Source organism: Heterodontus francisci, chromosome 3 (genome assembly GCF_036365525.1).
Source record: "Heterodontus francisci isolate sHetFra1 chromosome 3, sHetFra1.hap1, whole genome shotgun sequence".
NCBI lineage: Eukaryota > Metazoa > Chordata > Chondrichthyes > Heterodontiformes > Heterodontidae > Heterodontus > Heterodontus francisci.
Genome location: NC_090373.1, coordinates 190,393,545 through 190,629,341, shown reverse-complemented (window position 1 = coordinate 190,629,341; position 235,797 = coordinate 190,393,545). Strand labels below are relative to the sequence as shown.

The 235,797-nt window shown below is 44.7% G+C and overlaps 1 protein-coding gene across 1 annotated transcript; it reads left to right on the top strand.

The window, feature by feature from the left end:
• Positions 1-35,166: 35,166 nt before the first annotated feature.
• Positions 35,167-213,805, top strand: lin9 (lin-9 DREAM MuvB core complex component). The gene is made up of 15 exons (XM_068019658.1): positions 35,167-35,206; positions 122,531-122,563; positions 129,754-129,848; positions 137,806-137,913; positions 139,497-139,630; positions 139,728-139,853; positions 142,268-142,425; positions 143,276-143,409; positions 146,418-146,537; positions 155,674-155,775; positions 168,223-168,303; positions 173,980-174,105; positions 174,853-175,035; positions 203,332-203,429; positions 212,444-213,805. Exons 1-15 carry the CDS (start codon positions 35,182-35,184, stop codon positions 212,547-212,549), a joined length of 1,629 nt encoding a protein of 542 aa, XP_067875759.1. The 5' UTR covers positions 35,167-35,181; the 3' UTR covers positions 212,550-213,805.
• The last annotated feature ends 21,992 nt before the right edge of the window (positions 213,806-235,797 follow it).

Below are 235,797 nucleotides of genomic sequence, written 5' to 3'. Positions count from 1 at the left end.
TCAGCACCCCCACCGGAGACATCCTGACAGGGAGCCGCCTCCCTCTCACTGTCCCCCCAGAGCTGGGGCCCAGGGCCGGGGGGGAACCTCGGGCGGGGGTTACCCGGCGGCCGAGGCAGTGTTGCCACCGCCGGTTCTCCGGTACCGACAGTCCCGGAGGGGAGGGAGAGATGGAGAGGGATCATCTGAGTCAGGCTGGCTGCTGAGGCCGAGGATCCGGCAGTGACAGGCCGGGGCTGGCTTCAGATACAAGCTGGGCAAAGTCAACAACAGCAGCCGGGAAAGGAGGCGGCCCCTGGCTGCTTGAGGATGGACGGCTGTCAAGTCTTCCTGTTCCTCCCCAGGCTCTGCGTCCCCGGGGGTCACTGTCCAGGACAGCGCCCGGGGGTAATAACTGGGTCCCGGGCCAGAGAATACAAATCACAGCAGGAGAGTGTGGGGGTGGTTGGGGGGGGGAAATACCTTAAACAGATTCCCATTGCGTGAAAAGTTGCGATTTCATTTGTTTAAATTTGAGACTGAATTTAATGTGTATTTTTCCCAATATGTTATTTATAATGGATTTGAAGGTTGTTTGACAGTGTAAAATAATGCTGTGCTGTGTCCTGTTTTGCCAGAAGACTAAGGTTGCTGTTAATTTGGTGAAACTGATTCTTTGGTTCCCTGGTTTTCCCTTTGGAGTTTCTGGGACATTGCCCAACAAGTGTGGGTGTTGGAAGCAGGCTTGAGGGGGTTCAATGGCCAATTCCTGTTCCTATAAAAGATGAGTTGCAAGGTATGACATTGTATTCCAGTACACTCCTGGCTGGCCTCCAACGTTGTACCCTCCACAAACATGACCTCATCCAAAGCTCTGATGCCAGTGTCTTAACTCAGACCAAGTCCTGTTCACCCATCACCCCTGTGCTCGCTGACCTACATTGGCTCCTGGTTAAGCAATACCTGGATTTTAAAATTCTCATTCTTGTTTTCAAATCCCTCCCTGGCCTTGCCCCTCCCTATCTCTGTAATCCCCCACAACTTTCAGATATCTGCACTTTTCTAATTCTGGCCTCTTAAGCATTCTTGTTTTAATTTCTGCCCCATTGGCAGCCATGCCTTCAGCTGTCCAGGCACTGGAATTCCTCCTCTACACCTGTCCGTCTCTCTACTGCTCTTTCCTCCTTTAAAATGCTCCTTTAAACCTATCTTCTTGGATCAGGCTTTTGGTCATCTGCCCTAATGTTGCTTTATGTGGCTTGGTGTCAAATTTTGTTTTACAATGTGAAGCACCTTAGAATGTTTTACTACACTTACAGCACTCTATAAATACAAGTTTTTGCCGCAGGTTTTTAATCTGTGGTCTGAGGGTATCTCGTTGGGGAGATGGGAAGGAATGAATTGTCTAAGAGGTGATCAAATTTTTATATTTATTGTAGTTTATTCTTTTTCTTAGAAAATGCCCCAGAGGCACATTACATGTTCAAAGTGTCGTATGTGTTGTTAGTTTCCTGTTTAATACTGCTTTAATTCTGTTAAATACGATTTTCTTCTGGGTTGCTGATTTAACTTTTTTGGAAGCTAGGACAAGGTGATTTTTTTTTTGTGGGTGGTCCATCCATACAGTTTGAAAAGCACTGCTTTAGGTGAGACGGAAAGTTTTCTGTGCATAGTTAAAACTTGCTGTGCTGAATGAATATTTTGGATTGACGCTGTACCAGCGACGTGTTTGCGTTGCACAAGTACTTGGAATTCTTAACAGGTGTGCTGCTTCAGAATTAATCAAAGTCGTAGTGTATTTGTGATCTTAACAGCCCTGAAGTATAATCACAGATTTCAAGGAACTGGATTCTTTGTTTTTTATTTTTTTTAAATTTAACTTTTGATAGAACTGTTGCTGCTGAGATGATGTCCTTTACCTGGTCAAAGAGGAATTGATATACTTGAAAAGGTGAAATTTGCAGGGATCTGGGGAAAGAGCTGGGGGAGTGGGACTAATTGGGAACTCCTTCAAAGAGTTAGCACAGGCATGATGGACTGAATGGCCTTCTGTGCTGTATGATTCTACATTCCCTTTCCTTGCACGTTTTTTGACTAGAAGGTGGAGACTTGTGCTGGGGCTTCCATTCAAATATGAAATATCAATTAGGAGCAGGAGTAGGCCACTCGGCCCTTCGAGCCTGCTCCATCCTTCAATAAGTTCATGGCTGAACTGATTACTCCACATTTCCACCTACCTCTGATAACCTTTCACCCCCTTGCTTATCAAGAATCTATCTACCTCTGCCTTAAAAATATCCAAAGACTCTGCTTCCACCACCTTTTGAGGAAGACAATTTCAAAGACTCATGACCTTCTGCGAAAACAAATTCTCCTCATCTCTGTCTTAAATGGGCAACCCCTTATTTTTAAACAGAACCCCTAGTTCTAGATTCTCCCACAAGGGGAAACATCCTTTCCACATCCACCCTGTCAAGACCCCTCACAATCTTGTATATTTCAATCAAGTCGCCTCTTACTCTTTAAATTCCAGTGGATACAAGCCTGGCCTGTCCAGTCTTTCCTCGTAAGACAGTCTGCCCATTCCAGGTATTAATCTAGTAAGCCTTCCCTGTACTGCATTTACGCATTTACATCCTTCCTTAAATAAGGAGACCAGTACTGTACACAGTAATCCAGATGTGGTCTCACCAATGCCCTGTAGAGCTGAAGCGTAACCTCCCTACTTTTGTATTCAATTCCCCTCTCTATAAACGATAGCATTCTGTGAACTTTCCTAATTACGTGCTGTACCTGAATACTCACCTTTTGCGATTCATACACTAGGACACCCAGATCCCTCTGTATCTCAGAGCTCTGCAATCTCTCACCATTTAGATAATATGCTTTTTTTTATTTTTCCTGCCAATGTGGACAATTTCCCACATTGTACTCCATTTGCCAGGTCTTTGCCCATTCATTTAACCTATCTATGTCCCTTTGTAGCCCCCTTATGTCCTCTTCACAAGTTACTTTCCTCCCTATCTTTGTGTCATCAGCAAATTTAGCAAACATACCTTCGGTCCCTTCATCCAAGTCATTTATATAAATTGTAAGAAGTTGAGGCCCAGCACAGATCCCTGTGGCACACGATTTGTTACATCTTGCCAACCAGAAAATGACCCATTTATGCCTACTGTCTATTTCCTGTTAGCTAGCCAATCTTCTATCCATGCCAATATATTACACCCTACACCATGAGCTTTTATTTTCTGCAATAACATTTGATGTGGCACCTTATCAAATGCCTTCTGGAAATCTAAGTACAATACATCCACCGGTTCGCCTTTATCCACAGCACATGTAACTCCCTCGAATCCCATGCACCCACTGTTACATTTTAGTGAAATATAGTGACAGAGAAAAAGTATTGGAGAAACTTAAGGGACTAAAATCTGACAAATCCCCAGGATCTGATGGCCTACATCCTGGGGTTCTAAAAGAAATAGCTGCAGAGGTAGTGGATGTGTTGGATATGATTTTCCAAAATCCTCTAGGTTCTGGAACGTCCCTGCAGATTGGAAGTTCGCAAATGTAGCACCGCTATTCCAGAAAGGAGAGAGAGAGAAAAGGGGGAACTACAGGTCAGTTAGCCTGACAGGAAAGTGCTGGAATCTGTTGTTAAGGAAGTCTTAATGAACGTAGAAAAGCATAGTATGATCAGAACAAGTCAACATGGTTTTACAAAATGGAAATCCTGTTTGATAAATTTATTTAGTTTTTTTGAGGATGTAATTAGTAAGGTCGATAAAGGGGAACCAGTAGATGTAGTATACTTGGATTTCCAAAAGGCATTTGATAAGGTGCCACGCACAAGGTTAATAAACAGGGTAAGGGCTCATGGAGTTGGAGATGATTCATTAGCATGGATGGAGGATTGGTTAACGGACAGAGCAGAGAGGAGGCGTAAATGGGACATTTTCAAGATGGCCGGCTCTGGCTAGTGGAGTGCCACAAGGATCAGTGCTGGGGCCTCAATCTATATTAATGACTTGGACAAAGAGACAGAGAGTAATGTATCTAAGTTTGCTGATGATATAAAGCTAGGTGGGAATGCAAGCGTTGAGGACACAGAGACTGTAAAGGGATATAAGCAAGTTAAGTGAATAGCAACAAGGTGGTAAATGGAGTATAATGTAGGGAAGTGTGACGTTATTCACGGTTGTAAGAATCGAAAAGCAGAATATTTTTCAAAAGGCATGAAACTTGTAAATGTTCATGTTCAGAGAGAATTGGGTGTACTTGTACAGGAAACACTAGGTTAACACGCAGGTACAGCAAACAATTAGGAAGGCAAATGGCACGTTAGCCTTTATTGCAAAGTGTTTGGAGTACAAGAACTAGGAAGTCTTGCTATATTTGTTTGGGGCTTAGTGAGACCACACCTGGAATTGTGTGCAGTTTTGGTCTCCATGTTTAAGGAAAGATATTGGATGCAGTACAGCAAAGGTTTACTAGATTGGTCCTTGGGAGGAGAGGGTTTTCCTATGATAGACATTATTTGCTCAGCCTCTGTTCTCTAGGGTTTAGAAGAATGAGAGGTGATCTCATTGAAACATTCAAGATTTTGAAGGTGTTTGACAGGGTAGATACTGCGAGGTTGTTTCCCAGGTTGGGAAACCTAGAACAAGGGGGCACAGTTTCAGGATAAAGGGTTGATCATTTAGGACTGAGATGAGAAATTTCTGCCAAAGGGTTGTGAATCTTTTGGAATTCTCTACCCCAGAGGGTTGCGAATACATCATCATTGAATATATTTAAGGCTGAGATAGACAGACTTTTAGTCTCTCGGAATCAAGGGATATAGGGAGCAGGCGGGAAAGTGCTGTTGAAGCCCAAGATCAGCCATGATTGTGTTGATTAGTGGAGCAGGCTCGATGGGCCGTATGGTCTACTCCTGCTCCTGTTTCTTATGTTCTTATGTTTAACCCATAGCTATTGAGTTCACCTTAATTAAACCAGCCTGGCAAATTATTAATAATAAAAACAAAGTGCTGGAATACTCAGAAGGTCCTGGCAGCATCTGTGGAGAGAGAAATAGTTAACATTTTAGGTCTGTGACCTTTCATCAGAACCAAATAGTTAACTCTACAATATGGCCATCCCTATATAAACTAAAACTGGGCAGTTCATTACAGCAGCTGTTCCTCAGTCATATTATTGATGTTTTAAAAGTAGTACAATTGCTGGAAGTTTGAGATAATGCAGTTTATGCAGTCTGTCAGTATTGAAACAAGGTGGACAGGTTAACTGCATCTTAGCGACAGGTACTTGTTTGGAATGCCTTCTCTGCCTGATGTTGACAGACCAGTGTGAACAATCTGTTTGTGTCTCCACCCTCCTTCATTTGCTTTGTAAGTCTCTGTCTCTATCATTTTGATACTGGCTGTTGATGATTCTTTTTTGGCTGAAAACTGGCTCTTGCTGAGTTTGAGATCTGACTTGATTTTCTACAGAATTCACCAATTCTACAAGTGAGAGGGGGAACTGGTTGTTTTCTTCCTTCTTATCCGATACAATATTCTTTTGACTACCCTGTTGCTTGGGCTGTAAATAGAACCTGTCTTCAGTGACAGGGAGTACCAGGTGTGTGTGTGTTTTTCTCCTTATCCCTTGCCGTATTAAAGACTAGTCATAGCTTAGTTTAGTTTAGAGATACAGCACTGAAACAGGCCTTTCGGCCCACCAAGTCTGTGCCAACCATCAACCACCCATCTATACTAATCCTACATTAATTCCATATTCCTACCACATCCCCACCTGTCCCTATATTTCCCTACCACCTACCTATACTAGGGGCAATTTATAAAGGCCAATTAACCTATCAACCAGCAAGTCTTTGGCATGTGGGAGGAAACCGGAGCACCCGGAGGAAACCCACGCAGACACAGGGAGAACTTGCAAACTCCACACGGGCAGTACCCAGAATTGAACCCGGGTCGCTGGAGCTGTGAGGCTGCGGTGCTAACCACTGCGCCACTGTTGTCTCTATTTTAAAAGATGATTATAAACTGCTAAATTGGTACAATAAAGATTTTTTTCCATGCCCTCTTGTTCCCTTCTCCACCTCCATAGGATCCCTTGGTTTATTGAGAAACATTGCAAATGGCAAACTGCCATAGTGCAGGGTACCACAAATAGACAGAAGACATGAGTGGTTTTGATAGAGTAAATGAGAAGTTATTCTGCAAGATCGAAACAATATTCAGGCTTAGGCTGATAAGTGGCAACTAACATTGATGCCGCACAAGTGCCAAGCAATGGCCATCTCCAACAAGAGAGAATCTAACCATCGCCCCTTGATGTTCAATGTCATTAGCGTCGTTGAATCCCCCCACCATCAACATCCTGGGGGTTGCCATTGACCAGAAACTGAACTGTGTTATGACCGACCGCTCCAGTCAAAGCCCCCAATCAAATATACGATTCTGATTGTGGTGGGAGAAACACACTGTTAATTCAATCCCGTCCCTCCACAGATCGCCTAACGTATCATTTTAAACTTTCTAAACTAAAAGACCCAGCCAAATTGTACCATCTATTAACCCCTGAATGAGGCTAACCAAACCAGGTGCCTTTAAATCAACAAATTAACTTTAATTTGAAAAACTAAATTCTTAAACACTATTAAGATATAAACAATATTCAAAATAGAAAAAAATCAGAGTCTTGCAAATTTACAGTCCAATGTTGCTTGAAGTCATCACAGCCGTCGGATGGGGAAAAAGGGTTCTTTAACAGTAGAACAGTCGTAGTCTAATTCCAGCAGTAAGTGATGCTTTCCTTCTCCAGCGATGAATTTCAACAATTAACAACTTGCAAACACTTTCAATAGAATCAATCTGACTTGAGTTTTTGAGGGATAAAAGAATGTCACAGTCTAACTTCCACTTGACCTTTTTAGAATTTTGAGAGATAATAAATAAACAGACTAAATTCTCTTCCTTCAGTTTAAATGGTCTGTTTCTCCTTTCAGGTGCTAACACGCAGCTGTCTCTCTTTCTCTAACTAGAACAGTCTGTTTTCAACTAAAAAGCTAGTTCAAAAGATAATTGCAACATTGTATATCCGGTCCTTGGTCCTTGAATGGCTGTTGCTGGGAAACCAGGATGCATTCTTTGAAGCTGGTTGGTTCCCTCACCAAATGCTTGTATCTAACGGCAACCAAAATGCACTTTCTCTAACTCCTGAGGCTTGCTGGTTCTTAAAGCCGTATGGCTTCTTTGCTGTCTTAATGACACCTCCACCCCGGGCGGAATGAAATGCCATTCCTGGAATGCGTTTCATTTCATGGGTAAAAAAATACAAATTGAAAAACCACTAACACGTTTTTTCCCCTGCATTTCCAGGCATACATTTTCAAAAATGTTAAGACTACAGCAACAAGTTCCACCAGAACATTTCAGCTTTAAATTTTCAAAAGGTTGTCCCAATTAACCCATTTTTAAATTTCCAAGCATAGTCTGCCAATTGTTTCGTGTTTTCCTTCCAAGTGTCCCAATTGTCCATCACCCAAGCCAGGTAAACTGCACAGCGAGGAGCACTGACCACGACTGGGTTCACTATTCTCTGAGAAGTTTTTCGAGTACCCCTTAACCTATGTGGCATCACTTGACCCTGGAAAACCCTGTCCGGTGTAACAAAAGCTGATTTTTTTTCTTACCCTGGGGTGTCAAAGGAATTTGACAGGTTCCCTCCAACACATTTGTCTCTTTAAGACACAGTGTGTTGCCCACTCTGTCCATACAATCCTTTAAATGAGAATTCGGGTAGGAGTCTGCCTTCTTTACCACAGTGACTTTTCTAGAGTCTATGCAAGTTTGAGCTGACCCACCAGGTTTAGACATCAAGACCATCTGCAAATTCCAGCTGTCCTGACTAGGTTCATCTAAGCTGCCCTTCAGCATGCATTGTACCTCTGCTTCCACTTGGGCCTGTCTGTCTAGACCGAAGCAACAAGGATGTTGTTTTAAAGGAATGGTTCCCCCTATACCCACATCATGGGTGGCTAAGGTTGTACATCCTGGCTTATCCGTACAAACTTTTTGAAACGTTGTGAAAACCCTGGTTAGGACTTCACGCTGTTTTGCCTCTAAGTGTAAAAGCCTATTGTTTAATTTTCCTAGTCATTCTGTATTCACTAATTGGATAGTTGGAGATTCAATCTGAGAATTTCCTAGGCCTGCCTCTGCCTCATCCTCAATATCCTTTTCCTTCTCCACAGTCCCGATTACCAGACATACCTGTACTGGCTTATCCTCCTCCCTGCAGTAATATTGTTCGAGCATATGAATGTGACACAACCGGTGGTTGTTTTGGCGATCAGGGGTGTCAATCAAGTCATCTACCTTACCCACTCTCTTGATCACTCTATATGGGCCACTGAACCGTGCTTTCAATGGTTCTCCCTGTGACGGTAAAAACACTAATACCTCATCCCTTGGTTTTATGGTAGGTTGTGGTTTTCCCACCATTTGACAGGTGTGGCATGTTCTACAAAATTGTCTCACATCCTTGATAAGACCTAGCCGGAGGTAATGTTTGCTTATGTGTGATTTAGTCTTCCGAATTCCCCTATGTCCTGCAAAAGGAATGTCGTGTGCTAACCTTAATAATCCTGGTCGATATTTAGGTGGTACCACTATCTGTTCAACCACTGTCCAGTCTTCATCAGCAGGTCTATGAGGCGGTCTCCATTTCCTCCTCAAAACCCCGTTTGCCATATAATAGCCTTCCGGAACTCCTTTCGCCTCAGCTTTTAACAGAGCTGTCTGTGCTATTCGATATATCTCTGGATTAGCTTGCTGTGCTGCAATGATAGACAATCTGTTAAACATCTCATTTGGATTATCTATGCCTGGCTATTTGTGGTGCCCCTTTTACCTCCGACATTGGATCCTGTTTAGCCAATGCTCGGGTAACTACACACGCAGGAAATATTCCCGGAACTTGCTCCTGTAATTGCTCCGTTTCCTGAATTTCACTTGGTTCCTTGGTAACTATAGGAGAAATTGATACTTTTGATCCTGCCAAATTATTTCCTAGGAGTAGATCAATTCCCTTTACTGGTAAACTGTGGACAACACCTACAGTAACTATCCCAGATATTAAGTCACTCTCTAGACATACTTTATACAAAGGTACAGGTATATACTCCCCGCCAATTCCATTAACTAAAACTTTAGCATTCGAGGCGCTCTCTAGTGGAAACCTTATATCTTTCCCCAGCAATAGTATTTGGGTTGCTCCCGTGTCCCTGAGTATAATAGGTTTTCCTGCCTCACTTACAGGATATGGAGTTACTCTCCCCTTTGACAGAAATTCATTATAACTCTCAGGTATTTTATTCTTAACCTCTGCACTCCTTTTAGTATCTTGCTTCACATTCACAGCTGTCGTTAAAGCTATAGCCTGGTCTGCTATACAGTCAGAGTCTTTTCCTCTGCACTAACTTTGTGTTTCCCAACAAGTCCTATGGGTTTACCACACAATTTCCAGCACTCTGAATGCAGATGGCCCGTTTTGTTGCAATGATAACATTTTGGCTTGTGAACCTCATTTCTATCCTCAGCACCTTCCTTTGTGACCTGAAGAGGTCATAGAGTTATGCACAGAAACAGGCCACCGTGTCCGTGCCGGCCATCAAGCACCTATCTATTCTAATCCCATTTTCCAGCACTTGGCCCATAGCCTTGTATGCTATGGAGTTTCAAGTGCTCATCTAAATACTTCTTAAATGTCATGAGGGTTCCTGCTTCTACCACCTCTTCAGGCAGTGTTTTCCAGATTCCAACCATCCTCTGGGTGAAAACATTTTTCCTCAAATCCCCTCCTGGGGCATTCCCAGCTGTTCCTTCTTGTCCCCGGCTACTTGCCTTCCTTTCACTCTCCCACTTTCTATCCTTCTCGGGTTTATGGGGGTGACGGGCAAAATAGGTTGGCTTATTCACAACAAACTTAAAATCATCAGCTGCTTGCCTAGCTTTCAAAACTTTCAGGTTATCTATGTGAGTTCTCACTACTGAGGAATCCACCACTGCTGGGGAGTCCAGAACCAGGGATCGCAGTCTCAGGATACAGGGTATGCCATTTAGAACCGAGATGAGGAGAAATTTCTTCACTCAGAGTGGTGAACCTGTGGAATTCTCTACCATAGAAGGCAGTGGAGGCCAAGTCATTATATATATTCAAGAAGGAGATAGTAATATTTCTTAATGCCAAAGGGATCAAGGGATATAAGCGGGAACAAGGTGCTGCGTTAGACGATAAGCCATGATCTTTTTTTGAATGGCGGAACAGGCCCGAAGGGCTGAATAGCCTATTCCACCTATTTTCTACTTTTTCTATGTTTCTAGGACTGGAGTTTTTAAACTCTTCGAAGAGAATCAATTCTCGAAGGTTCTCATACGTGGTCTCTTATCTTTAATGCCTGTATCCAACGGTCAAAATTCATTTGCTTCACCCTCTCAAATTCTAAATATGTCTGCCCAGTCAGTCTCTGTAAGTTCCTAAACTTCTGATGGTAAGCTTCAGGGACTAGTACATACGCAGTGAGAATAGCCTTTTTTACTTCTCATAATCTGCAGAAGCCTCTTTAGGAAGCATGGCATAAGCTTCATGAGCTCTGCCGACCAGCCTGCCCTGCATGAGCAATGTCCAGCTTTCTTTCAGCCATTTCACCTGTTTGGCTATTTTTTCAAAAGATATGAAAAACGCTTCTATGTCTCTTTCCTCAAACTTAGGAAGAGCCTGTATAAATTTAAACAACTTCTCGCTGGGTCCTGATCTAAACTCATTCTTCCTCACCTGAATTTTCCCTGGATTCACGACGACCCTTTTGTCTTAGTTGCACCTCTTTTAGCTTAAATTCCCTCTCTTTCACTTTCTCTCCAAAATGCTCTCTCTTTCTCTTTCCTCTTCTTCCAATTCAAGTTTTCTTCATGCTATTTTTCTTTTTCCTTTTCCTCTTTTTCTAATTCAAGTTTTCTTAATTCTTTTTCCTGTTAAAACTCCAGTTTTTCATTTCTAACTAAATCCTAGCCAATTCCACTGCTCTACTCTTGGAGCTACCACTCTCTTGTCTCTCATTCCTTTTCTTGTTCCTCATATTGCCCTTCATTTATATCATCATCTTCTACTAATTCCAGATGTTCGGCTATTAGGTTAATTATCTCTCTTTTGGCACCTGATTTCAATTCCAACCCCAATTTCACTGCCAATTCTTTTAATTTGTTCTTAAAGTTATCAAGTCACTCAGGGCAACATTCTGCTTTCCCAACATCTCTGCTGCAACCACTAATGCCATAACAAAGGTATACACTGTACCTTATTATGCAATTTCTTAATTTCTTTGTAATTGGTGTTAGATTTAGATCCCAACAATCGAGTTTCCAATTGATATGAACCCAGACTCGAGAGCAATTAATATGCCAAACGCAAGACCCCAATTTAAATGTTATCTCAGAAACGAGTAATTAATATGATTCCAAATGCGAACCCTCCAAATTAGTCTGATTCTGATCCCAGACGTGAGCCACCGAATTATAGATTATGGAGAGATACAGCATTGAAACAGGCCCTTTGGCCCACCGAATATGTGCCGACCAACAACCACCCATTTATACTAATCCTACATTAATCCCATATTCCCTATCACATCCCCACAATTCTCCTATCACCTACCTACACTAGGGGCAATTTACCATGGCCAATTTACCTACCAACCTGCAAGTCTTTGGCTGAGGGAGGAAACCGGAGCACCCGGCGGAAACCCACGTGGTCACAGGAGAACTTGCAAACTCCACACAGGCAGTACCCAGAGCTGAACACGGATCGCTGGAGCTGTGAGGCTGCGGTGCTAACCACTGCGCTGCCCATTCAAATCCAGAAACCCAATTAATATGATTCAAATCTCGAGCGAATCCCCAATTAATGTAGTTCAAATCGCAGACGAGCCCCCAACTAAAATGTTACGACCAACCACTCCAGTCAAAGTCCCCAATCAAAATATACAATTCTGATTCTGGTGGGACAAACACACTTAATTTAATTCCATCCCTCCACAGATCGCCTAACATATCATTTTAAACTTTCCAAATTAAATATTCCAGCCAAATTGTATCATCTATTAACCCCTGATTGAGGCTAATGAAACCAAATCAACAAATTAACTGTTTAATTAGAAAAACTAAATCCTTAAACACTAAGATATAAACACCATTTAAAATAGAAAAAATTAGAGTCCTTGCAAATTTACAGTCTAGTGTTGCTTGAAGTCCTCACAGCCGTCTGATGGGGGGGAAAAAAGGTTCTTCAGCAGTGGAACAGTCATAGTCTAATTCCAGCAGTAAGTGATGCTTTCCTTCTCCAGCGATGGATTTCAACAATTAACAGCTTGCAAACACTTTCAATAGAATCAATCTGACTTTAGAGTTTTTGAGGGATAAAAGAATGTCACAGTCTAACTTCCCTTCCTCCAGTTTAAATTATCAGAGATCACTGTTTTGGCTTGACTTTTTTAGAATTTTGAGAGATTATAAATAAACAGACTAAATTCTCTTCCTTCAGTTTAAATAGTCTGTTTCTCCTTTCAGGTGCGAACACACAGCTGTCTCTCTGTTTCCTTAACTAGAACAGTCTGTTTTCAACTAAAAAGCCAGTTCAAAAAATAATTGCAACGTTGTATATCCGGTCCTTGGTCCCTGAATGGCTGTTGCTGGGTAACCAGGATGCATTCTTTGAAGCTGGTTGGTTCCCTCTCCGAATGCTTGTATCTAACGGCAACCAAAATGCACTTTCTCTAACTCCTGAGGCTTGCTGGTTCTTAAAGCATTACAGCTCCTTTGCTGTCTTAAAGACACACCACATATTTTCCGGAGGGAAAAAAAGACAGGATCATGACAACTGGACCAGCCACATAAATACTGTGGCTGCCAGAATAGGTCAGAGGCTGGGTATTCTGTGGCACGTAACTCACTTTTCTCCCCAAAGCCTGTTTGCCATCTACAAGGCACAAGTGATGGAAATCTCTCCACTTGCCTAGATGAGTGCAGTTCCAAAAACACTCAAGAAGCTTGATACCATTCAGGGCAAAGCAGTCCGCTTGATCGGCATCCCATCCAGCACCTTAAACATTCACTCCCTCCACCACCTGCACACAGTGGCAGGAGCGTGCACCATCTATAAGATGAACTACAGCAACTCTCCAAGCCTCCTTCGACAGCACCTTCCAAACCCACGACCTCTACCACCTAGAGGGACAAGGGCAGCTGATGCACGGAACACCAAGACCTGCAAGTTCCCCTCCAAGACACATGCCATTCTGACTTGGAACTATATCGCCGTTCCTTCACAGTCCTGGAACTCCCTTCCTAACAGCACTATTGGTGTACCTACACCCCAGTGACTGCAGCAGTTCATGAAGCTGGCTGACCACCACCTTCTCGGGCAATTAGGGGTGGACAATAAATTGTGGCCCTGCCAGCAATGCTCACATCCCAAGGACAAATATTAAACCAAACTGTTTCTACTGGCAGTAGGTAAAGAATTAATACATAATTTGCAACTATATGCATTCCTTTAAGGTATAAAAAGCCCACAGAAAAAGTGGTCCATCCGTGGCTAACGAGAAGTTCGAATTAGATCTAAGGAAGAGGCTTATAATGTTGACAAAAAGAATAGTAAGGCTGAGGAGTGAAGGATTTTAGCAGTCAGCAAAGGAGACCAAGAAAGTAATAAGGAAAGAGCATATAAGTAGACAAGCAAGAGACAATAATTGCAAACACTTCTATAGATACGTAAATAGGAAGAGATTGGTGAAATTGTAATGGGGGATAAGGAAATGGCAAAGACATTAAAATAATGCTTTTTTAATGTATTCTACCGTGAAGATCGATGCAGATATTCTGGAAATAATGGGGAATCAAGGGCCTAGTGAGAATCAGGAACTTAAAGAAATCATTAGAAGTAAAGAGTATCACTGGAAAAGTTAGTCATTATGGCACAGAAGGAGGCCATTCGGCCCATCGACTCCAGGTTAGCTCTCTGTAGACTGACTGGATTGCTCCCATTCTCCTTTATCCCCATAGCCCTGCAAGTTTATTTCCCTCAAGTGGCCATCCAATTTCTTTTTGAAATGGTTAATTGTCTCTGCTTCCAACACCCTTTGTAGGCAGTGTTCCAGCTCATTCCCACTTGCTGCATTCTTTTTTTAAAAAGTTCTTCCTCACATGCCCCCCTGAATCTCTTGCCCAAAATCTTAAATCTGTGTGTCCTAGTCCTTGTATCATCAGCTAATCAGAACAGTACTTTTTAGTCTACCTGATCTAAACCTGTCATAATCTTGTACACCTCTATCAAATTTCCCCTCAATCTCCATTCCTTCAAGGAGAACAACCCCACTTAGAGTCATAGAGTTATATAACACAGAAACATTGTGTCTGTGCCGACCATCAAGCACCTATATATTTTAATCCCATTTTCCAGCACTTGGCCCGTAGTCTTGTATGCTATGGCGTTTCAAGTGCACATCTAAATACTTCTTAAATGTTGTGAGGGTTCCTGCCTCTACCACCCCTTCAGGCAGTGTGTTCCAGATTCCAACCACACTCTGGTTGAAAACATTTTTCCTCAAATCCCCTCTAAACCTCCTGCCCCTTACCTTAAATTTATGCCCCCTGGTTATCAACCCCTCCGCGAAGGAAAAATGTTTCTTCATATCTACCCTATCTATGCCCCTCAAAATTTTGTATGCATCAATCAGGTCCCTCCTCAGTCTGCTCTAAGGAAAACAACCCTAGCCTATCCAGTCTCTCTTCATAGCTGAAATACTCCAGCCCAGGCAACATCCTGGTGAATCTCCTCTGCACCCTCTCTAGTGCAATCACATCCTTCCTATTGTGCGGCGACCAGAATTATACACAGTACTCCAGCTGTGGCCTCACTAGTGTTTTATACAGCTCCATCATCACCTCCATGCTCTTATATTCTGTGCCTTGGCTAATAAAGGCAAGTATCCCATATGCCTTCCTAACTACCTTATCTACCTGTGCTGCTGCCTTCAGTGATATATGGACAAGTAAACCAAAGTCCCTCTGGCCCTCTGTACTTCCTAGGGTCCTACCATCCATTGTATATTCCCTTGCCTTGTTAGTCCTCCCAAAATGCATCACCTCACACTTGAGGATTAAATTCTATTTGCCACTGCTCCGCTCATCTTACCAGCCCATCTATATTGTCCTGTAATCTAAGGCTTTCCTCCTCACTATTTACGACACCACCAATTTTCGTGTCATCTGCGAACTTACTGATCATACTTCATATATTCAAGTCTAAATCATTAATGTACACTACAAACAGCAAGGGTCTCAGACCGATCCCTGTGGTACACCACTGGTCACAGGCTTCCACTCGCAAAAACAACCCAAGACCATCAACCTCTGAATCCTGCCACTAAGCCAATTTTGGATCCAAATTGCCCTGGATCCCATGGGCTCTTACCTTCTTAACCAATCTCCCATGCAGGACTTTATCAAAAGCCTTACTGAAGTCCATGTAGACTACATCAACTGCTTTACCCTCATCTACACATCTCGTCACCTCCTTGAAAAATTCAATCAAGTTAATTAGACACGATCTCCCCCTGACAAAGCCATGCTGACTATCCTTGATTAATCCCTGCCTCTCCAAGTAGAGATTAATCCTGTCCCTCAGAATTCTTTCCAATAGTTTGCCAACCACTGATGTTAGACTCACTGGCCTGTAATTACTTGGTTTATCCCTGCTACCCTTCTTGAATAATGGCACCACATTAGCTGTCCTCCAGTCCTCTGGTACCTCTCCTGTGGCCAGAGAGGATTTGAAAATTTGTGTCAGAGCCCCTGCTATCACCTCCCTTGCCTCACATAACAGCCTGGGATGTATTTCATCTGGGCCTGGGGATTTATCCACTTTTAAGTCTGCTAAAACAGCTAATTCTTCCTCCCTTTCAATGCTAATTTGTTCAAGTATATCACGATCCCCGTCCCTGATCTCCACACCTTCATCGTCCTTCTTCATTCCTTCCTAGTCAAAAAGAAAAAGGAAGCATTCGTAAGGGCTGGAAGGCTAGGAACAGACGAATCCCTTGAGGAATATAAAGACAGTAGGAAGGAACTTAAGCAAGGAGTCAGGAGGGCTAAAAGGGGTCATGAAAAGTCATTGGCAAACAGGATTAAGGATAATCTCAAGGCTTTTTATACGTATATAAAGAGCAAGAGGATAACTAGGGAAAGGGTTGGCCCACTCAAGGACAGAGAAGGGAATCTATGTGTGGAGTCAGAAGAAATGGGCGAGGGACTAAATGAGTACTTTGCATCAGTATTCACCAAAGAGAAGGACTTGGTGGATGATGAGCCTAGGGAAGGGAGTGTAGATAGTCTCAGTCATCTCATTATCAAAAAGGAGGAGGTGTTGGGTGTCTTGCAAAGCATTAAGGTAGATAAGTCCCCAAGGCCTGATGGGATCTACCCCAGAATACTAAGGGAGGCAAGAGAAGAAATTGCTGGGGCCTTGACAGAAATCTTTGCATCCTCATTGGCTACAGGTGAGGTCCCAGAGGACTGGAGAATAGCCAATGTTGTTCCTTTGTTTAAGAAGGGTGGCAAGGATAATCCAGGAAATTATAGGCCAGTGAGCCTTACATCCGTGGTAGGGAAACTATGAGAGAGGATTCTTTGGGACAGGATTTACTCCCATTTGGAAACAAACAAACTTATTAGCGAGAGGCAGCATGGTTTTGTGAAGGGGAGGTCGTGTCTCACTAACTTGATTGAGTTTTTTGAGGAAGTGACGAAGATGATTGATGAAGGAAGGGCAGTGGATGTTGTCTATATGGACTTCAGTAAAGCCTTTGACAAGGTCCCTCATGGCAGACTGGTACAAAAGGTGAAGTCACACGGGATCAGAGGTGAGCTGGCAAGATGGATACAGAACTGGCTCAGTCATAGAAGACAGAGGGTAGCAGTGGAAGGGTGCTTTTCTGAATGGAGGGCTGTGACTAGTGGTGTTCCGCAGGGATCAGTGCTGGGACCTTTGCTGTTTGTAGTATATATAAATGATTTGGAGGAAAATGTAGCTGGTCTGATTAGTAAGTTTGCGGACGACACAAAGGTTGGTGGAGTTGCGGATAATGATGAGGATTGTCAGAGTATACAACAGGATATAGATCGGTTGGAGACTTGGGCGGAGAAATGTCAGATGAAGTTTAATCCGGACAAATGTGAGGTAATGCATTTTGGAAGGTCTAATGCAGGTGGGAAGTATACAGTAAATGGCAGAACCCTTAGGAGTATTGACAGGCAGAGAGATCTGGGCGTACAGGTCCACAGGTCACTGAAAGTGGCAACGCAGGTGGATAAGGTAGTCAAGAAGGCATACGGCATGCTTGCCTTCATCGGTCGGGGCATAGAGTATAAAAATTGGCAAGTCATGCTGCAGCTGTACAGAACTTTAGTTAGGCCACACGTAGAATATTGCGTGCAATTCTGATCGCCACACTACCAGAAGGACGTGGAGGCTTTGGAGAGGGTACAGAAGAGGTTTACCAGGATGTTGCCTGGTCTGGAGGGCATTAGCTATGAGGAGAGGTTGGATAAACTCGGATTGATTTCACTGGAACGACGGAGGTGGAGGGCGACATGATAGAGGTTTACAAAGTTATGAGTGGCATGGACAGAGTGGATAGTCAGAAGCTTTTCCCCAGGGTGGAGGAGTCAGTTACTAGGGGACATAGGTTTAAGGTGAGAGGGGCAAAGTTTAGAGGGGATGTGCGAGGCAAGTTCTTTACACAGAGGGTAGTGAGTGCCTGGAACTTGCTGCCGGGGGAGGTGGTGGAAGCAGGTGCGATAGCGACGTTTAAGAGGCATCTTGACAAATACATGAATAGGATGGGAATAGAGGGATACAGTCCCCGGAAGTGCAGAAGGTTTTAGTTTAGGCAGGCATCAAGATCGGCGCAGGCTTGGAGGGCCGAATGGCCTTTTCCTGTGCTGTACTGTTCTTTGTTCATAGTGAATACAGATGCAAAATAATAATTTAAAACCTCATCTATGTCCCCCGGCTCCACACACGGATTGCCACTTTGGTCCCTAATGGGCTCTATTCTTTCCCTGGTTATCCTCTTGCCCTTAATATACTTATAAAAAAATACCTTGGGATTTTGTCCACCGGTGTTTTTTCATGTCCCCTCTTTGCTCTCTTAATTACTTTTTTAAGTACCCCCCCTACACTTTCTATACTCCTCTCGGGCCTCTGCTGTTTTCAGCGCTCTGAATCTGCCATAAGCCTCCTTTTTTCCCCTTATCCAATCCTCTATATCCCTTGACATCCAGGGTTCCCTGGACTTGTTGGTCCCACCCTTCACCTTTATGGGAACATGTTGGCCCTGAACTCTCTCTATATCCTTTTTGAATGTCTCCCACTGGTCTGATGTAGACTTTCCTACAGGTAGCTTCTCCCAGTCCACTTTGGCCAGATCCTGTTTTATCATACTTAAACTGGCCTTCCCCCAATTCAGTACTTTATTTCCGGTCCCTCTTTGTCTTTTTCCATAACTACCTTAAATCTTACAGAGTTGTGGTCACTGTCCCCGAAATGCTTCCCCACTGACACTTGTCCAGCTTCATTCCCTAGGATTAGGTCCAGAACCTTTCTACATGCTGGCTCAAAAAGTTCTCCTGGATGCACTTTAAGAATTCCACCCCCTTTAAGCCTTTTGCACTAAGACTATCCCAGTTAATATTGGGGAAGTTGAAATCCCCTACTATTATTACCCTACTATTTATACACCTCTCTGAGATTTGCCTACATATCTGCTCCTCTATCTCTTCCTGACTGTTTGGAGGTCTGTAGTACACTCCCAGCCAAGTGATTGCCCCCTTTTTGTTTTTATGTTCTACCCATGTGGCCTCATTTGAGGAACCTTCTAAGATGTCATCCCTTCTTACTGCAGTAATTGACTCCTTGATCAACAGTGTAATGCCACCTCCTCTTTTACACCGTCTCCTGTCATGCCTGAAGATTCTATACCCTGGAATATTGAGCTGTCAGTCCTGCCCTTCCCTCAACCATGTCTATGTATCATATCATATCAATAATATCATATTCCCATGTGCTAATCAATGCCCTCAATTCATCTGCCTTACTCGTAAGACTCCTTGCATTAAAATAGACGCAATCCAGCCTGGCATTATTTGCTTGTGCCTTAACAGGTCTATATTTGCTCTGCCTTCCAGACTGACTTAGTTTATCTTCTATATTTGACTGTGCATCACCCACTACTGTACCTCCACTCTGTATCCCTTCCCCCTTCCAAATTAGTTTAAATCCCCCCTCGCCCCCAACTACACTAGCAAACCTCCCAGCAAGGATATTGGTTCAGGTGCAACCCGTCCAACTTGTACAGGTCCCACCTTTGACAAAAACAGACCCAGTGATCCAGAAATCTAAAGCCCTCCCTCTTGCACCATCTCTTCAGCAACGTATTCATCTGCTCTATCCTCCTATTCCTATACTCACTAGCACGTGGCACCGGGAGTAATCCAGAAATTACAACCTTTGAGGTCCTGCTTTTTAATCTGCTACCTGGCTCCCTAAATTCTTGTTGCAGGACCTCATCCCTCTTTTTACCTATGTCGTTAGTACCAATGTGAACCATGACCTCTGACTGTTCACTCTCCCCTTCAGAATGTCCTGCAGCCGCTCCATGACATCCTTCTCCAACCTAACCCTGCAGTTAAAATCCCTCATCCCTGGAACCATTCTAGTAAATCTCCTCTGCACCGTCTGCAGGACCCCCTCATCCTTTTTGAAGTGTGGTGACCACACTGGATGGAATACTCTAGTTGTGGCCTAACCAGAGATTTATAAAGGTTCAGCGTAACTTCCCTGCTTTTGCACTCCTACCTGTTTACGAACCGAAGATCCCATATGCTTTGCTTACTATTCTCAATATCACTGAACCATTAGTGCAGAAGGAGGCCATTCGGCCCATCATGTCCATGCTCGCTCTGAAAGAACAATTCCCTCAGTTTCATTCCCCTGCCTTGTCCCCATAACCCTGCACATTCTTCCTTTTCATGTATCTGTCTAATTCCCTTTTGACTGCTTCAGTTGAACCTGGCACGTTTTCAAGCAGCTCATTCCAGACCTTAACTACTCGTTGCGTGAAAAAGTTTTTCCTCCTGTCACTTTTGCTTCTCTTACCAAATACTTTAAATCTGTGCCCTCCCTTTCTCAATACTTTCACAAGTGGGAGCAGTTTCTCTCTATCTAGTCTGTCCAGACCCCTCATGATTTTGAATACCTCTATCAAAACACCTCTCCGCCTTCTCTCCTCTAAGGAAAGCAGTCTTAACTTCTCCAATCTATCTTCATAACTGAAATTCCTCATCCCTGGAACCATTCTCGTGAATCTTTTCTGTACTCTCCCCAATGCCCTCATGTCGTTCCTCAAGTGCGGTGCCCAGGATTGGACACAATACTCCAGCTGAGGCCAAACTAGTGTCTTATACAAGTTTAACATAACTTCCTTGCTCTTGTACTCTGTGCCCCTATTAATAAAGCCCAGGACACTGTATGCTTTATTAACCGCTCTCTCAGCCTGTCCTGCCACCTTCAGATGACTTAAGCACATATACACCCAGGTCCCTCTGCTCCTGCACCCCCTTTAGAATTGTACTCTTTATTCTATATTATCTTTCCATGTTCTTCCTACGAAAATGAATCACTTCACATTTCTCTGCGTTGAACTTCATCTATCACCTGTCTGCCCATTCCACCAACTTGTCTATGTCCTTTTGGAGTTCTACACCATCCTCCTCACAGCTCACAATGCTTCCAAGTTTTGTATCATCTGCAAACTTTGAAATTGTGCTCTGTACACCAAGGTCTAGGTCATTAATATAGATCAGGAAAAGCAACGGTACCAACACTGATCCCTGGGGAACCTTCCTTGAGAACGAAAAACATCCATGAACCACTATTCTTTGTTTCCTGTCACTCAGCCAATTTCGTATACATGTTGCTACCGTCCCTTTTATTCCATGAACTACAGGTTTGCTCACCAGTCTGTTGTGTGGCACTGTATCAGATGCCTTTTGAAAGTCCATGTACACATCAACAGCATTGCCCTCATCAACCCTTTCTGTTACCTCCTCAAAATCTCCAGCATATTAGTTAAACATGAGTTTCCCGTAAGAAATCCATGCTCGCTTTCCTTTAATTAACTCACATTTGTCCATATGACTATTGATTTTGTCCTGAATTATTTTTTTCTATAAGTTTCCCACCCGTGAAGTTAAACTGACTGGCCTGTAGTTGCTGGGCTTATCGTTACACCCTTTTTTGAACAAGGGTGTAATATTTGCAATTCTCCAGTCCTCTGGCACCACCCCCAAGTCTAAGGAAGACTGAAAAATTATGGCCAGTGCCTCGGCGATTTCCACCTTCACTTCCCTCAGTATCCTTGGATGCATCTCATCCGGTCCTGGTGCTTTATCCACTTTAAGTACAGACAGCCTATCTAATACTTCCTCTTTATCAATTTAAAACCCCTCTAGTGTCTGACTTACTTCCTCTTTCAACATTGCCTGGGCTGCATCTTCTTCCTTGGTAAAGACAGATGCAAATATTCATTTAATACCTCTGCCTCCATGTGTAAATCCCCTTTCTGGTCCCTAATCGGCCCCACTCCTCCTTTTACCACCCTTTTACTATTTATATGCCTATAGAAAACTTTGGGATTTCCTTTAATGCTAGCTGCCAGTCTCTTTTCATGCTCTCTCTTTGCTTCTCTTATTTGCTTTTTCACTTCCCCTGTGGACCTATATTCAGCCTGGTTCTCAATAGTATGTGCTACTTGGCATTTGTCTCAGAATTCCCAGCCTCTGACCTGCTCTTGTACCCACAGTATTTATGTGGCTACTCCAGTTCAGTTTCTGGTCAATGGTAACCCCCAGGATGTTGATAATGGGGGATTCAGTGATGGTTATGCCATTGAACATCAAAGGGGGATGGTTGGATATTCCCTCGTTTGAAATGGTCATTGCCTGGCATTTGTGTGGTGTGAATGTTAGTTGCCTACACTTATTCACCACACTTCGTGTGTTTACATGCATGCATTCTAAACCTGTCCTTGTAGTCCTTCTTAGTCTGCTCCTCTCTAATACGGTGCTACTTCCTTCTCTAGTACTATTCAACACACTCCTTTTATGCATCTTATACACTCTTGATGGGACTAAGTGGCGACAAATCCCTTCGACCCAACGACCTGCATCGTATGGTTTTAAAAGAGGTAGTTACAGTGATCTTCCAGAATTCCTAAGGTTCAAGAACAGTTCCCAAGGTAGCAAACATAACCTGTCTATTTAAGAAAGGAGGAAGAGAGAGAATGGAAGACTATAAGCTAGTTAGCCTAACATCAGTAGTTGGCAAAATGCTGAAATCTATTATTGGGTCACAGCACTTAGAAAATCATTGTGATTAAGAAGTGTGAACAAGGATTTTTTTTTTTAATTCATTCATTCCTGGGATGTGGGCATCGCTGGCTAGGCCACCATTTATTGCCCACCCCTAATTGCCCTTGAGAATGTGGTGATGAGCTGCCTTCTTGAACCGCTGCAGTCCTCAGGGTGTTGGTACACCAACAATGCTGTTAGGAAGGGAGTTCCAAGATTTTGACCCAGTGACAGTGATGAAACAGTGATATATGAACGGAAAGTGTGTGTGACAAATCTGAAGAGTTTTTTGATATAACTCGTAGGATGGATAAGGGGGTACCAGTGGATGTAGTGTCTTTGGATTTTCAAAAAGCATTCAGTATGGTGCCACAGAAGATGTTATTACACAAAATTAGGACTCATGGGATTGGGGTTTAATATTAGCATGGATTGAGGACTGGTTTTTGGACAGAAAACAGAGTAGGAACAAACAGGACATTTTCAGGCTGGCAGGCTGCAACTTGCGGGGTGCTGCAACTTGCGGGGTACTGCAAGGATCACTTCTTGGGCCTCGACTATTTTCAATCTATATTAATTACTTAAATGAGGGGACTGAGTGTGACATATCCAAGTTTGCTGACAGTCCTGTTAGGTGGAAAGTAAGTGGACACAGGCTGCAGAGAGAGATAGATAGGTTGGGTGAGTGTATTTCACCTGCCATGTTCATGCCGAATGTGATGAAGTGTGAAGTTATTCACTTTGGTGGGAAAACTAGAAAAGCAGAATATTTTTTGAATAGTGAGAGACTGGGAAATATTTGCATTCAGATGGATCTGGGTGTCCTTGAACATCAATCACAAAGTTTACATGCAGATACAGCAAGCAATTAAGAAGGCAAATGTTGTGTTAGCTTTTGTTGCAAAGGTATAAGGGTATAAGGGTAAAGAAGTTTTACTATAGTTATACAGGGGATTGGTGAGCCCACACATGGTATATATACTATGTCCAGTCTTGGCCTCTTTACCCAAGGAGGGACATATTTGCAGCGAAAGTTCACTGGACTGATTCCTGAGATGAGGGCATTTTTCTATGAGGAGAGATTTGGTCAAATAGGCCTATATTCCTGAGAGTTTAGAAGCATGAGAGGTGACCCTATTAAAACACAAAATTCTTAAGGGGCTTGAAAATCGCCCAGGCGTGTCATATCCACAAAAAGCAGGACAAATCCAATCCAGCCAATTGCTGCCCCATCAGTCTATTCTCAATCATCAGCAAAGTGATGGAAGATGTAGTCGACAGTGCTGTCAAGCGCCACTTAAAACAGCTCTCCGACGCTTAGTTTGGGTTCTGCAGGGGCCACTTGGCTCCTGACCTCATTACAACCTTGGTCCAGAGGTGAGAGTTATTGCTATGGATATCAAGGCAGCATTTGACCGAATGTGGCATTAAGGAGCCCTAGCCAAACTGAAAACAATGGGAATCAATGGGAAAACTCTCAACTGATTTGGAGTCATACCTAGCACAAAGGAAAATGGTTGTGATTGTTGGGAGCCAATCATCTCAGTCCCATGACATCACTGCAGGAGTTCCTCAGGGTAGTGTCCTGGGCCCGACCATCTTCAGCCGCTTCATCAATGAACTTCCTTCCATCATAAGATCGGAAATGGGGATATTCGTTGATGTTGTAGGATGTTCAGTACCATTTGCAACTCCTCAGATACTGAAGCAGTCTATGTTCATGTGCAGCAAGACCTGGAAGATATTCAGGCTTGGGCTGATAACTGGCAAGTAACATTCGCACCACACAAGTGCCAGGCAATGACCATCTCCAATAAGAGAGAATATAACCATCTCCCCTTGACATTCAACGGCATTACCATCGCTGAATCCCCCACTATCAATATCCTGGGGGTTACCATTGACCAGAAACTGAATGAAGCAGCCACATAACTACTGCAAGAGCAGGTCAGAGGCTGGGAATTCTGCGGCGAGTAACCTACCTCTTGATTCCCCAAAGCCTCTTCACCATCTTCGAGGCACAAGTCAGGTGTGTGATGGAATACGCTCCACTTGCCTGCATGAGTGCAGATCCAACAACACTCAAGAAGCTTAACACCATCCAGGACAATGCAGCCCACTTGATCGGCGCCCCATCCACCACCATAAACATTCACTCCCTCCACCATCGATGCACAGTGGCAGCAGTATGTCCCATCCACAAGATGCACCGCAGCAACTCACCACGCCTCCTTTGACAGCACCTTGCAAACCCGCGGCCTCTCCCACCTAGAAGGACAAGGGCACGAGACGCATGGGAACACCAACACCTGCAAGCTCTCCTCCAAACTACACACCATCCTGACACTGAACTATATTGCCGTTCCTTCACTGTCATTGGGTCAAAATCCCGGAACTCCCTCCCTAACAGCACTGTAGGTGTACCCGCACCACATGGACTGCAGTGTTCAAGAAAGCAGCTCACTACCACCTTGTCGAGGGTAATTAGTGATGGGCAACAAATGTTGGCCTGGCCAGCGATGCCCACGTCCCATGAAATAATTTTTTTAGAAAAAGGTAGATGCTGGGCAGATGTTTCCCCGACTGAGGAATCTAGAATAAGGGTGGAGAATGGGGAGAAAGATCATTTAGGACTGAGATGAGGAGAAATTTCTTCACTCAAAGGGTGGATGCTCAGTCGTTAAGTATATTGAAGACAGAGGTCGATAGATTTATGGGTATTAAGGGAATTCAGACATGGTGACAGTATGGGAAGGTGAAGCCATAATCATGTTGAACAAAAGAACAAAGAACAAAGAACAGTACAGCACAGGAACGGGCCATTCAGCCCTCCAAGCCTGCACCGATCTTGATGCCTGCCTAAACTAAAACCTTCTGCACTTCCGGGGTCCGTATCCCTCTATTCCCATCCATTCATGTATTTGTCAAGATGCCTCTTAAACATCTCTATGGTACCTGCTTCCACCACCTCCCCCGGCAACAGGTTCCAGGCACTCACCCCCCTCTGTGTAAAGAACTTGCCTCGCACATCCCTTCTAAACTTTGCACCTCTCACCTTAAACCTATGTCCCCTAGTAACTGACTCTTCCACCCTGGGAAAAAGCTTCTGACTATCCACTCTGTCCATGCCGCTTATAACTTTGTAAACCTCTATCATGTCGCCCCTCCACCTCCGTCGTTCCAGTGAAAACAATCCGAGTTTATCCAACCTCTCCTCATAGCTAATGCCCTCCAGACCAGGCAACATCCTGGTAAACCTCTTCTGTACCCTCTCCAAAGCCTCCACGTCCTTCTGGTAGTGTGGCGATCAGAATTGCACGCAATATTCTAAGTGTGGCCTAACTAAAGTTCTGTACAGCTGCAGCATGACTTGCCAATTTTTATACTCTATGCCCCGACCGATGAAGGCAAGCATGCCGTATGCCTTCTTGACTACCTTATCCACCTGCGTTGCCGCTTTCAGTGAATAGCAGAGCTGTCTCAAAGGGCCAAATAGTCTACTCCAGCACCTATTTATGGTCTTATTTTAAGATAAGTGCCAAAAAAAATGACATTAGGAGAAACTTTTTAACAGAGAGTTACGATCTGGAATGCACTGTCTGAATGGGTGGTGGAAGCAATAATATTCAAGAGGGAATTGGATAGATAGTTGAAAATGGAAAACATTGCTGAGCTATGGGGAAAGAGAGGAGCCATGTGACTAATTGGATAGTTTTTTCCAAGAGCCAGCAGAGGACAATGGGCCGAATAGTCGTCTTCTGCGCTATGGGATTTTTTGAAGACTATTGAAATTGAAGAGTAGGAAGGAAGTTATTTAACTTTATATAGCACCTTTCATGTCATTAGGATATGTGTTAAAGTGGTTTACAGTCAATTCATTACTTTTGAAGTGTAGTTACTTGTTTTCTGGGCAAACAAGGCAGCCAGTTTGTTCATGACGAGCTTCCACAAATAGTCATCAGATGAAGGACCAGTTAATCTGAGTTGGTGGTGCAGGTTGCTGGATGAATGTAAACCAGCACTCAGTGACGCTGGCAGACGGGGCCTCAGTTTTACCATCTCACCTGAAAAGTAGCAATTTGACAGTCCTTTACTGGAGTGACAGCCTCGGTTATGCAGTCAAGTCCCAGAATGGGGCTTGAACCCACAACCTTCTGACTTGGAGGCAAGAGTTCCACCACGGAACCAAGGCTGTTGTGGCGAATTAGTGGTGCCAAACTTGGGTTAACAAAGCTAATATTTTTTTGTAGGAAGAAGATTGAAACACCAGATAGCAACAATTCTTGGTCTCTAGATGCATGCACGGAGGAGCAACCTATGTAAAACTGAGTTTAGGAGGGAGAATAAGAGGAAATTTCCGAGGATTACTGATTGCAGCATCATGCTTGCTTGCATTATTGTAATATATAACTCAACTTCTTTAAAATTGCTGTTTGATTCTGTAACATGACTAAATAGTAGAAGTGGAATAAATGGAGTGCTGCACAGTTCACAGCATAGAATGGATTTTTCACTTATGCAAGGGGTTGACCTAGTTTGCCCACACTTGAGTTGCTCGCGAGTTTTCACTGTACCAGATTTCTTTCAGAAACATTATCACGAGATACTGGGGATTTACACACTTAACTACCCTCTTCAGGTCTAGTCAATTGGAGTTGCGGCAGTGATGAGATGATCTCCACACGGAACAGAGTTAACTAGATTTTGTCTTGAGTGATGGTAGAATCAGTTTGAGGACTTGTGGTATAGTTTCAGTGCTCTGTGTTAAAGGGGTGGGAGGGGCAGGTGCGGAGAAATTCAGCCTGATCCCAGTAGTTTTCAACTGCACTTGTATTTTTGGATGTTGGGTTAACGTCAAAATTAGGCTCGAGTATGATGGCACTGTAGTCAAATAATCTAGGCCAGGGGTCTACAACCTACAGCTCCGGAGCCACGTGCTGCTCAGTAAGGACTTGTGCTGCTCCCAACCTTGATTGATCAAACCCATTTTGATAATTAAATGGCTTGTTTTTGTTTTTATAAACTTTTATTAACACTTTCTCAAGTACAATATCATTCAATTAACAACTTTTTTTATACAAACCTTTAAAAGTTGTTGAAATGTCTCTCTCCTGTTTTTCATTATTGCTGGCATTTGAGTAACAGCATCGTGGCTCTAAAGATTTTGCGTTTTTGACAATTAAAAAAAAAAAGTCTCCTCAAATTATGAAGGTGCCGACCCCTGGCCTAGGCTCATGCTTTAAGGATGGCTGTTTGGGCAAGGCTACAGAGTTTTTAGAATCTCGGCAAAAGTCGGAACATAGGAGGGAGAAAATAAATCTCTTCAACTTATTTAAAATAATCCCTCAAGTGTATACAAAAAACAGTACAGCGTAGGAACAGGCCATTCGGCCCTCCAAGCCTGCGCCGATCTTGATGCCTGCCTAAACTAACACCTTCTGCACTTCCGGGGCCCATATCCCTCTATTCCCATCCTATTCATGTATTTGTCAAGATGTCTTTTAAACGTCGCTATCGTATCTGCTTCCACCACCTCCCCTGGCAGCAAGTTCCAGGCACTCACCATCCTCTGTGTAAAAAAACTTGCCTCACACATCCCCTCTAAACTTTGCCCCTCGCAGCTTAAACCTATGTCCCCTAGTAACTGACTCTTCCACCCTGGGAAAAAGCTTCTGGCTATCCACTCAGTCCATGCCGCTGATAACTTTGTAAACCTCTATCATGTCGCCCCTCCACCTCCGTCGTTCCAGTGAAAACAATCCGAGTTTTTCCAACCTCTCCTCATAGCTAATGCCCTCCAGAACAGGCAACATCCTGGTAAACCTCCTCTGTACCCTCTCCAAAGCCTCCACGTCCTTCTGGTAGTGTGGCGACCAGAATTGCACGCAATATTCTAAGTGTGGCCTAACTAAAGTTCTGTACAGCTGCAACATGACTTGCCAATTTTTATACTCTATGCCCCGACCGATGAAGGCAAGCATGCCGTATGCCTTCTTGACTACCTTATCCACCTGCGTTGCCACTTTCAGTGACCTGTGGACCTGTACGCCCAGATCTCTCTACCTGTCAATACTCCTAAGGGTTCTGCCATTTACTGTATACCTCCCACCTGCATTAGACCTTCCAAAATGCATTACCTCGCATTTGTCCGGATTAAACTCCATCTGCCATTTCTCCGCCCAAGTCTCCAACCGATCTATATCCTGCTGTATCCTCTGACAATCCTCATCATTATCCGCAACTCCACCAACCTTTGTGTCGTATGCAAACTTACTAATCAGACCAGCTACATTTTCCTCCAAATCATTTATATATACTACAAACAGCAAAGGTCCCAGCACTGATCCCTGCGGAACACCACTAGTCACAGCCCTCCATTCAGAAAAACACCCATCCACTGATACCCTCTGTCTTCTATGACCGAGCCAGTTCTGTATCCATCTTGCCAGCTCACCTCTGATCCCGTGTGACTTCACCTTTTTTACCAGTCTGCCATGAGGGACCTTGTCAAAGGCTTTACTAAAGTCCATATAGATAACATCCACTGCCCTTCCTTCATCAATCATCTTCGTCACTTCCTCAAAAAACTCAATCAAATTAGTAAGACACGACCTCCCCTTCACAAAACCATGCTGTGTCTCGCTAATAAGTTTGTTTGTTTCCAAATAGGAGTAAATCCTGTCCCGAAGAATCCTCTCTAATAATTTCCCTACCACTGACGTAAGGCTCACCGGCCTATAATTTCCTGGATTATCCTTGTCACCGTTCTTAAACAAAGGAACAACATTGGCTATTCTCCAGTCCTCTGGGACCTCACCTGTAGCCAATGAGGATGCAAAGATTTCTGTCAAGGCCCCAGCAATTTCTTCCCTTGCCTCCCTCAGTATTCTAGGGTAGATCCCATCAAGCCCTGGGGACTTATCTACCTTAATGCTTTGCAAGACACCCGACACCACCTCCTTTTTGATAATGAGATGACTGAGACTATCTACACTCCCTTCCCTAGGCTCATCATCCACCAAGTCCTTCTCTCTGGTGAATACTGATGCAAAGTACTCATTTAGCACCTCGCCCATTTCCTCTGGCTTCACACATAGATTCCCATCTCTGTCCTTGAGTGGGCCAACCCTTTCCCTGGTTACCCTCTTGCTCTTTATATACATATAAAAAGCCTTGGGATTATCTTAATCCTGTTTGCCAATGACTTTTCATGACCCCTTTTAGCCCTCCTAACTCCTTGCTTAAATTCCTTCCTACTGTCTTTATATTCCTCAAGTGCTACATCTGTTCCTAGCCTTCCAGCCCTTACAAATGCTTCCTTTTTCTTTTTTTTTTAGATTAGAGATACAGCACTGAAACAGGCCCTTCGGCCCACCGAGTCTGTGCCGACCATCAACCACCCATTTATACTAATCCTACACTAATCCCATATTCCTACCAAACATCCCCACCTGTCCCTATATTTCCCTACCACCTACCTATACTAGTGACAATTTATAATGGTCAATTTACCTACCAACCTGCAAGTCTTTTGGCTTGGCTCACAATATCCCATGTTATCCAAGCTTCCAGAAACTTGCCAAACTTGTCTTTCTTCCTCACAGGAACATGCTGGTTCTAATCAGCTCATAGTAATGAGATTTGACTGTTATTGGGGTATGATCTGACAAGATAACCTGTCATCACGTCTGTGTTTTAATATGTAGCCTTTCTGTCGATGTAGCAACTGAGATGCTTGCAATTCTGTTCCAAAGCTGTAATTAAATCAGGGCACAATGGCTTAATGTGCAAGAATAAAACAGAATGCAGAGATCAGATTTCTTGCTCACCTTCGCCCTCTCCCCTTGGGGTGTTTGTGTTTTGGCTGTGCCCTAATTGGCAATACAGGTCATGATTGGTCTGTTGCAGGTTTCGATTGTTTAAAGATGGAGGGTTCCTATTGCTGGCATGACTCAGTGGATAAATGCATTACCTCCTCCCACCCCAAAAGATACTAAGTTACACAAACCAGGAAGTCCCCGAGGGGCCCAATCTCTGGTCTGTGTCAGGAGCTGGTCACAATGATCCAATGTTTCTGCTCCCATAAGAACATGGGCGGCACAGTGGTTAGCACCGCAGCCTCACAGCTCCAGAGACCCGGGTTCGATTCTGGGTGCTGCCTGTGCGGAGTTTGCAAGTTCTCCTTGTGACCACGTGGGTTTTCGCCGGGTGCTCCGGTTTCCTCCCACAGTCAAAGACTTGCAGGTTAATAGGTAAATTGGCCATTATAAATTGCCCCTCATATAGGTGGGTGGTAGGGGGAAGGTGGGGATGTGAGAGGGTAATGGGATTAATGTAGGATTAGTATAAATGGATGGTTGATGGTCGGCACAGACTCGGTGGGCCAAAGGGCCTGTTTCAGTGCTGTATCTCTAAATAAAAATGAAATAAATAAATAAGGAAAAGAAGCTGGAGTAGGCTATTCGGCCCTTCGAGCCTGCTCTGCCATTCAACGAGATCAGAGTTGATCTACCTTAATTCCACCCTCCCACAGTATCCCTATATCCCTTGACTTCCTTAGTATCTAAGAATCTATCGATCTGTCTTGAATATACTCAACTACTGAGCATCCACAGCTCTCGGGGCTAGAGAATTGCCATGATTCACAACACTTTGAATAATTATCTCTTCATCTTAGTCCTAAATGGCCGACTCCCTATTCTGAGACTGTGACCTTATTATGTAAAGGAACAATATAAATACAAGTTGCTGTAGTTTTAGATTCCCCAGCCTGGGGAAATAGCCTCCCAACACGTACCCTGTCAAGCCCCTTAAGAATTTTGTGTTTTTCAATGAGGTCACCTTTCATTCTTTTAAATTCTAGGAAGTATAGGCCCATTCTACTCAATCTCTCATCATAGGACAACCCTCCATCCCAGGAATCAGTCCGGTGAACCTTCTCTGCACTCCCTGTAAGGCAAGTATGCCCTTCCTTAGGTAAGGAAACCAAAACTGTACACAGCACTCCCAGTGTAGTCTCATCAAGGCCCTATATAATTGCAGTAAGACATCTTTACTCTTATACTCCAATCCTTTTGTAATAAAGACTAATGTACTATTAAATTTCCTAATTGCTTGCTATACCTGCATGTTATCTTTATGATTTGTGTACTACGACACCCAGGTTTCTCTCAGTACCATTTAGAAAATAGTTTGTTTTTCTAGTTTTCCTACCAAAGTGGATGACTTCACATTTCTCCATGTTATATTACATTCAGATTCTTGCCCACTCACTTCACTTGTCTATATCGCGTTGCAATCTATTTGCTGCTTCTCTCACTTATTTGGTATCATCAGAAAACTTGGATACATTATACTTATCTACGCCATTAATATGGATTGTAAACAGCTGAGGCCCCAGCACTGATTCTTGCAGTACCCTGTTAGTTACAGCCTGCCAATCTGAAAATGACCTGTTTATTCCTACTTTCTGCTTTCTGTCCATTAACCACTTCCTCAATCCATACTAATATATTAACCCCAATCTCATGAGTCCTAATTTTGTGTTAACCTCTTGTTTAGAACCTTATCAAATGCTTTGAAATTCCAAATACACTACACCACTGGTTCCCATCTTATCTACCCTGCCAGTTACAACCTCAAAAAACATCTAGAAAACATCATTACCCTTTCATAAGTCCGTGTTGACTGTGGCCAATCATACGATTTTCTAAGTGCCCTGTTTGCATGACACTGACAATAGATTCTAGTAGCTCTGTTAATAAAGGATGAGATCAGTACTATAGTGAGAAAGGATCTTGGTTCAGAGGATCAAGATGTAGAATCAGTTTGGGTGGAGATAAATAGTAAAGGAAATAAATCACTGGGAGTAGTTTATAGGCCCCCTAACAGTAGCTACAAAGTAGGACAGAGTATACATCAAGAAATAATGGGGGCTTTCAAGAAAGGTACGGCAATAATCGTGGGTGATTTTAACCTTCACATCGATTGGACAAATCAAATTGGCAAAAGTAGCCTGGAGGATGAATTCAAAAATGTATCTGGGCAGTTTCTTTGAACAATATGTTCTGGAACCTGCTAAGGACTAGGCTGTCTTGGACCTGGTAATGTGTAATGAGGTAGGATTAATTAAAGACCTCGTAGAAAGACCTCTAGGCAAGAGTGATCATAACATGATGGAATTTCACATTCAGTTTGAGGGTGAGAAATGTATGTCTGAAACTAGTGTCTTAAACTGAAATAAAAGCAATTACAAGGGTATGAAGACAGAGTTGGCAAAAGTGGACTGGGAAAATAGGTTAAAAGATTTGCCGGTAGAGAAGCCGTGGCAGACATTTAAGGTGATATTTCATAACTCTCAACTAAGATATATTCCATTGAGAAAGACTCTGAGAAGGATGCATCATCCGTAGCTAACTAAAGAAGTTAAGGGTGGTTTAAAAAGGCCCACAATGCTGCGAAATTAAAGTAGGCCAGAAGATTGGGAAAATTTTAGAAACAAAGGATGACTTTTTTTAAAAAAGAGGCAGAAATTGAAGTATGAGAGAAAACTAGCAAGGGATATAAAAATAGATAGTAAAAGCTTCTACAAATATATAAAAAGGAAAAGAGTAGCTAAAGTGAGCACTGGTTCTTTAGCAGGTGAGACTGGGAATTAATAATGGGAAACGAGGAAATGGCAGGGGCTTTGAACAAGTATTTTGTTTCCGTTTTCACAAAAAGCATCCCAAGAATAGCAGAAAATCAGGAGGCAAAAGGGAGGGAGGAACTTAAAACAGTCACTATCACTAGAGAAAAAGTAATAGGAATACTAATGGGACTAAAGGCTGACAAGTCCCCTGGACTTGATGGCCTGCATCCGAGGGTCTTAAAGGAAGTGGCTGCAGAGATAGTGGATGCATTGGTTGTAATCTTCCAAAATTCCCTAGATTCTGGAAAGCTCCTCGCGGACTGGATAACCACAAATGTAACACCTGCATGTGCATAGATCTTTGAAGGTGGCAGGACATATTGAGAGAGTGGTTAATAAAGCATATGGGATCTTGGCCTTTATAAATAGAGGCATACAGCACAAAAGCAGGGAAGTTATGCTGAAACTTTTATAAAGCTCTGGTTATATCCCAACTGGAGTATTGCATCCAGTTCTGGTCGTCACACTTCAGGAAGGATGTAAGGATCATTGAGAGGGTGCAGAGATTTATTAGAATGGTTCCAGGGAAGGAGAATTTTAGTTGCAAGGTTAGATTGGAAAAGCTGTGTTTCTTCTCCTTGGAACAAAGGAGATTGAGGGGAGATGTAATAGAAATGTACAAGATTATGACAGGCTTAGATAAGTTAGACACAGAAAAACTTCCCATTAACAAATGGTACAAGGACTAGGGGACTCCACTTGAAAGCTTTGGGCAAAAGATGCAGGGGGAATATGAGGAAGTACTTTTTTATGCAGCGGGTGGTAATGACCTGAGATTCACTACCCACAAGGGTGGTGGAAGTGGAGACTATCAATGACTTAGAGGAAGTTGGATGGCCACCTGAAAAATAGACTTGCAGGGCTATGGGGATCGAGCCGGGGAGTTGGACTGACTGCATAGCTCAGTGGAGAGCCGGCGTGGACTTGATGGGTCGAATGACCTCCTTCTGTGTCGTAGATGACTCTATGACCTCTGTTCAAGAAAGGAGGGATAAAGAAAGCAGGAAACTATAGGCCAGTTCGCCTAATGTTTGTTGTTGGGAAAATGCTAGAATCCATTATTAAAGAGGTAGCAGGGCATTTAGACAATTAATGCATTCGGGCAAAGTCAGCATGGTTTTGTGAAAAGGAAATAACATTTGATATATTTATTAGAGTTCTTGAAGATATAAAAGCAGGGTGGATAAAGGGGAAACCAGTAGATGTAGTGTATTTGGATTTCCAAAAGGCATCCGATAAGGTGCGACATAAAAGGTTACTGCACAAGATAAGAGCTCATGGTATTGAGGGTGATATATTTACATGGATAGAGGATTGGCTAACGAACAGGAAACAGTTGAGATAAATGGGTCATTTTTAGGATGGCAAACTGTAACTAGTAACTGCCACAGGAATCATTGCTGTGACCTCAACTATTTACGATCTATATTAATGATATGGATGAAGGGACTGGCTGTTTTGTAGTCGAATTTGCTGACGATATGAAGATAGGTAGGAAAAAGTTGTGAGGAGAATATAGATGGTGAAGTGAGTGGGCAAAATTTGGTAGATGGAGTATAATGTGGGAATATGTGTGGTTGTCGTCTTTTGGCAGGAAGAATAGAAAAGCAGAATATTATTTTAGGTGGAGAGAGACTTCCGAATGCTGCAGCACAGAGGGATCTGGGTGTCCTTGTATATGAATTACAAAAAGCCAGCATGCAGGTACAGCAAGTAATTAGGAAGGCAAATGGAATGTTGGCCTTTATTGCAAAAGGGATGGAGTATAAAAGTAGGGATGTCTTGCTACGACTGTACAGGGCATTGGTGAGACTGCACCTAGAGTACCGTGTACAATTTTGGTCACTTTATTTAAGGAGGGATATACTTGCATTGGAAGCAGTTCCGAGAAGGTTCACTAAGCTGATTCATGGGATGAAGGATTTGTCTTATAAGGAAAGGTTGAGCAGGTTGGGCCTATACTGATTGGAGTTTAGAAGAATGAAAAGTGATCTTATTGAAACATGTAAGACTCTGAGAGGGCTTGACAGGGTAGATGCTAAGAGGATGTTTCTCCTTGGTGGGGGAATCTAGAACTAGGGGGCACCCCATCCACCACCTTCAACATTCACTCCCTTCACCATAAAAGCTGGCTACCCTACCCGACCCGAACCCAATGGGACCCGATGACGTGTCGGGTTCGGGTCAGGTCGCAATTTCAGGTCTGGCATTTGGGGTCGGGCCGGGCCGGGTTGGATACAGTTTATCACGACCTCAGGTAAGTGGCTCCGATGTTAATTTACTTTTTGGGCTTGAAAGGTGGTTTTGTTATTTTAAGCTTGTGCAGATGAGCAACAAAGTGAAAAATGGAAGGTAGGTTAATTGATGGCCAGGTCGGATCGGGCACGGGAAAAAATGGAAGGACTCTGGCCGGTTCGGATATGGTTCCGTCGGGTCCCGTCGGATTCAGGTCGGGTAGCAGGCCTTTACTGTGGATGTACCTACACCCCAAGGACTGCAGCAGTTCAAGAAGGCAGCTCACCACCACCTTCTCAAGGGCAGTTAGGGATGGGCAATAAATGCTCTGCTAGCCAGCGATGCCCACATCCCACAAACAAATATTAAAAATAAAGTTTAAAATTAAGGGGAGATGAGCAGGAATTTCTTCTGAGTGTTGTTAGTGTTTTGAATTCTGTTCCCCAAAGAGCAGTGGAGGCTGGGTCATTGAATGCATTTAGTGCTGAGTTAGACAGATTTTTGATTGACAACGAAGTCGAGGGCTCTGGGGGGCTGGCCTGAAAGTGGAGTTAAGGTCACAATCAGATCAGCCATGATCTTATTGAGTGGCAGAGCAAGCTTGAGGGGCTAAATGGCCTACTTCTATTTCTTATGTCCTTGGGTATTTCCCTACTACTGATCTCGGGCTTACTGGCCTATAGTTGCCTGTTTTCTCTCTCTTCCTCCTTTCTTGAATAGTGGGGTTATGTTTGCTAACTTCCAATCCACGGGACCATTCTAAAATCTGGAATTTTGGAAGATCAATACCAATACATCCACTATCTCTGTAGCCACCTCTTTTAAAATCCTGGGATAAAGGCCATCAAGTCCAGGTGATGTGTCTGATTTTAGTCCCGTTAATTTCGCCAGTACTTTGTAAACTAATATTAATTTCTTCATTCTCGGGCGATCCTTGGTTCCTCAAATTTCTGGTATGTTCTTTGTGTTCACTGCTGTGAAAACAGATACAACGTATTCGTTTGTCTCTGCCAACTTGTTCCCCATTCTAATTTTCCCTGGCTCTGTCTCTTAGGGAGCACATTTTCTTTTGTTAATCTCTTCCTATTTACAAAGCTGTGGAAATGTTTACAATTTATTTTTATGTCTCCAGCATGTTGATACTTATTTTTTCCCTCTTTCATCAATTTCTTGGTCTTCCATTGTGGAATTCTAAAATCCTCCCAATCCTCAGGTTACTACCATTTAGCAACATTGTAAGTCTCCTCCTTTACAGAATTACAGAATAACACAGTGCATCGGCCCATCGAGTCTGCACCGATGCATTAAAACACCTGACCTGTCTACCTAATCCCATTTGCCAGCACTTGGCCAATAGCCTTGAATGTTATGACGTGCCAAGTGCTCATCCAGGTACTTTTTAAAGGATGTGAGGCAACCTGCCTCTACCACCCTCCCAGGCAGTGCATTCCAGACCGTCACCACCCTCTGGGTAAAAAAGTTCTTCCTCAAATCCCCCTTAAACCTCCCGCCCCTCACCTTAAACTTGTGACCCCTCGTAACTGACCCTTCAACTAAGGGGAACAGTTACTCCCTATCCACCCTGTCCATGCCCCTCATAATCTTGTACACCTCGATCAGGTCACCCCTCAGTCTTCTCTGCTCCAGTGAAAACAACCCAAGCCTATCCAACCTCTCTTCATAGCTCAAATGTTCCATCCCAGGCAACATCCTGGTGAATCGTCTCTGCACCCCCTCCAATGCAATCACATCCTTCCTATAATTGGCAACCAGAATTGCACACAGTACTCCAGCTGTGGCCTTACCAAAGTTCTATACAACTCCAACATGACCTCCCTGCTTTTGTAATCTATGCCTCGATTGATAAAGGCAAGTGTCCCATATGCCTTTTCACCACCCTATTAACCTGCCCTTCTGCCTTCAGAGATCTATGGACAAACACGCCAAGGTCCCTTTGTTCCTCGGAACTTCCCAGTGTCAGGCCATTCATTGAATACTTCTGTGTCACATTACTCCTTCCAAAGTGTATCATCTCACACTTTTCAGCATTAAATTCCATCTGCCACTTTTCTGCCCATTTGACCATCCCGTCTATATCTTCCTGTAACCCAAGACACTCCACCTCACTGTTAACCACTCGGCCAATCTTTGTGTCATCCGCGAACTTACTGATCCTACCCCCCACATAGTCATCTATGTCGTTTATATAAATGACAAACAATAGGGGACCCAGCACAGATCCCTGTGGTACGCCACTGGACACTGGCTTCCAGTCACTAAAACAGCCGTCTGTCATCACTCTCTGTCTCCTACAGCTAAGCCAATTTTGAATCCACCTTATCAAGTTACCCTGTATCCCATGAGCATTTGCTTTCTTGATAAGTCTCCCATGTGGGACCTTGTCAAAGGCTTTGATGAAATCCATGTAAACTACATCAACTGCACTACCTCATCTACACACCTGGTCACATGCTCAAAAAATTCAATCAAATTTGTTAGGCATGACCTTCCTTTGACAAAGCCATGCTGACTATTCCTAATCAAATTTTGCCTCTCCAAGAGAAGATAGATTCTCACCTTCAGAATTTTCTCCAATAGTTTCCCTACCACTGACGTGAGACTCACTGGTCTGTAGTTCCCTGGCTTATCTCTACAACCTTTCTTAAATAGTGGGACCACATTAGCTGTTCCAGTCCTCTGGCACCTCCCCCGTGGCCAGAGAGGAATTAAAAATTCGGGTCAGAGCCTCTGCAATTTCCACCCTCGCCTCCTACAGCATCCTGGGACACAAATCGTCTGGACCTGGAGATTTGTCTACTTTTAAGCCTGCCAAAACCTCCAATCCTTATCACTCCCTATGACAATTTGCTCAAGAACCTCACAGTCTCTCTCTCTAAGTTCCATATCTACATCCTCATTCTCTTGGGTGAAGACAGGTGTGAAGTATTCGTTCAACACCTTACCAATGTCCTCTGGCTCCACCCACAAATTTCCCCCTTGGTCCCTAACGGGTCCTACTCTTTCCCTGGTTATCCCCTTCCCATTGATATACTTATAGAATATCCTCAGGTTACTACCATTTGGCAACATTGTAAGTCTCCTCCTTTCATCTAACACTATTTTAACTTCTCTTGTTAACCAGGGTTGGACCACTTTTCCCATGGGGTTTTTATTGCTTAAGGGAGTATATTCATTGCGAACTATGAAATACTTCTTCAAATGTTTGCCATTTCTTACCAACCATCATATCTTTAAATCTAGTTTCCTAATCTACCGTCGCTACCCTGCCCCCTCATAACTGCATTGATTATTTTGTTAGTTGTGAGTCCCTAGTTTCAGACTTGACTCCTGATGTGGGTGGCTTTTGCAGGTAAGTGTCATATGTGTGAAGTTGGAGTGAAGTAGGGGTTAGTTTGGTTGTGATGCTCGCACACAGTTTGCCAGGATTCACCCATGTCACTTGGATGAGTTACCAGAAAGTGGTCAACATCCAGGAACTGCACAGGATAAGTCAGTGCCTTCAGGAAAGGCTGGGTTTTACTGCGAAACGTGGGGTTTGTTTGCATTTGTTTCACATAGTGAGACATTGGAACAGTGATTTTCAGGAATTGTGTGTAATACCAATTGTACTGTGATTTGTAGCAAAGTGATGAGGAAATTCACTATCTGGTATTGTAAGGGGGAAAAAAAAAGAGTTCTTTCCTCTCTCGAAGATGCTGTCTCATTTGTGGAGTGTGTTGCAGTCAAACCCAGTCTCGTCCACATCTTGCCCCTGCACGCTTTCTAGCAAGAGGCCCTGGGCAGCTCAAATGGTGCATTTACCCACTAAAGCTTCAGAGGAGCTAAATACAAAGTTTAGCTGCAACGTTAGAGAGATTCCCAGCAATGTCCATGGGAAATATACAACTGACTGGAAAAATGTGAGATGTTCTTTTTTTTAAAAAAACGGTCGGCCTTTTGCTCGGATGGTAGCACTCTTGCCTCAGTCAGAAGCTTGCAGGTTCAATCCCCACTTCAGATATTTTTTATTTATTTTTTTATTTTTATTTAGAGATACAGCACTGAAACAGGCCCTTTGGCCCACTGAGTCTGTGCCGACCAACAACCACCCATTTATACTAATCCTACATTAACCCCATATTCTCTACAACATCCCCACCATTCTCCTACCACCTACCTACACTAGGGGCAATTTATAATGGCCAATTTACCTATCAACCTGCAAGTCTTTGGCTGTGGGAGGAAACCGGAGCACCCGGCGAAAACCCACGCAAACTCCGCACAGGCAGTACCCAGAACTGAACCTGGGTCGCTGGAGCTGTGAGGCTGCGGTGCTAACCACTGCGCCACTGTGCCACCCCTAGCGGCACATGATTTGAGCACATAATCTCAATTTGAGGAACCGCATGCACTGTCTGAGGTGCCGTCATCAGATGAAGTGTTAATCCCCATCTGCATGTGCTCTTGAGTGGACGCAGAATATCTCCCAGCACTATTCAAGGAAGAGGAGGGATGAACTCCCAGTGCCCTGGCCAATGTCACTTTATATTTTAAAAAAGATTGCCTGATTATACATCACATTGCTGTTTTTGGGAGCTTGCTGTGCACCAGTTGGCTGTCATTTTTCCCAGCATTAGAACAGTGACTACGTGTCAAAAGTACTTAGTTGGTTGTAAAGCCCTTTGGGATGTCCTGGGATTGTGGAAGGTGCTAGAGAAATGTAAGTTCCTTGCTTTTAAATCTCAAAAGAAAAAATTATTTGCACTTATACAGCACCTTATTGTGTGTCTGAAACATTTCACAGTATTTCAGACATAGCACAACAAGATGCCACAAACAGGACTGACTAATCTGTTTCTAATAATCATTCCTGTGCTCACTGACCTACATTGCCTCCCAATCTGGTAACACCTCAAATTTAAACTTTTCATCCGTGTTTTCAAATCCCTTTGTGGCTTTGCCCCCTCCCTATCCCTGTAGCCTCCTCCATCCCTCTGAGATCTCTGCGCTCCTCCACTTCAGGCTTCTGGCGCATTCCGTTTCCTTCTCTCCACCATCGGCAGTCATGCCTTCAGCTACCTCGGCCCCAAACTCTGGGATTCCTTCCCTAAATCGCACTCTCTCTCCTCCTCCTTTAAGTCACTCCAGAAAAACCTACGGTTTTGACCAAGCTTTTGGTCACCTATCTTAACTAATGTAGCTTGGTGTCAGTTTTGTCAGATAACTCTTCTATTCTGTGAAGCACTTCGGGATGTTTTACAATGTTAGAGGTGTTCTAATAAATACAAGTTGTAGTTTTTGCTATCTGTGTTGGTTGATGCTGGAATGTTGGCCTCTTTGCTGTTTGAATAGTGCCGTGGAATCTTTGATCTTTACCTCTACCACCACCACCAAAGCAGACATCTAATTCAGAGTATTGTACCTCTGAAAGTTTGGCTCCCCCTCAGTGCTGCACTCGAGCGTCAGCCTAAGTCAATGGTTCTCAAACCTTTTTGTCCGTTGAACACTTGGGTGGGACAAAAGAGCTGCGGACCACCTACCAGTCCTCCCCTGCCCACTTTTACTTGTCACTGCAAAAAACAACTCATCAGAATTAATGGGAAGAATGGTGCTGCTTTTGATGAGACACCAATGAGGTGATGTCTGGTTCCCAACTGGAGAACTTCAGTCTCATGTTCAGCCAGTTCCTCCTCTCTGTTTTCAGCCCCACAAGTGTTAAATCCAATCTCGCAGTTATATGTTGCAACAGTAACATAAATCTTACATATAAAATGACACAGTTGCTGCTCACGCTTATGATGACTCATAAGAACATAAGAAATAGGAGCAGAAGTAGGCCATTTGGCCCCACATTCGCCTCCACACATTAGGGAGCTGGTCTAGTTGTGTGGTGTCACAAGTGGTGGGGATGAGGGTTCTGGCCTGTTCTCTCATTCGGCCTCATATGACTGTGGTGTTTTGCGTCAGTGACTTGCTTTTTGGACCAGCTCACGGACCACTTGGAGGACCCTCAGGCCACGCTTCACAAATCATTTGCCTAGATTATAGGGCTTGGCCCCATAGGCATGTGATTCAGTTAAGAGTGTTGCCAAGTAAGCCAAAGTAATACAGAATGATCCTGGAAAATATTTCTGTTTGGGTTGTTCAGGTGTTTGCACAGCATAATGACGTAGCAAGTCACTGAAAAGGAAAGTGAGAGCTTAATGTGGTGAGTTGCCTTCCATACTACATAATAGATTCTAGAATGCTTTTCAGTTTAAACTCAACATCCATAGGCTTGAAAAGAATGACTGTGAGTCATCAAGTCGACAGTCTAGAAGGAAGTCAAGGGAGGGACCTTGTGAGGTATGCAAAATATTAAATGGTACAGATAGGGAAAGATTGCTCCAAGTTAAACCAGCAACAACAGAAAATATTGGAAAATAGTTTTGAAGCAGGTGTTAGGAAGAAATTGGGCCAATTAAATATTTGGAATAATCTGCCAGGTAAGATCATGGAAGTAATAATGGCAGGGTTGAAATGGCAGGCGAAGTAGGTGAGTTGGAGTATTTAGGGGGCTGAACTGCTCTGGCCAAGTGGTCTGTTGTGATTTTTATTGAGTTCCAATATCAAAGGAACCTGTGTTACCAGTGTCTTTCAGGCATAGCATTCTGGATTCCTCTAAATGTTAAACAGAGATAGATGGTAAGCTTCAATTGAGGAAATTTCTGAGTTATCCCATGGGAGTAGAATTACCCATGTGTGGGAAGTGGAGGTTGATGCTCAGGGGATGTATTTGCTGTGGAAAACTAACTTGGAAGGGACAGAGTACAGCTGAGTTGTCCGTGACAGAGACAAACAAGTACTGCACAAGTGTGTACCACTTCAACTGTGTGGATGTTAAGAAATAAGAGCAGGAATAGACCATTCGGCCCCCCGAGCCTGCTTCTCCATTCAATAAGATCATGGCTAATCTGATTATGACCTTAACTCCACTCTTCTGCTGACCCCGCCACCCCTCCCTATAACCCTTGACTCCCTTTGTAGATCGAAAGTCTAACTGCGCCTTGAATTTATTCAGTGACCCAGTTTCCACTGCTCTTTGGGGAAGAGGATTCCAAAGATTAATGACTCTCTGAGAGAAGAAATTTCTCATCTCCATCTTAAATGGGAAATCCTTTATTTTGAAACTGTGCCCCCTAGGTCTAGATTTCCCCACGAGGGGAAACATTCCTCTCAGCAGCTACCTTGTCAAACCCCCTCAGAATCTTGTATGTTTCAATAAGATCACCTTTCATTCTTCTAAACTCCAGTGAGTACAGACCCAACCTGCTCAACCTTTCCTCAAAAACCAACCCCTTCATCCCAGGAATCAGCCTAGTGAAGCCTCTCTGAACTGTTTCCAATACAAGTATATCCTCCTTAAGTAAGGAAACCAATACCGGAGACCACAGATGTGGTCTCACCAATATCCTGTACAGTTGTAGCAAGACTTCTCTACTTTTATATTCCACCCCCCTTGCAATAAATGCCAACATTCTATTTGCCTTCCTAGTTACTTGCTGTACCTGCACGCTAACTTTTTGTGATTCATGTACGAGGACATCCAGATCTCTCTCTCCTGCAGCATTCTGCAGTCTCTCTCCATGTAAATAATATTTTGCTTTTCTATTCTTCCTGCCAAAGTGGACATCCTCACATTTTCCTACATTATACTCCATCTGCCAGAATTTTGCCCGCTCACTTAATTATCTATATCTCTTTGCAGACGCTTTGTGTCCTCCTAACATCTTGCTTTCCATATTAAAGAAGCTTTTACTGTCTTTTGTATTTTTTGTTACTCGAATAATTGTTTCTCAAATTTCTCCCTCTTTATTATTTTCTTAGCCATCCTTTGCTGGTTTCTAAAATTTTCCCAATCTTCGCAGCATTGTATGCCCTTTCTTTCAACCTCACACCTTCCTTAACTTCCTTAGTTAACCACAGATGGTGCAACTTTCTCGAGTCTTTCTTTCTCAATGGAATATATTTTTGTTGAAAGTTATGAAATATCTCCTTAGATGTCTGTCACTGCTTCTCTATCATCGTACCTTTTAACATATTTTCCCAGTCCACTTTAGCCAACTCAACACTGCAGCCTCACAACTCCAGGGACCCAGGTTCAATTCTGGGTACTGCCTGTGAGGAGTTTGCAAGTTCTCCCTGTGACCGCGTGGGTTTTCGCAGGGTGCTCCGGTTTCCTCCCACCGCCAGAGACTTGCAGGTGATAGGTAAATTGGCCATTGTAAATTGCTAGTGTAGGTAGGTGGTAGGGAATATGGGATTACTGTAGGGTTCGTATAAATGGATGGTTCGTGGTCGGCACAGACTCGGGCCGAAGGGCCTGTTTCAGTGCTGTATCTTTAAATAAATAAATAATATCCTTGTAATTGCCTTTATTTAAGTTTAAGTCACTAGTTTCAGACCCAAATTTCTCACCCTCAAACTGAATGTGAAATTCATTGTTATGATCATTCTTGCCTGGAGGATCCTTTACTATGAGGTCATAAATCCGGCCTCATTACACATTACCAGGTCTAAAATAGCCGTTCCCTGGTTGGTTCCAGAATGTATTGTTCTAAGAAACTGTCCCAGATACACTCTACGAACTAATCCTCCAGACTACTTTTGCCAATTTGATTCGTCCAATCGATATGAAGATTAAAATCACCCACGATAATTGCATACCTTTCTTACAAGCTACCATTATTTCTTGATTTATTTTCAGTCCTACAGTACTACTGTTAGTGGGGCCAGAAACTATTCCCATCAGTATCTTTCCTTTGCTATTTTTCATCTCCACCCAAACTCATTCTACATCTTGATCATCTGAGCCAAAGTCATCTCTCACTACTGTGTTGATCTCATCCTTTTTATTAACGGAGCTACCCCACCTCCATTCCTTCTTAAATGTCAAATACCCTTGAATATTTAGTTCCCAGCCTTGGTCATCTTGCAACCATGTCTCTGTAATGGCTATCGTATGATACCCATTTATTTCTATTTGTGTTTTTTATCCCTCTTGTTACAAATACTGCATGCATTCAGATAAGGAGCCTTTAATTCTGTCTTTTTACCTTTTTTCCTTAATCTGACGTTATTTGCTGGTGCGCTAATGTTTATACGCTCTGTCCCTTCCTGTCACACTCTGGTTATCATTACCCGTATCACTGCCCTGCACTGTTGCCTTGCCCTTTCTTGTTAACTTTCTAAATTCCCCTCACCTGAACCCCCCCCCCCCCACTATTTAACTTAAAGCCCTGTCTACAGCCCTAGTTATACAACTCGCCAGGACATGGGTCCTAACGGTGCAGCTTCCTCTTTCCCCAGTACTGATGCTAGTGTCCCACCAATCTTTGAGCCACGTGTTCAACTCTCTGATCTTATTTACCCACGCCAGTTTGCTTGTGGCATAGGTAGTCATCCAGAGCTTATTGCCTTTTGTGATTCTGGATATTGAGTGGGAACGGAATCGGCTCAACCTCGATGTTCCCTATAATTGAATATCCTACCAGTTGTCACTCTCGAGCTTTACCCTAGTTGGTTGAATTCTACTTTCAGCAGGAGAAAGATAGCTGTGAGAAAATAAATCAGTTTATTTCAACTACAGCCAAGAATGATTTTGCATCTATGTAGTGATTCATCACCTCCTTATGATGCTGTAAAGTTCTTCACGTCCCAAGAAATAGCTTGTGAAGTTCAGTCACTGCTGTTTTGGCAAGCAGCTAGCTATTTTGTACACAGCAAGATCCCGCATGCACTAAAGTGCAAGTTGATTTGTTTTTAGTTTGAGTAATGTTTGGGGGAAGAATGTTGGCATGGACACCAGGAGAACTTCCTGGTCATCTTTGAATAGTCCTTTAGGATCTTTACATTGATCTGCATAAGCAGACAAGGCTTTGGTTTAACCTCTCATTCGAACTGCAGTACCTCTGGAGGTACAACATTCCCTCAGTACTGCAGCAGAATGTCTGCCTAGATTCCAGGCTCAAATCCTGGAGTGGTGCTGATCCCTCTGACTTTGGTGAGAGCGCTACCAAATGGGGCCCAACTGGCACATCACTCTGTGTTGAAACCTATATTGACTAGGCCAGTCAAGCCTATTCTGCCATTTAGTTTGATGACAGCTCATCTGTATCTCAACTCCATTGCCCTTAATTGCCTTGCTCAGCTTGTTGAAAGCCAGGACTAAGTTAGTTACTAATTCTGAAATCTGATTTGGTTTGGGGTCAAGGATAAGTAGAGTGACGAACTGGACAAAAGTCTATTTTTGAAATATTTCCAAGTGTTCAGTGGAATTGAGGGGAATGTGGTAGTATGCATACACAAATGGGCAGAGGGTGGTGGCGTTGGATCGATTTATTAGACTGGGGAGTGGTTTGCAATGATGTTCGCCAAAGATCAGTTTTGGGTCCATTACTCTTTTCAGTTTTTATAAACAATCTAGACTCAGGAGTCTGGAAAAGCATTATGAATTTTGTAGATGATACAAAATTTGGTGGTGCAGATAGTGATGAGGATAGTGTAGACTTCAGGATTGTGAAATGGGCAGAAGCATGGCAGGTGGAGTTCAATGTGGAGAAATGTGAAGTGATGCACTTTGGGATGACTAATATAGAAAGACATAAATGGCATGATTTTGAAAAGGTGATGAGCAGGGAGACCTTGGTGTTCATATCTTCAAAGGTAGCAGGGCAAGTTGATAGGTGGTTAAAAAAATGAGTTGTTTGGATTTATATATGGAGGAACAGAATATGAAAGCAAAGCGATCATGCTCTTTGGCAGGATCTGGAACACTGTACCTGAAAAGGTGGTGGAAGCTGATTCCATAAATAATTTTAAAAGGGAGCTGGAGAAATACCTGCCAGAACAGGCACGACTGGGCAAATGACTAACTTCTCTGCTGTTAGTTTCTATGATTCTGGTCAGTTTCTACATGGTTTATATAATAGTTTGCAGTTAATGCTGTCAGTGGTGATTTTAGCAAGGCATTATGAAATTTCTGTGTTCATTTTTACTCATTCATGGGATGTGAGCGTCATGGCAAGGCCAGCATTTGTTGCCCATCTCTAATTGCCCTTGAGGAGGTGATGTGAGCCGTCTTCTTGAATCAGTACAGTTCATCTGGTGTAGGTACACCCACAGTGCTGTTAGGAAGCGAGTTCCAGGATTTTGACCCAGCGACAGTGAAGGAACGGCGATATAGTTCCAAGTCAGGATGGTGTGTGGCTTGGAGGGGAACTTGCAGGTGATGGTGTTCCCATGCGTCTGCGGATTTGGAAGGTGCTGTCGAAGAAGTCTTGGAGAGTTGCTGTGGTGCATCTTGTAGATGGTACACACTGCTGCCATTGTGCGTCGCTGGTGACGGAGGGAGTGAATGCTTAAGATGGTGGATGGGTGCTGATCAAGCGGGCTGCTCTATCCTGGATGGTGTTGAGCTTCTTGACTGTTGTTGGAGCTGAACCCATCCAGGCAATTGGAGAGTATTCCATCATGCTCCTGACTTGTGGATGGTGGACAGGCTTTTGGGAGTAAGGAGATGAGTTACTGCAGAATTCCCAGCCTCTTGCCTGCTCTTGTAGCCACAGTATTTATGTGGCTGGTCCAGTTAAATTTCTGGTCAGTGGTAACCCCCAGAATGTTGATAGTGGAGGAGTCAGCAATGGTAATGCTGTTTGAATGTCAAAGGAAGATGGTTAGATTCTCCCTTGTTGGAGATGGTCATTACCTGGCACTTATGTGGTGCTGGTGTTACTTGGCACTTAAGCCTGAATATTGTCCAGGTCTTGCGGCATGCAGGCACGGACTGCTTCAGTATCTGAGGCATTGCACGCAATGGTACAGAACACTGGAATCATCAGCGAACATCCCCACTTCTGGCCTTATGATGGAGGAATGGTCATTGATGAAGCAGCTGAAGATGGTTGGGCCTGGAATGTTAATTGTATTTCAATTGTGTTTAATTATATGCAGGTAGAGGGCATTAATTGGGGTTTCACTTGGACGGATACAAACACACTGTGGTTTGATTGAGTTAGGAGGTGTATGCTTATAATGTTTCACTCTCTAAATAAATGTTAGGCTGAATAAAGATTGGCTACTTTACTATCTTTCACCCATTGGCTTCTGAATTAGAACATGGTAGCAGAGGATGGTTTCCAACATTCACCTTTTAGGCAACTAAGAAAAAAAATTCAGACAGAAGACTGCAATCCGAGTAGCCATTGTGAGAAATGACAGAAAGCAAGTGTAAATTGTTGGGGTAATATTGCCCTCCAATGTTTTTGGAGTCTGAACCACATGATCCATGGAAGAATGATGTGGATATGTGGACATTGCTTACAGCCCTACCAAACAGGAAACCAGACATGGCCTTGGCATTGTTGCTTCCTACAAGAAGTAAATTCAGAAATAAAGTATTTTATGAGCTGGAGACCTGTCAGTTGGATACTGATGAAGGTTTGGACCTTCTACTAGAGTTTCCGGATGAAATTTACAAGAAAGATGACCTATTAAATGCATATGAGGCTTGGTCAGACTTTGACACTTCAGTTGGTTATTCAATGGAGGAATATATCATGGACTCTAACAGATTGTATAGAAGATTGAGGAAATTCAATTTTGAGATCGCTGGTTTAGTGCAAGCATGTGAATTGCTGGATTGTGCTAAGATTTTGCATGTGGACAGACTGCTGGTTCTACCTGGTGTTTGGTTCTCAGAGAGACACCCTGTTGGACACTAAAATAAAAGCAAATTACTGCGGATGCTGGAAATCTGAAATAAAAACAAGAAATGCTGGAAATACTCAGCAGGTCTGGCAGCATCTGTGGAGAGAGAAGCAGAGTTAACGTTTCAGGCCAGTGACTCCACCTGAAACGTTAACTCTGCTTCTCTCTTCACAGATGCTGCCAGACCTGCTGAGTATTTCCAGCATTTCTTGTTTTTATCATCCCTGTTGGACCTGTTGGATCAGATGTCTGCTGCCTTGAAAAATTTCCTGGGGAAACTGTCATTTCCTGCAGCCTTGGTGGAACAAATGGGAATATTCTGCAGTGATACAGAGAATAGAGAACTGGATGATTGCCAGTTTTGAAATCACAGGATCACATAATTGTTAGTGCAGAAGGAGGCCATTCAGCCCATCATGTCTGCACTAGCTATCCAAAAGAGCAATTCATTTAATGCCATTGCCCCGCCTTCTCCCTGTCCTCCTGCACATTCTTCCTTCTCATGTAACAGTCTAATTCCCTTCTGAATGTTTCAATTGAACCTGTCAGGCAGTGCATTCCAGACCTGAACCATTTGCTGCGTGAAAAAGATTTTCCTCATGTCACTTTTGCTTCTCTTACCCATTACTTTAAATCTGTGCCTTCTCGTTCTCTATCCTTTCACGAGTGGGAACAGTTTCTCTCTATCTACTCTGTGCAGACCCTTTATAATTTTCAATACCTCTATCCAATCGTCCCTCAGCCTTCTCTTCTCCAATCTATCTTCATAACTGAAGTTCCTCATCCCTGGAACCATTCTTGTGAATCTTTTCTGCCCACTCTCCAGTGCCCTCACATCTTTCTTAAAATGAGGCGCCCAGAACTGGACGCAGTACTCCAGCTGAGGCCAAACTAGCATCTTGTACAAGTTCAACATAACTTCCTTGTTCTTGTTTGCCCCTATTAATAAAGCCCAGGATACTGTATGCTTTAACCACGCTCTCAACCTGTCCTGCCACCTTCAATGACTTATGCACATATACACCCAGGTCCCTCTGCTCCTGCACCCCCTTCAGAATTGTACCCTTTATTTTATATTGTCTGTCCTTGATCTTCCTACCAAAATGAATCACTTCACATTTCTCTGCATTGAACTTCATCTGCCCCCGTCTGTCCATTCCACCAATTTCTCTGTCTTTTTGGAGTTCTACACTATCCTTCTCACAGTTCAAAATTCTTCCAAGTTTTGTATCATCCGCAAACTTTGAAATTGTGCCCTGTACACCAAGGTCTAGGTCATTAATCTATATCAGGGAAAGCAAGGGTCTCAACACTGACTCCTGGAGAACTCAAGCCTTCCTCCAGCTTGAAAAACATCCATTAACCACCACTTTTTGCTTCCTGTCACTCAGCCAATTCCATATCCAAGTTGCTACTGTCCCTTTTATTCCCTGAGCTATAACTTTGCTCACAAATTTGTTGGGTGACACTGTATCAAACACCTTTTGAAAATCCATGAACACTACATCAACAGCATTGCCCTCATGAACCCTTTCTGTTACCTCCTCACAAAACTCCAGCAAGTTAGTCAAATATCTTCAGCTGCTTGATCAATGACCTTTCCTCCATCATAAGGTCAGAAGTGTGGATCACCATTTAGATAATATGCTTCCTTTTTATTCTTCCTGCCAGCGTGGACGATTTCACACTTTCCCATATTATACTCCATTTGCCAGGTCTTTGCCCACTCACTTGGCCTGTCTGTGACCCTTTGTAGCCCTCTTGTGTCCTCTTCACAAGTTGCTTTCTTACCTATCTTTGTGTCATCAGCAAATTTGGCAACCATACCTTTGGTCACTTCGTCTAAGTCATTTATATAAATTGTAAAAAGTTGAGGCCCCAGCGCAGATCCCTGTGCACACCACTCATTACATCTTGCCAACCAGAGGGTGACCCATTCACGTCTGCTCTGTTTGCTGTTAGCTAGCCAATCTTCTCTCCATGCCGGTGTGTTAGCCCCCTACACCATGAGCTTTTATTTTCTGCAGTGACCTTTGATGTGGCACCTTGTCAGATGCTTTCTGGAGATCCAGGTGCGGCACATCCACCAGTTCCCCCTTTATCCACGGCACATGTAACTCCCTCAAATCCCATGCACCCACCAGTACATTTTAGTGAAATACAGTGACCAAGAAAAGGTGTTGGAGAAACTTAAGGGACTAAAATCTGACAAATCCCCAGGACGTGATGGCCTACGTCCTAGGGTTCTAAAAGAAATAGCTGCAGAGGTAGTGGATGTACTGGCTATGATTTTCCGGAACAGCCCAGGAGATTGGAAGTTGGAAAATGTAGCACCACTTCTCCAGAAAGGAGAGTGAGAGAAAAGGGGGAACGACAGGCCAGTTAGCCTGACAGTTGTCAGGAAAGTGCTGGAATCTGTTGTTAAGGAAGTCTTAATGCATGTAGAAAAGCATAGTATGATCAGAACAAGTCAACATGGTTTTACAAAATGCAAATCCTGTTTGACAAATTTATTTAGTTTTTTTTAAGGATGTGACTTGGGGGAGGCAGTGGCGTAGTGGTAATGTCATTGGACTAGTAATCCAGAGCCCAGGCTAAAAGCTCTGGGGACATGGGTTGGAATCCCACCACAGCAGATGGTGAAATTTGAATTCAGTTAATAAATCTGGAATCTGGTGAGGTGAGAGTGACTGCCCTTGACGTCAAGGCAGCATTTGACACAGTATGGCATCAAGGAGCCCTAGCAATACTGAGGTCAATGGGAATCGGGGGAAACCCTCTGCTGGCTGGATTCATACCTAGTGCAAAGGAAAATGGTTGTGGTTGTTGGAGGTCAATCATCTGAGCTCCAGGACATCACTGCACGAGTTCCTCAGGGTAGTGTCCTAGGCCCAACCATCTTCAGCTGCTTCATCAATGACCTTCCTTCAATCATAAGGTCAGAAGTGGGGATGTTCGTGGATGATTGCACAATGTTAAGCACCATTCGTGACTCCTCAGATACTGAAGCAGTCCATGTAGAAATGCAGCAAGCCCTGGACAATATCCAAGCTTGGGCTGATAAGTGGCAAGTAACACAAGTGCCAGGCAATGACCATCTCCAACAAGAGAGAATCTAACCATCTCCCCTTGACATTCAATGGCATTACCATCGCTGAATCCCCCACTATCAACAAACCATTGAACAGAAATTGAATTGGAGTATCCATATAAACAAGAGCAGGTCAGAGGCTAGGAATCCTGCGGCGAGTAACTGACCCCCTGACTCCCCAAAGCTTGTCCACCATCTACAAGGCACATGTTAGGAGCGTGATGGAATACTGTCCATTTGCCTGGATAGGTGCAGCTCCAACAACACTCAAGATGCTCAACACCATCCAGGATAAAGCAGCCCGCCTGATGGGCACCCATTCACAAACATTCACTCCCTCTACCACTGACGCAAGATGCACTGCAGCAACTCTCCAGGGCTTCTTTGACAGCACCTTCCAAACCCACGACCTCTACCACCTAGAAGGACAAGGGCAGCAGATGTATGGGAACACCACCATCTGCAAATTCCCCTGCAAGCCACACACTTCCTGACTTGTAACTATATCACCATTCCTTCATTGCTGCTTAAAAACCTGGAACTCCCTTCCTAACAGCATTGTGAGTGTACCTTTGCCAGATGGACTGCAGCACTTCAAGGCGGCGGCTCGCCACTATCTTCTCAAGCAATTAGGGATGGGTAATGAATGCTTACAGCCCACAAAATACTATAAAAATGTCACTTCCGGACCCACTATTGGAACTCGCTTTCTTACTCTCCACTCTTTCACACCATTCTGCCAGTCCATGGACCTCCTCTTCTCTTGGCCATCATCCTCAACATTCAACCAATATTTAAACTTGCCAGTAAAACTTGCTATTCCTCCATATCCACAATTGTTGCATCCCTCCATTCATTAGATCCCTCTGGAATTATATGTACATTCTTTGGGAAACTGGCCTTTGCATGTGATAGCTCTTTTCTGTATGTCATGTTCACTCACCTTACCACTATCCAGCCCTTGATCTACTGCATTCTGTTCCTCAGGGCCTTCATCACAAAACATGAGCGTTTAAGGTACAAGGTGCCTCACTTATTTCCATCAGCTGCTCAGAGTCTGAGATTTTATAATTAATTGCAAGGAATGAACTTCAACAGTTTAATTGCCATGTTTGATCACTACTGTCTTATCATCATGACTTATTACCTTACCTGGGCCTTTTCATTTGCTGTGACCCTCTCTTTTATAATATACTAAATCAGCCCCTCTCCTGCATATAAAGCATTCAAATGTGCGGGGGAAAAAAGAACCAAGTGTAGTAAAAAAACAAAATACTGCAGTTGCTGAAAATATGAAACAAACAGAAAATGCTCCACAGATGCTGCCTGACCTGCTGAGTATTTCCAGTACCTTCTAGAGCAGGACTGTCACAGCACAGAAAGCAATTTAGGATTTTGCCCATAGACTAATTGATAGGGACGACACTCTCCAACCATTGGCAATTAGTTCTTTGCATGAACCGTGCCTGCTAGGGAAGTTGTCAACTTGCAGTCTGGTTGATCAGCTAAGATTTTTTGCAGTATTTCATCAATCACCATATAATTTCTTTCACAGAGACCATTGTTGAAAGGACTTCTCAGCCACGGTATTCATCACCATATGTTCATGTTTTCACACATTTCTTTGAACTTGTCATTGGCAAGTTCTCCTCCATTATCAGTCAGAAACTTAGCTGGTGCCCAAGTCCGGTCCCTATCGATTTCTCCATGATTTAGTCTATAATCGTCCTTTTGTCCTTGCTATGCATCATTGTCGAAAAACTAAAATCGGGTTGCCAGGTTCATAAAAGGTAGAATGAAAATATTTGTGTCTTTGTCCCATACCTTTAGATCCATGATAGCTACCCCGTTAAAGTCACGTGCCAGTGGAAGGTTACAACAGGACATGGCTGTTGCCTCCAATACATTTTACAGATTTTGAACTTCTCACTAATCTCTTCTGTTAACCTTGTATATTCTTCATCAAACCTGCATCATTTAGCAGGATTTTTGACCTTTGACAAGTAGGATGATCAAATTCTCTATGCAACTTTCAAGCCAATTTCCCTTTTTTCTGATTCTTTTCACCTGATGCCATTAATACTTGTCTAACACTCTGATGAGAAACATCAGGCTTTGTTCGGGGGATACAGTGAAGTCCTGACTGGCTAAATCGCAAATCCACTTGGTGTTTGATATAGTGCTATACAACAGACTTGTGAGCAAAGTTGTAGCTTATGGAATAAAAGGGATGGTAGCAACATGAATACGGAATTGGCTGAGTGACAGGAAACAACGAGTAGTGGTTAATGCCTGATAATTGTGTAGCGTGAATGTTACTTGCCATTTAACAAGCCTGAACGTTGTCCAGGTATTGCTGCACGTGGTCATTGACTGCTTCAGTACCATGTGCAAAATTCAGCGAACATCCCCACTTGTGACCTTTATGATGGAGGGAAGGACATTGATTAAGCAGCTGAAGGTGGTTGGGCCTTGAACACTACCCTGAAGAACTCCTGCAGCGATGTCGCGGTTGGTCTCCAACAATCGCAACCATCTTCCTTTGTGCTAAGTATGACTCCAACCAGTGAAGAGTTTACCCCTGATTCCCAGGGCTTCAATTTTGCTCGGTCTCCTTGATGCCACAGTCAGTCTAATGCTGCCTTGATGTCCAGGGCAGTCACTCTCAACTGACCTCTTGAATTCAGCTTTTCTTGTCCAAGTTTGAACCAAGGCTGTAATGAGTTCTGGAGCCAAATGGCCCTAACAGAACTCAAACTCTGCATTGGTGAACTGGTTATTGCTGTGTTAAGTGCTACTTGATAGCGCTATTGACACCTTCCATCACTTGCTGATGATTGAGAGTAGACTGATGGGGTGGTCATTTTACAGATTGGATTTGTACTGCTTTTTCTGGACAGGACACACCTGGGCAATTTTCCACATTGTCGGGTGAATGCCATTGTTGCAGCTGTACTGGAACAGCTTGGCTAGGGGCGCGGCTTGTTCTGGAGCACAAGTCTTCAGTACTACTGTTGGGATGTTGTCAGGGCCCCTAGCCTTTTTGTATCCAGTGCCTTCAGCCATTTCTTGATATCACGTGGAGTGAATCAAATTGGCTCAAGTCTGGCATCTGTGAAGCTGGGGATCTCAGGAGGAGGCCAAGATGGATTATCACTTGGCACCTCTGGCTGAAAATGGTTGCAAGTGCTTCAGACTTGTCTTTTGCACTAAAATGCTGGGCTCCCCCATCATTGAGGAAGGGGATGTTTGTGGAGCCACCTCCTCCAATTAGTTGTTTTAATTGTCCACCTCCTTTCACGACTGGATGTGGCAGAACTACAGAGCTTTGATCTGATCCGTTGGCTGTGGAATAAAAACGAGAAATACTGGAAATACTTAGCAGGTATGGCAGCATCTGTGGAGAGAGAAGCAGAGTTAACATTTCAGGTCAGTGACCTTTCTTCAACCATTGGTTGTGGGATTGCTTAGCTGTGTATCGCATGCAGCTTCCGCTGTTTAGCATGTATGTAGTCCTGTGTAGCTTCACTGAAGAAGATGGACCCCGAGGGAAAAGCCACTTCCAGTGCTCACCCAGCCCGCTTCTCCCCGGACGACAAGTACTCACGACACCGTGTCACCCTCAAGAGACGCTTCAACTGTGTGGAGTTTGCAAGTTCTCCCTGTGTTTGCGTGGGTTTCCTCCGGGTGCTCCGGTTTCCTCCCACAAGCCAAAAGACTTGCAGGTTGATAGGTAAATTGGCCATTACAAATTGTCCCTAGTATAGGTAGGTGGTAGGGAAATATAGGGACAGGGGGGGATGTGGTAGGAATATGGGATTAGTTTAGGATTAGTATAAATGGGTGGTTGATGGTCGGCACAGACTCGGTGGGCCGAATGGCCTGTTTCGGTGCTGTATCTCTAAAACTAAACTAAAAACTTGCTCATTACTTTAGATATGCCTGGTGCTGCTCCTGGCATGCTCTCCTGCATTATTCATTGAACCAGGGTTGATCCCCTGGCTTGATGGTAATGGTAGAGTGAAGGATATGCTGGGCCTCATATGCTGTATGAGGTTACAGATTGTGGTTGAATACAATTCTGCTGCTGCTAGTGGCCCACAGTGCATCATGGATGCCCAGTTTTGAGTTGCTGGATCTGTTCTGAATCTATTCCATTTGGCATGCTGGTAGTGCCACACAATACGATGGATGATATCCTCAGTTTGAAGTCATGACCTCGTCTCCACAAGTTCTGTGCGGTTGTCACTCCTACCAAAACTGTCATGTGCAGATGTACTTGCGACGGGCAGATTGGTGAAGGCAAGGTCAAGCAGGTCTTTTGCTTTTGGTTCCCACAACTCCTGCCGCAGGCGCAGTCTGGCAGTTGTGTCCTTCAGGACCCGGCCAGCTCAGTCAGTAGTGGTGCTACCGAACCACTCTTGCTGATGGATATTGAAGTTCCCTACACAGAGTACTTTGTGCCCTTGCTACTCTCAGTGCTTTTTCCAAGTGGTGTTGAACATGGAGGAGTACTGATTCATCAGCTGAGAGAGGGTGGTAGGTGGTAATCAGCAGGAGGTTTCCTTGACCATGTTTGCCCTGATGCCATGTGACTTCATGGGGTCCAGAGTCAATGTTCAGGCGTGCCATTCCTTCCTGACTGTGCCAGCACCTCTCATGGGTCTGCCCTGCTAGTGGGTCAGGGCATAGCCAGGGATGGTGATGGAGGAGTCTGGTACATTGGCTGTAAGGTGTGATTCGGAGAGTATGACAGTGTCAGGCTGTTGCTTGACTAGTCTGTGGGACAGCTCTCCCAATTTTGGCACAGTCCCCAGGTGTTAGTGAGGAGGACTTTGCAGGATTGACTGGGCAGGGTGTGTAAAATACTGTGGATGCTGGAAATCTGAAACAAAAGCACAAAATGCTGGAAATGCTCAGGTCAGGCAACATCCGTGGAGCGAGAAACCAAGTTAACGTTTCAGGTTTCTGTGGCCTTTTCCTCTGATGCTGAATTTTTCTAGCATTTTCTGTTCTGTTTTTGTGCTGTGCCATTGTTTCCGGTGCCTAAGTTGATGCCAGGTAGTTTGTCCACTTTCAATCTTTTTCGACTTTGCTGTAGCGGTTTTGTACAACTGAGTAGCTTGCTAGGCAATTTCAGAGTGCAGTTAGTCTGGAGTCACATATAGGCCGGACTGGGTAAGGACAGAAGATTTTCTTCCATAAAGGATATTAGTGGACCATCTGGTAGTTTTCTGGTCACAATTACTGAGACTAGTTTTTAATTCCAGATTTATTAAATTTTAATTCCATCAGCTACTATGGTGGGATTTGAACTCGTGTTCCCAGAGCATTAGTCGGCACCTCTAGATTACTGGTCCAGTAACATTACCAATAGGTCAACGTCCTTTAGCTTGGGAAGCTAAGAAAAAGGATTATTAAAAGTACTTTAGCTGCTGAAACACTGGCTCTCATAGAGGCAGTGGATATGTGATTCTATTGTCAAATATTTTAAGTGAGATTCTATATAAGGGGCTTACTGATAGTACACCCATTGAATGTCATGTAAATAATTATTCATTGTGGGATAATGTACAATGTATGGCAAGTGAGTAAGAAAAGATTACAGATTGACCTTGCTGGCTTGAAACAAATGCTGGAGAGAAAGGAAATCTCTTTTTAAAAAAAAAATAATTAAATGCATTGATGCAAGACATCAACTGTCTGTTTTGCAAAAAGAAACGCTTGTACAAATAAATTGTTAGGGGTCCTAGAAGAGGAGCATCTCTCAATGTAGTGCTTTATACAGAATATGGAAGTTTTTTGATTTGTTTTGAAATTTTGTTTGTGCATATGAACAATGTTTTATTTAAAGAGAAAGAAGGGAATCTGTTAATCGTATGTTTGTGTTTAATTATATTTAGGTGGAGGACATTAATTAGAGTTTCATTTTAGCACATATAAAGAGACGTGTACAGAAACTGGTTTGGTTGAGTTAGGAGGTATATGCTTGTAATGTTTCACTCTGTAAATAAATGTTAGATTGAGTAAAGATTGGCTCCAGTACTACGCTTCAGGAACTGGCTTTCTGGATTATAACATAGGGCACTACACTGCGAAACACCTGCAGTGATGTCCTGGAGCTGAGCTGATTGGCCTCCAACAACCACAATCATCTTCCTTTGTGCTAGGTATGACTCTAACTACTGAACTGTGGAGTAGCGCAAGCATAGGTTGTGTTCATTTTTGTGTTGTGTGAAAAGCATTTTGAGCTGCAGTGGTGGGAGCAATGTGAAGTGTTAAATTTAAACTACAGGGGTTACAATACTGTAATGCAGAGAATGCTAGTTCAAATCCGATCATGGAAGTTTGAAGATACAGAATTCAGTTTCTTTAAAAATCTGAGAAAATCTGGTATCAGCAAAAGTGAGCATGAAGCTGTTGCATTGTTATTAAAAACCCCAACTTGTTCACTTTCCTTTAGGGAATGAAATCTGCCACCCTTACACAATCTAGCCTATATGTGACTCCAAACCCACACCAAGGTAGTTGACACTTAACTGTCCTCTCAAGGGGCCTACCAAATCACTCTGTTGTATCAAGGTAATTAGGGAAGGGCAATAAATAATGCAAAAATCTACCTTTAATTTTGAATTAAAGAAAGAACTTAAATCATAAAAGGCTGGTTAACAAAATTACTCTGGGGCTGCTACCAGCAGCTTACAATGCCCCCCCCCCACCCACCCCCGCTTCTCAAGAGAATGAGGGATGGCTAATAAGTGCTGGCCTTGCAAGTAATTCCCAAGTCAGAGAAAAATAAAAAAATCACCCCGTCAGACATTACAATAGTAATGTCCTTCAAAACTACTTCATTGGCTATCAAGTGCTTGGGGATGACCGAAGGTTGTGAAAGGCACTATATAAATGCAAGTCATAGGCTGAATGGCCTCCTTCTATGCTCTATCTAGTCCATGCTGCTCTCCGTGAGGAATCCAATTAGTACCACTCCCCCACTCAATCCCCAGAGTCCTGCAAGTGCCCATCCCATTTATTTTTGAAATTATTGATTGTCTCTGCTTACATCACCCTCGTGGGCAGCAATAAATGACAACGTGCCATTTGCTGCCTTAATTGCATGTACCTGCGTGCTAACTTTTTGTGATTCATGTACAAGGACACCCAGATCCCTCTGTATCGCAGCATTCTGTAGTCTCTCTCCAGGTAAATAATCTGCTTTTCTATTCTTTCTGCCCAAGTGGACAACCTCACAGATATTTTCCCACATTTATACTCCAAATACTTCCGGGATTTAGATGTTTCACTAAGAACAGAGAAGATGGTAAAAGAGGGGGGGGTGTGGCATTGTTAATCAAGGAAAGTATTACAGCGGCAGAAAGGACGTTTGAGGACTCGTCTACTGAGGTAGTCTGGGCCGAGGTTAGAAACAGGAGAGGAGAGGTCACCCTGTTGGGAGTTTTCTATAGACCTCCAAATAGTTCCAGAGATGTAGAGGAAAGGATAGCAAAGATGATTCTTGACAGGAGCGAGAGTAACAGGGTAGTGGTTATGGGGGACTTTAACTTTCCAAATATTGACTGGAAATACGATAGTTCGAGTACTTTAGATGGGTCTGTTTTTGTCCAGTGTGTGCAGGAGGGTTTTCTGACACAGTATGTAGACAGGCCAACCAGGGGCGATGCCACATTGGATTTGGTACTGGGTAATGAACCCGGCCAGGTGTTAGATTTAGAAGTTGGTGAGCACTTTGGTGATAGTGATCACAATTCGGTTAGGTTTACCTTAGCAATGGGCAGGGACAGGCATATACAGCAGGGCAAGAATTATAGCTGGGGGAAAGGAAATTATGATGCGATTAGGCAAGATTTAGGATGGGGAAGGAAACTGCAGGGGATGGGCACAATCGAAATGTGGAGCTTATTCAAGGAGCAGCTACTGCGTGTCCTTGATAAGTATGTACCTGTCAGGCAGGGAGGAAGTTGTCGAGCGAGGGAGCCGTGGTTTACTAAAGAAGTTGAAGCGCTTGTCAAGAGGAAGAAGAAGGCTTATGTTAGGATGAGACGTGAAGGCTCAGTTAGGGCGCTTGAGAGTTACAAGCTAGCCAGGAAGGATCTAAAGGGAGAGATAAGAAGAGCAAGGAGAGGACACGAGAAGTCATTGGCGGATAGGATCAAAGAAAACCCTAAGGCTTTCTATAGGTACATCAGCAATAAAAGAATGACTAGAGATAGGTTAGGGCCAATCAAGGATAGTAGTGGGAAGTTGTGTGTGGAATCGGAGGAGATAGGGGAAGTGTTAAATGAATATTTTTCGTCAGTATTTACAGTGGAGAAAGAAAATGTTGTCGAGGAGAATACTGAGATACAGACTACTAGGCTAGATGGGATTGAGGTTCACAAGGAGGAGGTGTTAGCAATTTTGGAAAGTGTGAAAATAGATAAGTCCCCTGGGCCAGATGGGATTTATCCTAGGATTCTCTGGGAAGCCAGGGAGGAGATTGCAGAGCCTTTGTCCTTGATTTTTATGTCGTCATTGTTGACAGGAATAGTGCCGGAAGACTGGAGGATAGCAAATGTTGTCCCCTTGTTCAAGAAGGGGAGTAGAGACAGCCCTGGTAATTATAGACCTGTGAGCCTTACTTCGGTTGTGGGTAAAATGTTGGAAAAGGTTATAAGAGATAGGATTTATAATCATCTTGAAAAGAATAAGTTCATTAGAGATAGTCAGCACAGTTTTGTGAAGGGTAGGTCGTGCCTCACAAACCTCATTGAGTTTTTTGACAAGGTGACCAAACAGGTGGATGAGGGTAAAGCCGTGGATGTGGTCTATATGGATTTCAGTAAGGCGTTTGATAAAGTTCCCCACAGTAGGCTATTGCAGAAAATACAGAAGTATGGGATTGAAGGTGAATTAGTGCTTTGGATCAGAAATTGGCTAGCTGAAAGAAGACAGAGGGTGGTGGTTGATGGTAAATGTTCATCCTGGAGTATAGTTTCTAGTGGTGTACCGCAAGGATCTGTTTTGGGGCCACTGCTGTTTATCATTTTTATAAATGACCTGGATGAGGGTGTAGAAGGGTGGGTTAGTAAATTTGCGGATGACACGAAGGTCGGTGGAGTTGTGGATAGTGCCGAAGGATGTTGTCGGTTACAGAGGGACATAGATAGGCTGCAGAGCTGGCTGAGAGATGGCAAATGGAGTTTAATGCGGAAAAGTATGCGGTGATTCACTTCGGAAGGAGTAACAGGATTGCAGAATACTGGGCTAATGGGAAGATTCTTGGTAGTGTAGATGAGCAGAGAGATCTTGGTGTCCAGGTACATAAATCCCTGAAAGCTGCCACCCAGGTTAATAGAGCTGTTAAGAAGGCATATGGTGTGTTAGCTTTTATTAGTAGGGGGGTCGAGTTTAGGAGCCACGAGGTCATGCTGCAGCTGTACAGAACTCTGGTGCGGCCGCACCTGGAGTATTGCGTGCAGTTCTGGTCACTGCATTATAGGAAGGATGTGGAAGCTTTGGAAAAGGTGCAGAGGAGATTTACTAGGATGTTGCCTGGTATGGAGGGAAGGTCTTATGAGGAAAGGCTGAGGGACTTGAGGTTGTTTTCGTTAGAGAGAAGGAGGAGGAGAGGTGACTTAATAGAGACATATCAGATAATCAGAGGGTTGGACAGGGTGGATAGTGAGAGCCTTTTTCCTCGGATGGTGATGGCAAACACGAGGGGACATAGCTTTAAGTTGAGGGGTGATAGATATAGGACAGATGTCAGAGGTAGTTTCTTTACGCAGAGAGTAGTAGGGGCGTGGAACGCCCTGCCTGCAACAGTAGTAGACTCGCCAACTTTAAGGGCATTTAAGTGGTCATTAGATAGACATATGGATGAAAATGGAATAGTGTAGGTCAGATGGTTTCACAGGTCAGCGCAACATCGAGGGCTGAAGGGCCTGTACTGCGCTGTAATGTTCTATGTTCTATCTGTCAAATTTGTGCTCACTCACTTAACCTATCTATATGTCTTTGCAGACACTTTGACCGGGACTTTATCCGGGCAACGGTTAACTTAGCTAACCCCGATATTAACACAAATCAAGTGTCACAGAAGAAAATTTGTTAAATACATTATAGGGGCAAAAAAATCTGTATATTAGTGCCTGAATCAAGACCTGTGACAACACGGCTTTCAATTCTGTGCCAGGAGAATGATTGAGATGTCAGTGGTTCATTCTAGTGGTATGAAAGGTTTTGAAATTTAGCTTGCTGTTGAGGGAATTGATCAAGTTTCAGAGTGGAAGGGAAGAGATCAGCAACTGTGATTGGTGCAGCCTAACATCATATGATAAAGTCAAGAATTGCTTCAATTGGTAAATGTGGTGAGATTTTCGATCAGCACTGTAAATTTTGGTGTTTAAAAACATCCCAACAGTGTAATTTCGGTGGCTGAGCAATAAATCCCTTACTTGCCCCAACTGAGGAATCCTTGCTCTTGAAATTGACTGTTAATATAATTTATACCTTGTAACGGTTATTGCCAAGGCTTCTAACAGTGAAACAATCCTACATAAAATTGCTATTACCCATGTTGAAATCTGGTTCATTGAACATTTTTCCCATTGATTATACATTCAAGGAGTTCTGGCACAACTCTTCCAGGAATCACTGGAGTTTAGCCTAGGTCAGGCAAAAGGCGGATGTTGCTTTTTTCTTTTTAAAAAAAAAAGTAACGAAAGGGAGCCATGCAACAACAGATCAGTGAGTTTAATGTCTGTTGTGGGTGAAGTTATGGAAACCTTTTTAAAGATTATGGCCTGGAATTTGGGGTCAGTGGCGAAGAAAGGGCATGTGTTGCTGACCTCTAAGAAAGCCTTGCTGAGAGATCTAGTCATCTTTGGTGCGAATTTTACGTCCTCTCACTGTGAAGTGGATTGTATTGTTCTTTCATGGGGATTCCTGGCGTGGAGCTGCAGTGGTATAAGCAAGCGAGCAGCTAATCACATGAAAGAATTCCCAAACGGCCAATCAGGAAATGAAAAGCACTAAAATAAAATCATTTTAAAATAAAATTTTGCTTGGAGAAAGATAAAGATCATACTTTTTCAGAGAATTTTTAAAAATCTATTAATAAACCATAATGGAGATATTTAACAACCCTCCACAAATATAAAATTATTTCTTCAGGGCCGGGGCAGTTGGTCAGCAATAGTCATTTCTCAGGTCGCTATTAAAAACCCAGTTACACTTGACTGAATGGGGTGTAACATTTTATGGGGTTTCTAACAACGATGTGAGAGCAGGAAAAGGAAGTTCTTGCCAAATCAACTGATTTCACTGATTGCTGGGCTGGTGGTGGGTGGGTGGTGAGCAGTGGGATGCGGGGGGCTGCAGCACAGGTCATAATATCATAACAGATAAGAGCAGAGTAGGCCATTTGGCCCCTCGAGCCTGCTCCGTCATTCAATAAGATCACGGCTGATCTGATTGTGGCCTTAACTCCACTTTCCTGCCTGCCCTGCCCTGCCCCCCACCCCCCCAAACCCCCCAATAACCTTGTGGATCAAAAGTCGGTCGAACTCGGCCTTGAATGTATTCAATGACCCAGCCTCCACTGCTCTCTGGGCAAGAGAATTCCAAAGATTAACGACCCCCAGCAGAAATTCTTCCTCTTCTCTGTCTTAAATGGGAGACCCCTTATTTTGAAACTGTGCCCCCTACGAGGGGAAAGATCCTCTCAGCATCTACCCGATCAAGCCCCCTCAGAATCTTGTGTGTTTCAATCAGACCACCTCTCATTCTTCTAAACCCCAGTTAGTAAAGACCCAACCTTTCCTCATAAGACAACCCCTTCATCCCAGCAATCAGCCTAGTGAACCTTCTCTGAACTGCTTCTAATGCAAGTATATTCCTCCTTAAGTAACGAGGCCAAAGCTGGACACAGTACTCTCGATGCAGTCTCGCCAATGCCCTGTACAGTTGGTAGCAAGACATCCCTACTTTTATACACCATCCCCCTTGCAATAAATGCCAACATTCCATTTACCTTCCTAATTACCTGCGTGCTAATTTTTTGTGATTCATGTACAAGGACACCTAGAACATTCTGCAGTCTCTCCATATAAATCTGCTTTTTTATTCTTCCTGCCAAAGTGGACAACCTCACACTTTCCCACCTAATACTCTCATCTGCCAAGTTTTGACTGTTAACCTATCTATATCTCTTTGCAAACACTTGTGTCTTCCTCACAAGTTGATTTCCTACCTGTCTTGGTATCGTCTGCAAATTTGATTACAATGTAGTCAGTCCCTTCATCCAAGCCATTAATGTAGATCATAAATAGTTGAGGCCCCAGCACTGACATCTGTGGTGGAGAAGTGAATGACAGACTGCTACTTTAGGGTTTTGTGTTAATCCTCACTGATGCTAAATCCTGAAGCTGTGGTCAGTTTCAGGGGGGTGGTTCATGACAGCAAATGCTGAAAGCTCACCATCAAAATCCCCTGTAAAATCCGAGCCAAGATCATGGAGCAACTGAATAGAAATAAAACTGAGTTCACAAAGAGGAGGTCTTGTCATCTGAGTGTGTGACAAAGGAGTTTGATCAGGGTACTTAGATTTCCGTAAGGTCTTCAATGCAGTTCCTCTGGAAAGCTTGATAACTGAAAACCAGGAAAGTGGGAATCATTGGAAATTATTTACTGTAGGTATATAATTGGTTAACCAATAGAATCCAGAGGGTGGTGATACGGGATTATGAATGGCCTAGGAGAATGTTACCAGTGGCGGGATGTTACAAGGGCCCCACTTGTTCAATATCTTCATAAATGACCTGAAAGGACATTCATTGCAGCACTGGAAACTGCAGAAAAGGGTTTTACTGTGTCCAGTGTGTAACTTTGATAGATATATTTCTTAATTCCAAAGGGATATGGGGAGAAAGCAGGAACAGGGTACTGAATTAGACGATCAGCCATGATTTTTTTTGAATGGCGGAGCAGGCCCGAAGGGCCAAATGGCCTACTCCTGCTCCTATTTTCTATATTCTATGTTTCTTTGAGCTTTTGGTCACCTGTCCTAATCTCCTTGTGCAGCTCAATGTCAAATTTTGTTAATCACTCCTGTGATGCACTTTGGGGTGATTTTAGTATGTTAAAAGAACTATGTAACTAAAAGCTGTGTAGAACAACTTTCAAGTGGGAGCAGACACATCAGCTGCAGGTGGCAACTGTAGGGACTAAGTTTATTGAGCAATTCAAGATCCTTAGGGCATCAACTGAGAAACCGTTCACTGTGACCATAAGAGTGACTGGTGGAGTGAAAAGGATATAGCTCCAAGGTGGAGGTGAATGGGCAGATCTAATGTAACTAGTGTAATGCAACAGAATGGTGAATGTTTGGATTGTAATACCCAAGGAGATGATTGAACCTGATAACAAGAGACTTTTAAGCAGGTTGAACAGGCATTTGGCAAGCAAGTTAATTGAGACTTTTAGGCAGCAAGCTGTGTATTTCACAATGACTGATGCCGGGCAGACTGACCAAAATGTTTGTTCTGGTGCTGTGAGTTCCTGTGTTAATCTGGAAAAAATTGAGGTCGACTGGATTAGAGGCGCAGGCTCGTAGATCCGCCGGATGTAGCGCATGTGATTGGCCAAATATTTGGGTGCAGATTCACCAGAATGACACCCAGGGCTTAAACAGTTAAATTTTATGAGGAGAGGTTGAATAGACTATTCCCTTGAATATAGAAGATTATGGGGTGATCTAATTGGTGTTTAAACTGATTAAAGTAGTTTTCGTTACTCTCTATCTGTTTCCTCTGGTGGAGTGATCCAGAACAAGTGGAACATGACCTTAAAATTAGAGCTGGTCTATTAACGGGTGATTTTGGAAAGCATAGTGGAAATCTGGAATGTGCTTTTTTCTGCCTCCTCCCACCTTGAGGCTGGGAGTCAATTAAAAGTTTCAAAACTGAGATTTTTTTTTATTATGTAAGGATTACAGAGCTAAGGTAGGTAGATGGAGTTAAGGTGCAGATCAGCCATGATCTAACTGAATGGCGGAACAGGCCTGAAGAACTGAATGTCCTACTGCTACCCCTATGTATGGTATGACGCAGAGATAGGATAGTGCTGCACAGAGAGGGAGGTGGAGGGGGAGAGAGGAGAAGCTTCACAAGATGATTATAGGAGAAGGTGCTTTTATTTTGCTTTTATTATAGGAGAAGGTGTGTCTTCTCTTGTCACTTGTCACTATACCTCTTAAACCTTGCATATTGCTGCAAGACATCACTAGTTTTAAACCCTCTGGAGGGATGACGGGAATAGAAAATCTTTTTATTTTCCTTGTTGTTTTCCTACTTCCCACTTAGTTAATTCACTCATTCTTCATCTTTTCAGTTTAACAATCAGCAGTCTTTGCCTAGTATACTAAAGTAAGTCACTATTTGGACAACAACTATTCTTAGTTCCCTGCCACCCACCCCCCCCCCCCCCCCCCCCAAACTCCCCAGTTTGAATTGTGCATTTGATTTAACTGCTAGACTCCTGTGGACTCATTAGGGAAAAGAGGGAGCTGATTTGAAGTTTGTAAGATTGTGAAGGGAATTCATTAACAGCTGATCCAGATTAATTGCTCACTGTGGTAAAGAGTTCAGATACCAGGGGAGAAGAGTTGGACTGCAGTTAGGAGGAAGAAGGAAAGCTGAGCAGTACTGGTCACCCAAAAGACAGGAGTTGTGGAATAAGTTAGGGAACACAGACAGTGTAAATAGGTTTAATAGATAATTATTGCATTTCCGCAGAGAGGAGATGTAGTGATGTGGTTCGTAGGCAGATTTGAAATGTGTGAAGTAACAGGCTGTTCTCGTATAATGGCTTTTTCCCCTGTGCCTGTGTGCTCACCCACTATTTTCTCAGTTGGCTTCCCTAGTGTCATACATCATTATTTCGCAGAGGTTGCAGGAGATTTGCACCCAGCCTCTCTTGTACCCCGGAATAGCATGCTCACTGATCTTTTTCCCCTGCCTTCCAGTACAAAAGGAGGTTTCTGACAGATTCAGGGGGCTGAAAACAGCAGAGGCCCTAGAGGAGTATAGAAAGTGTTGGGGGGGAGCGGTACTTAAAAAAAGTAATTAGGAGAGCGAAGAGGGGGCATGAAAAAACACTGGCGGTCAAGATAAAGGAAAATCCCAAGGCGTTTTATAAGTATATTAAGGGCAAGAGGGTAACCAGGGAAAGTGTAGGGCCCATTAGGGACCAAAGTGGCAATGTGTGTGCGGAGCTGGAGGACGTAGGTGAGGTTTTAAATGATTGCTTTTCATCTGTGTTCACAATGGAGAAGGATGATGTAGGTTTAGAGGTCAGGGAGGGGGATTGTGATATACTCGAACAAATTAGCATTGAAAGGGAGGAGGTTTTAGCGGGCTTAAAAGTGGATAAATGAGATGTATCCCGGGCTCTTATGTGAGGCAAGGGAGGAGATAGCAGGGGCACTGACACATTTTGAAATCCTCTCTGGCCACAGGAGAGGTGCCAGAGGACTGAAGGACAGCGAATATGGTACCATTATTCAAGATTTTTTTCCTTAGAGCAGAGAAGGCTGAGGGGGGAACCTGATTGAGGTAAACAAAATTATGAGGGGTATAGATAGGGTAGATAGGAAACTTTTTCCCTTAGCGGAGGTGTCAATAACCAGGAGGCATAGATTTAAGGTAAGGGGCAGGAGGTTTAGAGGGGATTTGAGGAAAATTATTTTCACCCGGAGGGTGGTTGGAATCTGGAACACACTACCTGAAGGGGTGGTAGAGGCAGGAACCCTCACAACATTTAAGAAGTATTTAAATGAGCACTTGAAATGCCACAGCATACAAGGCTATGGGACAAGTGCTGGAAAATGGGATTAGAATAGATGGGCGTGATTGCCGGCGCGGTCATGGTGGGCCGAAGGGCCTGTTTCTGTGCTGTATTACTCTCTGATAACAGAATGATTCATCTACTCTGAAAGCATAGGTGAGAGTAGGAACTCCCATCTGTGGGGAATCTCTCCCACAGATCCATCACACTGAAGGTTGTGTGTCACTCAAGCTGCTTTAACTAACTTCTGCACCCAGAGTGGTGAGAACTTGGAACTCACTACCACAAGGAGCGGTTGAGGTGAATAGCACAGATGCATTTAAGGGGAAGCTGGATAAACATATGAGGGAGAAAAGAACAGAAAGAAACGCTGATGGGGTTAGATGAAGAGGAGTGGGAGTAGGCTTGTCTGGAGCATAAATACAGACATGGACCAGTTGAACCTCGTGGCCTGTTTCTTTTCTGTAGATTAGAGAATTCTGTAAATTGTTAACCAGCTTCCAGAACACTGCTCTGGTGCGGTCAGCAGCAGCATGAGAATACATTTTACAAGCTTTCTTTCAGCATTGGCAGCTTGGGTTACTGTGTGTGGGGGATATGTGTGTGTGTTTTCTATTGGATCATGTTACCAATATATCCTAATACTTCTATTTGTTTTTCCTTATCGCCACTGATGTAAACCTAAAGAGATTCATAACACCCATGTCTCTTTCCTGCAGTATTAAGCTCTAAACTGCACAGAATCCACATGTTTAGGATTAGCCCTGGTGTAACACAGCATTTATCTATATTAAATTACATCTGCCAGATGTGAGCCTGTTTCCATGCTAACATTTTCATCTGATTATAATTGGTTTTTTTTTGCTCCTCTTGTCGTCGTGGAACATGCACAAATTTTGCATCTATGAACGTGCAGACAATTGCCCCAAGACCTTTGTACAATAAGATTGTGAAGCGTAATGGTCCCAACACCAATCCCTGTAGAACTTCTCAAGTCACCAGTCCCCCACACAGCACCACTGCCATTAATAACAATCTTCTGTCTGAGAATGCAGCCAATTCCTTCCCCAACCCCCACAGGGCCCTATCTTGTCACCTAGACTATCAAAGCTTTTTGAAAATCCAGATCTATAATGTCATCCAGGCTAACTATGTCCCCTAATCTAGTAACTTGCAAAAAAAGTCAACTAGGTTGGTAAGATGTGATTTCACCCCTGCCTCCCTCCCTGCCCAAATGCTATGTTGGCAGCTTCTGGTAACCCCTTCTTGGTCAAGATGGTCATACGGAGAATCTGTAATGATTCCTTCTAGTAAATTGTCAATGAGTGAAGTCAAGCTAATGGGCCTATAATTTCCCTGCCCTCTTGCCCTATTTGGCTCCTCTGTAGGAGCAATCCTTGATTCTAACAAACTGTTTAATATGGACGAGAACCTCGCTGAGCACAACTTAGGTGGACATTATTCAGGGCCAGCAGCTCAATCTGGTTTGAGAATCTTATTCTATCCAGGATCATATCCGCATGTACTTTGACACACAGACTGTACACTGCTTTATTGGTAACTTGAGGGAAAACCAATGTAAAGTCATTATTCTGGGACTCCACCTTAATCTGCCTTATGCAGTGTGTAATAGTCCTCTGACTCCCATGTTGCTGCTGCAGTTATCCACTCTCATGTCTTCCCAATTGGCTGTTTGACCCTTCCAACAGCAGCAGCTGTTTCCTTGAGCTGAGTTTGATTCCAATCTCTGTTCTCTCAAGGATATTTTCTTTTAGTCTAAAAGTATTTTTGTTTCTATCTGATTTGTCCTGGCACATGTCTGGTAGCCACTTCACCTTTGTTTCATCATGTGCCTTTCAGTTCACTTGAAACATGTGTGACTTCTTTTTGCATTATAATGGTTTTCGAGCTATTTCAGTTCCCTTTGGCAAGGCAACTTCCAATCGACCTGATTCAAGTCCATTCCCATCTTTGCAAACATAGTTCTCTTGGAAATCTAGAAAGAATGTTTTTGGCAACTCTTGGTTTGACTGACAAAATTGAGTCTAATATAAAACAGAAAATGCTGAGAAGCAGCACTCAACAGTAGGGCGGCACAGTGGTGCAGTGGTTAGCACCGCAGCCTCACAGCTCCAGTGACCCGGGTTCAATTCTGGGTACTGCCTGTGTGGAGTTTGCAAGTTCTCCCTGTGTCTGCGTGGGTTTCCTCCGGGTACTCCAGTTTCCTCCCACATGCCAAAGACTTGCAGGTTGATAGGTAAATTGGCCATTATAAATTGCCCCTAGTATAGGTAGGTGGTAGGGGAATATAGGGACAGGTGGGGATGTGGTAGGAATATGGAATTAGTGTAGGATTAGTATAAAATGGGTGGTTGATGGTCGGCACAGACTCGGTGGGCCGAAGGGCCTGTTTCGGTGCTGTATCTCTAAATAAAAATTAAAAATAAATAACAGGTCAAGCATTCATCTGTGGAGGGAGAGAAAAAGTTCAGAACTGATGAAAGGTCATCGACCTGAAACACCAACTTTGTTTCTGTCTCCACAAATGCCTCGTGACCTGAGTGTTTTTCAGAGTTTTCTGTTTCTATTTCAGATTTTCGCATCCATGGTATTTACTTTAAGTTGAATGTAATATTGTGGTCACTGGCGTCTTCCACCTCACCAAGCTATTGGAGCTCGGATCCTGCATTAAGATCACATCTTAAAGTACCTAATAACCCCTGGTTTCCTCATTTTAGCATGCTTTCAGAAACCAGTCATTTGGTATCTACAGATCTTTCCACTGTCCTTTCCTGAATAGTAGATGGCTCTTCATTGAATCAGTGGATGCCTGGGAAATTAAAATCCCCCATTGCACAAACATATGGGGGTGGAACTTCCTGCAGTGGCGTAATTTGGAAGTTTCATCCAAAAATTGCAGCCATTTGTCTGATGTCAATTTAAATCTGCTCTCTAATTTAAAAATAAATCAAAATTACTTACCTGTTGCACTAAAATTCAAGGCATGATTTTGCACTCATTTTAACCAGCTTAGTTGTAGGAAATTTGTGTGGTCGCCTCTTTAGCATTAGGCAGAGCCATTACGATGAGCAGAGTGCATTTGGGCACAGGGATCAATAAAAAGACATAAAAGATCAAAGAAATTCACACAAAAAAAATTCTTGTGCCCAATGTTTATGCTGAGTATTTGCTTTATGAACCATATTATGTATATCTCTGAGCTGAAATACCCAGGACATTCCACCTCATGCTGTTTAGCAATAGTGGGTGATTTAGTCAAAGATGATCCTTTTTGGAATTTAGGCAATGAGTTACTGTCCCGGACACTGATTTGCAATTGTCACAGTAAAATAGACTGAATTGCAGTGCCCCAAATATGGTTTCTTTGGATACTGTAAATCAGCTTGTAAACCTAATGTAAAGGGTTCAATTTTAATTAATCTTGATTTCAAATGTATTTTGTCATCTTATGACACAGGGGAGGCGGTGGTGTACGGGTATTGTCACTGGACTAGTAACCCAGAGACCCAGGTATTGCTCTGGGGACATGGGTTCGAATCCCACCACAGCAGAAGGTGGAATTTTAATTCAATTAATAAATCTGGAATTAAAAGCTAGTCTACTGATGGCCATAAAACCATTGTCGATTGTTGTAAAAACCCATCTGGTTCACTGATGTCCTTTAGGGAAGGAAATCTGCTGTCCTTACCTGGTCTGGCCTACATGTGACTCTTACATGCCCTCGAAATGGCCTAGCAAGCCATTCAGTTCAAAGGCAATTAGGGATGGGCAATAAATGCTGGCCTGGCCTGCGACGCCCACATCCCATGAATGAATTTTTTAAAAAATTATTTTTGGTAAATTTAAAAATTATGCAAGATTTTTAGGCTCTGTGTGAAGCCTTTAATAATCCCACAGATGGGTGTTTGAGTTCTCTAAACAATACATTGTGTGCCTTTTGGAGGTATATTTTGTATTTTCTGTATATTTCTGTACCATGTTTCTCAGTCTCTGGTTCATTATTTCCCTGTTTAAAAATATTAATGCCTCCACTTAAAGTTAGGAGTGAGTAAAAGCCATTCAGCCCATTGAGCCCCATTCCGGCCAGCACTAATGCCTGCTCCATCATGAACTACACCCTTTCCAGCCACCGCCTGTTGATTCCTTACTTTGAGGAACAGTCTTTTCTTTCCTTTAACTCCCTGGGGACAGAGAGTCAGAATTGATTAATGACATAGAATTAACAACACAGAAACTGCTAATTCAGTCCAACTGGCCTGTGCTGGTGTTTATACTGCACACGAGCCTCCTTCTTCATTACTTCATCTCACCCTATCATTATATCCTTCTATTCATTTCTACCTCATGTACCTATCTAGCTTCCTTAAACGCAGCATTGATGAACATGCTTAAGTTTCAAGTGGTTTAGGTCACCACCTGAAGCTGTCATTTGAATTATTGTCTGCAACACATTTAGAACTTCCCATTTTCCTATGTGAATGCATGTAAATTAATGTTAATCTCTCAATCAGTTTCCCTCCTCCTCATATGTCAATCCAAGTCTCTTTTTTTAAAGGTATCTGGTCACAAAATCTATTAACTTCTCGAGATTGTGTCTTGTAGCCAGTGTTCTTGTTTAACGGTCTCTGGATAGCCATGGCAAAACTCCACACACTAAATTAACAGCGTATTGTCTCTTTGTGGTATTTTGTCCATAGATTTGGGCAAATTATTTTTGGCAGCTTTACAGAAGTTGCCATCAGCCCCCTAGTTTATGTTGGATGAGTGGTTTGATTGTTTCTCATTAGTTCTGTGATTTGTTTTTTACTGAGTTTCTGGAATTGTATTCTGCAATTCTACCAGTTTTTGTGTTGAAACCAGAAACTAGTGACCTTGCCTATATTATACAGAGGGTCTGTGATTTCCTGTAATCCAAGTCACTGGTTTTGTCCAGTTCAGTTTTCATTGCATGGGATTCTGATGGAAGATCTGTTTGACTGTACAGTTGCACTGTTTAGTGTGTTACAAAAACCAAATGCATTTCAAGCTTCAAAGAGGTGCTGGGGCAGGCAAACTTTTGTTCTTTTTGAGTAAGTGCCAGGAGTTTGCTAAACATAGGATAATGTACAGTCTGGAGTGCAGAGTCACGTGTAAAGCTTAGAAGTAACAGGAAACGCACAGAAAGCCCATCACTATCTGAAAAGAGAAAATGCAAGATAACATTAGGAGTGAAGACCCCTTGTCAGAATCCACTATTTTTTTTAATCTGTCATAATGGCTCAGTACATTACTGCCCTGTACTGCACTCAGAAACCTTTCTGCACAGAAATGAACAAATTCCCTACTTCTTTCTATGTTTAGTTTGCAAGGGCGTTTTTTGTAGCTGGGCTGTTGCCAGCAAGAGGTTGCAGTCAAATCATGCATCATTCTGGGCAGACTGTACCTTGAGTGTTGTGTCCTGTTCTGGTTACAGGCACAAGGCAGTTGCTCAAATTCTGGAAGCAGTGCAGAAAAGGCCATGAGGCTAATCTCTTGTGTCAGGGGTCTGAGTTGTGAAGAAAGGCTAGAGAAATGTGGGCTTTTCATACTAGAAAGCAGCTGACCGATTTCACCCCATCTGGAGTACTGCTTTAAGGTTTGGGCAGTGCACTCGGGAAGGATATATTTACCTTGGAGGGGGGACTTTTCAGATTCACCAGAGCGATACTGGGGCTTAGAGGTTAAATTGTATTCCCTTGAGGATAGAAGGTTGAAGAGTGATCTGATTGAGGTGCGTTTGAAAATGCTATAATGATTTTATAGGTTAAGTACAAAGAAACTATTTCCTCTGGCGGGAGTCCAACACAAGGAGACATAACCATAAAATTAGAGCTAGACCATTTAAGAAAGACATTAGATAGCATATTTTCCATACAAATGGAAATTCTGGAATACTGTTTCCCCGAAAAGCTTTGATCCTGGATCACTTGAAATTTTGAAGACTAAGATGGAGTTAAGGTGCAAATCAGTCATGTTCTAATTGAATGGCGAGCAGGCTCGAGAGACTGAATGGTTTACTCCTGTTCATATGATCTTGCGTAAATGTGGAATGCTGCTTTAAATTAACCTGCTAAAGTAGGACAAGGTAATGCAGCCTAATATCAGGAAGTTCTGCACTAAAAACACTTGACTCATTCAAGAAACAATCGAATGTTGCCATGAGGTGTTTCTAGTTGAATTTAATTTGATATACACAGTGGCTTCCTCATCTATAATTATCCTCTGATTGTTGGTATTCCAGGCATCACACCTTAGGAAGGATATATTGGCCTTGGAGGGAGTGCTGCATAGAGTTACCAGAATGATACCTGGACTCCAAGGGTTAAATTATGAGGAGAGATTACACAAACTAGGGTGGTATTCCCTGGAATTTAGAAGTTATGGAATGATATAAAAGTTTTCAAGCTATAAGGGGAACAGATAGGGTAGGCAGAAACTATTTCCACTGGTTGGTGAATCTAGGACTGGGGGCATGGCCTGAACATTAGAGCCAGGCCTTTTAAGAGTGAAATTAGGAAACACTTCTACACGGAAAGCATGGTAGAAGTTTGGAACTCTCTTCCAGAAATGACAATTCATGCTAGATCAATTAATTTTAAGGTATAATAAAAGCAAAATACTGCGGATGCTGGAAATCTGAAACAAAAACAAGAAATGCTGGATTCACTCAGCAGGTCTGGCAGCATCTGTGGAAAGAGAAGCAGAGTTAACGTTTCGGGTCAGTGACCCTTCTTCGGAACTCCCCTCTCCATTACAATCAGAACACACAGACTGCATCTGCTGAACCATCCCTGGTGCCAGCTGTCTAATCATAATCCTTACACCTCGTCCCCTGCAAGCACTGCACTTCTGAACAGCTCCTGCCTTGCCACCCTGGCCGAAGAAGGGTCACTGACCCGAAACGTTAACTCTGCTTCTCTTTCCACAGATGCTGCCAGACCTGCTGAGTGAATCCAGCATTTCTAATTTTAAAGTATGTTTTTTTTTGTTAACCAAAATAATTAAGTGATGTGGGTAGATGGAATTAGGTCACAGATCAGCCATTGAACGTAGGAAGAGGCTTGAGGGTCTAAATGGCCTACTGTTCCTTTGTTTTTTATTCTTTCATGGGATGTGGGCATTGCTGGCAAGGCCAGCATTTGTTGCCAATCCCTAATTGCCCTTGACAACTGAGAGATTTACTGGGCCATTTCAGAGAGCAGTTAAGAGTCAACCAAGAGTTGCTGTGGGTCTGAGTCACATGTAGGCCAGACCAGGTAAAGATGATAGATTTCCTTCCCTAAAGGTCATGAGTGAACCAGATGGCTTTTTACAACAATCGATGATAGTTTCATAGCACCATTACTGAGCCTAGCTTTCAATTTCAGATTTTATTAATGAATTGAATTTAAATTCCACCAGTTGCCATGGTGGGATTTGAACCTGTGTCCCCAGGGCATTAGATGAAGATTATCTATGAAAGCCAGATTTTTGGGAATGGGGTGTTATGCTCTTTCCCTCCCCCCTGAGCTATTTAGCCAGATGGTTGGATAGGTTGTCATCTTTCCATCAAACAATCCATTTAGGTGGGGTGTCTTCTCTTGGTGCACCTTTGTTGATAGCTGTGAAGGCCAATTCTTGAGAGGCAGGTTCTACTACAAGTGCTGCACGTGAAGCTGCCAAATGATGCTGTGAATTGTTGTTTTTGACGTTGGCACCTGTTGTCAAGCTGCTGTAGCAACTGGTTATCGTGGTAGTGCACACCAGTCGCCTCTTTTGCCAGCTAGCGACTCCCAGGTATGGTAGTTGACATTTAGGGCCTTCATGTCACGCTTGCGAGCATCCTTGAACTGAAGCTTTGGGCCCCACTGGTCATCTGGCCCTGGCTATCTCACCATACAGAAGATCCTAGAGATAGAGAGATTAGAGAGATAATCTCTCATTGGAGCCTCTTTCCATCCTCCTCACAGCTCACAGTACCTCCCAGCTTTAGCGTAGAGGAGTTCTCTGATCAGGACGTGATGTGTTTTTGTCTTTGCTTTCAGTCTTGATTGATTGTAGAGCTTGCCATCTGATCTAGTGTGCAAGTTTTGTTTTATTCATTCATGGGATGTGGGTGTCACTGGCCAGGCCAGCATTTATTGCCCACCCCTAATTGCCCTTGAGAAGGTGCTGGTAAGCTGCCTTTTTGAACCGCTGCAGTCCTGTAGGTATACCCACAGTGCTGTTACAAAGGGAGTTCCAGGATTTTGACCCCGCAACAGTGAAGGAACGGTGATATAGTTCCAAGTCAGGATGGTGTGTGACTTGGAGGGGGACTTGGAGAGGAACTTGCAGGTAGTGATGTTCCCATCTAGTTGGTAGAGGTCACAGGTTTGGAAGGTGCTGTCTAAGGAGCCTTGGTGCGTTGCTGCAGTGCATCTTCTAGATGGTACACACTGCTGCCACTGTGCGTCGGTGGGGGGAGTGAATGTTTGCAAATGGGGTGCCAGTCAAACGGGCTGCTTTGTCCTGGATGGTGTTGAGTTTCCTGAGTGTTGTTGGAGCTGCACCCATGCAGGCAAGTGGAGAGTATTCCATCACACTCCTGACTTCTGCCTTCTAGATGGTGGACAGGCTTTGGGGAGTCAGGAGATGAGTTACTCGCCGCAGAATTCCCAGCTTCTGACCCGCTGTTGTAGCCATGGTATTTATTTGGCTACTCCAGTTCAGTTTCTGGTCAATGGTAGCCCCTATGATGTTGATAGTGGAGAATTCAGCGATGGTAATGCCATTGAATGTCAAGGGGAGATGGTTAGATTCTCTCTTGTTGGAGATGGTCATTGCCTGGCACTTGTGTGGCGTGAATGTTACTTGCCAATTATCAGCCCAAGCCTGGATATTGTCCAGGTCTTCCTGCATATCTACCTGGACTGCTTCAGTATTTGAGGAGTCACGAATGGTGCTGAACATTGTGCAATCATCAGTGAACATCCCCACTTCTGACCTTTATGATTGAAGGAAGGTAATTGATGAAGCAGCTGACGATGGTTGGGCCTAGGACACTGCCCTGAGGAACTCCTGCAGTGATGTCCTGGAGCTGAGATGATTGACCTCCAACAACCACAACCATCTTCCTTTGCGCTAGGTATGACTCCAACCAGCGGAGAGTCTTCCCCCTGATTCCCATTGACTTCAGTTTTGCTAGGGCTCCTTGATGCCATACTCCATCAAATGCTGCCTTGATGTCAAGGGCAGTCACTCTCACCTCACCTCTGGAGTTCAGCTCTTTTGTTCATCTTTGAACCAAGGCTGTAGTGAAGTCAGGAGCTGAGTGACCCTGGCGGAACCCAAACTGAGTGTCACTGAGCAGGTTACTGCTAAGCAAGTGCCGCTTGATGGCACTGTTAATGACACCTTCCATCACTTTACTGATGATTGAGAGTAGACTGATAGGCGGTAATTGGCCGGTTGGACTTTTCGTGTGCAGGACAAACCTGGGCAGTTTTCCACATTGCTGGGTAGATGCCAGTGTTGTAGCTGTACTGGAACAGCTTGGCTAGGGGCGCAGCAAGTTCTGGAGCACAAGTCTTCAGTACTATTGCCGGAATATTGTCAGGGCCCATAGCCTTTGCAGTATCCAGTGCCTTTAGTCATTTCTTGATATCACACGGAGTGAATCGAATTGGCTGAAGTCTGGCATCTGTGATTCTGGGGACTTCAGGAGGAGGCTGAGATGAATCATCAACTCGGCACTTCTGGCTGAAGATTGTTGCAAATGCTTCTGCCTTATCTTTCGCACTGATGTGCTGGGCTTCCCCATCATTGAGGATGGGGATATTTGTGGAGTCACCTCCTCCAGTTAGTTGTTTTAATTGTTCACCACCATTCATGGCTGGATGTGGCAAGACTGCAGACCTTAGATCTGATCCGTTGGTTATAGGATCGCTTATCTCTGTCTATCGCATGCTGCTTACACAGTTTGGTACGCAAGTCGTCCTCTGTTGTAGCTTCACCAGGTTGACACCTTATTTATGCCTGGTGCTGCTCCTGGCATGTCTCCTGCACTCTTCATTGAACCAGGATTGGTCTCCTGGCTTGGTGGTAATGGTTGAGTAAAATTCTGCTGCTGCTGATGGCCCACAGCGCCTCATAGATGCCCAGTTTTGCATTGCTAGATCTGTTCGAAATCTATCTCGTTTAGCACGATGGTAGTGCCACACAACACGATGGAGGGTATCCTCAGTGTGAAGGCGGGAATCTGTCTCCACAGGGACTGTGCGGTGGTCACTCCTACCAATACTGTCATGGACAGATGCATCTGCAGCAAGCAGATTGGTGAGGACGAGGTCCAGTATGTTTATTCCTCTTGGCTCCCTCACCACCTGCCGCAGACCCAGTCTAGCAGCTATGTCCTTTAGGACTCGGCCAGCTCGGTCAGTAGTGGTGCTACCGAGCCGCTCTTGGTGATGGACATTGAAGTCCCCCACCCAGAGTAAGTTCTGTGCCCTTGCTGCCCTCAGTGCTTCCTCCAAGTAGTGTTCAACATTGAGGAGTACTGATTCATCTGTTGAGGGAGGGCAGTAGGTGGTAATCAGCAGGAGGTTTCCTTGCCCATGTTTGACCTGATGCCATGAGACTCCCATCGGATCCAGAGCCGATGTTGAGGACTCCCAGGGCAACTCCCTCCTGATTGTATACCACTGTGCCGCCACCTCTGCTGGGTCTGTCCTGCTGGTAGGATAGGACATACCCAGGGATGGTGATGGCAGTGTCTGGGACATTGTCTGTAAGGTATGATTCGGTGAGTATGACTGTGTCTGGCTGTTGCTTGACTAGTCTGTGGGACAGCTCTCCAAACTTTGGCACAAGCCCCCAGATAATAGTAAGGAGGACTTTGCAGGGTCAACAGGGCTGGGTTTGCCGTTGTCGTTTCCGGTGCCTAGGTCAATGCTGGGTGGTCCATCCAGTTTTATTCCTTATTGATTTTTTTAACAGTTAGGTACAACTGAGTGGCTTGCTAAGCCATTTCAGAAGGCATTTTAAGAGCCAACCCCATTGCTGGAGTCACATGTAGGCCAGACCAGGTAAGGACAGCAGATTTCCTTTCCTAAAGGATATTAGTGAACCAGATGGATTTTTGCGACAATCGACAATGGTTTCATGGCCATCATTAGACTAGCTTTTTAATTCCAGGGGTGCACCTTAGCTCTGCTGCTATGAGAGTGGATGGTGTCGCAATCTGCGCGATGATAATTGCAGGTATGAAGAACCCACTGGGCAGATCGCGCCTCCTTGTGATGAATCGATCTAGTTGGTGCCAATGACCAGACCTTGGGTGACGCCATGATATCTTGTGGCGATATCTGCCCTGGAAGAAGGTGTTGATGATGCAGAGTTCATTCAGGGCACAAAGCTCAAGAAGGCATTGTCCATTATTGTTGATCTTGCCCACCCCATGACGACCAAGGAACATTGACCATGTCTGCCCCAACACGTGCGTTGAAGTCACCCAGAATGAATAGCCTCTGGCAATTTGGGATGTTCCTCAGAATGTCACCTAGGGAGTCATAGAAATGCTCCTTATCTGAGACGCTGGCTTTCAGAGTTGGTGTGTAGGCACATATGATGTTGACTGTGCCTCCATTGGATGATAACTGCATGGAGATAGGGTGCTCTGAGGTTGCTACTGGTGGTTCAATTGACTCTGTCAGCTGGTTGGTCACTGCGAAGCCTACACCATGTTCACAGTGATCTTCAGCACTCTTTCCATGCCAGTAGAAGGTGTAATAGAGCCTCTGTCGGCTAATCCAGTTTTTGTAAAGCAGAAATGCTGTCACCAAGCTTGTGTAGATCATGGTCAATCAGGGCCGCCTTGCGTACACTTGCTGTGGAGTGCGGGTCGTTGTGCGTTCCAGGACACACACTCCTCACATTCTAGCTTCCAAGCCATAAGGTTACCCTTCTTTGTTTGCTGCATAGCCTAGGCATGGTTTTAGGAAGTACAGACTTGCCTAGCATCTGTAGCCCCTTCTTGACCTCCTAGGCTGGTGTCCAGAGGAAAGACTAAAGCCTATATCTCTGGGGCCTATTCGGTTGCAGGAATTGCCGGAAGGTGCTAACTTGAGGGAAACAACTGCCTAATAGGACTTCACTCCAGATTTTGTCAGGTTTATTCCCTTAGCCATTAGCTCTTGATGTTGTTAATGTTGAAGGCACCAACCACTAAGCCCTCAGGTAGTCAATCTGAGATGACTGTAGGTCTGATTTTAGCCAAATGATGCTGCAGTAATATGGCAAGCACTTCCTGGTACTTGTTATCTCCCTACATCCTAAGATGTACATATATTATACACCTTGGATGAAAAGACTATTGCACTCTATGCAAACCCACACGCTGCTGCTAAGCTGTGTCTGAATGACCAGCTCCCTTTTATGGACTATGTGAGTCGACCATAGCTGGTATCAGTGATTATCCTGGTGACTGGTGCAAGAAACTGCCAGAGCTTCTGTGTTCTAAAATGTACCAGGGCTGTCAAATTCTCTCTCTTCTAGATTTAGTTTGTTTTGAGTGATGATTGAGGCTTTTAAAGAAAATGCATCTCATCACATAGTGGAATTTTTATTGTGCAGTACTCCAAAAGTGTCACTTTAGATTGCTCCTGTTGCTCGCATAGATACCACATCCAACTCTTATGCAACTCCAGATTTTGTTAGATTGACGTCTGTCTTGCTCAATGGTAGAACACTCACCTCTGAGTCAAAAGGCTGTACGTTCAATTCGACTTTCGGGATAATCTAAGTCGACACTTCAGTGCAGCACTGAGGGAATACTGCTCTGTTGATGGTAAAGTCCTTCAGATGAGATATTAAACCAAAATCTATCTGTCCTTTCAAGTGGGCATAAAAGTGCCATGGGATCTATTTCAAAGAAGAGCAGGGGAGTTTTTCCCAGTGTCCTGGCCAGTATTTATCCCTTAACCAACATAACTTAAACAGATTATCTGGTCATTATGTAACTTGCTATTTATGGGATCTTGCTGTGGGGCAAACTGTCTTCCATGTTTCCCATGTTATAACAAAAACTACAACATTGGTTTTAAAGTGCTTTGGGACTTGTGGTTGTGAATGGAGCTATAAATCAAAATCTTTCTGAAACTGCTTAATGCAGGCCTTTATTTCCAGAGTAGAATGAAGGCTGAGAGTTCATTTGTGGGGTCAGTAGTCGGATGTTTGCCTGGGACATTAGCTCCTTATCAAAACCCTTTCCAGTGTGTGTCAGGATTAAGTAAGGAACTTTTAATAGCATTCGCCTGCTCCCAAAAAAAAAGCTAGAGAGATTGCAAGCACATCTTCAGAAGATTCTGGAGCTGCTCATGAGTTGGCTAGCCATGATTTAGTGCTCATGAGCTGTATGTAAGTTTCTTCTAATCTTAGATGGCTGTCTGTGTGCCACAGTGGGCTGCCATTGTACCAGTGTTGGTTTTTGTATTCCAGTTGTGATTCTCATCTCACGTTTAAATTGCACATCCAGGGATTTAGTATGTGAGCTGCCTGCCTACACCAGTGCACTATATTCAGCAGTCAAGTATACCAGTGCTGGAGTCGATCTTCAAACTGTGTGTGCATCAGCATATGTCGTTCGCTTGAGATTTCAAATGGGGCTATCTTTGCTTTTACTTATTCACAAGCTTTCTTCATTCTGTCCAAGGTTACATGAGTGCTTTGGATTGGGCTCATTTTGGAACTGTTGGCTGCAGTTTGTGATGTTAAATGGTTTCTTGGCGCCCTTGTTATTTAGGTGAAGAGCTGTTTTTGGAAGCTTTCAGGCCGAGCTTCCAGTATTGAAAGTCATTCACCATTAACGTTGATGGAGGGTCTCACCTACAGTGGTGAGGTCTTTGCCTTGTATCCCAAAGACAGTGCTGTCAGCATAAAAGAACATGTGCAAAATTGTCAAATGTCACTAATGTAGATGTTGAATAATGAAGGAGTCAGCACAGATCCTGAAAGTCGATCATCATTTGTGGAGAGCATTGTACTGATATTGTTCAAAAGAATAGTTGTTCAGCATTGTGACCAGGTGTGACATAGTGCTTTAGGTCCAGCCTATAACATTTGGTGACCTTTGATGTTTTGGCCTCCACACTGTGTCATAGGCAGAAGATAAGTTTGTCAGTGCTGTTCCAGTTTTCAGATTGTACTGGAAGCCAGCCTCAATGTAACTTGTGATAGCAAGAACTTGGTTGCAGCTACTTTGTCCTGATGGGATATAGCTCTTTTGCACAATATCCTCAAAGTTAGGGCTAAGACAAGCCTTTAAAACCCTTGCCTGGTATTTGTGGAGTGGAATGATATTGGGTGATAAATAATACTGACCACTGATGGCTTCCCATGTATGAGAAGGGCAATGACTTTCATGTTAAGCTAGCTTCTTGGGATCTTCCCTGTTGAATGTACATTGGTAAATAGATCTGCCAACCATGCTCATCCCTCGAGGAATTCTGGAAAAATGCTGTCCTTGCCAGCAGTTTTTCTGCTTTCAGTAGCCTTTGAGCCCTTATTTATTTCTTCTATTGTATCTAGAAATGATGGTGAAGTGGTGGGGTTGTCTCTGGTATTTAGAAAGGGCCAATTCTTGTCCATCTGTCTAGTCAGATTCTGTCTGAGTTAGAGAAGGTGCAAGACGACAGCATTGACCCATCACTTTGTTGTACCACGTTAGCGTCTCCAGGCTTCTGGAGGAGTGCCCAGGCTTTGTGACTGGGTTTAGTGAAATCGAGAGCCTCTGCTGTCGCATTCCAACTCTTCAGGTGGGCAGAATTCACTGACCCTGGGCATGCTTTTGCTGTCGCTGGATCACTCTTTGAAGACTGCTCATGTCTCTGGCTATCAAGAAGGATTATAAACCTTGCAATACCTGTGTGGGATGTGTTTCACTGCAACTTTGATAACTACTTGCATTTCTAGAATGGTTTTTAGTGTAGTAAAACATCCCAAGGCTCTTAGAAGCAAAGCTTGATACCGAGCCCCAGATGTTCAGACAGGTATCCAAAAGCTTAGAACCATAGAAAAATTATGGCACAGATGGAAGTCATTCAGCCCATCCTGTCTGCGCTGGCCAAAAAATCTAGCCGCCCAATCTAATCCCACCTTCCAGCACCTGGTCCGTAGCCTTGCAGGTTACTTGTCAAAGAGGTAGGTTTCAAGGAGCGTCGTAAAGGAGGAGAGGGAGGTAGAGTGGGTTAGGGAGAGAATTCCAAAGCTTATGGCCTTGGCAGCTTACAGTACAGCTACCAATGGTAGAGCACTGAAAATCAGGGATATGCAAAAGGCCAGACTTGGAGGAGCTCATGAACAGAGATCCTCGGGGGTTGGCTGGACACTAAATAAGTCATCTTCAAAATTAGGGCTATATGCAACCCAGTTTGCTAGTGGCTTTCAAGTGCACTTTCAGTGTTGATTCACTCAGTGGAGCTCCAAACCTGGCATGCAGAGTATTCACTATACCCTCTGACCTCCCCCTCTCTGACGCTGAACGTTCTGTACCCAGCAATAGTCTCTCAGTTTTATCCCCTTACACCCTCACCTCAATGAATTTCGCACTCGGCATGACGTTGAGCTCTTCTTCCGTCGCCTCCACCTCCGGGCTCACTTCTTTGACCAGGAGTCCTCCCCCCGACCAGCAGACCCATCCACCCGCCTCCAGCATTCTCCCTCTACCTGGACCCCTGCCCCTGGCCTCTTACCTGCTCTTGATCTTTTCATTGAAAACTGTCAGCGAGACATTTGTCTCCCTCACACTCTAACCTGTCCCCCTCTGAACTTGAGGCACTCCATTCTCTCAGGCCTAACCCCGACATGGTCATCAAACCTGCAGACAAGGGTGGTGCTGTGGTTGTATGGCGTACCGACCTCTACCTTGTAGAGGCTCAGCGCCAACTTTGAGACATTTCTTCCTACCTCCCTCTGGACCATGACCCCAACACTGAACATCAGGCGACTGTCCACTGGACTGTCACTGATCTCATCTCCTCTGGAGATCTTTCCTCTACAGCTTCCAACTTCATAGTCCTGCAACCCCGGACAGCCCACTTCTACCTCCTTCCCAAAATCCACAAACGGGACTGTCCCGGCAGAGCCATTGCGTCAGCCTGCTCCTGCCCCACTGAACTTATTTCTTCTATCTTGACTCTATCTTTTCTCCACTGGTCCAGTCTCTTCCCACCTACATCCGTGACTCTTCTGACGCCCTACGTCATTTTGACGATTTCCAGTTTCCTGGCTCCAACCGGCTCCTCTTCACTATGGACGTCCAATCTCTCTACACCGCCATCACCCACCAGGACGGTTTGAGGGCTCTCCGCTTCTTCCTTGAACAGAGGCCCAACCAGTCCCCATCCAGCACCATCCTCCTCCGCCTGGCTGAACTTGTTCTCACATTGAACAACTTCTCCTTCAATTCCACTCACTTCCTTCAAGTAAAAGGTGTTGCTATGGGTACCCGCATGGGTCCTAGTTATGCCTGTTTTTTTGTGGGATATGTCGAACATTCCTTGTTCTAGTCCTACTCAGGACCCCTCCCCCAACTTTTTTTCCGGTACATTGTATCGGTGCCGTTTCCTGCTCCCGCCCCGAACTGGAAAACTCGACTACACTACTTCACACCCTGCCGCCCCTAAGGACTCCATTCCATTCTCCCAGTTTCTCCGTCTCCGACGCATCCACTCTGATGATGCTACCTTCCATGACGGCGCTTCTGATATGTCTTCCTTTTTCCTCAACCGAGGATTCCCCCCGTCCCCCCCCCCCCCCCCCACACTGTAGTTGACAGGGCTCTAAACCGTGTCCAGCCCATTTGCTGCATCTCTACCCTCACCCTTTCCCCTCCCTCCCAGAACCGCTATAGGGTTCCCCTTGTCCTCACTTTCCATCCCATCAGCCTCCATGTCCAAAGAATCATCCTCCACCATTTCCACTACCTCCAGCGTGATGCCACTACCAAATGCATCTTCCCCTTCCTTCCCCTGTCAGTATTCCGAAGGGATTGTTCCCTCCGTGACACCCTGGTCCACTCCTCCATTACCCCCACCACCTCATCCCCTCCCCACGGCACCTACCCCTGCAATCGCAGGAGGTGTAATACCTGCCCATTTATCTCCTCTCTCCTCACTATCCCAGGCCCCAAACACTCTTTTCAGGTGAAGCAGCGATTTACCTGTACTACTTTCAATGTAGTGTACTGTATTCGCTGCTCACAATGTGGTCTGCCCTACATTGGGGAGACCAAACGCAGACTGGGTGACTGCTTTGCGGAACACCTCCGCTAAGTCTGAAAGCATGACCCCGAGCTTCTGGTTGCTTGTCATTTCAGCACTCCCCCCTGCTCTCATGCTCACATCCCTGTCCTGGAATTGCTGTAGCGTTCCAGTGAACATCAACACAAGCTCGAGGAACAGCATCTCATTTACCGATTAGGCACGCTGTAGCCTGCCAGATTGAACATTGAGTTCAATAATTTCAGAGCATGACAGGGCCCCCCATTTTACTTTTATTTTTAGTTCTTTTTTTCTTTTTTTTTTGTTTATTTTATTTCATTTCATCTTAGTTTGTTCAGTTTGCTTACCCACTTTTTTTTCATGTTTTTACTTGCGGCTGTTCAGTATTCAGTCCATTAACACCCTATCTGTACTAATGCTTTGTCTTTCAACACATCATTAACATATTGTTTGCCTTTGCTCCATGACCTTCTGGTCAGTTATTCTGTGACCTTGTCCTATCTGCACCTTCTCCTTTGTTATCTCTTGCCCCACCCCACTTTACTTGCTTATAACCTTTCACATTTCTGATATTTGCCAGTTCTGAAGAAGGGTCACTGACCTGAAATGTTAACTCTGCTTCTCTCTCCACAGATGCTGTCAGACCTGAGTATTTCCAGCATTTCTTGTTTTTAGATGCAGAGTATTGGGGTGGTTTTGGCTACAGTTTCTAAGCACTATTACTGAAGCTTACAAAGGAATACTGTCTTCATCTTTTGTAAGAAAGAATGAGATTCAGGTTGTGTTCAGTGTTCCATCTGGCTGGAAATAAAATCCCTAACTATTTAGGGTCAAAAAGCAGGTGGACATCTGTAAATGAGGCCCAATTTGCGGGCTTTACCATCTATTAACCCCCGAATGAGGTTAGCCAAACCAGGTGTCTTTAAATCAACAAATTAACTGTTTAATTACAAAAAATAAATTCTTAACCACAACATTTAAGATAGAAAAATTAGCGTCTTTGCAAATTTGCACTCCTGCCGGAGGTGAGCAAGTCCAAGGTTGCTTGAAGTCCTCACAGCCGTCCGATGGGGAGATAAAAGGTTCTTCAACAGTAGAACAGTCCGTAGTCTAATTCCAGCAGTAAGTGATACTTTCCTTCTCCAGCAATGACCACAGTAGATCAACAACTCGCAATCACTTTCAATAGAATCAATCTGGCTTTAGAATTTTTGAGGGATAAAAGATTGTCACAGTCTAACTTCCCTTCCTTCAGTTTAAATTATCAGAGATCTCTGTTTTAGCTTGATATTTTAGAATTTTGAGAGAGAATAATAAATAACCAGACTGATTTCTTTTCCTTTAATTGAAATGGGCTGAGAGATCTTCTTTCAGGTGTTAACACACAGCTGTCTGTCTGTGTCCCCGTTAGAACAGGCTGTTTGCACAATAAATAGTTCAAAATTAAATTGTAACAAATGTATCTCTCGATGCTCAGTCCAAGTGGCTGTATCCAAGATAATGAGAATGTACCCTTTGAATCGCAGTCTCTGAATGTCTGTATCCAAGGCAACGAGAATACATTCTTTGACTCAGTCTTTAGAGCTTGCTGCCTTAAAGCAGTACGGCTCTTTTTCCAGCCTTAAGGGCACACCGCCTTCCCGGAAAAAAAAAAGCTACAGGATCATAACACATGAACGAATAAAAAAAAAAGTTTGCTGATAATACTAAGTTAGGTGGAAATATAAGCTTTGAAGAGGACACAGAAGATTCAAAGAGATATAGCAGGTTAAGTGAGTGGCAGATGGAGTATAATGTGAGAAGTTATTCGCTTTGGTTATAAGAATAGAAGAGCGGAATTTTTTTTTAAAAGGCATGAAACTTGAAACTTGTAAATATTGATGTTCGGAGAGACTTGGGTGAACTCATACAAGGAACACAAAGTTAGCATGCAGCCACAGCAAGTAATTAGGAAGGCAAATGGCACATTGGTTAAAGCCTGGCTGCCTGACCCAAGCCCGACTACATGTGTCGGGTTTGAGTCGGGTCTGTTTTCTGCATCCAGCATTCGGGCTCGGCTTGGGTCAGGCTGGACTGTACTATTTTGTTTCATATTGTTTTCGTTTTTATCTACGCTTTTTTTCTGTTTCATTAATATGTTTGTTATTGTCGGGTCAGGCATTTAAAAAAACTAAAGGACTCTGGCCCGAGTTGGGTTCGGGTTGGCTCTTGTCGGGTCGAGCCCGGATCGGGTTTTAATTTTATACCCAAGCCAGGCTTTAACATTGGTCTTTATTACAAGGGGATTGGAGTACAAGAATAAAGAAGTCTTGCTACAATTGTAGGGGGCTTTGGTGAGACCACACCTGGAATACTGTGTGCAGTTTTGGTCTCCATATGTAAGGAAGGATATACTTGCCTTGGAGGCAGTACAGCGAAAGTTCACTAGATTGGTCCCTGGGATGAGAGGGTTGTCTTCTGTTGAGAGACATAGTAAATTGCGCCTATGCTGTCTAAAGTTTAGAAGAATGAGAGGTGATCTCATTGAAACATACAAAATTCTGAAGGGGCTTGACAGGGTTTATACTGAGAAGTTGTTTTCCCTGGCTGGGGAATCTAGAACACAGGGGCACATTCTCAGGATAAGGGGCTGATCATTTAGAGCTGAGATGAGGGGAAATTACTGCACTCAAAGGGTTGTGAATCTTTGGAATTCTCTCCCCCGGAGGGTTGTGAATGCTCCATCGTTGCATATATTTAAGGCTGGAATAGACAGATTTTTTGGTCTTTGAGAATCGAGGGATGTGCCAGGAAGGAAAGTGCAGTTTGAAGCCCAAGATCAACAATGCTTATATTGAATGGCAAAGGACGCTTGACCGGCTATATGGTCTATTCCTATTTCCTATATTATGTTCTTAAATGCTACTTATCACATAACGTTGAAGTGTATTGGCTTGTTTTTTTAAAACCCATAGTAAATGGTGTATTAATTTCCCTTGCAACAGTACTGCATTGTAAGTTAGATTTAACCATTTCTACTTTAGCAGTGTAAAAAAAAAATGAAATCCTGGCAGTTGGTGTTAGCTGTTCCCGCCTTCCTCCATGGTACTGATGGTGGTTGCTTCATGTCTACTGAATGGTGACTGAGTAATAAGGTTCAGGGAGTGTGTAACTGCTGCTTGCTGAACACAGGTGCCTTGGCAAGGTAACAGAGGCATTGTGTTCAAAGCTAATTCAATTACTTTTAACCAGCTGATTTTTTTTTAAATTTAGTCTTCATCCCTCTGACATTGGCAGCCATGCCTTTCAGTGCCTGAACCCTAAGCTCTGGAATTACATCCCTCTCCCTTTCTAAGATGCTCCTTAAGACCTACCTCTTCTGTCCGAATATTTCTGTGTGGTTCGGTGTCATCTATGTCCTATAAATGGAATAGTGTAGGTCAGATGGTCGGCGCAACATCGAGGGCTGAAGGGCCTGTACTGCGCTGTAATGTTCTATATTATACTTGATAAAGGTCCTGTGAAACACCTTAGGACATTTTACTGCATTAAAATTACTGTAAAAATACAAGTTGTTTGAAATTTGACTGTCTGTCAGTGCTGGTTTATGCATTAAGGGTGGAAAGGGGAAGAGTACTTTGAAAATCAAGTTTTGTTTTTTGGTTGTAGGGAATTAATTTGTAAATTCTTGTAGGTAGGATTTTGTTTTTATCAGCAGTGTGATGTGCTCTGGAGGAATCCTGACCCTTTCAGGTTAGCGGGAGTCCCTGACTACACTCGGGACTCTCACTACTGCCTCTATAGGCTGTGCAGAACTGAGCTTACTTTGTGTTACTGGGTGCCAGTCTGAAGCTGCCATGCCATTAAATCTGCAACAGGAGTACAAAGTCAGTTGACAAAGTGACAACTGAACATAAACTCTACTTTTTTTGTCCTCCATTGCTTTCTTTTTGGTCTTTTCACATGCCACCCCTGCCCACAAAAAAAAAGAGTACATGTTCTCTCTACTTCGCATCACTTCAGTGGAAACCGATCCATCTGCATCATTTACATTTGCTTGCTTATCAACTCAGCCAGAATTGCACAAGTATTTTGAATCTCTTCTATCTGGTTAAACTGTTTGTGATCATGCCAACTTCAACCCTGATGAAGCTTGGAGAGCCAAATGGAATTCATAAGTTGTAAACAAATGCCTCATGAAAGACCTGACGCAGAAGATCCCTGGCTTTGACCTTCCACGAAGCTCATGGGCGGTTGGAAACTGCATCCACACAAACCATGGCAAATGCAGATAATTGGCGCAGAAAAGGAAAACTCAAAACTCTCCATTGTGTGACTGTGGTCACCCAGAACAGATCATGGAACATATCATGGCTCAATGTCCAATTCACACATATGATGGAGGCATTGCAAAGATGCACTATGCTATGCCCGACGCAAATATCTGATTTAACTACCTAAATGAAAATTGTAGTTGTTGCTCTATATCTACATCTTAAGAGAGTGATCCTGCAGTGTATCCATATAGAATATTTGTACCAATACTCTATAAATGAGGAAAACAGATGCGTTAATGATACAGTCTACTCCTCTATAGTTCACATTTTCTAATGAGGTGAACCAAAAGACAGTGAACAGAAATGTTTTAGTGCTGAAAATCTCTGAACATGTCATTGTTTTAATTCCAATTTCAACAATAACTACATATGTAGTGCCTTTAACGTAATAACATATCCCAAGGTGGGAGCATTATAAAACAAAATACAAAGCCACGCCAGGTAATTTCATGTGAAAATTCCTGTCATCAATGGCCACTTCAAAAAAAAAACTTGCATTTCTGTTGCACCTTTCATGACCTCAGAACATGCAAAAGCACTTTACAGCCAATGAAATACTTTTGAAATCTAATCACTGTTGTTAATGTAGGAAACGTGGCAGCCAACTTGCGCACAGCAAGCTCCCAAAAATAGCAATGTGGTCATAACCAAATGTTGGTTGGCATCCTTCCATCTATGAAAGATGATGGACACACAGCAAGCAATCCACTTAGGTGGGGTGTGTTCTCTTGTTGCACCTTTGCTGATGACTGAAGGCCAATCCTTAGAGTCATAGAGTCGTACGGCATAGAAACAGGCCCTTCGGCCCACCGTGTCTACGCCGACCATAATGCCTATCTATATTAATCCCATCTCCCTGCATTAATTCCATATCCCTCTATGCCTTTCTCATTCAAGTACCTGTCCAGATGCCTCTTAAATGTTGCTACTGTTCCTGCCTCCACCACCTCCTCTGGCAGCTCATTTCAGATACCCACTATTCTTTGTGTGAAATATTTACCCCTTTGACCCCCTTTAAATCTTCTCCCTCTCACATTAAATCTATGCCCTCTAGTTTTAGTCACCCCTACCATGGGAAACAGACTCTGGCTATCTATCCTATCTGTGCCTCTCATAATTTTATATACCTCTATCATCTCCCCTCTCAGCCTCCCTCACTCCAGGGAAAACAGACCCATCTTATCCAATCTCTCTTGATAACTCAAGCCCTCCAAACCAGGCAACGTCTTTGTGAATCTTTTCTGCACCCTCTCTAGCTTAATCACTACTTTCCTGTAGTGCGGCGACCAGAACTGCACACAGTACTCCAAATGCGGCCTAACCAACGTTATGTACAACTGTAACATAACGTCCCAACTCTTGTACTCAGTGCCTCGGCCGATGAAGGCAAGCATGCCATATGCCTTCTTCACCACCCTGTCTACCTGTGTTGCCACTTTCAGGGAACTATGTACTTGCACCCCAAGGTCTCTCTGCTCAACAACACTCCCCAGGGCCCTGCATTCACTGTATATGTCCTGCCCTGGTTTAACTTCCCAAAATGCATCACTTCGCACTTGTCTGTGTTAAATTCCATTTGCCAATCCCTTGCTCACTTTCCCAGTTATCTATATCCTGTTGTAACCTTAGACAACCTTATTCACTGTCCACTATACCACCAATTTTGGTGTCATCTGCAAACTTACTAATCATGCCCCTTACATTCACATCCAAGTCATTAATATATATGACAAACAAAAGAGGGCCCAGCACACCACTGGTCACCGGCCTACAATCTGAAAAACAACCCTCCATTACCACCTTCTGCCTCCTATCACCAAGCCAATTTTGTATCCAATTGGCTAGCTCACCCTGGATCCCATGTGTTCAAACCTTCTGGACCAGCCTACCATGCGGGACCTTGTCAAAGGCCTTGCTACAGTCCATGTAGACAACGTCCATTGCCCTGCCCTTGTCAATCCTCTCAGTTACCTCCTGAAAAAAAACTCAATCAAATTCGTGTCATGATTTCCCACGCACAAAGCCATGCTGTGATTATGCCTTTCCAGATGATTATAAATCCTGTCTCTCAGAATCCCTTCCAATAACTTTCCCACCACTGATGTAAGGCTCACCGGCCTGTAGTTTCCTGGCTTATCCCTGCTGCCCTTTTTAAATAAAGGCACAACATTAGCTATCCTCCAGTCTTCCCGTACCTCACCCGTGGCTAATGATGATACAAAAATCTCTGCCAGGGCCCCAGCAATCTCCTCCCTTGCTTCCTATAGCATCGTAGGATACACCTGGTCAGGCCCTGGGGATTTATCCACCTTCATGCGCTTCAAAATCTCCAACACCTTCTCCTTTGTAATGTTGATATGCTCCAGGATATCGCTGTTCCCTCCCTTGAACTCACTAGCTTCCATGACCACCTCCACGGTAAATACAGACGAGAAGTATTTAAGACCTTGCCCATTTCCCGTGGCTCCACACATAGATTACCACACTGATCCTTAAGGGGACCTACTCTCTCCCTAGCTACCCTTTTACTCTTAATATACTTATAGAATCTTTTAGGATTCTCCTTTATCTTATCTGCCAGGGAAACCTCATGGCCCCTTTTTGCCGTCCTAATTTCCTCAAGTGTAGTCCTACATTCCCTATACTCCTTGAGGATTCCCTATACTCCTTGATCGCTTGATCCCAACTGCCTATACCTGACATATGCCTCCTTCTTTGTCCTGACCAGACCCTCAATATTCCTCGTCAACCAAGGTTCCTTAAACTTGCCAGCCTTGCCCTTCCATCTAACAGGAACATGCTGGCTCTGAACTCTTCCTACCTCACTTTAAAAGCCTCCCACTTGCCAAACGTCCCTTTACCTGTCAACAGCCTCTCCCATTCAACATTTGAGAGTTCCTGTCTGATGCCGTCGAAATTAGCCTTCCCCCAATTTAGGACTTCAACCCGAGGACCAGTCCTATCCTTTTCTGTAACTATCTTGAAGCTAATAGAGTTTTGGTCACTGGTCCCAAAGTGCTCCCCCACTGACGCATCAACCACCTGCTCATCATCATTTCCCAAGAGAAGGTCGAGTGTAGCCCCTTCTCTCGTAGGACCATCCACATACTGCTTCAGAAAACTATCCTGGGCACACTTAAATTCTTCCCTATCTGATCCCTTAGCACTAAGGCAGTCCCAGTCACTATTAGGGAAGTTATATACCCATAATGCACTGCAGATAGCTAAAATGAAAATTATTGAGCTGCTTTTCCTGGCAGCTGTAAGTCACCCATATTTCACAACCATACAGCAAAGTGCTGATAACACAGGCCTTATAAACCATCAGCTTGGTCCTAAGGGTCAGCTTGGTGTTATCCCATGTGCGTTTCGCGAGTCATCCAAAGTTGGCAGCTGCTTTCCCTATGTGTGTATCGAGCTCTGCATCAAGGGACAGATTGTCTGTCACCGTGGACCCAAGGTAGCAGAATTTACTAACCACTTCCAATGTGGGGTGTGTTTAGTGTGGTCAGGGACAACAAGTTACAGGCATGGGAGAGCCAGTCTGAGTTTTTTTCCATGTGAGCAACTAGTGCAGCATTATCAGCATAGAGGAGTTCTCTGATCAGGGCATGATGTGTTTTTGGCTTCGCTTTCACAGGGCATCTCCCTCTGTAGTGTTATGGGGAAGGCCTTTGCTAGGCTCATACTTAAAGACTCCATTAACTTGCAGACCAAGTGTACCCAGAAACACAGTGCCATTTCCATGCCAGCAGATCTACTATGGGTATGATCTTCTCCATATGCCAGCTACAAGAGAAGTGTACTTTTACCTTACTTTTGTAGATCTCACTAAGGCATTTGGCACCCTCAGTAGAGTAGGGCTCTACAGGATTTGGGAAAAATTGGCTGTCCACCAAAGCTCCTCAGTCTCATCTGCTCCTTCCATGACAACATCCACTGCACTGTACAGATTGATGGCTCCATTTCCCACAATTTTGGAGTGAAGAATTGAGTGAACCATGGTTGTGTCCTAGCCCCCACTCTGTTTGGCATCTTCTTCTCCAAACTCCTGACCTTCGTCTTCCCTGCAGATATGGAAGGAGTCTACTTGCACCCTAGGTCAGATGGCAAGCTCTACAATGACCAGATAAGCTGTGTTTTAATCATGTTAGTTGAGGGATAAATGTTGTCCAAGACACCGGCGAACACTCCCCTGCTTCTCTTCAAAATAGTGCCAATGGGACCTTTTACATCAAGCATGCAGTCCTGTGGGGGTATCAGCTCTCCCTTCTGCAACATTCCTTCTAAGGTGTGCAGCTGCAGTGCAGAACCTACCACACAGGGGACTAACAGGCTGTGCAGGAGAAGTGTTCCCTTTAAGGTGTGCGCATGTGCAGAAGATGGGCTGTGCAAAGCGAAGGTAAATTAGACTGAACTTTGCCCTTCTCTTCCCCTCACATCTGTACAGTGTATTGCTGGGTGGGGCTGAGGAGACAGCAAGTTCACAACATAGCTAGCCAGGATTAAAAGAACTCTTTCTCTCTACCCCACCAACCCCTTGCAGCATAAGAGAAAATACAAAATGAGGAGCATGCTAGAGATGAAGATAATGGGGCACCTGTATCCACTTTCCTATCTCATAAGGAGTCATTGCTAACGACTAGCAGAGGTTTACTTAAAACCTAGCTCTTTGACCAAGCTATTAGTCACCTGTCTTCCTATCTCTATGTGACTCTGTTACAGTATGTCTGATAATGCTTCTGTGAAGTTCCTTGAGACATTTTTACCATGTTAAGACACTTTAGTTGTTCTCTGTAAGCTACAGGGATCTCTCAAAACACATGCTGGCTGTTGTCGTTTTGAGCTGTGGCTGCTCCCCTTTGACCTCCAGGGAGAAAACGCTCCTTGATTGTTTATCACTAGGGCTCATATAATGCCCCCATGTCTAAATGTAACTAAGCTACCATTCTCTACTGCTAAACGTGAACCTCATAATCCAGCCAGCAGATGCTGGCAGGATCTGTGTTATGAAACAGCACTTAGAAATGTTTAGTGTGAAAATGTTTAGTGTGAATACTGCACACGATGCAGGCATGCCATTTTTTAATTGTTTTTGACTGTTCTGCAGACAATCCGCATGATCCATCCTTTCAGATCCCACCAGTGCAGGCAGCAGCTGCCAGACACTATCTTTTAGAATTTAGAAAGCCCTGGGAGTGCCAAATGTTGCAAAACAATCTCCCTCCACCCACCCGCCCGCCCCCCAAGCCACACACACATGTTTGAAAGTTACTGTCCCATTTGTACCAATAAGTCCAGTGTTGTGAGCTGTATGCTTATGAAACTCTTCTAATTTCTAAAAATAGTCGATGTCTCAGGTTTAATCAGAGATGGAATCCACTGTAACAGGCTCTGAAACCACACACTGATATCTTGCGGTTACAAGCTTTCATTACTGTATATTCTCACTGGCAAAGAATAAAAGCAGTCATTTTGCAGCAGCGCTGTTTTGGTTGAAATACAATGAGAATAGCAAGAGCTAAAATTGCTTCATTTTTGTTTAGTTGTAATTATATCTAAATTTAATATTAAACTAAAATTCAGCGAGGTGAGGAGACGAGCAGGTGGCTGAACGTTAAAACGGGTGAATGAGATCTTGTCGTGGAAAGACAAGAACATTATGGGAATACCATCGCCTTCAAGTTGCATATCAAACTTGGACATGTATTGTCATCCTTTCATTGTTGGGAGCCAATGTCCTGGGAATCCCTACCTAACTCCGTCGCCCCACGGACTGCAGCGTTTCATACGCACTAGGAGCAGGAGTAGACTATTCAGCCCCTCGAGCCTGCTCCGTCATTCCATAAGACTCAACTCCACTTTCCTGCCGACCCCCAATACCCTTTGACTACCTTGTTTGTCAAGAATCTGTCTACCTCTGCCTTAAAAACATTCAATGATCCTGCCTCCACCGCTCTCCAGGAAAGAGTTCCACAGACTCACGACCCTCAGAGAAAAAATTTCTCCTCATCTCGATCTTAAATGGGAGAACTTAAACTCTGCCCCCTAGTTTTAGTCTCTCACACAAGGGGAAACATCTTTACAGCATTCACCCTGTCAAGCCCCCTCAGGACCTTTTAGGTTTCAATAAGATCACCTCTTATCCTTCTAAACTCCAGTGAATACAGACCCAACCTGTCCAACCTTTCCTCATAAGATAACCCTCTCATCCTAGGAATCAGTCAAGTGAACCTTCTCTGAACTGCTTCCAATGCAATTATGTCCTTAAGTAAGGAGACCAAAACTGTACACAATACTCTGAGTTCTGATGAAAGGTCACAGACCTGAAGCATTAACTCTGCTTCTCTCCACAGATGCTGCCTGACCTGCTGACTATTTCCAGCACTTTGTTTTTATTTCAGACAATGCTCTAGATGTGGTCTCACCAATGCCCGGTACAACTGTAGCAAAAACTCTCGACCTTTATATTCCATTCCCCTTGCAATAAACAATAACATTGCATTTTCCTTCTTAATCACTTGCTGTACCTGCATAATAACTTTTTGTGTTTCGTGTACTAAGACACCCAGATCCCTCTGCATCTGAGTTCTGTAATCTCTCTCCATTTAAATAATATGTTGCTTTTCTATTTTTCCAGCCAAAGTGGACAAGTTCACACTTTCCCACTTTATACTCCATCTGCCAAATCTTTGCCCACTAACTTAACCTATATCCCCCTTTGCAGACTTCTTATGTCCTCTTCAAAATTTACACTCCTACCTACCTTTGTGTCATCAGCAAATTTAGCAGCCATACATTCTGTCCCTTCATCCAAGTCATTGATATAGATTGTAAATAGTTGAGGTCGAAGGAAATGACCCATTTATACTCCAGGACGTCACTACAGGAGTTCCTCAGGGTAGTGTCCTAGGCCCAACCATCTTTAGATGCTTCATCAATGACCTTCAATCATAAGGTCAGAAGTAGGGATGTTCGCTGATGATTTCACAATGTTCAGCACCATTCACGACGACTCAGATACTGAAGCAGTCAGTGTAGAAATGCAAGACCTGGACAATATCCAGGTTTGAGCTCATAAGTGGCAAGTAACATTCACGCCACACAAGTGCCAGGCAATGACCATCTCCAACAAGAGAATCTAACCATTTCCCTTGACATTGAGTGGCATTGCCATCACTGAATTCCCCCACTATCAACATCCTTGGAGGGTTACCATTGACCAGAAACTGAACTGGAGTAACCATATAAATACCATGGCTACAAGAGCAGGTCAGAGGCTAGGAATCCTGCAGCGAGTAACTCGCCTCCTGACTCCCCAAAGCCTGTCCACTATCTACAAGGCACAAGTCAGGAGTGTGATGGAATACTGTCCACTAGCCTGGATGGGTACAGCTCCAACAACATTCAAGAAGCCCATCCAGGACTAACAGGCCCGCTTAATTGGCACCCATCCACAAACATTCACTCCCTTCACCACCAATGCAGCAGTGTTACTATCTGCACGATGCACTGCAGCAACGCACCAAAGCTCCTTCAACAGCACCTTCCAAATCTGTGATCTCTACCACCTAGAATGACAAGGGCAGCAGTTGCATGGAAACTCCATCACCTCCAAGCCATACACCACCCTGACTTGGAACTATATCACTGTTCTTTCACTGTCGCTAGGTCAAAATCCTAGAACTCCCTTTGTAACAGCACTGTGGGTGTACCTACCCCACATGGACTGCAGCGGTTCAAGAATGCAGCTCACCACCACCTTCTCAAGGCCAATTAGGGATGGGCAATAAATGCTGGTCCATACCCCATGAACAAATTTTTAAAAATGGCTATTCTCTTCCTGTTAGCTAACCATCCTCTATTCATGCTAATACGTTACCCCCTACACCATGGGCCCTTATTTTGTTTCATTGCCTTTAATATGGCACCTTGTCAAATGCCTTCTGGAAATCCATGTACACCACATCCACATGTTCCCCTTTATCCACATTGCTTATTACTTCCTCAAAGAACTCAATAAATTAGTCAAACATGATTTCCCTTTCATCTCTCCACAGATGCTGCCAGACCTGCTGAGTATTTCCAGCATTTCGTGTTTTTATTCCCTTTCACAAAACCCTGTTGATTCTGCCTGATTGCACTGAGATTTTCTAAATGACCGGCTATAACCTCCTTAATAATAGATTCCAGCATTTTTCCTATGACAGATGTTAAGCTAGCTGGCCTATAGTTTCCTGCTTTCTGTCTTCCTCCTTTCTTGAATAGTGCAGTTACATTTGCTGTTTTCCAATCTGATGGGACCTTTCCAGAATCTAGGGAATTTTGAAAAATGCATCCACTCTCTCAGCATCCACTTCTTTTAAGACTCTAGGATGAAGTCCATCAGGACCTAGGGACTTGTCTGCTTCTAATAATTTTTTCAGTACCCTTTTCCTGGTGATGATAATTATTTTAAGTTCTTCCTCCTCCCTTTCAACTCTTGATTCACAATTATTTCTGGATGTTATTTGTATCCTCTACAGCGAAGACTGCAGGGTGAAGGCCCATCACCAATTCCTACTCCGGGCATCTAGGAACAGACAACAAATGTGTTCTTTTCCAGTATCGCCACCCCTTACAATAACAGAAATCATTCAAGCCCCAATTGATTCTCTCAACATTTCTAAGAAATGAAGCAGAATATTTTCTATAAGCACATTTTGATGAAAATATGTCCTAAAACATAAAAACTGAAAGGAAGGGGTCAATAATTTTATTTTTGATCACATTTAAAAGTAAAATTTGGCAACTAGTAGATGGAACTATCTCTTTCAAAGATGACGCATAAAATGGTCTGGCTGTGATTTCAGGTCCACTGATTAAAATGATTGGCAAAATGCTGCTGTTCACTGGTTATTGTCATCCTATTTTCCATGTCACTTTCATAAGTAAAATACTACTAGTGCAAAGAGTTTAAATGAAATGCCGTGGTCTTCTTGGTGAGATGCTGTATTGGTGTATAAGCTGAGTTTCTCCACAACCCTGTGACTTGGTTTCAGGCAGCAGAGCTCGTGTTTTTGCTCGTGTTTATTGAAACACACTCAGTGGATAGCAGAATTCCCCCTTGAATGTTTAGGGGTATATGAATAGAATGACTGACTGCAATGGGCTTTGATTCCTCTCCGTGAACAGAACTGTTCAGAAATGTGAAACCTGCCATCCCAAGTACGTGTTCCTGATATCATCAGCTTCATGGTGCGCAGGTGTGAAATGTTAATTGAACCAATTCTTGGTCTAAGCTGTCACAACCAGGCTATCTACAGATTTTGTCATTGGGTTGTCCCCATTACCAGCTCCCACCCATTACTCAGCTGTTCACTCCTACCAACTCACCTTCAAGTGGGACTTTTTCTGACCTGGAATCCATTCCATCACCTTTTGGGGTATTGATCTTCGGCTGTAAAGCATATTTACCCTCCTTATTATGATCTTCACTGTAATGTGTTATTGTACTGGCCTGGAGTCATTTCTTACTGAGCTCCTTGCCTTTTTTCCCCTCTAATGCATCTCCCCCTATAGAATGGTTTCCATAGTTTGTCAAAAATGCTTCTAGCTGGAGTAGTGCAGGCAGTTACTGGCCATGCAAGTTCCTTAATATGAAAACTCATTCAACCCCTCGCAATGGATGTGCCATTTTCCTCTGTCTTTTTTCAAACATTTGCGCTGCTCCTTATCCCACAGGTCTTTGAGAAGCTAATTTGAGTTTACACTACTTTCTCTTATCAGCCAGCTGCTTAGTCATTATAACTCTGACCATTAAAGCTGCACCGTGAATGGCAGCATTGTCAACCTAATCCAGTTTTGGATTATCTCTGCATCTTCAGTCTTACTGCCTTCAGTATCCTACATCCTGTTGCCTGATATGGTCCATTACATCATTTGAATGAGGTGGGTGATGAGAAGTATTACTGACAGCCTTCACTTAAGATCCTTGAGCATGTCTTTATTCCCTGTGCATATCCTTTTTTTATTCATTCATGGGCGTCGCTGGCTAGGACAGCACTTATTGCCCATCCCTAATTGCCTTTGAGAAGGTGGTGATGAGCTGCCTTCTTGAACTGCTGCAGTCCACATGGGATATGGTAATCTTTCCAACACTATCTCTTTGCAATGAGTCGCACACCTGCTCAAACATCTGCAGGATGCACCAACCCATCTCTTTTTAATCATATGTTTCGGTACTTCCGAATGTCTGTCCCCATTCAACATCTAAAAACAAATGATCTGGCCATTGTTTGTACGTGCTTGCTGTACGCAAATTGGCTGTTGTGTTTCCCTACTTTACAACAGTGACTACAATTGAAAAGAAATGAAAGATCCGAGAGAAGTGCAAGGCTTTCTGTAAAGACCTGGTCCACACAAGTACATCCACATTATCTTCCGAAGCCTTCCATTCAGGTTGTAGTAAAAACTGGGACTACACAGGACAGTTGGCAACTTAAAGAGAAAATCCAGGTTAACATTTCAGGTGGGGCTCTTTTCATAACCTGTCATTCATTTTCTGTTCATTTAGAAATTTCCTTATGTGTGTGACTCCCTCCCCACAGTCCCGTGACTTGTTCAGTTGGGCTGTAAGTGTCAAACTGGCATCTTTGACCAACTGAAATTCATGCAAAAAATAAAGCACCAGCTTAATCCTTGGCTTCTTCCCCCTCCCTCATCTACATGCTAACCCTTGGCGACAGCATGTCCTGTTGTGTTCAGTTTCCTTTTGTGCTCTTGAACTAGGGGCTGTAGCCTCATTCTAAGGGGTCGATCATTTAGGACAGAGATGAGAAATTTCCTCACTCAGAGGGTTGTGGATCTTTGAAATTCTCTACCCCAGAGGGTTGTGACTGCTCAGTTCATGAGTGTATTCAAGACTGAGATTGATAAATCTTTGGACAATAAGGGAATCCAGGGGTATGGGGATAGGGCAAGAAAGTGGAGTTGAAATAGATCAACCATGGTCCTATTGAATAGAGGAACAGGCTGAGGGACATATGGCCTACTCCTGCTCCTATTTCTTATGTTCTTACCCAGCTCTACTTCACTACATTTTTTTAATAATCCAGTTCGGGCATTAAATGCAGGATATTCCTGATGTTGCTACAGGGAATGATTTTTCTTTTATTGAGCAGAGTGACCTGGAAAGTATTTTAGCTCACTTCGTGTTTAGTCTTGGAGGAGAATTGCAGTATCCACCTCCTGCTCCTGCACTCTGACACTTCGATAGCTTCCTAAAATTGCCACTGAATTTACAAAAAGCTCTCCATTAGAAACTTTTTCCCCATGTTCCAGTCTTTTTCTTGAATAGTAGAGAGTTATAATTCTCATCAGCTGTTTATGCAACAAGACTAATTCCTTTGAATTAGTTGAAGATCTAGCCTTGCTATAAAGGAAAGAAAGAACTTGGATTTATATAGTGTCTTCCACCACCTCAGAACGTCCCAAAGCACTTTCCAGCCAATCAAGTATTTTTGAAGTACAGTTGTAATGTTAGAAATGTGGTAGCCAATTTGTACACAACAAATTCCTGCAAACAGCAATAAGATAATGACCAGATGACCTGTTTGTAGTGATGTTGACAGGGATAAATATTGTCCTGGATATGCTGTACAGTCTGTCCTTGGTGGCTGAGCTATTAAAAGCCAATGATAGAAGGTGAGGATTTTGATATTGTCCAGGATATGCTGTACAGTCTGTCCTTGGTGGCTGAGCTAGTGAAACCCAATGATAGAAGGTGAGGATTTTGATGTGTAGTGAAAGCTCTTATGCTCCTTTTGTTGGTTGAACACAGTTTCTGTTGAATTAGCTGAACCGTTTCTTTTCACACTCCAGGACTGGTTATAGTCCTTTAACCTCCCCAGGGTTGTCTACTAAAGACCCTAATGGTAGCAAGCATCTCATCACTATTACGAGATTGAGGGATGTGTTGGGAAGTGTTGTCGGATCTCACAGCCTTTTCCTGTCCTTACTAATTCTTGGGTGCTGTAATGAAAGTCTGCCCAGTCACTAGGGAGGACTATGATACAAGGACAGTACAAAGCCATAGTTGCCTATAAATGTAAACATTGTACACTTTTGAAATTTACTCTTGAGTACCTGAGACTCTAACGATCTCAAATAATGCATAGAATCCAGGAGACTGTGTGGGCCCAGTGCTGCTCCTCTGACTGTCTATCTCTTGTCTCATTAAAGTTTATTGGTTAGCAACTACAAAGCCACAAAGCTGATCTTGTGGCTTGTGCAGGCTGAGTTACAAGGGAACTTGAGTGAAATTCGGGCTCTTTAGCCTTAAAAGAAGGTAGCTAAGGGGAGACACCCCATGGAAGTAAATAAAGTAGTGAATGATAAGTAAATTGTGAGCATGACTGCAGCTTGAACCATGACACTAGAATGGTGGCACACTGTTCAAGCAATGCACTTAAGGGCAGGCTAAGTAGGTACATGAGGGAGAAAGGGATAGGAGGATATGCTGGTATGGTAGTTTGTGTGGAGCATAAATGGACTAGTTGGGCCGAGTGGCCTGTTTCTGTGCCATTCATTCTATGAAACTAAGGCAAATTTTAGAACTGGTGCTGGGGAGATTTCCCTTACCCAGAGTGAGCACCATGTGGAATGTACCTCTGGGCAGGGTGGTGGAAACCTCTGCAATTGTTTGAGTGGTGCTGTAAAGGGAGGGCTGTAGGTTTTTCTTTCTGAACAGATGAACTGAATAACCATCCTAGTTATCTTGTGAAATTGTACTCCGAATATGTGACAGACCAAAGGCCAGAATTCAATGCACATGGTCATTCCTGTAGCACTGCTGCACAGTAATTGGACATCCTAGCTGGATATCAGTTGGAATATGGTATCCTGAACTGCAACTTTATTAAGTAAGACTGTACCTTGAGCAGGTATCCCTTGCCAGCTGTTACGTCTGCTGGCTATCCGTTCACTGAGCGTAATTCGGTGGTCTTCAGTGTCATGCAGCACCTGTGGGCAGTGATGTGCAAATGGGGTTGTCGCCATAACCTGCCTGTAGTGTGGCATTCAGAATTAGGAGCAGGAGTAGGCCACTCAGCCCTTCGAGCCTGCTCCGCCATTCAATAAGTTCGTGACTGAACTGATTATTCCATATTTCCACCTACCTCCGATAACCTTTCACCCCCTTGCTTATCAAGAATCTGTCTATCTCTGCCTTAAAAATATTCAACGATTCTGTTTCCACCACCTTTTGAGGAAGAGAATTCCAAAGACTCACGACCCTCTGAGAGAAAAAAAAATTCTCCTTATCTCTCTCTTAAATGGGTAACCCCTTATTTTTAAACAGTGACCCCTAGTTCTAGATTCTCTCACAAGGGGAAACATCCTTTCCACATCCACCCTGTCAAGACCCCTCAGGATCTTGTATGTTTCAATCAAGTCACCTCTTACTCTTTAAATTCTATTCGATTCAAGCCTGGCTTGTCCAATCTTTCCTCTTAAGACAGCCCGTCCATTCCAGGTATTAGTCCAATAAACCTCCTCTGTACTGCCTCCAACGCTTTTACGCCCTTCTTTAAATAAGGAGACCAGTACTGTACACAGTACTCTAGATGTGGTCTCACCAATGCCCTATTTTTGTATTCAATTCCTGTCACGATAAACACTAACATTCTATTAGCTTTCCTAATTACATGCTGTACCTGCATACTAACCTTTTGCGATTCATGCACTAGGACACCCAGATCCCTCTGCATCTCAGAGCTCTGCAATCTCTGACCATTTAAATAATATGCTTCTTTTTTATTCTTCCTGCCAAAGTGGACAATTTCCCACTTTCCCACATTATACTCAGCACAGTGGCGCAGTGGTTAGCACCGCAGCCTCACAGCTCCAGGGACCCGGGTTCAATTCTGGGTACTGCCTGTGTGGAGTTTGCAAGTTCTCCCTGTGTCTGCGTGGGTTTCCTCCGGGTGCTCCGGTTTCCTCCTACAGCCAAAATGACTTGCAGGTTGGTAGGTAAATTGGCCATTATAAATTGCCCCTAGTATAGGTAGGTGGTAGGGGAATATCGGGACAGGTGAGGATGTGGTAGGAATATGGGATTAGTGAATATGGAATTAGTGTAGGATTAGTATAAATGGGTGGTTAATGGTCGGCACAGACTCGGTGGGCCGAAGGGCCTGTTTCAGTGCTGTATATCTAAAAAAAAAATACTCCATTTGCCAGGTCTTCACCCACTCACTTAACCTATCTATGTCCCTTTGTAGCCCCCTTAATGTCCTCTTCACAAGTTACTTTCCTACCTATCTTTGTGTCATCAGCAAATTTAGCAACCATACCTTCGGTCCCTTCGTCCAAGTCATTTATATAAATTGTAAAAAGTTGAGGCCCCAGCACAGATCCCTGTGGCACACCACTTGTTACACCTTGCCAACCAGAAAATGACCCATTTATGCCTACTGTCTGTTTCCTGTTAGCTAGCCAATCTTCTATCCATGCCAATATATTACCCCCTACACCATGAGCTTTTATTTTCTGCAATAACATTTGATGTGGCACCTTATCAAATGCCTTCTGGAAATCTAAGTACAATACATCCACCAGTTCCCCTTTATCCCCAGCACATGTAACTCCCTCAAAGAACTCCAATAAATTGGTTAAACATGATTTCCCTTTCACAAAACCATGTTGGCTCTGCCTGATTACCTTGAATTTTTCTAAGTGCCCTGCTATAACGTCTTTAATAACTTCTAACATTTTCCCTAAGACCGATGTTAAGCTAACTGGCCTGTAGTTTCCTGCTTTCTGTCTCCTTCCCTTCTTGAATAAAGGAGTTACATTGGCTATTTTCCAATCTAAAGGAACCTTCCCCGAATCTAGGGAATTTTGGAAAATTAAAACTAACACATCAACTATCTCACTAGCCCCTTGGATGAAGTCCATCAGGACTCGGGACTTGTCAGCCCACAATTCCATCTATTTGTTCAGTACCACTTCCCTGGTGATTGTAATTTTCTTGAGTTCCGCTCTCCTTTCCATTTCCTGACAGCTAATACTGGGATGTTACTTGTACCCTCAATAGTGAAGACCGATGCAAAATATCTGTTCAATTCATCTGCCATCTCCTTATTATCCATTATTAATTCCCCAGACTCACTTTCTATAGGACCAACGCTCACTTTGTTAACTTTTTTTTTAAATATCTGTAGAAACTCTTACTATCTGTCTTTATATTTCTAGCTAACTTTTTCTCGTAATCTAATTTTACTTTCCTTATCAATCTTTTAGTCATTCTTTGCTGTTTTTTATATTCTGTCCAATCTTCTGACCTGCCTCCCATCTTTGCGCAATTATAGGCTTTTTCTATAAGTTTGTTACTCTCTTTAACTGTTTTAATTAACCACGGAAGGCGAATCCCACCTTTTGAAATTTTTCTTTCTTGTTGAAATGTATCTATTCTGTGTATTCTGAAATATTCCCTTAAATGTCTGCCACTGCATCTTTATTGACCTATCCCTTAACCCAATTTGCCATTTCACTTTAGCTAGCTCTGCTTTCATGCCCTCATAATTGCCCTTATTTAAGTTTAAAATACTAGTCTTGGACCCACTCTTCTCTCCCTCAAACTGAATGTAAAATTCAATGTGGAATCGTACCCCAGTGTGACCCAGCCTGTCCTGGAGAATCAGTGTGTAATCCAGGCAAAAGCATCTACTTAAAGGGGTGGTGTCTTCGTAAATTACTGTTTGTCAAAATTTTTTGCAGTCACTTGGTAATGATGTGAACTTGCACCAAAACCACATCACTTTCACTTGCAGAATGATACACAGCTCTACTCCCTGCCCAGACAGCAAGTGTTTACTAAGCACTTTTCATGAATGCAGGACCTCTTTAAAGGAGCGATGTGTGTGTGTATATCTTTAATCCTCTTCTCTTTCAGATCATACAGTTCAATTAATTTCTTTTCAGGTTCTTACTGTCGTCACGGCTGTGCCTTGGGACACTTTGGATTGGGTCGTTTCGGTCTCCCGTTTGTTGGCAGTGTGGTTGCTATGAAATCGTTCTGTTTAGTACGAGAATTTCTTGACTGAAAAGAAAGCAGATGTTGGGAGTTGAGACAATCACCAAATTCTTTTGTACCCACAGAGGGAATTCAAACTAGTCTGAGAGTATCTGGTAAATTGAAGAATGCTGCTCATCTTAGTAGTGGGGAATAATGGACTCTCAGGGAGGTGTAAGGCAGTAGCTGAAGTAATGTCAAATAGTGAGAATGTCTAGATAGCTAAAAGCCTCAGTCCCTGAGCACGCAGATTGAGGTTCAGTCGCTGGTTTTTGTTATGTTAGCTGACTGACATTGGCTCCTTATCCAGCAACACCTGTTTTAAAATTCTGATGTTTGTTTTTCAATTCCCTTGCTGGACTCGCCCCTCCCTATATCTATAATCTCCTCCAGCCCTACAACCCTCTGAGATCTCTGCTCCAATTCTGGCCTCTTGCGTATCTCTTGATTTCTAATCGCTGCACCATTGGTGACCATACCTTCAACTGTCTGGATCCTAAACTCTGGATTCTCTCCCTTAACTACTCTGCCTCACTACTCCTCCCCTCTTTTAAAATACTCCTTAAAAACTATCCCTTTGACCGAGCTTTTGGTCATCTGTCCTAATATGTCACTTGCTGTCAAACTTTGTTTGGTTTATGCACCTGCAAAGCATTTTGGGACCTTTCACTACTTTCGAGGTGCTACATAAACGCAAGCCATTGTTTTTTGTTTTCTGCAGAGTCAGTTACAATTGGCTGCAGCAGCCCAGGATGGTGTATTGGTCAGATTCGCATTCACCATACTACTGGGAGTACAGAGGCTTGGCTTTCATGCTCTACACTGCAGTGTAGTCTGCCGGTTCTCTGGTGCAGCCTGTAGATTGTATGGTCCCTGATAGTCTGCCGGTTCTCTGGTGCAGCCTGTAGATTGTATGGTCCCTGATAGTCTGCCGGTTCTCTGGTGTAGCCTGTAGATTGTATGGTCCCTGATAGGCTGCCGGATCTCTGGTGCAGCCTGTAGATTGTATGGACCCTGATAGTCTGCCGGTTCTCTGGTGCAGCCTGTAGATTGTATGGACCCTGATAGGCTGCCGGTTCTCTGGTGCAGCCTGTAGATTGTATGGACCCTGATAGGCTGCCGGTTCTCTGGTGTAGCCTGTAGATTGTATGGACCCTGATAGGCTGCCGGATCTCTGGTGCAGCCTGTAGATTGTATGGACCCTGATAGGCTGCCGGATCTCTGGTGCAGCCTGTAGATTGTATGGACCCTGATAGGCTGCCGGATCTCTGGTGCAGCCTGTAGATTGTATGGTCCCTGATAGGCTGCCGGATCTCTGGTGCAGCCTGTAGATTGTATGGACCCTGATAGGCTGCCGGTTCTCTGGTGTAGCCTGTAGATTGTATGGACCCTGATAGGCTGCCGGATCTCTGGTGCAGCCTGTAGATTGTATGGTCCCTGATAGGCTGCCGGATCTCTGGTGCAGCCTGTAGATTGTATGGACCCTGATAGGCTGCCGGTTCTCTGGTGTAGCCTGTAGATTGTATGGTCCCTGATAGGCTGCCGGATCTCTGGTGCAGCCTGTAGATTGTATGGTCCCTGATAGGCTGCCGGTTCTCTGGTGCAGCCTGTAGATTGTATGGACCCTGATAGTCTGCCGGTTCTCTGGTGTAGCCTGTAATATAGAAACATAGAAAATAGGAGCAGGAGTAGGCCATTCGGCCCTTCGAGCCTGCGCTGCTATTCATTATGATCATCGCTGATCATCCAACTCAGTAACCTGTTCCCACTTTCCCCCCATACCCTTTGATCCCTTTAGACCCAAGAGCTATATCTAACTCCTTGAAAACATACAATGTTTTGGCTTCAACTGCTTTCTGTGGTAGTGAATTCCACAGGCTCACCACTCTCTGGGTGAAGAAATCTCTCCTCATCTCAGTCCTGAAAGGTTTACCCCGTATCCTTAGACTATGACCCCTGGTTCTGGACTCCCCCACCATTGGGAACATCCTTCCTGCATCTACCCTGTCAAGTCCTGTTAGAATTTTATAGGTTTCTGTGAGATCCCCCCCTGACTCTTCTGAACTCCAGCGAATATAATCCTAACCGACTCAATCTGTACTCATACGTCAGTCCCGCCATCCCAGGAATCAGTCTGGTAAACCTTTACTGCACTCCCTCTATAGCAAGAACATCCTTCCTCAGATAAGGAGACCAAAACTGCACACAATATTCCAGGTGTGGCCTCACCAAGGCCCTGTATAATTGCAGCAAGACATCCCTGCTCCTGTACTCGAATCGTCTCGCTATGAAGACCAACATACCATTTGCCTTTTTTACCGCCTGTTACACCTGCATGCTTACATTCAGCGACTTGTGTATGAGAACACCCAGGTCTCGCTGCATATTCCCCTCTCTCAGTTTATAGCCGTTCAGATAATAATCTGCCTTCCTGTTTTTGCTACTAAAGTGGATAACCTCACATTTATCCACATTATACTGCATCAATCATGCATTAGCCCACTCACTTAACTTGCCCAAATCATCCTGAAGCCTCTCTGCATCCTCTTCACAACTCACCCACCCAGTTTTGTGTCATCTGTAAATTTGGAGATATTATATTTAGTTCCCTCATCTAAATCATAAATTCTTTTGGGCCTCCTTATCTCGAGAGACAATGGATACGCGCCTGGAGGTGGTCAGTGGTTTGTGAAGCAGCGCCTGGAGTGGCTATAAAGGCCAATTCTGGAGTAACAGGCTCTTCCACAGGTGCTGCAGAGAAATTTGTTTGTTGGGGCTGTTGCACAGTTGGCTCTCCCCTTGCGCCTCTGTCTTTTTTCCTGCCAACTACTAAGTCTCTTCGACTCGCCACAATTTAGCCCTGTCTTTATGGCTGCCCGCCAGCTCTGGCGAATGCTGGCAACTGACTCCCACGACTTGTGATCAATGTCACACGATTTCATGTCGCGTTTGCAGACGTCTTTATAACGGAGACATGGACGGCCGGTGGGTCTGATACCAGTGGCGAGCTCGCTGTACAATGTGTCTTTGGGGATCCTGCCATCTTCCATGCGGCTCACATGGCCAAGCCATCTCAAGCGCCGCTGACTCAGTAGTGTGTATAAGCTGGGGATGTTGGCCGCTTCAAGGACTTCTGTGTTGGAGATATAGTCCTGCCACCTGATGCCAAGTATTCTCCGAAGGCAGCGAAGATGGAATGAATTGAGACATCGCTCTTGGCTGGCATACGTTGTCCAGGCCTCGCTGCCGTAGAGCAAGGTACTGAGGACACAGGCCTGATACACTCGGACTTTTGTGTTCCGTGTCAGTGCGCCATTTTCCCACACTCTCTTGGCCAGTCTGAACATAGCAGTGGAAGCCTTACCCATGCGCTTGTTGATTTCTGCATCTAGAGACAGGTTACTGGTGATAGTTGAGCCTAGGTAGGTGAACTCTTGAACCACTTCCAGAGCGTGGTCGCCAATATTGATGGATGGAGCATTTCTGACATCCTGCCCCATGCAGGATGTCAGAAATGCTCCATCCATCAAATCATAAATATATATTGTGAATAGCTGGGGTCCTAGCACCGATCCTTACGGTACCCCACTAGTCACTGCCTGCCATTCGCATAAAGACCCATTTATCCCTACTCTTTGTTTCCTGTCTGCCAACCAATTTTCTATCCATCGCAATATAGTCTGCCGGTTGTCTGGTGCAGCCTGTAGATTGTATGGTCCCCGATAGTCTGCTGGTTCATCGGCACGACCTGTAGATTATATGGGCCCAGTAATCTGCTGGTTTCCGGTGTGGTCCGTAGAATGTCTGAGCCCCCAATAGTCTGCCAGTTCTTTGGCACGGCCTGTAAATTATCTGGGCCCCATAGTCTGCCTGTTCTCTAGTCCAGCCTGTAGAATGGCTGAGCCCTAGTACTCTGGGGTTCTCCGGTGCGGCCTGTAGAATGTCAGGGCTTGCACTGGCTCTAGGCTGTCCATGGGTGACAGCTGCCTAAGGAACTGAATCTCAGTGAGGGAGTCAATGCTTTCAGGAGAGGGTGAATATTAATCAAAGAGTAAAGCTGAATCAAATTGAAGTTCCTCATTCAAGTCATTGAGAATTCTACTTTGACATAAATCCTTTTGCATCTGATTTATTTTTAATACAAACTATATTGAAAAGTCAGAAAGAGCTTGTATTTAAATAGCATCTGTCATGACCTCCAGACATCTCAAAGCGCTTTTCAGCCAATGGAGTACTTTTTGAAGTATAGTCACTGTTGTAATGTGGGAAACTCGGCAGACGATATGTGCACAGCAAGATCCCACAAACCGCAAAGTGATAATGACGAGAATCTGTTCTAGTGATGTTGGTTGAGGGGTAAATATTGTGAAGTTGGTGGGAACTTTTTTCTCTTTCTGCAGGGAAGTGCATTATTCCAGTGTGTGGGCTCCAAGACACCGGGTAATTAAAGGTAGAACAGGGAGAGGATGGGTGCAGAGGTAGGCCAGAGTCTGGAGAGCAGTTGGAATGCACTAGCATTAGGGTTGAAGAAAATAACTAATTCAGTTAATGGCAGAGAATGGAATGGATTTGAAGGAAAGTAGTTTCAAGACTTTGAATTTACAGGAATTAAAGCAGTATTCACCAATTGTTTGCTTAGGTAGGATGGACTTGTAGATTGGTTGCTGCAGTTTCAGCTCCAAAAAGTATAAATTTAGAGGTTGAGGTGCAGCCTGCAAGCACCGTTCAGATTGCAAGCTGAGTGTGGAGATACGAGTTTGGTGAGTGGGGATTTTAAATGTCGTTATCTTTCTAAAAATCTGGTCTGCAGTTAGCATTTAACTGGGATTTACCTTCTAGATAAAGTAGGGTTAAGAAAGTGAAGTAGAGTTAAGGAAGGAAAGTAAGTTTCTTCTAGTCTTCGGCAGGGATCAACAGGCTCTACTGCAGAGTAGTTGATTAGTTAGGTAGCTGACCAATCCAATCTGATTGTTGCATTTTCAGCTTCAAAAAAGTATAAATAGAGAGGTCAGGGTGCAGCCTGCAAGCGGCGTACAGATTGCAAGCTGAGTGTGGAGATATGAGTTTGGTGAGTGGGGATTTCGGTGAAGGAGGGGAAGGAGGTGGTCCTTTTTTTGACTATTTTCATCCTCTATTTGGTTCCTGCTTCGATACAGTGGAAAGAGTTGGTTGGTGAGTAACTGGTAAGCTCTTCTACTTACTTTAATTTTACAGACTATTTATTCTATGACAGGGCAGCTCGGCTGAGTGGAATGTACAGCCTGTGGCATGTGGGAAGTCATGGACGCACCATGTGTCCTAGACAAACACATCTGCAGGAAGTGTCACTGGCTGCAGAAGCTTGAGCTCCAGGTTTCAGAGCTCGAGCAGAGGCTGGAATCACTGTTGTGCATCCGCGAGGCAGAGAACTACGTGGATAGCACTTTAGGGAGGTGGTCACACCACAAGTTAGGAGCATGCAGGCAGATAGGGAATAGGTGACTGCCAGGCAGCCTAAGAGAGCCAGGAAGGTCATGCAGACGATCTCGCTTGCTAATCTTTTTTCCATTTGGATACTGATGAGAGTGATTTGTTCCTCAGAGGAGTGCACTCAGAGTCAAGTTTGTGGAACTACAGGTGGCTCAGCTGCATAGGAGAGGAGGAAGAAGAATGGAAGAGCAGTAGCGATAGGGGATTCATTAGTTAGGGGAACAGACAAGTGTTTCTGGGGCATTAAACGTTACTCCCGGATGGTGTGTTGCCTCCCTGTTGCCAGGGTCAAGGATGTCCTGGAATGGTTACAGGGCATTCTTCTAGAGGAGGGTGAACAGCCAGAGGTCGTGGTCCACATTGGCTCCAATGACATAGGTAGGAAGGGGGATGAGGTCTTGAAAGCAGATTTTAAGGAGCTAGGAAGGAGATGACAGAAACATGGCTTAACGAAGGACAGGAATGGCAGCTCAACGTTTCTGGTTGCGGGGTTTTCAGACGCGATAGGGAGGGGGATAAGAAAGGACGGGGAGTGGCAATTTTGGTCAAGCAAACTATTGCAGCTGTAAGGAGGGATGATATGTTGGAAGGTTCATCAAATGAAGCCAAATGGATTGAGCTAAGGAACAAAAAAGCGGCAATCACACTGCTGGGAGTGTACTATAGACCTCCAAACAGTCAGAGGGAGCTCGAAGAGCAGATATGTAGGCTAATCTCTGAAGTGCAAGAACAATACGGCAGTAATAGTAGGGGATATTGTAACTACCCCAATATCAACTGGGATAGTTTTTGGTGTGAAAGGAATTGAGGGAGCAGAATTCTTGAGGTGCATTCAGGGGAACATTTTTGCCCAGTATGTAGCCAGTCCAACAAAAGAAGAGAAGGCGGCACAGTGGCGCAGTGGTTAGCACCGCAGCCTCACAGCTCCAGCGACCCGGGTTCAATTCTGGGTTCTCCCTGTGTCTGCGTGGGTTTTTGCCGGGTGCTCTGGTTTCCACCCACAGCCAAAGACTTGCAGGTTGATAGGTAAATTGGCCATTATAAATTGCCCCTAGTATAGGTAGGTGGTAGGGGAATGTAGGGACAGATGGGGATGTGGTAGGAATATGGGATTAGTGTAGGATTAGTATAAACGGGTGGTTGATGGTCGGCATAGACTCGGTGGGCCGAAGGGCCTGTTTCAGTGCTGTATCTCTAAATAAAAATAAAATAAAAAACATGTTCCCACAAAGAAAAAGGGTGAAGCAGCCAAATCTAGAGCCCCATGGATGTCAAGGAGCCTACAGGGTAAGACAAGGCAGAAAAGGAAAGCTTATGTCCGACGCCAAGAGCTCAATCCTACAGAAAGCCAAGAGGAGTATAGAAAGTGGAGGGGTGAAATCAAAAAGGAAATTAGGAAAGCTGAGAGAAGGCATGAAAGAATATTGACGAGCAAAAGCAAGGTGAACCCAAAGCTGTTTTATCAATACATTAAGAGTAAGAGGATAACTAAGGAGAGAGTAGGGTCCATAAAAGACCAAAAAGGTAACCTATGTGTAGGAGTGGAAGATATTGGTATGGTTCTTAATGAATACTTTGCGTCTGTCTTCACAAAAGAGAGGGACAATGCAGATATTGTAGTTCAGGAGGAAGAGTGTGAAGTATTGGATGTGGAAAACATAGGGAGAGAGGAAGTATTAATGGAATAAGCATCCTTTGAAAGTTGATAAATCACCAGGGCCAGATGAAATGTATCCTAGGCTTTTAAAAGAAGCAATAGAGGAAATAGCAGAGGGTCTGACCATCATTTTCCAGTCCTCCCTGGATACAGGTGTGATGCCTGAGGATTGGAGAATTGCTAATGTTGTACCTCAGTTTAAAAAGGGAGCGAGGGATAGACTGAATAATTACAGGCCAGTCAGTCTAACCTCAGTAGTGGGTAAGTTATTGGAATCTATTCTGAGAGACAGGATAAACTATCACTTAGAAAGGCAGAGGTTAATCAAGGATAGTCAGCATGGATTTGTTACCGGAAGACCTTGTTTGACCAACTTGATCGAATTTTTTGAAGAAGTAGCAAGGAAGATACATGAGGGTAGTGCAGTTGGTCTACATGGATTTTAGCAAGGCTTTCGACAAGGTGTCCCATATGGCAGACTGGTTAAAAAATAAAATCCCATGATATCCAGGGAATTGCAGCAAGGTGGATACAAAATTGGCTCAGTGACAGGAAACTAAGCAAAGCTGAAGTCAGTGGGAATCGGGGGAGAACTCTCCGCTGGTTGGAGTCATACCTTGCGCAAACGAAGATGGTTGTGGTTGTTGGGGGTCAATCATCTCCTCTCCAGGATATCACTGCAGGAGTTCCTCAGGGTAGTAGAGCAGGGAGGTTATGCTGAAACTGTATAATTCATTAGTTAGGCCACAACTTGATTACTGTGTGCAGTTCTGGTCACCTCATTACAGAAAGGATGTAATTGCAGTAGAGAGGGTATAGAAGAGATTTACAAGGATGTTGCCAGGACTAGAAAAATGCAGCTTTGAGGAAAGATCGAATAGGCTGGGGTTGTTCTCCTTGGAACAAAGAAGGCTGAGGGGAGATTTGACTGAAATGTACAAAATTGTGAGGGGCCTAGATAGACTGGCGGTGAAGGGTCTATTCACCTTAGCAGAGAGGCCATTGACGAGGGGGCATAGATTTAAAGTGATTGGTAGAAAAATTAGAGGGGAGCTGAAGGAAGACTTTTTCACCCAGAGGGTGGTGATGGTCTGGAACTCACTGCCTGAAAGGGTAGTTGAGGCAGAGACCCTCAACTCATTCAAAAGGAGTCTGGACATGCACCTCAGGTGCTGTAATCTGCAGGGCTATGGACCAAATGCTGGGAGGTGGGATTAGAATAGGTGGATCCTTTTTCGGCCAGCAGAAACACGATGGGCCAAGTGGCCTCTTTCTGTGCTTTAAACCTTCTATGATTAAAAAGAGGGACCTCAAAAGCAGTAATCTCATGATTACTCCCAGTCCCACGTGCTTGGGGCCAGGCTGTTCAGTTTTCTGTCAATTAACACCCTCTCTGTACTAATGCTTTGACTTTCACCACACTATTAACATACCGTTTGCCTTTGCTCCATGACCTTCTGGTCAGTTATTCTCTGTGACCTTGTCCTATCAACACCTTCCCTTTTTATATCTCTTGCCCCACCCCCGCTTTACTTGCTTAAAACCTATTACATTTCTGGCTCTGCCAGTTCTGATGAAGGGTCACTGACCTGAAACGTTAACTCTGCTTCTCTCTCCACAGATGCTGCAGACATGCTGAGTATTTCCAACATTTCTTGTTTTTATCTCACGTGCTCAGTGTTGTCTATAGGCCACCAGCTAGTGGGAAGGACGTGGAGGAACAAATTTGCAAGAAAATTGCCGAGAGGTGCAAACATTATAGGGTATATAAAAATTATAGTACAGAGAGGGTGTCATTTGACAGAAAACTGAACAGCCTGGCCCCAAACACGTGGGACTGGGAGTAATCATGAGATTACTGCTTTTGAGGTCCCTTTTTTTAATCGTATAGGGTAGTTATAAAGCAAGACTTTAATTATCTAAACATAGACTGGAATAGTAATAGTATAAAGGGCAGTGAGGGGCAAGAGTTCCTAGCTTGTGTTCAGGAACATTTTCTACAGCAGTATGTTGCAAGTCCAACGAGAAAGGAGGCACTGCTAGACCTGGTTCTTGGGAATGAGGTGGGCCAAGTGAATCAAGTATCAGTAGGAGTGCATTTAGGGCACAGTGATCATTGTATCATAAGGTTTAGGCTGATTATGGAAAAGGACAAAGAGCAATCCAGGGTAAGAATAATTAATGGGGGAAAGCCAACTTCAATGGGGTAAAAATGGAGCTGGCAAATAAATTGGAGTCAAACATTGCCAGGAAAATCGGTAGCTGAACAGTGGGCTACCTTCAAAGAAGAGATACTTCGGGCACAGTCAAGGTATGTTCCCTCGAAGGGGAAAGGCAGGGTAAACAAATCCAGAGTTCCCTGGATGACCAATAGAGGTAGAGATTAAGATAAAGAAGAAAAAGTGTGCTTATGACAGATGTCAGGTAGAAAATACTATTGAGAACCAGGCTGAATATAGAAAGTCCAGAGGGGAAGTGAAACAGTAAATAAGGGAAGCAAAGAGAGAGTATGAAAAGAGACTGACAGCTAGCATTAAAGGAAATCCCAAAGTTTTCTGTAGACAAATAATAAAGGGGTAGTAAAGCACAGTGGCACAGTGGTTAGCACCACAGCCTCACAGCTCCAGGGACCCGGGTTCAATTCTGGGTACTGCCTGTGTGGAGTTTGCAAGTTTTCCCTGTGACCGCGTGGGTTTTTGCCGGGTGCTCCGGTTTCCTCCCACCGCCAAAGACTTGCAGGTGATAGGTAAATTGGCCATTATAAATTGCCCCTAGTATCGGTAGGTGGTAGGGAATATGGGATTACTGTAGGGTTAGTATGAATGGGTGGTTCTTAGTCGGCACAGACTCGGTGGGCCGAAGGGCCTGTTTCAGTGCTGTATCTCTAAAATAAGAAAAAATAAATTTAAAAAAAAAGCCTATTAGGGACTGTAAAGGGGATTTACACATGGAGGCGGAGGGCTGAAGTATTAAATCAAAACTTTGCATCTGTCTTCACAAAGGAAGAAGATGCAGCCCAGGCAATGGTGAAAGAGGATGCAATTCAGACACTAGAAGGGTTTAAAATTGATAAAGATGATATTGACATTGATTAGATAGGCTGTCTGTACTTAAAGTGGATAAAGCACCAGGACCGGATGAGATGCATCCAAGGATACGGAGGGAAGTGAGGGTGGAAATCGCGAGGCACTGGCCATAATTTTTAGAGTCACAGAGTTACACAGCACAGAAACAGGCTTTTTGACCCACCGTGTCTGTGCCGATCATCGAGCACCTATCTATTCGAATCCCATTTTCCAGCACTTGGCCCATAGCCTTGTATGCTATGGATTTCAAGTGCTCATCTAAATACTTCTTAAATGTTGTGTGTGTTCCAGATTCCAACCACCGTCTGGGTGAAAATAATTTTCCTCAAATCCCCTCTAAACCTCCTGCCCCTTACCTTAAATCTATGCCCCCTGGTATTGACACCTCCACTAAGGGAAAAAGTTTCTTCCTATCTACCCTATCAATGCCCCTCATAATTTTGTATACCTCAATCAGGTTCCCCCCTCAGCCTTCTCTGCCCAAAGGAAAACAACCCTAGCCTATCCAGTCTCTTTTCATAGCTGAAATACTCCAGCCCAGGCAGCATCCTGGTGAATCTCCTCTGCACCCTCTCCAGTGCAATCACATCCTTCCTATAGTGTAGCGACCAGAACTGTACACAGTACTCCAGCTGTGGTCTAACTAGCGTTTTGTACAGCTCCATCATAACCTCCCTGCTCTTATTTCTATGCCTTGGGTAATGAAGGCAAGTATCCCATATGCCTTCCTAACCACCTTATCTACCTGTGCTGCTGCCTTCAGTGATCTATGGACAAGTAAACCAAGGTCCCTCTGTACTTCCTAGGGTCCTACCATCCATTGTACATTCCCTTGCCTTGTTAGTCCTCCCAAAATGCATCACCTCACACTTCTCAGAATTAAATTCCATTTGCCACTGCTCTGCCCATCATATCAGCCCATCTAATCCAAGGCTTTCTTCCTCACTATTTACAACACCACCAATTTTCGTGTCATCTGCAAACTTACTGATCATACCTCCTATATTCATGTCTAAATCATTAACGTACACTACAAACAGCAAGGGTCCCAGCACCGATCCTTGCGGTACACCACTGGTCACAGGCTTCCAATCACAAAAACAACCCTCACCGATCACCCTCTGCCTCCTGCCATGAAGCCAATTTTGGATCCACTTTGTCAAATTGCCCTGGATCCCATGGGCTCTTACCTTCCTAACTGATCTCCCATGCGGGACCTTATCAAAAGCCTTATTGAAGTCCATATAGACTACATCAACCGCTTTACCCTCATCTACATATCTAGTCACCTCCTCGAAAAATTCAATCAAAGAACAAAGAACAGTACAGCACAGGAACAGGCATTCGGTCCTCCAAGCCTGCACCGATCTTGATGCCTGTCTAAACTAAAACCTTCTGCACTTCCAGGGACCGTACCCCTCTATTCCCATCCTATTCATGTATTTGTCAAGATGCCTCTTAAACGTCGCTATCGTACCTGCTTCTACCACCTCCCCCGGCAACAAGTTCCAGGCACTCACCACCCTCTGTGTAAAGAGCTTGCCTCGCACATCCCCTCTAAACTTTGCCCCTCTCACCTTAAACCTATGTCCCCTAGTAACTGACTCTTCCACCCTGGGAAAAAGCTTCTGACTATCCACTCTGTCCATGCCGCTCATAACTTTGTAAACCTCTATCATGTCGCCCCTCCACCTCCGTCGTTCCAGTGAAAACAATCCGAGTTTATCCAACCTCTCCTCATAGCTAATGCCCTCCAGACCAGGCAACATCCTGGTAAACCTCTTCTGTACCCTCTCCAAAGCCTCCATGTCCCTCTGGTAGTGTGGCGACCAAAATTGCACGCAATATTCTAAGTGTGGCCTAACTAAAGTTCTGTACAGCTGCAGCATGACTTGCCAATTTTTATACTCTATTCCCCGACCGATGAAGGCAAGCATGCTGTATGCCTTCTTGACGACCTTATCCACTTGCGTTGCCACTTTCAGTGACCTGTGGATCTGTACGCCCAGATCTCTCTGCCTGTCAATACTCCCAAGGGTTCTGCCATTTACTGTATACTTCCCACCTGTATTAGCTCTTCCAAAATGCATGACCTCACATTTGTCCGGATTAAACTCCATCTGCCATTTCTCTGCCCAAGTCTCCAGCCGATCTATATCCTGCTGTTTTTTTCTTTTGGGCCTCCTTATCTCGAGAGACAATGGATATGCGCCTGGAGGTGGTCAGTGGTTTGTGAAGCAGCGCCTGGAGTGGCTATAAAGGCCAATTCTGGAGTGACAGGCTCTTCCACAGGTGCTGCAGAGAAATTTGTTTGTTGGGGCTGTTGCACAGTTGGCTCTCCCCTTGCGCCTCTGTCTTTTTTCCTGCCAACTACTAAGTCTCTTCGACTCGCCACAATTTAGCCCTGTCTTTATGGCTGCCCGCCAGCTCTGGCGAATGCTGGCAACTGACTCCCACGACTTGTGATCAATGTCACACGATTTCATGTCGCGTTTGCAGACGTCTTTATAACGGAGACATGGACGGCCGGTGGGTCTGATACCAGTGGCGAGCTCGCTGTACAATGTGTCTTTGGGGATCCTGCCATCTTCCATGCGGCTCACATGGCCAAGCCATCTCAAGCGCCGCTGACTCAGTAGTGTGTATAAGCTGGGGGTGTTGGCTGCTTCAAGGACTTCTGTGTTGGAGATATAGTCCTGCCACCTGATGCCAAGTATTCTCCGAAGGCAGCGAAGATGGAATGAATTGAGACGTCGCTCTTGGCTGGCATACGTTGTCCAGGCCTCGCTGCCGTAGGGCAAGGTACTGAGGACACAGGCCTGATACGCTCGGACTTTTGTGTTCCGTGTCAGTGCGCCATTTTCCCACACTCTCTTGGCCAGTCTGGACATAGCAGTGGAAGCCTTACCCATGCGCTTGTTGATTTCTGCATCTAGAGACAGGTTACTGGTGATAGTTGAGCCTAGGTATCCTGCTGTATTCTCTGACAATCCTCATCACTATCCGCAACTCCACCAACCTTTGTGTCGTCCGCAAACTTACTTTTCAGACCAGCTACATTTTCCTCCAAATCATTTATATATAATACAAACAGCAAAGGTGCCAGCACTGATCCCTGCGGAACACCACTAGTCACAGCCCTCCATTCAGAAAAGCACCCTTCCACTGCTACCCTCTGTCATCTATGACAGAGCCAGTTCTGTATCCATCTTGCCAGCTCACCTCTGATCCCGTGTGACTTCACCTTTTGTGCCAGTCTGCCATGAGGGACCTTGTCAAAGGCTTTACTAAATTTTTTTTTTTTTAGAACATTACAGCGCAGTACAGGCCCTTCGGCCCTCGATGTTGCGCCGACCTGTGAAACCATCTGACCTACACTATTCCATTTTCATCCATATGTCTATCCAATGCCCACTTAAATGCCCACTTAAATGAAGTTCATATAGACAACATCCACTGCCCTTCCTTCATCAATCATCTTCGTCACTTCCTCAAAAAACTCAATCAAGTTAGTGAGACACGACCTCCCCTTCACAAAACCATGCTGTCTCTCGCTAATAAGTTCATTTGTTTCCAAATGGGAGTAAATCCTGTCCCGAAGAATCCTCTCTAATAATTTCCCTACCACTGACGTAAGGCTCACCGGCCTATAATTTCCTGGATTATCCTTGCTACCCTTCTTAAACAAAGGAACAACATTGGCTATTCTCCAGTCCTCTGGGACCTCACCTGTAGCCAATGAGGATGCAAAGATTTCTGTCAAGGCCCCAGCAATTTCTTCCCCTGTCTCCCTCAGTATTCTGGGGTAGATCCCATCAGGCCCTGGGGACTTATCTACCTTAATGCTTTGCAAGACGCCCAAAACCACCTCCTTTTTGATAAAGACATGACCCAGACTATCTACACTCCCTTCCCTGGACTCAAGTCCTTCTCTTTGGTGAATACTGATGCAAAGTACTCAATTAGCACCTCGCCCATTTCCTCTGGCTCCACACATAGATTCCCTTCTCTGTCCTTGAGTGGGCCAACCCTTTCCCTGGTTACCCTCTTGCTCTTTATATACATATAAAAAGCCTCGGGATTCTCCTTAATCCTGTATGCCAATGACTTTTCATGACCCCTTTTACTCCTCCTGACTCCTTGCTTAAGTTCCTTCCTACTTTCTTTATATTCCTCAAGGGATTCGTCTGTTCCTAGCCTTCCAGTCCTTATGAATGCTTCCTTTTTCTTTTTGACTAGGCTCACAATATTCCGTGTTATCCAAGGTTCCCGAAACTTGCCAAACGTATCCTTCTTCCCACAGGAACATGCCGGTCCTGGATTCTAATCAACTGACGTTTCAAAGACTCCCACATGTCAGATGTTGATTTACCCTCAAACATCCGCCCCCAATCTAAATTCTTCAGTTCCTGCCTAATATTGTTATAATTAGCCTTCCCCCAATGTAGCGCCTTCCCCCAATTTAGCACCTTCACCCGAGGACTACTGTTATCCTTATCCAAAAGTACCTTAAAACTTAGGGAATTATGGTCACTGTTCCCGAAATGCTCCCCTACTGAGACTTCGACCACTTGGCCGGGCTCATTCCCCAATACTAGGTCCAGTACGGCCCCTTCCCTAGTTGGACTATCTACATATTGTTTCAAGAAGTTCTCCTGGATGCTCCTTACAAATTCTGCCCCATTCAAGCCCCCAGCACTAAGTGAGTCCCATTCAATCTCGGGGAAGTTAAAATCACCCACCACTACAACCCTGTTACCTTTACATCTTAGAGACGATCTCCCCCTGGCAAAGCCATGCTGACTATCCCTGATTAATCCTTGCCTCTCCAAGTGGAGATTAATCCTGTCCCTCAGAATTTTTTCCAGTAGTTTCCCTACCACTGATGTTAGACTCACTGGCCTGTAATTACCTGGTTTATCCCTGCTACCCTTCTTGAATAATGGTGCCACATTCACTGTCCTCTGGCACCTCTCCTGTGACCAGAGAGGATTTGAAATTTGTATCAGAGCCCCTGCTATCCCCTCTCTTGCCTCACATAACAGCCTGGGATACATCTCATCTGGGTTTGGGGAATTATCCGCTTTTAAGCCCGCTGAAACTACTAATACCTCCTTCCTTTCAATGCTAATTTGTTCAAGTATATCACAATCCCCCTCCCTGATCTCTACACCTACATCGTCTTTTTCCATAGTGAACACAGATGAAAAGTAATTATTTAAAACCTCACCTATGACCTCCGCCTCCACACACACATTGCCACTTTGGTCCCTAATGGGCCCTACTCTTTCCCTGGTTATCCTCTTGCCCTTAATATATTTATAAAACGCCTTGGGATTTTCCTTTATCTGCCAGTGTTTTTTTCATGCCCCTCCTTAGCTCTCCTAATTACTTTTTTAAGTACCCCCCTACACTTTCTATACTCATCTAGGGCTTCCGCTGTTTTCAGCCCTCTGAATCTGCTATGAGCCTCCTTTTTTTTTCCTTATCCAATCCTATTTATTCCTCGACATCCAGGGTTCCCTGGACTTGTTGGTTTCAGTCTTCCTTAGACTTGGGGGTGGTGCCAGAGGCCTGGAGAATTGCAAATGTTAGACCCTTGTTCAAAAATGGGTGTAAAGATAAGCCCAGCAACTATAGGCCAGTCAGTTTAACTTCGATGGTGGGGAAACTTCTAGAAAGAATAATTCAGGACAAAATTAATAGTCACATGGACAAATTTGTGTTAATTAAGGAAAGCCAGCATGGATTCCTTAGGGGAAAATCATGTTTAACTAACTTGCTGGAGTTTTTGAGGAGGTAACCGAGAGAGTTTATGAGGGCAGTGCTCTTGTACATGGACTTTCAAAAGGCGTTTGCTATAATGCCACACAACAGACTTGTGAGCAACGTTACAGCTCATGGATTAAAGGGACGGTAGCAACATGGATACGGAATTGGCTGAGTGACAGGAAACAAAGAGTAATAGTTAATGGATATTTTTTGGGCTGGAGGAAGGTTTGTAGTGGAGTTCCCCAAGGGTCAGTGTTGGGACCCTTGCTTTTCCTGATGTGTATCAATGACCTAGACCTTGGTGTACAGGGCACTATTTCAAAGTTTGCAGATGATACGAAACTTGGAAGCATTGTGAACTGTGAGGAGGATGGTGTCGAACCACAAATGGACACTGGCAAGTTGGTGGGATGGGCAGACAGGTGGCAGATGAAGTTCAATGCAGAGAAATGTGAAGTGATTCATTTTGGTAGGAAGAATGTGGAGAGACAATAGAAAATAAAGGGTACAATTCTAAAATGGTGCAGACATAGAGGGACCTGGGTGTATATGTGCATAAGTTATTGAAGTTATTGAACTGGCAGGGCCAGTTGAGAGAGTGGTTAATAAAGCACCCGGTATCCTGGGCTTTTATTAACAAGGGCATCGGGTACAAAAGCGAGGAGGTTATATTGAACTTGTATAAGACACTAGTTTGGCCTCAGCTGGAGTATTGTGTCCAGTTCTGGACGTCGCACTTTAGGAAAGACATGAGGGCATTGGAGAGAGTACAGAAAAGATTCATGAGAATGGTTCCAGAGGTGAGGAACTTCAGTTATGACGATAGATTGGAGAAGTTAGGGCTGTTTTCCTTGGAGAAGAGAAGGCGGCACAGTGGCGCAGTGGTTAGCACCGCAGCCTCACAGCTCCAGGGACCCGGGTTCGATTCTGGGTACTGCCTGTGTGGAGTTTGCAAGTTCTCCCTGTGTCTGCGTGGGTTTTCTCCGGGTGCTCCGGTTTCCTCCCACAAGCCAAAAGACTTGCAGGTTGATAGGTAAATTGGCCATTATAAATTGTCACTAGTATAGGTAGGTGGTAGGGAAATATAGGGACAGGTGGGGATGTTTGGTAGGAATATGGGATTAGTGTAGGATGAGTATAAATGGGTGGTTGATGTTCGGCACAGACTCGGTGGGCCAAAGGGCCTGTTTCAGTGCTGTATCTCTAATCTAATCTAAGAGGTGATTTGATAGAGGTATTCAAAATCATGAGAGGTCTGGACAGAGTAGATAGAAACTGTTCCCACTTGTGAAAGGATCGAGAACGAAAGGGCACAGATTTAAAGTATTTGGTAAGAAACAAAAGTGACATGAAAAACATTTTCACACAGCAAGTGGTTAAGGTCGGGAATGCATTGCCTGAGAGTGTGGTGGAGGCAGATTAATTGAAACATTCAAAAGGGGTTTAGACAGTTATATGAAAAGGAAGAATATGCAGGGTTATGGCGAGAAGGCAGGGGAATAGAACAGAGTAAATTGCTCTTTCAGAGAGCCGGTGCACACATGATGGACCGAATGGTCTCCTTCTGCACTGTAACAATTCTGCGAATCTGTGATTGTAGTGACCAAATAATCACAGTAAGTACTATACTGAAATGATGCTGGGGGCATTCTGGAGGTATTGTGTGGCTGATCCTAATCCTGTGCTTAATTTCAGTTCTTTTAGTGACTGGAAATGTCATTTTAAATATTTTAAAACTTCAGTCCATCCCCTGTAAACTAACTGTCACTCTTTCCATTTGCAGGCTCTTCAGCAAAGGCTCTTGTGAGTTTGAAAGGTAAGATTGTTTTTGTATGCGTAATTGCAAAGATTCTCTTTCCCCTTCTACCGCAACCCCACCATTTCAGGTTGCTAATGAAATTGCCCAGGCCAAGTATAGGGCAGTTATACACAGAGTAAAGCTCCCTCTGCATTGAACATTCCCAGACCAAGTGCAGGGCAGCTATACACAGAGTAAAGCTCCCTCTGCATTGAACATTCCCAGACCAAGTGCAGGGCAGCTATACACAGAGTAAAGCTCCCTCTGCATTGAACATTCCCAGACCACGTAGAGGGCAGCTATACACGGAGAAAAGCTCCCACTGCTCTGCGCAAACGGTGTGTCTCGGTCCCCAACCTCAACAGAGCATTTGTGACAATTTTTCCCTTTGACTCACTCCATTCACTCTTGGGCCCTTGAATGAGATTGCCAGTGAGTACTGAATTAGGGCTGGTTTCTGTAGGCCTGAGGAATTGATTTGAGAGGTCCCAGACCCATTTCACATTGGACCCTTCCAGCAGTGTCTCATGCCATTGGTTTGGACCTGATTTGAGCCATGGTTTCCAAGGTGAAAGGCCAGTGTGCCACTCAGTTTCTTTGTCCTCCTTCTCAGACTTCTCAAAAGACTAGCTTTTCTGGTAAATATTTTACGTTTATCACACAAAACTGACTGACGTTGCCAGTCTCTGAGTGATCTGTGAACATTTTTTTTTACATCCACTCCTCCTTGAGCAGAGCCCTGACCTGAATCATTCAAATAGCAACTATTGCTTGTTGCCTGAAATTAATCTGTAGTCAGACACATACTCCAATGGTTTGTCTAGATTTTTGGTGTCAAACCTGGAACCACTTTAATAATGTTTTAGTTCAGATTCCAGGAGCCTGTTGTTTGTGAACTGACTTATCACTTAACTCCCAACAAGTGTCTACAGCACTAAACCCAACTCCCTTCACCCAGTGCCACAGTCGTAGGACCCACAAGAAACTAGCTCTCCACATCTGCCACCAGGATGAAGGGGCTATCATTGGAGGCTGTTCAGAGAAGGTTCACCAGATTGATCCCTGGGATGAAGGTGTTTTCTTATAAGAAAACGTTGAGCAGGTTGGGCCTGTACTCAGTGGAGTTTAGAAGAATGAGAAGTTATGTTTTTACTGAAACATACAAGATTCTGAGGGGGCTTGACAGGGTAGATGTTTCCCTCGGGAATCTAGAACTAGGGAACAGTTTCAAAATAAGGGGTCTCCCATTTAAGATGGAGATGAGGAGGAATTTCTTCTCTGAGGGTCATTAATCTTTGGGAATTCCATTCCCCAGTGAGCAGTGGAGGCTGGGTCATTGAACATATTCAAGGCTGAGTTAGACAGATTTTTGATCGATCGAGGGTTATGGCAAGAAAGTGAAGTTCAGGCCACAATCAGATCAGCCATGATCTTATTGAATGTCAGAGCCGGCTGCTATTTCTTATGTTCCAACGAGACAGGTAAATGCAGGGAGCCAGCTTAAGAGCTGCCAAGCTTTCGGAATCTGAACATAATCTGTCCCGTTACGAAACCGGCTTTCATTTTGTTCTTACACGGTGTTTAGGATTGTGACGGGTACCTGTTCCATGAGATCACACCTCATCTGGGATACTGCACTCTGTTCTCTTCCCTCTTAGGCAGTCCCTCGGGAACGAGGATGACTTTCTTCCACTCCAGGGCTGTAGGTCCTAAGGTGACTGAATAATCCAATTCTGGATCCGCACACTCTGCCACAGGTGGAGCAGGTGGCGTTTGGTGACACAAGAGAATGGCATGTTCGAAATTCCAAATGCTCCTTCCGCTGTTTGCACGTGGTCGTTGCCTGGGCATATCAATGTTGTTCGAACTGGCTGGCACCTTCGTGCATGCTTCTTCTCCATTTTGGGCAGTCTTGGGCAAGAGATTCCCATGAATGAGTGGAGATGTCATATTATTTCAGGGAGGCTTTTAGGACATCCTTGAAGCATTTCCTCTGCTCTCCTGGTAGCCTCTTGCTGTGACGGAACTCGGAGTAGAAAGATTTTTTTGGGAGTCTTATGTCAGGCATACGGATGATGTGGCCCACGCAGCGTAACTGACTAGCCATGACCATTGTCTCGATACTGGGGATGTTGGCCTGAGAGAGGACACTGCTATTGGAGCGCCTGTCCTGCCACTGAATTTGCAGGATGTTGCGGAGGCACTGCTGATATCTCTCCAAGGCTTTGAGATGTCTGCTGTACAGTGTCCACGTTTCTGACACATACAGGAGGGCAGGTAACACTGCGACCCTGTAGACCATGAGCTTGGTGCCAGGTTTGAGGTCTTTGTCATCAAACACGCTTTTCCTCAGACGACCGAAGGTTGCGCTGGCACACTGGAGACGATGCTGAGTTTCATCGGCGATGTCTGCATTTGCTGAGAGGAGAAGTGATCCAAATTGTCCAGTGGTTCGCCTTGGATCTTGATGGTTTGGGGCCAGTGTTGCGCTGTGCGAGCAGGCTGGAAGAGGACCTTTGTCTTCTGGATGTTTAGCTTAAGGCCCATTCTTTCATACGTCTCCGTGAATGCATCAACGAGGGTTTGAAGCTCGGCCTCTGAGTGTGCACATACGCAAGCATCGTCAGCATACTGCAGCTCGATGACAGAGGTTGGAGTGGCCTTGGTTCTGGACTGGAGGCGACATAGGTTAAATAGTTTGCCGCTTGTCCTGTAGAGTAGATCTACTCCGGCAGGGTAAAGCCTGGCTCGGGTATAAAATTAAAACCCGACCTGAGCCCAACCTGACCACAGCCAGCCCGAGCCCTTTAATTTTTTTTCACCCCTGACCCAACACGAATCCCCTTCTTCTGTTCCGGCAGCAGGCGATTCCTGTGACTTCCCAGAAGCAGTGTCCAGCCCAACCCGAACCAAGCCTGAATGCTGGACTGGGAATTTTGACCCGACCCGACCCGCACCGTAGTTGGGTCTGGTCGGGTTAGGGTCATGTAACCAGGTTTTACAGCGGGGAGTTTCAAGGAGATGAGGTGGAATGTTGTGGCGAGGAAGATGGAGAAGAGCACCTCAGACAAGCCTTGGAGGGGATACAGTGCAGACAGGATAATGACAGAGCTTAGACTTAAATTATGAGGGCCGGCAAATTTGGCTTAAATTCTCAAGTTTAGAAAGTTGAGGAGTGATCTGACTGTGTTTAAAAATGATAAAACAATTCGATTGCATAGATATAGAAAAATACTTTTTTTCCTCTGGTGTGGTAATCCAGAGCCTGGAGGGCCAAATCTTAAAGTTAGTGCGAGGCCATTTGGGAGTGAAATCGGGAAGCATTTTTTCACATGAGGGTATTGGGAATCTGAATTGCCTACCTCCAAAAGGCTGAGCATGTTGGATGATTTGAAGCTTAAATAGGTACATAGAAAATAGGAGTAGGCCATTCAGTCCCTCGAGCCTGTTCTGACGCCTTTCAATGAGATCAGGGCTAATCTGTAATTGAACTCCACCCACGCAACTTGCCTCCATATCCCTTAATACCCATGGCTAGCAAAATTCTGTCATTGTCAGGTTTTAATTAAGCTAGCATCTACTGCTTTTTGTGGGGCAGAGTTCCACATTACTACCACCGTTTGCATGAAGAAATGTTTCCTAACTTTTCTTTCCTAAATGACCTAGCTCAGGCTTTAAGGTTATGTCCCTTTTCCTAGATTTCCCTCACCAGCTAAAAAAGTTTATTTTTATCTACCTTATCAATTCCTTGCAAAATCATAAAATCTCAATTAAGTCATACTTAACCTTCCGTATTCCTACTTTATGTAATCTCTCTTCTTACTCTAACCCTTGGAGCCCTGGTTATCCAGTTATCTGGTGCCAAGAAAGATAGTCCAACAGCAGCATCTTCTCCTAGCCCAGCATCGGGTGCTAATCACCCAAAACCAGCTCCACTGGGCGGGACATGTCGTTCACATACCTGACACCAGACTCCCGAAGCAGCTGTTCTACTCTGAACTTGGTCGTGGCAGGAGACTTCATCAGGAACATGTGGAGGCGAAGTCGAAGCATCAGAGGGAGTGCACAAACTTCCAAACTACTCATCTACCTGACCCTTCAAGCACCACCTGCCCCTAGTGGCAGAATCTGCAGATCATGCATTGGACTTACCAGCCATCTCAGAACCCATCGAACCGGAGTGAAAGCAGGTCATCCTCGATCCCGAGGGACTGCTTAAAAAGAAGAATATTCTGGTGAATCTGCACTCCCTGCATTATATCCTTTGTGGTGCAGTGACCAAAGCACACTGCTCCAGATGTGGTCTAAACAGGCCTTTATACAGCTGTAGCAGAACTTGCTCCCCTTTATATTCTAGCCCTCAAGTAATGAAAGCTAACATTTCATTAGTCTTTTTGATTATTTTTTTTGTACCTGACTATAGTTTTTAGTGATCAATGTACATGAACCACTAAATCTCTTTGGACATCTCACTGTTACTAAATTTTTGCCATTTTAAAAAATACTCTGATCTATTTTTTTTTAGTCCAAAATGGATGGCCTCATATTTACCTGTGTTCAAATCCATCTGCCACAGTTTTGCGCACTAACTTAATTTATCATTATCTCTTTGTAATTTTATGCTCCCATCTAAACTACTTATAATGCCACCAATCTTTGTGTCATTTGCAAACTTGGATCCACAGCTCTCTTGTGTTATCAAAGTGATTAATAAATATAGTGAATATTTGAGGCCCCATCACAGATCAATGTGGGACACCACTAGTTGCTTCCTTACAACTCGAGTACATACTCATTATCCCTACTCTTTCTGTCTTCTACCACCCAACCAATCTCCTAACTAAGTCACTAATTTAAATTCCTGATCTGGAGCACCTTCGGTTGGCTGCTGTCCTGGGAACCAGAGGAGGTGCAGGACCCTGTCTGACCACAGACCTGGGGGGAGAAGCTAGAAACCAAGAGCAACACCATCATGTCCCTGTACTGTGGTCATTGCACTGCAATATAACCTGGCCATTGCACTGGCCCTTAATCTACCCGTTATTGAGCTCCAGATGTGCAAGTCCTACTGCTGCATCCTTAGTCCCCCAGGAAATAGTGCCAGCTTCTATCAAATGAATTACTCTGATGTTGGCTCATTCAGTGGTAGCCCTAAAAAAACAATTTAATGCATTAAGCAGTGCCGAGCCACGTATTGCTAATGCACGTATTTTTAGTGTGTGAGTGAGGGTTTCCAGGCAGCAATCCATCAACACATTAATGAGCAAAGTGGTTTCAAAATTGAGGTTTGCTGCAGGGCAAAGCTGATGAGGTCTGTGTCCTGAACTCACCTTTTTCTCATAAGTTTTATAGCACAGAAGGAGTCATTTGGCCCGTCATGGCTGCACAGACTCTCAGAGCTGTCTCACTTGGTCCCATCCCCTACCTTTATGCCATTCCCTTTTCAAATACTAATCCATTTATCCACTTCTCATTAAGAGTAGTTATGGATTCTGCTTCCACTACTGTTTTTCTTGCATTTCTGAGACGTGGAAATAATGCTCTGCGTTTAGAATTTTTTCAAAAACTCCGAATATCTCACTTTGGCAATTTGTAAATTTATGTACCCCAATTACCAACTCTTGCCTACCAGTGGAAATAACTTCTCCTTATTTAACTTATCAAAACCTCTCAGTCTTGAACAGATCTATCTGATCTCTTAACCTTCTCTGTTGTAGTGAAACAAGTCCCAGTTTCTCTATTGTCTCTCATGTCCAAAGCCTCCCATCCTTGGTATCTCAATGAATCTCTTCTGCATCCATCCTTGTCAAAGTATGGTACCCAAAACTGGATATAGTATTCCAATGATTTGTGTAGGTTTAGCATTACCTCTGCAATTTTCTTTGGAGTTATACGTGTTCCAACTGAATCTTGAATGTGCTACAATAAATTTTTTAAATTCATTCACTGCATGTGAGCATCACTGGTGAGGCCGGCATTCATTGCCCATCCTTAATTGCCCTTGAGAAGGTGGTAATGAGCCTTGAATATAACTAGTGGCTTGCTAGGCCATTTCAGAGGGCAGTTATTGCTTTGGGTCTGGGGTCACATATAGGCCAGACTGGGTAATGACGGTAGATTTCCTTCCCGAAAGGACATTAGTGAACCAGATGGGTTTTTATGGCAATCTGCTGGTTTCATGGTCACCATGATATAGTGTTTAAATTCCCCAGCTGCCATGGTGGAATTTGAACTCGTGTTCCTGGATCGTTAGTCCAGGCCTCTGGATTGTTAGTCCAGTAACATAACCACGATGCTAAATGAACCACAATCATATCATTTCAAAGTCGTATTCGGACTATAAATTGCTTGCACTTTGCTCTCTTAGTTTATGATATTGGTGTGGACTTCAGAAGTACTTTTCTTTGTACTATTCTGCTCTCACGTTTTTAGGCGCTTAGGAATTCCTACATGCAGCAAAATGAAAATTTTCTTTTTAAAATTTGTTTCACATTTCTAACAAAATTGTGAGCGTTTCCTTCCGAGACAAAAAAATCTGGAAGGATCCCAAATCTGAAGTAAAATCACAATATGTTCTAAATCCACAGCAGGTCAGTCAGAATCTGAAAAGGGCGATGGCAGGTTAATATTCTGGGTGCTGGCCCTCAGTCAGAACTGAATACGGCTCTATTAGATTATCGCTGAGTACTGAACAGAAGAAATCCTAATTCATGCATATATTATATCAGTACGTAAAGAATTCCCATGTCAACTTTTTGGTGTGTATGTGTTACTGTTATGTCATGAATCGTGCACAGACTGACCTGAACTGTGTAGCCTATTGTCAGTAGGGTTTCAACAAAGTTGAACGGCCTGGTATAACCCACCCACATGAAACATTACAGGTGTTTTTTGCTTCTACTTGTGGGCTGTCTTGAGCATTTTGAGGTAAGTGGGGTGTGGGGGTGGTGGTTACAGCCTTTTGCTGATGGTGGCATGCTGGGTGGTCCTGTATTAAGAGGATCACACAACATCAGAGCATTGGGAAAACGACTATCTTTTTCTGGCATGCTCCATCAAAACATTAATTGAACCTAGAGGTAGTGTTGTCTCTCCTCTCTCTGATATATACAGCTTTTCAACAGCATGCATTTGCCAGGCATCAGCAAGGAAGGGTGAAGATGCCCAGATTGTTTCAATCCTGAGTCCAGTGTCTTTTACTCCAACAGAAGGAAGCTTGTCCAGCACATGGAATGAGAAGTACATTGCATTATCCAGGACTCCTCCATGGAAAGGAAGAAACTCCTGCTCTATTGTTGAGACTGTAAGGCACTTTATTCTACTTTGTTTGTTTGCAATCGTTTTAATGTTAGGGTGGAGAGAGTATTCCTTCTTTCAGCCAGGTGTTGCTCTGAAAAGGAATGGTGTACCTGGTGATATAACTGTGGGATAATCAGCCTCGTATGATTGCGATAAAATGTGGACGACCTTTGTACAGTTTTGTTCTTGAGCTGGCTAGCTGACTTGTGAAACAAAGGTACATCATTAGAATTAGAATTAGAACATTACAGCGCAGTACAGGCCCTTCGGCCCTCGATGTTGTGCCGACCTGTGAAACCATCTGACCTACACTATTCCATTTTCATCCATATGTCTATCCAATGACCACTTAAATGCCCTTAAAGTTGGCGAGTCTACTACTGTTGCAGGCAGGGCGTTCCACGCCCCTACTACTCTCTGAGTAAAGAAACTACCTCTGACATCTGTCCTATATCTATCACCCCTCAACTTAAAGCTATGTCCCCTCGTGTTTGCCATCACCATCCGAGGAAAAAGACTCTCACTATCCACCCTATCTAACCCTCTGATTATCTTCTATGTCTCTATTAAGTCACCTCTCCTCCTCCTTCTCTCCAACGAAAACAACCTCAAGTCCCTCAGCCTTTCCTCGTAAGACCTTCCCTCCGTACCAGGCAACATCCTAGTAAATCTCCTCTGTACCCTTTCCATAGCTTCCACATCCTTCCTATAATGCGGTGACCAGAACTGCACGCAATACTCCAGGTGCGGTCTCACCAGAGTTTTGTACAGCTGCAGCATGACCTCGTGGCTCCGAAACTCGATCCCCCTACTAATAAAAGCTAACACACCATATGCCTTCTTAACAGCCCTATTAACCTGGGTAGCAACCTTCAGGGATTTATGCACCTGGACACCAAGATCTCTCTGTTCATCTACACTACCAAGAATCTTCCCATTAGCCCAGTACTCTGCATTCCTGTTACTCCTTCCAAAGTGAATCACCTCGCACTTTTCCACATTAAACTCCATTTGCCATCTCTCAGCCCAGCTCTGCAGCCTATCTATGTCCCTCTGTACCCTACAACATCCTTCGGCACTATCCACAACTCCACCGACCTTAGTGTCATCCGCAAATTTACTAACCCACCCTTCTACACCCTCTTCCAGGTCATTTATAAAAATGACAAACAGCAGTGGCCCCAAAACAGATCCTTGCGGTACACCACTAGTAACTAAACTCCAGGTTGAACATTTGCCATCAACCACCACCCTCTGTCTTCTTTCAGCTAGCCAATTTCTGATCCAAAGCTCTAAATCACCTTCAACCCCATACTTCCATATTTTCTGCAATAGCCTACCATGGGGAACCTTATCAAACGCCTTACTGAAATCCATATACACCACATCCACTGCTTTACCCTCATCCACCTGTTTGGTCACCTTCTCGAAAAACTCAATAAGGTTTGTGAGGCACGACCTACCCGTCACAAAACCGTGCTGACTATCGCTAATGAACTTATTCTTTTCACGATGATTATAAATCCTATCTCTTATAACCTTTTCCAACATTTTACCCACAACCGAAGTAAGGCTCACAGGTCTATAATTACCAGGGCTGTCTCTACTCCCCTTCTTGAACAAGGGGACAACATTTGCTATCCTCCAGTCTTCCGGCACTATTCCTGTCGACAATGACGACATAAAGATCAAGGACAAAGGCTCTGCAATCTCCTCCCTGGCTTCCCATAGAATCCTAGGATAAATCCCATCTGGCCCAGGGGACTTATCTATTTTCACACTTTCCAAAATTGATAACACCTCCTCCTTGTGGACCTCAATCCCATCTAGCCTGGTAGCCTGAATCTCAGTATTCTCCTCGACAACATTTTCTTTCTCTACTGTAAATACTGACGCAAAATATTCATTTAACACTTCCCCTATCTCCTCTGATTCCACACACAACTTCCCACTACTATCCTTGATTGGCCCTAATCTAACTCTAGTTAGATTAATCTAGTTAGGTTAATCATGTCTAGAGTAAGTGAGTTGGTATGAAGTGATGTGACTTCTGTGACCGCTCTCCACTAATTCTAGATGTAGCTTGCTTCCCTGCCTGAGTCCCACAAAACAAGAACAACTTCATTGATATAGCACCTTCGACGTAGTAAAACGAGCTAAAATGCTTCACGGTGTAATAAAAAATTGACACTGAGCAAAAGAGAGAGAAATTAGGACAGCTGACCATAAGTTTGGCCCAAGAGATAGGTTTTAAGTAGTGTCCTGAAGGAGGAAAGAGGTTTAGAGAGAGAATTCCAGAGAATGGGGCCTAGGCAGCTGCAGGGGAAGGAGGTAGGGATGGCATGCACGAGAGACCAGACTTAGAGGATCGCTGGAAGAGGTTACGGAGTTGGGGAGGTGCAAGGCCATGGAGGGATTTGAACATATGGATGAGAATTTTGTAAGTCAGCGGACACAGTGTTATTGAATGAACAGGACCTTATGCAAAAGCAACGTATGCAGCGAAAATGCAGATTTCTGAGCAATAACGAATCCCTTGCCGTAGAAAAATATTCACCCTCACCATGCATTGACAGCAAACATCTGACCACATTGTGTCAATGGAACTACCACACAGTTCATTTAATTCCACTTAACTGAAAATGGAAGTATTTGCGCTCCCTCCATTGACTCAATGGATAAATGTATGACACTCAGCCATACACACCAGAAAGGTCTCAGGTCCAATCTTTGGGACACTGCTGAGCTAGTGCAGCAGTCGGAGTAATGGAGTGAGAGGGAGAGCAAGGAAAATCAGCCAGTGGTTCACATTCCTGATTGCTACCCAGTGGCCACTCCTGGACATTAAAGGCAGGGCCTTCACTCACGTGTGACGCCTGTCCACTGTCGATTGGCCTCAGCTGTCGCATGTAGAATGGCTGGTTAGGCAAAGGATCAGAGGCCTGTTGCCATCAGTGGGTCTTATTGCACATGGATGATGAGGGTGAGAATGGAGCAGCGACCTATAAGTAGTCGATTTTAATTCCCCTTTTAATTCATGAAAATTTTATTGTTGCAGTTCTCAAATACGTAATGGAATTGCATTTAGGACACCCATTGTACAGCCACCAACCAATGACCTCTGCATAAATAGCTTGTGTTTTGATTTAGTGCGATGGGGTGAATGGGGAACGTGAGGTAAAACTGTTTAGTACCTTCTAAACTTGGGGGTTTCTAAGCACAGCCCTAATTGTGCATTTCTTCAACGGTTACACTGATACTAACTTGTATGAATGTTTTGTGCAACTTCTGGTGGTTTCTAATTCTTGTATTTCTTAATCCAGGTTTATGATATTGATTACAAAGCTATTCTTGAATGGTGTATCTGTAGATTTACTACTAAAGTATGAAGTCTCTGGGAATCTGATGCTGCCTGGTGTGGGAATTAGTGACATTCTTATCATCATCTCTGCAAATGGATATTATGGCCTACATTACTTTTGCAGTTTTATGTATTCCGCAACTAGACCAGTTACAATTTTTGTGTATGTTTTATTTATAGTGAGTGGAAAGGTGCACTGTTTTACAACTACAAGGGTGTACCGTGAAGTAGGGTGGGAGGAGGCTTGTGTGGAGCGTAAACACTGGCAGAGACTAGTTGGACTGAATGGTCTGGTTCTGTAAATTCTATGTAACAAAGTGTGACGGGAAATGCTGCAAAGTACATCTGGCACTTGCAGGAAATGTGTCCTACACACAAGACTTTGTAATTTGAACATTTTATGCATTCATATAATAGGATGGGACTGACTGTCCCAGTTTGTTACTGATGCAAAACAATTTGTTCAAAAACAGGGAAAGAAAGCGGCCCATTTCACTCTGGTTTCTGCCCTGGAGCCTCAAACGTACAATTTTCTGACCTTTTTAAAAATTGAATTCTGCATATTTTAAAAGAGGCCCAGCAGGGTTAGAGAAGACTCCTGGAAGGTCAGGTTAGCAGCTAAACATCACAATTGTGCCCCAGAACCCCACAGCTAAACAACACAGTCTCTCTCTCTCTCTCTCTTTCTCCCCGTCTCTCTCTATCTCCCCCTCTCTCTCTCTATCTCACCCTCTCCCTCTATCTCCCCCCCTCTCTCTCTCTCACCCACTCTCCCTATCTCCCCCTCTCTCTCTATCTCCATCTCCAGCTCCCCTCTCTCTCCAGCTCCCCTCTCTCTCTAGCTCCCCTCTCTCTCTAGCTCCCCTCTCTCTCTAGCTCCCCTCTCTCTCTAGCTCCCCTCTCTCTCTAGCACCCCTCTCTCTCTAGCACCCCTCTCTCTCTAGCACCCCTCTCTCTCTAGCTCCCCGTCACTCTCTATCTCCCCCTCTCTCTATCACCCCGTCCCCCCCCCCTCTGTCCCCCCCCCTCTGTCCCCCGCCCTCTGTCCCCCGCCCTCTGTCCCCCCCCCTCTGTCCCCCCCCTCTGTCCCCCCCCTCTGTCCCCCCCCCTCTGTCCCCCCCCTCTGTCCCCCCCCTCTGTCCCCCCCCTCTGTCCCCCCCCTCGGTCCCCCCCCTCTGTCCCCCCCCCTCTGTCCCCCCCCCTCTGTCCCCCCCCCCTCTGTCCCCCCCCCCCTCTGTCCCCCCCCCCCTCTGTCCCCCCCCCCCTCTGTCCCCCCCCCCCTCTGTCCCCCCCCCCCTCTGTCCCCCCCCCCCTCTGTCCCCCCCCCCCTCTGTCCCCCCCCCCCTCTGTCCCCCCCCCCTCTGTCCCCCCCCCCTCTGTCCCCCCCCCCTCTGTCCCCCCCCCCTCTGTCCCCCCCCCCTCTGTCCCCCCCCCCTCTGTCCCCCCCCCCTCTGTCCCCCCCCCCTCTGTCCCCCCCCCCTCTGTCCCCCCCCCCTCTGTCCCCCCCCCCTCTGTCCCCCCCCCCTCTGTCCCCCCCCCTCTGTCCCCCCCCCTCTGTCCCCCCCCCTCTGTCCCCCCCCCTCTGTCCCCCCCCCTCTGTCCCCCCCCCTCTGTCCCCCCCCCTCTGTCCCCCCCCCTCTGTCCCCCCCCCTCTGTCCCCCCCCCTCTGTCCCCCCCCCTCTGTCCCCCCCCCTCTGTCCCCCCCCCTCTGTCCCCCCCCCCTCTGTCCCCCCCCCCCTCTGTCCCCCCCCCCCTCTGTCCCCCCCCCCCTCTGTCCCCCCCCCCCTCTGTCCCCCCCCCCCTCTGTCCCCCCCCCTCTGTCCCCCCCCCTCTGTCCCCCCCCCTCTGTCCCCCCCCCTCTGTCCCCCCCCCTCTGTCCCCCCCCCTCTGTCCCCCCCCCTCTGTCCCCCCCCCTCTGTCCCCCCCCCTCTGTCCCCCCCCCTCTGTCCCCCCCCCCTCTGTCCCCCCCCCTCTGTCCCCCCCCCTCTGTCCCCCCCCCCTCTGTCCCCCCCCCCTCTGTCCCCCCCCCTCTGTCCCCCCCCCTCTGTCCCCCCCCCTCTGTCCCCCCCCCTCTGTCCCCCCCCCTCTGTCCCCCCCCCTCTGTCCCCCCCCCCTCTGTCCCCCCCCCTCTGTCCCCCCCCCTCTGTCCCCCCCCCTCTGTCCCCCCCCCCTCTGTCCCCCCCCCCTCTGTCCCCCCCCCCTCTGTCCCCCCCCCCTCTGTCCCCCCCCCCTCTGTCCCCCCCCCCTCTGTCTCCCCCCCCTCTGTCCCCCCCCCCTCTGTCCCCCCCCCCTCTGTCCCCCCCCCCTCTGTCCCCCCCCCCTCTGTCCCCCCCCCCTCTGTCCCCCCCCCCTCTGTCCCCCCCCCCTCTGTCCCCCCCCCCTCTGTCCCCCCCCCCTCTGTCCCCCCCCCCTCTGTCCCCCCCCCCTCTGTCCCCCCCCCCCTCTGTCCCCCCCCCCTCTGTCCCCCCCCCTCTGTCCCCCCCCCTCTGTCCCCCCCCCTCTGTCCCCCCCTCTGTCCCCCCCTCTGTCCCCCCCTCTGTCCCCCCCTCCTCTGTCCCCCCCCCCTCTGTCCCCCCCCCCTCTGTCCCCCCCCCCTCTGTCCCCCCCCCCTCTGTCCCCCCCCCCTCTGTCCCCCCCCCCTCTGTCCCCCCCCCTCTGTCCCCCCCCCTCTGTCCCCCCCCCTCTGTCCCCCCCCCTCTGTCCCCCCCCCCTCTGTCCCCCCCCCTCTTTCCCCCCCCCCGTCTCTTTCCCCCCCCCGTCTCTTTCCCCCCCCCGTCTCTTTCCCCCCCCCCGTCTCTTTCCCCCCCCCGTCTCTTTCCCCCCCCCCGTCTCTTTCCCCCCCCCCGTCTCTTTCCCCCCCCCCGTCTCTTCCCCCCCCCCGTCTCTTTCCCCCCCCCGTCTCTTTCCCCCCCCCGTCTCTTTCCCCCCCCCGTCTCTTTCCCCCCCCCGTCTCTTTCCCCCCCCCACCTCCTGTCTCTTCTTCTCCCCCACCCCCTGTCTCTTCTTCTCCCCCACCCTCTGTCTCTTCTCCTCCCCCACCCTCTGTCTCTTCTCCTCCCCCACCCTCTTTCCTTCCCCCCCGTCCCTCCACCCCCCATGTCTCTCCGCCCCCTTCTCTTGCTCTTTCTCTCTCCCCCCCGCCAATCTCCCTCCTTGCCAGTTTTGGTCTCGAGTCTGCCGAACTGCTCACAACAAAAAATGTGAACAGACATCATCTGTGTTTTGAGCAATGGTGCGGCACTATTCCAGTACCCTGCTGTTGCAGCAGCGATGTACCAGACCTTGTTTCCCACTAAGATTTAAAGTCCACTCATTGCACCAGCTTTCACTCTCCTTCCCCTATATGTCAAAGCTCTGCAGCTGCTTGTCTTTCTCCAATCTTCCCTTCCTCCTAAATTCTGCAGGCTTTTAAAAGCAATGCTCATTGTCAGCAAACGTTTCACTGGGCGACCCTTTATTTTCTATTCTGTATTGCTGATAGCTCCAATGCTGTAATGTTGTAATGCTGAATAGGATGCCCAGTTTGCACTCTTGCTTCCCCTGGATCATTTGAGGGAGGCATTGTTCCTCACTGCACTCAATTGTGACACCTAGTGCATTAGGGAAGAAGTGTTTAGCTGTATGTTTGGGCAGCGAACCTGATTTTTAGCAGTTGCTGGGAAATTGTTAAAACTGCAAGCTCAGAAGTAATTATATGCATTTGCAGAGCAAAAAATTGCAAGCCAAGGTCCGTATAGGTGATCAATTCTGGAACCTTTCCCCTGCCCCTCAGTACCTACGAATATCCTCTAGTCGATCTGATCCCAGGTTTACACTAGTGCAAGTGTGTGCCAGGATCTAGAAGAAGCATGCTAGCACCCCATTAATAACTCTCCTCCCACCCCTGATTGGAGGCAGCCTGACCTCTCCAGCCATTCCCATCTACTCCAGGCTGATTGGATAAAATTTCACTCTAGCTGCTGTATTGGGTATGAGCTAAATGATGTCCTGATGCAAAATCTCAGGTGAGTGCATAACCCGGTGAGAACCAGGTAGCTCCCAAGTCTGATCCTCTGTCTATTCCAAGTTCACTGGTCTTACTTGGGAAAGCAGTTGTTGCTGCAGTTGGCTTTGAGAACTCTGTATTTGAAAATTAGCTCAGGTTCCTGCTGGGATCACTGACCAGGAGAGTGGGCATTTATAAACAAAAGGTGAGGAAACTGGGAACAGCACATCTATGTTTTTGTCTCTCTGCTCGGCCATTGGAAATGACCATATAGACAAGTTGCTGGAAGGTATAGGAACCGTACTCCCAATAGGGCTACAGGCGAAGTGCTGGAAAATGGGATTAGAATAGATAGATGCTTGATGGCTGGCACAGACACGATGGGCCGAAGGGCCTGTTTCTGTGCTGTATACCTCTATGACTAACTAGATTATTAGCATCTTGATTTGGAAGAAAAGTGGGCTTTGGGGGCTGAATGGACTTTGTATATTGCACTATATCAATACATTAGTAATATTAGGACAATCCCAGCAGTTGATTAAAATTTGTTCTTGTGTTTGTGGTGTAAGGTTCTTGGGATCTGACTTTTTTTTGTAAAATGTTCAATGCATTCAGCCAACAAGAAGCACAAAAAGGAGTCGACTCTTCAGTGAAGAGGAGGAGAGGCAGCTGCAGAACACCAAGTCTCCCAAAAGGAACCAGAGAATTGCCATGCAACCTCAGGTGTGACCTCCCTCACTATGAACAAAACAGCATTTTGTGACTGACGTGAAGATTTCTTTTTATAATGGTGTTAAATAAAAGTTCATGGTAAAAGTTTTCCTGCAGTCTGTATCATCCCTGGCTGAGAGGGCAGGGTGGCTGACCTTTCATTCAATACTTCTCTTGTCAGCATCTAAGAGGCATGTCGGAGCAGGGTGAGAGGCCTTGTTAATCCTTCAGCTCCACCTTCCTTGTCTGGGAAGCACCTCTCCAGAGAAGCCTGGTGACGACCAGACAAAGCAAATAGAATGCTGCCAAAATAGTACGGTGGAAGGCAAAGGGTGTTGTGCTTAAACTGTATGCAAAGTGCTATCCTTTTCTCACTGAGGCACAGTGTCCCAGAAGTAGTCCTGGAAGGAGCCTTGAGATTGCTTCCCCACCATCAAAGGCTGGAGACAGTGAGTCATAGAGATACAGCACTGAAACAGGCCCTTCGGCCCACCCAGTCTGTGCCGACCATCAACCACCCATTTATACTAATCCTACATTAATCCCATATTCCCTACCACCTCCCCACATCCTTTCAGCCTTCAAAGGCAATGACTGAGAGCAGGACTTTGTACAATATATAACGTTACTAAATAATGTGGTAATTAAACAGTCACAGGAGGACAAGGGGTCACGGTTTAAACAGGCAAAAAGCAAGTTTAGGACTGATACTGGGAAGTTCGGAGCTCGCTGTGATCAACACATGGAATAGACTTTCAGGAAGAGTAGTGGAGCAAAAATGCTGGGCTCATTTAACAAACATTTGAATTCTGATTTTAGGCCAAGGAGACTTTATTTAGATGGTTGACTGTATTTGGGTGTGATGCATGTCCTTGTCAATGTACATATTGTGTACAGATTATGCCTTCCCCCTCCACACTGTAGGGTAGCTTTTCACTCTTTAAGATGGTTGTAGGCAAGTTATTTAAATAATTGTTCTCACAGTTGAGGAATGTTAGTTCGCAACAATGACACCTGTCTGCCAGTTCAGGAGCCAGTATGAAGTTCAGGCACTCTGGTCGGCCCTGGCGTGGCTCGGACCGGGGTCGGCCCTGGCGTGGCTCGGACCGGGGTCGGCCTTGGCGTGGCTCGGACCGGGGTCGGCCCTGGCATGGGTCAGATGCAGGCTAAAGCTGTCTTAGTCTGCTCCAGTAGGGAATGCCTGCATCAATAATACAGGAATGTTTTTCAGTTTCCCCTACACCAGTCATCCCACAGCCTCTGAATAAGATTTCAGTTACAGAAAGACTTTCATTCCATTACTCTGGGTTGGGTTTGAACTCTGGTCACAAGATTTGGGATTAATGTAGGATGAGTATAAATAGGTGGTTGTTGGTCGGCACAGACCTGGTGGGCCGAAGGGCCTGTTTCAGTGCTGTATCTCTCTAAGGTTGACAGGTCAGTATGTAACCAAACTCCTCCCAAAAATCAATTGACTTCAAATATTTTACTGTTTGCTCATCTTAACTTCACAAACATTCCGTTTCAATCCTGTATGTAATTTTTTTTTAAATGCACACAGGCTTTTTCTTTAATAAAATATAATCTCTCGTCAGAAATTTTCTGCAGCCTTGGCAACGCCCGACAAGAAGGCCGCCCAGAAGATTGGCTTACGCCTACGGAACCTGCTGAAGCTTCCTAAGGCGCACAAGTGGTGCATCTACGAGTGGTTTTACTCAAATATCGACAAGTAGGCTTTGTCTGACTTTCTTAATATCTAATTCTGCAAGCACCACATTTCCTTGTCCTTCCTGCATGTGTAAATTACAATCTGTTCTGTTGTCTAGGCCGCTTTTCGAAGGGGATAATGATTTTTGCGTGTGCCTCAAGGAGTCCTTCCCAAATCTAAAAACGAGGAAGCTGACCAGAGTCGAGTGGGGCAAGATCAGGAGGCTAATGGGAAAACCACGGCGGTAAGAGTGGGGGCTAGGAGCAGCGACACAAGTGCAGTGCTGTCAGGACTAGTAGGACCCTTTTCTGTTTCTTCACGGCCCCGTGGCGAGTTGTAAATCTGAGCATTGAGGAAAAGGAAATATAGCGAAAGCTGCCAGATTGTTGGAAATTCCCAATTGGTTTACTGATTAATCTTTGGGGAAGGCAGACAACCCATCACCTCTGTCTGGTCTATTGATGACTCCAGTACCACAGTCTTGACTCATTGCCCTGCAAAGTGATCTAGCAAACCACTGCGTTGTCCAAACATTCACTATCAATGGCCTGTCATGGGGTTGAATGAGAGCTGAATCTGGTTTTTTGTGGTCAGTGACAAAGGCAGCAACTTTCTGCAAAATAATAACTTATATTGCACCTTTAACATAAAATGTCCCAAGATGCTTCACAGCAGCATAATAAAACAAAATCTGACACTGAGCCGCATAAGGAGATTATTAAGGCAGATGGCTAAAAGCTTCGTCAAAGAAGTAGGTTTTATGAAGTGTCTTAAAGGAGGGTAGAGAGGCAGAGAGATGTAGGGAGAGGATCCCAGAACTTGAGGCGTAGGCAACTGAAGGTGCAAATACCAGTGGTGGAGCAATTAAAATCAGGGATGCACAAGAGGCTAGAATTAGAGAAGCATAGATATCTTGGAGGGTTGTGGCGAGGCCTTGATGGGATTTGAAAACAAGGCTGAGAATTTTAAAATCAAGACGTTGTTTGACCGGGAGCCAAAGTAAGTCCGAGACCTCGGGGTGATAGATGAACAGAACTTGGTGTGAGTTAAGACAGGCAGCAGAGTTTTGGATGACCGCAAGGTTACGCAAGGAAGAATTTAGGAGACCAGCCAGGAGTGAGTTGGAATGGTCAAGTCTAGAGGTAACAAAGACATGAATGAGGATTTTGGCAGCAGATGAGCTGAGACGGGTAAAGTCGGTTGATGTTATGGAGGTGAGAATCGTCGGTCTTGGTGTGAATATGTGATTGGAAGTTCATCTCTGGGTCAAATCTAATTGCAAACAGACTAGTCTTAGTCTCAGACTGTTGCCAGGGAGACAGATGCAGTTGGCAGCTAGGGAATGGAGTTTGGAGCAGGGACCAAAAACAATGGCTTCAGTCTTCCCATTATTTAATTGGAGGACATTTCTGCTCATTCAGTACTGTCCAGTCAGATAAGCAGTCTGATCATTTAGCAACAGTGGGGTCAAGGGTTGTTTTTTTGGGGAAGAATGGTGATGACAGCAGATTTTAAGCAGAGAGAGACAACAGCTGAAGAGAGAAAACCATTAACAATATTGGCTAGCATGGGGACCAGGATGGTCAGTTTAGTGGGAATAGGTTCGAGGGAGCAGGAGGTGGGTCTCATGGACAAGGTGAGCTTAGAGAGGGCATGATGGGAGATGGAGAAATTAGAGAAATATGTGAGTTCAGGGCTAGGGCAGTGGGAACTTTAGAGGGTGTTTGGCCCGAGGGACGTGGCAGAGGCAGCTGGTCAGATTGTCTCAGTCCTGGCAACAAAGAAATCTTTGAGCTCCTCGCGCTTGTTGGAGGGGACGAGAGAAGGGTTTAAGACGATCAAAAGTGGGTGATAACGCAGCAGGACCAAGTTAGAGGCAGGAGACGTGTCGGGCTGCCTTTGCTCCCATGCAGATCCTTTTATTCCTCCACCTGCGGGTCACATCATTTCTGTCTACTCTGTTGGAAATGGGGCGATGCTCACTTCTGAGGCTTTGCCAGACTGCCTTGGAGCAACTCAAGCATGTCTGAGAGCGTGCCAGCACCCATCCCTGGCACCCTGAGAAACTGCACCCACCCTGGGAGAGCAGCAGCCAGGGGACTCTACTCCTCCCCCCTTTGCCCTACAAGCATCCAGCAGTCAGCTGTTCCTCAGCAAACCCCAGACCCAGGGGATTAAAAGCTGCTGTCTTAACTCGCCTGTTTGTCTAAGTCCTGTTGCTGCTGCTTTTCCTCACCTGAGGTGGCAGTGACAAACAGCAGTAAAAACAACTCTTAGGAGTGAAAAGCAGTGAATAAGGAGAGAGAGGAAAACTAACTGAGACACATAGACAAACGAAGGAGATGGAAACCTTGCATAAAATAGGTCGGTATTGGATATTTAGTTTAACCCATGATTCTGCCTTATTTAATCCGGAGCTACCCTCTTGCTAATTGTGATAAGTGGGCCCAACTCACTAGTCACCCTTTGGCAGAGCAATTCCCTGGGCCCCGGAAGAAAGACCAGTACCATGCAATAAGGTCATTGTGTGGTCCTGACATCTTGCACAGAATTATGTCTGATGTGAAAATGCTAGTGCAGTCACTACAATGGCAATTACAGCCAGTGAGTTGAAGGCATACCTGGCACACAGTTGTAACACTTTCTCCTGTGCTGCAGCTGTTCGGCAGCTTTTTTTGCAGAAGAACGGTCTGCTTTACAACACAAACGACAGAAAATCAGACTCCTGCAACAGAGAAAAGTGACGGAGCTATCCCAGTACAAAGACCTCCCTGACGAAATCCCATTACCCCTGGTCATAGGGACAAAAGTCACTGGTAAGTCAACTACCCCAGCACGATCCTGCCTTGTGGCTTTATTTTGACTCCCACCAACTCGCATTTGGAGTACTGTGAACAGTCCTGAGCTCCATATTACAAAAGGATATAGAAGCACTGAAGAGGGTACAAAAATGATTTTCAAGAATGATATCAGAACTGAGAGATTATGAACATGTCATGAACAGGCTAGGACTCTTTTCTCCAGACCTGATAGAGGTCCTTAAAATTAGGAAGGAGTTTGATGGGATACATGTAGGGAAGATGTTTCCTCTTGTGTGGAGACCATTACTAGGGGCCATAAATTTCACTTAGCCGCTAATAAATCCAATAAGGAATTCAGGAGAAACATCTTTAGCCAGAGTGTTAGAATATGGAGCTTGCTACCACAGGAAGTAGTTGAGACAAAATAATAGATGCATTTAAGGGGAAGCTGGATAAACACACGGGGGGAAAAAGGAATAGAAGCATATGCAGATAGGGTTAGGTGAAGTAGGATGGAAGGGGGCTTGTGTGGAGCATAAACAGTGGCACAGAAAAGCCTGTTTCTGTCCTGTATATTCTATGTAAAACCTTTTAAGAATTTAATCAGTATCTAATAACCATGCCAATGCTGATTCAAAACATATAAATGCAGACCTTAAAACTCAGGCTATCATGTGCAATAAATAGCAGTAATAATACTGGTGATTAAACCCAAATACAGAATAAGATGTGGGCTATTGCAGAGTATCAGTTTAGCTTGGTGGTAGCACTAAAATAGTTGGATTGCTGTCATCAGTAACATGTTAGAACCTGGTTTAAGTTTGTGATCATTTCTCCTCTCCCCCACCACCCCACCCAACTTTAGCACGACTTCGAGGTCTTCACGACGGTTTGTTTACGGGGCAGATCGATGCTGTTGACACTATTAACGCAACGTACCGAGTCACGTTTGACCGGACGGGACTGGGAACGCACACTGTACCTGATTATGAAGTTCTTGTAAGTAAATAATAGCCTGTTTTTAATTTTTGTGGTAACAATTCCCGGATTTGAGAAGCAGAAAAATCAGTAAGATGATTTTACCAGCATTTTGTTTTTCCACCCAATGTGGGGAAAGCTACCAAGGCCCCATTTCATAGTATTGTAGAATCCCCAAAGCACAGAAGGAGGCCTTTTGGCCCACCGTACCGGTGCCGGCTATTGGAAAGAGCTGTCCAATTTGTCCCATTTCACCGCTGTTTTTCCACAGCCCTCCTTGCCCTTGTTTTCAGTTACCATAAAGATGGAACTAGGTCTTCAGCAATTATGTGTACAACTGGGTAGCTTGCTAGGTTCTTCAGAGAGTTTTAAGCATCAACCATGTAGTGTGGGACTGGAGTCATATTTAAGCCCAGACCAGATAGAACTGGCAGGTTCCATTCTCTGAAGGACATTAATGAGCCAGTTGGGTTTTTAAATGACAATCCAGCAACTTTTCATGGTCACTTTTTTTTTATTGCCAGCCCACAGAAGATCAGATTTAGAGTCATAGAGTTATCCAGCAGGCCCTTCAGCCCATTGTGTCTGTGCCAGCCATCAAGCACCTATCTATTCTAATCCCATTTTCCAGCACTTGGCCCGTTGCCTTGTATGCTGTGGCGTTTCAAGTGCACATCTAAATACTTAAATGTTGTGAGGGTTCCTTCCTCTACCACCCCTTCAGGCAGTGTGTTCCAGATTCCAACCACCCTCTGGGTGAAAACATTTTTCCTCAAATCCCCTCTAAGCCTCCTGCCCCTTCCCTTAAAACTATGCCCCCAGGTTATTGACTCCTCCACTAAGGGAAAAGTTTCTTCCTATCTGTCCTATCAATGCCCCTCATAATTTTGTATACCTCAATCAGGTCCCCTCTCAGCCTTCTCTGCTCGAAGGAAAACAACCCTAGCCTATCCAGTCTCTCTTCATAGCTGAAATGCTCAGGAACATAGGACTTTTTTTATTCGTTCGGGGATGTGGGCATTGCTGGCTCAGCCAGCATTTATTGTCCATCCCTAATTGCCCTTGAGAAATTGGTGGTGAGCTGCCTTCTTGAACTGCTGCAGTCCTTGGGCTGTAGGTACACCAACAATGCTGTTAGGAAGGGCGTTCCAGGATTTTGACCCAACGACAGTGAAGGAACGGTGATGTAGTTCCAAGTCCGGAAGGTGTGTAGTTTAGAGGGGAACTTGCACGTGGTGGTGTTGCCATGCATCTGCTGCCCTTGTCCTTCTAGGTGGTAGGGGTCGTGGGTTAGGAAGATGCTGTCTAAGGGGCCTTGGTGAGTTGCTGCAGTGCATCTTGTAGATGGTACACACTGCTGCCACTGTGTGTCAGTGGTGGAGGGAGTGAATGTTTGTGGATGGGGTGTTGATCATGCGGGTTGCTTTGTCCTGGATGGTGTCGAGCTTCCTGAGTTGTTGGAGCTGCACCTATCCAGGCAAGTGGAGAGTATTCCATCACACTCCTGACTTGTGCCTTGTAGGTGGTGGACAGGCTTTGAAAGACAGGAGGTGAGTTACTCACTGCAGAATTCCCAGCCTCTGACCTGCATTTGTAGCCACGGCATTTTTGTGGCTGGGTCAGTTCAGTTTCTGGTCAATGGTGACTTCCAGGATGTTGATAGTGGGGGATTCAGCGATGGTAATGCCATTGAACATCAAGGGGAGATGGTTGGATTCTCTCTTGTTGGAGATGGTAATTGCCCGGCACGTGTGGTGTGAATGTTACTTGCCACTTATTAACCCAAGTCTGAATGTTGTCCAGGTGCATATGGACAGGGGCTGCTTCAGTATCTGAGAAGTCGCGAATGGTGCTGAACATTGTGCAATCATTAGCGAACATCCCCACTTCTGACCTTATGATGGAGGGAAGGTCATTGATTAAGCAGTTGAAGATGGTTGCGCCTAGGACACTACCCTTAGCAATTCCTGCAGTAATGACCTGGGACAGAGATGATTGACCTCCAACAACCACAATCATCTTCCTTTGTGCTAGGTATGACTCCAACCAGCGGAGAGTTTCCCCCCCCCGATTCCCATTGACTCCAGTTTTGCTAGGACTCCTTAATGCCGTACTCGGTCAAATGCTGCCTTGATGTCAAGGGCAGTTACTCTCCTGACCCAGACGATGAGTGCACCGATTTATGTTCATGTTTGGACCAAAGCTGTAATGAGGTCAGGAGCTAAGCGTCCCTGGCGGAACCCAAACTGAGCGTCAGTGAGCAGGTTGTTGCGGAGCAAGTGCGGCTTGATAGCACTGTCGACGAACCCTTCCATCAGTTTATTGACGATGAGAGTAGACTGATAGGTGGTAATTGGCTGGGTTGGATTTGTCCTGCTTTTTGTGCACAGGACATACCTAGGCATTTTTCCACATTGCCGGGTAGATGCCAGTGTTGTAGCTGTACTGAAACAGCTTGGCTAGGGGCACGGCTAATTCTGGAGCACAAGTCTTCAGTACTATTGCAGGAATGTTGTCAGGGCACATAGCCTTTGTTGTATCCAGTGCCTTCAGACATTTGTTGATATGTGGAGTGAATCTGATTGGCTGAAGACCGGCATCTGTGATGCTGGGGACCTCAGGAGGAGGCTGAGATGGATCATCCACTCGGCACTTCTGGCTGGAGATGGATGCAAGTGCTTAGGCACTGGAGTAAGCCATTTGGCCCTTCGAACCTGCTCCGCCATTTGATAAGATCATGGCTGATCTGGTTGTGGTCTCAACTTCACTTTCCTGTTTGCCCCCCATAACCCTTCACTCCCTGGTCTATCAAAAATCTATCTAACTCAGCCTTGAATAAATTTATTGTATTTAATGACACAACTTGCCATATTTAGGATTTGAACTCGCAACTTCTTAGTGCAGTGTCATAACCACTACACTGTTACACTCTATGGTTTTTTTTGCTCTACGATCACATTTTTAAAAAGGATAGGTCTAGATTTATGTTTGAGTTTAGAATTTTAATGTATTTTTGCTGCCACCCTCAGAGTAACGAGCCTCATGAAACGATGCCCATCACCGCCTTTGCTCAGAAGCAGCGACCCTCCAGGTTTTACTTGACACCACCGCGGCTGCCTTATACTACCAGTGCCCAGTCTCCCATCACAGTAAGTTGCTTCTTTCACTTTGTGCTATTACTGGCCTATAACCAAAAGGAAGTGTTTAGCATTGGATCTTGTATCTGGGGATGTGCCATTCTGGTTTTTTTTTTTCCTTCCGTTCCCTCACTCCCACCTTAAGGATCATGTTGTCAAATGCTGCCAAGTTCATTGGGTTTCGGGGCACCAATGTTTTGAATTGGGGATAACTCAGAGAATCATAGAATGATACAGCACAGTAGGAGGCCAACAGTCCCATCGTGATTGTGCCGACTCTTTGAAAGAGATATCCAATTAGTCCCACTCAACTGCTCTTTCCCCATAACCCTGCCAATTTTTCCTTTTCAGGTATTTATCCAATTGCGTTTTGAAAATCACCATTGAGTCTGCTCTGCCATCCTTCAGGCAGTGCATTCCAGACTGTCATAACTCGCTGCGTAAAGGGAATCTCTGTATCTCGCCTCTGGCTCATTTGCCAATCACCTTAAATCTCAGTCCCCAGTTACTTCCCCTTCTGCTAGTGGAAACTGTTTGTCCTTACTTACTCTATCAAAACTGCTCTGAACCCACAAATGCCACTGAATCTTAAAGCTATTGATTGTAAAGAAAAAAAGTTTAAAATTAACTTATATTCTTAATGTAATCGTTCAGAATTTTCTAAGGTAGCCCATTCCTTAAAACCGCGAATAATATACCATCAGTTTGGAAAGACGAATACCATTGCCCACAGCTATGGCTGCAATGATCTGATGGTCAGTAAGACTGAGCTCAGGTCCCCTAATTGTTAACCTTATATATAAAAAGAAATTCACACCGTAACCATCTCCTGCTATGGGGGCAATGAAGATTTTAAAATAGGAAGGAAAAATTCATTCCCAACTAGTGAATGGAAATCGGTTTTCAGTGAAATTAAGCAAATGTCCTGCTTTTAAGATGGTTCAAAATGTCATATGCATTTTATTGGCAATTTCGTAAATAGTGGAAAGTGTGTTTCTGGGATCAGGGAGGCGGAGGAGAGAGGCTGACCCAGACCACCTCTCTCACCCCACTCCAGAAAATAATTCCTATATTGTCAACATTTCTATTTCCTTTCAAGCTATCACGTATTTAAAGTGAAAGAGGGTGTGGCATAACAACATAAGAAATAGGAGCAGGAGTAAACCGTACGGCCCCTTAAGCCTGCTTCCACTGCACTTTCAGTGCAATTACTTGCTTTCACATGCTTTTTATTCATAACCATTTTTTCTGTTAAGACTTTTGGGGACTGTTGTCAGCTTTCACTATTTTGGAAGCTGCTTGTTAGCTTTCACTAGTTTCCCAGGTTGGCACATACGGTTGTTAAAAATTGCATCTGTTGAGGCTTACTGATGAAGGATGAGCTCTTGATCAAGGAACTGGCTTTCAGAAGATGGTAAGGATGTTCAGAGACAATGCGATTGGTGGGGGCTGTTGGGAGGTGACGGGGGGCTGGCGGCAGATGGCCGTGGCTAGTGGGGGAAGGTGGCCACGGCTGGCGGGAGGCTGGGGAAAGTGGTCACGACTAGCCGGGAGCTGGGGAAGGTGGCTACGGCTGGCGGGTGGCTGGGGAAGGTGGCCACGGCTGGCTGAAGGTTGGAGGAGGTTGTCACGACTAGCAGGGGGCTGGGGGGAGGTGGCCACGGCTGGCTGAAGGTTGGAGGAGGTTGTCACGACTAGCGGTGGGCTGGGGTGAGGTGGCCACGACTAGCGGGGAGCTGGGGGAGGTGGCCACGGCTGGCTGAAGGTTGGAGGAGGTTGTCACGACTAGCGGTGGGCTGGGGTGAGGTGGCCACGACTAGCGGGGGGCTGAGGGAGGTGGCCACAGCTGGCTGAAGGCTGGAGGAGGTTGTCACGACTAGCGGGGCGCTGGGGTGAGGTGGCCACGACTAGCGGGGGGCTGGGGAAGGTGGCCACTACTGGCGGGGGGCTGTGGGGAGGTGGTCAGAGCTGGGGGGGGTGGCCACAGCTGGCGGGGGCTGTTTGAGGGGTATAACTGCACTCACCTGGATTTGTTCTTATCAATTCAGTTGTAGCCAAAGAATCATAGAATAGAATCATAGAATGGTTACAGCACAGAAGGAGACCATTCGGCCCGTTGTGTCCATGTCAGCTCTCCAAGAGCAAATCACCTGCTCCCACTCCCATGCCTTTTCCCCATAGCCCTGCAAATTTTTTCTCTTCAGATAATTGTCTAAATCTCTTTTGAAAACCACAATTGAATCTGCCTCCACCGCACTCTCAAAAAGTGCATTCTTAACCACTCACTACATTTAAAAAAAAGTTTTTCCTCATGTCGCTGTTGCTTCTTTTGCCAATTGCCTTAAATTGATGCCCTCAGGTTCTCAATTCTTCCGCCAATGGGAACAGTTTCTTCCTACCTATTCTGTCCAGACACGTCGTGATTTTAACCACTCCGATCAAATCTCCTCTTAATCTTTCCTCCATAGAGAACTGACCCAGCTTCTCCAATCTATCCACATAACTGAAGTTCCTCATCCCTGGAACCATTCTCATGAATCTTTTCTGTACCCTCTATAATGCCTTCACATCCTTCCTAAAGTGTGCTGCGCAGAACTGAACACAATACTCCAGTTGAGGCTGACCACTTCCTTGCTTTTGTCCCCTATTTATAAAGTCCAGGATCCCGTATGCTTTCTCAACCTCCCTGTCACCTTCAATGATTTTTGTGCATATACTCCCAGGTCCCTCAGCTGCTGCATCCCTTTTAGAATTCTACCCTTTGCTTTATATTGCCTCTCCTCGACCTTCTGGAATGACTTTTCTTCCTGCTCCTGCACTGGAACCTCCGAGTCCCCCCATCCTTGGCCCCCTCCTCCTACTTATCTACCTGTCGCCCCTAGACAGCGACATCTTTAAAAAAAAAAGTCATGTTCCACTTGTATGCTGATGACACAGATCTATATCTCACTGCCACCTCTCAACCCCTCCACTGTCTATAGCTTATCAGACTGCTTATCCAACATCCAGTACTGGATGAGCAGAAATTTCCAATTAAATATTGGGAAGACTGAAGCCATTATCTTTGGTCCCCACCTCAGTCTCTGTTCAGCTGGCAACTGGCTGAGATTAAACCAGACTGTTTGCAACCTTGGTGTCATATTGGACTTAGCGATGAGCTTTTGACCACATATTCGCACCATCACTAAGAGTGCCTATTTTCACCTCCATAACATTTCCCGACTATGTCCCTGTTTCAGCTCATCCACTGCTGAAACCCTTATCCATGCCTTTGTTACCTCTAGTCTTTATTATTCTAATGCACTCCTGACCAGCCTCCTATCTTTCACACTCCATAAACTTAAGCTCACCCAAAACTCTACTGCCTGTATCCTAACTCGCACCAAGTTCTGTTCGCCTATCAACCCAGTGCTCGCTGAACTAGGCTGACTCCAAATTGAACTATTCCTCGGTTTTAAAATTCTCATCCTTGTTTTCCAATCCTTCCATGGTCTCGCCCCTCCCTATCCCGGTTTGGCCTCTTAAGCATCTCCAATTTTAATCGCTGCAATATTGGTGGCTGTGCCTTCAGTTGCTTAGCCACTAAGCTCTGGAATTCCCTCTTTAAACCCCTCTACCTCTCCTTTTTAAGATACTCCTTAAAACCCAACACTTTGCTCAAGCTTTTTCTCGGTGTTAAATTTTATTTGTTAATGCTCCTATGGATCACCTTGGGATCTTTCACTACGTCAAAGACACTATAGAATCATAGAAAGTTTAAGGCACAGAAAGAGGCCACTTCGCCCATCATGTCTGTGCCAGCCAAAAAACAGTCCACCCATTCTAATCCCACCTTCCAGCATTTGGTCCGTGGCCCTGCAGATTACAGTGCATATCCAGACTGCTTTTGAATGGGTTGAAGGGTTTCTGCTTCAACTTCCCTTTCAGGCAGTGAGTTCCAGACCCCCACCACCCTCTGGGTGAAAAGATTTTTCCTGATCTCCCCTCTAATTTTTCTACCAATCACTTTAAATCTCTGCCCCTCGTCACTGACCTCCTTGCTAAGGTGAATAGGCCCTTCACCTTCACTCCTATCCAGGCCCCTCAAAATTTTGTACATTTCAATCAGATTTTCCCTCTGCCTTCTCTGTTCCAAGGAGAACAACCCCAGCCTATCCAGTCTTTCCTCATAGCTGCATTTTTCCAGTCCTGGTAACATCCTTCTAAATCTGCTCTGTACTCTCTCTAGTGCAATTACATACTTTCTGTAATGAGGTGACCAGAACTGCACACACTACTCAAATTGTGGCCTAACCAATGAGTTGTACAGTTCCAGCATAAACTCCCCGTTCTTATATTCTATACCTTGGCCAGTAAAGGAAAGGATTCCATATGCCGCCTTAACCACCTTATTGACCTGTCCTGCTACATTCAGGGATCTGTGGACATTCACTCCAAGGTCCCTCACTTCCTCTACACTTCTCAGTATTTTTTCCATTAATTGTGTATTCCTTTGCCTTGTTTGACCTCCCCAAATGCATCACCTCACACTTCTCCAGGTTGAATTCCATTTGCCACTTTTCTGCCCATCTGACCAGACCATCAATATCTTCCTGCAGCCTACAGCTATTTTCCTCACTATCTACCACACGGCCAGTCTTTGTGTCGTCTGCAAACCCCCTACATTTACGTCCAAATCGTTAATGTATACCACAAAAAGCAAGGGACCCGGTACAGAGCCCTGCGGAACACCACTGGAAATGGCCCTCCAATTACCCTTTGTTTCCTGCCACTGAGCCAATTTTGTATCCACCTTGCTACATTTCCCTGGATTCCATGGAATTTTATTTTTTTTTAACCAGTCTGCCATATGGAACCTTGTCAGAAGCCTTGCTAAAATCCATGTAGACCACATCAACTCCACTACCCTCATCTATCTTCCTTGTTACTTCTTCAAAAATTTCGATCAAGTTGGTCAAACAAGATCTTCCCTGAACATATCCATGCAGACTATCCTTGATTAACCTGTGTCCTTTTAAGTGACAGTTTGTCCTGTCTCTCATTATCTCCAATAATTTGTCCACTACTGAGGTTAGACTGGCCTGTAATTATTCGGTCTATCCTTTGCTCCCTTGTTAAACAGAGGTACTACATTAGCAGTTCTCTAATCCTCAGGCACCATACCTGTATCCAGTGAGGACTGGAAAATGATGGTCAGACCCTCTGCTATTTCCTCTCTTACTTCTTTTAACAGCCTAGGATACATTTCCTCTGGCCCTGGTGATTTATCAACAGTCAAGGATGCTAATCCCATTAATATTTCCTCTCTCCCTATGTTTATCGCATCCAATACTTAACACTCTTCCTTCTTAACTACAATATCTGCATCATCCCCCTCTTTTGTGAAGACAGGTGCAAAGTATTCATTAAGAACCATAGCAATATCTTCCACTCCTACACATAGGTTACCTTTTTTGTCTTTTATGGGCCCCACTCTCTCCTTAGTTATCCTCTTACTCTTAATGTATTGATGAAACATCTTTGGGTTCACCTTGATTTTGTTTGCCAAATATCTTTCATGCCCTCTCTTTGCTTTCCTAATTTCCTTTTTGGTTTCACCCCTCCACTTTCTATACTTCTCTCTGCTTTCTGTAGTACTGAGTTCTCGGTGTCGGACATAAGCTTTCCGCTCTGCGTTATCTTACCCTGTAGGCTCCTTGACATCCATGGGGCTCTAGTTTTGGCTGTCTTACCCTTTTTCTTTGTGGGAACATGTTTACTCTGAACTCCTTTGAATGCTTCCCACTGCTCGGACACTGATTTACCTTCAAGTAGCTGTTTCCAGTCCTCTTTTGCTAAATCACTCCTCAGTTTAGTAAAATTGGCCTTGCCCCAATTGAGAACTCTCTGTTCTATCTCTGTCCTTTTCCATAATTATGTTAAACTGACTGAATTATGATCACTATCACCAAAATGCTGACCCACTGTCACTCCTTCCACCTGGCCATCTTCATTTCCTAAAACTAAATCTAAATCTGCGCCCTCTCTTGTTGGACTTGCTTCATACTGGCAAAAAAGTTCTCCTGAATGCACCTCAAGAATTCTGCTTCCTCAATTCCTTTCACACTAAATCTATCCCAGTTAATATTGGGATTAAAATCCCCTACTATTACTGCCCTATTGTTCTTGCACTTGTTCTATCTCCCTCTAACTGTTTGGGGGGTCTATAGTACACTGCCAGCAGTATGATTGCCCCTAAAAATGCAAGTTGCAGTGGCTATTATCGTGTGTTTGGTAGGGGTTGCTGGGTGGCAGGCAAGCCTGGTGAGCATGTTCAGAGGTGATATTTTGATATGAAGATAGAGGACATGGTTATGTTTTTGCTCCAGCTGTGCATTCTCTGTGTACCCTTCTGGGAGTCCAGATTTTGCCATTAATGAAAATTTGTACATCTTTTCGTCCCTTTTCCTCCTGAACGTCTGAGAAATGAGGGAGCAAGGGAATTTAACAATGTCAGCTCGACCATTCAGAGCACTGTCAAAATTCCTACCCATCTTGGTAGGAATCACATCTGTTAAGATGGGTAAATATGTGAGAGTGTCAGTAGAAACTAAAGGCTTGATAACTTGGTAAAGCTTCCAATAGGGAGAGCAGCTCTTGTTTGTCTCACTTGGAGCAAGGAGGGGGAAAGGTTGATACTGAGTCCAATAATAATTCTCCTGAGGTTGAAACTTCCATGACTAAGACAATTAAAAGAATTAATAGTTTGATGAAAACTATTTCCTCTGGTGGAGGAGCTCAGAACGAGAGGTCATAAACTTTAACATCGGAGCTAGATCATTCAGGAGTGATGTCAGGAAGCACGACTTCTCACAAAGGGTAGTAGAAATCTGGAAAACTCTGCCCAAAAAGTTGCTGATGATGAGGGTCAGGTGAAAATTTCAAAACAGGGATAGAGCAACTTTTGTTAGGCAAGGGTACTAAGGGTTAACAAAGCAAGTAACTGAGGTACAGATTAGCCCTGAGCTAATTGAATAGTCAAACTGGCTTGAGGGGCTGAATGACCCTCTCTTTGTTATTTTTGAGATTTTTTTTGCAAGGTGATTTGAAATAGATTAGAATAGACCTGTTTTCTAATTTTATGGACTATACACTGGATGAGAGAGATTGAGCAATGCATTACAGGACCACACAATGCTTGAGTGTGACATTAGGGGAGTACTGCAGTATGTTAGAGCTCCCTTTAGTGGAAATGAACAGGACTGCAGCAGCACAGCACTTAGAAAAAGAACTGTGATTCATATAGCACCTTCACAAAGTACTTCACAGCCAGTGGTACAGTTACTTTTGCAATGTGGACATGTGCCACAGCCAATTTATGCACAAGGTCCTAGAAACAGAAAATAGATACATGACTAGTTAATCTGTTCTTTACTGGTGCCATAGGACCCTTTAACTCCATCTGAGAGTGTATACAAGTCCCTATTGTTTACCTGAAAGAAGGCACCTCCGACAGTGCAGTACACCCTCAGTACTGCACAGATGGAATAAAGAATTTAGGAGGAATTTCTTTACACGTGGAGTCGTGAAGATATGGAGCTTCATAGAACCTACAGCACAGCAGGAGACCATTCAGTATATCATGCCTGTGCCAGCCCTTTTGAAAGAGCTATCCAATTGCTCCTATTCCTGTGCTCTTCCCTCCTTGGCCCTGAAATTATCTCTCCCGGCAAGTATTTATCCAATTCTTTTTGGAGGTTAGAGAGTCATAGCCATTTAAGGCAAGGAGATGGCCATTTGGCCCATTGTGTCTATGTCTGCTTTCCGTCGAGCAATCCAATCAGTCCCATTCCCATAGCCCTGCAAGTTTTTTTCCTTCAAGTGCCCATCGAATTTCCTTTTCGAATCATTGATTGTCTCCTCTTCTATCACCCTCGTACACAGTGAGATCCAGGTCATTACCGCTTGCTGTGTTTAAAAAAAAAAGTTCTTCCACGCACTCCTCCCCCCCCGCATCTCTTGCCCAAAACCTTAATCTGTGTCCCCTAGTCCTTGTACCATCCGATAATAGGAAAAGATTTTCTTTGTTTGCCATATCCAAACCTGTCATAATCTTGTACACCTGTATCAAATCTTCCCTTAATCTCCTTTGCTACAAGGAGAACAACCCCAGCTTCTCTAACCTAACCTTGTAGCTAAGATCCCCCATCCCTGGAACCATTCTGGTAAATCTCCTCTGCACCCTGTCAAGGACCCTCACATCCTTCCTCAAGTGTGGTGACTAGAACTGGATGTTCTAGTTGTGGCCTAGCCAGAGCTTTATAAAGACGCAGCATAACTTCCCTGTTTTTGGACTCGATACCTCTATTCATGAAGCCCAAGATCCCATATACTTTGTTAACCACTGTCTTAATATGTCATGCCTCCTTCAAAGACCTATCCACATGTTCCCCCAAGTCCCCCTGCCCCTGAACACTCTTTAAAACTGTGCCATTAAGTCTATATTGCCTCTTTCTAGCCCTTCTGCCAAAATGCATATGATTATTGAATCTGCTTTTTAGGCAGTGTACTCTAGATCACAACAACTGGCTTTGTTTTTTTGTAACAAAAAAACTCTCCTTATCCCCTGCTCATTGTTTTTCCAACCCAACCAAGCTCTGCATCTCTTCCCTGCTCTGTCTCTCTTTACCTCCCACCCCTCCCCTAAGATGGACTCCCAGTTGCATCTCCACCAGCCTGTCCCATTTGTGATCATTCCTTAGCAGTGCAACAAGAAGTTTGGTGAGGGGGTGATGTATGTGATGTCAGCGATTCAGAGGCTTCTATGTGGCTGGTGATGTTACAAGGGGTGGGATAGGGGTGCCAAGTGCTGCTGAGGTGAGAGATTTAATGAGCAAAGTCTGCCCCAAGCTGCTAGCATTAGTCCCTGGGAGACTCCTGGATAAGGCAGGATGTTTACAAATCCTAACTGGAATGTCAGTGCATTATATGCTCTCTGCTCTGGAATGAGTCTTAACTCACAACTTTTGGATTTAGAGGGGAGGGCTTTACCATTGACTAATCTAATTTTTTGTATTAGGAGTCATTCCCCAGTATTTCTCCATGCTTGTTGCTATTGTTGCTTTGTGTCAATGTTGCCTCGCTTTAGTTCCCCTTTTGCACTTGACAGGACAATGATCCACTTTTGGGTCAGTCACCTTGGAAAAGCAAACTGTCGGGCACTGAAGGAGATACACTTGGAGGATTTCCTATCGAATTCCTTATCCAAGTGGTAAGTATGTGCATTATTTATATATCAAACCTTCCGACAGTTAAGTAAATTCATAAATTATATTGAGTAAATAGAGGAAATTCATGCAAGGAGTATGGGGCTGAGAAAAGGACATCACAAAATTAGCATGCAGGGACAGCAAGCAATTAGGAAGGCAAATGGCATGTTGGTCTTTATTGGAAGATGATTTGAGTACAAGAATAAGAAAGTCTTACTAAATTTTACAGGGCTTTGGTGAGACCACATCTGGAATACTGTCTCCATATTTAAGGAAGGATATTGGAGGCAGTACAGTGAAGGTTCACTAAATTGGTTCCTGGGATGAGAGGGTTCTCCCATGATGAGAAGCTGAGTAAATTGGGCCTATATTCTCTGGAGTTTAGAAGAATGAAAGGTGATCTCATTGAAACTTACAAGATTTTGAAGGGACATAGCAGGGTACATACCGAGAGGTTCTTTCCGCTGGCTGGGGAATATATAACATGGGCACAGTCTCAGGATAAGGGGCCGATCATTTAGGACTGAGATGAGGAAATATTACTTCACTCAAAAGGTTGCGCATCTTTGGAATTCTCTACCCTAGAGGGTAATGGCTGCTCCATCGTTGAATATATTTAAGGCTGGGATAGACACATTTTTGAGGTGTCAGGGAATCGAGGGATATGGGGAACAGGTTGAAAAGTGGAGTTGAAGCCCAAGATCAGCCATGATCATACTGAATGGCGGAGCAGGCTCAATGGGCTGTATGGTCTTCTGCTTCTATGTCTTATGTTTTTATGGTAAATATAGCTGAGAATTGGGCACCAAATAGCCTAGTGAATGAGGCTGAAAAATAGGCTTCCACTCAAAATCTTGATTAAATACCCTGTAGACTGACTCATTGCAGAGTCTGAATATGTTGTATATAATTGCGCATACCATTCTGCTGTTTAAGAAAGGTGACAGGGAAACCAGGAAATTACAGAACAATTAGCCTAACATATGTTGTCGGGAAATTGCTAGAGCCTATAATGAAGGGTAGGGTGACTGAACACCTTGAAAATTTTCAGCTGATCAGAAAGAGCAAGCATGGTTTTGTAAAGAGTAGGTCATGCCTGATGAATCTGATTTGAATTTTTTGAGGAAGTGACTAAAGTAGTGGACAGGGGAATGTCTATGGATGTTGTTTATATGGACTTCCAGAAGGCATTTGATAAAATTCCTCCTAAGAGACTGTTAGCTCAAGTTGAAGACGATGGGATAGAAAGCTACATATCCAGATTTGCTGATGATATAAAGATAAGCAGCCTTGTAAGCAGTGTAGATGGAAGTGTAACATTACCAGGAGATATTGATAGATAAGAGAATGGGCAAAACTGGCAAATGGATTTCAATGTAGGCAAATGTGAGGTCATCCACTTCGGACCTAAAAAGGGTAGAACAGGATACTTTCCAAATGGTGAAAAGCTAGAAACAGTGGAGTTCGAAAGAGATTTGAGAGCTCAGGGACACAGATCATTAAAATGTCATGAACAAGTACAGAAAATAATCAAAAAGGCTATTGGAATACTGGTCTTTATATCTAGAGGACTAGAGTACAAGGGGGTAGAAGTCATGCTTCAGTTTTACAAGCCCTGGTTAGACCACACCTGAAGTATTGCAAACAGTTCTGGACATCACACCTTAGGAAGGATAGATTGGCCTTGGAGGGAGTGCCAGAGTGATACCTGCACTCTAAGGGTTAAATTACAGGGAGAGATTACACAAATTAGGGTTGTGTTCACTGGAATTTAGAAGGTTAAGGGTAATTTGATTGAAGTTTAAGATATTAAGGGTAACAGCGTAGATCTGGAGAAACTGTTTCCATTGGTTGCAGAGTCTCGGACTAGGGGGCATAGTCTTAAAAATGAGATCTTTCAGGAGTGAAATTAGGAAACACTTCTGCATACAAATGATGGTATGCGTTTGGAGCTCTCTTCCGCAAAGGGCAATTGATGCTAGAACAATTGTTAATTTTAAATCTGAAGTTGATTGAGTCCTGGCAGAAGCATAAATCTATCAGTCTACATTCAGCGGCAAGGGCAGCATTTAACTTGATACATGTATCCAGTCTGTCCTGAGTTAGTTGGTCTCAATTGGGCAGCAATGTGCCATTATTGTATACCTCAATGCTCTTGGATTAGAGAGGCAGAAATTAGCTAGTGCTTCCACTTCTCATCATTGTGCAGTGCTGGGAAGTCCGTCTGTGAGGGGTGCTAAGTGAAGACGTTTGGCTGTGATGTCGTCTTGGTAGAATAGCCTTCCGTCTCGTGTTCAAGCTCTTGCATGAAGAATGGCACTTTGGTACAATAGCAGTGGACAGCTGAGCCCAATGAGAATCGCCGCCTTCAGGAGCAAATTAGCAACTAATTTTTGTTTTAATTACACAAGGGAAATAAAATAGCCCATGCGTGTTTGTAAGTTGAAGAATTCAGTGAAAATCTACCAGTTCTTAATTTGATAAGGTGCCACATCAAATGTTATTGCAGAAAATAAAAGCTCATGGTGTAGGGGGTAATATATTGGCATGGATAGAAGATTGGCTAGCTAACAGGAATCTGAGAGCAGGCATAAATGTGTCATTTTCTGGTTGGCAAGATGTAACGAGTGATGTGCCACAGGGATCAGTGCTGGGGCTTCAACGTTTTACAATTTATAGAAATGACTTGGATCAAGGGACCGAAGAAATGGTTGCTAAATTTGCTGATGACACAAAGATAGGTAGGAATATAAGCTGTGAAGAGAATATAAGGAGGCTACAAAGGGATATAGAGAGGTTAAGTGAGTAGACAAAGATCTGGCAAATGGAGTATAATGTGGTAAAATGTGAAATTGTCCATTTTGGCAGCAAGAATAAAAAAGAAGCATATTCTCTAAATGGTGAGAAATTGTAGAGCTTTGAGATGCAGAGGGATCTGGGTGTCCTAGTGCATGAATCGCAAAAGGTTAGTATGCAGGTACAGCAAGTAATTAGGAAAGCTAATAGAATGTTATTATTTATTGCAAGGGGAATTGAATACAAAAGTAGGGAGATTATGCTTCAGCTATACAGGGCATTTGGTGAGACCACATCTGGAGGACTGTGTATAGTATCGATCTCCTTATTTAAGGAAGGATGTAAATGTGTTGAAACCAGTTCAGAGAAGGTTTACTAGACTAACTCCTGGAATAAGCGGGTTATCTTATGAGGAAAGGACAGGCTAGGTTTGTTTCCACTGGAGTTTAGAAGAGTAAGAGGCGACTTGATTGAAACATATAAGATTCTGAGGGCTCTTGACGGGGTGAATGTGGAAAGGATGTTTCCTTTTGTGGGAGAATCTAGAACTAGGGGTCACTGTTTAAAAATAAGGGGTCGCCCATTTAAGACAGAGATGAAGAATTTTTTCTGTCAGAGGGTCATGAGTGTTTGGGATTCTCTTCCTCTAAAGGTGCTGGAAGCAGAGTCTTTGAATATTTTTAAGGCAGAGATAGATTCTTGAAGAGCAAAAGGGTGAAAGGTTATTGGGGGGAGGCGGGAATGTGGAGTTGAGGTTACAATCAAATCAGCCACAATTTTGTTGAACGGCGGAGCAGGCTCAAGGGGCCGCGTGGCCTACTCCTGCTCCTAATTCATATGTTCGTACGTCGACAGTGCTGTCAAGCGGCACTTGCTCAGTAATAACCTGCCCAGTGACGCTCAGTTTGGGTTCCGCCAGGGCCACTCAGCGTCTGACCTCATTAGAGCCTTGGTTCAAACATGGACAGAAGAGCTGAAGTTCAGAGGTGAGGTGAGAGTGACTGCCCTTGATATCAAGACGGCATTTGACCGAGTATGGCGTCAACGAGCCCTAGCAAAACTGGAGTTAATGGGAATCGGGGAAAACTCTCCATTGGTTCGAGTCATACCTAGTACAAAGGAAGATGATTGTGGTTGTTGGAGGTCAATCATCTCAGTCCCAGGACATCAGTGCAGGAGTTCCTCAGGGTAGTGTCCTAGGCCCAACCATCTTCAACTGCTTCATTAGTGACCTTTCTTCCATCATAAGGTCAGAGGTGGGGATGTTCTCTGATGATTGCACAATGTTCAGTACCATTCGTGACTCCTCAGATACTGAAGCAGCCTGTGTCCATATGCAGCAAGACCTGGACAACATTCAGGCTTGGGCTGATAAGTGGCAAGTAACATTCATGCCAGGCAATGACCATCTCAAACAAGAGAGCATCTAAACATCGTGACATTCAATGGCATTACCATCTCTGAATCCCCCACTATCAACAGCCTAGGGGTCACCATTGACCAGAAACTGAATTGGACCAGCCACATAAATGCTGTGGCTACAAGAGCAGGTCAGAGGCTAGGAATTCTGCAGTGAGTAACTCACCTCCTGACTCCCCAAAGCCTCTGCAACATCTACAATGCGCAAGTCAGGAGTGTGACGGAATACTCTCCACTTGCCTGGATGGGTACAACTCCAACAACACTCAAGGAGCTCGACACCATCCAGATAAAAGCAGCCCACTTGATCCACCACCTTCAACATTCACTCCCTCCACCACCGACGCACAATGGCAGCAGTGTGTACCATCGACATGTTGCATTGTACCAACTCACCAAGGCTCCTTAGACAGCACCTTCCAAACCCGTGACCTCTACCACTTAGAAGGACAAGTGCAGCAGATGCATGGAAACACCACTACCTGCAGGTTCCCCTCCAAGCCACACACCATCCTGCCTAGGAACTATATTACCGTTTTTTTTACTGTCGCTGGGTCAAAATCCTGAAACTCCCTCCCTAACAGCACTATTGGTGTACCTACACCCCAAGGACTGCAGCTGTTCAAGAAGGCAGCTCACCACCACCACCTTCTCAAGGGCAATTAGGGATGGGCAATAAATGCTGGCATGTCCTGTGACATCCACATCCCCCGAAAGAATAACAAAAATCCAATCGGGAATTCAGGGGAAAATTCTTTACGTAGAGAGTGGCTGGAATGTGGAATGAGTAGTTGAGGGAAATACCAGAGATACATTAATACACAGGAGAAAGGAATAGAAGGATAAGCTAATGGGCTTAGATGAAATGGGGTGGGAAGAGGCTAGTGTTGAGCATAAACACTGGCATGGAGCTGTTGGGCCAAATGGCCTATTTCTGTGCTGTTAACGCTGTGTGTAAAAGCTGTTCCCATGGCTCTGTTAAATTCACTGTTGGTTAATCAACAAACGAACACAGGCCTGAAAGGTCGAAGATTTCATCCCCAGATTTGGTTGATTACAGCTGATTGTGTGGGGATGCTACAGTCTGCCTCAGCAATCCTAAAATGAGTCAGAGATTCCCACTATTGATCGCTCCCCAGTGACTCCTGTTAGAAAGTGTGCATGAAAGAGGACATCAAGGTGAGGACAAAGCTGGGTGCAGCCAAGGTATAGGTTTCAGTACCTGTGAAACACCTGCCAAGCAACTGTCTATGGCTGATGGGCAATAGTTGAGCTTTTGCCCCAATTTTGCAGTGTAATGCTCTCGGCTTTGTTTATTTGCTGAACAGTATGGCTCAAGATGTAGGTGCAACTTGTGGTTTAATATCTGATTTTCAATCTGTACAATGTAGTGGTTTTCACAGATTTCAGCTTGGGGGAATCCCCTACAAATATGAACACATTGAGAGCCCCAGCCCTAAATTCTGAAAGATTGATCAGTTCACAGAAAAATATTATAATCATGACGGGAAGTGTGAGTGAATGTCATATCTTGCTCGTGTGCTCTCTTTCAGTTTTTCATGCAGTTTTTTTCTCCTTTATTTCTTTCTTTATATATTGTTTCTACAATAGGGTTCCCAGTTCTCTACCCAATGCTCCAACTGCAGTCTAATCATGGTCTTCACATTTTTATACCATTCAATTTGACAAATCTGAAGGCCATGATTAGGCTGTCGTTGAAGTATTGGATAGAGCTCTGCGTACCCTGTTATAGAAGGGATATTAGAACCATGGAAGGGATAAAGAAAAGATTTGCTGGATTCATAACTTAAGAACAAGACCAGCAGTAGGTCATATGGCCCCTCAAGTCTGCTCTGCCATTCAGTATGATCATGGCTGATCTTGGATTTCAAATGCACTTTCGCATCTGATCCCCATATCCCTTGATTCTCAGAGTCCAAAAATCAATCTAATTCAACAACTGAACATCCACAGCTCTCTGGGGTAGAGAATTCCAAAGATTCACAACCCTCTGAGTGAAGAAATTCCTCCGCATCTCAGTCTTAAATGATTAACCCCTTATCCTGAGACTGTGCCTCCTAGTTCTCGACTGTCTAGGCCACGGAAACAACCTCTCGAGCTCCTTCAGAATCAGACCTGGTTCTTGGGAATGAGGTGGGCCAAGTGGTTCATTTAGGAGAACATTTAGGGGACAGTGATCATTGTATCATAAGGTTTAGGCTGACTATGGAAAAGGACAAAGAACAATCCAGAGTAAGAATAATTAACTGGGGCACAGCCAACTTCAATGGGGTAAGAACGGACCTGGGACGAATATATCGGAAACAAATGTTGGCAGGAAAAACAGTAGCTGAACAATGGGCTATCTTCAAAGAAGAGGTAATTCGGGCACAGTCAAGTTGTATTCCCTCGAAGGGGAAAGGTAGGGTAAACAAACCCAGAGTCGCCTGGATGACAATAGAGGTAGAGATTAAGATAAAGAAGAAAAAGTATGCTTATGACAGATGCCAGGTAGAAAATATTATTGAGAACCAGGCTGAATATAGAAGGTCCAGAGGGGAAGTGAAAAAGCAAATAAGAGAAGCAAAAGAGACTGGCAGCTAACATAAAAGGGAATCCCAAAGTTTTCTATAGATATATAAATAATAAAAGGGTGGTAAAAGGAGCCTATTAGGGACCATAAAGGGGATTTATGCATGGAGGCAGGGGGCATAGCTGAGATATTAAATGAAAACTTTGCATCTGTCTTTACCAAGGAAGGAGATGCAACCCAGGCAATGGTGAAGGAGGAGGTAATTCAGACACTGGAAGGGTTTAAAATCGATGAGGTATTGGATAGGCTGTCTGTACTTAAAGTGAATAAATCTCCCAGCCGAAGGGCCTGTTTCTATGCTGTACGACTCTATGACCAGATGAGATGCTTTCCAAGGATACTGAAGGAAGTGAGGTTGGAAATCACAGAGGCACTAGCCATAATTTTTCAGTCTTCCTTAGACGTGGGTGTGGTGCCAGAGTACTGGAGAATTGCAACCGTTACGCCCTTGTTCAAAAAAGGGTGTAAAGATTAGCCCAGCAACTACGGGCCAGTCAGTTTAACTTTGTTGGTGGGGAAACTTCTGGAAAGAGTAATTCGGGGCAAAATTAATAATCACATGGACAAATGTGGGTTAATTAAAGAAAGCCAGCATGGATTTCTTAAGGGAAAATCATGTTGCACTAACTTGCTGAGTTTTTTGAGGAGGTAACAGAGAGGGTTGACGAGGGCAATGCAGTTGATATGGTGTACATGAACTTTCAAAAAGCGTTTGATAAGGTGCTGCACAGCAGACTAGTAAGCAAAGTTATAGCTCATGGAATAAATGGGAGAGTAGCAACATGGATATGGAATTGGCTGAGTGACAGGAAATGGAAGTAGTGATTAATGGATGTATTTCGGGTTGGAGGAAGGTTTGTATTGGAGTTCCCTGGGGGGGTCAGTATTGGGACACTTGCTTTTCCTGATATATGTTAATGCCCTAGATCTTGGTGTACAGAGCACAATTTCAAAGGAGGTATTGGCTAGACTGTTGGATGATACGAAACTTGGAAGCATTGTGAACTGTGAGGAGGATAGTGTATTGATAGTGTATTTCCCTAAAGGATATCGACAAGTTGAATACACAAATGGGAGGATATTGAGAGGGGTAGAAGAAGTGAGAGACCTTGGAGTGCATGTTCACAGGTCCCTGAAGGTGGCAGGATAGGTAGATAAAGTGGTGAAGAAGGCATATGGAATGCTTTCCTTTATTGGCCGAGGTATAGAATGCAAAAACAGGGATGTGATGCTGGAACTGTATAAAATGCTGGTTAGGCCACAGCTGGAGTACTGCATACAGTTCTGGTCACCACATTACAGGAAGCACATAGTTGCTCTGGAGAGAGTACAGAGGAGATTTACAAGAAAGTTGCCAGGGCTTGAAAGTTGCAGCTATGAGGAAACATTGGATAGACTAGGGTTGTTTTCCTTAGAACAGAGAAGGCTGAGGGGTGACTTAACTGAGGTGCACAAAATTATGAGGGGCCTAGATAAAGTAGACAGGAAGGTACTTCATGTGTCAGGTTCGGGTTAGGTTGGGTCGAAATTCTGAGTCCAGCATTCAGGCTCGGGTCGGGTCAGGTTGGTCACTGTTTCCGGGAAGTCACGGGATCAGGCTTGCCCATGATTCCCCACAACTCCAGCTGCAGGAATAGCCTGCTGCAGGAACAGATGAAGGAGATTCGTGTCTCGTCAGGTCAGGCACGAAAAAAAATTAATGGGGTCGGGTTCGTGTTGGCTGTGGTCGGGTCGGCCCCGGGTCAGGTTTTAATTTTATATCCGAGCCAGGCTTTACAGGAAGGTCCTGTTTCCCCTAGCGGAGAGGTCAATTACCAGGGGGCACAGATTTAAGGTGATTAGTGGAAGGATTAGAGAGGACATGAGGAAAATCTTTTTCACCCAGAGGGTGGTGGGTGTCTGGAATTCGTTGCCAGGAATGGTGGTGGAGGCAGAAACCCTCAATTCTTTTAAAATGTACCTGGACATGCACCTGAAGTCCTGTAACCTGCAGGTGCTGGAAGGTGGAATTAGATTGTGCATCTAGTTTTTCAGCTGGCACGGACACAATGGGCCGAATGGCCTCCTTCTGTGCTATAATTTTTCTATGGTGGACAGGTGGCAGGTGAAGTTCACTGCAGAGAATGTAAAGTGATACATTTGGTAGGAAGAACATGGAGAGACAATATAAAATAAAGGGTACAATTCTAAAGGGGGTGCAGGAGCAGAGGGACCTGGATGTATATGTGCATAAGTCATTGAAGGTGGCAGGACAGGATGAGAGCACGGTTAATAAAGCATACAGTATCCTGGGTTTTATTAATAGGGACAAAGAGTACAAGAGCAAGGAGGCTATGTTGAACTTGTACAAGACACTAGTTCGGCCTCAGCTGGAGTATTGTGTCCAATCCTGGGCACCGCACTTTAGAAAAGATGTGAAGGCATTGGAGAGAGTACAGAAAAGATTCACGAGAATAGTTCTAAGGATGAGGAACTTCAGTTATGAAGATAGATTGGAGAAGTTAGGACTGATTTCCTTGGAGTAAAGAAGGCTGAGAGGAGATTTGGTAGAGGTATTCAAAATCATGAGGGGTCTGGTCAGAGTAGATAGGGAGAAACTTCCCACTTGTGAAAGGATCAAGAACGAGAGGGCACAGATTTAAAGTAACTGGTAAAAGAAGCAAAGACGACATGAGGAAAAACTTTTTCACGTAGCAAGTGTTTAAAGTTTGGAATGCGCGGCCTGAGAGTGTGGTGGAGGCAAGTTCTATTGAAGCATTCAAAAGGGAATTAGACTGTTATATGAAAAAGAAGAATGTGCAGGGTGTTGGGGAGAAGGCGGGGAAATGGCATTTGGTGAATTGCTCGTTCGGAGAGCCAGTGCAGACACGATGAGCTGAATGGCCTGCTTTTGCACTGTAACAGTTCTGTGATTCATGTATATTTAAATTACATCATCTAGCATTCTTCTAAACTCCATCTCTCATCTTTGCTGCATTGCCTCAAAGGTAAGTATATCCTTGGATAAAGATTCCAGCAAAATCAGTGAAATTGATTATAGTTATTAAGCAGTTAAAAATTTACCCGAACAGAAGAGTGGGTTCTAATGGACATTAGCACATGGCCTGATGATAAATATATACACATGGATGTTTGATGAGACAGGACTGAGCTTAATTGTTGAATAACTTGCTGACCTTCTCTGTCACGGGATCAGGCTTGCCCATGATTCCCCACAACTCCAGCTGCAGGAGTAGCCTGCTGCAGGAACAGATGAAGGAGATTCGTGTCTCGTCAGGTCAGGCACGAAAAAAAATTAATGGGGTCGGGTTCGTGTTGGCTGTGGTCGGGTCGGGCCCGGGTCAGGTTTTAATTTTATACCCGAGCAAGGATCAGACAAGGTAACCAGGAAGGAACTGAAGAATGGACTTAGGAGAGCTAGAAGGGGGCATGAAAAAGTCTTGGCGGGTAGGATTAAGGTAAATCCCAAGGCGTTCTACACTTGTGTGAGGAACAAGAGGATGGCCAGAGTGAGGGTAGGGCCGATCGGGGATAGTGGAGGGAACTTGTGCCTGGAGTCAGAGGAGGTAGGGGAGGTCCTAAATGAATACTTTGCTTCAGTATTCACTAGTGAGAGGGACCTTGTCGTTTGTGAGGACAGCGTGAAACAGGCTGATATGCTCGAACAGGTTGATGTTAAGAAGGAGGATGTGCTGGAAATTTTGAAAGACATGAGGATAGATAAGTCCCCGGGGCCAGACGGGATATACCCAAGGTTATTACAGGAAGCGAGGGAAGAGATTGTCGCGCCTTTGGCGATGATCTTTGCATCCTCACTGTCCACTGGAGTAGTACCAGATGGTTGGAGGGTGGCAAATGTTATTCCCTTGTTCAAGAAAGGGAATAGGGATAACCCTGGGAATTACAGACCAGTCAGTCTTACGTCGGTGGTGGGCAAATTATTGGAGAGGATTCTGAGAGACAGGATTTATGATTATTTGGAAAAGCATGGTTTGATTAGAGACAGTCAGCATAGCTTTGTAAGGGGCAGGTCATGCCTCACAAGCCTTATTGAATTCTTTGAAGATGTGACAAAACACATTGATGAAGGAAGAGCAGTGGATGTGGTGTATATGGATTTTAGCAAGGCATTTGATAAGGTTCCCCATGGTAGGCTCATTCAGAAAGTAAGGAGGCATGGGATACAGGGAATTCTGGCACTCTGGATACAGAATTGGCTGGCCCATAGAAGACAGAGGGTGGTAGTAGATGGAAAGTATTCAGCCTGGAGCTCGGGGACCAGTGGTGTTCCGCAGGGATCTGTTCTGGGACCTCTGCTCTTTGTGATTTTTATAAATGACTTGGATGAGGAAGTGGAAGGCTGGGTTAGTAAGTTTGCTGATGACACAAAGGTTGCTGGAGTTGTGGATAGTGTGGAGGGCTGTTGTAGGTTGCAACGGGACATTGACAGGATGCAGAGCTGGACTGAGAAGTGGCAGATGGAGTTCAACCTGGAAAAGTGTGAAGTGATTCATTTTGGAAGGTCGAATTTCAATGCAGAATACAGGCTTAAAGACAGGATTCTTGGCAGTGTGGAGGAACAGAGGGATCTTGGGGTCCACATCCATAGATCCCTCAAAGTGGCCACCCAAGTTGATAGGGTTGTTAAGAAAGCGTATGGGGTGTTGGCTTTCATTAACAGGGGGATTGAGTTTAAGAGCCGCGAGGTTATGCTGCAGCTCTATAAAGCCCTGTTTAGACCACACTTGGAATATTGTGTTCAGTTCTGGTCGCCTCATTATAGGAAGGATGTGGAATCTTTAGAGAGGGTGCAGAGGAGATTGACCAGGATGCTGCCTGGACTGGAGGGCATGTCTTATGAAGAAAGGTTGAGGGAGCTAGGGCTTTTCTCATTGGAGCGAAGAAGGATGAGAGGTGACTTGATAGAGGTGTACAAGATGATGAGAGGCATAGTTAGAGTGGATAGTCAGAGACTTTTTCCCAGGATGGAAAGGGCTATCACCAGGGGGCATAATTTTAAGGTGATTGGAGGAAGGTTTCGGGGAGATGTCAGAGGTAGTTTCTTTACACAGAGAGTGGTGGGTGCGTGGAATGCACTGCCAGCGGTGGTAGTAGAAGCAGATACATTAGGGGCATTTAAGCGACTCTTGGATAGGTACATGGATGATAGTAGAATGAAGGGTATGTAGGTAGTTTGATCTTAGAGTAGGTTAAAGGGTCGGCACAACATCGTGGGCCGAAGGGCCTGTACTGTGCTGTACTGTTCTATGTTCTATGTCATATGGAACAGTTGGCCACTTAGGTGAGGTACCAGAGGGATGCCAGTGCCCTGGCATGAGATTACTTCAGCAGGGGAAAATACTACACTGAGTTGCATGGGATCAGAGGTCCAAACCAAACTCTTTTGTGCAGTGCAAGTGATTTTTGTCACAGTGTAACATCCTGCCAATTTCTAAATTTGCTACACGTAACATAGTTTGCTGCCAATATCGCGCAACTCATCCTTGTAACAAGTTACTTGCCCTCATTGTAAGCAGTGTCTTGCATGGCAAATAAAACAATTTCCATGCCCTATGGAGCCACAGCAAGTTTCTTCTTCGTTGTGTGATTCGTGTTACCTTTGTGTTATTCCCCCTTTTAGACAAGATTATCAAAAATTCTCATGATCAAGAAGGAACACATCAAACAGTTAAAAGAAATGAACACAGAAGCAGAGAAACTGGTAAAGGATCTTCTCATTTTTACTCAGATTTTAAGTAAAGCACCTGATTAATGGTTGTTTTCTCCAAAGGTTGCCCATCCAGAGAGTGACATCAATTTTGGTATTGGGTGAGAGTGTGATGTTGGCCAAGGCACCAGAACTGCCTGCTCAGGTCAGCCGGGTGTTTGATACACATGGAGACCCATCTGCAAAATAGTCTCCAAGCAACTGAGAGGTCCTCATCCCACCTGCAGGATTCTGTCTGCCTGATGTGGAGTGTAGGCTCTTTCTCTCCTATAGGGATCCGTCCCATTCACTTAACCCAGAACACTAATGAAGCTGTTGACCAATTGCAGCAATCAATCTGTATCAATTAGTCAATAAACGACCCAGACATGAGGCAAGGGAAACCTCCAGTGAGATGGAGAGGTTTTGGAACTGGAGGCCCAAAGTTACCTGTTCCGCTCCCCAAGCATGTTATACTTACCACACATCATGTCTCAAATTACTCATATATACTGTAACCCAAAATATTTTCTGAAAGTGATCTATCGCCTCAAACATTATAAAAACATCCTAAGGCACTATATCAATACACGTTCTTGTTGTGTGGTGTGAGTCACAGCATATGGACATCATGGAAAATCTAGTAGCACATTCATTGAGATACAACCAAGTAGACTATGCAAAAAATGAATATCAAGCAGAAAAGGCAAGATTGGAGGAGTCACCAAAACCTTGGCTGAAGCAATATGTTTTCAGGAGACTTCTTTAAAGGAAGAGAGAGGGGTTTCGTGAGGGAGTTCCAGAGAATAGGCGCGGAGAATAGGTGGGACAAAGGAATGGAAGTGAGCGAAAGGTCAGAGACACAGAAGCAGTGTTCTGTGGTGGGGTTAGGGGTTGGGAGGGTGGAAGTTTAAGGCTGGAAGAGATTGCATGAATAGGAAGCAAAAGCATGGAGGGATTTGAAGGCACGGTCAAGGATTTTACATTTAAGGCCTTCAATGGTGTAAACTAATATAGGTCATTAAGGACAAGGCTGGTGATTGATCCAGCGGGGGAGAATGGGTGGGGGGTGCAGTGGGTTGGCTCTCTGCAGGACAAGAGTTTGACATAGAGTTAGAAACAGAAAGTGCTGGAAATACTCCGGTCTGGCAGCATCTGTGGAGAGAGAAGCAGAGTTAACGTTTCAGGTCAATGACCTTTCATCAGAACTGGCAAAGGTTAGAAATGTAATCTGTTTTGAACAAGTGAAAATGGGGGGGGGGGGGTGGGGGAGAAGAACAAAAGGTAAGGTCTGTCATAGGGAGGAGGGTGGGAGAGTTTATATGACAAGGATATCATGGAACATGATGGGCTGAATGTGTCGTAAATTTTCTATGGTTCTGAAAGGCAAAGGGAGTGGTAATATTTGTAGTAAAAGACAAAGCATTTGTCCAGAGAGGGTGTTAATGGCAGAATAATGAACATCTCTGTCCGAAAGCAAAACATGAAAAACAAGTTTAAGACCGACACATGGTTTTTAAAAAAAAAACACAATCAAAATGGGGGTGATGGTCTGAAATTATTGAACTCAATTTGAGTCCAGAAGGCTGCAGAGTGCCTAATCAGAAGATGAGGTGCTGTTCCTCAAGCTTGCATTGATGTTCACTAGAACACTGCAGCAGGCCGAGGACAGAAATGTGGGAATAAGAGCAGCGTGGTGAATTAAAATGGCAAGCAACTGGAAGCTCCTCAGGACCATGCTTGCAGAGCGAGCGGAGATGTTCTGGAAAGCGGTCACCCAATCTGCGTTTGGTCTCCTCAATAAGAAGAGACTGCGTTGTGAGCAGCAAGTTACAGTACACTAAATTGAAAGAAGTGCAAATAAATCGCTGCTTCACCTGGCAGGAGCATTTGAGGCCTTGGATAGTGAGAGTGGAGGTAAAAGGGCAGGTGTTACACCTCCTGCGATTGCTTGGGCAGGGGACAAGGTGTCAAGGGTGATGGAGGAGTGGACCAGGGTGTTGCAGAGGGAATGGTCGCTTTGGAATGCTGACTGGAGGGCAGGGGTAGCTGCTTTTGGTGGTGGCATCATGCTGGAGGTGGCGGAAATGGCAGAGCATGATCCTTTGGATGTTGGGGGCTAGTGTGGTGGAAAGTAAGGACAAGAGGAACCCCATTGCGGCTCTGGGAGGGAGGGGAAGGGGTAAGAGTAGAAGTGCAGGAAATGGGTCAGTCACGGTCAAGGACCCTGTCAACCACAGTGCAGGGTGGGGGGTGGAATTCTCAGTTGAGGAAAAAGGAAGACATTTCAGAAGCCCTGTTGTGGAAGGTTGCATCATCATAACAGATGTGATGGATAGGGAGAAACTGGGAGAATGGAATGGAGTCATTACAGGAGGCAGGGTATGAGAAAGTGTAGTCAAGGTAGCTGTGAGAGTCAGTGGACTTGTATTGAACATTAATAGACAGCCTGTCCCCAGAAATGGAGGTAGACAAGTTGAGGAAGGGAAGGGAAGTGTCGGAGATGGACCATGTGGAAGGTAAGAGAAGGGTGGAAATTGGAAGCAAAGTTTTCCGGTTTCGGGCGAGAGCAGAAAACGGCACCAATACAGTCATCAATATACTGGAAAAAGAGTTGGGGAGGGTGCCTGAGTAGGACTGGGACAAGGAATGTTCGACATAGCCCACAAAAAGACAGGCATAACTAGGACCCATGCAAGTACCCATAGCAACACCTTTTATTGGAGGAAGTGAGTGGAGTTGAATGAGAAGTTGTTCCATGACATCCTTGTCATTTAATCTCTCCCACCCTGCACCCTATGACAGACCTTCCCTTTGGTTGTTGTTCCACCCCCTCCTCCTTTCATTTACTCAATACCTATTACATTTCTAACCTTTGCCAGTTCTGATGAAAAGTCATCAACCTGAGGCATTAACTCTGTTTCTCTCTCCACGGATGCTACCAGACCTGCTCTGTATTTCCAGCACATTGTTTTTATTTCAACTTTACAGCATCCGTAATATTTTGCTTTTATTTGACTCTGAGTTTATAGATGATGGGAGGCCAGCAAGTTGACGATTTGAGTTGTGAAGTCTGGAGGTGATAAAAACATCAATGCGGGTTTCATTGGTGAAAGGGCTGAGGTGGGCAATGTTGAGGAGTAGGAAGTAGGCAGTCTTTATGATGGAACATAAGGGACCTGAACGTCAGCCCAAGGTTGAACAGAATGACTAGGTTGAGTACCATCTGGGTCATCCTGAGTTAGTGCCCGGGGAGGGAGTGAGATTTGTGGCAGGGACAAAGGAGATTATTTCGGTCTTCCCAATGCTGAGCTGTAAGACATCGTGACTCATCCAAGATGTTAGAAAAGCGATGGAGGTGTTGCGAGGTGGTAGAGAGGCTGATATTGCTGAGGGACAGCAGTTAGAGGAGGGGACAAAAGACAAATTTATGGGGAATTCAGCAGATGATGGTGCAGTAATGGCAAGGGAAGCTGGAAGTGCTCTGACATTCATTGGAATGGAACTCTGCAAGGCAAACCTGTGGAGCTAGACTCGTGTTCATTTGAATGGTAAAATGATGCCACTGTTAAAGAACCTTGCTAATTTAGATAATTTCAAATGCTTTCCAGCAATCTTAACACCTCCCTTCCTCAGTAACATGTTGCAGACAATAGGGGTATGATTCAAGGATGTTTGTATTTATGTAGTGTTGCATCGAGTCAAAGCAAGAATGGATGGCACTCTTGGCTCTGAGTCACAAGACTGAGAAATTGAACCCTATACCAGGCCTTGAATAATTAATCTGGGTTGATGCTGCAGTGCTGTGCTGAGGGAAGTGCCAACCTTCTGATGAAAATGTTAATTTGAGGTCCTGTGTGCCAGTTCTGGTAGTCCACAAGTACACTAAGGTTCCCCAGCAGACTTTGACCAGGGAATTCTCCCACTCTCCAAACCAACATTCTTTCCACATTCAACACAAAAAAAACAATAGATTAATGAGTGATTCATAGCATTGCTGTTTAAGGAAACACTGTATTTGGCTACAGAAGTCACTGCACTTCAAACATAGCCTGGTATATGTGAAGCGTTTTGTAATGAGAGACCTGTAATGTTGAAGTGTTCAAAATTATGAAAGATTTTGAGAGAGTAGATGCAGAAAAACTGTTTCCACTGGCAGGAGGGTTGGTAACCAGAGGACACAGATTTTAGATAATTGGTAAAAGAACCAGGGGGGAGAGAAGGAGAATTTTTTATGTAGCAATTTGAGCTGGAATGCACAGCCTGAAAGGGTGGTGGAAACAGATTCAGTAGTAACTTTCAAAAGTTATAGGCTGTAAACTTGAAAAGGAAAGATTTTCAGAGCTATGAGGAAAGAATAGAGGAATTGATCTAATTAGATCAATCTTTTCAAAGCACACTGGCCTCATTGTGTGCTGTAAGAGTCTATGAAATGTAAGTCTTTCACAGAGTGAATTAATATTTTAAACTGCAGTGTCTTGTGATGTAGTCATGCATGATGGCCATTCTTCAACAAGAACCTAGAACAGATGATTAACAAGTTAACCTATTACCTTTTGCTGGTGGTACTTGAGGGAGGAATCAAAGACCAGTTACAGTGTAGACTGAGGCCATTCGGCCCATCATGTCTGTGCTGGCTCTCTGCAATAGCACCTCACCTAGTCCCACTTCCCCGCCTTTTCCCTGTAGCCCTGCAACTTTTTTCTCTTCAGATAATTATTCAATTCTCTTTTGAAGGCCTTGATTGAACCTGCCTCCACCACACTCTCGGGTAGTGCATTCCAGATCCTAACCACTCGCTGCGTAAAACTTTTTCCTTAAGTTGTCGTTGCTTCTTTTGCCAATCACCTTAAATCAGTGACCTCTGGTTCTGGATCCTTCTGCCAGTGGGGTCAGTTTTTCCTTGTCTATTTTGCCCAGATCCCTCATGATTTTGAACACCTAGCAAATCTCCTCTTAATCTTCACATCTCCAAGGAGAACAGACCCTGCTTCTCCAATCTATTCATGTACCTGAAGTTCCTCATCCCTGGAACCATTCTCATGAATTATTTCTGCACCCTCTCTAATACCTTTAGTGTGGTGCCCACCTCCAGGATACCACCTCCAGGCGCGTATCCATTGTCTTTCGAGATAAGGAGGCCCAAAAGAAAGAAGATGCCCAAAACTGGACACAATACTCCAATTGAGGCCGAGCCAGTGTTTTATACAGGTTTATCATAACTTACTTGTTTTTGTACTCTATGCCCCTATTTATAAAGCCCAGGATCCCATATGCTTTATTAATCACTTTCTCAACCTGCCTTGCCACCTTCAACAATTTGTGCACATATACCCCCAGGTCCCTCTGCTCCTGCACCCCCTTTAGAGTTGTACCCTTTAATTTATATCACCTCTCCTCGTTCTTCCGACCAAAATGAATCACTTCATGCTTTTCTGCAATAATTTTCATCTGCCTCTTGTCCGCTCATTCTACCACCTTGTCTACGTCCTCTTGAAGTTTATTCCATGGACTCTAACTTTGCTGACAAGCCTGTTATGGCACTTTATCAATGTTTTAGTGATTATTCCTGCAAATGTGGGTTTTTCTCTTTTTCCCTTTTCTCACCCACCCCTGAAGAGTTGACTTAAAGGATTGTATCAGGCCTATTAAGTAGAAAACAAATGACTAACTGATTTCTCACTCCCTCAGAAATCATACTCTGCCCCCATTGGAATCGACTTTCAAAAGCGATATGCCACGATTGTTTTAGAATTGGAGCAGCTGAACAAAGACCTGAACAAGGTTCTGAATAAAGTCCAGCAGTATTGTTATGAGGTGAGTGTTTTTCACACTGTCTGCCTGGGGCTCTCAATCATGTAATTCCGCACCCCATCATTCCCTTACATTTCCCCATGTGCATACAGATGTTCACTTGCGTCTCTTGGATCACTTGGATCTCGCGTGTTGTATTTGTGAGAAACTTGAGTTCGTGCAAAACTCTGTCCGTATCATAACTGGCACCCAATCCTACTTACCCATCTGCTTAACTACACAGGCTCCTGGTTCAGCGATGCCTCAGTTTTAAAATACTCATCCTTGAGTTAAAGTCCTGCCCCTCCCTATCTCTATAACCACTTCCAGCTCCAACTCTTCAAGATCCCTGTGCTCCTCCAATTCTGACCTCCTGAGCATTCTCCATTTTAATCGCTCCACTATGGGCACCGTGCCTTCAGCTGCCAAAGCCCTAAGCTCTGGAATTCCCTCCCTAAACCTTTCCAACTCTTACCTTTCTCTCCCTCTCTGCTCCTTTAAGTTGCTCTTATAAATCCTACCATCACCTGTCCTCTAATATCTTTGCGGTTTGGTGTCAGATTATGCGATTAGGCTCCTGTGAAGCGCCTGAGGATGTTTTACTACTCCAAAGGCACTATATAAATGCGAGCTGTTGTCTTGGTTGTCTTCATGCTTTGTGTTGCTTTCTCTCGATACTTGTCTAAATTCATGTGATATTTGATATGCAGTGGCAAAGATCTTGTGCATCAATTGCTAACCTTGCTTTTTGCGTTATCTTGAAAATGACAGCTTGCTCCTGACCAGGGTTTACAGCCCATGGACCAGCCCACAGACATGCGCAGGAGGTGTGAGGAGGAGGCTCATGAGCTCGTAAGGCAGGCAAACACTTCGCAAACTGGGCAGGCCAGTGTTCGGAATGAAAACCTCACCGATCTAATAGCCAGGCTGACAGCAGTGCTGCTACAGATAAAGGTAAGTGCAGTGTTCAATTCCATGCTGCAGTGGTGCCTACTACTGGGCTTAGCAACCCAAAGGTCATGATCTCATATCCTGTGTGGGTAAGTTCTGAAACTGAAATGAATAATCTGGTCATGTGTGGTTGATCTGCAGATTAAAAATTACATCAAAAGCTGCTGGATTGTCACTTTTCTTTTTAAACTCAACTGGCTCAGTAATTTCAAAAAGGATCCAGCCACCTCTACTTGGTATGATGTACAGGTGACTCCAGTCTCTCACTAGTTGTTGGCACCGTAATGCCCTCTGTGGCCTAGCAAGTCAACCAGTTGTACCATCGGTGTAATTAGGGATGGGCCTTCCAGCATCGCTCACATCCTGAGAATCCAAAAAGCAGTGGATCTGAACTTTGTGCCAACTGGTCTCCCCTAATAACTAAGGAGAAAGTAGGGCCCATAAAAGACCAAAAAGATAACCTATGTGTAGGGGCAGAAGTTGTTGCTATGGTTCTTAATGAATACTTTGTGTTCACAAAAGAGGGGGACGATGCAGATATTGTAGTTAAGGAGGAGGAGTGTGAAGTATTGGATGTGGCAAGGGAGAGAGGAAGTATTAAGGGGATTAGCATCCTTGAAAATTGATAAATCACCAGGTCCAGGTGAAATGTACCCTTGGCTGTTAAAAGAAGCAAGAGAGGAAATTGCAGAGGGTCTGACCATCATTTTCCAGTCCTCACTGCTTATAGGTGTGGTGCTGGAGGATTGGAGAACTGCTAACATTGTACCTCTTTAAAAAAGGAGCGTGGGATAGACTGAATAATTACAGGCCAGTCAGTCTAATCTCAGTAGTGGGCAAATTATTGGAATCTATTCTGAGAGACAGGATATGTTAAGGGAAGATCTTTTTGACCAACTTGATTGAATTTTTTGAAAAATTAACAAGGATGATAGATGAGGGTAGTGCAGTTGATGTGTTCTACATGGATTTTAGCAAGGCTTTTGTCAAGGGCCCACATGGCAGACTGGTTTTTAAAAAAAACCATGGGATCCAGGAAAATGCAGAAAGGTGGATACAAAATTGGCTCAGTGGCAGAAAACAAAGGGTAATTGTTGATGGGTGTTTTTCTACTGGAGGGCCGTTTCCAGTGGTGTTCCGCAGGGCTCAGTACTGGGTCCCCTGCTTTTTGTGGTATATATTAACGATTTGGATGTAAATGTAGGGGGCATGATCAAGAAATTTGCAAACAATACAAAGATTGGCTGTGTGGTAGATAGCGAGGAGTATAGCTGTAGGCTGCAGGAAGATATTGATGGTCTGGTCAGATGGGCAGAAAAGTGGCAAATGGAATTCAACCTGGAGAAGTGTGAGGTGATGCATTTGGAGAAGTCAAACAAGGCAAAGGAATACTCGATTAATGGGAAAATACTGAGAAGTGTAGAAGAAGTGAGGGATCTTGGAGTGAATGTCCACTGATACCTGAAGGTAGCAGGACAGGTCGATAAGATAGTTAAGAAGGCATATGGAATCCTTTCCTTAGCCGAGGTATTAAATATAAGAGCAGGGAGGGTATGCTGGAACTGTATAACTCATTGGTTAGGTCACAACTTGAGTACTGTGTGCAGTTCTGGTCTCCTCAGAACAGAAAGGATGTAATTGCACGAGAGAGAGTACAGAGGAGATTTACGAGAATGTTGCCAGGACTGGAAAAATGCAGCAATGAGGAAAGATTAGATAGGCTGAGGTTGTTCTCCTTGGAATAGAGAAGGCTGAGGAGAAATCTGATTGAAATGTACAGAATTTTGAGGGGCCTGGATACAGCGGAGGTGAGGGGTCTATTCACCTTAGCAAGGAGGTCAATGATGAGGGGCAGAGATTTAAAGTGATTGGTAGAAAAATTAGAGGGCAGATGAGGAAAAACTTTTTCACCAAGAGGGTGGTGATGGTTTGGAACTCACTGCCTGAAAGGTTAGTTGAGTCTGAAGCCCTCAACTCTTTCAAAAGGAGTCTGGATATGCACCTCAAGTGCCGTAATCTGCAGGGCTACGGACCAAATGCTAGAAGGTGAGATTAGAATGGGAGGATTATTTTTCGGCCGGCAGAGACACGATGGGCCAAGTGGCCTCTCTCTGTGCTTTAAACTTTCTATGATTCTAATGATACTCATGGTCCATGTTCCTGGGGACTGAAACAACATAGAATCTGCTCAGTAGCTTGGTATGAATGTTGTTAAGTCTGCACTTTCCACACTCATTGAATGATACAGTACAGAAAGAGGCCATTCAGCCCATTGTGCCCATGTCGGCTGTTGAAAGAGTGATCTAACTAGTCCCACTCCCCTGATCTTTCCCCCTAGCTCTCCAAATTTCCCCTTCAAGTATTTATCCAATTCCTTTGAAAGTTACTATTTTATACCTGCTTCCACCATCCTTTCAGACAGTGCAGTCTAAATGTACCTAGTAGTTTCTGATGGGAGACTGAGCACTTGCCTTGATGCTTGAATGCTGACATGTGGCTATAGTCACATAGATGTTTCAAAAATGGCACGCATGATTTTTTTTTCCTTTAAATTCACAACAAATCTAATGTTGAAGTCAGACAGAATCTCGAGTTCTTCCTGCCTGGAAAATACAAATGCAACAACATTAGTCTGGACAGAGAGAGTCCTAGGATGAATTCTGTTTACCAACAATTGGGGTTCTGTTTATGAAGCAGTCTCATCCTGTGATAAAAGGAGCACAGGTTAAATTTAACCACAGCCTGTCCGCAGGTGGAACTCCCAGAGTTGTGGGAGAGGCACTGTGGTGCCCAAAGATCCAGTTGACTGGTGAATGGTAATGCCGGACCTTAGTAAAGTAGCTTCAGTCTTTCCAGTGTTTAATTAGAGTAAATTGCAACTCAGTGTGGAGTGGATGTCAGACAACAGAATGTAAGGGTCAAGAGAGGTGGTAGTTTTTTTTTATTCATTCATGGGATGTGGGCGTTGCTGGCCAGGCCAGCATTTATTGCCCATCCCTAATTGCCCTTGAGAAGGTGGTGGTGAGCTGCCTTCTTGAACCGCTGCAGTCCATGTGGGGTACGTACACCCACAGTGCTGTTAGGAAGGGAGTTCCAGGATTTTGACCCAGCGCCAGTGAAGGAACGGCGATATAGTTCCAAGTCAGGATGGTGTGTGACCTGGGGAACTTGCAGGTGGTGATGTTCCCAGGCATCTGCTGCCCTTGTCCTTCTAGTTGGTAGAGGTCACGGGATTGGAAGGTGCTGTCGAAGGAGCCTTGGTGCATTGCTGCAGTGCATCTTGTAGATAGTACACACTGCAACCATTGTGCATCGGTGGTGGAGGGAGTGAATGTTTAAGATGGTGGATGGGGTGCCAATCAAGTGGGCTGCTTTGTCCTGGATGGTGTCGAGCTTCCTGAGTGTTGTTGAAGCTGCAGGCAAGTGGAGAGTATTCCATCATATTTCTGATTTTTGCCTTGTAGGTGGTGGATAGGCTTTGGTGGGGGGGCGGGGGGGTCAGGAGGTGAGTTACTCATCGCAGAATTCCCAGTCTTTGACCTGCTCTTGTAGCCACAGCATTTATGTGGTTGGTCCAGTTCAGTTTCTGGTCAGTGGTGACCCCCAGGATGTTGATAGTGGGAGATTCAGCAATGAATGTCAAGGGGAGGTGGTCATTGCTTGACACTTGTGTGGCGTGATTGTTACTTGCCACTTATCAACCCAAGCCTGGATGTTGTCCAGGTCATGCTGCATCAGTATCTGAGGAGTCACGAATGGTGGATAACGTTGTGCAATCATCAGCGAACATCCCCACTTCTGCACTTATAGAAAATAGGAGCAGGAGTAGGCCATTCGGCCCTTCGAGCCTGCTCCGCCATTCATTATGATCATGGCTGATCAACCAACTCAGTAGCCTGTTCCCGCTTTCGCCCCATACCCTTTGATCCCTTTAGACCCAAGAGCTATATCTAACTCCTTCTTGAAACATACAATGTTTTGGCCTCAACTGCTTTCTGTGGTAGCGAATTCCACAGGCTCACCACTCTCTGGGTGAAGAGATTTCTCCTCATCTCAGTCCTGAAAGGTTTACCCCGTATCCTTAGACTATGACGCCTGGTTCTGGACTCCTCCACCATCAGGAACATCCTTCCTGCATCTACTCTGTCTGAGTTCATCTGCCTTACCTGTAAGGCTTCTTGCATTAAAGTAAATGCAGTTTAGCCATCAGACCTTCCACGCTCCCTGTCCTGCCCCTGCCCGGCCTGCCTACTGGACTTGCTTGCTTTAACCTCTGCATTTGCCTCAACTATCTTATTGGAGAGATTACTACTTTAGGTCCCACCCCCCTGCAAGATTAGTTTAAACCCTCCCGAGTAGTACTAGCAAACCTCCCCGCATGGATATTGGTCCCCTTCCAGTTTAGATGCAACCTGCCCTTCTTGTACAGGTCACCTCTGCACCAGAAGAGATCCCAATGATCCAAGTAGCTGAAGCCCTCCCGCCTACACCAGCTCTTCAGCCATGCATCCATTTGCCTAATCTTCCTATTCCTACCCTCACTAGCATGTGGTACAGGGAGTAATCCTGAGATTATAACCCTAGAGGTCCTGCTTTTTAACCTTCTGCCAAACTCCCTATATTCACTTTGCAGGACCTCATCTCTCTTCCTGCCTATGTCGCTAGTACCAATATGGACCATGACCTCTGGCTGCTCACCCTCCCATTTCAGAATGTCCTGCAGCCACTCTGAGACATCCTTGACCCTAGCACCAGGGAGGCAGCAGACCATCCTGGAGGTCTCGCTTGCGGCCACAGAAACACCTATCTGCACCCCTTACGATAGAATTCCCCATCACTATAGCTCTTCCACCCCTTTTCCCCCCCTGCTGTGCAGCAGAGCCGTCCGTGTTGCCACGAACTTGGCTGTTGCTGCTTTCCCCTGGGAGGTCATTCCTTCCCTCCACCACCCCCCCCCCCCCACCCAACAGTATCGAAAGCGGTATATCTGTTTGAGAGGAGGATGGCCACAGGGGACGCCTGTATTACCTACCTGCACCTACTACTCCGTCTGGTGGTCACCCATCTCTTTTCTGCCTGTGCAGCCATTACCTGCGGTGTGACCACCTCACCAAACGTGCTATCCACGACTTCCTGAGCATCGCGGATGCTCCACTGTGAATCCACCTGCAGCTCCAGCTCCGCAATGCGGGTAGCCAGTAGCTGCAGATGGATACACTTCCTGCACACATGGTCGCCAGGGACACTGGAAGTGTCCCTGATTTCCCACATAGCGCAAGAGGAGCATATCAGGGGGCTGAGCTCTCCTGCCATGACTTACCCTTAGGTTAATTAGTTACTCCCTTAATTAAAAAATATTAATTATACTAGGGGCCTTGTTCTACCCACTTCAATCTAAAGTCCTTAAAAAAAAAAACATTTTAGTAGTACTGACCTTATCACCAGAGATTTCTTTTTCCAACAAAAAAAAACTTTCCCCTTATTTTTTTAAGATATTCTATCAGCTGCTACCCACCACCCAATCACCTTGCAGCTCTCCTCTGACGTCACTGTTTGCCTTTTTTTTCAAAACTCCGGCACGCTGGAAGAGCTCTGACTGCTCTCACGCAGGTCCGCTTGATGAAGAATTCTGTCGTATTATGGTCACTCGTCCCCAAGGGATCTCGCACCACTAGATTGTCAATTATTCCTCTCTTATTATTACACAATACTCAGTCTAGGATGGCATGTTCTCTAATTGATTTCTCAACGTATTGGTCCAGAAAATCATCCCGTATACACTCCAAGAATTCCTCCTCTACGGTATTGTGACTAATTTGATTTGCCCAATCTATATGCAGGTTAAGGTCACCCATAATTACAGATGTTCCTTTATTGCATGCGTCTCTAATTTCCTGTTTAATGCCATTCCCAACATCACCACTACAGTTTGGGGGTCTATATACAACCCCCACTAATGTTTTTTGTCCCTTAGTATTTCTCAGCTGTATCCATACAGATTCCACATCGTCGGAGCTAATATCTTTCCTCACTATTGCGTTAATTTCCTCTTTAACCAGCAATGCAACTCCACTGCCTTTTGCTTTTTGTCTGATCTTCCTAAATACTGAATACCCCTGGATGTTCATTTCCCATCCCTGGTCACCTTGCAGCCATGTCCCCGTAATCCCGACTATATCATACCCGTTTACATCTATTTGCGCGATTAATTCATTCACTTTATTGCGAATGCTCAGCGCGTTAAGGCACAAAGCCTTAAGACTTGTCTTTTTAACATTACTTGTCCTCTTCCCACTATTTTTCACTGTGGCCCTGGTTCTGGTCCTTGATTTCTCTGCCTATCACTTTACTTGTTCCCCTTACTGTCTTTTGTTCTTGTCTTTGATCCCCCCTCCTCTGACTCCTTGCAAAGGTTCCCAGCCCCTTGCCATTTTAATTTAAACCTTCCCCAACCACTCTAGCAAATACTCCCTCTAGGACATCAGTCCCGGTCCTGCCCAGGTGTAATCCATCCAGTTTGTACTGATCCTACCTTCCCAGAACCGGTCCCAATGCCCCAGGAATCTAAAACTCTCCCCCTCACACCAGCTCTTCAGCCACATATTCATCCGATATATCCTGCTATTTCTACTCTGACTAGCACGTGGCACTGGTAGTAATCTTGAGATCACTATCTTTGAGGTCCTACTTTTCAACTTGCTTCCTAGCTCCCTATATTCTGCTTTTAGGACCTCATCCTTTTTTTTTCACCTATGTCATTTGTACCAATGTGTACCACGATCACTGGCTGTTCACCCTTCCCCCTTCAGAATGTCCTGTAACCACTCTGAGACATCCTTGACCCTTGCACCAGGGAGGCAACATACCATCCTGGAGTCTCTCTTGCGGCCACAGAAACGCCTATCTAATCCTCTTACAATTGAATCCCCTATAACTATTGCATTCCCACACTTTTTACTCCTCCCCTATGCAGCAGAGCCAAACGTGGTGCAACGAATTGGGCTGTTGCTGCTTTCCCCTGAGAGGCCATTCCCCCCCCAACAGTATCCAAAGCAGTATACCTGTTTTGCAGGGGAATAGCCACAGGAGATTCCTGAACTACCTGCCTAGTCCTCTTGCTCTGCCTGGTGGTCACCCAATCCCTTCCTGCCTGTGGAGTCTGAGCCTGCGGTGTGACCACCTCTCTATATGTACTATGCACGATACTGTCTGCTTCGAGGATGCTCCACAGTGTCCCCAGCTGCCGCTCCAGCTCCAAAACACGGGCTTCCAGGAGCTGCAGCTGGAGACACTTCCTGCACACATGCTGGTCCCAGGCACTGGAATTGTTCCTGGCTTCCGACATGGAGCACGAGGAGCACACCACGGCTTTGAGCTCTCCTGCCATAACTTAACCCGTTAAATTAAATTAAACCTTCTGGAAGATCTTAATGTCCAATAATATCAGTTACTCTAGGGCCTTTCTTCCCTGGTCCTCGTTACTACAGAACTCCCTAAAAAAAACACTACTTAATATATTTGAAATGAACTTTAAACTTTTCTTACTTGAGATACTTACCCAGCTATTTAGAGCTATTCCCTAACAGCAGTGACTCACCAACCAATCACCTTGCAGATCTCCTGTGACGTCACTGTTGGCTTTTTGTTTTCAAAACTCCGGTGCGCTGCCGCTGCACTTTTAAACTGCCGGTCTCACTCAGTCTCGCTCCTTCCTGCTGATGGAGGGAAGGACATTGATGAAGCAGCTGAAGATTGTTGGGCCTAGGACACTACCCTGAGGAACTCCTGCAGTGAAGTCCTGGGACTGAGATGATTGACCCCCAACAACCATCTTCCTTTGTGTTAGATTATGATTAGATTAGAGATACAGCACTGAAACAGGCCCTTCGGCCCACCGAGTCTGTGCCGAACATCAACCACCCATTTATACTAATCCTACACTAATCCCATATTCCTACCAAACATCCCCACCTGTCCTGATATTTCCCTACCACCTACCTATACTAGTGACAATTTGTAATGGCCAATTTACCTATCAACCTGCAAGTCTTTTGGCTTGTGGGAGGAAACCGGAGCACCCGGAGAAAACCCACGCAGACACAGGGAGAACTTGCAAACTCCACACAGGCAGTACCCGGAATCGAACCCGGGTCCCTGGAGCTGTGAGGCTGCGGTGCTAACCACTGCGCCACTGTGCCGCCCGTGCTAAAAATGCTAATCACAGGAATAGAGTATTAGATGCCTTCCATGATCCACACTCACACACAAGAGCAGCTCTCAGGAAATGCTCTTCAGGAAACTGTAGACACGCAGCTTGTTACTTTATGTCCATAAAAATTAAAGTACAGAATCATGGATTATTGAGCGTAATCATCCTAGGTATCGGTCGAAGTTTTAAAAACTTAGATGACCTAACAGCTGCTCAAAGTGATGATCTCCAATACAAAAAGTTATGTCAAGCTCATTTCATAATACAGAAACTAGATACATCCTTCCTGCATGCTCATACAGTAAATTAGCAACATGTTAAGACATGAACAATAAGGAAAAGGGAAAATCATACATAATGGAAATCTGAAATAAAAACAGAAGATGCCGGAAACACACATTGGGTCAGTTAGCACCTGTAAAGAGTAAGGACAGGTTTATAATGTTTCATGGATGTACCTTTCATCAGTATGTTCCTACGTAAAAAAAGATATTTGGGATAGAGGGAGGAGGTTAGTTTCAATATGCATAGTGATGGATCATGGATAGTCAAGGTCTTCTCATGCTCATTGGTTTGCCTTAGGGAGTTGAGAAACTTCCCAGTTTTTTTCCTAAAGTTGGACACAGGTTTGTCTCCTCCCCAGTAATTAGATTTATTAGTTGTCGAGAAGGATAATCAGCCATGATCGTATTGAATGGCGGAGCAGGCTCGATGGGCCACATGGACTACTTCTGCTCCTATTTCTTGTGTTATGATAATGGCATCCTTTTCGAAAGGATAGGCTAAGATGGCCCTGATGGTTTTCGCCAGTTTCATTTAGTCTCTCCAAAAGCAACCTTTCTACAACAGGAGCAGTTGTGCCTCCCTGGGATTTAGATTAATTTTCAATACTCTAACATGGCACTTCACCTGGGAAGTATCCAAAGCAACCAAGTACGAATGGTTATGTAAGTTCTCAAATCCATACTACAATCAGCAAAACTGGTCGTGCCAATGCAGATTGCACAATGGAGCTGGGTAAGCTATCAGCCACAGTGGGGGCTAAAAACATGAAGCCAAATTAGTTGAAACGCTTCCTTGGGTTGTATTTGAGTGGCAACCCAATGTGACCCAAGGAAACATTTAAGTTTAGTTTTCATTATTCATGAGGGAGTGGTTTCCAAATTATCAACACTTAGTACTAGTGCTTCCTTGAACCAACTAGTGCGAATGTATTTAAGATTTACAGTGTTCATTTATCTTGGTATGACTCCCAACAGCGGAGAGTTTTCCCCCTGATTCCCATTGACTTCAATTTTGCTGGGGCTCCTTGATGCCATACTCGGTCAAATGCTGCCTTGATATCAAGGGCAGTCCGTCTCACCTCACCTCACCTGCAGGGTAGCCATCTGTAGTAGGGAGCTGACTGCTGTTATTACTAGACAAAGTGAAAACTGTACAGTTTCTCCCCCCTTTTCCTTTACCAGTATTGGTCCGGAGCCATTTGAAATAAGTGAGTGAATAGGGTTTTAGCTACATCAGTATAAATTGATTGATTTTCTTTTAAAGATTTTACGGTTCAAAAACAGGCCATTCTGCCCAACTAGTCTGTCAGTGTTTCTCCTCCCACGAGCTCAGTGTTTATGCTCCACACGAACCTTCTCCCCACCCTACTTTATGGTACACCCTTATAGTCATAAAACATTGCACCTTCCAACAGGAGATCTGCACATGTGTGTATGTGCACGCACGGATGTGTAAATTCATACCACATAAGTGCCAGGCAGTGACAATCTCCAATAAGAGAGAATCTAACCATCTGCCCTTGACATTCAATGGCATTACCATCGCTGAATCCCCCACTATCAACATCCTGGGGGTTACCATTGACCAGAAACTGAATTGAACCAGCCATATAAATGCTGTGGCTACAAGAGCAGGTCAGAGGCTAGAAATCCTGCGGTGAGTAACTCAACTCCTGTCTCCCCAAAGCTGATCCACCATGTTCAAGGCACAAGTCAAGAGTGTGATGGAATACTCTGCAGTTGCCTGGATGGGTGCAGCTCCAACAACACTCCAGAAGCTTGACACCATCCAGGACAAAGCAGCGCGCTTGATTGGCACCCCATCCACCACCTTAAACATTCAATCCCTCCACCACCAACGCACAGTGGCAGCAGTGTGTACCATCTACAAGATGCACTGCTGCAACACACTAAGGCTCCTTCGACAGCACCTTCCAAACCCGTGACCTTTTCCACCTAGAAGGACAAGGACACCATCTTCCCCTCCAAGTCACACATCATCCTGACTTGGAGATATATCGCCGTTCCTTCACTGTCGCTCGGCCAAAATCCTGGAACTCCCTCCCTAACAGCACTGTGGGTGTACCAACACCACATGGACTGCAGGGGTTCAAGCAAGCAGCTCACCACCACCTTCTTGAGAGCAATTAGGGGTGGGTAATAAATGCTGGCCTTGCCAGCGACACCTACATCCCATGAAAGAATTTTAAAAAAGTGTATATATAAATATATACACAAATTGAAACTGCTGTAGGATACATAAAACTGCCACAATATTGGTTTTGAAAGAAGGTAAGATGAGAATGTTACCAAATCTTACACCAGGAAGCATCAAAGATCCAGAGACGTAATACTTCAGTAGTAAATGTAACTGATCGATTTCCTGCTTCATTGCTCATGGACAAAACTTAAATTAGCACTCCCTCTGCTTCTTGTATCCAGGCCACCATGTGCCTGATGTAATACCACCCAGTCTTTGTTATAGCACTGGTGCCACACCCAGTCCGCTTGTATCTAGGATATCGTACACCTCAGCTAATATGCCACTATGATCCAGTAGAAGAGTCGTGTACAATAAAGGAACTCTGAATAAATTACATCTAGTAAACTACATCTAATAGTGCTCAGAGACCTGAAAACTTTTGCAAGAGGGCTATGTTCAACCTGAGAAAACCTGAATCAACATAATGCTATTATAGTGGCTTTAATTAGTATTATTACATATCTTTGCAAGGTAACTTGTTCTAGCCCCTACCTCCACCACCACAGAAGATGAGCAAATCCAGTCCTGCCTTGTGGTTTGATCATTGTTTATGTCGTATCTCGGGGATCAATGATTACACTCAGCATACTCCAATGTGTTACATACGTTGATAATTTTAACATAAATTATCCCATTGTTTTTTTAATCTAACCTTATTCCCTCTTGTGAAAGTGTTGACTCTTTACTGAGGTAAAGGTTTTTTTTTATTATTCATTCATGAGATGTGAATGTCTCTTGCTAGGCCAGCATTTCTTCCCATCCCAAGGACTACACCACAAGGACTGCAGCGGTTCAAAAAGGCAGCTCACCATCACCTTCTCAAGGACAATGAGGGATGGGCAATAAATGCTGGCCTATCCAGCGATGCCCACATCCCACCAACGAATAGAAAAAAAAGATACACTCACAGAGCTGTTAGGGATTTCCAGGATTTTGACCCAACGACAGTGAAGAAACGGCAATATAGTTCCAAGTCAATAAGGTGTGTGGCTTGAAGGGGAACTTGCAGGTGGTGATGTTCCCATGCATCTGCTTCCCTTGTCGTTCTAGGTGATAGAGGTCACGGATTTGGAAGGTGCTGTCGAAGGAGGCTTGGTGAGTTGCTGCACTGCATCCTGTGTATGGTACACACTGCTGCTGCTGTGTGTCGGTGGTGGAGGGAGTGAATGTTGAAGGTGGTGGATGGGGTGCTAATCAAGCGGGCTGCTTTGTCCTGGATGGTGAAGAGCTTCCTGAGTGGTGTTGGAGCTGCAATCATCCAGGCAAGTGGAGAGTATTCCATCACACTCCTGACTTGGGACTTGTAAATGATGGGAAGGCTTTGGGGAGCCAGGAGGTGAGTTACTTGCTGTAGAATTCCCAGCTTCTGACCTGCTCTTGTAGCCACTGTATTTATGTGGCTGGTCCAGTTTAGTTTCTGGTCAATGGTAACCCCCAGGATTTTGATAACGGGGGATTCACCGATGGTGATGCCATTGAATTTCACGGGGAAATGGTTAGATTCTCTCTTCTTGGAGATGGTCATTACCTGACACTTTTGTGGCACGAGTGTTAATTGCCACTTATCAGCTGAAGCCTGAATGTTGTCCAGGTCTTGCTGCATGTGGGCACGGGCTGCTTCAGTATTTGAGCAGTCACAAATGGTACTGAACAATCTGCAATCATCAGAGAACATTCCCACTTCTGACCCTATGATGGAGGGAAGGTCATTGATGAAGCAGCGGAAGATGTTTGGGCCTAGGACACAACCCTGAGGAACTCCTGCAGTGATGTCCCGGAGCTCAGATGATTGACCTCCAACAACCACAACCATCTCTTTTGTTCTAGATATGACTCCAACCAGTGGAGAGTTTTCCCCCTGATTCCCATTGGCTTCAATTTTGCTAGTGCTCCTTGATGCCATACTCTGTTAAATGCTACCTCGGTCAAATGACCTGGGAGCTGAGTGGCAACTGGCGGACCTGGGAGGAGGCTGATCCGGAGCGGCGGCTATAAGTAAACAGTGGGGCTCGAGGCCCTCATTTACCCGGGGGCAGAGCAGCGACTGGCGGACCTGCGAGGAAGCTGATCCGGAGCGGCGGTAGGCTCCCTGTCTCTGTCTCTCTCTGTGCCGGCGCACGCTGAGACTCGAAAGAGGAAAAAAAAGACTTACAGTGACATCATGGGAAATCTGCAAGGTGATTGGCTGGGTAAGTAACAGCTGTCAGTCAATTTAAAACGCTTAAAAAAAGGGGAAAGTTGTGTTTTTTTTTAAAAACTCAAGTGATCAAGTGAGTACTGCTAAAGTGTTTTTTTGCAATTAGTGTAATTTAGATTGTAGTGGGTAGTGTTTGGAGTAGAACAAGGCCCCTAGTGTAATTAGTATTTTTTTATAGGGAGCAACTAATTTAATCTAAAGGTAAGTCATGGCAGAAGAGCTCACACCCGTGATATGCTCCTCCTGCGCTATGTAAGAAATCAGGGACGCTTCCAGTGTCCCTGACAACCATGTGTGCAGGAAGTGTATCCATCTGCAGCTACTGGCTACCCGCATTACGGAGCTGGAGCTGCGGGTGATTCATTGTGGAGCATCTGCGATGCTGAGGATGTCATGGATAGCACGTTTAGTGAGGTGGTCACACCGCAGGTAATGGCTGCACAGGCAGAAAAAGGATAGGTGACCACCAGATGGAGTAGTAGGCGCAAGCAGGTAGTGCAGGAGTCCCCTGTGGCCATCCCCCTGTCAAACAGATATACTGCTTTGGATACTGTTGGGGGGGGGATGACCTCCCGGGGAAAGCAGCAACAGCCAAGTTTGTAGCATCACAGATTGCTCTGCTGCACAGCAGGGAAAGAAAAGCTGTAGTGATAGGGGATTCTATCGTAAGGGGTACAGATAGGCATTTCTGTGGCCGCAAACGAGACTCCAGGATGGTATGTTGCCTCCCTGGTGCTAGGGTCAAGGATGACATGGAGCGGCTGCAGGACATTCTGAAGGGGGAGGTTGCGCATTCAGAGGTTGTGGTACACATCGGTACCAATGACATAGGTAAAAAGAGGGATGAGGCTGGGTTGAGCACTACCTAGAATTATACTCCATGGAGAATGTTGTCACTGAGACTGCCCTCAATGCAGCCCAGCCTCTACCAGTCATGGATGAGCTGGACGTACAGCCAACCAAATCAGAACTCAGTGATGCCATTGATTCTCTAGCCAGCGGAAAAGCCCCTGGGAAGGACAGCATTACCCCTGAAATAATCAAGAGTGCCAAACCTGCTATACTCTCAGCACTACATGAACTGCTTTGCCTGTGCTGGGACGAGGGAGCAGTACCTCAGGACATGCGCGATGCCTCTATAAAAACAAAGGTGACCGCAGTGACTGCAACAACTACCGTGGAATCTCCCTGCTCAGCATAGTGAGGAAAGTCTTCGCTCGAGTCGCTTTAAACAGGCTCCAGAAGCTGGCCGAGCGCATCTACCCTGAGGCACAGTGTGGCTTTCGTGCAGAGAGATCGACCATTGACATGCTGTTCTCCCTTCGTCAGATACAGGAGAAATGCCGCGAACAACAGATGCCCTTCTACATTGCTTTCATTGATCTCATCAAAGCCTTTGACCTCGTCAGCAGACGTGGTCTCTTCAGACTACGAGAAAAGATCGGATGCCCATCAAAGCTACTAAGTATCATCACCTCATTCCATGACAATATGAAAGGCACAATTCAACATAGTGGCTCCTCATCAGACCCCTTTCCTATCCTGAGTGGCGTGAAACAGGGCTGTGTTCTCGCACCCACACTTTTTGGGATTTTTTTCTCCCTGCTGCTCTCACATGCGTTCAAGTCTTCAGAAGAAGGCATTTTCCTCCACACAAGATCAGGGGGCAGGTTGTTCAACCTTGCCCGTCTAAGAGCGAAGTCCAAAGTACGGAAAGTTCTCATCAGGAAACTCCTCTTTGCTGACGATGCTGCTTTAACATCTCACACTGAAGAGTGTCTGCAGAGTCTCATCGACAGGTTTGCGGCTGCCTGCAATGAATTTGGCCTAACCATCAGCCTCAAGAAAACGAACATCATGGGACAGGACGTCAGAAATGCTCCATCCATCAATATTGGCGACCACGCTCTGGAAGTGGTTCAAGAGTTCACCTACCTAGGCTCAACTATCACCAGTAACCTGTCCCTAGATGCAGAAATCAACAAGCGCATGGGAAAGGCTTCCACTGCTATGTCCAGACTGGCCAAGAGAGTGTGGGAAAATGGCGCACTGACACGGAACACAAAAGTCCGAGTGTATCAAGCCTGTGTCTTCAGTACCTTGCTCTATGGCAGCGAGGCCTGGACAACATATGTCAGCCAAGAGCGCAGTCTCAATTCATTCCATCTTCGCTGCCTCCGGAGAATACTTGGCATCAGGTGGCAGGACCGTATCTCCAACACAGAAGTCCTCGAGGCGGCCAACATCCCCAGCTTATACACACTACTGAGTCAGCGGCGCTTGAGATGGCTTGGCCATGTGAGCCGCATGGAAGATGGCAGGATCCCCAAAGACACATTGTACAGCGAGCTCACCACTGGTATCAGACCCACCGGCCGTCCATGTCTCCGCTTTAAAGACGTCTGCAAATGCGACATGAAGTCCTGTGACATTGATCGCAAGTCGTGGGAGTCAGTTGCCAGCGTTCGCCAGAGCTGGCGGGCAGCCATAAAGGCGGGGCTAAAGTGTGGCGAGTCGAAGAGACTTAGCAGTTGGCAGGAAAAAAGACAGAAGCGCAAGGGGAGAGCCAACTGTGTAACAGCCCCGACAAACAAATTTTTCTGCAGCACCTGTGGAAGAGCCTGTCACTGTAGAATTGGCCTTTATAGCCACTCCAGGCGCTGCTCCACAAACCACTGACCACCTCCAGGCGCTTACCCATTGTCTCCCGAGATAAGGAGGCCAAAGAGATGAGGTCCTGAAAAAAGAATTTAGGGAGCTAGGTAGCAGATTAAAAAGCAGGACCTCAAAGGTTGTAATCTCTGGATTATTCCCAGTGCCATGTGCTAGTGAGTATTGGAATAGGAGGATAGAGCAGATGAATGTGTGGCTGAGGAGATGGTGCAGGAGGGAGGGCTTTAGTTTCCTGGATCACTGAGTCTGTTTCTGGCAAAGGTGGGACCTGTACAAGTTGAACGGGTTGTACCTGTACCGGAACGGGACCAACATCCTTGCTGGGAGCTTTGCTCGTGCTGTTGGGGGTTTTAAACTAATTTGGCAGGGGGAGATGGGATACAGAGTGGAGGTACAGTATGGGGTGATGCTCAGTCAAACATGGAAGAGAAACTCAGTCGGTCTGGAAGGCGGCAAATATAGACCTGTTAAGGCACAAGTGAAAAATGCAAGGCTGGATTGCATCTATTTTAATGCAAGGAGTCTTACTAGTAAGACAGATCAATTGAGGGTGTTGATTAGCACATGGGATTATGATATTGTTGCTATCACAGAGACATGGTTGAGGGAGGGGCAGGACTGGCAGCTCAATATTCCAAGGTATAGAATCTTCAGGCATGACAGGGGAGGGGAAAAAAGAGGAGGTGGCATTGCACTGTTGATCAAGGAGTCAATTACTGCAGTAAGGAGGGATGATATCTTAGAAAGTTTCTCAAATGAGGCCATGTGGTAGAACTTAAAAACAAAAAGGGGGCAATGACTTGGGTGGGACTGTACAATAGGCCTCCGAGCAGTCAGGGAGAGATAGAGGAGCAGATATGTAGGCAAATCTCAGAGAGGTGTAAAAATAATAGGGTAATCATAGGGGATTTCAACTTCCCCAATATTATCTGCGATAGGCTTACTGCAAAAGGCTTAAAGGGGGCTGAATTCTTAAAATGCATACAGGAGAAATTTTTGAGCCAGTACGTAGAAAGCCCTACAAGAGAAGGGGCGGTACTGGACCTAATCCTAGGGAATTAAGTGGTAGAAGTGTTAGTGGTGGAGCATTTCGGGAATAGTGACCATAACTCTGTAAGATTTATGGTAGTTATGGAAAAGGACAAAGATGGGCCGGAAATAAAGGTACTGAATTGGGGGAAGGCTGATTTTAATTTGATAAAACAGGATCAGGCTAGAGTGGACTGGGAGCAGCTACTTGTAGGAAAGTCTACATCAGACCAGTGGGAGTTATTCAAAGAGGAAATAGTGAGGGTTCAGAGCCAACATGTACCAGGTAAGATGAAGGGTATGACCAAGTCCAGGGAACCCTGGATTTCAAGGGATATAGAGGATTGGATCAGGATAAAAAAGGAGGCTTATGGCAGATTCGGGGGCTGAAAACAGCAGAGGCTCTAGAGGAGTATAGAACGTGTAGGGGGGTACTAAAAAAAGTAATTAGGAGAGCGAAGAGGGGGCATGAAAAAACACTGGCAGCAAGATAAAGGAAAATCCTACGGCGTTTTATAAGTATATTAAGGGCAAGAGGATAACCAGGGAAAGAGTAGGGCCCATTAAGGACCAAAGTGGCAGTCTGTGTGTAGAGCCAGCGGACACAGGTGATGTTTTAAATGATTACTTTGCATCTGTGTTCACTATGGAGAAGGACGATGTAGGTGTAGAAATCAGGGAGGGGGATTGTGATATACTTGAACATATTCGCATTGAAAGGGAGGAAGTATTTGTTGTTTTAGCAGGCTTAGAAGTGGATAAATCCCCAGGCCCAGCTGTTATGTGAGGCAAGGGAGGAGATAGCAGGGGCTCTGACACAAATTTTCAAATCCTCTCTGGCCACAGGAGAGGTACCAGGGGACTGGAGGACAGCGAATGTGATGCCATTATTCAAGAAGGGTAGCAGGGATAAACCAGGTAATTACAGGCCAGTGAGTCTAACATCAGTGGTTGGGAAAATATTGGAAAAAATTCTGAGGACAGGATTAATCTCCACTTGGAGAGGCAGGGATTAATCAAGGATAGACAGCATGGCTTTGTCAGGGGTCGATCGTGTCTAACTAACTTGATTGAATTTTTTGAGGCCGTGACTAGATGTGTAGATGAGGATAAAGCAGTTGATGTAAGGCTTTTGATAAGGTCCCGCATGGGAGATTGGTTAAGAAGTTAGAGCCCTTGGGATCCAGGGCAATTTGACCAAGTGGATCCAAAATGAATTGCTGGTAGCTCCAATGCTGTAATGTTGTAATGCTGAATAGGATGCCCAGTTTGCACTCTTGCTTCCCCTGGATCATTTGAGGGAGGCATTGTTCCTCACTGCACTCAATTGAGACACCTCGTGCATTAGGGAAGAAGTGTTTAGCTGTATGTTTGGGCAGCTAACCTGATTTTTAGCAGTTGCTGGGAAATTGTTAAAACTGCATGCTCAGAAGTAATTATATGCATTTGCAGAGCAAAACATTGCAAGCCAAGATCTGTTTAGGTGATCAATTCTGGAACCTTTCTCCTGCCCCTCAGTACCTACGAATATCCTCTAGTTGATCTGATCCCAGGTTTACACTAGTGCAAGTCTGTGCCAGGATCTAGAAGAAGCATGCTAGCACCCCATTAATAACTCTCCTCCCACCCCTGATTGGAGGCAGCCTGACCTCTCCAGCCATTCCCATCTACTCCAGGCTGATTGGATAAAATTTCACTCTAGCTGCTGTATTGGGTATGAGCTAAATGATGTCCTGATGCAAAATCTCAGGTGAGTGCATAACCCGGTGAGAACCAGGTAGCTCCCAAGTCTGATCCTCTGTCTATTCCAAGTTCACTGGTCTTACTTGGGAAAGCAGTTGTTGCTGCAGTTGGCTTTGAGAACTCTGTATTTGAAAATTAGCTCAGGTTCCTGCTGGGATCACTGTCCAGGAGAGTGGGCATTTATAAACAAAAGGTGAGGAAACTGGGAACAGCACATCTATGTTTTTGTCTCTCTGCTCGGCCATTGGAAATGACCATATAGACAAGTTGCTGGAAGGTATAGGAACCATACTCCCAATAGGGCTACAGGCGAAGTGCTGGAAAATGGGATTAGAATAGATAGATGCTTGATGGCTGGCACAGACACGATGAGCCGAAGGGCCTGTTTCTGTTCTGTATACCTCTATGATTCTAAAATTGGCTTAGTGACAGGAGGCAGAGGGTGATGGACGAGGGTTGTTTTTGCGAGTGGAAGCCTGTAACTAGTGCTGTCCTGCAGGGATCGGTGCTGGGGCCCTTGCTGTTTGTAGTGTACGTTAATGATTTAGATGGGAATATAGGAGGTATGATGAGGTAAGTTCGCAAATAACACGAAAATTGGTGATGTCATAAATAGTGAAAGCCATAGATTACTGGACAATATAGATGGGCTGGTAAAATGGGCGGAGCAGTGGCAAATGGAATTTAATCCTGAGAAGTGTGAGGTGATGCATTTTGGGAGGACTAACAAGGCAAGGGAATATACAATGGATGGTAGGACCCTAGGAAGTACAGAGGGCCAGAGGGACTTTGGTTTACTTGTCCATATATCACTGAAGGCAGCAGCACAGGTAGATAAGGTGGTTAGGAAGGCATATGGGTTACTTGCCTTTATCAGCCAAGGCATAGAATATAAAAGCAGGGAAGTTATGATGGAGCTGTATAAAATGCTAGTTAGGCCACAGCTGGAGTACTGTGTACCGTTCTGGGCACCACACTATCGGAAGGATGTGATTGCGCTGGAGAGGGTGCATAAGAAATTTGCCAGGATGTTGCCTGGGCTGGAGCATTTCAGCTATAAAGAGAGACTGAAAAGGCTAGGATTGTTTTCCTCAGAGCAGAGAAGGCTGAGGGGGGACATGATTGAGGTGTACAAAATTATGAGGGGCATAGATAGGTTAGATAGGAAGAAATGTTGTCCCTTAGCGAAGGGGTCAATAACCAGGGGGCATAGATTTAAGGTAAGGGGCAGGAGGTTTAGAGGGGATTTGAGGAAAAAAATTATCACCCAGAGGGTGGTTGGAATCTGGAACACACTGCCTGAAGAGTTGGTAGAGGCAGGAACCCTCACAACATTTAAGAAGTATTTAGATGAGCACTTGAAATGCCATAGCATTCAAGGCTACAGGCCAAGTGCTGGAAAATCGGATTAGAATAGATAGGTACTTGATGGCCGGCACGGACACGATGGCCGAAGGGCCTGTTTCTGGGCTGTATGACTCTATGACCTTGATGTCAAGGGCCATCACTCTCACCTCACCTCTGGAGTTCAGCTCTTTTGTCCATGTTTGGACTAAGGCTGTAATGAGGTCTGGAGCAGTGTGGCCCTGGCTGAACCCAAACTGAGCATCAATGAGCAGGTTATTGCTGAGTAAGTGCCGCTTGATGGCACTGTTGATCTTTCCATCACTTTTCTGATGATCGAGATTAGACTGATGGGATTGGCCAGATTGGGTTTGTCCTGCTTTTTGTGGACAGGACATACCTGGGTAATTTTCCACATTGTTGGGTAGTTGCCAGTGTTGGAGCAGTACCGGAACAGCTTGGCTAGAGGCGTGGCTAGTTCTGAAGCACAAGTTTTAAGTACTACAGCTAGAGTATTGTCCGGGCCCATAGCCTTTGCTGCCAAGGGTTACTGTCTGGTACCTTGTCCAAGTGGCCATTCTTCATGGGCGAGCCTTGCCCATGCATGTCATCAGATTCTCTTCATGGGGCCACATTACAGGTGAGCCCAGTCCTGACCCAACGTCCATATATATCCTAGCAGGAGTTGCAGTATGGTGACATGTGGCTGCCTCCCATTTAGGGCTGAAGATAATTGTAGCAGCATTCCCTGAATATCCCCAGCTCAGAGCAGCTAAGTGAGCCGTGACTGAAGGTCAAATCAGAGACTTTCCTAGGCTCTGTAGCTCGTGCTATAAAAATGGAGGGATTGTCCTCCTGATTCCATGGGTCCACTGCAGCAACTTGCCAAGGCTTCTTCGACAGCACCTTCCAAACTGGCATCATCTACCACCTAGAAGGACAAGGGCAGCAGATGTATTGGAACACCATTGCCTGCAGGTTCCCCTCCAAGCCACACATCATCCTGACCTGGAAGGCGAGGTATGGCCCGGCTCCCAGACCTTCACCAGTAATGCCCACCAGGCGGTGTCTGACAGGGAGCTGCAGACTTCATTCAACAGTCAAAATGGGCTTTGGACAATGGTAATAGCTAGGGAGAGAAAAAATTAGGAGAAAGCATCACCAGGCTGCACTTGTATGCTTTTAAGGAGAAACATGACGGGTGCAGATTGCAAGCTGAGTGTGGAGATACGAGCTTGGTGAGTGGCGAGTTCGGTGAAGGTGGGGGGGGGTGCTCCTTTTCTCACCCCCCAGTATTTGGTTCCTGCTTCGGTGCAGTGGAAGGAGCTGGTTGGCGAATAACTGTTAAGTTCTTCTACTTATAATAAATAGTCTGTAAAATTAAGGTATGACAGGGCAGCTCGGCCGAGTGGAATGTACAGCCTGTGGCATGTGGGAAGTCATGGAAGCACCATGTGTCCTAGACAAACACATCTGCAGGAAGTGTTACCGGCTGCAGAAGCTTGAGCTCCGGGTTTTGGAACTCGAGCAGCGGCTGGAGTCACTGTTGTGCATCCGCGAGGCAGACAACTATGTGGATAGCATGTTTAGGGAGGTGGTCACACCACAGGTTAGGAACATGCAAGCAGATAGGGAATGGGTGACCACCAGAGAACCAGGAAGGTCATGCAGGACTCCCCTGAGACGATCTCGCTTGCTAATCAGTTTTCCATTTTGGATATTGGTGAGGGTGATGGTTCCTCAGAGGAGTGCAGTCAGCGCCAAATTTGTGGCACCACAGATGGCTCAGGAGGGGAGGAAGAAGAGTGGAAGAGCAGTTGTGATAGTGGATTTGTTAGTTAGGGGAACAGACAGGCGTTTCTACGGCCGTAGACTGGACTCCAGGATGGTGTGTTGACTCCCTGGTGCCAGGGTCAAGGATGTCACAGAAGGGCTACAGGACATTCTTCTGGGAGAGGGTGAACAGCCAGAGGTCATTGTCCATGTTGGCACCAATGACATAGGTAAGAAGGGGGATGAAGTCCTGAAAGCAGATTTTAAGGATCTTGGAAGGAGATTAAATAGCAGGACTTCAAAAGCAGTAATCTCAGGATTATTCACAGTCCCATGTGCAAGTGAGCAAAGGAATAGGAGAATTGATCGATAACACGTGGCTGGAAAACTGGTGTAGGAAGTAGGACATCAGATTTGTGAGGCATTGGGGCCATTTCTGGGGCAGGTGGGGCCTGTACAGGATGGATAGTTTGCATCTTAGCAGGACTGGGACTAATATCCTTGCAAGGAGATTTGCTAGTGCTTTTGGGGAAGGTTTAAACTAGATTGGTAGGGGGATGGGAACCTGAGAGGGAGCTCAGATCGGAGGGAAGCAAAACTGGTAACGTGTCAGGGGTGTTGGAACCAGTAGCAAATATCAGAGAAGGAATACCAAGGTGCACAGAATACTGAGGGAGATAGCATTAGAGTAGGGAATAGTAAGTTATCAGGTGGGGTCAGAGTAAGGGAGAAAGTCTAAATCAGAGCTAATGTTCATGTATGTGAATGCATGGAGGGTGCTTGATAAGATTGGTGAGGTACAGGCACAGATTGCCATGTGGAAATATGATGTTGTGGCTATAACAGAGACCTGGCTGAAAGAAGGGCAGGACTGGGTGTTAAATATTTCCGGATACAAGATGTTCAGAAAAGATAAGAAAGGGAAAAAAGGGGGAGGGTTGGCGGTATTGATTAAGGAGAGCATTGCAGTGCTGGAGAAAAAGGATGTGCTGGAGGGGTGGAGGACAGAATCAAAGGAACAAAAATGGTGCAGTTACATTGCTCGGTGTTGTCTATAGGCCACCAGCTAGTGGGAAGGACGTGGAGGAACAAATTTGTAAGGAAATTGAAGAGAGGTCAAAAATTATAGGGTGGTTATAATGGGGGACTTTAATAATCCAAGCATAGACTGGGATAATAGTGTAAAGGACAGTGAGGAGCAAGAGTTCCTAGAGTGTGTTCAGGAACATTTTCTACAGCAGTATGTTGCAAGTCCAACGAGAAAGGAGGCACTGCTAGACCTGGTTCTTGGGAATGAGGTAGGACAAGTGGATCAAATATCAGTAGGAGAGCATTTAGGGGACAGTGATCATTGTACCATAAGGTTTAGGCTGACTATGGAAAAGGACAAAGAACAATCCAGGGTAAGAATAATTAACTGGGGGAAGGCCAACTTCATTGGGGTAAGAATGGAGCTGTGACGAATAAATTGGAGTCAAAAGTTGTCAGGAAAACCAGTAGCTGCTTCCTTCAAAGAAGAGATAGTTCAGGCACAATCGAGGTTTGTTCCCTCGAAGGGGAAAGGTAGGGCAAACAAATCCAGAGCTCCCTGGATGACAAAAGAGGTAGATATTAAGTTAAAAAAGAAAAAGTGTGCTTATGAGAGATGACAGGTAGCACATACTATTGAGAACCAGGCTGAATGCAGAAGGTCCAGAGGGGAAGTGATGAAGCAAATAAGAGAAGCAAAGAGAGAGCATGAAAAGAGACTGGCAACTAGTATTAAAGGAAATCCCAAAGTTTTCTACAGATATATAAACAGTAAAAGGATGGTAAAAGGAGGAGTAGGGCCGATTAGGGACCATAAAGGGGATTTACACATGAAGGCAGAGGGCATAGCTGAGGTATTAAATGAATATTTTGCATCTGCCTTTACCAAGGAAGGAGATGCAACCCAGGCAATGGTGAAAGAGGGTGTAATTCAGACACTAGAAGGGTTTAAAATTGATAAAGATGATATTGACATTGATTAGATAGGCTGTCTGCACTTAAAGTGGATAAAGCACCAGGACCAGATGAGATGGATCCAAGGATACTGAGGGAAGTGAGAGTGGAAATCGCAGAGAAACTGGCCGTAACTTTTCAGTCTTCCTTAGACTTGGGGATGGTGCCAGAGGCCTGGGGAATTGCAAACGTTACACCCTTGTTCAAAAAAAGGATGTAAAGATAAGCCCAATAACTACAGGCCAGTCAGTTTAACTTTGATGGTGGGGAAACCTCTTAAAAAAAATAATAATAATAATTTGGGACAAAATTAATAGTCACATGAACAAATGCGGGTTAATTAAGGAAAGCCAGTATGGATGTCTTAAGGGAAAGTCATGTTTAACTTTCTGGAATTTTATGAGGAGGTAACAGACAAGGTTGATGAGGGCAATGCTGTTGTTGTGGTGTACGTGGACTTTCAAAAGGCATTTGATACAGGGCCACACAACAGACTTGTGAGCAAACTTATAGCTCGTGGAATAAAAGGGACAGTAGCAACCTGGATATGGAATTGGCTGAGTGACAGAAACAAAGAATAGTGGTTCGAAACATAGGAAGATAGAAACAGGAGTAGGCCATTCAGCCCCTCGAGCCTGTCCCGCCATTCACTGAGATCATGGCTGATCGACGGCCTAACTCCATATTCCTGCCTTTGCCTTAACAAAAATCTATCTATCTCAGATTTAAAATTAACAACTGTTCGAGCTTCAACTGCTGTTTGTGGGAGAGAGTTCCAAACCTCTACCATCCTTTGCATGAATAAGTGCTTCCTAACATCTCTCCTGAACGGTCTGGTCCTAATTTTTAGACTATGCCCCCTAGTTTAGAATCTCCAACCAGTGGAAATAGTTTATCTTTATCTAGCCTGTCTTTTCCTGTTAATATCTTGAAGACTTCGATCAGATCACCCTTCTAAATTCTAGTGAAAACAGCCCTAATTTGTGTAATCTCTCCTCGTAACTTAACCCCTGTAGTCCAGGTATCATTCTTGTAAACCTACATTGCACTCCCTCCAAGGCCAATATATCCTTCCTAAGGTGTGGTGCCCAGAACTGCTCACAGTACTCCAAGTGGGGTCTAACCAGGGTTTTGTACAGCTGCAGCATAACCTGTGTCTTTATACTCCAATCCTCTAGATGTAAAGGCTAGCATTCCATTAGCCTTTTTGATTATTTTCTGCACTAGTTCGTGGCATTTTAAAGATTTATGCACCTGAACCCCCAGTCTCTTTGGACATCCACTGTACTTAACCTCTTCCCATTTAGAAAGGACCCTGCTCTATCCTTTTTTGGTCCAAAATGGATAACCTCATACTTGTCCGCATTGAAATCCATCTGCCATAGTTTTGCCCATTCAACTAGTCTGTCAATATCTCTTTGCAATTTTATGCCATCATCTAAACTGTCTACAATGCCGCCTATCTGTGTATCATCAGCAAATTTGGATAGATGACTTACTATGCCATCATCCAAGTCGTTAATGAATAATGTGAATAATTGAGGCCCCAACACAGATCTCTGTGGGACACCACTAGTCACATCCTGCCAATCAGAGTACTTACCCATTATCCCCACTCTCTGTCGCCTACCACTCAACCAACCTCCTAACCATGTCAATCATTTGTCCTCAACCATGGGCTTCTACCTTAGTTAACAGTCTCTTATGTGGGACTTTATCAAATGCCTTCTGGAAGTCCATATAAATAACATCCATAGACATTCCCCTGTCCACTACTAAAATTTCTTCTTATTGATTTTGATGTCCCGTGCAAGTTTCCTTTCATAATCCCTTTTAGTGGATCTTATAAGCTGCTTTGTGACTCTTTGCTGGTCTTTGTATCAATCCCATTCAGCCGGATTTGTGACACATTTTGCATTTTCTATAAGCCCTTTCTTTTAATTTTATGCTATCCCTAATCTCTTTAGTTGTCCATGGCTGTTTTTTTCTGTGAAGTGGAGCTTTTTCCTCTCGGGTGTATACTCGCTCTGTATTTCGTTAAATGTTTCTTTAAATATTCTCCACTGTTCTTCAGTCATTCAACCCATTAACAGATCTACCCAGTTTACGTAGACAGTCTCTGTCTCATCCCGGTAAAGTCAGCCTTACCCAAGACTAAAATTCCAGTTCCGAAGAAGGGTCACTGACCTGAAACGTTAACTCTGCTTCTCTCTCCACAGATACTGCCAGACCTGCTGAGTGGTTCCAGCATTTCTTGTTTTTATTTCAGATTTACAGCATCCGCAGTATTTTGCTTTTATATTACTAAAATTCTAGTAGCGGATTTGTGCTTTTCACTTTCAAACGCTACCTTGAATTCGATCATGTTGTGATCACTATTTGATAAATGTTCACGCATAATTAGGCTATTAAAAATTTGGCTCATTACTCATAACTAAATCTAATATTGCCTGTCCCCTTGTTACATCTAGGACATATTGCTGTAGGAAACTATCCCGGACACATTCCAGAAATTCACTACCTTTCTGACAGGTGCTAGTCTGCCTCTCCCAATCTATGTGTAAGTTAAAATCGCCCATTAATACTACTCTGCCTTTGTTACACACTTGCCTAATTTGTGCATTTATACAATCTAACATCTCAGAACTGCTACCAGGGGGTCTATACACAACACCTATTACAGTTTTAGATCCTTTTCTGTTCCTCAATTCCACCCATAAGGTCTCCACTGGATTCTTTCCCCTCATTATATCCTCCCTCACCAATGAGGTGATATTATTTCTAATCAGTAAGGCTACTCCACTCCCTCTGCCATTTTCCCTGTCCCTCCTGTAAACTTTATAACCAGGTATATTTAGTTCCCAGTCCCGACCATCCTGCAGCCACGTCTCCGCAATGGCCACCACATCATAATCTTCCATTTGAATTTGCGCCTGCAGCTCATCTAGTTTATTCCTTTATACTCTGTGCATTTGTATATTTGGACTATACCCTCCTAATCTGTCCCTCAGCACTGATGCTTTATTCACCTGTTTATTATTTCTCTCTTTTGGTTTAACCAGTATACTTCTTGCAGTTTTGCCATTACTTGCAGTTTCGGGCTGGAGGAAGGTTTGTAGTGGAGTTCCTCAGGGGTCAGTGTTGGGACCCTTGCTTTTCCTGCTATATACTAATGACCTAGACCTTGGCGGAAAAGGCACAATTTCAAAGTTTGCAGATGGTACAAAACTTGGAAGCATTGTGAACTGAGAGGAGGATAGTGCAGAACTCCAAAAGGACATAGACAAATTGATGGAATGGGCAGCCAGGTGGCAGATGAAGTTCAATGTGGAAAAATGTAAAGTGATGCATTTTGGTAGGAAGAACATGGAGAGACAATATAGAATAAAGGGTACAATTCTAAAAGGGGTGCAGAAGCAGAGGAATAAAAACAAGAAATGCTGGAACCACTCAGCAGGTCTGGCAGCATCTGTGAAAAGAGAAGCAGAATTAACGTTTCGTGTCAGTGACCCTTCATCGGAACTGACAAATATTAGAAAAGTCACAGGTTATAAGCAAGTGAGGTGGGGGTGGGGCAAGAGATAACAAAGGAGGTCTAGATTGGACCAGGCCACATAGCTGACCAAAAGGTCACTGAGCAAAGGCAAACAATATGTTAATGGTGAAGCAGAGGAACCTGGATCTATATGTGCATAAGTCATATGACGGTGGCAGGACAGGTTGAGAGAGCAGTCAATAAAGCATGGAGTATCCTGGGCATTATTAATAGGGGCATAGAGTACAAGAACAAGGAAGTTTTGTTGAACTTGTATAATACACTAGTTTGGCCTCAGCTGGAGTATTGTGTCCAGTTCTGGGCACCACACTTTCGGAAAGATGTGAGAGCATTGAAGAGAGTACAGAAAAAATTCACGAGAATGGTTCCAGGGATGAGGAACTTCAGTTATGAAGATATATTAGAGAAGTTAGGGCTGTTTTCCTTAGAGAAGAGAAGGCTAAGAGGTGATTTGATAGAGGTATTCAAAATTATGAGGGGCCTGGACAGAGTAGATAGAGAGAAACTGTTCCCACTTGTGAAAGGAATGAGAACGAGAGGGCACAGATTTAAAATATTTGGTAAGAGAAGCAAAAGTGACATGAGAAAAAACTTTTTCACGCAACGAGTGGTTAAGGTCTGGAATGCACTGCCTGAGAGTGTGGTGGAGGCAGGTTCAATTGAAGCATTCAAAAGGGAATTAGACTCTTGTATGGAAATGAAGAATGTGCAGCGTTAAGGGGAGATGTTGGGGAAATTGAATTGAGTAAATTGCTCTTTCAGAGAGCCGGTGCGGACACAATGGGCCAAATGGCCTCCTTCTGCACTGTAACAATTCTGTGATTCTATGAGAAAAGCCATTGGACGCACGCCCAAAGGAGTGACGTGAAGGGTAGTGTCCTTGTCAAATGATTCATCAGGGGAGCTCCAATAGTTGTAAGGTGTACTGGGCTCCATCACCCACATCAAGGTGAGAAGAGAGTTTGTGTTGTGGCTAGAGTATGCAACTTCTCTCTCCTCTTGTCCCCTGCACTGTCTGCTAGCTACTTCCTCTTGGCATTTGATCTCTGATAAATGCTTGGATGGGCAGAGGTGTGAAGAAGCAGAACTGAAAGGTTGGGTTTTGATGAGCTGTCCTGCTGTCCGTCTCTCATTCCTTGACTTTCCTTTTGTTCTAGAACTAAAATCATTCACATTTTGTAAGATTTCAAGTACTGAATTTTTTTTTTTAATGGAACTAAACTTGTTAATCTTCCCTTCCTCCAGTGTCTGGCAGAAGGAGGGGACTTAAACTCTTTTGAATTCAAGTCATTGACGGACTCTTTGAATGACATCAAGAGCTCGATAGATGCTTCTAATATAAGGTAGGTGGAATGTGGTTTCCTTCCAACCAGTTTGACAATTTCAGCCATTAGGTTGCTGAGCCTTACAGATCAGCAAGAACACAAGAAATAGGAGCGGGTGTAGACCATATGGCCTGTTGAGCCTGATCCACCATTCAGTACAATCAAAATCCCAGAACCCGTCACTGGACTGTACTACGTTAGATGATGGCAAGACTGGGAGTGTCATAGACAGTCCCCACGTCCCTGGGTTAGGATTGGGAAAAGTCTGCCACAGTTCCTGCCCCTAATGCCTATCGAGTGACCCAGGTGAGGATTTACTTGTGATACTGTTCACAGTTCATCAGCCTGCTGGCATGTACTGTCATGGCTGATGTGGACCTATTGGGCATGGTACTGCTGGAGAGCCCTCGTTAAACTATATCACAGAATGGCACGATCTTTTTGATGAGAAAAGGCAAGGACATAGAGAGAGAGCCTGCCACAGTCAAAACCTTGTGGGTGGGTGCATGGGTCCTAAACAGGTAGAAATGGACTGGGTTAGGTGTAGGACACAGGGTAGTTTGTCTAAACCATGAGATACATTTAGTTACAGTGCAGTTTGGAGTGGTATTAGGTGAAGCTCCAGTATAATTGGCATTCCTGACATTCTGATCTGTGAGAGGATTTGAATGCCTCCTTCTTTGTGGTAAGGAAGAGACCATTTTGCGTGTGCGCGAGTTAACCTGTTGCTTTAATAAATTCCTTTTTCTCTATCTCTCAAAGTAGCCCAATACTGAAGTGAATGAAGTGCAGGGCTGTCGCTAAAGGCCTGCTCAGGTCAGGGAAAAAAAACTTGACCTGAACCTGACGGAACCACCTCAGACCCGAGCCCGACCCGGCCCGAGTCCTTCCATTTTTTCCCGCGCCCGACCCGACCACCAGAATGTTCACTTTACCTACCTTCCCATTCCGAATCCGTTTTCTACTTTTTCAGTTTGTGCAGATGCAACAAAAACTGTAATTGGACTTGAAAGGTTGTTTGAAAAGATGAAGATTAGAGTCACGAAGTCAGTGATTGTTTGGTCACGAGTTAAACAGAAACCCATGGCGTTGTGCCCAGACAGGTTGTGCCACATTGTATGTGTGTAGACTAGAATCCTGACAGTGATCATTTTATATTTTTTATATAAATACTGTATATTTTATAATCATCACTCAGGACCTTTCTGGTCTCTGCATCTCAGCTGCTCACTGGATAAACTCACAGCAAGTATTTCAACCTGTAAAGCAGGAGTCTAGGTAATGTATAATATTTTCTGAGCCTTCGGGCAGTTGCTGTGTTTATTTTAAGCAATGCAGATACTGGTACAATGTGGCACAACCTGTCTGGGCACAACTGCACGGGTTTCTGTTTAACTCGTGACCAATCACTGACTTCGTGGCGCCAATCTTCATCTTTTTAAATAACCTTTCAAGTCCAATTAATACTGTGTGTGTCCGACCCAACCCGAGCCCAAAAGCCGGACCTGGAAGAGCAACTCGACCCGAACCCGACACGTGCTGATTCTGTTAATGGCTCTCTCTTCTCAGCAAGTGTCCCTTCCCTTTGAAATCTGTCGTCATCACCCACATTCTCAAAAAGCCCATCCTTAACCCTCTGTCCTTGCAAACTACCGTCCCCATCTCCAACTTTCCTCTCCAAAGTCTTGAATGTGTTGTCGCCTCCCGAAACGTGCCCATCTTTCCCGGAACTCCATATTTGAGTTCCTCCAATCAGGTCTCCACCCCTGTCACAGTACTGAAACTGCTCTTATCAAAGTCACAAATTACATCCTCGTCCTTCTCGACCTGTCTGCAGCTTTTGAGACGGTTGACCACACCTCTCCTCCATTGTCCACCTGGGTGGGACTGCCTTCACCTGATTCTACTCTTCCTACTCAGTTGTAGCCAGAGAATCACCTGCAATGGCTTCGCTTCCCACTCGCACGCTGTTGTCTCTGGTATCCCCCAAGGATCTATCCTTGGCCACCTCCTATTTCTCATCTACTTAGTGCCCCTTGGTGACAGCATCCAAAAACACACCATCAGTTTCCACGTGTACATTGCTGACAGCCAGCTCTACCTCATCACCAGCTCTCTGGACCCCTCCTCTGCCTCTCTGTTGTCATGCTGCTTGTCTGGCAGCCCGTCTTGGATGAGCCGCAATTTCCTTCATTTAAATATTGAGTGAGAAGACCAAAGTCTTTGGTTCCTACCACAAACTCCTTTCCATAGGCACTGACAGCATCCTTCTCCCTGCTCACTATTTGAGGCTGAATGAGACCATTCGCAACCTTGGCATCCTATTTGACCAGAAGCTAAGCTTCCGATCATAAATACTCTTCATAAGCAAAGCCTACTTTTGTCTCAGTAACATCGGCTTATCTTCTCCCTTCTCTCAGCTCATCTGCTGCTGAAACTTTCATCTATGCCTTCATTACCTCTAGACTTAAGTATTCCAATGCTGAACTGGTCAGCCTCCCATCTTCCATCCTCTATAAACATGAACTCATCCAAAACTGCTGCCCATAAACCTAACTCGCACCAAGTCCTATTCACCCTCCACCCCTACTCGCTGACCTACTTTGACTCCTGGTCCGGTAACGCCTTTATTTTAAAAATTCTCATCCTTGTTTTCAAACCCCTCCATGGCCTCACCTTTCTTTATCTCTATAATCCGCCCAGCTTTACAAGCCTCCAAGATGTCTGCACTCCTCAAATTCCAGCATGAAAACAGAATATGCTGGAAATACTCAGCAGGTCAGGCAGTATCTGTGGAGAGAGAAGCAGAGTGAACATTTCAGATTGATGGCCTTTCCAGATGTCCTTTCTACCATCTTGCATATCCCCAATTTTAAGCTCACCAGAATTGGCCGCTGTTACGAATAGGCAGTTACATTTTTTTCTTCTGTACAAATTTCCCTGATTTTTCAACCACCTGTCTGGAACGAGATTAGTGATTGAATTTCTTTTCCCTCCTTTAAACCCTAATAATAAATGACTGCTTCAACAACACAGATTTTAAAGTTAAAACAAAGAAGTAGGGTTTACTAACACACTCTTAAACTCAAGAAGAGGTTTAACTTCGCCATGCACGCTTACAAACATTCAGGGAAAAGTTAAAGGCATTTTTTTTTAAAAGCAAGGACATTTATTAAATAGAAACTTATCTTAACAACTAGCTAATATGGATTTCAGTTAAAACTAGTGTCCACTGATTAGAAATGCCAAATAGAGGAGGAGCTGTTGGAGATATCTCATCTCTTTTGCAAATTCTTTTTTCTTTGCACTCTCAAAGGTGATAATGGAGAGAGCTAAATTGCTGCAGTCACCAATGGGTAGGAAACGGGTAGAAATCAGACCTTTTTTGCTGTTACTGCAGCTTGTCTTCAGGGTGGTTTGTTACTTGCTGGATTTTTCAAAGTGTGGCTTCTCTTTAATATTTGTTGTTGAAAAGGCCTTAGAGAGAAAGGCCAATGCAGCTTGAAGGCAGGCTTTGGCTTCTTGCAAGGAGATGTGTCTCTAGCACAAGGCAGCTGTATAATGGAGGATAGGCTGTACTCACAAACGGTTACAGTTTCGAGTCCACACAGGTTGGATAGGGATCTCCTGGGTCCTAAAGCTAAACTCTTCTCAAGTGGCTGTTCCACCTGACCCCTCTCCTCCTTTTGACAATCAGAATACATAAGTACAAACTTAAAACATGCTGTATAAAATGGCAGTGGACATTAATACTCAAATGCACAACATATAATTTATAAGGGGGTTTGCATCCATTCGTGAATTCTACTTCATTTTTTTCTTTACATGGTTTTCAAAGAAGTAAAGGGGTTTTCATTCAATCGCTCATTTATACTTAAATAATTGCTGAAGGCTGGGGGCACTAATACGGGCTCATTCACAAATATGCTTTCAATTTTTTTTAAGCCCCTTCTGGCACGCCTCTGTCAATTTCAGCTTTGTGTTTTGTGTCGGTGCCTCTAATAGTGAGATGGCTAGCGTGCTTAGGTTTGGGACCAGCTTTTGGTTCTCAGCGCCGTATGGATTCCTCAAGCTGCAGAACATTAGTGTCTAATACAGTGGAATGATTTCTGGAAGGCAAGTTGTCAGCAGACCTTCCTGGTTTCAGCATTTCTTCCTGAATAGTGTCAGGTACAGGTACAGTGACAAAACTAGCAGAAACAGAGAAAATCCCATTATTCCCTTGGTTCAATGTCTTCACTTTTTGTTCTGATTGCTTGACACTATTCTGATAAAATTCAGGTAGGTCTGTGCTCTTTCTGTGACTGTCTGTGCAAGCAGATTCACCAAGCCGGATGAGCTGATTGATGGATTCAGCTCCATCTCAATCCCAGGTAGGGACAGAAGATGAGCAGGCTTTTGATGAATGTGCTCCTGCTCCAGGTACTCCCTCTTTGTATGAGTTCCCTAATTCCTCTTGAAGCAAACTTGTAATTACAGATATTGCTTCACTAGACAGCAAGTCAGGATCACCTGGAGAAAGCCTTGAGAGTGTCACCTTTGTAGGAGTGTTTTCACACATCTCTGGAAAATTATGAACAATGGATGCTTGGTCCAGTTTCTGACTGGCCATTAATGTTGGATTTGCTGTATGAGAGCTCGTCTGATAACTGGTCAGATGCGCACCTTGAACTGTAGACTCATGTTCTGCAGGGTGGTAAGGAGTCTGCAGGGGAATAGCAGGCAATAGAGGTCCATTCAGCGTCGGGACCAGGACAACAGGAAAGCTCCAACCACTTCGGCCAGGCTTGACTACATCCTTATCCAGCATGTACTGGATTTCCTGTCTAACCTCAGCGAGCTTGTTGGGGCTCAGCTGGCAGGGGTCCCACCTGACTGGTGGCATGTCTCCCAGATCCACTCCGCAAACTGCTAGGGTGATGCACCCTGGCTGATCATTACAGATCTTTTTGAATATTTTTAGCAGTGTGGACATGTCCTTTCGCTGCTCTTGTGTTAGGGGTGTCCGCCGGGTGGTTAAGCCTTTTAAGACTTCAGCATTTGTCAATTTGGTAGCCAGGGGTTCAACCGGGGTGTCTCCTCCTCGACTGACTCCTCCTGGCTGCCCTCAGTATTTCCACCCTCTGGGGTGCAAACACTCAAGGGTTGACTGGGCTTGGTTTTAGGTAATGGTTAGCATGGGCTATCCTTAAAATTCCTGGCTGGTATTTTGGGGGCACTGCAATTTGGTGGAGCACTGTCCACTCTTCCACCGCAGGTCTCCCAGGAGATCTCCACTATCGCATTACCACCCCATCTTGTACGTAGTAACACTCAGGGATCAGAGTGGCCTCTGCCTCAGGACAAGCAATCTGTGATACGCGCTTCATTTCAGGATCTGCCTGTTGGTTGTCAATTAGGGAGGCTCGGCTGATCACCTCCTCCCCTTCAGATAGGTCCTTAAAGAAAGTTTCAGCTAACCAGACCTCCGGCTCATCCAGCTGGGGCACTGCTTTGCTTTCAACTAATCTGGCTTGGGGCTGAGTCACTACACAATCGGGGAAGATCCCTGGTACTTCCTCCCATAGTTGTTCAGTTTCACTGGGCTAGTCTAGAATTGTAGGAGTTGCTATTATCTTGCTACCAGCCAAATCATTTCCCAGTAGGAAATCTATCCCTGCTACCTGTAATTCTGGGACAATTCCTATGGTTCTGGGGCCTGAGACTAGGTCGCACTGTCGGTGGACTCGATGGAGGGGAACAGACAGGTAACCTTCTCCCACTCCACTGATCAGGACCTTGGCTTTCACGGAGGTTTCAGGGGAAGGTTTAGGCTGTTCTCTAACATTAAAGACTGAGTCACCCCTGTATCCCTGAGCAGTACAATGGACTTGCTCATCTCCTGGAAAGGGTAGAGGGACACAGTTCCTCCGAGGATAAAACTCCGATAACGCTCGTGGATTTTGTCCAGTCCAGCGATGCAAAGGAAAATACCCTCAGAGGGTATAGGCTCCACCGTGAGGGCCTCTGCCGGTCATGCTACACTTGTTACTGGGGTATCTTCTTTGGGACTGCCCTTGCGGAGACCTATTCGACCCACTGGTTTTCTCTTTAGCCTCTAGCATTCTGACCTGGAGTGATCCACTTTGTTGCCGTGGGAGCACACTGGTCTCTGGGGCTTCTCTTTGAGGGCTTGGGGTGGACTCTTTGTACCCTTGTTTGTATTCCCCTTTCCAGGTCTGGTTCTCTTTTTATCCCACTCTCCCTTCTTATCCTTCCACTGTTTTGGGGGTGGCTTTGTAAGGATCTGCCTGAGTTGAGAGGCCTATGTGTGAGGTCATAGCTATCGGCAGCAACTGCAGCCTCTCTCGCTGTGTGGACTCTCTGCCCCTCTTAGGTTGGGAAGGTAGGCAATTTTTAAACTCCTCCAGCAACATTAGCTTGCATAATTGCTCATAAGTGTGCTGTATTTTTACAGATTAGACCCACCAGTTAAAAGTGTTTTGCTTTCACCTTTTCAATTCCAAATAACTCTGCATGGGTTTCTTTTGAGCAGTTCTGAATTGCTGGTGATATGCCTCTGGGACCAACTCATATATGCAGTAAAGACGGCAGCTTTGGTCTGCTCGTAATTAGCAGATATTTCAGGGGTCAGCATAGAATAGACCTCTTGAGCCTTCCCTGTTAACTGACCCTGAATCATGAGAGTCCACATTTCTTGTGGCCATCGTAGCTGTCCTGCTACTTTCTCAAAAGTAGCAAAAATGGATTCCACCTCAGTCTCTCCAAATTTTGGTAAGAACTTAGCATACTTCGGGGCCTCGAAGCCTGATTCTGGGTTAGGGAGATTTGGGCGGTTACCGGGTGGACATTTTCCCCAGCAGCCTCCAAAGTCTCTCCTCACTCTCTCTGCTTGAGCCTTCAACTCCATTTCCAATTCTTGTAGCTGGAAAACCCTTTCTCTCTCCTTTCTTTGTCTCTCTCCTCTTTTTCTCTCTTCTCTCTCTCTCTCTTTCCTTTTCTCCCTCTCTCTTTCCTTTTCTCTCTCTCTCTTTCCTTTTCTCTCTCTCTCTCTCTCTTTTTCCCCTTTCCTGAAACTCCAGTTCTATCCTGGTTTTGCCAGTTCCATTCTGGCCATGGGAGATGGTTCAGTTTCAGGAGTTAATTCCTCATCTAAATGTTCCAGAATGGGTCTGTGTCCTATGTGCTCAGCCAGCACTTTTAGGAGCTCAGTTCGTTTCACCTTTCTGGACGGTTTCACTTGTATCTCCCCAGTTATAGTTTTTAACTGGTCTGTACTCAGAGTTGCCAGCATTTCAGCAGTTACATCACCTTCTCCAAAAACATCTTGGAATCAAAATGTGCCATTTTCTAATGTTCAAGTAAGAAAGTTCTTTGCCGCAGTCATTTATTTATCTCAACAATCTTTTTAGTTACCATATTTTCCCCTTTTAGCTTCCAATCAGTTCATTTTAATTTCTGATTCAGCTCGTTTCTTAAATTTGGCCGTTCGTGGGTTTATCCCAGGACCTGAGCTCCCAATTTCTATGTTATGAAAGGGCAGTTAAATTTTTTTTCTTCTGTACAGATTTCCCTGTTTTTCAACCACCTGTCTGTAACTATATTAGTGATTGAATTTCTTTTCTCTCCCTTAAACCCTAATAATAAATGACTGCTTCAACAACACATATTTTAAAGTTAAAACAATGAAGTAGGGTTTATTAACACACTCCTAAATTCAGGAAGGGGTTTAACTTCACCATGCATGCTTACAAACATTCAGGGAAAAGTTAACGGCATATAAAAAAGCAAGGACATTTATTAAATAGAAACTTATCTTAACTACTAGCTAATATGGATTTCAGTTAAAACTAGTGTCCATGAATATCAAAAGAAAGTGTCCAAAAGTTGGAGACCACCGATTAGAAATGCCAAATAGAGGAGCTATTGGAGATATCTCTTCTCTTGCAAATTTCTTTTTCTTTGCACTCTCAAAGGTGATAATGGAGACAGCTAAATTGCCGAAGACACCTTCTTTTAGATGGAAAGGAATAGGTAGAAATCAGACCTTTTCTGTTGTTACTGCAGTTTGTCTTCGGATTGGTTTGTTTCTTGCTGGATTTTTCAAAGTGGCTTCTCTTTAATTTTTCTTGTTGAAAAATGGGCGGCACAGTGGTGCAGTGGTTAGTACCGCAGCCTCACAGCTTCAGCGACCCGGGTTCGGTTCTGGGTACTGCCTGTGCGGAGTTTGCAAGTTCTCCCTGTGTCTGCGTGGGTTTCCTCCGGGTGTTCCGGTTTCCTCCCACAGCCAAAAGACTTGCAGGTTGATGGGTAAATTGGCCATTGTAAATTGCCCCTAGTGTAGTTCGGTTGTAGGAGAATGGTGGGGATATGGTAGGGAATATGGGATTAATGTAAGATTAGTATAAATGGGTGGTTGTTGGTCGTCACAGACTTGGGGGCCAAAGGGCCTGTTTCAGTGCTGTATCTCTCTATGACTATGAAAAGGCCTTGGAGAGAAAAGTCAATGCACCTTGAAGACAGGCTGTGGCTTCTTGCAAGGAGAAGTGTCTTTAGCACACGGCAGCTGTAAAATAGAGGACAGGCTGTACTCTCAAACGGTTATAGTTTCGAGTCCACACAGGTTGGATAGGGATCTCCTGGGTCCTAAAGCTAAACTCTTCTCAAGTGGCTGTCCCACCTGACCTCTCGTCCATTTTGACAATCAACACAGAAATACAAATTTAAATCATGCTGCATAAAGTGGCGGTTGACATTAATACTCAAATGCACAACATAATTCGTGACACCGTGCCTTCAGCTGCCAAGATTCTAAGCTCTAAAATTCTCTCCCTCAACCTCTCCACCCCTCGACCTTTCTCCTCCTTTAAGACCTTCCTTAAAACCTACCTCTTTGACCCACTCTTTGGTCACCCGTCCTAATATCTCCTTATATGGCTGTTAAAATTTTTCTGATTATGCTCCTGTGAAGCGCCTCAAGATGTTTGATGATGTTAAAGGCACAATATAAATACAAGTTATTATTTCTATAGCTGCTTCCAAAACAACGTAGAAATTCACGTCGCCCATATTCAGAGCGGCCTCAGCCAGATGGGAAACCTCCATGCCTTCACCGCCAACAACACCAACAGGGATTGAAGGAAACCCATTAACCCCTGTCCGGACAGTCGCATGGGACAGTTGTAAGGTCAGCCCGTGAATGGCAGAAGGAAAGGTTTTTTTTAAAAAAAATAACTCAAACACATATAAGAGGAAGAGCAATTTCCATGCTCTTTCTCAGTACTTTTTTCATTAAATATGTAGCGCAGCACCCTGAGTTTTCCAGGAATCTGATTTATTTTTGTATGTTTTGTCATTTAAAGGTTTATTACTCATGCTTTCTCTAACTGTAAATATTAACTGTAAACTGAAGTAGATATCGAATCGACTCATGAGGGATGTCGAGCTGAATTATGTAAAAATGTAAATAGTTTTTACTTTTAAAAACACAAAAAAAAAGTGTTGTGACAGCGATGTCCTGATGTACTGGTTGCATCTTCCAGTCCTGGAGTTCCATGGTGCTCAAATATTCCTCTTCTGCCTCTATTTTCCTTCCCCACCCTTCAGAACAGGCTTGAGTGACTTGCCTACACCTCCAGTCAAAAGGTTTAGGCATTGTAGCACCATCACCAGATTGCGTTCTGTCACTGGTTTTGAACAGCAAATCAAGAGCTCTTTAACCCGTGTTGGCCGAGCAAGTGGCCACCACTCCCAGCAAAAGAATGTAGCAGCTTTTCAAGTGAGGTGCCACTCAAAGGCAAGTGGCTGAACGGAGAAGAGGGGAGAGAGAGAGCGAGAGAGCATAAAAGGATGCCTTGAGGTTCCCCTTTGTCCTCCTCTCAAAGCTGAAGTCTTTGTCCTCTGTTCAGAACAGACCAGAAGATCCCAGACTCAATTCTCTGGTACTAAGTCAGTGGCGGTACAGAGGAGGAAGGCGTTATAATTGGCTTGGACTCTCAATTGTCTAGCAAAGGGCTGTTTGAAGTGAGTGTGCGTGTGTGTGGTTGTGGGGGTGGGGTGGGGAGCTGGACAAGAACAGGCTTGTTCTCAGCTGTGATGCTAAGTCCAATTCTGGTCTTGCCTCACATTCTTCGCGCTGCCACTTCCAACAGTGACGCTCCCATTCGGGTATGAATAATGGGTCCTGCCTGTGGAGCCGTACCTCAGTGAGGAGTTGATTTCTTTGAGGGAGGAGGAGGAGTTGGTACTGTCAGATGTTGAAAAATGTCTAACTTCTTGTGTCTGCGAAACTCTCTCTCTTCCCCACCCTGCAAACAAGTACTTTATTCTGACAATTGGGACTGTCCTCATGAAAATAATTTGAAGCTGTCTTGTCCCACACTCTGCCCCACACTCCCCATTCTTTCTCCTTCCACCCCCTCGCTCCCACGATCACAGGACTGTCGATGCAAGTGATGCAGGGGAGCAAGCCTGTCATGTGAAAGTTGGTTGTTTTTTAAAGTGTTTAAATGTTTATATTGTAATGAGTGGATAAATAAATGTTTCCAGTTTAATGTAGATTACTGTAAAGTTTTGAATCTTTAATAAATTTCCAATTTGAAGAGCAAGTTTAGGGGAAATCATTACAAATAACCATTTTTGATCATTATGTGAACCTGGGGATGGAGAAACTGAGGTGACTTTAAAATTTTTTTTTTTAAAAGCAAAAAAATTTTCAACTATTTTCAAACTTTAGCAAGTTTTGTATTTGGTTATGGTTGAAAAGGGTTTTTTTTAAGTCTGTCTTTTGTTAATATTGGTGCCTCTGTTTTTTTCTTTCTCCCTTCCTATTTTTCAGTGTAAATAAAATCATCTTCCCCTTACGCTCTTTCAAAATTTCTTGGAATTTCAACCAGATAGTTCTATATACTGTTGTAATTAAATCAGAATTAGTGTATGTAGTACTGCCTTTTCAGATATGTTACCTTTTGTATGGTGTATAAAATTGAAAGCAGCTTTAAATATTTATAAATAAAGATAATATATAATTAAAATAGTCCTCATTTTCTCATCCATCTCAGACTTGAGCATTAGCTTTCTTGCACTCAACTTTTAATCTTCTCTCCTCTCAAATTGTCTTTGTCACTTTTTGCTTTCCCCTGTGCTCTACCTCTTTCTCCCATCTTTATAGTTGGAGTTGTTGGCAAGACCAGCATTTATTATCCATCCCTAATTGTTCTTGTGTGCTCTCTCCTTTCTCTTGTGTGCAATCTCTCTTTCCCTTCCCATTATCCCTTTTTTTGCTCTTCTGGTCACACATGCACACACAAAACAGCTAGTCCACTTTATGCTGAAGTGTCTTTGCTTCAGTCACTTTGTTACAGTGTTAAAGAACTACAGAAGCATTGTAAATGAATTACAATTTGCACTGCAACCACCGGCAATAATCCCTCTAAGCTGCATGGGTGTGCGGCCATACAGCAGTCCAGAACTTACTGTGCAGAGGACAAATGGCCCACACAGAAGAAGTGGTCCCTTTAAGATGTGCTCATGCATGGCTGCGCGGCATTCTTAAAGGGACCATGCAGTGCAACAAATGGGCCATGCACAGCAAAGGGAAATTAGAGGGAACATTAGTGATTGGTACATAGGGAAGTGCAGTAGCCATTTTGTGCAGAGTGAATTTGATCTAATTTTTTTGTTTTACTTGATAACCAGGAAGGATGTAGGACAGAACACCGAGAGTTTGCTGCTCCCAGAGTCGTAGAATCAATTATGGCTTAGAAGGAACCATTTGGCCCATCAAGTCCATGCCAGCTCTCCACAAAGCAATCCAGTCAGTCCCAGTCCTTTACTCAATCCCCGTAGCCTTGCAACTTTATTTCCTTCAAGTGCCCATTCAAGTTTCTTTTTAAATCATCGATAGTCTCTGCTTCCACCATCCTTGTGGGCAACAAGTTCCAGGTCATTACCACTCGCTGCGTAAAAAAAAGTTCTTCCTCACATTCCTGCTGCATCTCTTGCCCAAAACCTTCAATCTGTGTCCCCTAGTCCGTGTACCATCAGCTAATGGGAACAGTCTTTCCTTGTCTAACTTATCTAAGCCTGTCATAATCTTGTACATCTCTATCAAATCTCCCTTTGTTCTCCTTGGAGAAAAGGAGAATAACCCCAGCTTTTCCAACCTAACCTTGTAACTAAAATCTCCCATCCCTGGAACCATTCTGGTAAATCTTCTCTGCACCCTCTCAAGGACCCTCACATCCTTCCTCAAATGTGGTGACCAGAACTGGGCGCAATATTCTAGTTGTGGCCTAACCAGAGCTTTATAAAGGTTCAGCATATCTTCCTTGCTTTTGTACTCTATGCCTCTATTTATGAAGCCCAGGATCCCATATGCTTTACTAACCACTCTCTCAATATGTCCTGCTACCTTCAAAGATCAATGCACATGCACCCCAGATCCCTCTTTTTTAATTATTCATTTCATGGGATGTGGGCGTTGCTGGCATGGCCCTAATTGCCTTTGAGAAGGTGATGGTGAGCTGCCTTCTTGAACCGCTGCAGTCCATCTGGTGCAGGTACACTCATAGTGCAGGGAGTTCCAGGATTTTGATCCAGGAACGGTGATATATTTCCAAGTCAGGATGGTGTGCTACCTGGAGGGGAACTTGCAGATGGTGGTGTTCCCACAAGTCTTCTGCCCTTGTCCTTCTAGGTGGAAGAGGTCACGGGTTTGGAAGGTGCTGTCGAAGGAAGAGTGGTGATTTTCTGCAGTGCATCTTGTTATATTGTACACACTGCTGCCACTGTGCGTTGCTGGTGGAGGGAGTGAACGTTTAAGGTGGTGGATGGGTGCCAATCAAGTGGGCTGCTTTGTCCTGATGGTGTCGAGTTTGCTGAGTGTTGTTGGAGCCGTGCTCATCCAGGCAAGTGGAGATTATTCCATCAGACTCCTGACTTATGCCTTGTGGACACGCTTTGGAAAATCAGGAGGTGAGTTACTTGTCACAGAATTCCCAGCCTCTGACCTGCTCTTGTAGCCACAGTATTTATATGGCTGCTTCAATTCAGTTTCTGGTCAATGGTAACCCCCAGGATGTTGACAGTGGGGGATTCAGCGATGGTGATGCTGTTGAATGTCAAGAGGAGATGGTTAGATTCTCTTTTGTTGGAGATAGTCATTGCCTGGCACTTCTGTGTCAGCCCAAGCCTGAATGTTGTCCAGGTCTTGCTGCATATGGATATGGACAGCTTCAATTTCTGAGAAGTTGCAAATGATACTGAACATCGTACAATCATCAGTGAACATCCCCACTTCTGACCTTATGATGGAGGGAAGCAGCTGAAGATGGTTGGGCCTAAGACACTAACCTGAGGAACTCCTGCAGTGATGTCCTGGGGCTGAGTTGATTGGCCTCCAGCAACCGCAACCATCTTCCTTTGTGTTAGGTATGCCTCCAACCAGTGGAGAGTTTTCACCCTGCTTCTCATTGACTCCAGTTTAGTTAGGGCTCCTTGATGCCACACTCGGTCAAATGCTGCCTTGATATCCAAGGCAATCACTCTCAACTCACCTATTGAGTTCAGCTCTTTTGCCCATGTTTGGACCAATGCCGCAATGAGGTCAGGAGCTGAGTGGCCTTGGTGGAACCCAAATTGAGCAACAGCGAGCAGATTGTTGTTAAGTGACACTTATTAGCACAGTTGATGACACCTTCCAATATTTTGCTGATGATTGAGAGTAGACTGTTGGGGCGGTAAATGGCCGGATTGGATTTGTCCTGCTTTTTGTGAACAGGAAGTACCTGGGCAATTTTTCACATTGTCAGGTAGATGCCAGTGTTGTAGCTATACTGGAACAGTTTGGCTAGGGGTGCGACTAGTACTGCAACACAAATCTTCAGTACCACAGCCAGGATGTTGTTGGGACCTGTAGCCTTTGCAGTATCCAGTGCCTTCAGCCATTTCTTATTGCACGTGGATTGAATCGAATTGGCTGAAGACTGGCATCTGTGATCAGGAGGAGGACGAGATGAATCGTTCACTTTGCATTTCTGGCTGAAGATGGTCGCAAATGATTCAGCCTTTTCTTTTGCACTGATGTGCTGGGCTCCCCCATTATTGAGGATTATCTGTGGAGCCACCTGCTCCTGTTAGTTGTTTAATTGTCCACCACCATTCACGACTGATGTGGCAGGACTGCAGAGCTTCGATCTGATCTGTTGGTTGTGGGATCGCTTAGCTGTCACTATTGTATGCTACTTCCGCTGTTTGGCATGCAAGTAGTCCTGGGTTGTAGCTTCAGGTTGACACCTCATTTTTAGGTATGTCTGGTGCTGCTACTGGCATAGTCTCCTGCATTCTTTATTGAACCAGGGTTGATCCGTTGGCTTGTTGGTACTGGTAGAGTGAGGGATATGCCGGGTGATGAGGTTACAGATTGTGGTTGAATACAATTCTGTTGCTGCTGATGGCTCACAGTGCCTCATGGATGTCCAGTTTTGAGCTGCCATATCTTTTTTTTTATTCATTCATGGGATGTGGGCATCGCTGACTAGGCCAGCATTTATTGCTCTTGAGAAGGTGGTGGTGAGCTGCCTTCTTGAACTGCTGCAGTCCATGTGGGGTGGGTACACCCACAGTACTGTTCGGAAGGGAGTTCCAGGATTTTGACCCAGCGACAGTGAAGGAACGGCGATATAGTTCCAAGTCAGGATGGTGTGTGACTTGGAGGGGAACTTGCAGGTGGTGGTGTTCCCATGTATTTGCTGCACTTGTCCTTCTAGTTGGTAGAGGTCGCGGGTTTGGAAGGTGCTTTCTAAGGAGCCAAAGAACAAAGATAATTACAGCACAGGAACAGGCCCTTCGGCCCTCCAAGCCTGCGCCGATCCAGATCCTCTCTCTAAACATGTCGCCTATTTTCTAAGGTTCTGTATCTCTTTTCTTCCTGCCCATTCATGTATCTGTCTAGATACATCTTAAAAGACGCCATCGTGCCCGCATCTACCACCTCCGCTGGCAACGCGTTCCAGGCACCCACCACCCTCTGTGTAAAGAACTTTCCACGCATATCCCCCCTAAACTTTTCCCCTTTCACTTTGAACTCGTGTCCTCTAGTAATTGAATCCCCCACTCTGGGGAAAAAGCCTCTTGCTATCCACCCTGTCTATACCTCTCATGATTTTGTACACCTCAATCAGGTCCCCCCTCAACCTCCGTCTTTCTAATGAAAATAATCCTAATCTACTCAACCTCTCTTCATAGCTAGCGCCCTCCATACCAGGCAACATCCTGGTGAACCTCCTCTGCACCCTCTCCAAAGCATCCACATCCTTTTGGTAATGTGGCGACCAGAACTGCACGCAGTATTCCAAATGTGGCCGAACCAAAGTCCTATACAACTGTAACATGACCTGCCAACTCTTGTACTCAATACCCCGTCCGATGAAGGAAAGCATGCCGTATGCCTTCTTGACCACTCTATTTACCTGCGTTGCCACCTTCAGGGAACAGTGGACCTGAACACCCAAATCTCTCCGGACATCAATTTTCCCCAGGACCTTTCTATTTACTGTATAGTCCAGGCTTGAGCCTTGGTGCATTGCTGCAGTGCATCTTGTAGATGGTACACACTGCTGCCACTGTGCGTCGGTGGTGGAGGGAGTGAATGTTTGTAGATGGGGTGCCAATCAAGCGGGCTGCTTTGTCCTGGATGGTGTCGAGCTTCTTGAGTGTTGTTGCAGCTGCACCCATCCAGGCAAGTGGAGAGTATTCCATCACACTCCTGACTTGTGCCTTGTAGATGGCGGATAGGCTTTGGGGAGTCAGGAGGTGAGTTACTCGCCTCAGGATTCCAAGCCTCTGACCTGCTCTTGTAGCCACGGTATTTATATGGCTACTCCAGTTCAGTTTCTGGTCAATGGTAGCCCCTATTCTATTCTGAATCTATCCCATTTAGCACAGTCGGAGTGCCACACAGCGCAATGGACTGTATCCTCAGTGTAAAGACGGGTCTTGGTTTTCACCGCACAATCCTTGTGGTCACTCCACCTATACTGTCATGGACACTCCTGCATACTCGTTAGAACTGCGCCAGTAAGTCTAAACTACCTCATCCTATCCCTTCTGCCGAAGTGCATTACTTCACACTTGTCTGAATTGAATTCCATCACCACCTGTCTGCCCATTTTGCTAGCCAATCTATGTCCTGTTGCAGGCGGTTCATATCATCCTCATTGCCACTCCTCCAAGTTTGGTATCATCAGCAAATTTTGAAATTAGAGTCATAGAGTTATACAGCACAGAAACAGGCCCTTCGGCCCATCGTGTCTGTGCCAGCTATCCAGCACCCAACTATTCTAATCCCATGTTCCTGCACTTGGCCCGATAGAGGCCAAATTCTACTCTATATTCCAAGATCCAAGTCATTTCTATATAGCAAAAAAAGCAGTGGTCCTAGACTCTTGATGAACACCACTACCATCCTCCAGCCTGAAAAACAACCAGTTACCACAACTCACTGTTTTCTGTCTTTAAGCCGATTTCTTTATCCAATTGGACACTGACCCTCCTATTCCATGAGCCTCAATTTTGTTAACCAACCTTTTATGTGGTACCTTCCATATAGACAAAATCCACCACATTCCCTCCATCAACCTTCTCTCTTACTTCATCAAAAAATTCAATTAGATTAGTTAAGCATGATTTTCCTTTTACAAATCTATGCTGGCTATCCCTAACTCAAACCTCTCCAAGTGCCTGTGATTTTTCTCCACCGATTATTGTTTCTAAAACCTTACCTACCACTGATGTTTTTTGGCCGATTCCTCTTCCATAGTAAACACTGTTACAAAGTACTCGTCAAGTATTCTAGACTTGCCCTGTGCCTCTAAGCATATATTAACTTATTTGTCCTTAATAGGCACCACTCCACCTCTTAGTACCCACTATTTACATGCTGGCGGAAGATTTTTGGGTTCCCTTTCATGTTGACTGCCATTCTATTCTCATATTTTCTCTTTGCCTGTCTTATTTTCCTCTTCACCTCCCCTCTTAACTTATTGTATATGGCCTGGCTCTCACTTGAAGAATTCACCTGACATACTTCAAACACTTTTTTTTTGTTTCGTTATAATCTCATCATCCAAGGAGCCCTATCTTTCGCCCTTATTGGAATGTACCTAACCTGTATCTGAAGCATCTCTTCCTTAAAGATAACCCATTGTTCTGTTAGTTTTTTCTGTCAGTCTTTGGTTTCCATTTTATCCTGGCTAGATCCCTTCTCATTGCATTGAAATTAGCCCTCTTTCAACCTAGCCATTCTACCTTATATCGTTCCTTGCTTTTCTGCATTGTGAGTCTAAGCTTTATGATCACTCTTCCCCAAGTGCTCCCCCACAGACACTTTATCCACCTCATTGCCCATCACCAGATTCAACAATGCCTTTTTTCTAGCTGGGCTGAGAACATACTGATCAAGGAAGTTCCCCTGAATGCAATCCAGAAATTCCTCCCCTTCCCTTTACTCTAAAATTATCCCAATCGATATTTGGGTAATTAAAGTCCCCCAGTATCACCACTCTATAGTTCTTGCACATCTCTGTGATTTCCCTGCAGATTTGCTCTTTGAATAATGTCTTTACTGTCCAACTGAACAGGCCAACCACCCATCCATTTAAAATAAAAACAAGAAATGCTGGAAATACTCAGCAGATCTGGCAGCATCTGCAGAGAGAGAAGCAGAGTTAACGTTTCAGGTCAGTGACACTTCATCAGAACCGATCCATTTAACTGCTCAGTCGAAGGATAGCGCCTCCAATGATGTAGCACTCCCTCTGTGCAAGATTGTATTGTTGGTCTAGATTATGCATTCAAAGTCCCCAGTGTGGGACTTGAACCTACAAAGCCAATTTGAGACTCTCTGCTGTGGATGTACCAGCAGCATACAGAAACATGGAAGGGAGAGGAAAGCTGCACAGAGGATTGTTCTTCCAAAGTGGTAATAGAACATAGAACATTACAGCGCAGTACAGGCCCTTCGGCCCTCGATGTTGCGCCGACCTGTGAAACCATCTGACCTACACTATTCCATTTTCATCCATATGTCTATCCAATGACCACTTAAATGCCCTTAAAGTTGGCGAGTCTACTACTGTTGCAGGCAGGGCGTTCCACGCCCCTACTACTCTGAGTAAAGAAACTACCTCTGACATCTGTCCTATATCTATCACCCCTCAACTTAAAGCTATGTCCCCTCGTGTTTGCCATCACCATCCAAGGAAAAAGACGCTCACTATCCACCCTATCTAACCCTCTGATTATCTTATATGTCTCTATTAAGTCACCTCTCCTCCTCCTTCTCTCTAACGAAAACAACCTCAAGTCCCTCAGCCTTTCCTCGTAAGACCTTCCCTCCATACCAGGCAACATCCTAGTAAATCTCCTCTGCACCCTTTCCATAGCTTCCACATCCTTCCTATAATGCGGTGACCAGAACTGCACGCAATACTCCAGGTGCGGCCGCACCAGAGTTTTGTACAGCTGCAGCATGACCTCGTGGCTCCGAAACTCGATCCCTCTACTAATAAAAGCTAACACACTATATGCCTTCTTAACAGCCCTATTAACCTGGGTGGCAACTTTCAGGGATTTATGTACCTGGACACCAAGATCTCTCTGTTCATCTACACTACCAAGAATCTTCCCATTAGCCCAGTACTCTGCATTCCTGTTACTCCTTCCAAAGTGAATCACCTCACACTTTTCCGCATTAAACTCCATTTGCCATCTCTCAGCCCAGCTCTGCAGCCTATCTATGTCCCTCTGTAACCTACAACATCCTTCGGCACTATCCACAACTCCACCGACCTTCGTGTCATCTGCAAATTTACTAACCCACCCTTCTACACCCTCATCCAGGTCATTTATAAAAATGATAAACAGCAGTGGCCCCAAAACAGATCCTTGCGGTACACCACTAGTAACTAAACTCCAGGATGAACATTTGCCATCAACCCCCACCCTCTGTCTTCTTTCAGCTAGCCAATTTCTGATCCAAAGCACTAAATCACCTTCAATCCCATACTTCCGTATTTTCTGCAATAGCCTACCGTGGGGAACCTTATCAAACGCCTTACTGAAATCCATATACACCACATCCACGGCTTTACCCTCATCCACCTGTTTGGTCACCTTCTCAAAAAACTCAATAAGGTTTGTGAGGCACGACCTACCCTTCACAAAACCGTGCTGACTATCGCTAATGAACTTATTCTTTTCAAGATGATTATAAATCCTATCTTTTATAACCTTTTCCAACATTTTACCCACAACCGAAGTAAGGCTCACAGGTCTATAATTACCAGGGCTGTCTCTACTCCCCTTCTTGAACAAGGGGACAACATTTGCTATCCTCCAGTCTTCCGGCACTATTCCTGTCGACAATGACGACATAAAGATCAAGGCCAAAGGCTCTGCAATCTCCTCCCTAACTTCCCAGAGAATCCTAGGATAAATCCCATCTGGCCCAGGGGACTTATCTATTTTCACACTTTCCAAAATTGCTAACACCTCCTCCTTGTGAACCTCAATCCCATCTAACCTAGTAGTCTGTATCTCAGTATTCTCCTCGACTACGTTTTCTTTCTCTACAGTAAATACTGACGAAAAATATTCATTTAACGCTTCCCCTATCTCTGATTCCACACACAACTTCCCACTACTATCCTTGATTGGCCCTAATCTAACTCTAGTCATTCTTTTATTGCTGATATACCTATAGAAAGCCTTAGGGTTTTCCTTGATCCTATCCGCCAATGACTTCTCGTGTCCTCTCCTCGCTCTTCTTAGCTCTCCCTTTAGATCCTTCCTGGCTAGCTTGTAACTCTCAAGCGCCCTAACTGAGCCTTCACGTCTCATCCTAACATAAGCCGCCTTCTTCCTCTTGACAAGCGCTTCAACTTCTTTAGTAAACCACGGCTCCCTCACTCGACAACCTCCTCCCTGCCTGACAGGTACATACTTATCAAGGACACGCAGTAGCTGCTCCTTGAATAAGCTCCACATTTCGATTGTGCCCATCCCCTGCAGTTTCCTTCCCCATCCTACGCATCCTAAATCTTGCCCAATCGCATCATAATTTCCTTTCCCCCAGCTATAATTCTTGCCCTGCGGTATATACCTGTCCCTGCCCATCGCTAAGGTAAACCTAACCGAATTGTGATCACTATCACCAAAGTGCTCACCTACATCTAAATCTAACACCTGGCCGGGTTCATTACCCAGTACCAAATCCAATGTGGCATCACCCCTGGTTGGCCTGTCTACATACTGTGTCAGAAAACCCTCCTGCACACACTGGACAAAAACTGACCCATCTAAAGTACTCGAACTATAGTATTTCCAGTCAATATTTGGAAAGTTAAAGTCCCCCATAACAACTACCCTGTTACTCTCGCTCCTGTCGAGAATCATCTTCGCTATCCTTTCCTCTACATCTCTGGAACTATTTGGAGGTCTATAGAAAACTCCCAACAGGGTGACCGCTCCTCTCCTGTTTCTAACCTCGGCCCATACTACTTCAGTAGACGAGTCCTCAAACGTCCTTTCTGCCGCCGTAATACTCTCCTTGATTAACAATGCCACACCCCCCCCCCCTCTTTTACCATCTTCTCTGTTCTTACTGAAACATCTAAATCCCGGAACCTGCAACATCCATTCCTGCCCCTGCTCTACCCATGTCTCCGAAATGGCCACAACATCGAGATCCCAGGTACCAACCCATGCTGCAAGCTCACCCACCTTATTCCGGATGCTCCTGGCGTTGAAGTAGACACACTTTAAACCAGGTTCTTGCTTGCCAGTGCCCTCTTGCGTCCTTGTAACCTTATCCCTGACCTCACTACTCTCAACATCCGGCACACTGGAACTACAATTTAGGTTCCCATCCCCCGGCTGAATTAGTTTAAACCCCCCCGAAGAGCACTAGCAAATCTCCCCCCTAGGATATTGGTACCCCTCTGGTTCAGGTGAAGACCATCCTGTTTGTAGAGGTCCCACCTACCCCAGAAAGAGCCCCAATTATCCAGGAAACCAAAACCCTCCCTCCTGCACCATCCCTGCAGCCACGTGTTCAACTCCTCTCTCTCCCTATTCCTAATGGTTTTCTTAAAGTGCAAAAATCTTTAATCATGTAAATGAAGCCCAGGGCATGGCCAGATAAGCTGGGTAGCCAAGCAGCCAGTGCTTGCAGTCCCTTCTTGCTCTGCTCCAGTGCTGCTGCACCTCATACTAGCCAGCAATGTGGTTTTCTCCAAGCTGACTTGAGTGGGCCCACCCTCCAGAGTGTGGGTGGGGGTGGTTGACATCCACAGAGGAAAGGTCTTGATGCAAGTGATATTTTCCTTGTTGACTTGGGGGCAGTAGGATCGAACTTGCCAAGCTACAGTGCAGGTCCCCAATGAATTGGAAGAACGGTCGCATCTCTGTCATGCAGAACCAAAATGTCCCTGGTTCTATTACTATCCTGTGCTGTTGGCTGATCTGATCTGGGCTGGGCATCGCTGCGGAGTGGGGAAGTACAAATGGCAGCCTCCCCAGTGGCAAGGGAAGGGAGTACCCGTGACCCAGCAAACTTTGCTGGAAGTTCATTTGTGTGTGTATGGGCAACATTGTATTTGGCTATGATGTCCTCCATCTTCAAACAAAGGGAAGGTAGCCCAGAGCTCACTGTCAGCGCCCAATGTCAGCCGTGGCTCAGTTGGTAGCACACTCACTTCTGAGTTAGAACATTGGGGGTTTAAGACCCGCTCCAGAGACAAGAGCACATAATACTGGCTGACACACTCGTGCAGTGCTGGCACAGTCGGAGGTGACATCTTTCAGATGAGATATTCAACCGAGGCCCTATCGGCCCTCTCAGCTGGATGTAAAAGATCCCATGGCACTATTTCAAACAAGACTTTTCCCCAGTATCCTGGCTGATATTTACTCAACCAACATCACTAAAACAGATGATCTAATCATTTATCTCATTTCTGTTTGTGGGAGCTTGCTGTGTGTAAATTGGCTGTTGAGTTTCCTACATTACAACAGTGACTATACTTCAAAAAGTACTTCACTGGCTGTAAATCGCTCTGGGATCATCCTAAAGTTGTGAAAGGCTGTATAGAGTTCGTTCTTTCCTCTCATGTAGTGGTCGGTCCCATGCCTCTCTTGAATCAGGTCTCCTTGACGTAGAGTGAGGCCCAACGAAGGCTATGGAGATCAGAGACGGAGTTAAATGAAGAGAACTTGGTACAGGTAGGGTGGAACAAAAGAAAAGGGAAGTTTAAGGGTACAGGAACTGTCTTGTGCAAATAGTGCCAAGTAACAGCAACAACTTATATCTATATAGAGCATTATAAAACAATATGACACCGAGCCACATAATGAGATATTAGGTAAGATGACCAAAAGCTTGGTCAAAGAGGTAGGTTTTAAGGAGTGTGTAAAAAGAAAAAGCAAAGAATAACTAAAAGATTGATAAGGAAGGTAAAATTAGAGTGCAAGAGAAAGTTAGCTAGAAATATAAAGACAGATAATAAGAGTTTCTATGAATATTTTAAAAAGAGTTAACAAAGTGAGTGTTGGCTCAAAGTGAGGGGTGGCGCAGTGGTTAGCACCGCAGCCTCACAGCTCCAGCGACCCAGGTTCAATTCTGGGTACTGCCTGTGTGGAGTTTGCAAGTTCTCCCTGTGTCTGCGTGGGTTTCCTCCGGGTGCTCCGGTTTCCTCCCACATGCCAAAGACTTGCAGGTTGATAGGTAAATTGGCCATTATAAATTACCCCTAGGATAAATAGGTGGTAGGGAAATATAGGGACAGGTGAGGATGTGGTAGGAATATGGAATTAGTATAGGATTAGTATAAATGGGTGGTTGATGGTCAGCACAGACTCGGTGGGCCGAAGGGCCTGTTTCAGTGCTGTCTCTCTAAATAAAAAATAAAAAAGAAAGTCTAGGGAATTAATAATGGATAATAAGGAGATGACAGATGAATTTAACAGATACTTTGCATTGATTTTCACTATTGAGGATACAAGTAACATCCTAGTATTAGCTGCAAGTCAGGAAATGGAAGGGAGGGAGGAACTGAAGAAAATTACAATCACCAGGGAAGTGGTACTGAACAAATAGTCGGAGCTGCGGGCTGAGAACATCCCCGGGTCCTGATGGACTTCATCCTAGGGTGTTAAAAGAAGTGGCTAGTGAGATAGTTGATGCGTTAGTTTTAATTTTCCAAAATTCCCCAGATTCAGGGAAGGTTCCGTTAGATTGGAAAAGGGTGACAGAAAGCAGGAAACTACAGGCCAGTTAGCTTAACATCTGTCTTAGGGAAAATGTTAGAAGCTATTATTAAAGATGTTATAGCAGGGAAATTAGAAAAATTCAAGGTAATCAGCCAGAGTCAACATGGTTTTGTGAAAGGGAAATCATGTTTAACCAATTTATTGGAGTTCTTTGAGGGAGTTACCTGTGCTGTGGATAAAGGAACCGGTGGATGTACTGTACTTTGATTTCCAGAAGGCATTTAATAAGGTGCCACGTCAAAGATTATTGCGGAAAATAAAAGCTCATTGTGTAGGGCATACCATTTTGGCATGGATAAAAGATTGACTCGCTGATAGGAAACAGAGTAGGCATAAATGGGTCATTTTCTGGTTGGCAAGATGTAACGAGTGGTGTACCACCTTAGATGAAGGTTGCTAAATTTGCTGATGACACGAAAATAGGTAGGAAAGTAACTTGTGAAGAGGACATAAGGGGGCTACAAAGGAACATAGATAGGTTAAGTGAGTGGGCAAAGACCTGACAAATGGAGAATAATGTGGGAAAGTAGGAAATTGTCCACTTTGGCAGGAAGAATAAAAAAGAAGCGTATTATCTAAATGGTGAGAGATTGTAGAACTCTGAGATGCAGAGGAATCTGGGTGTCCTAGTGCATGAATCGCAAAAGGTTGGTATTCAGGAACAGCACGTAATTAGGAAAGCTAATAGAATGTTATTGTTTATCGGGAGGGGAATTGAATACAAAAGTAGGGAGGTTATGCTTCAGCTATACAGGGCATTGGTGAGACCACATCTGGAGTACTGTGTACAGTACTGGTCTCCTTATTTAAGGAAGGATGTAAATGCGTTGGAGGCAGTACAGAGAAGGTTTACTAGACTAATACTTGGAATGGGTGGGCTGTCTCACAAGGAAAGATTGGACAGACTAGGCTTGTGGAATTTAGAAGAGTAAGAGGTGACTTGATTGGAACATATAAGATCCTGAATGGTCTTGACAGGGTGGATGTGGAAAGGATGTTCCCCTTGTGGAAGAATCTAGAACTAGGGGTCACTGTTTAAAAATAAGGGATTGCCCATTTAAGACAGATGAGGAGAAATTTTTTCTCTGAGGGTCGTGAGTCTTTGGAATTCTCTTCCTCAAAAGGCAATGAAAGCAGAGTCTTTGAATATTTTTAAGGCAGAGGTAGATAGATTCTTGATGTGCTAGGGGAAGAAAGGTTATGGGGGGTAGGTGGAAATGTGGAGCAATCAGTTCAGCCATGAACTTATTGAATGGCGGAGCAGGCTTGAGGGGCCGAGTGGCCTACTCCTGCTCCTAATTTGTATGTTCGTAATGAGGAAAGCAAGGTGGAGAGCCAGAGAGGTTTATGGAGGGAATTTCAGAGCTTAGGGCCCAGGCAGCTGAAGTCGTGGTCACCAATGGTGCAGTAAGTAAAATCAAGAATGCACATGAGGCCAGAATTTGAGGAGCACAGATACCTCGGAGGGTTGTGGGGCTGGAGGATATTACAGAGATTGGGAGGGGCGAGGACATGGAGGGATTTGAAAACAAGGATGAAAATTTTAAAATCAAGAAATTGCTTGACTGGGAGCCAATGTAGGTCAGTGAGCACAGGGGTGATAGGGGAATGGGATTTGGTGCTAGTTAAGAAATGAGCAGCAGAGTTTTGGATGACCTCAAGTTTACGGAGGGTTGAATGTGGGAATCCAGCCAGGAGTGCATTGGAATAGTCAAGTCTAGAGGTAACGAAGGCTTGAGTGAGGGTTTCCGTAGCAGATGAGCTGAGATAGGGTGAACAAACAATGTTTCTGAGCTGGAAATCGGCAGTCTTAGTGATGGTGCGAATATGTGGTTGGATGCTGATCTCAGGGTCAAATCTGACACCAAGGTTGCGAACAGACTGGTTTAGACTCAGACTGTTGCCAGGGAAAGGGATGGAGCCGGTAGCTAGGGAATGAAGTTTGGAGCAGGGACCGAAAACACTGGCTTCAGTCTTCCCAATATTTAAATAGAGGAAATTTCTGCTCGTCCAGTACTGGATGTTGGATAAGCAGTTGCCAAGGGGCTGCATGTGGATGAAAAACAGGACTTTGGAGAGAAAAGGGAGGTTGGAGATGGGTTGGTAGTTTGCAAGGGCAGTGATGTCAAGGTTTTTTTTTTAGGAGAATCAGATTTAAAGGAGAGAGGGACAATACCTGAAGAAAGAAAACCATTAACAATATTGGCTAACATTGGGTCCAGGAGGGGTAGTCAGCAATGCAATCAGATCAGGCAACCTGAAAAGGGTAAATGGGCAGAAGGGAAATAATCAGTATCCTAGACTCGGGTAAGAAAATCAGTTTGGCTAATCTCTTGCTAATCAATGCCTGAGTATTTAGTGGCCATAAAGAATGTCTCCAGTACATCTGGGGCTATAGGGATTACGTTATAAGGACAGGTTGCACAGACTAGGCTTTTATTCCATTGTGATTTGAAGATTAAGGGATGATCTAATTTAGGTGTTTAAGATGATTAAAGGAGTTGATAGGACAGAGGTGATATCAGGGAGCATTTCTTTACATACAGGGTAGTGGAAATCCAGAACCCACTCAGCCAAAAAGCTGCTGATGCTGAGGGATCAATTGAAAATTCAAATTGATGGATGTGTTTGGTAAAGTTATTCAGAGTTATGGAACCACAGTGGGTAGATGTAGTTGAGATATAGATCAGCCATGATCTAATTGAATGGTGGAACAAGTTGGAGGCGCCAAATGGCCTACTAGTACGTTAACCTGGGCCTGGGAGATGTCCGTCCATTTCCTGCTGATGGGAATCAAAGCTAGCTGTGTGAAGGGAATGAACAAGGTGCTTTCCAAATGGTGATTTGTGATCCCACTCCCAGCTGGTTTAAACAGATTGGGGAAGTTAACTAAACAGTTCCAAAGCTGGGAAGATTAGCAGAAGATTAGCATGCTGGAAATGCCTAGCATCTGCGTGGAGGAAAAACAGGCCGGGAACTTCGGTCAACGGTTCGGACGAAGGAGCTCTAGCTGAAACGTCAAGAAAGAAAAAATTTGCATTTATCGAGCGCTTTTCACGCCCACAGGACATCCCAAAGTGCTTTACAGCCAATGAAGTACTTTTTGAAGTGTAGTCACTTTTGTAATGTAGGAAACGTGGAAACCAATTTGCACACAGCAAGCTCCCACAAACAACAATGTGAAAATGACCAAATCATCTGTTTTAGTAATGTTGATTGAGGGATCAATATTGACCAGGACATTGAGGATAACTCCACTGCTTTTCTTTGAAATAGTGCCATGGGATCTTTTACATCTACCTGAGGGTGGCACAGTGGTGCAGTGGTTAGCACCACAGCCTCACAGCTCCAGGGACCCGGGTTCAATTCTGGGTACTGTAAGTTCTCCCTGTGTCTGCGTGGGTTTCCTCCGGGTGCTCCGGTTTCCTCCCACAGCCAAAAGACTTGCAGGTTGGTAGGTAAATTGGCCATTATAAATTGTCCCTAGTATAGGTAGGTGATAGGGAAACATAGGGACAGGTGGGGATGTGGTAGGAATATGGGATTAGTGCAGGATTAGTATAAATGGGTGGTTGATGGTCGGCACAGACTCGGTGGGCCGAAGGGCCTGTTTCAGTGCTATATCTCTAAATAAATAAATAAAAAATAGAAAGAGCAGATGGGACCTCGGTTTAATGTCTCATTCAAAAGATAGGTGCTCCGGTTTCCTCCCACAGCCAAAAGACTTGCAGGTTGGTAGGTAAATTGGCCATTATAAATTGTCCCTAGTATAGGTAGGTGATAGGGAAACATAGGGACAGGTGGGGATGTGGTAGGAATATGGGATTAGTGCAGGATTAGTATAAATGGGTGGTTGATGGTCGGCACAGACTCGGTGGGCCGAAGGGCCTGTTTCAGTGCTATATCTCTAAATAAATAAATAAAAAATAGAAAGAGCAGATGGGACCTCGGTTTAATGTCTCATTCAAAAGATAGCACCTCCAAAGTGCAGCACTCCCTCAGCACTGCATTGAAGTGTCAGCCTTGATTTTTGTGTTCGAAGTCATGGAGTGAGACTTAGAGGTGAGAGTGCTACAGCTGACATACAAAACTGTTGTTTCTCTCCCCAGATGCTAAGAGACCTGTTGTGGATTGTGAGCATTTTACTGTTTTTATCTAATTGGGATTGTAAATGGTTTAATAACAATTTGTATTTATATAATGCCTTTAATGTAGGAAAAACATGTCAAGAAGCTTCACTGGCGTTATCAAACAAAGTTTGACACTGAGACACGGAATGAGATATTCAGTCAGCTGAAGGCACGACCAGCGATTAAAATAGCAAAAGTATTTTTCTAAAAAGCTTCCTTGCACTGGGACAGAAGGGTTTATTTCTCTCAGACAGAAGAGGCATCTGAATACACATTTGAGGGCTGATGATCTAAATCCACTCTAGCTGTGACAAGCCTGTAAACCAGCAGAGACAAGAAGATTGACTCCGCATTCAAAGACAAAGGCTCTGTTTACATTTACTGTTTGCATGAGGATACCCAATCCCTTCAACCCAGGTTACTAGTCCCTCGAGATCAAGTATTAATATATACACTCTGTATATATTACAGTGAATAACACAGCCTGTGTATATTACAGTGGATAAAACATCTTGGTGTGTCCGTATTAGTTCACTAGAATGAGGGGATATACTCCAAGATTAAATCTAAGAGATTTAGGACACAGAATAGGACAAACTATTTCACACAGCGAACTGTGAGGGTCAAGTCCGTGATTGAACCTGAGGCCATGTTGACATTAGGTTACAGTAGTTGTTTGTGATATACATAAATGATTTGGAGGAAAGTATAGGTGGTCTGATTAGCAAGTTTGCAGACGACACTAAGATTGGTGGAGTAGCAGATAGTGAAGGGGACTGTCAGAGAATACAGCAGAATATAGATAGACTGGAGAGTTGGGCAGAGAAATGGCAGATGGAGTTCAATCAGGGCAAATGCGAGGTGATGCATTTTGGAAGATCCAATTCAAGAGTGAACTATACAGTAAATGGAAAAGTCCTGGGGAAAATTGATGTACAGAGAGATTTGGGTGTTCAGGTCCATTGTTCCCTGAAGGTGGCAACGCAGGTCAATAGAGTGGTCAAGAAGGCATACGGCATGCTTTCCTTCATCGGACGGGGTATTGAGTACAAGAGTTGGCAGGTCATGTTACAGTTGTATAGGACTTTGGTTCGGCCACATTTGGAATACTGCGTGCAGTTCTGGTCGCCACATTACCAAAAGGATGTGGATGCTTTGGAGAGGGTGCAGAGGAGGTTCACCAGGATGTTGCCTGGTATGGAGGGCGCTAGCTATGAAGAGAGGTTGAGTAGATTAGGATTATTTTCATTAGAAAGATGGAGGTTGAGGAGGGACCTGCTTGAGGTGTACAAAATCATGAAAGGTATAGACAGGGTGGATAGCAAGAAGCTTTTTCCCAGAGTGGGGGATTCAATTACAAGGGGGCACGAGTTCAAAGTGAAAGGGGAAAAGTTTAGGGGGGATATGCGTGGAAAGTTCTTTACGCAGAGGGTGGTGGGTGCATGGAACGCATTACCAGCGGAGGTGGTAGACGCAGGCACGATAGCGTCTTTTAAGATGTATCTAGACAGATACATGAATGGGCAGGAAGTAAAGAGATACAGACCCTTAGAAAATAGGCGACAGGTTTAGATAGAGGATTTGGATCGGCGTAGGCTTGGAGGGCCGAAGGGCCTGTTCCTGTGCTGTAATTTTCTTTGTCCTTTGTTCTTAGTGGTGTTTGGTTGGGAGTGCAGTCAAGGTAGTGTATGTACTCTGGGAAAACCACTGACCAGACAGGCAATTACCAAAGTAGATTAGGGGGAGGATAGAAAACCAGATAAAACATTGGTGCAAAGGCCTGTTTTTGTGATGTTGATTGAGGGATTAATATTGTTCAGGATAATAGTGATCTGAATATAGTGCTAGAGGGAATGATGTCAATATTTGTAGATTATACTACATAGCTGGTTTAGATTAACAGTTACAGGCTTGCCATAAAGACAGGGCTAAATTGTGGCGAGTCGAAGAGACTTAGTAGTTGGCAGGAAAAAAGACAGAGGCGCAAGGGGAGAGCCAACTGTGCAACAGCCCCAACAAACAAATTTCTCTGCAGCACCTGTGGAAGAGCCTGTCACTCCAGAATTGGCCTTTATAGCCACTCCAGGCGCTGCTTCACAAACCACTGACCACCTCCAGGCGCGTATCCATTGTCTCTCGAGATAAGGAGGCCCAAAAGGAGGAAAGGATACTACATAGCTGGTTTAGATTAACAGTTACAGGCTTGTCACATCTGGAGGGCATTTAAAATGATAGTAGCCCTCAAATGTGTATTGAAAATGTCTCTTCTATCTGTTAGAGAGAACTATTTTCTGTTCCTGTACAAGGAAGCTTTTGAAAACGTATTTTTGCTATTTGGGGAAAACGAGAGATCAGAGCAGCTGATGGGAAAAAGTCTGAGGGACTGAGAGTGTGTGTGAGATCAGAGGATTCTGTTCAACAGCTTCTTACTGACCAGTAGCACAGTGCCAGTCAGAAACTATCAACCCAGATTAACACTTTATCAGGGAGTTCCATCAAAGGAAGAAGATATTAGGTAATAGGAACCAGACAGAGAAAGAAAAGAGGAAGAGAGACAGAGGTACAGAAAGTAAGAGAGGGAAAAGGAGAGATACAGAAAGGAGGGAGGGATAGACACAAAGGAGGAAGACAGAGACAGAAAGGAGGAAGAGAGTCAGAAACACAGAAGGCAAGTGAGTAAGACCGAGAGAAAGGAGGGAGTGTGAAAAACAGAAAGGAAGAGAGAAAGCAAAGATAGAGGGGGGAGAGACAGTAAGAAGGAAGAGAGAGAAAAGGAGAAAGCTAGAGAACAAAGATAAAGAATAGGAAAAGACATAAGAGAGAAGGAAGATATCGGGAGAGACAGAGTGTGAAACTGTATAGAAATACTCCAAACAGGGAGCAGAAACACCCAGTTTGACAACACACTACAAACAGATTACTGTAAGTCTGGGACACAGCAATTGGGGCCAAGAGAGAGATTCTTGTTCTAACTTCCTGATCACTACAGCTGAAGGACTGACATCCATTTGCAAAATGAAAGACTTTTATCCATTTTATTCCAACAAGCAGGCCAGTGGAAAGAGTGGATCTCCTAACAGGACACAAGAAGGTAACTTGAAACTCTTTGTATATCTCGGGTTTACACACAGGGTGCACAAGAGAACGAGGAGCAGCTGCAACCAGGCAACAGCTTAAGTTCCAGAATATTCTTTTTCTATGAACATTAAGGAAGTAGAAAATGGGAGAACTATTGTGCCAGTAAATCAAATTTCTGTTGTCCCCTCCTGCAGGTGAATATCTCTAAAGGGCTTACAATGACATTGTTGATAAGGGAAAAAGCTGATAGTTTGGAAATGATTCAGTTGCTTTCTTAATCCCACCTTTTTCTCTTCACCTCTTAAAGATGTTGGTTTTCTGACCATATCCCACACATTCTGATGGGCTCGACATGATCTCCCAAACACAGCCCGAATGTAAGTGTATTGAAGGGGTGGCTGGGATGTTGGTGAGGCAGTCCCTGGTTCAAATGGGGAGGGGGGAGTTCAACATTTTCAAGGGTCCATTACTAGCACCCTTTGCTCATTATTAATTCTGGAATATGCATTTTATGTAAAATCTGTCTAGAAAAAAATGAAGGATGGAAAAAGTGGGAAAACTGTCATATTGTGTCAATAAGTCAAATTTCTGTGTGTTGTCCCCTCTCGCACATAACTGTGTCCGAAGGGTGCAAATTGCTGATAAAAGTGAAACCTGCTGCTGGTTTGGAAATTAAATTAAATGTTAGTTTGGATTTATATGATACAGAGCCATATTCATTGATGGCCCCTTAAAATAGCCAGACTGCTGGCTTCCAATGAAAGCTGTTCAGTTCTTTGACAGTGAGGAGGAGCAGCCCAGCCCTGAGCTACTAGCACATTCCACCACCCCCGCCCCCCACCCCCCAATCCCAAATAGTGAGGAGGGGGCCATCACTCCCCACCAAAGGGGGCAGCTCCCTCCTTAAAATAAATTTCTACCATACAGTCTGGTAATTGCTGCTATCTGTTAATTTGAAATAAAATGATTCTGGGACATGAGCAAGGCTACCCCATGTCACCTACTTATTGAGGGACTAGAGTCACAAGTAGGCCTGACCAGGTGGTAAAGATGCAGGTTCCTTTCCCTGAAGGACTTTAGTGAACTTGTTGGATTTTTACAACAATCCAGCAGCTTTTGTGGTTATTTATTTACAGGTTTGGATTTTTGAATTCCAGTCTACAAGTTGCCGTGATGGGTTCTAAACTCACCACCTCAGTATTATTAGCCCACTCCTATAAATATACTACTATCATAATTACTTATGGTAGTATGTGACTCGGTCAAGTTCCACTCCAGAGACTTGTGCACAAAAATCTATGCTGCCACTCCATTGCAGTACTGAGGGAGTGCTGCACTGTCGGAGGTGCTGCATTTCAGGTGAAACGTTAAACCGAGGCTATCTCAGGTGGCACTATTTCGAAGAAGAGCAGGGGACTTTTTCCTGGTGCCCTGGCCAAAGTTTACAATTCAAAAAACATCACAAAAACAAATGATCTGTTCATGTATCTCATTGCTGCTTGCGGCAGCTTACTGTGCACAAATGGGCTGCTGAACTTACTAAATTTCAACAGCAACTACATTCTAAACACACTTCATTGGCTATGAAGAGCTTTGAGACAGCCTGAGATTGCAAAAGGTGCTATAACAATGCAACTCTTTCTGCCTTTATTCTCGTTACTTACAAGTTATGGTTTGTGTGGGCAAATGCACCACACAAGACAGCCACTGGATGGAGACAAAGCTAAACTAAATTATATAAAAACAATTGATTTATATAAACAGTGGTTGGGGCTAGAAATTTGTATTTTTGGCACAGACCTTCACTCGCTGGGACAGATTGTCAGGAATCCAGATGCACGACCACGATT

Bases quoted from the DNA above. Each gene is read 5' to 3' on its own strand.
- lin9 (XM_068019658.1), top strand. From the start codon at position 35,182: ATGAAAAGTGATCTTATTGAAACAT. The intron at 35,207-122,530 runs GTAAGACTCTGA...TTCCATTTGCAG, and splicing joins AAGTGATCTTATTGAAACAT to GCTCTTCAGCAAAGGCTCTT. The intron at 142,426-143,275 runs GTAAGTCAACTA...ACCCAACTTTAG, and splicing joins CATAGGGACAAAAGTCACTG to CACGACTTCGAGGTCTTCAC.